Here is a 288,358-nt window from a genome sequence, read left to right on the forward strand (position 1 = left end):
GAGAAAAGCGGCATTGAATCCTTCGGTTCAGAACTGGAGTCAATTGGTGGCACGGCAGCGTATGGCTCAGACCAGGTTGGTTCCTGGTTGTGCCATTCAACGAGTCAGTTGTCGTTCTAGTAGCCAGCAGGCAGCGGCCATTTCATGTGCGCGAGTGCCATGCACCGCGCACTTCAACTGAATTACTTCGGCGGGCAGACGCGTTTCCAAGTGCGCATCTGTGTCACCGCTATTCCTTAAGATTTAAACTTCGAAAATTAGTCCTTGAGGCATATATTCAGCAGCCTCATTTTGTACATGAAATATCTCGGCAGCCTGTTTACGTTATTGTCGAGTTCAGCACCTGTCACCCTGAGTCAGTCATGTTTTCCTGAATGACGTCCTGCGCAGAAAGTCACCGGCTGGTGCTCCTGTTCCTCTACAGCGACTTTCAAGTAGGATTGTACCAACTTCTTTTCTGAAGTTTCTGTGATAATATTTTGAAACGTTATTCTCATTGAAAAAACTCTTCTTCGAAACTTTAGTAATTAGAAAAGACTCAGAGAATGTATAATAGTTAAATTCTGAAGCCCTATCTCATCAGTAATCTGGTTTTTGATAAGATGCTTGAAAGACAATATTGCAAAGACTTTTGTTGGGCTTTCTTCGAGCAACAATCCCCTATGCCTATTCCTGGTGTTGTTCCATGCAAGCAGTTGGTATTTACAAGGAGTGACGCAACTTCTGAAATTAGCAGTATTCACAACGCAGAGCTTCAACTAGCACCATAATCGTCTTCAGTAGCAAATAGTAGATGGGGGTATTTGATTGTATGCATATAATTAATACAACTGTTTACCAACAATCATCTAAAGGTTTCTGGAGCAACTTCTTTGGTGCATAGAACTAATCTGCGAATACACTTGAATACTTACTTTGGAGAGAAGCAAATTCCACACTAATAAAAGGTATAACAATTGTCAGGGGAAAAGGCAATAAGAGAAGTCAGGAATTCTGGGGGGAACTGTATTAATCTTGTTCTTAATGTTTTAGGTGCAATTCCTGAACCGAAGATTCAGAAGACACCTGTGTGGCAGTCTCTCTTGTCTTCCACTTCCCCTTTCCCTTTCTCTCCTGTCCTTAGAGAGATCTGGGTCCAGGGGAGTGGGGGAATTTGGAAATTATCCACGAGGGCCTTCCTTCAAGTCGTCAGCTTCTACGGAAACACTGGAAATTCAGGTACACTTCTGACAATAATTTTTTTATGTTTTTTCTGTTTCTTCTTTTTTTTTTGCTAGCTTTCCTTTTTTCTCCCTTTTACAAAAATACTTTTTTCCTTCTCTTTTTACCTTTTAATTTTATACTAATCTTGCCTGTCCTGAAGGGGGGGAGGCAAAATGCATGTTTGTTGTAAAAACCAAATAAAGATATTAAAAAAAATATATAAAATTAAAAGGTTGGAGTCTCCTGACACCGAGGGAGCCAGTCTCTTCACCCCTTCACTAGCAAGGCTGTATCCATCAAATGTGTAGGCTATAGTTACACAATAACTGCTGAAAAATAAGCTTTTAAGTATCACTGAGCTATGTTCCCTGGGATTTAAAGCTGTTAGCTGTTATCCTTCAGTAGATGTTTTCAATTTAGAATATTGAGTAGGGAATAGCGTTCTACCAATAGTGTAGCCAACGTGTAGAAAACAAAAATATTGAATAGTTATTGAATATAAGGAAGTATAGATTTCCTATTCTTAACTCCACATCTATATATCTTAAAGATATACATATATATACACCGCCATGGTGCATATATGTGAAGTTGGGTATAGAAAATCTATATATGCTGAGTCTAGTGGCTCAGTGGACTAATGCGCCCACTGTAAGTGCCTGTGTTCAACCTGATGGTCACAGGTTCAAATCCTGGTGGGTCAACCCATCCTTTCATCCATCTGAGGTCGATAAAATGAGTTCTGTTGAGTTGGGTAACAATAAACATTTGTTATCCAGCGCCAAGATACCTACAGGTGAAGGTGTGCTTTACATATACACGTTATGTTACATACTTACCTGTTAATATTATTTTGCCCTCAATATTAATGTTATGATATTAAGGTATAACAATATTCCCTACTTGATATTCACGACCTACACTTAAGTAGGCCTGTCAACTACATGTACTGTTTTATTAGGATGGGAATATGGTTCCAACCGTTTACTTGTAATTCATCACAATAGATTGATTATTAAGCTGAACCATGCTGCCTGGGCTGAGAGTTTAACATGAGAAATGTAGGTATGGCCACTGGAATTATGAGATTCTAAGGCTGCTCTGATTCCAGATGATTACAAATTTGCTTTACTTGCCTCAGATTCCAACGTCTGCTTCAGAGTTTGCTGATTTCAATGGCAAATGCTGATTCAATCTCATATGAGTCAAAAGGTACTATTGTGGTACAGTGTGGGATTGGCACTAATGAGTTGAAATTTTGGCCCAGACCCTATTAATGTTTGCTAAAATAATGTAATTCCAGTATCCATGTGCATAGGTGCACGACAAATGCTTACAATTTAGAATTTAGGACCATATAAATGTTCAGCCATGCAGCACATTATCTTGGGTGCTACAGCTGGTGAACAGCCACAAACACCCAAGGATGGGCTTCCGTGCTATTTAATGAAAATATGATAATGTCTCTTCAAAATTCAAAAAGTGTGTTTCTTTAACAAAGAAGTCATGACACTAATAAGCACATTATAGCACTGCATTGAGAAGTACTTATTGAAAGTTTTTTTTCTACGACTGGTAGTCTGAACTTATATATCTGGAAGTGCTTTTACACACAAATATGAGGGAAAAATAATTTTAGTGAACTAAGATATACCCGAGGCATGTTAAACCATGACATAATACCCAAAACCCTAAATAATTAAAAACTAAACAATCACATTGATTAAGCTCTTAAAAATAATTAACAAATAAAAACGCCTCAAAAACCTATTAAAAATGCACAAAATGGAGAAATACTGTTGATACTGTATTTTAAACCGTAGAGTTAATTTGAAAATGTGCACAAGCAAATTAGGAGTGGTTCCTTTCTCTACAAAACAAAAACTGCTGAAAAACTCGAGAGGAGCTGTTCCAGGTTGCTTCTACACATTGTTTACCACCACCTCATTGGCTGCTTGTTGATTCACACAGAGCAGGCTTCCCTAACAAGTTGAATGTATGTTCACACATTGTAAACCATTACACCGCATGCTTTAACCACGCGGTCATTACATCGCGTGTTCCACAAGATCGCGTACCTTAACACCGTACGATGTTGCAACGCCAATGCGTTGATTTCTATGCGCATGTAGTTTACTTCGCACACCACTAAATCGCACGTTTTTACAACGCCATTTGTGGTGTCCTCCCTCAGTTTTTACATTTTTAGGGCTCGGCCTCCGCCCACGAAGGGGGTGGAGCTTCGAGCTCCTAATGCTAAAGAAGAAAGAAAGGATCTCTAGGGGTCTGAACAGACACATTCCTTAGTGTATTTTGTCATCTGCCTAGTGATTCGTCTTCGCTGTGCTGTGTATGTAGTAGCGTTGCCGTGATAGGATGTAAGTAATTTACGCGTGCCCGATGTGGCATATTGTGTGCGAGAACGAGCACGGCAGAGTGATTAATCTTAATTACGAGCTGTCAGAGTGCCCGTGTAATGCAATCCAGATGGTGCGAGCGCGTACACCATTGCATGCAACAGAACAGTGACACGGTAATCTTGCCCTTTATCTTTGGGCCCCCCCCCACTTCCTCCTTTTCAAATTCCTTTCGAGCTGAGCGGAGCCTGCGACTACGGACTGCGAGCCTGAGCTGCTCCTCCCGGCCCCAGCCCCTCCTCTCCTGTGAACTCTGCAGTCTGCAGATTGCACCGGCGGCCGTCCCCAGCAACTTTAAAGGTGAGTGTTGTGTCCTCATGTAACGTAACTGGTGCTCTGTAAAGCGCTCTGATACCCGATTCGGGTCAAGTTTGCGCTATATAAAACTCGGCAAAAAAAAACGGACCTCAGTGATTTCTTGTTTATATTGAAATACACAGTGTTCAGCGCTGGGTTTTCTCAGATGCACTGGGATCCTTTCTAGCCGTTTGCTCTTCATTTCTCGGGCCTCCTCCCGCCTCACACATCGGTCCTTTGTGACCTCTGACCAGAGCCTGATTTACCTCTGCTGCTAATTAACTGTAGAGCAATGGCCCTCAGCCATCCATTGAGAGATAAGCTTTGGCCGGTGAAAGGGATAATCTTGCACGTGCTCTTATTAAAGACTGCCCAGCTTATGTCCGATTTATTACGCACAAAATACCTTCCAGCACCGGGAGGTAGGCACTGCGCAGGCCACCGAGGCCACGGTGAGAGGCATAACCCGCCCCCTATTTCGACTGACAGTTGTGATGGCAAGTTCAGGTCTCTCAATTGCACCCTGAAGAGTAGGCCCTCCAGCTGGACACCACGAGGACCAGGAGGCACCGATCCTGTAGGGCTGCCCTGCCTATCATTCGTCTAAGGTCGATAACATGACGCTCGTTGAGATGGGTAACAAGAAACTCCATTGCACAGCGCCAAGATAAATAATGTAATACTTGGGGCAGCCTCCGACATGGCCGGAAGGCGGAAGGGTTGCTAGCGGCCTCCGTAGTAAAAAAGCACAAGACAAATTCAAGACTAGGCAGCCTTGGTGTTGGGCTTGCGGATATTTAAATGCAACAGCCCCTAGTTTCTCAGTAGCGCTTTGGGTACTCTCTTGCAAATGAAACTCTCGGTGGAGTTAAACAAGAGGGAGACATGCTACTGTTGAAAGAATAATAAGCTTTTCAGTTCAAGAACTTACATTAAAGGATACGAAGTTCCCTTTCTTTGAGAACGGGATAAAGCATAGGGCCCGCGATTGAATTTAGACCTAAAAAATGGAGGGCATTCAATTAACTGTGGCCTTGTTTATCTAAGTGGCGCTTTATACCGATAGCCGGGTTTGAAGCACTTTATAAGGGAGTAATCCTTTCTCTCGTTACTCAGCCCCGGTGCTAATTACGGAGAGGCTTGTGACGGTGCCACACATTTCCGATTACACGGGATACGGAGGCGGAGAGTAGGCCGCACAAATGGGTTTTGAAAACCACAAGATGCTCCCCGCATGCCGCTTTTATAGCGGAGAGGAGGTGGCCTAACGGCTAGGGCGCTCGACCTCGGACCGAGAGGACCCGGGTTCGAGTCTCGGTCACACGACCCTAAGCAGAAATTGAGGGAAACGACAGAAATCGGGGGAAACGATCCAATTTTGCGTTCTTTCGCGTTCCACTTTCTTCGTATTGCGCACATGCTTACTGTCTCACGGGCTGCCTGATAAGATAATTGTTTTGCACAGGGGAACGACTTTGCTTTTAGGAGGCCTCTGCGATTCTGTATCTCAGCAAAAGAGTAACCCTTACCTCACACCATGTACAAAAAGTGCCACTGGTGATTCTGAAGAGGCAGAAATACTTGGCTGGTACCTCAGAAGTGGCTTAAAACCCTTGTGGAATGTTCGACTTCTCATAGTATTGTATGCAAGTGTAGTGCTGGTTATCTATACCCGTGACCGTGTAAGTGGAGCATCATTTACACATATGCTGGACAGTACGAATGTCCATACATTAAGGCTGAATCTTCGCAATGGTGCAGAGTAGTGAGTGCAGAGTAGTGAGTGCAGAGTGGTGAGTGCAGAGTGCAGAGTGCAGAGTAGTGAGTGCAGAGTGCAGAGTAGTGAGTGCAGAGTGCAGAGTAGTGAGTGCAGAGTGCAGAGTAGTGAGTGCAGAGTGCAGAGTAGTGAGTGCAGAGTGCAGAGTGCAGAGTAGTGAGTGCAGAGTGCAGAGTAGTGAGTGCAGAGTGCAGAGTAGTGAGTGCAGAGTGCAGAGTGCAGAGTAGTGAGTGCAGAGTGCAGAGTAGTGAGTGCAGAGTAGTGAGTGCAGAGTGCAGAGTGCAGAGTAGTGAGTGCAGAGTAGTGAGTGCAGAGTGCAGAGTGCAGAGTAGTGAGTGCAGAGTGCAGAGTAGTGAGTGCAGAGTGCAGAGTAGTGAGTGCAGAGTGCAGAGTGCAGAGTAGTGAGTGCAGAGTGCAGAGTAGTGAGTGCAGAGTGCAGAGTAGTGAGTGCAGAGTGCAGAGTAGTGAGTGCAGAGTGCAGAGTGCAGAGTAGTGAGTGCAGAGTGCAGAGTAGTGAGTGCAGAGTAGTGAGTGCAGAGTGCAGAGTGCAGAGTGCAGAGTAGTGAGTGCAGAGTGCAGAGTAGTGAGTGCAGAGTGCAGAGTAGTGAGTGCAGAGTGCAGAGTAGTGAGTGCAGAGTGCAGAGTAGTGAGTGCAGAGTGCAGAGTGCAGAGTAGTGAGTGCAGAGTGCAGAGTAGTGAGTGCAGAGTAGTGAGTGCAGAGTGCAGAGTAGTGAGTGCAGAGTAGTGAGTGCAGAGTAGTGAGTGCTGAGTGCAGAGTAGTGAGTGCAGAGTGCAGAGTAGTGAGTGCAGAGTGCAGAGTGCAGAGTAGTGAGTGCAGAGTAGTGAGTGCAGAGTGCAGAGTAGTGAGTGCAGAGTGCAGAGTAGTGAGTGCAGAGTGCAGAGTGCAGAGTAGTGAGTGCAGAGTGCAGAGTAGTGAGTGCAGAGTAGTGAGTGCAGAGTGCAGAGTGCAGAGTAGTGAGTGCAGAGTGCAGAGTAGTGAGTGCAGAGTGCAGAGTAGTGAGTGCAGAGTGCAGACTGCAGAGTAGTGAGTGCAGAGTGCAGAGTAGTGAGTGCAGAGTGCAGAGTGCAGAGTAGTGAGTGCAGAGTGCAGAGTAGTGAGTGCAGAGTGCAGAGTAGTGAGTGCAGAGTGCAGAGTGCAGAGTAGTGAGTGCAGAGTGCAGAGTGCAGAGTAGTGAGTGCAGAGTGCAGAGTAGTGAGTGCAGAGTAGTGAGTGCAGAGTGCAGAGTAGTGAGTGCAGAGTGCAGAGTAGTGAGTGCAGAGTGCAGAGTAGTGAGTGCAGAGTAGTGAGTGCAGAGTGCAGAGTGCAGAGTAGTGAGTGCAGAGTGCAGAGTAGTGAGTGCAGAGTGCAGAGTAGTGAGTGCAGAGTGCAGAGTAGTGAGTGCAGAGTGCAGAGTGCAGAGTAGTGAGTGCAGAGTGCAGAGTAGTGAGTGCAGAGTGCAGAGTAGTGAGTGCAGAGTGCAGAGTAGTGAGTGCAGAGTAGTGAGTGCAGAGTGCAGAGTAGTGAGTGCAGAGTAGTGAGTGCAGAGTGCAGAGTGCAGAGTAGTGAGTGCAGAGTGCAGAGTAGTGAGTGCAGAGTAGTGAGTGCAGAGTAGTGAGTGCAGAGTGCAGAGTGCAGAGTAGTGAGTGCAGAGTGCAGAGTAGTGAGTGCAGAGTAGTGAGTGCAGAGTAGTGAGTGCAGAGTGCAGAGTGCAGAGTAGTGAGTGCAGAGTGCAGAGTAGTGAGTGCAGAGTGCAGAGTAGTGAGTGCAGAGTGCAGAGTAGTGAGTGCGCAGAGCAGTGAGTGCGCAGAGCAGTGAGTGCGCAGAGCAGTGAGTGCTGTTATTTATGATTTAAGGAAAAAAAAAAGAAATGTCATGAGCAATGCCAATAGCTCTACTTTTAATGATGCCGAGACCATTGCATTGTAAATGCTTGTTTTTTAATGCCTCAACCCGCCTCTAACCCCTGCCTGGCCCCCACTGCCCCCCAACCCCAGGCGACTCCACGACGATCAATCTTCCCTTTTTATTCTCCGTTTTTGTTGTTGTTGTAAATTAACATTTTGGCAACACATTTATAACCGTTGATCAAGGGAAGAGAGTACAACACATTGTGTGTATCTTTGTCAAAGTAGACATGACAAGGTCGTAAACAGATTTTTCCGCTGGCTTTCAAAGAAATCAGGAAAGGTCCAGGCACAGTTGACTGATTGAATGCACTCGTTTTAAAGACCAATATTTCACCAACATGTTGTTAAGTAGAACTGCTGCTCTGAAGCACGGGCCACACAAAGAACGTGGGCTAACACAAACACACAGCTGTTCTTTTTGCAAACTCCTAATGCGAAAAGGCACGTTTTATAAGAGTACACTGGAAAACAAACAAAAAAACATGCTAGTGAGGAAAATGTAATTTACTTGCCACCTGTTGAATCAGTAAGTATCACCTTCCACATCTGTTCTCTTCCCACATGTTTGGTTTGTCCTTTTTTGGTCTGCACTTCACAATGCATTGAGGCATATATATTATTAAATGACTCCACTGCTACCTACTCAACACATGCTTCCCATCACTCTATAGCAGTTAACAAGTTAAACAGCTCGGTAAAACCATCATGTGCCATCGCAACATTTAATGTACACGTCAGAAAGTATCAACAACAGATGCAAATGTGTTTTATGGAAGGAGACTTTGTGAAGCTACTGGGTAGGTATGCTGGGTTTAATAGAAGTTACAGCAAACACTGTGTATTTTATTTGTGTTGTCTATTATTGTTCGTAAAGAGGCCTGACAAAGAAGATACACAGATTCGTGGGCTAGATTGGGGACTTGTCAAATAGTTCACGTATATTGCTTTAAAACAGCAAATAGAAATTATTTAAAACCTATCGTACGTCCCTTTTCAACTCAGCAGGATAGAGCTCTAGCATTGTATCCACTCTGGCAATATCACATAAATTGTGCAGGAGCTCCCTGCACAAGGCTCACTCTATCTGCAGTTGTAGCGGACTGACACCGCTGCCCTAACACTGTGCCCTGGGATCCGCCCAAGACCTTTTGTTTTCTAGCGGCCACATGGACCTAATAGTGGATGGGGCAGGCGTAAAGGTCTGTACACATCCATCATGCATCCATCCATCCATCCACCCACCCATCATGCATCCATCCACCCATCATGCATCCATCCACCCATCATGCACCCACCCATCCATCATGCATCCATCCATCTCCATCCATCCACCCACCCATCCATCATGCATCCATCCATCCACCCCCCCACCCATCCATCACGCATCCATCCATCCACCTACCCATCATGCATCCATCCATCAGGCATCCATCCATCCATCACGCATCCATCCATCCACTCACCCACCCATGAAGCATCCATCCGTCCACCCCCCCCACCCATCCATCACGCATCCATTCATCCACCCACCCATCATGCATCCATCCACCCATCCATCCATCATCCACCCAGCAACCATCCACCCATCATCCATCCACCCATCCATCATCCACCCATCCATCCACCCTCATGCATCCATCCACCCACCCATCATGCATCCATCCACCCATCCATCATGCATCCATCCACCCATCCATCATCCACCCAGCATCCATCCATCATCCATACACCCATCCATCATCCACCCATCCATCCACCCTCATGCATCCATCCACCCACCCATCATGTATCCATCCACCCATCCATCATGCATCCATCCACCCATCCATCCATCATCCACCCTGCATCAATCCACCCATCATCCATCCACCCATCCATCATCCACCCATCCAACCACCCTCATGCATCCATCCACCCACCCATCATGCATCCACCCATCCATCCATCACCCATCCATGCACCCATCCATCACCCATCCACCCATCCATGTACCCTCATGCATCCATCCACCCATCCATCACCCATCCACCCATCCATGTACCCTCATGCATCCATCCACCCATCCATCATGCATCCATCCACCCATCCATCATGCATCCATCCACCCATCCATCATGCATCCACCCATCCATCCATCACCCATCCATCCACCCATCCACCCATCCATGCACCCATACATCCACCACCCACACACCACCAGCCACGCACCCCTCACCAGCCTGCATTTTTTGAAAGCAGAATTCAACATCTTGGCGCAGACAAAGCAGGCTTAAGCGTCCAGAACGCACAATTAGTTAAATCAGAAATCCACCTCTTGTCATGCATAATTAGTTTACATTTCATGTCAAGCATAATTAGTTTACATGTCATCGTCCATAGCATATTTCATTTTGAAATCAGAATTCCACCTTGCGTATTTCATCGTCCGTAAATTCAACCTCTTGGCATATTTAAATTTGAAATCATTCCACCTTGCGTATTTTATCGTCCGTAAATTCAACTCCTTGGCATATTTAATTATTAAATCAGAAATCCACCTCTTGTTGCATTTTGTTTACCTTTCATGTGGTATTTCATTTTGTTTACATTTCATGTCATGCATAATTCATTTCGAAATCAGATTTCCTTCATCGTCCGTAGCTTGTCATGCATAATTAGTTTACAGCGTATTTCATTTTGTTTACATTTCAGGTGGTATTTTATTTTGTTTACATTTCATGTCATGCATAATTCATTTAGAACTCAGAATTCCACCTAGCGTATTTCATCGTCCGTAGCGTTGTAATCGCACGCAATGTTAATGGCATCGCGCCGTTGTCGCATGCGTAGTGAATGCATGCGATGCCATCGTTCCTGCGATGTAAAAGTCGCGGTGCGATGGCACCACGATGTGACATCGATGTCATGGGTGTTTCCCAACAAGTTACTTGTGAACTACTGGTAGCTCTCCAACTACTTATGAGTAGCTCTCCTACCCAGTCAACTACATTAAAAACATTTGTTTGGTTAATTTAATATATGTATACCAAAATTGAAAAGCGTGTATCAGAGATAAATAATGCACCATTGAGAGACTTGCTACTAATTTTGCTGCTGTGGTATTATTAACTTGGTGCTATGGGCATTTCAACTGAGGCTGTTTAGTATTGCCCTTGTAAAGACATTCCATATTCACAAAGCTTTTTAGTCTCCGCCTGTGACAGCTCATGCACTTACATTACATTTTTGTGGTTTACACATTATTTTGATCATTTACAAAAACGGATGGAGTGAATTTAGGTTCGCATGTGTTTTAGATATTTGGTATTCTCTAAGGCGAGTATCAGTGCAAAGGTGTTGTGGCTTGTGACCAGGCTGGCATCCTTGGTTACCAACACGTTATTTGTTTTGCGAATCTGTGTCATTAATGATGGATTCTGAACATGTTTTACTCCACCAAACTGTTGAAGTAGGCACAGGGAAAATCCAACTATGAATGCATTTACAATGACGTGTATATACATGGGCAGGAACACACAAGTGCTGCTCTAGCACTAAGTCTATCTGAGAAGTGCTTGCACCATCCATGTATAGTGTCGCAACCCGGCTGAGAAGAGCTGCCCCGGTTCATTGCTAGTATGGCAGGTGCTTCAAAGATCCACAGGTAATGTTCCATTGACAATACACCAATCCTGAGCATGTTTGTGCTGTTGTATTGCTGTAGTGTCTTCTCCTGCAGGCATGCAGATACAATCTTTTGGTTGCTGGAACTCAGGCAATATCAAAGATGGCTTTTTAAGGACATTGTCACCTGTTTGAAGAAAGTAAAAATGTGAGCAAATCAGCGCACAGCATCACTTGCATGACTTAATGCAACAATCAACATTGGTCCCTTTAAGCTTGTCCCCATGTTACAGGCTCCGAGTCAGATCTGTGCAGTTTAACTAAGGTTCTGTCCCCATGTTGCAGACGCTCTCCTTCAATGCTGCGATCTATGCTCCACATGGATACTGTTCTTCAGCCAATGTGGTGCTGCAACTGTATTGCATCAGAGGCTCGCCAGCCTACCGTGTGAGCAGGTATCCAGACTGCCACTCCCCTGGTGGAGGCTCACCGCCTGCCTGGCAGGGGTCTCTGTGCCCACAGCGCATCTGCCAGGGAGTCGGATGAAGTGATGCAAAGCTGAATGCTGAGCAGACATCGAGTGTTGCTTTGCCTGCTCGGCATTTATTTTTGTTTTTCAGAAACTCCCCCAAAAATATGAAGGGCTATGATGCGCACAGATTTTTTTTCCTGTGTGTGGGGCTTTTGTTTCTTTTCCTGCCTGGGACATAGGTGCTTTGCTTGGCGGCACTAGCCATGGAAAGTGAGTAACAGTCACCCTGCATTCAACAAGGTGGGCTGTCTGCACCGCTAGCTGAAGGTCCCTTGGTGTCTAGGACATTCGGCCAAGGGTTTCAGACAGCAGTGCCGACTGAGGCTCTGATGTCAGAAGCCTGGCATCTCTTCCTTCAACTGCGGTGGGAGAACCACAAGTTCCAGGGCAGGAGTTCTGCCAATTTATCTCAGAGCACCCACTATACTGACCTCTATATGACTGTATTTCCTATAAATTGCGATCTTGATGTCGCAGGGTCTTGGTGAGAATAATAATCACTTTTTTAATTCTCCTTTTATGGCTGTGGTGTTCCTATGGGTGTGTAAACCAACACTGGGGTGTACTGTCGGCTCTGTTCTCCACCTTTTACTCTATCCTACAGCATTCTTTAAGTCACCCTATCTTTTCTATTCACTTTAACAGGTACGCATTGGGATGCCTCTATTAGTTCAGTGCTGTGTATTACTGAGGATCACAGTTGTTCACCCGAAGCATTAGTTATTTAATGCTCTTTTCTCAACCACAGATGTAATACATAAGGCAGGGAGATTGGTTCACTGAAACACACTTGGAGTTTCAGTAACCTGGAGTATCTCTCAGGATAGCTCAAGAGAGGACAAAATAACTCTCAAAATGATGAAATTACCTCAGGATCTGTCTGTACAAAGATTTCTGTCCAGTGGCTCCTGACTTTGCTCTTTCCGCTATCCACCTGAAGTCCTCTCTCGTCATCATCACCATTGACTTCGGCCTCCCACAAATAACTACTCTTCACCTCAGCATCAATATTCTGTTGATCACATCAGAAGAGTCAGAGGAGTGTTGCACTGATTGACTCCTGAATCTTCTGCACAGCAGCATCAGAGGTTTCTCTCATACTGATAATCATACAGAATAAATGTAGGAGCATCCTGAGGTACGGAATTCCGGTATGGCAAACTATCCACGACTACATAAAGGCTATACAGACTGCACAACTCTGTGAACCAGCATTACCTCTGTGCAGGTTACTCACCAAAGAGGACCAGGCACTCATTGAATGATTTGTCACATAAAACTCCCCTCCCTCCCAAGCAAGTTCCCAGGCTGGCTGCACCACCAGGTGACAAAGGACATATCAGAATAAATTCATGACAATGCAGATCACCAAGATAAACAAATAATATGATAAAATAAGGCAAACATAGAAGCATTGTACATTTTTAATAACCACATTTACAGTGCATTATTGAACACAACATTTAACAATGAAGTATAATAATTTTGTCAACTTCTTTTTTTAGCCTGGAGCTCTAGGCTGGGGAAGCTGATGAACACATATGGAGATACAGCATTAAGAGCTATCGAAACAGTGGCTAATTGATTTTACCAAAACGTCAAGACTTAGAGGGCAGACATTTTTCCTAGGTCAACTTTATAAGGACCACGCTTTAGGGCACAGATTCAACACAACAGATTCAATACAGTACAGATGACATGGACGTTTAGAATGAAAATATTGTTTGTCCCTCCAGCATTCTTAGTAAATGCAAGGCAAATCAGTTTAAACCCTAGTGGATTGATCAAAACCTTCTACATGATAAGAGACATTGCGGGTTTGCTAAGATGCAAAGGAGGACAAGGCTTTAAGAGTACAATTCTCAGACATGATCTTCTTAGTTAAAAAACAGACATTCGTAAACATCTTTTGACGCATCAAGAAAGAGCTGTGCCACGTACAGATAATCCATAGTCAGAGGCCCTTTAATATCTTTTGGCAGCATACAGGTGGAATTCTGCTACCCACAGACATGCTTTAATTACAACAAGAATGCACCCTACTGTAAATTTGATCTTATATATTTTAGTGTTTTGATGTAATCCTTCCTAAACCTCATGGTCACCTCGAACCCTTTTGAGGAAGACTTTCTGATGTTGTCAAAGAACAAGGTGAAACTGGTGGGTTTTATAAACTGCTGGAAGATGTTCCATGACTTTCAATCTAGCACATGAAGGATCTTTCACCAATAAGTTTATAATACAAACGTATATAGCATTGTGAAGAGCATTTTTTCCAACACCTTTTAGAAATTGATCATAAAAGTCTATCAAGAGTCAAGGGGTATTAGACATCTCTGAGCACCGTTTCATTGCCAGACTCCTGCCGGACAGCTAACGATTGGGAGTTTATGTGGCTTGTTTGGCGTGAATGAGCACACGGTTAGCCTTGAGAGCTTATGTGAGCAGAGCCCAGACTTTCAGGTTTGCTCCTCTTCCTCAACCTTCAGATTCTCAGCAAAGGAGAGTAGGAGGTGGGGTGTTGGAGGAAGATCACAAAGTACCCATCACTGCCTGTTTGCATACTTCCCCTTATCAATGCCTTCTTTTGTGCAGTCCACAGTCCCCTCAATGTGGTGCTCGCCCTCCTCAAGGCTCAGGAGGCAGGCAGCTATGTCTCCTGCATGCTGTTGAGGCCTTGCACAATGTGCCTTCTCTCTCCAAGCCACACTGGCTCATCCTTACACAACCTGCTGCCAGGACAAAATTAGGTGGGAGGAAGATCTCGGAGCCACCAGCAAGGAGGTAAATATTATGAAAGAAAAGAAGATGAAGCATCATAATTGTGTATGGCTGTGTTAATGAGTCTGTGAATGTTGGCGAGAATGGGGTTCAGTGCAGTTTTGTGAATGTTTGGTAGTGCTAGTTTGGGAGAGAGCAATTGGCTTTTGCACAGTCATCCCTTTAATGACCTCCTCCCAGTTTGGAGATGCTGCCCAACTAGTAATTTCTTGGTACCACTGGTAAATGGCCTGTCCGAAACATGTGCAGGGCTGTCACAAAGGATGGATAGGGGGTGCATTTTTTCTCACTTTCCTTAACTTTTCAGGAGTATGAAAAGGGAATTGGTCTGCAGGGTAAAGCTCTGACTTGCATACTGAAATATGAAGCTGCTGTCAACACAACACAATGCTGTCTTTGTCGTCTATGTAGCCGTCTTCTGATAAATGCATAGATTCATTACACTGAAAGTAAATCACTGTAACTCAAATGGGTCCTTATGCCTCACTTTTTTCAAACCAGTGCCTTTAAGTTGGGCAGTAGTTGCATCTGTTAGTGATGGCATACAGAAACAGTAGAAGTGTGATATGAAGACCAACAGAAAAAGTCATTATGTGAACCAAAGGTGGATGGGGCTCTCCCAAAGGAGCATCTTAGAGACTTTCATTCCATCTGAGTCCAACACCTGGATGAGCACTATTTGTTGAATGGTCCCTTAATATGAAAACATCCTAGATACTTCCTTTCCACCATAGTTGCCTTCTTTACAGAGTGCTGCCTGTAAGAACAGCATCTAGCACTTTTCACTCCACCGACTCCTTCATTTGGAGCAGTATTTGGTGTTTAGAACAGCACTATAGCAGCTTCCTCTCGACATGGGTCCTGCAATTGGAATAGAATTGGTTGGGCCTTTAATGCAACTTTCTCCTGCTAGGTACTCACTTAGATCAGTACTTGGTGGAGGCACAGTTGACATTTTGGTAGAGGAAGTCATAACATCTCAGGGATTAAAGCTTGAATACTATTCCTCTTTCGGAAGTCTAAATACTTCCATGTCTCACATTTTAGAAACCACTAGTAAGAAGAGGTGTCAGCTGAACATTCCTGGTGTTACTTTATTTAGGTCTTTATTGTCTTGCCAGCACAACCGCTGACACAGCAGTGAACAGGAGTTGTAGGGTTCTCAATCTAAGCAGAGGAAGTGGAAGTGATGGCCCAAGAAGACAATGAGGGGAACAAGCTTAACAGTAGCCAGTTTAAAATAATTTCAAGAGTTTACAGCAGGACTTTATATCTTTAGCGTAATGCTATCTGTGGAAATTAAGAAACCTTTGCAGTGGACTAAAACACAACATTTAAAATCTGGGCACACAGAGAAGGAAAGTGCCCGAAAGGCAAACCAAAAACTGACTTAAAGGAATGATTGGTTAAAAAGCCAGGTTCTCAGATGCCTTTTAAAGTCTCTGAGGTCAGACTTGGATCTCAAAGGCAGGGACATAGAGTTCCTGAATTCAGATTTGTCAACAGAGAGAGCTCTGTTACTGAAGGTCACTCACTTGACCCCCTAGGAATCAACCCGAGACATTGGATTAAATACCTAAGAGCACGGTAGAGGTGTATCGCTCAAATCTATGTGCCATAAAGCTAGAGGCATTGTGTTTTTTGACTTCCTACCTTAATCTTTGAGGATGAGGTGTTCTGGCTTCTGGACTTGAAAACACTAAAAAAGACTTATCTGAATCTTCAAATTGAACCATTTCTTCAAATCAGTAACACACTTATTGCTGCACATCACCGTAGTAACTTCAAAGTGGTAGAAGAATAAATATTACAGACTAATGAAGCCCATAGGTTGAAGTTCAGATGGTTGTTGAATCTGGTCTTGAAACTGGCATGGTTGATAACTTCTTTGATGGGGTTGAGATCTAGCGGAATGTTCTGCTGAACAACTCAGCTTTCTGATAATATTAAACTGTGGAAAACTGTGGACTGATTGAGTTCTAGAGTTTTCAGTTTTGTGCACCAGGATTATGTTTCCATGTTTTAGTCTTTTGGAGGAACCTGGTTTGGTCAGATGGATAGATGCAATCTTAATATCCTTGAAGGGATGTAAAGCAGACTTTTGGAGGTATCTTGGACCTCTACCCTGTAAGCTTTATGCATAATGCAGCTTTTCAGATTCCATCCTGTATTTCACTAGAAGCCAATGAAAAACATTCAATGCTGGTTTGCTGTGATCCTGTATGAATAGGTTAATCTCCATTTAGACTACCTGTATCGGTAATCGTTATAGCCCACCGAATAATTTCTTTGGAAGGCCACTGTATATCACAGTAGTTCAGGATCGTCTTCATCAGAGCTTACCTCGGCTTTAATCAATGATCAGTCTGGAGGAGTAAGAAGTTTTCTTCAAGAATAAAATGTTGTTGCCCATAACTATTTTACTATTTAAAAATGAGCTAGTTGTTAGGACAGAATCATGGTGCCTATGACTCCTGTCAGCCACAATTTCAGTGGTGTTTGGGATAAGATAGTATTACTGAACAATTACCTCCTCCTGAATCCTCACTTGTTATAAAGCTGTGCCATAGCACTATACCCTTTCCCCAATGTCCTACTCAGAGACTGTTGAAATATAATACCTCACCACCATACCCTCCACCCATGCTCCTGCACTTACAAAAACATTGTGTTATAATATAGCATGATAGCACCAATTCTCCCGCTGAGTACCCCACTGAGAAAAAATGGTTACTTACCAGTAGGAGTAGTTTTGCAGCTTGAAGAGTTTTCTGGATCCACATGCTGTGCATTATTCTGCCATTAAGTGGTTGGGTCCCGAATTGTCTCTGTTTCTCTTTTTGTTTTCATGAGCATCATCGAACACCATCTAGTGCTAGGTCCATGTCTTGTGTGACGTCAGATGTCGCTCCAGAAGTTTCTGTGCGTTGTAGCCATCTTCGGATTCTTTTTTTCTCCTTCCTTTTGTTAATAAGGGTATGTCTTTACTTTTCCTGTTTTAAGTTCCTTCTCTTCCTTTTAAATTCTTTTTCTCCCACCGGTTTGCTTTCCTCATCTCTGGGGAGGCAGTTGCGTCTCATGTGAATCCAGAAAACTCTTCAAGCTGCAAATATACTCCTCCTGTAAGTAAACATTTTGTTGTGCAGCATGAATTCTTTTCAGGATTCACATGCTATGCATTAGATTATGTAGTGATTCCCCTTTCCTGGAATGGTTGGGGTGAGATGTGGAAGAATTTGAGAACAGGTGTTTGAGTACCTTTTGTCCCACTTGAGCTTCCTTTGCCATTTGTATATCCACACAATAATGCTTGGGAAAGGTGTGTGTAGATGCCCATGTGGCGGCTACACATATATTGTCAATTGGCACACTGGCCATAAGGGCTAGGGTTGCTCCCTTTTTGGGTTTCGCCTGCCGAAAGGCTGCGCTCTGCGCAGCCTTTCAGCGCAGGTGAAATCCTATGTCGACACTAAGCACTTCGGGAACGTCCCCCGGCTCTCATTGGCTAGCTCCATAAATGGAGGCTAGCCATTGGGTGCCGGATCTGTCCGTCAAGGCCGGACCAGATTCGGGGGCGTTCCCGAGATTTTTTCCCAGGGCGGAGTTACGTTTTTTCCCGTTCCCTCCCCTTTCACTGAAAGTGAATTCAGATGCGCTGTCCATTCCCGCCCCCTCCGTGTGCCTTTCCGCCCCCCTCGCTGTCCTGTGCACGTTTCCCGCCGTCCGTGTCCTCTCCCGCCCCCTCCCGCCGTCCGTGTCCTCTCCCGCCCCCCTCCCGCCGTTCGTGTCCTCTCCCGCCCCTCCCACCCTCCTCCCGCCGTTCGTGTCCTATCCCGCCCCCCTGCCTCCTGCCGCTGCTGCTCCTCTTGGTGCCGGGGCTCTCCCTGCCCGACACACCGGCTAACTGCAGCTTCCAGGACCTCCAGGGCTCCTGGCTCTTCAGCGTGTATAAGGGGGCGGGGGAGACCCCGGACCGAGGCATCGACTGCTCCAGTCTAGGTGAGTGAGTAGGGGCAGGGGCCATCATTGACTGCGCATGGGGAAGGGCGGGGGCAGCGGGCCGCGGCGCGGTTTCACCGTGCGAGCGTGTCACACAGCAGAAATCCGGCGAAACAAAGACTGAGTCGCCCGACTAGCACCGAGCCTGCATGATCCGCATGGCGGGACTTTGATTCCCAGCTGGAAGTAGTGCCCGTTCCTACCGCTAACCTCCCCTCTGACTCCCTTGTTATTTTATTCTTACGGGATTTTTCAGTCTTTAGTCCTCTTCTCAATCTACTTTTACACACCATGTTTACCAGGCTAATTTAAGTTTTTCCAATCTCCTTTATTCGTTTTTAGCGCTGCTCATATTTTTTTATCAATTTCCTCTTACTGCATTTCTTTACACATTAATTTTCCTTTCTTTATTCTCTTCCCCATTTTTCATTCTCTACTCCGTCTTTCCTCCACATACTAATCACCGCCTTCCTCTCGTTTGCTTCGTCCTGGGATCCTTCTGTCCTCATACTTACCTTTTTTGTCGTCTCCTGACCTTTCTGCTATCATTTCACATCCTCTTCTCTCCCGGACGACTTCTTTGTATTTCCTCTCATTTCTACTCTGCTTCTCTCCCCATTCTGTCTTCTCAAACGCCCCATCTATCTCACGGACCACTTCTTTTTCCCCATGTTGTAGTTTGCTTGTGTACAAAGTGTATCGGGTGGGGGGGGGGTGTTCGTGAGGGACAGGAAATGTGTATAAAGAGGCGTTTTGTGGTTCTTGTGACTGTTATGCACAGAGGCAAGTGACTTATGTGTATGGCCTGTTGCTAACAAATTATTTGCACCCTGCTTGTTGGACAACCTCACCTCTTATGCCTCCCTAACTTTACTCTTTTATAGAGGTTGATGAGATGACCAAGGAACTGGAAGAGTTTGAGTTGAAAAAAGCTGCGGCTCGAGCGGTGACTGGTGTGCTGTCCTCTCACCCAAACAGCACTGATGTCCACATCATTAACCTGTCACTGACTTTCCATGGACAGGAGCTCCTCACAGACACAAGACTAGAACTAAACTCTGGCCGACGCTATGGACTTATTGGGCTTAATGGAGTAGGTAAGCGAGGAGTCTGTTTAAATGAGGATGGGACCTTTAATGGCAGTTGCGTTTTTGAGGGGAATTTGGAAAACAAAGTGGGATCGATGGCCTTTGACATAAAGAGGCTGACGTATAGGGAAAGAGAAATGTGAAAAAGGCTGAAGCTGCATGCACCATGGTAAATGGAATGTAGTTTAGAGCGTAATGCGAAGCCAGGAGAGGCCATTTGAAGATGAAGTAGGTGATGTACTTTGGCAGGTGGAGTAGTCTTTTTGGACAAGTGGGAGACGGGCTGGGGTTTGAGGACAAAGAATGGAAGGTGATATCTTGACTCAAGCGAGGCCACCATTTATTGATTGATAGAGCTTATAATTCTTGCAACTTTATCTCCCGGTCTCATTTTCCATTTTGCTAACAAGATGTGTGATGATTGATCCTGAACCAAACTCCGCATTAAGAATTGGTATGGGGATGGATATTGTGCAGTTTAACTGTTGTGTAATACCAATTATACATGAGCTTGATGTTCATTACCCTGTTGTGTATGTTCCCAATACTCCCAGTGATAACCTCCAATTAATGCAAATGAATAACCTCCGTATATCATGTAGGCCAAAACATTGCTAGTAATTGTATGTTTAAAAAGTCGGACTGTAACACAAATTAGGATATTTCCTTTGGGGAGGCAGTGTTCAGTCTCACAATCTAGTTGCTGAAATGTGCAATACTAAGAAAGTTGCAGTATTTGGAGCAATCATTACTGCCTGCAATCTTCGTTCTCCTACTTTGAGCTAATCATACTTTTACTGTTCCCCTGTCACCTTATCTGCCAATTTTTTAAAGCTTCAACTCTTCCTCAATAAAAGAAATGCGCATCAAAGGCGTACTGAAAGAACTGGCCCAAGACAGAATTTCTTTCACCTATCATTCTACTGTTATCACATTTAAATAGCCAAGTATCTGTAGTTGACAAACAATGCCCACGTGAACTCCCCCAACCCTAAGCTGATTGGTGAAGCAGCATATAGTAAACACAAGGACAATTTTGACATTTTTACACTTGTTTTATTGCACCTCATTAGTACTGGTCTAACACTCAAATATAGCAATAGCAACAGCACTGGGACCAGCCAGCCTTAGCAATGGGTCTTCCGCTGCGCAGTAACACGTTGCTGTGTATTTAGTAACTTTTGAACCGTTGGAGCTAGAAACAATCTTTTTTGTTAAGAAATACAGATTATGTGGCAAATGTGGCTTGCAAAATCATTCCAGTGGCCTCCGTACGCTATGAAGCGCTATGCTCTGACAGTCTCTAAAGGGCCTATGCTGCAGTGTGTTATGCTTTGACAGTCTCTGAAGGGCCTATGCTGCAGTGAGTTATGCTTTGACAGTCTCTAAAGGGCATATGCTGCAGTGTGTTATGCTTTGACAGTCTCTAAAGGGCATATGCCGCAGTGTGTTATGCTTTGACAGACTCTAAAGGGCCTATGCTGTAGTGTGTTATGCTTTGACAGTCTCTAAAGGGCCTATGCTGCAGTGTGTTATGCTTTGACAGTCTCTAAAGGGCATATGCTGCAGTGTGTTATGCTTTGACAGACTCTAAAGGGCCTATGCTGTAGTGTGTTATGCTTTGAGAGTCTCTAAAGGCCCTATGCTGCCGTGTGTTATGCTTTGACAGTCTCTGAAGGACCTACGCTGCAGTGTGTTATGCTTTGACAGTCTCTGAAGGGCCTATGCTGCAGTGTGTTATGCTTTGACATTCTCTGAATTTGCGAAAGATTAAGCTATTGACATTGTAAATGACAATGCCATTTATTTATCTGTTTTCAAAACCAACACATAAATAAACAATTTGTCATTTGCAATGCCAATAGCTCTAACTTTGTCAAAGGCGAAACCGTTGCATTGTAAATGCTTGTTCCTTGTTGAATGCGCTCTTTGCCGGGAATTTAATGTATTCCCCGCTGAGGAAAGGCATACCTGAATTGCTTCTACACTCCAGCGTGCAATTGTCCCCTTTGTAACAAGTGCGCACTTGTTGGACTTAAAGTAAGACACAAACAATTAATTCCCCTTACGGAATTGTTTTGTCTCCTGTAGATAGTATAATAAGGCTCTTCTTACATCCAGGGTATAAAGGCTTCTTTCTAGTTGTGTTTGAGTGTTTTTAAATAAAACTGCTAACTGAATGCTTTGATTCATGTGGAATATTGTCCTTGTGGATTTGCATGTATGGTTCCTCATTGATAATGCTTGTAGTTCACTTACTCTCCGTAGTGATAATATTGCAATTAAGAATGCAGTCTTTATTGTGATAGCCCAGAGTTCTGCTTTGTGTATGAGTTTGAACGTTTCTGTAATAAACTGTGCCCGAACTGTGTTCAAGCTCCACATAGGGACTGGAGCCTACCTTGGGGAGTGCAATTCTTTTGGAACCTTCTAGAAACCTTTTGACGGCTGGTGATGTGAAACAGCATTTACATGAAGCTCCCCTGGTGTGAGCTACAATTGTTGGCAAATGTACCTTGAGGCTTGAATAGTTGATTTTACAGTCCAGCAAGTGGGTAAGATATATTAACGCGGTTTCTGTGTACATATTGAACTTAGGGTATTGTTATCCGTACACCAAATGAGTTACCTTTTCCACTTTGCTTCATAGCATTGTCTTGTGGTTGGACTTTTTGTCTTTTAGTACCTCCATTGATCTTTGTGGTAAGTTCCAGTGAAATTCTTGACTCCATTGCATTGTGAGAAGGTCATTTTTTGCCTCAAATATGATCACCTGTCCCTTGGACAGTTCAAGTAGGCTTGAGTGCCAGGTTTATCTTGCCCACTGAGGGGCTATGAGAATTAGGTTTATTTCTGGTTGTATGGCCTTCTTCAGTACCCCTTGTAGTAAAGGGATCAGAGGAAAAGCGTAGGCAAATGTCCCTGACCTGTTTAGTGACAGGGCATTCCCATGTGGTAGGTGGTGTTGAAATCCTGGAGGTGAAGAATTGCCATTTCTTGTTCTCTGCTGTTGCAAATACGTCTAACATTGGTGTCCCCCAGAGTCTGAATACCCTTGCAGACTCCTTTGCTTGTTTTTCCATTTGTGTGAGGTGCTATTCTGCCTTCTGAGCTTATCTGCTTCTGTGTTGTTCTTTCCACGCAGGGACATTGTCTGCAAGCTGATTCTCTTTGGTATAGCCCATTGCCATATCTCCTGAGCTAGCTTGCTTAGGGTAAATGATGTTGTGCCTCACTGTTTGTTCAGGTAAAACATTGTTGTAGTATCGCCCAGTTCAATAAGGAAAATGCTACTTACCAGTATGCATCTGTTCTTGGCATGAAGAGCTGCAGAGTTACACACTATGCATAGACGGCCACCTAGTGTTGGGCCCGGATGTTTGCAGTTTGTTTTGTTGTAGAAAAGTCTTTGGAAGTCACGGGATAGGTGACTCCTCCTTTGGATGATACTACGCATGAGCATCGGCTCCATCCCCAGATTGTTTTTCGACATTAGGGAAGTGATGGAGCTGTACAAGAGGTAGTGATGTCCATGTGATTTGTATCTAATTAAGATAATACTGGAGCAGATAAAGGTAGCCGGGGAGGCGGATGGGCGTGTGTAACTCTGCAGCTCTACATGCCAAGAACAGATGCATACTGGTAAGTAGCATTTTCCGTTCGAGGCATATGAGCTGCAGATTACACACTATGCATAGATTGTATAGCAGTACCCACACCTAGCGGCGACCACCAGTATCTGTTGCAGTTGTTTGAAACAGTGTTTTTAGTACAGCCTGGCCCACAGTGGCTTGTTGTTTAGTTTGCACATCTACACAGTAATGCTTTGTGAATGTGTGCGGTGTAAGCCATGTAGCTGCTCTGCATATGTCATCTAGGGGAATGTTCCCCAAGAATGCCATTAAAGCCCTATCTTTCTTGTTGAGTGGGCTTTTGGAGGAATTGTTAACGTATGTTTTGCTTTTCGGTAACATATTTGTATGCATTTAACAATCCATCTGGCGATCCCTGATTTTGATATGGGGTTGCCTTTATGTGGCGGTGAAAAAGACACAAAAAGTAGTTTTGTTTTACGAAAAGTTTGTGTGCTTTCGATATATTACAGTAATGCTCTTTTGACATCTAAGGTGTGTAGAGCTCTTTCTGGGACTGTTTGAGGCTGTGAGAAAAATACGGGCAGCTCAACTGATTGATTTAGATGGAATGGTGAAATGACTTTAGGAAGGAATTTAGGATTAGTACGAAGAACTACTTTGTTATGATGCATTTGCAAAAAGGGTTCTTGAATGGTAAATGCTTGTAGTTCACTAACCCTTCTGAGAAAAGTAATTGCCACTAGGAAAGCTACTTTCCAGGTTAGGAATTGAAATTCACACTTTTGTAATGGTTCGAAGGGAGGACCCATTAATCTTCTAAGAACAATGTTCAAGTTCCACACTGATGCCGGTGGCTTTCTGGGAGGAATTATTCTTTTGAGTCCTTCCATGAAAGCTTTTGTAGCTGGTACTCTAAAAAGAGATATCTGTTGTCTATCTTGTAAGTATGCTGCAATGGCAGCAAGGTGTAGTCTGATAGATGTATAGGCTAAATTACACTTTTGATGGTGTAATAGATATCCTATGATGTGTTGAATAGACACGTCTAAGGGATTTAATAGGTTGTTTTGGCAGTACATGACAAAGCGTTTCCACTAAGCAGCATAACATGCTCTAGTATTGGGATGTCTAGCTTCTTTAATAATGTTCATGCATTCCGGAGGAAGGTTGAGGTAACCAAACTCTATGACCTCAGGACCCAGATCGCTAGGTTGAGCTGAGCTGGGTCCGGGTGTCTGATCTATCCATGGGTCTGTGTTAAAAGGTGTGGAGATAGGTTTATTTTTTGGTGTGGTACTACAGACATCTGCAACAGCGTGGTGTACCACGGTTGTCTGGCCCAAGTTGGAGCGACTAGAATGAGAGTCAGGGAATGTTGTTGTAGTTTGCGTACCACTAACGGAAGTAGTGGGAGAGGAGGAAAAGCGTACGCAAATATTTTTGACCAGTTCATCCATATCGCATTCCCTTAGGACAATTGGTTGGGGTATCTGGCGGCAAAGCTTGGGCATTTTGCGTTTTCGTGGGTGGCAAAGAGGTCTATCTGAGGTTGTCCCCACATTTGAAAGAACGGATGAAGAACTTGCGGATGAAGTTCCCACTTGTGGATCTGCTGTGTTTGTCACTTTAGCAGATCTGCCATAGTTTTTTGTACTCCTGAGACTTGTTGGGCTAAGAGGAAGATCTTTAGCGGTATAGCTCATCTCCATATCTGCTATGCTAACTGAGAAAGCTGCAGAGAGTGTGTTCCCCCTTGTTTGTTTATGTGGTACATCGCTGTCATATTATCTGTGCTGACTAAGACAGCTTTGCCTGACACTTGCATTTGAAATGCTTTTAGGGCTAGAAACACAGCTAGCAACTCCAAATGATTGATGTGGAGTAACTTCTGTTGCAGTGTCCACCTGCCTTGCATGGTGTGATGCAGTAGGTGGGCTCCCCAGCCGGAGAGCGATGCGTCCGCTGTCATGGCTATTTGAGGAACTGACTCTAGAAAAGGTCGCCCTTTGGAAAGGTTTTTGGTGTTCCACCATTGCAGAGAACGATGAGTCCGACCGTCTACCAACACTAGGTCTGTTAGTTGACCTTGAGCCTGGTTCCATTGGCGTGCAAGACATTCTTAAAGTGGACACATTTGCAGCCTTGCGTGAGGTACTACAAATATGCAAGATGCCATCATTCCTAGGAGCTGCATGAACACTCGAGCTGGTAGCGAGTGTTACGGTTTGAATTTTGTTAGGAGAGTTTGTACACTTGTTATCCTGGCCGGAGAGGGATAAGCTAGTGTTAGTTGGGGGTTTATTGTAGCGCCGAGATACTGTTGTATGTGCGAGGGTTGCAGATGCGATTTGGTGTGATTTACTGTGAATCCCAAGTCGTGAAGCAGTTGAATAGTAGCGGGAATATGTTGTACACACTGGCTGTATGAGCTGGCTTTTATAAGCCAGTCGTCTAGATATGGGAAGACATGAATATGTTGTCTTCTTAAGTGTGCTGCTACTACTGCTAGGCATTTGGTAAACACCCTTGGCGCTGTTGTGACTCTGAATGGGACAACTTTGAACTGGAAGTGCTGCCCGTCTAGCACAAATCTGAGATATTTTTTGTGCGCTGTGTGGATGGGAATATGGAAGTAGGCGTCCTTGAGATCTAGGGTGACCAGGAAGTCGTTTAGTACCAGAAGTGGAAGGACTTGTTGGAGTGTGACCATGTGAAAATGGTCCGACTGTATGTAAATGTTTAGAGGCCTGAGGTCTAGGATGGGTCTTAAAGAGCCGTCCTTCTTTGGTATTAGGAAATATAGTGAGTATACTCCTTTGTTTTTCTGATGCTCTGGAACTATTTCTATTGCATTTTTCTGAAGGAGGGATATTACCTGTCTGAGTAGTGTTAAATGTTCTTGTGACATTGGACATTGCTTGGGTGGTATGGTTGGGGGAGGAGTGGATGTTAATTCTAGACAGTAACCTGACTGAATTATTTGGAGCACCCACCTGTCTGATGTGATGTTTTCCCAAGCTGGCAGGTATTGATGAAGTCTTCCCCCGACAGGAGTGGAATGGGACGGGGGAAGGGGAAGGGAGTCATTGGGCACGGGTAGAGGCAGAGCGGGAGTTGTTATTTTTACCTCTGCCTTTGTTATTGTTACCCCTGTAACCACCCCTTTGGTAGCCCTTGCTGTAAGTGGACTGTGTAGGGGCTTTGTACGAGGTAGAAGATGTGTCCTAAGAGTATCCCCGATAGGATGAGCGACAAAATGAACGTCTGGGAGCCTGCGACTGCAGGGCTCCCATAGATTTGGCGGTATCTGTATCCTTTTTCATTTTTTCAAGTGATACATCTACGTTAGGTTTGAATAGGTGTTGCTCATCAAAGGGTGGATTAAGAATGGCACTTTGTACTTCAGGTTTGAACTCTGATATGCGTAGCCAGGCATGTCTACGTAATAGGACGCTGGTGTTAACTGCCCTAGAGGCAGTATCTGCTGCATCCAGTGCACACCGAATAGAGTTGTTTGTGATGTTTTTCCCCTATTGGATAAGTTAATTTGCCCTATCTTTGTACTGAGGGACATTTGGGACATCTGGGGTGTTATAATCATCCCACAGGTCAGGTGATCCTGTAGGGGTAGCTGGATCAGGCATGTTACCCCCCATGTCATCAGAGCTATCATCCCTGTTGTCATCGTCTGGTATGATAGAGGATGCTGGGGAATGTTGTGGTATGGGAGGATGTTGGGATGGTACAGGTGAAAGAGAAGGGGAAGGCAGTCTTAAGGGAGAGGTAGCTATGTCCTTCTTCTTTGAATGCGGAGCTGGAGCTTGTATGTCCAGTGGTCGCTTTTTAGAAGCCAAAATCAGCTGTCCAGTGTTTGGATCTTTAGCTAGAGTCTTTTGAGCAGGGTCTGGATAAGGTAAGTCCTCTGCAGTAGGCCGTGCTTTTGGTGCAGAGGAAGGTTTGTTTTGGCTTTTTGGTAATGTCTTTAATCGGAGAAGCAGGAGTCTTTTTCGGCTCTAAAACTTTTTTCGGTTCCAATGGTTTTTTCGGTTCCGGTATGTTTTTTGGATCCAATGGTTTTTCCGGTTCCGGTGCTTTTTTCGAATCCAAAGCGGGTTTGCTTGGTTCTGACCTGGGTTTCTGTGCCGAAGGAGTAGTGGTATGTTTCGGCGCCGATGGTTTGGATGTCGGCGTGGCCAGTGAAGTTGTCATTTTCGATGCCGGTAATTGTGCGCCGGCACCGTGCGAAGGCCGACTCGAGCCGGAGTCGCCTGAAGGCTTCATTAACTTCTTAGCCGGGCCCGAAGGTGGGGCAGTAGTAGCAGTGTGTCGGTGTGCACTCGAGGGCGAGGGTGTGACCGGGGCCTTTTTTGGATGTGTCGAGGGAGGGTCGGGTCGACGGTCTTACTTACGACCCGCTGTGCTGGAGTGATGTCCTCGACATCGGAGTCTTCTGCCTCGGAATTGATGTCGACGTCGTGTTGTTCTGGAACGTTGACACCTTCCTCGAAGATGTCGTCCGGGACGGAAGCTGAAGATCGAGCCATTGTTCGCCTCGCTCTTCGGTCCCGGATAGTCTTCTTGGTGCAGAAAGAGGCACAAGCGGAACAGTCTCTGGCCTCGTGCTCCGGGGAGAGCAAAGGTTACACACTTCATGAAGGTCGGTGTGGGGAAACTTCGACCCACATTGAGGACACTTTTTAAATGGCGTCCTTTCCATGAGCTGGAGTCGAGGCCTAGTTAGGCCCGTAGGCCGTCGACGACGACCGACATCGAAGTTTTCGGTGTTAAAGAGTAGCGTCGACTGGAAAAGCATTCGAAACTTAATTTCTGTAAGTTGGTGAGGATTGCGCGCCGAAGGAAATCGGTTCCAACACAGAGCGCTGGAAACACATCCGAGCCCGGTGGTTGAAAAAAACAATCTGGGGATGGAGCCGATGCCCATGCGCTGTATCATACAAAGGAGGAGTCACCTATCCCGTGACTTCCAAAGACTTTTCTACAACAAAACAAACTGCAAACATCCTGGCCCAACATTAGGTGGCCATCTATGCATAGTGTGTAATTTGCAGCTCATATGCCTTGAACATACTGTTTGCCCTACAAAATGTGCTTGGAATGCTTTTAATGCCAGAAACACAGCCTTCATCTCTAGGAAGGTGAAGTTTTTTATGAAGTTTGATTTGTTTAATTGAACCTGTATCTTTAGGTTTCCTAAATGTGCTCCCCAGTTCTTGTGAGACACATCTTTTGTGATGGTCACCGAGGGGGTTGATGATTTGAATGTTCTGCCTTAAATTTTGTTCTTGGATGCCCTCCACTGTATCTCCTTCTGTATCCTCTCTGTTACAACCACTACATCCTCCCAACTCCCTGTGGTTTGTGATGAATTGTTGCATAGCAATTCTTGTAGAGGGCGCATGTGTAGACGTGAATTGGTTATGAAGGTCCTCACTGTCAGAGGATGTACCTTCTGGTAGAGGAGAGTTTGCTCCTTACTTGCTTGTATCCTCCTTTGAGAGGGGTATGCCTGTGCCATCTGGTAGAGGCGAGTTTGCTCCTTGATTGACTGTATACTCCTTTGGGTTGGGTATGCCCATGCCATTTTGGGAGTTCAATCTTGCTCCTAGGAAGACCTTTTCCTGTTCTGGTTTTGGGGAGGATTTGCTCAATTCATGGGATGTGTAGATAAGTGTCTTTTAAGTCTATTGTTGCCATGAAGTCCCCTTTTTACAGCTGTGGGACTACCTTTTGTAGGGTTGTCATCTTGAAAAGCTGTGTGTGAATGAATTTGTTTATGAATCTGAGATCTAGGATTGCTCTTAATGTGAGATCTTTCTTTGGTAGCAAGAAATAAGGCGAGTAGTTTCCTTTCTGGTGCTCTGTGGTAAATAAATAAATTACCGGTACTATTTTTCTATGCATTTAAAGGAAAAGGATAGCTCAATAAATAAGAGGCATGGTCCGTGGTATCTGAGTCATACGGGCTTTAATTTAAGTGGCTCGAGCCAATGGATATCGGGTTCCATCACCTACTAAGGTTCAGGAAGGGACATTCTTAGGACAAAGAGGGGACAGCCTACTGTCATATTAACATCATACAGTATATATAGTAAAACAGTACAATTGCATTGAATACAGTAGGCGTAACAAGTGAAAAAGGAAGATAAGAGCATATGGGCGTGAAAGAAGGCGTGTACAGGGCGTGCACGGAGGTGTGTGATGTAGACGTCACAGAAGTGTCATGAGTGGGTGGACACATGAAGGGGGCTACATGGGCAGCTGGAACCTTTAACCTACTGGTGCGCTCAAAACGAGTCATGACGTGTAACTGGGGAGAGCTGGGGGCTGACTTCTAGCACTAGTAGAGGAGACTAAAGTCTAGGATGTCAGAACGACCTGTACCTATAGCATATCTGATATCTTGTGTTTAGAGTACATGTTGCTTGATTCTAAAAGTCATCAGAGCAAAGGCTACTTGTCACTAAAGCTAGTGTATGCATATATTTCTTCATGTATTGCGTGAACTATGAATCTTCTATGGATACTAATTCAGTAAATCACTTGCATGGAGACAGAAAGACTGGACTGTAGATGGATATGTTTATGCTGTTCGTTAGCTAGGAATGTGAAGCCGGGGAGCTGAACAGATAACTGTAGGCATAACATATTCTTGGCAGGCAGGCCAGGCCGAGCCGGGCACCGCGTTGCTTGGCAGGAAGTAAGGGAAGGGTCAGGGATGCGGGCGGGGCTGCATCTCTCGGAGTGATTCAGGAGGCTTGAGGCCTGGATCTCGTGTCCGGGCCCTGTGGAGCCCTAGAAACGGGTGCAACTCGAGGATTTAACGTGCACCATGTAAAGACATTGGCAACATAGGCCTAAAAGCCTAATTCACGTTGCTTTCAGGAGGACTGGATAACTGACATACTAACGTTGGACGCAACTGTAAATGCGTCTTTATATTCGGACATGAAGGGAAAATGCATATTACTCATGCACATATATTACATGCTGGGGAACACGTAGGGACACATAGCAGGGCAAAATTCAATTTTCCTCATTCCCTCCTTGTTCCCTACGTTCCCTTCAGGAAACATCAATCTTCATGAGATCATCTATCTGTTCATACAGCATCATTTGCTCGTCTTTTCTCATTTGGGCATGGGATTTTGGACGTGGAATACAATACGTAGCGCACAAGCCGCAAATCGCTGGGCCACATTGTAAACAGAGACAACAACTGAATATGATCATTACTACTACTCCCAGGAATGACAGTACTTTCCATCCCCATGCAGATATTACACTCCAGAGCCAGCCGGACCAAGTCCAGGTGCCTGGATTCTGGTGTAGCTGATGAGCTATTTTATGAAGTCTAGTTATTGCTGAGTATACAGACGGTGCGTTATTAGGAATGAAAACACAACAACTAGATCCGATGACTCTACAAGCTCCGCCCCTATCGGCCAGGATGACGTCAAGGACAAGGCGGTTCTGAAGAACAACGAATCTCATAGCAGACTGCTCTTCTGTTAAGTTACCTAGGGCGGAAGTAGTCTCATTCACTACTGCTTCAAGGGTTCTGGTTAACCTGCGTATTAATTTACTATTCTGGACAGGACCTATGAAGAAAAAGAAACCTTTATTGAAATCCGTATACTGTTCCAATGCAGTTTCAGTCTGATCGACAATTGGGGACTCAATCTCCCTTCTATGCCTGACGTGTACTAGATGTGTATTTCGATGATAATCGGATGGGGCTAGGAAAACTGGTGGCAGTAGGAATGCAATGTAACATGTTCCATCCCAGTCTAGAGGCAAACGTACATATGCGGTCTGACCACATATAAAGTAGGAATGACGTGAAGCCTTGAAAGTAGACTTCCCACTGTCACTATACTCGACCACAGTAGTACAATCACTGTGTCCTAGGTGTACTGAACCATTCTTTCTAACACATAACTCGCCTTTTACTGGTAGAACTGTTACAGAAGGCAAGTCTGGATTAGTCTCGGACTGAACATTCAGAACCATGAGGTTGGAGGAAAAATTACCTAGATCATATACTTCATTTTCTATATCCATCCCTGTCCTATGGGAAAGACCGTCCTTGTCTGGGAAACAGGTTCTATTCAGAAGGGACTTATCATCTAAAGATGACGTCAACGTAAACCATGCTCCACACGAACCATTGTGTGAAAACGGATAGGGAAAAAGTGGCAGAGCTCCCTTTACTGTCTGGAAAGGGGGGAGTCGACCACATACCCAGCAATTAGTGGCATTGCTGGTCTGATGCGAATAGTGTAACATACGAATAAAAGTATTGTTGCGCATTGCAAGTCGATAGGATAACTCGTGCGGGGGTAGTTCACTAAATGTGTGTTCTACTGTATCATTAGAGGAAAGGTGTACATGTGAACCAAGAGGAGGAAAAAATACGTGTAGCATATAACTTATACATGTGATCGTAAGACTCAGAAATAACAAACAATAACGTAACGATACATCTGCTTCGGAGACTCTTACAATATTTCATTTTCTTGGAGTTTCGTCTACCTCTCTCACTATGTGGGTCTATCTCATACATGTCAGGAACCTGTCTAACCGCTTCACCCGAGGGGGACTTAAACAATTAAACGCTGTCTGACTTACTAGACCTCAACTTCAGTTTATACTCCTGCTGGGGAGTTTTCTCTAACAGGGGAAGTTTAGAGTCAGTATCGGGGCAGTCCTTGAAAAAAGTCTTTGGACGCAGTCCATGGAAACGCTTGATGTGACTGGAGTGGAGCCAGCCTTTTCTTCCTTCCAGCTTTACGGCGGTCCTTGTGGTCATCAGAACGAGTTTTGGCTCCTTCCAGCGGGGCTCCAGGGGGCTTGAACGATCAAAATTTCTAACCAGAACGAGATCACCTGGAACGACCTCGTGCGGTTTCACCTGGGTGTTGTCTGGAAAGGCAGCCGCGACCTGTGAACGACAAGAGAGTAGTGCAGACATCAAGGAAGCTAGGTAATCTCTCAGCATGTTACTGTCAACATCGGTGATTTTACGAGGCATAGGGGTACCCCACATGTTCGGGGGACGACCGAAAATAACTTCATATGGTGACAAACCAGATCGGGAGTGAGCGACCATTCTCATATAGAAAAGGGCAACCGGCAGGGCTACCATCCAATCTACACCTTTTTCGGCACAGACCTTCGCTATTCGTATTTTCAGAGTTTGATTGTGTCTCTCGACGAGGCCAGCTGCCTCGGGATGTCGTACGCAATGGAATTTCCACTGGTACCCTAACAGAAGTGATACTTGTTTCATAAGTTCGGATGAGAATGGCTGTCCGTTGTCTGAATATACGACCCGGGGCAAACCATAGCGAGGGAAGAACTCACGAACCAACTGCTTGGCAGTGGTCGCGGCGGTGTAATCTGGGACTGGATATGCTTCTGTCCATCTGGACAAAGCGCATACAACTACGAGGACATACTTGAAACCTCGGCATCGATCCATCTGGATATAATCCATCTGGAGGACTTCAAAAGGGTGGTCAGGAGGATGGAATCCACCTTGTTCCACGGGAACACCTTTTCCTGGATTGAACTGACAACAGATCATGCAGGTACGCACTTTCTGCTTCGCTGCTGCTCGTAAATGCTTGTTAAACCAAAGGTTCTGGATGCTGTCTAACATGGCTTTTTCTCCTAAGTGTGCTGGACTATGTGCAGTATTAATAATGACTTGAACCATAGAGTCGGGGAGAAACCATGTGGCTCTTCCCTTCGTCAACCATCCCTGATCTGTCTGGACCCCTCCTTGTTCAGACCATTTCTTGATTTCGTCTGGAGTAGCATGTGTCTGTATGTCTAGTACATCTTGTGTAGGGTCCTTGACTGTCATACAAGTTGTCGGGACTGGAACGTCTGTCTTTGTCGTGTCAACTGAAATGTCTGGAGTCTGAGCTGTAAGCTTGGCTGTTCGATCTGCCAGGTCGTTACCCTGGGAAATGGTGTCAGTGACTCTCGTATGTGCCTTGCACTTCATGATGGCTATAGCTGTAGGTAAATGTATTGCTTCTAACAGAGCTTGAATGAGGGGGCCATGCTGAATCTTGGCTCCTTGAGAGGTCATAAAACCTCTTTCTTGCCAAAGGACTCCAAAATCGTGAACGACTCCAAATGCATAACGTGAATCTGTATATATGTTTACTTTCAGGTTCTTGGCTCGTATGCAGGCTTGGGTCAGAGCGATGAGCTCTGCTGCTTGAGCAGACAGGATATCAATACGATGTGTTTCTATAACTTCAGTTTCAGTAGTCACTGCATATGCTGCTACTAACTCTCCTGTACTTGTTCTCATACATGAACCATCCACATAAAGTATCAGGTCTGGATCAGGTAATGCAATGTCCGTCAAGTCTTGTCTTGGCTTTGTCATAGTGTTGATAACTTCCACACAGTCATGTGTTGCAGGATTTGAGGTAATCGAGGGTAACAGTGTAGCAGGATTTAATATGTTACAACGTCTGATCTCTATGTGTGGCTGAAACAGTGTCAATTCATATCCTGTCAATCGTGCAATTGTCAAGTGCTGAGTCTGTGTTCGGTTTAAAAGAACTTCCACGGAGTGTGGAACCTGTACTGTCAGGGAGTGTCCTAACACTATGGAATCACTTTGTCTGATAGCTAAAGCTGTGGCTGCAACTGATTTGAGGCACGCAGGCAGAGCCTGGGCTACTGGATCTAATGTGCTAGAAAAATAAGCACAAGGCTTGTGTTGTCCTGCTTGATCTTGTGTGAGAACAGATAATGCTGTACCATCGCGTTCAGTGACAAAAAGTGTAAAAGATTTGCTGTAGTTTGGTGTCGCTAAAACAGGTGCTTGACATAAAGCTTTCTTTAATTCATTGAAAACAAGTGTATGTTCCTGGGTCCAAGGGAGGACAGTCGATGTCGCTGCCTCCTGTGTTGTTAACTGTATCAGTGGCTTGGCTAGATATGCGTACTGAGGGATCCATTGTCTGCAGTAAGAAGTGAGGCCGATAAAAGCTCGTACCTCCTTCTGTGTCTTGGGCTGTGGAAGATGTGCAATTAACTGGATACGGTCTGGTGTCAACTGTCTACCCCTCTTGGACAGCAAGTGTCCAAGGTATACCACTTGCTGGACACAGAATTGTAGTTTCGAAGGGGACACCTTGTGCCCCATCTCTGCCAGAAAATACAAGACTGTCAGTGACGCACGTTCGCAGTCACGTTCTGTACGGGCTGTGATCAATAGATCATCGACATACTGGAGCAGAGCAGTGTCAGTTGGCATGTGAATACTGTCTAGTTGTCGTTTAAGTGCTTGACTATAAATACTAGGACTTTCTGTGAACCCTTGAGGTGCACGTGTAAATTTATAGCTTCTTCCATTTAAACAGAATCCGAAAAGGAACTGGCTGTCTGGATGGATGGGTACACTAAAGAAGGCGTTCTTGAGATCGATAACAGTAAAGAACGCTGCTTCGGAATCAATGGCAGTCAATAGGGAAGAGATATCTGGAACCACTGGGTACTGGGGTATAATACATTTATTAAGTTCTCGAAGGTCAATCACTAGTCGATAAACTGGAGGTGCATTTGGGTCAGTACGTTTAAGGATCGGAATGATCGGAGAATTACATACATTGGAGTCAGTTTCTACAACCACTCCTTGAGCAATGAGCTCGTTAATGATTTTCGATAAGGCTGCTACAGCCTCAGGTGGCAACTTGTATTGTCGGATTCGGGGTAGTACAACTCCTGGTTTCAGAGTGACACGATATGGTGTAATGTGCATACAACCTACATCAGTTGGACCTTGCGCCCATAAATGCTGTGGTACATTCAGTAATCTTGGATCAAAATCTCTCAACACATAATGTCCTTTAAAATCACGTAAAAACAATCTCACTCCTTCCGGAGAACAACAAATCACGGCACCTAGTTCTTTCAATGTTTTAATACCAAGTAAGTTTTCTGGACATGATTTCGTAAGTAACAAGTCTGTAGTTCGGGACAATGGACCAACTTCTAGGGAAACTGGTTTCGATATTTCGTTAACAATAGGCTTTCCTGAAAATCCCAGGGAAACATTTCTTGAGCCTGAGAGCGGAGCCCCTGGAACCTCGTCATGACTGATGGTAGTCCTACTTGCCCCTGTATCAATCAGAAATTTTCTGTCTTTCCCTAATACTTGACTGTGTACATAGGGACCCTCTTGATCTACAGGAACCTCGATGAGAGGCAAGCCAACCTCCCTCTCTAGGCTGTTTCATGAATACTGCTGATAGTCTGGGTAATCTGACTGTGCGTACTGGTACATCTGCTGTGTAACGTGTTGTGTGGCAGCTATAGGCTGCGGTACTGTTACTGTCTGTTGTGCATTCTGCGGTGGTTGCGTATTCTGCGGAACATGTTCCTGTCTAGGAGGACGCGGTCTCTCTTTCGTCTTACCAGTAGCTATGTTGTGTTTCAGAACGGCACATTCGTTTATACAGTGACCTGGCTGTTTACAATAATTGCATGTCCCTTTGACGGGAGCTGCAGAATGACTTGTCTGAGTCGTACCCCTCTTCTGACTATCTACTGGAACAGACTGTGCCACTAGTACTTTCATTTTCGTGTCTTTCATACGTCTCTTTTCGTGTTCTTGCTCTTCTCTGATTCGGTTTTGGTGGTACTGTAACATCTGTAACATTTGGGACGGGGTATTAGCTTGCCAGGTACTCTCGACTTTCAGTACTCGATTTTTAACTTGTGGTAAAGAATTCTCTACTAATTTGGTAACAAAAAGATGTGGATACGACTCACTACTTGTTTTCAAGCCGCTATTAATAATGAAACATTTTTCAAATCTGGAATAAAAATCACTAGTGTCCTCGTCTTGTTTCTGCTTACAGGCTGAGATGGCATCCCAGTCTTCCTTTTTCGTAGTTAGTAATCTTGGCAAGACTTGAATTAACAACTCGGGCAATGCTTTGGCTTTTTCCCCGAGACCAGTACCTGGAACTCGTGTGTTATCTTCGTTCTCTAATTCTGTCCAGTCAATCTTTTTCTCTCCCACCTCCCATTCTTTTTCTTTAAGATTTTCATATATGCCGGCAGGCAACAGGACTTTTAACATTTTAATGATATCGGGATACGTGTATTCTCCCATGCGGAGCATGTCTTTTAATTCACGGTGAAACCCTGCTGGATCTTTATCGTGACAGGGCACTAACTTTTTCATTTCCAGTAGTTCTATTTTCGTTAAAGGGGTGTAAACAAACACTCGTTCGAGCGTACCTCCCCCTGTCCGAACAGGATGGACTTCTCGCAAGGGATTCTGTCTGTCTATGTAAAATGTCTTCCTTACTGGGGGTGGAACAGGAACAAAATGCAGAGTCAGGAACGTTCTGTATTTATGGCGTTGTTCTAAAATGACATTAATCAAATCGGTACCTAGGCCTTTCCATCTGTTTAGGAGTAACTCGTCCAATACATTATATAGGGGACCTGGATCAGAATGCTGACTTTCGTACAGTGTAATGAGGAGCTGGATCATGTACATACCCACCAGTCGCTGTTCGTCTGGGGGAAGTTTCAGAAACATTTGGGCCACTACTTCGTCTTTAAATGTGCTAGAATTACTAGTCCATTGAACTGCTGATCGGGCTAGTTCCTGTTCATGCATGGTACTAAGCTCACTGTAACCTATTCGTTGTTTCAAAACTCTATCGGTAGCTTGGAATAAATGCTCAAGAGAACACTGTTCTGGTACGGGAGGAAGGAAAATTTTCTTACATTCTAGGCGTGTGGATCTGTCAAAAGGTCTCGTCCTACCTACGTACGCTATTCTGTCTGGGTTGTCTGTGTCTGTATCTTCGTCTGAAGTGTCATTCTCTTTCTCGGGTTCTCTCGTTGCTTTCTCCCTTTCGTGTATGCTTAGAATTTCTTTACAAATCTTTCTATACATGGTTTCTATACAACTTTGTTTACTGTGTTTTCCATCTGCTATGTTGTCACTCCATCTTGTCAGAATTTTCATCTCGTCTTTGTTTTTTACCAGGCTGGTCTTGTTCTCTTATTAAACAATTAATCAAAAACTGCAAGATCATATTTTGAGTCTCGACTTTTCTGTGTGCCATAGCCTCGTGGATACTTTCTGGTCCTTCTCCTGTTCTAATGAAATGATATATTCTGTCTAGATGTTCCCCCATTTCCGGTATGATAGTTAAATAGCTTGCAACTCGTCGTAGACGTACGGAATATAATATCATGTGATCTTCACCTGGTACTGGATCATATCTGCAATCAGTAAGGTATTGTTTGAGAGCTGCGTAAGTAGCCACTTTTGGCGTACGCTGTAATGCTATGTCTCTTAGCGTCATTCGTTTTACTTGAGGCGGGGTGATAGGGATACCTCCCCCTGCTCCTCCTGAACTAGAATCATCAACTAATACCGGATGTGTCGTTGCTGGTAATGTGACTGGTAAAGTAGGCATACGTAATGTGGGTTGGTCCTGGGTTACTGGCGGATTAAAAGGATTCCCGGGACCAGTGGCTGGAGGAACAGTAATGACGTTATTAACAGAGTCTTGAGGTTGAGCAGGCGGAGGAGGACGCGGATTGGTATATTCTGGTACAGTGTCATCTAAATAGGAAGAAAGGAAAATTTCAGCTGCGGTCGGTTTATGACGTAGCTTAGTCGGGACCAGTGGTGGCGGTAAATTACTGGGTGTTTCCGGGGTCGCCTCAGGCAGGCCCTCGGCGAGAAGGGGGTACATGCCTTTAATAAGGGCATTTCTTTGTCTGTCTAACTGTTCTGCTCTAACTCGTTCGCCTTCTTCTAGTAATTCCCTTTCTTGGGCTTTTTCTGATGATTCTCTACTTAGTTCTGCTTTTCTGATTTCTTTTTCTGTTCTTTTATGCGATTCTTTACGCCACAGTTCTATGGCATCTTTCTGGGATTGTCTGGCTTTCTTTTTCCATAATGCTTCCTCTACTCTCATGATGCACTCGGCATCCCAGGTTCCTGAAACAGGCCATCTATATTTCTCTTCCAGATTCTTGGTATAATCTACCCATAAGTCTAAGTATAGTATGGCATCTAAGCCATGTTTATGATACATGAAATGTCCGGGACTGTCCCTAGGTGGGACAGGAACTGATTCTTCGAGTATCCCTTTTCTGGTTCCTATCTGACGTAACTTTGAAAACAGAGGCATATTTGAACGTACTCGAACTTGAACACAATACACAATGAACACAGTAATGAATAGCAAAACAAATCATTCATACCACGACATCAAAACACATTTAAAAACAGTTCGAACAGATACTACCTAGTACATTGAAAACATAATACTGGAAATCTCGAGAGACAATACTAGAAAACAGAATTACTGGATGCACTGCTAAAACAGTACAGAACATACCGGTCTCATAAAGAGACACGTCATACCGTATCCACGTAGGTGAACACGTCGGACCGGATCTGTGTACCCAAACCCGTCTGGACCGGGCACAAATTAATGAACCCATCTAGATGCGTTCCCAGCAACGGTACTCACCGGGAAGCAAAACTGAAGGCCTCGGACTGGACTGGACTGGGCTGCTACGACGTCTCGTTACTGCTACGTACTGCGCATGCTCTTCGGGCTTCGGAAACAGGTGGGCCTCCGGATACCTCGGACCTTGCTCTCTCGGCTTGGGCTCTGGTCGGGACTCTCCGCCTTCCTCACCGCCTCGTCTGGATGCTGGACCGCAGTCTCCGTCTCCTCCGTAGGCCTGAGGGAGATTAAGCAGGAAAACCTGCAGGTGCACAGTAGGGTCCGTCACGGCTGTAGAAGGGGTCAGGGGGCCTGCGTTACATCGCCGGCGCGTGGGGAAGGGGCTCGTCCCTATTCGGGCGCCATTATGTGGTAAATAAATAAATTACCGGTACTATTTTTCTATGCATTTAAAGGAAAAGGATAGCTCAATAAATAAGAGGCATAGTCCGTGGTATCTGAGTCATACGGGCTTTAATTTAAGTGGCTCGAGCCAATGGATATCGGGTTCCATCCCTACTAAGGTTCAGGAAGGGACATTCTTAGGACAAAGAGGGGACAGCCTACTGTCATATTAACATCATACAGTATATATAGTAAAACAGTACAATTGCATTGAATACAGTAGGCGTAACAAGTGAAAAAGGAAGAGAAGAGCATATGGGCGCGAAAGAAGGCGTGTACAGGGCGTGCACGGAGGTGTGTGATGTAGACGTCACAGAAGTGTCATGAGTGGGTGGACACATGAAGGGGGCTACATGGGCAGCTGGAACCTTTAACCTACTGGTGCGCGCAAAACGAGTCATGACGTGTAACTGGAGAGAGCTGGGGGCTGACTTCTAGCACTAGTAGAGGAGACTAAAGTCTAGGATGTCAGAACGACCTGTACCTATAGCATATCTGATATCTTGTGTTTAGAGTACATGTTGCTTGATTCTAAAAGTCATCAGGGCAAAGGCTACTTGTCACTAAAGTTAGTGTATGCATATATTTCTTCATGTATTGCGTGAACTATGAATCTTCTATGGATACTAATTCAGTAAATCACTTGCATGGAGACAGAAAGACTGGACTGTAGATGGATATGTTTATGCTGTTTGTTAGCTAGGAATGTGAAGCCGGGGAGCTGAACAGATAACTGTAGGCATAACATATTCTTGGCAGGCAGGCCAGGCCGAGCCGGGCACCGCGTTGCTTGGCAGGAAGTAAGGGAAGGGTCAGGGATGCGGGCGGGGCTGCATCTCTCGGAGTGATTCAGGAGGCTTGAGGCCTGGATCTCGTGTCCGGGCCCTGTGGAGCCCTAGAAACGGGTGCAACTCGAGGATTTAACGTGCACCATGTAAAGACATTGGCAACATAGGCCTAAAAGCCTAATTCACGTTGCTTTCAGGAGGACTGGATAACTGACATACTAACGTTGGACGCAACTGTAAATGCGTCTTTATATTCGGACATGAAGGGAAAATGCATATTACTCATGCACATATATTACATGCTGGGGAACACATAGGGACACATAGCAGGGCAAAATTCAATTTTCCTCAGCTCCTTTGTTGGTACTTTCTCTTATGCCTGTTTTTGTAGAAATTCCTTTATTTCCTCCTTCAAATTTTAAGACATCTGTTCTTTGGAACTTTTTTTTCTTTGGTGGATTTGGTGGAGGTTTTCTTCTTAATTCTATACAATAGCTGTGGCGTACCATGTTTAAAATCCATTTGTCTGTGGTTATATGTTCCCATTGTTGTGGGTAATGCGCTATTCTGCCTCCCACTGGTGTTGTGTGGGGGTACTTTCTTGTGGGCAAGTTTCTTGGAGTCTGCTCCTTCCACTCTCGAGGGTTGTTCCTGGCTCTTTCTCTGCCACAAAAGGACTGCTTTGGTTGCCACTGCCAGGATTGGTATGCAGACTGTTGGCTAGACTGCTTGTCTGCTGCCTTGTGCCTGTTGTTGCTTGTGTGGTCCTGCTGAGAAGAACCCCCTTCCTGTGGGTCTTCTGAGGTTAAACCCTCTTCTTTTGAAGGTGCCCCTGTATTGCAATGCTCTCATTGCTTTTACCGTTTTATTGTCCTTCTTTAATTGCTGTAAGGACTAGTCTACCTAACGTCCAAACAAGGCATCTCCTGTGAAGGGCTAATTGACTATGGATGTTTGTACTTTCTGTTTGAAGCCTGAGATTCTGAGTCAGGCATGATTTCTTACAATTGTGCGTGTGCACATTTGTCTGCTGGCTGTATTGGCTGTATCCAGAGCAGACTTTAGGGAGGTGTTTGCTCTGTTTTTCCCATCCTGTATTATGGATTTTGGTCTTTTCTAATCCCATTGTTAATGACCATCCATATTAAGGAGGGCATTAGAATTAGCAATGCGCCATTGCGTTTCTGCCTTCCTTTCCATCTTCTTCCCCATCATGGCCATTTTCTTACTCTCCTTTTCTGGAGGTGGACCAGTGGAGGAATGAGTGCATGCTCCTCCTTCTTGCTGTGGCAACAATGATAATGTCAGTCACTGTGTTCCCTTAAATATATTTGGGGTCCTCCGTGGAGGATTTGTATTTATTTTCGAACCATGGTGTTACTCCCTTTGCTGAGGAAAGCTCCTTAAAAGTCTTGTTGCCCTGGTCAAGAATGATTGGGATCATTGGAAGGTATTGTGTCCCCTTAGTGGATCTCATCAATGTTTCTAGGAGGAAACAGGAATCTTGTTTCTCCTCCTCTAGGTGACCCCAAAAGTATCAGCTGCTCTTTTGACGAGACTGTTGTAAAAGACTATATCATCTGGTGGCAAAACCTTAAAGGGACAGCATAGACCTTTTTTTTCAGGGCTCTCTGCTTCAAGGATGTTCCACTCTTCCTCGAAAGTTCCTGTAGCTTCCTCCTCAACTGGAAGGTTGAGTTCTTCTTTGATGTCCTGTTCGTGAGGTTCATGGGTTTCCGGAGCTTCAAGAGTATTATTTTCTTCCTCTTCCTCAGAGGTATTGGAGGGTTTTGAAGAAATTAGGTATTCCTTTAGTGCCTCATCAAACTCCTTCTTTTGTTGTAGAAGTGCTGCCATTTCTTACTTTTGGTGTCTTCTCTTTTTCTCCACCTTGAGGGCCCTTTCAGCGTCAGAAGACTGGGAGATCCTCTTCTTTGGTGTCCTTGTTTCTGCCTTCGAAGGGATGGTCTTATACTTCGAGGCCTCTCGTCCAACACTAGTCTTTTTCGATTTCGCAATATTCTTCTCATCGGTATCCCTGACATTGGATCCAAGGGAGAACGTTCTGTAGGCCTCGATTGACCCTCGGTCATCTTTTTTGACGCCTGGGCTTTTTGCGCCTTCTTTTTGAGGTCCTTGGTTTCTGACGGGTGAGGGGCCTTAGTTACCTTCTCCACATCCTTGGGAATATTCTTTGTATTTCACCACTTCTCAGCATTCCCCTCGATGATCTCAATGTCCAATCCTCTGTGTGTTGATTCTGCGGCTGCCCCCTGTTCGTCTTCATCACTTGAAAGGCCTAAATTCTTCAGCGACACCTGCGGTTTCTGGCTGCCAAACATAGCCATGTGGTACTCCTCTCTCTACTTTCTCAGGGCTTTAAGAGTTTCAACACAAATATAGCGCAGGCCTTGCAGTCCTTATCCTTGAGATCTGAGGTTGCAGATGTCGTGTAGATCGCATTGTGCGAATCTGTGGTGACAATTAGGGCAAAACATTGAACGGGGTATTTTAGTATCTTCAGGTTATGTTTATAGTGTTCAACTTTACCTTGTAACTAGCTGCTCAGCAGTGTGAGTGTTCTGTGTGGAATGTTGGTGTGATTGACATGAGTGGAATGCTTGGGTGCCTGGTGTGAGTGTTGTCAATTGGAAGAAGGGCTGAGCAGCTAGCAGGCTGCTCCTGGTGGAGCTGTTACAATAGATGTTAAGAACTTAATAAATAACATGAAAGACACAATCTGTCTATGTCTGCAGTGTCACCTCTGCTCAAGGAACTTGCTTATTACAGGTATTTTCCATGGCCCCTTACTTGCCTCATTTCGGTCCATCTGTGTTGTTGCTGTTCCGATGCGGTCTTCAGATGGAAAAGGTGGTCAGAGGTCCCTCTACTTCTCCGGTGCCTTCTTGATCAATGTAGAATGATTATTTTCGCCTAAAATCTACATTCTGGGGAGAATTTGGCCCAAATAATCATAGGTTCTTCCCTTGCGTCCAGATCCAACAATGGTAAAAACAAATTTGAACATGGCTTCCAGGCCCAGGAACATACGGGGTGCCATCTGACGTCACACAAGGGATGGACCTAGCACCAAAGAGTGGTTGATGACGCCCATGAAAACAAAAAGAGACAATTCTGGACCCAACCACTAGATGGCGTAATAATGCACAGCATGTGAATCCAGAAAAGGGTTCATGCTGCAAAACTGTGTTTTTGGATCGCAGCATTTCTTGTGTGCATCCAACTCCAAATCTCCCCAGTCAGGGCAGCCTTGGGTTACAATATTTGGCAATAGCACAATTCCCCTTTCTCCTCAGAAAGCAGTGAACTGCCCGTTAGCATCATAGAAACCTCCCCTCTTCTAAACTCTTTCCCCATGGAAAATCTTTGGGGTACAAGACTGCGTCACGTACCATTTCCCCTTCACAACTTTCAAGCTCAAAACAGCTCAGTTACACATTGGCGTAAGAGTACAGTATTCTCTTCCTTTCCCACCTCAAGTCCAGGATGTAGTATTCTGGATCACTGGATGGTGCACCCGCTGCTCTCTTCCACAGCTTCGGGTCTTCGGGGATTTATCCGGATTAGTGTCTCTGGCAGTGTAGGCTACAAATGAGGAAATAACATAATATATGTCACTTAAGATCTAAACAAACTAAGAGGTGACAGGTACTCTTGGTGAATCTAATTTAAAAAACATGTTTTAGTTATTTCTGTTTAATAGAGCTTCAACATCAGGCGCCTTATCTTCAGAAAAGATGTCAGTACATTGAGTTACCAAATCAAAATCTCAGACATGAGTTTACTCTCTACTACATAGAGCACTAACATTTTGTGGGTACATTAAGTTGATGTCAACCATGTTATTATCTTAAACATCTTTCCAGTTACAAGTGAGGATATGTTCAACACGTCTCTCCAACCATCCCAATAAACACATCTCCAGCAATCACCATCAGCAATTTTCCCCAGCCTCCTGCATTACTCTGCAGCTATCCACATCAACACTTCTCACTAGCCATCAACTCTTTAACCCATACGTCGTTTATTTATATATACCCATCAATACTTCTCTGCAGTCAACATTTTTCTGTCCATCCCTATCACCACTTCTTGTCAGCCATCAACCATTCTCTCTAGCTGTTAACCTATCTCTCTAGCCATTGATGGAGCAGGGAAGAGACAAAAAAAATTGTGTACCCCCTGTGAAATTATTTCGTATAACAATAACTGAATTAATGGTGTGATGCATGAAAATGAATCAACAAAATGCACTTAGACATTTTACACGTGGTAAACTAATTGCTATTTGCAGGTCAGTGGCAGTAAAAAACTGTTGGGAAAAGCAGGCGGGAGTGGGCTGCCCAAAGATTTAAAAGACTTAAAAGACCCAGCATCTGCACAGCCTCCCCTAGCGAAAATGTTTATGGGAGCTAGAGCCCAACCCTCAGGCACTAATTCCAAGACTCTTGTGCCCGCTCTTCCCCCCGGAGAATCCCCCGCGGCCCCATCTACCAGGCTGACCATGCCAGCACCTACACCTGGCTCACAGCAAGAGGTCGGCTCAATGTTTAATCAAGAGACTGTCCTAGAGACTGACCTGGTGGAAGTTGGACCCGGGGGAGGGCCACTCGTCAACACTAACACCACAGATACCTCAGCCGGGCCACTGGACCCTGTCATGAACCCAGGTATCTCTTCCTGCATGCCTGCTAATAATCCTCTAAAAGGGGCTACCGACCATCAAATCTTCTCAACCCTGCCCTTTGTAACACAGAACTTGGGCAATGGCCCCGATATTGTCAATCTAGGCGCCTCTCTTACAGCGCCGGAGATGCAGATGACAGGTATAGCCAACGTCATCCAGAGTCTAGAAGCCCCCGCTGGTGCGCAAGCTCCTTGGACCCCAGAAGCAGGGCCTGAGCACTTCTACTCAGTCTCCGATGGTACACCAACCTCATTGGGCGAAGGGGGGTCAGACACAAGTGAGGGTGATAGTGAGGTCTCAAACAAAAACACTGGCACAGTCCAACGGTCAAAGAAGTCCAGAAGCAAGAGCAAGCGGCGCAGCCAATTGAAATGGGACTACTCTGACTCTTAAATGTCCTACCCTCTGGATGAGGATGATCCTAGCACAGCACAGTGGGGGAAAACAAAAAGCCTGCACGCAGACACTGCTGAGCCCTCCTTAGCCTCTATTCTAGCTTCCATCAAAGAATTTCAGGAGGAGGTTCGGGCAGACAATCGCCCAGCTAAAGGTGCTGCTAAGAAACTTCAGGGAGGCCTAAGGCGGCTAAATAAAACTTGCACCGTGTTTCTATGGTGGAAGCGCGAACCGAGCACCTGGAAACCGAATCCACGGCAGCTAAACAACACAGCGAGTCCAACACTGCCTGCCTGGTAGACGTAATGTCCAAGATGGAGGAGCAGGATAACCGCCAGCGCAGGAACAATTTCCGCCTGCTCGGTATTCCAGAGGGGAAGGAAGGGGATGACCCCAGACGTTTCATCGTAAAACTTTTGCAGGAATCCTTCCCTGACCAGCCAGGTTGGGACTGGGATCGCGAGGTGCAGAGGGCGTACAGCTTTCCCTTCAACCAGAGACGGCAGCGCGACAGCAGCAACGCCACTGGGGGACAGCCAAGGGTATTCCTGGTTTACTTTGGCAACTTTCTCCTTAGGCAGCTTATCTATGACCCGGCTCGCCCTAACTCCAAAAAAGGGGCTAATGACATAACATTCTTTGCAAAACCCGATTTTTGCCACCAGACAGTAGAGCTGAGATGGCGTCTGAGACAATTGATTTCCCCGTTTCAGCAGCTGGGGGCTGAAGTATATCTAATGAACCCCACCAGACTCAAAGTAATCTTCAACGGGGGGACCAAAGTCTTTTTGTCCGAAGTTAAAGCGGGCGAATACTTGAACGAGCAGAAATCCAAGAAGAGTCTTAGATGAAAAGCTCACCCTCTGGCTCTTGCTGTCTTCTTTTGGTCTCTACCTTTTGTTCTTACAGTCCTCTACAAATCTTCAAGTCTCCTAGGGCCGTGGCATTGGCCACATTAGGGCAGCTCTATGGGAATCTGATGATTGATTAACTGGGCAGTCCTCTGTTTCTCTTCTTCTTTTTCTCGCTCCAAAAAAAACCAAAAAAGGGTGTTACTAGCCGAATGAAAGTTTAATCTGTTTTTTTTTTCAGGCATGGTCGACAGTCGGGACCCATGACTGACTACCATCATTGGACGGGCACTGAAAATGACACAGAAGAACCAAGGGCCCTCTCTGGCACGTACACACTCACGCACTCACTTATCAAGATATTGGGCGAGGTTAAAAAAAAAAACCTCACCAAGGGAAGCACACGTTAAGGCTCAAGAAAGGCTTTTATAATGTTTCCTTACAACACTCAAATGGCCAAGATAGGCTCGCTTAGGTTTGTCTCCGCCAACATTTGCGGGCTAAATGACGCCTCAAAAAGGCAAAATGTAGCAGAAGGTCTACGCTCTCTAGGGGGAAACATCATCTGCCTCCAGGAGACCCATATAGAGGGCTCGCAGAATCATTTATTAGATACGTTGGGGATTAAAGTCGTGGGGGCTACTACACAGGGCGCCAAAATAAAAGGGGTAGGAATCATGGCATGGCATGACTTTCTCTTAAAAATCCCTGTGTTAAAACTGACTCACTGGGCAGATGGGTAATAACTGAGTGCCACCTTACTCCTAATCTTCCTTTTACCCTCTGCTCACTATACTGCAGCAATACAGATGATCCAGGGATCATTAAACTGGTCTCAGGGGAATTAGCCCACATGCCCACCCCAATTATCCTTTGTGGCGACCTTAATATACATCTGCCCAGTGACTGCAAAACAGATAGCAAATGGAGGTACAAAGGCAGAAAGCCCATAGTATTTCAAGCACTAGCTAACCCAGCTCAGATCCACGGGCTAAGCGACATTTGGGCTAGTGTAAACCCTACGCAACCTGGCTACACTTACTTTTCTGCCCCGCATTACACTCTTGTTAGATTAGATTATTTCTTTATTTCGTCTTCACTACTTAGTAACGAATAGTTTTCTTACCTGTCGGTATAGTTTTGCAGCTTGAAGATCTTTCTGGATTCACTATGCTGTGCATTATTCCGCGGTCTTGTGGTTGGGTCCGGAATCGTAGTCTTTTCTTTTTTTTTTTTTTTTTTCGTAGCCCAGGTGGGCGTCGGCGTCACCCCTCTGTGAGTGTATTTCCGGTGACGTCGGCATGCTTCCTGCGGAAGCTCCCACTCTTGGGCGCCATCTTCGGATTCTTTTTTCCGTGTTTGTTCTGTTTCCGAAGTTATGGCAATGTTCCATTAAGTCATTGTTACTTTTAACCTTTACGGTGTTTAGTTTTAGTATTTGTCTCTGTTTTTACCACCTTTTCTCTCTCCAGCCTCATCTTTCTGGCGGAGGTGGGTGGGTTCGCTAGTGAATCCAAAAAGATCTTCAAGCTGCAAAACTATACCGACAGGTAAGAAAACTATCCGTTTTGCAGCGTGAATCTTTCTGAATTCACTATGCTGTGTATAGATTTTGTAGCGGTTTCTCATTTCTGTGGCGGCTGGGTGGAAGATGAGCGTTGGTTATTGAATATGTGTTGAAGCACCTTTTGTCCGACTTGTGCTTCCCTGTTCATCTGTATATCCACGCAGTAGTGCTTCATGAACGTGTGCACCGAAGCCCATGTTGCCGCCAGGCATATGTCTTCTATGGGTGTGTTAGCCAGGAAGGCTATTGTAGCACCCTTTTTCCTAGTGGAGTGGGCATGTGTCCCCTCTGCTAGTTCTTGTCCTGCTCGCTTGTGGCAGAGCCTTATTGTTTGTGCGATCCATCGTGCAATGGTCTCTTTAGTTACTGCTTTTCCCATGAAACTGTTGGCGAATGACACAAAGAACTGTTTTGTTTTCCTGTGTCCCTTCGTTCTCTCAATGTAGTGCATGACTGCCCTTCTGGCGTCCAGGGTGTGCAGAGCTCGCTCTGCGCTAGTGGCTGGTTTTTGGAAAAAACTCGGTATCTGTATAGACTGGTTCATGTGGAACTTGGACACCACCTTTGGCATAAAGTGTGGGTCTGTTCTCATCACAACCCTATCATTGTGTATTTTTAATGTAGGGTTCTTGTAGCGTTAGTGCCTGAAGTTCGCTTACTCTGCATAAGGACGTTATTGCAACCAGGAAAGCTGTTCTCATTGTTAGCATCTCTAGGGTGGCTTTGTGAAGTGGTTCAAAAGGCTCTTTCATGAGTTCCGTTAGGACTATGTTCAAGTTCCATGCAGGTGGTGGCTCCCGTTTTGGTGGTGCGATCCTCTTCGCTCCTTCCAGGAATCTTTTCACCACTTGTGATGTGAAGAAACTCTTGCACGTTTCTCCTCTTGTGTAAGCGACTATCGCTGCCAAGTGAACTCTTAGCGAGGATTAACTAAGGTTCCTCTCCAGCAGGTGCGTGAGGTACCTTAGCACTGTGGAGTCCTTCTTCATTTTATTGTGAAGCTTTTCTATTCTGCACCACATTGTGAATCTTTTCCACTTCGCAACATAGCAATTCCGAGTGCTGGGTTTTCGTGCCTCCCGAAGAACCCTCAGGGTGCTTTCTGGTAGTTTTAAATGTGCAAACCCTATGTCCTCAGGAGCCATGCCACCAGGCTCAGGCTCTCTGGTTCTGAGTGCAGCACTTCTCCGTTCTGCATGGAGAGTAGGTCTTTTCTTTTGCCGAATCTGTGGGGTGCACACTGTGTCATCTCCATGATCTTCGAGTACCATGTCTGTCTGGCCCACTGCGGTGCGACCAGTATCAGGGTCATGTTGCTTGTTCTGCATTTGCTGAGCACTCTGTGCATCAGCGGTATCGGGGGAAAAGTGTAAGCAAATGTCCCGGACCAATCTATCCATAGGGCATTCCCCAGGGATCCCTCCTCGGGCTGTCTGGATGCAAAGTTTTGGCATTTTGCATTCTGGCGTGTGGCAAAAAGGTCCACTGATGGTGTGTCCCATCTGTTGAACAGCCACCTTGTCTCTTGTGCAGTGAGCTCCCACTCGTGGGATGCCGATGTCTGTCTGCTGAGCCAATCTGCTTGTACGTTGTCCTTCCCTGGTAGGTGTATGGCTAGAAGGTCTATCTTGAGTGGGATGGCCCATCTCCATATCTCCTATGCTAGCTTTGAAAGCATAGCTGACTGTGTCCCACCCTGCTTGTTGATGTACAACATTGCTGTGGTGTTGTCTGTTTGTATCAATACCTTGTGTTTGTACAGCCTCACTTGAAAAGCTTTCAATGCAAGGAAGATTGTCTTCAATTCCAGGTAATTGATGTGCTTGGTCGCATCTGCTGGCGTCCACAGTCCTCTCACTTTGAGTTCCTCCATGTGAGCGCCCCATCCCTTCAGGGATGCGTCTGTGGTGATGGTCACTGTTGGTGTTGGGGGCGTTAGAGGCTTTCCCCATGTTATGTTCTCCATGTTCCACCATGTCATTTCCTTCTGCACTGAGTGCGTTACAACCACTAGATCTTCCCAACGACCTGTAGCTTGTGACCATTGCTCCTGTAGCCATTCTTGAATGGGTCTCATGTGGAGCCGTACATTTGGTACTAGGTGGATGCATGATGCCATCATGCCCATGATCTTGCTCGCAGTCCTCACTGTCCGAGCTTGCCCCTTCTGGTAGAGCTGAGTTTCTTTCACTAGCGCTCTCGCCCTCTTCTCGCTGGGGACCACCTTGCCCTGTAAGGTGTTGATCTGTGCTCCCAGGAAAATCTTCACTTGTTCCGGTTCCATTGAGGATTTCTTCCAATGGATGGAGAACCCCAGGTTTATGAGCGTGGTCGTCACTGTTTGTGCGTGCCGCTTGCATTTCTGGTATGAGTTTGCTTTTACTAGCCAGTCGTCCAGGTAAGGATATACGTGTATTCCTTTCCTTCGTAGGTGTGCTGCGACCGCTGCGAGGCACTTTGTGAAGATCCTTGGTGCTGATTTTAGCCCGAAGGCTAGTGTTATGAACTGGTAGTGGTTTTCTCCGATGGTGAATCTGAGCATATGCTTGTGCTTTCTGTTCATTGGGATGTGTAGTTAGGCATCCTTGAGGTCTATTGTGACCATGAAGTCCCCGATTTGCAATTGCGGGAGCACCTCTTGCAGGGAGGTCATTTTGAACTTTTGCGTTCTTATGAATCTGTTCAGGAACCTTAGGTCCAGAATGGGTCTCATAGTTTCGTCTACTTTTGGTACCAGGAAGTACGTTGAGTATACACCTTTGTTCCTTTCCCTGAAGGGTACTGGCTATATAGCCTGCTTCTGCAGGAGCTCCTTTGCTTCTTCCTGAAGACGCTCTAGTTGTTTGTTTGCTAGTGGTCTTCTTTTTGGTTTTCTGCTTGTTGGCCTCCCCTCCAACTCTATGCAGTATCCGAATTGGATGATGTTGAGAATCCATTTGTCTGATGTGATTTCTCTCCATTGTTGGAGGTAAAATCTTAATCTTCCTCCCACTGGTGTTATGTGGTCGTAAGTGATTAGTTTGTGTAACGCTTGATCCCTCTGTACGTGCTGCACCCTGGGATCTTTTCAGTGGGTGGGCACACAGAGTTTTTTTAAGTCACTTAGAGGCGGGCTGCTGACCCCCTCTTTTATTCTGTCCACGTCCATTTCCTCTCCCTCTAAAGGACTGGCCTCTTGGCTGGTACTGCCAGGACTGCTTATGCTGACCATGCTGAACTTGTGTGTCTGCCTGGTGCATTTGTTGGAAAGCCTGGTGTTATGTACCTGGCTGGTTTCCACCTCTCCCGCCGGGTCTTCGTGACGGGGTGCCCCTTTTGCCACCTCTGAACTGCAATGCTCCCATGGACCTTGCCGTTTCGTTATCCTTTTTCAGTTGGCTGAGCTTCTCATCAACTGGTGCTCCAAACAAGGTTTCACCATTGAACGGTGTGTTCAGGATGCTGTGCTGCACCTCGGGCTTGAAACCTGAAATCCTGAGCCAGGCGTGTATCCTCTCAGTGATGCCCATCATCATGAGCCCGCTGGAGGTGTCTGCTCCATCCAGGGCAGTCTTGAGGCAAGAATTTGCCGCGTTCTTCCCTTCCTCCACCAATTTCTCTGCCTTTTGCCTGGAATCTTGGGGCAGGTCTTTCACCAACTGACCGAGCTCCTCCATGATCTGGTACATGTGCCTGTTGATCAGGGCGTTGAAATTCGCCATGCGCCAGTGGGTTGCGGCATTCCGTTCAATCCTTCTGCCCACCAGGTCCATCCTCTTGCTTTCCTTATCTGGAGGTGGCCCAGAAGTAGTGGGCACGTTTGCCCTCTTCCTTGCTGTGGCTGTGATGATGGAGTCTGCTGAGACCGTGCCCTGAATGTAGGGTGGGTCTTTTGACGAATGTTTGTATTTTTTCTCCGTCCTGGGGGTGACCGCCTTGCATGTTGCGGGCTACTTGAATGCTTCCCTTCCCTGAGCCAAGACGCTGTCGAGCATGGGGAGGTACTGGCTCCTCGTTCGGGTGGGGAGCAGTGTCTCTAGAAGGAAGTCTGCCTTCTGCTGCTCTTCGTCGAGCTTTAGCCTGAATGCCGCTGCGGCAGTCTTTATCACCGAGTTGTAGGCCCCGATGTCGCCCAGAGGCGAGGGCCTCGAGGGATATGTGTCGATGGCCTCCTCTGGGCTTAAAGTGTCGACATCCAGATAATCCACATCATGTGTTTCAGAGGGAGCAGACCCGGGGTCCGTCCTGCTGTCCTCCTCATAGTCGTAACTATAGTAGGGACTCTCTTCCTCTTCCTGGTTTATTTCCTCGACGTCAGCCGCCTGTTCCTCGGTGTCATAGTCTTCCTCCTTGACCACTTCTACAACCTGTGCCTTGGTTTTGTGGGGGATCGTGTAGACCTTCATCTTGGTGTCGAATTCCTTCTTCCGCTGCAAGATGCTTTCCAATTCGGCCTTGAGGCGCCTTTTCTTTTTCTCCATCTCGGCCGCGTGTTCCGCGTCGGATGGTTCGGCCGCTCTTTTCGGCGGTTGGCTCGGCGCCGAGCTGATCCTCGGTGTCAAAGGCTTCGTCGCCGAACTGGATTTCGTGTCTCTGGTCGGCGTCGACCTCGAAGGTGCTTTAGGGTCCTTCTCCCTCGACGTTGAACGATCCTTTTCGGGAACGTTTTTTGATGACTTTCGCTGTTCAACAGCCCTCGGCGCCGGGGACTCCTTCTCAGAGGATCCGCTGGGCCTTGATACAGCAGCGGGCGCCGAAGTTTTCGGCGCCGGCGCTTTCGAGGCCTTGCCCTCGTTCTTTCGTGACTCAGAGTCTCTCGGGTGTTTAGGGGCTGTAGAGTCTCCTACCTTATCAGAAGTCTTGGTACTATCGGTCTCTACGACCGTGTAGCCGTCGTCTTCGGCGGCGGCGTTGTCCTCTTCCTCGGAAGACATCCCCAGTTCGTGAAGGGATGGAGTCGGGGCTTTGCCCTGCAGGGTGGCGTGCGCTACCCTCTGCCTCGCTCTCACACGAAGGGTCTTCGGGGTGAAGACGGAGCAGACGTTGCAGTCCTCGCTCCCGTGGTCGACCGGTAGGCAAAGGTTGCAAACCGGGTGTTCGTCCTTCTGCGCGTACTTGTGGTGGCAGTTACGGCAGAACTTGAAGGGCGTGTTGTCTATCTTGAGCGCTCAGGGGGCCCCCTGGTCATGCGTTCGTCGACGGGCGTCGAAGTTCTCAAAGTTTTCTCCTTCTCCTTCGTCGGCCCTTGGTTGATGAAGTCTCTTGAAGTCTTCTGAGTTGTTTTCCGTCCAATTTCTGTATTCATCGTCTACTTTCCCCAAAAATGTCTGGAGCCCAAACGGGAACGATCCAGACCCTACCGCGGAAAAAAGAATCTGAAGATGGCGCCCAAGAGTGGGAGCTTCCGCACGAAGCATGCCGACGTCACCGGAAATACACCCACAGAGGGGTGACGCCGACGCCCACCTGGGCTACCAAAAAAAAAAAAAAAAAAAGACTACGATTCCGGACCCAACCACAAGACCGCGGAATAATGCACAGCATAGTGAATCCAGAAAGATTCACGCTGCAAAACTGCACTATTGACATTGCACCTCATTTTATGTCGGATCACAGTCCTCTTATATTAAACATCAAGGGATTAAGGAACTGGAATGAGGCACCAAGGTGGAGCTTTGAGAAAGCCCTCTTGCAAGACGCAGGCTACCGGGTGCACATGTAAGGCTGGATTCAGGAGTTACTGGACATAAACATCGGAACTGCTTCAATGATGATTGTCTGGGATACGCTAAAGGAAGGTGTTCGGGGCGAAACCTTGAGGTTTTCAGCAAGGAAGAATAGGAAGGAGAAGGCGCTAATTAGTGATCTTCAGGAGAAACTAAGGAGAGCAGAAACAAATCTGGTCCTAATGGTTAAGTCAGGACAGGATATTGAGAATGTCCAAAAAGATGTAATCTTTGCTAAAGCAGAAATAGGAGCAGTATTTGCGGAAAAAAACTGCAGCTAAATGGGCAACATTGCGGGAAAAGAACTACGAGTGCAGTGACTGCATTGGGCATCACCTTGCTGACAAGACCAGGCAACAGTCCACAAGCAGTGAAATACACTCAATCAAACTGATTACAGGGTTTGAGACAAACGACCCTATTTGCAATACAAAGGGGATTCCAAGACTTTTACACCGAGTTATACACGGAAGAGAACTGCAGGGCAGCCGGTTTAATCGAAAGTGAGATAGCTAGCCACTCAAGTGAGGTCGACCTTAGACAGCTTGCCTCTGACAATAGCGAACTGCTAGATCTCACCCAAACCTGGGACGAGATCAAGGACGCCCTATCTAGTTTACCAGATGGAAAAGCCGCAGGAATGGATGGCATTCCTGTGGAATTCTATAAAATCTTTCCTCCTCAAATCAAATCAATTTTTACCAACGTGGTAACTTTTATCTTTAATGGGGCTCCCCCTACTGCTTCCTGGTCTAATGCTAGAATATCTAAATTCACCGATAGAAATGGGCTCGTACAGACCCATCACACTCATCAACTGCGACTCCAAAGTCTTCTCTAAAATATTGGGAATGTATATGCTACTTACCAGTATGCATCTGTTCTTGGCATGTAGGGCTGCTAACATTCATATCTGATGCATAGATCGCCGCCTAGTGTTGGGTCCGGATGATTGCACATTGTTGTCCTGGAAGAGTCTTCGAAGTATCACGAGATAGGTGGCTCCTCCCCTGGACTACAGTGCGCATGGGCATCGACTCCATCCCCAGATTGTTTTTAGCCATTGTGGCAGAGATGGAGTGAAACAGTGTAAAGGATATCCATGCTAATGATGAATATAGAGAGAGTATCTGCAGCCGCTACGGGCACCGGGGAGGAGGGCGGGCGATATGAATGTTAGCAGCCCTACATGCCAAGAACAGATGCATACTGGTAAGTAGCATATTCAGTTCGAGGCATGTGGGCTGCTAAATTCATATCTGATGCATAGAATACATAGCAGTCCCTCCATTAACGGCGGTTGCCCGTGCCAGCTGCAGAAGCTTGAAAAAGTGTCTTGAGAACAGCCTGTCCTACAGCTGCTTGCTGTTTTGAATGCACATCCACACAGTAATGTTTGGTAAATGTGTGTGGTGTAGACCATGTGGCTGCTCTACAAATGTCCTCTAAGGGAATGTTCCCCAGGAAAGCCATGGAGGCCCCCAATTTGCGTGTGGAGTGCGCCCTTGGGGGTACTGTTAAAGTGCGTTTAGCCTTTTGATAACAGATTTGAATGCACTTAACAATCCATCTGGCTATTCCTGCTTTGGAAATGGGTTTGCCTTTGTGCTGTGCTGAGAAGGCAACAAAAAGTTGTTGTGTCTTTCTAAAGTGTTGTGTTCTGTCAATGTAGTACATTAGCGCCCTCCTAACGTCTAATGTATGAAGCATTCTTTCTGCTACTGTTTGTGGGTTTTGGAAGAATGCAGGCAGGTCAATAGTTTGGTTGAGATGAAACTGTGACACCACTTTAGGAAGGAATTTGGGGTTAGTGCGGAGCACCACCCTGTTGGAATGTATTTGTATGAAGGGCTCTTGGATTGTGAGCGCTTGCAGCTCACTAACACGTCTGAGCGAAGTAATAGCAATGAGCAAAGCCACCTTCTATGTGAGAAACTGAATCTCGCAGGAGTGCAGCGGCTCAAAAGGTGGGCCCATCAGCCTAGTGAGGACCACATTGAGGTTCCACACTGGAGCTGGCGGTGTTCTTGGAGGAATGACCCGCTTCAGTCCTTCTAGGAAGGCTTTAATGGCAGGCACTCTGAAAACAGAGAGGTGTTGCCTATTCTGGAGATAAGCCGCTATGGCGGATAAATGTATCCGAATGGAAGCGTACGCTAGATTGCATTTGTAAAGATGTAACAAATAGCAGATGATGTTAGGAATGGATGCATCTAGCGGGTTGATCTTGTTGTCTGCACAGTACATGACAAACCGCTTCCATTTAGCTGCATAGCAAGCTCGGGTAGTGGGCTTACGTGCCTCCCGGATGATGTCCATGCATTCCGGAGGCAGGTTGAGGTAGCCAAATTCTAAGACTTCAGGAGCCAGATCGCCAGATTGAGCTGTTGCGGATCTGGGTGCTGAATGTCGCCATGGTTCTGCGTCAAGAGCCGGGATGTGAGATGCAGCCTTTGATGCGGTACCACGGAAAGTTCTAGAAACGTGGTGTACCATGGTTGGCGTGCCCATGTTGGAGCAACCAGGATGAGAGTCATCGAGTGTTGCTTTAGCTTTCTTGCCACCAGCGGAATGAGAGGCGCTGGGGGAAAAGCGTACGCAAATTTGCCTGACCAGTTCATCCATATCGCATTCCCTTGCGATTCTGGGTGAGGGAACCTGGCGGCAAAGCTTTGGCATTTTGCGTTTTCCCTTGTGGCAAACAGGTCTATCTCTGGATGACCCCATTGCTGGAAGTACGGGTGGAGTACTGATGGATGTAACTCCCACTCGTGCATTTGATGGCTGTACCTGCTGAGCAGATCCGCCATCTGATTGTCCTTGCCCGGGAGGTGTTCTGCCATGAGGAAGATGTTCCTCTGAATGGCCCACTTCCACATGCTCTGAGCCAGATGAGACAGCTGTGGAGAGTGAGTACCTCCCTGCTTCTGGATGTAGTACATGGCTGTCATGTTGTCCGTCCGGACAACACGACTTTGTTGCACAGATGTACTTTGAAGGACTTGAGCGCCATGAAGATTGCCATCAATTCTAGGTAGTTGATGTGCAACTTCTGCTGCTGGGTGGACCACAGTCCCTGCACAGTGTAGTGGAGCACATGGGCTCCCCACCCTTGGAGAGATGCGTCCGTTGTTAGGATTATCTGTGGCACTGGCTCTTGGAACGGTCGGCCCTTGCAAAGGTTGTGTGGATTCCACCAATGCAGAGAGTTGTATGCCCGACCGGTCACCAACACTAGGTCTGTTAGCTGTCCCTGAGCCTGTGTCCACTGATTTGCCAAGCATTCTTGGAGCGGGCGCATGTGCAGCCTCGCGTGCGGGACTATGAAGACGCAGGAGGCCATCATGCCTATCAACTGCATGAACACTCTCGCTGGGAGGGAGTGTTGTGGTCTGAATTTTTGGCACAGCGACTGAATGCTGTCGATTCTGACTGGGTTTGGCTGAGCCATAGCAGTCAGGGTGTTTATTGTCGCGCCCAGATACTGCCGCACATGGGCTGGTTGAAGGTGCGACTTCGGGTAGTTTAGCGAGAACCCCAGGCTGTGAAGGAGCTGAATAGTGTGGGACATGTCCGCGGCGCACTGTTGTTCCGACTTTGCTTGAACAAGCCAGTCGTCTAGGTACGGGTAGACATGTATGTTCTGTCTCCTGAGGTGCGCCGCCACTGTCGCCAGACACTTTGTAAACACTCTGGGGGCAGTAGTGACCCCCAAGGGCAGGACTTTGAACTGATAGTGCCTGTTTAGAATGGTAAACCTGAGGTATTTTCTGTGGGATGGGTGGAGTGGTATGTGGAAATAAGCATCCTTGAGGTCCAAGGTTGCTAGGAAGTCCCCTTGATTGAGCAGGGGAAGGATTTGTTGCAGTGTCAGCATGTGGAAGTGTTCTGACAGTATGTACATGTTGAGGGGGCGTAGATCCAGAATAGGTCTGAGTGATCCGTCCTTCTTTGGGATGAGGAAGTACAGGGAATAGACTCCTGTTCCTTCCTCCTCCACCGGTACGAGCTCGATTGCGCCTTTTTGCAGCATCACCAGTACTTCCTGCTGCAATAAGTGCAAGTGCTCTGCCGACATAGGACGGTGTCTTGGGGGAATGTTGGGGGGAGTGGATATCAACTCCAAACAGTAACCGTACTGGATAAGTTTTCTCACCCACCTGTCCGTGGTGATGGACGTCCAGACTGGCAGGAACTGCTGGAGTCTCCCCCCGACCGGAGTGGTATGGTCGGGGGGCAGTGACAGAGAGTCACTGTTTGTTGGCGGCAGAGGAGCGGGAGTTGTTGTTTCCTCTGCCTCTGCCCTTGGCACTGTTGCCTCTGTAACCCCCTCTACCCTGCTTGGGGTACGAGGATTGCGCACCACCCCTCGCATATTGTGTTTGTTGGCCCAATTGTCCTCTGGTAACACCACGTGCTCCTGAGCGACGAAAGGTGTTTCCCCTGAATTGTTGAGACTGAAGCGCCCCCATGGACTTAGCAGTCTCGTTGTCCTTTTTAATCTTTTCAAGGGTGGTGTCTACATCTGGACCAAACAGGGTGTCAGGATTGACGGGCTGGTTGAGGATTGCAGTTTGGATGTCAGGCTTAAACCCAGATATACGAAGCCAAGCTTGTCGCCTCAACATGACGCTAGTGTTAATCCCCCTAGCCGCTGTATCTGCCACATCAAGTGCACACTTTATTGCAGCGTTGGAGATAAGCTTTCCCTCTTGTATGAGTGTTTCGGCTGCTTCTTTAAACTCATCAGGTAGGTGTTGAAGGAGCTGTTCTAGGGTGTCGTAATGCGCCCTATCGTATCGTGCCAACAGTGCCTGCGTGTTTGCGATACGCCATACATTGGCAGCCTGCGCTGCCACCCTCTTGCCCGATGCCTCAAGCACTTTCGACTCCTTGTCTGGGGGAGGAGCTTCACCCGTTGTTTGGGAGTTTGCCCTCTTGCGGGCATTTGCGACCACCAACGAGTCCAGGGGCAACTGTCCTCGAATATATGCAGGATCTCCAGGTGCTGGCCTGTATTTTTTCTCGATACGTGGGTTCACCACCCTTGCCCTGGTAGGTTCCTTAAAGATCTCTGGGGCATGTTTAAGGACACCTTTAAGCATAGGAAGTATTTTAACTGTTCTCTCCGAGACGGAGAAAGTGTCAAATAAAAAGTCTTCTTCTACCGGGTCAGCACGCATGTCCACATTATGATTTGCTGCTGCCCGTTCGAGTAAAGCATTAAATGCAGCAGAATCCTCTGTTGGAGATGTACGTGCCCCAAAACCTTGTGGATCATGTACCACCTGATGCCCACTTTGGTCCCCAGCGTCGCCATATGAGTCCTGCTGAACATCAGGGTCATTGTCCACTGGGAAATTGTATTGGTCCTGCTGTTCATCATCATCCCCTCCTGATTGGTTGGGGGAAGGCGATGGACTCCTTCTCGGTGGAGGCAGAATAGGCTCTACAAGTAAAGGAACGTCTTGTGCCGGCCTCTTCTTCTTTAGTGGAATAACATACGATTCCAGTGGCTGGGAAGTGATTTTCCTTTTATAAAGGGTCAATTTTCCTGTGTGGGCATCGATACAATGCGCAGATTGCTCCTCAGAGGCAAGATATGGATCCGAGAGGCCTTTTGGTGTTGATGGATCCGACGGTTTTGGCACCAACGTGGTTGCGAAGGCCTTTGGGGCCACTTTTGGTGGCAGAGTGTAAAGAAGCTTGCTTGAGGACTTCTGAGGTGTGTCCACCGATTTCGGAGCCGATGGCGTGGAAGCCGTGGACGATAATGCCTTTTCCTTTATACGTTTAAGGGAGTCAGTAACCTGCTTCGTAAAGGAGGCAGAGGGTTTCGGAACCGACGGCCGATCTTCGGAGTCGTCGGTGTTGTGTGGTGTCGACGGTATTGGCGTCGACGAATCTTCGGCCGCAATGCTTCGGGGCTCTGTTGAAGGCTTTGGCGCCGATGCTGCAGATCCCGCATCCTTGTGCCGATGCGTTGAGCTAGCGGCCTTTGGTTCGTGGCTTTTAGTCGACTTTGGGTCGGCCGTGCGTTTACCGGACGGCGCCGTAGCAGCGCCCGAAGGCGTCTCAAGAGGTTTAGGTGTCCGCGCCAGAGCAACCGAGGTGGACGGCCTTCTTGGAGGAGGGTTCTTTGTGTACCTTCTGCGGCGCTGACGACTCAACAGCGTTCTTCGACTTTTGTGTGCCGGAGGCCGACGGAGTCGATGAAGGAGCAGGCTTTGTTATTTTTTGTAGGACGTCGGCCATCTTAGGTTTTGTCGAGTCCGTAGGTTTCGTTTTCGTTTTCGACTGAACGTCGGCCATCTTGTGTCCCGTAGGATCCGAAGGTTTCGGTTTCGAAACGGGCAATTGCGGCTCCGCTTGAGTGTCCGTGGCCGGGCCAGAAGGCGGGGCCGGGGAGAGCGGTGCATGGTCGTGGGTAAGGCCGAGTGGCGATCCCGTGACCTGAGCCTCAACAACGTAGACCTCGGGGCATAGCTCCTCCTCTGAGCTATCTTCCACGGCCCCATAAACTTCTTCGTCGTCCCCTACCTCCTCGAAGTATTCAAGGTCTGGGGCCTGTCCTCCGATGTATTCCTCTGGATCGGCCAGGACCTCCGCCGACGGTGGCGAAATCTGGAGATGATGGCTATCGCCTTCCTCGTCGGGGTCGCCGAAGATGTTGTCGGGTGCCGGGGTCGCTCGCTGGGCCTCAAGGCGCACCGCGCGCCGAAGCTTGAGCGTCTTCTTGGACCTGAACTTGGAGCAGGCCATGCAGTTTCCTTCGTTGTGGTCCGGCGAAAGGCACTTATTACAGACCGGATGCACATCGATGTGTGGATATTTGGATCCACAGACGGGGCAGAACTTGAACGGGCTCCGCTCCATGTTAAGTTCGTCGGGTCTTGCTGCGACGAGAAGGCCTCGATGTCCGAGGAGTTAGTCGACTCCGGAGATATCCGGCTTAGAGAGCCGGGCGACGCTCGAGACCGTACGCAAACAATACCGACGCAGGTAACGAAGGCCTTTTGGCCTTAAGATGAAAGTTTATCAGTTCCGACACGGAGACGTCGAAACCACATCCGAACCCAATGGCGGAAAAAAACAATCTGGGGATGGAGTCGATGCCCTTGCGCACTGTAGTCCAGGGGAGGAGCCACCTATCTCGTGATACTTCGAAGACTCTTCCAGGACAACAATGTGCAATCATCCGGACCCAACACTAGGCGGCGATCTATGCATCAGATATGAATTTAGCAGCCCACATGCCTCGAACCTAGAATATCCTTTGTGGCCGAATCTCTAGTCTCAGAATGGCAGCACAGCTTCATTCCAAAAAAAGGCACTACGGAACATGTCAGGCAGACTATTACCCTGTTTGATGCAGCGCAGGTAGCAGGAGACCCGATGTCATTAACACTTCTAGATGCTGAAAAAGCATTTGGCTGGGTCTCCTGGAGGTTCTTGTGGGCTGTCATGGGCAGGATGGGTTTTGGGCCAAGACTCACACAGGCAGTACGGGCTCAATACCTAAAACCGACGGCCTGTGTCTCCATCAATGGGCGACTTACTGACCAATTTAACATCTCCCGGGGCACTAGGCAGGGCTGTCCCTGCTCCTCCCTGTTATTTGCCCTCTACATAGACCCATTCAAAGGCCCATAAGCAAATTGAAAGGAACTCCACCATTTCAGCAACTAGCATCCAGGGCAACAACACTAAAATGATGGCTTATGCGGACGACCTGGCCATAACTTCCCCTGATCCCGAGAATGCTATATTTTATTTCATTTTATTTTATTTTGAAGCTTATAAAACGCACGGCTACCCCTGATGGGGGTGTCCCGGCGCTGCAGACAGCCGATAACCAGAGAGATTCAGTGGGAGCTAGTATTTGGAAAAGAGCCAGGTTTTGAGTTTCCTCCGAAACAAAGATTCGGTAGGGAGAGATCTGAGCTCCAGCGGAAGGCCATTCCACACTTTGGACGTGGCCACCGCAAAGAGAGGCACAGAAATTCGGGAACATTTCGGGTTATGCTTTGAACAACAAGAAAACCCAAATAAATGTAAACAGGGAAATTACCTAGACCGGCGCCCTGGTAGTGCCAAAAGCTAAATACCAGGGGGTTGTCATTTCTGCTAACATCGATGAAATAGTAACAGAGAACTTAGCCCCTCTCGCGGCAGATACCAATAAGGCCCTTAAGCAAATCGATAACCTTCATCTGACCCTTGTTGGTAGATGTAACATAATCAAAATGACATACTTTCCTAAACTCCTTTACTTCTTTCGTACCATTCCCCTGGAATTCAGCAAAACCAATCTGCATAAATTCCAGCAAATATATAGGCGGTTTATCTGGGCCTACTCATAACCAAGGCTGGCGTTAAGGCAACTGTCTCTCCCCAGGAAACGAGGGGGGTGGGGCTTCCCCAACATTATGCTAAACTACTGGGCCTCAGTTATGCAAAACAGCACTGAACTGGTGAGGGAACTCCCCCTCTCATCTTCATCTGGGCACGCCTCGCCTTTTCAGCTCCTACTGGGTGAAGAGCATCAGGGCTGTCTCTTCCGACAAACCTCATTCGGATATAACAAACGTGTGAGATTCAAGACCTTAATGAACGCCTACAAGGTCTTCCGTAATATCCGCAGAATATTTGGGCTGGGAAGATTCAACTATTACTCACCTATCACGACAAATTGCAATCTTCCCGCTATCTTCGGTAGGTCCTACTTCTCAGATTGGCACAAGGCAGGCATCACAAAACTGGGGGATCTCATCACCAGTGAAGGTGTCAAATCATTCACAGATCTGCAATCTTAATATGGTTTGAAAAGCCAAGATGCCTTCAAGTATCTCTCCATACAGGATTTTCTTTCCAGATAGGTTGGGGGTACCGTAGGGTTTGCGGAAGTGGAACTTGTCAACACACTGCGACTCCGAGGAGTAAATTAAATTGCTCCTGGGTAGAGTGTAATGAGTATTGAGGGTTGTTGATTAGCCGCGCTGGATCACCATCAACAGCTCAGTCTAGTAATCATACTTGCTTTCATCCGTCAATACTCATTAAATTATCCTCATTAACACTTGCCTACAGTCACCCAAACCTTTTTTCCAGCCATAGCCATAGGCATTTAAGCCATTAACAAACCTCTAGCCTGTCAAAAACACTTCGCTCCACTTTCAATCCATCCATATCAATGCTTATTTCCTGGCACTAACACTACTCTCTATGCAATGTTATGAGCACCTCTTTCCAGCCATCAGCACGTCTCTCCAGTCAACAACACGTTCCTATATTCATCAGTACTTCTATTCAGGCATAAGCATTTCTCTAGCCATTTTCACTTCTCTTGGCACATCAACCTTTCATGAGCCATCTCAATATACTGGTCTCCTTTCTCCATACAGCCACAATCCTCTATAGCCAGCCACATTACCATGTCTCCCATGCACATCTTTGTTTGTCCTTTGAGGTCCTGTTTATGACCGCCTGATGACTTGTCTTTTTAGCGATCCTTTTTAATACTGTGATCACTTGTTCTTCCATATTTCTGCTCCAGCGCCCAATCTCCTGTCATATCCATTATTGCATTAAAAGGTCTTTGTTTTAGTCTTTCTGGTTCTCCTTTCCATTGTATTCCTTCTCATGGAGATGTGGAATTCCTATTACCCTGGTGCAAAGCAGGTGAGTGTGCCTATCCCTTCGTATGGTAGATTGGTTAACTGAAAAGTTGGGTCTTTGGCTTCTTGTGGAATTCAAGAAGAGAGAAGCAGGCTTTGATGTGGAGAGGGAGGCTGTTACACGCTTTCGGAGTGATGTAAAAGAACGCCCATCCTCTTGATCTGGTTCTGTGATTATGTGGGATGAATGCAAGTAGGAGTGCAGCGAAGCGGAGGTGTTTGGGTGGTTGGTGGAAGGAGATGCAACTGTCCTGATGGCCTTTACAGACTGACAAGACTAAATGCTTGTGAGGCCTACTCATGAGTCTAAGGTTGCATATATATTCAAGAAGCAGGATTGGAGTCAGATTTTTAACAGCAAGGCTCTGGTACTATAAATGGCCGCCAATCAGCATCAAGGCTAATGCTAAGCTACCTAAATTCATCAGAATGTGAGAGTATCAGACTTACAATGTCGATATCCAAAAACACCTAGCGGCCATGCACTAATGAATTAATATATCTACGTTCTCTTAGGAGGGGGGTAGTAACTGAGCATTCAAATCCTGCCTGTATCCTGTACATCCTCTGTGGAGCAATCATACATGCTTGGGCATTGATTTATGTCTTCTTTAGGGATGGATCTGGACCAATGCGGTCCAAACTCCTAGTACCACTCACCGCGAGATCCCAGAGCAGAGTTTGACCAGCGCAGGTTTTGTACTTCATTTGGCACAAGCACTTTTCAGCCTCCCTGGCGACTGCCTCCCAGTTGTATCCTTCTCCAAAATTCCCTGTTGGATCTGCTGGATCCAGTATAACAGGCCTGAAATGTAGAAAGAGGAGGGTAAGAATAAGCTTCCAGATAATAAGAACATACTTCACTGCACTCACAGAGTTTCTAGGGTGGAATCACTCCAAATAAATATTATATTAATTATATTATATTATAGATCCAGGGAGGCAATGACAAAAGGATGAGGTAACCTCAAGGAGGGATATAAGAAATAAAATTACCGAAAACTGGCGCAGCATAAACAGAGAAAAGGAGGGTAAGGCCATAAACAACGAACCACCGCAAAAAAAGTTGAAAATCTAAAATTGGCTCAGACTCCGGCAACAATGCAAGCAGGTATCTTCTTTCGCCTACATTTGTATCACAAATCTATTTCACTGAAATATTTTGACAGCTTAATAATTATTTCAAAAGTGTTTCAAACAATAAAACACCAATTGAAAATATAAACATTCAGGGGCTGTTGTTCAGTGCACAGTTGGTTATTTAGAAGATTGCAAATCATTTAAATATTATATCTATAAGACACATCTATTCAGGTTAGGTGGAGCTAACAGATAGCAGAAGGAAGCATAGTGAACTGAGGATTGTCATTTGTATTGAAAAGAAAAAGAGAAATTGGCAGTTTGAGGGGTTTTTCTCCAACATATTAAACTTCAATGAAAACAACATTTCAGAGCAAGACACTGGAGTTACTTATTTTACTTTTAATCAAGAGAGGGAGGGAGAAGCTGAGATTCATTTGAGTTCCGTCAGGTATACTTAATATCAAAGGAGAATGAATCACATGTCCTGTGTATTTCCAGGGTCTTGGGTTCTCATTGTTTAAAAACCCTCATTCACAATAAAACCTGCGGTGCGGTATATCTTGGTTCTTCGCCTATTAGTTACGTGAAAAGCATAATTAATGGGTCTTTTAAGTGTTCGGTTCTCAAAGTGAAATGCTTTCCTCCACTTGGAGGGAGACCAACTGGTTTTATTACAACAGTTGTGATCAGAAAATGTAAGGATGTGATTGAAGTGTGAATAAGATTACTTCCATCTCTCAATGTGGTTTTTAATTTCTTGAGGATGGGATACGATTAAAAAAAGTAGGTGGTGCTGGGTAGAAGAGTTGCTATTCCATAGCACCTAGTGAAGGTTGGGACTGGTCGACATGTTTCTGCCCTTTGGTAACCCTACTGATCTAAGGGCCTTCTTCAGGACCATGTAGTGTCACACTTCCTCATGGTAGCGAGTTAAGAGTAAGTAGTGAGCTTACCCTTCTTCAGAGATAAGCCCACTCGCTCATCTTCTTACTTCAGTTAGAGATGCATCTTTTGTATCTGTTGTTGTTCTGTCTACACTGTCTTTTTCTTTCCAAGTTATAGGCAAAAAAGTTGGTCTCCCTCCACGTGGAGGAAAGCATTTCACTTTGAGAACCGAACACTAAAGTGAATAAAAAAGACCCAATGATGATGCTTTTCACGTAACCCAGAAGGCAGAGAACCAAGATATACCGCACTGCAGGTTTATTGTGAATGAGGGTTTTTAAACAATAAGAACCCAAGACCCTGGAAATACACAGGAGATGTGATTCATTCTCCTTTACTATTACGTTATTTAGTTTTCAGCAAATTTATTTAAGGGTCTATGAAATACATTCTCTGAAACCCTGTAGATCGACTTGAGCTCGCTACAAGTCATTGTTGATTTCTAAAAGTGGGAGACTTGCAAGTTGCACTTTGATGCCCTTTGAGCTACAGATCATGGTGGTACCTAAAATATAGTTTTAAAAATGGAGTTCAGTAAAAATGCAGTCTGGCACACTGCTTTGGTTTCTTTAACTTTCTCTTGGATAGATTTGGAAAGTACCGACCTGGGTTTGGCCAGCTGACCTCTGATGAACTTTGCCAACTCTCTGTTGTCCTCCAAGTTATAGTTCTCTGTCCAGTAGACACAGAGGTTTTTATAGTTGCAGATCAGCTCCAAAACGTTCCGGAAGGTTTGGGCCATATTAAATCGTTGTTGCCTATCAGACCCTTCCTGCCAGGCATAAATGCTCAGAAGTTCTAGAGCATATTTTGGTGGAAGTTTCTTTCCCGTCAGCTTCTGTAAAATAAAAGAATGATGGTAAACTGGAGTGAGTGTGAAGAGTTTAGAAGAGACAATACTGTAGCATCCTGTTAGTACTGCTGAATGAAATAGAAGTTTCCTCTTAGTTGTTCAGGACCGTAGCAGCAGGAGGTTCCTCTTCCATCAGTGCAAAAGGACATCAGCAAGTTTAGCTTGCTCCCCACCTGTGCTTCATCAGTGCTACTGAACTCCAGCAGAGTGGACTTTTTCCAGATAGATTCTGTCTGTGCTCTAGGACAGTAGTTCTTACTCTGTGGTCTGCGAACCCTTTAAGAGGCATAAGCCTACTCCAGGAGCAACTATTTAGAAAATTAAATGTAGTTAGCAGAATATTATACACATGTAAATGTGCAAAACTGAAAATTGAAAATGTTAAAACGCTCTGTAAATGTGAAGGAATTTGAAATTGGAGGCGTACAATTAGGTTTCTATCCTTAGCTTGAATTGTGGGAGCAACGGAAGTACAGCAAGCGGAATCTAATATGGATGGTTGGTGGCGTCAGTTGAAACACTAGTATCAGCAACAAAACAGGGAGGATGGATTAGGAGCACAAAAGAAATGTCATAAGTTTAGTAATAAAGGATTTAGATTGTGCATTAAAATAAACTTTAATGGCCTCCTCCACTGTCTGAACATTAGACTCTCAGAAAGGTTCCTGTAAATATTTGTTTTGTAATTCTAATAATTTTGGACTCAGGTAGATTATGTGACCAATGGATTTATTCTCATAGCCAAACAGCGTGCATTCAGTGTTGCCTGTACAATGGGTATTCCATGTTTCTTGGAACTGGAAAACGGGTATATACAACTGTCTGAATTTCATTTTTAAGGCGCCTTCCAAATAGGAGTCTAAAACCAGGACTATGTGTTTGTATGTCAAAAATAACAGTTGGTCTTCACAATTATTTTACAAGAGAATTTTCTGACTCTCAGTAGTAGCTCAGGTCGAGCTGTTAGGGGGGGTATAGGCATGGGGGGATGAACACAGGCTCACAACTCAAAATACATGCAGCAGCAATAAATGATTGTCCAGTCAAGTACTTCTTTTTATGAAATAACAAGTATTTATATGCCAACACAAAGTAAAATATACCATTCACAAACAATAAACAGTCCCCTGAGGTCAAGGCTCTAGTGTTTTAGCAGGCGGGATCCTGAGTCCCACGCCCCTCTCACTAGTGGTTATTCCCCATTCACAATAGGAGCCATTCACGTTAAGCCACACTAGTAGTACGAGTCTCGGGAGTTCCACTCAGACTCTTATTCAATCATTTATTGAGCGCAGAAAATCACCCGTGAGGGTCTTGAGGAGATGGAGCTGTATGCTGCTGCGTGGAGGTCTGATCAGTCAAACATTATTAAGTCACAAGTATTCCGGTGCTAAATACTGAATGGCAGACATGTTCCTGGCTCTCTGACCCATAAATCAGTCTTACCCATAGCAGCTGGACCTGCATAACTGGAGTCTCCAAGCGTGCCCCCTTCACAGGCGATGAAGTGTCAGTAGCTTTCTCAGATGAATTCTTCATAGGTGGCCATGCAGGGGCAGCAGTCAGGTGTCTGAAAGTTTTCCCATGCAGTCCTGCAGAGGCAGCAGCGGGGGAGGTGGGATCCTCGACACTCTTCTCATGCTGATAAATTTCCTTGGATCCTCATCACAGGTATGGGGGGTGAATTAAACTCTCCTGGTGATGGTCCTAAGTCGGGGCATGGACCCGTTCGGGTCTCCATGGCATCCTCTTCCTCTCAATGGCTGTCTTGGCCAGACTACACTCCTTGCCCTTTCCAGGTGTCCCCACCTGGCATACAGGGTCACGGTCCCCACTCTGCACATTGGCTACAATCCGATTAGCACAGTATCAATCTTCCCGGTGCCCCCTCCTGGCATACAGGGTTGCAGACTTAAACCTGGCCATGATCCAATCTGTGCAGCAGCAATCTCCTACCACCTCACTACATGGATGCAATTGCCAGGATCCCCTGGTGGACATCACTCTCTCCTCTTCTTCGCAGGGCACACCGGTCTTGGCAAGCCAGTAGGCCAGGGGCAGATGATCTTGGATTCCCTGGGTAATGTTCCGACGGCCGGACTGGGAACCGAAACTGACCCTGGCAAACAGTTCAGCTGGCCACAGGGATGTGGGGGTTGCTAGTTGGAAGCTCCACTCCAAAACCGGCTCCCACGTTGGTGGCCCACCAGGGAAACGCCTGGTGCCCGCTACGGCCAGTGTGGCCCAGGATGTTCCCTCACCCAGCTGGAGACTAGCAGGTCTAGCCCCTAGTCCTGGTTACAGGAAGAAGTCTTGTAGAGTTTCTCCTCTTCACACAGCCCGACTAGCTGCTTGACATTTCACAATTTTGAGGGCATTCAGCTCCCCTTCTTATACTACAAATGTGATTTAGTGTTTTAGTCTTTACATTTTATGTTGGGGTCTGCTTACTTTTGAAGTGTCTTCTTCTCTGCCCTGCTCTTCCTCCAGAAAACAGTCTGTCATAGCAAGGGTGACTCAAAATCAGATAGCCCTACAACACAGGCCTTGGGAGTGAGCAGAGTTTCACACTTGGATATCAGCCACAGTGATATGTGCATGGAACATGTACCCCGGGACCTCAGCCCTACACTGTATGAATCAAAGAGCACCATTTGAAGTACACTGGATGGCCTGGCTCTCCCTTCCTCCAGCATGTCACACCCAGTTTAAAGGAGTGCAGCAATCCATAAGTCTGTCTTGAGGGATTCCTCTACCACCTCATGCTCCTCCAGTTAGCCCTGGGTCTCCCAAAATTGAACCCAGAATCTTCCATGTATAGTACTATTCACAGGCACACATACACACAGCACATGCATATAACATACACACACTGTATAGCGCTACATCTTCCATGCATTGTACCATTCACAGGCATATATGCATCCAGCACATGCATATGGCATACACTGTCCAGCACCGCATCATCCCTGTATCGTACCATTCACAGGTACACATACACTCAGCACATGTATATAACACACATGCCCTGTGCAACACTGCATACCACTCCGTTGTAGGCCAAGGGTGAGTTAAGCACACAGCAGCAGAACTTTAAATTAGTGAGCCTGTTCGCCTCACTCCAGTGACACAGGTAAAAAAAAAAAGCCTGTTCACCAGCCAATGTCAGAGCTCACATGCATGGTCCATGTTCACCCATGACAATAAAATCAGCATCAGAGATCCAGACATCATTACAGTTGGGGCACTCAGGGCAGGGATACACGTCCATAGCAGTTGGAGTCGATTTTGTTCTTCTATATTTCTATAAGTAGTGGAAGACCCATTTTCCCTTTTCAATGGTTCTCTCTTTTTAAGTCTTCCAGGTTTAGGCACTTTAGAGTGTCGAAGTTTTCTCTACTGCATTTGCAAATATAATTTAGTTTGACTGAAGTGTGATACACCCACTGTGATTACAGGCCTAATTCCAAGTGTAGTTTACTTTGAGGAGTGAGAAGTGGAGGTTAAGCAGGCATCTGATGGCTTTTATATAGAGTGCATTCATATCAGTTAATATTCAACACATTTATTTAATTTCTTTACTCCTATTAACATCTTTCTGTCCGCACTGAAAGGCCCATAAACCATCCTAAGGGATGATTCAAAATGTACGTGACTCTCTAAGAATGCAAGGGCAATAGCAGGCTGATCCAAACTTTCCCAAACCAAAGTCTGCCCTTTCCTACCCACAATGTTGTGTAACTAGTCACCAATGGAGAGGTGCCCTCCAAAGCGGAAGTGGACTGTCCCATAGCGCATCTCTATGCGGTTTTTTCTTGAACTCTTGAGCTCTGTTTAACATTTACATCTGTCACTGGTCAGACCTAAAAATTACTGGACATGTTTATTGCAGCGTGAATTTCCTAGGCATGGGGAGAATCCCACTTGTTCTGCCTATTTTGAAATATACAGGATATGACAATAGAAATCCAGTCTTACAAAAAGAATGAAGTAGCAGCACCAAAATCATCTTCCAACCTGATGAAAACTCAAATTTGTTAAAACTGTGCAAGAAGAATTTAACAACTGCTAGACGTTGATGAGATGGCGACATCAATTTGGGAGATTAAACATAAGAACGTTTCAAAAGAGCAGTACTCAATCTACATAAATTACAAGATTAAATTAAATAAATGGAATTTCAAATAGATTATGAATTTAGTCGTGTATACTTTTGTCAAAGAAATATAAAACATTTTTTTTTAGAAAATCTAATCATTTCCATTTGATGTCATTCTGTGTAAAGGGGCAAAACACTGTGGTCCAGTTTCAAAACGACACCAATAAATCCCTGAGGATGAATTTTCTGTTTGAAATGTGACATTTTTGGATAGTGCTTTGTTTCTGCTGCTGCAAATCATTTGGAAAACAAACACATGGCCTGAATGTCTGTGAAGACATCTTGCAGTGTGGCCACATTTTGAAGTTCAAATGGATCTCTGTTGCATTTGTGAGATTGGTACCCATGTCCAAACTGGACAATTTACCGCTTGTGGTGAGGCGCCATACTAATGTATACATAAAGTGATGGCTGGAGTGCTTGAATTAATCTCAGCCACTGGTAATTACTCAGGCTGCATCCCAGTCCATCATTATTTCGCCCACCATGCCACCTCAGATTGGACCCAGCTATATGCAAATCAGTCTTAGCCCTGCTGCTGCGGAAGAAGTCCTGCCCGGACTGCCAGGCCAGGTCCTCCCGGAACCAGAACACAATCAGGAGGCGCAGCACACGGGCTCAAGAAGAAGGACTCCAGCAATCTGGGGTTCCACATCATTTAAGTGTCCCATCAGAATTATAACACTACACCTGCAAAAAAGTAATCGCAGCAGTAAGAACGTTCTCCCATGACCTGTCCTCATTACCGGGCTTGCAAGTGTGACCTTTCTCCCAGCAGTCACTTATCAGTGCTACAGGATGCATGCAATGTGGTTTCTCCAGCAATGCCCTTTCAGTGTCCAAGAACCCATGTGTGAGCTTCCTCAACTAGTGCCCTCTCAGTGGTTCAGGAAATCCCTGAACTTACAACACACTTTTTACCACAAATCCTGCACCCAGTTACACAGTGTCGTACATACGTACCGTCTTGTACCAGTGCTTCATCAGTCGGATCAGACACTTGACTTTAGTGGGGCGGGAGACGATGAAATCCCTCTGGAGCTCCGTGAAACTCGTGGAGAAGTTCTGACTTGGCGACCAGTTCCGTATGAGTTCCACATAAATCTCAGCGTCCACTCTCCTCCTGCCTTTTTGAAGCTGACCTATCGGAGAATAAAAGGAAAGAAGTTAACAACTCACTGCCTGCTCTTCTCCATGTGCTCTAAATCCCTGGGGAACTAAGCAACCTCAACCATCCACTTACTATTGTAAACAATTTACACGAAAGTGACCAATGAACATTCATTGTCCAGCTGGAAAAGTCATCAAAGCCAAAACCATACAACTAGACTCCTATACGGTTAGAAAGGGACACGTCAAAAAACCCTATATCGAACATGTACATGTTCTTATGTTGAAATTATAAAGTTTGGCTCTCATCATACCGTCCCTGGCACCGAGGACAGTGCTTCTGTGATGTTTGCCTATACAGCGTCAAGTTCAATGGTTCAGGACAGGTGGACAAAAACACACAAACACCTTTTCTCAAATAAGAGAATCGGGGCTCTTCGTGTTTAGCAAAGCTTAGGGCTGTCTATTATAACTTATCCCAACCACCATCTAGCGGTGAGCCGAAAGCTTGTGTTAGGCAATAAGTCTACAAAACAGCAACATTGACTGATAAGAATGTCACAAAATGCCCAATTCACATATGTATGTTTTCTAAGTCGTAACAGGTAACAGCCACCTTCAATGGCATTTTGATTACAGCTCAGTTCCAAGCGGTAGCAATGCCTGTAGCCTTCGCTTTAAAAAAAAAATGTATTAAACAGTTTTGAATTTTTTTGTTTTTTGATTTAACGAACAACCAAAACATCAGCAGGTACATCTCGTGCATGACAGTTTCAACATCATAGTCATTAATTGTCACCACCAATACAGCCAAAAATGCATTATTATAATATCTCTTCCCACATCCCTTCCTCCCACCCCTATATAGCACCAAAAGTGGCCCCATCACCTTATGCATACTTGCCCAGCTATTTTAGGTCTTGCAGATTAGCTTGTGATGTATTTGTCTCAGCCCCTATAATTTCCAAGCCGTTTCCCAAACTTCTTGGGACATCCTCTGGCTGCATATGTTGTTTTCTCAGCCAACATGAACAGGTCCATACTGGCGCGCCATTCTGCCAGGGTGGGTAGGTCCGCTCTGCCCCAGTACTTAGCGATGTCTCTTTTTGCGACCATAATACCTAAATTACTCAATAGGAGTTTATATCTCCGAATGTCAATGTCAGTGGGGATGCCCAAAATGATATATTTAGGATCCACTGGGATCTGTGTTTCTAGTATGTTATTTAATTCCTGTGCTATTGTGCCCAATATCCATTTATTAGTGGCCATCCCCACAGGGTATGCACGTAGGAGTCATGGTCTGTTTTGCAACATAAATAATCAGGTGTTTCTGCCCTGTTCATTGTGTGGAATAGCACTCTGTCATAGTAGACCCTGGGTAGGACTTTGAGCTGCATTAGTCGCAGCCTGAGCTTAATCGCCACCTCTCTAGGGTGCATCAGTGCAGCTTCCCGATCTATATCCTCTAGGGGAGCTGAGGTTTCCTCCCACTTCCTTCTGAGGGCTAGAAGCCTATTGGGAAAATTATTTATTAATGTTTTGTTTGTCCAGGAGACCGCCTTCGAAGGGATCCCTCCTGCAGTAGTCGCCGTTCCAGTGGTGCATAGGGATGTCTGCAATTTCAGGTTTTTGCATTCTCCAAGCATGTTGGAGCTGTATGTATTTGTACCTTTGTTTGCTGGACAGACTGTATTCTGTTTGGAAGTATGCAAAGGTAATTAAGTCCCCTTTCCTTAATATGTTGCCTAGCGTCGTAATCCCGACAGTGTCCCAACCCCTGAAGCATCGCAGTTTCGCCAGCTGTGATAGGCATTTACCTTCCCATAATGAGGTGGATCTAGTTAATTTTTTCTCCCAGTTCATTTGTCTTTCTGCCCCTTTCCAGACTTCAATCATCCTCTGTGTTGCTGGTAGCAGACCTCGCATCCCATATTCCCCGTATTTGTAATGTAGATAGGAGTATTTCTGGAATTGGAGCCTCTCCCAGGCATATGTTGGATGGTCTCCCAGAGCATGACCTCATTCATTAATTACAATTAGATGTGTCGCCCGGTAGTAAGCTTGAATATCCTGTAGAGCTATGCCTCCATTGCTGCGCTGTAGCGTTTGTAGTTCCACCCTAGGGTGTCCCTCATCCAAAAAGGATGTGCGTAGCTCGTCATTTATTGCCTTAAAGAAAGTTTCTGGTATTTTACAATATGTGTTCTGGAGTATGTACAATCATTTGGGGAGTGTTATCATTTTGTACAGTAGCATCAGGGGGAGGTGTCGCCATCTGACCACATCCTCTGAAATTCCGCCAAGACACGTTTGATGTTGTGGGTGAGGCAGTCTGCTACATTTGTAGAGATATGCAGACCCAAATACTTAAAACCCTCTTCGGTGACATGTAGGCGCTATGGTATTAAACTTGTGTCTATGGGTCCTCCTACCGGGTAGAGACTGGATTCCCCCAACTGATATTATATCCTGCGTGCTTACCATAGTACCTTATTAAATGGCATATCAATGGAAGTGTTGTGTCTAGACTGGTGACGTAGAGTAGGATATCGCCTGCAAATGGGGATATCCGTTCATCTCTCAGCTGGCGCCATCGTCTTGGAAATCCCTTAGGTTTGGGTGGGATCTAATCTGGCATGCCAGTGGTTCCAGGACCAGCGCAAAGAACAAAGGAGACAAGGATGAGCCTTGTCTGGTTCCTCATTGGATTGGGAAGTCTGCTGATTTAATCCCAGTGACTTGGACTTCTGCTCTGTGGTTTGTGTATAAGAGCTCCACCCATGCCCTAAACTCTCGTCCAAATCCTAGCTTCACCAGGACTTGCTTTATTAACGGCCAATGAACCCTGTCAAAGGCCTTTTGTGCATCCAGGGATAGGAGCATCTGCGAGGTGGGCCTATCTTTCATGGTGTCTGGCCAATTAGCGAGTCTAGATGGACCAGTGATGTAATTACTGTTAGGAGTCATGTCACTACACTAGGATAGAGGCTAAAGTCTTAGTTTTGGTAAATGGGGCGATAGGATCCACATTGTTCAGGGGGTTTACCTGGTTTTGGTATAACTACCACTGTGGCTTGGCAGAGACCTAGCGGCAGCGTCCCCTCTTCCAGAGCCGCCAAGAACATATTTATTAGGCAGGGGCTAGTACGCACATGTTTTGCTTAACAAATTCGGCTGGTAGTCCGTTTGGTCCCAGGGTTTTCCCTGATTTTTGTCTAGCTATAGCGTCTTGCACCTCAGTTAGGGTGAGTTCCACCTCCAGAGCATCTCTGTCTTCTTGCCGCAGGGTGGGTATATCTATGTCATTAAGATCGTCTGTTATCTGTGTCTCATCTACTAGTGGTCTAGCCCCATATAGGGCCGCATAGAAGCGCATAAAGGCACCTCCTATAGTATGTGCGGTTCTGCACTGTGTGTCTTCTTCTTGTATCTGATTCACCCAACCGGCCTCTCTTTCCTTCCGGCGCAGCCAAGCCAAGAGCCATTCCGCCCTATCTCCTACCTCATAGAGCCTATGGTGTGTGGCCTGAATCAGAGTCTGCACCTCTCATTCTGCCAGAGCACGAAATTCCCCATGTGTGACTACTGACTGTCTTAGTAGGACTGTTTCGGCATCTGGGGCGATGTTCCTCTCTAGCTCCAAAAATTTATTTTCTATAATTTCTATCTGGTGCATTTCCTCCCTGCGTTTACATGCAATTACGTCTTGTATCCTGCCTCTAAGTACTGTCTTTTAAGCCTTCCAGAGGGTGGCCGCCGAAGATACGGAGCCCTCGTTCTCATGAAAGAACAGATCAGTCTCTGGTCTTATTGCCCAGTAACAGCTTTGTTTTGAGTTGCCTGCGTGTCCCTCCCCCCACTGTTAGCCACAGCGGTGAATGGTCTGAAATGTCCCTTGCTATGTATTCTACCTTCTACAGTAGAGGATGGTCCCAGTGAAAAATACTTTAACAAGAGGGTATAATACAAATATTTACAATACGTAAAGAAATATATATATAATGTAAACAATCAAAGACTGGCTAGTGTTATTTAATCACACTGTCACAATTATCAATGTATGCATAACACATCTAGAGTATATAAACATTGTGCCCAGAAGAAAGGAAGGGGGGTATTGGAAAAAGATAGGTGATTGTTGTGAGGGTAAGGTGTCATGGACAGGCAAGAAAATTGGTGAAATAAACTTGTTCGCATTAAACGACAGAATTGGGCATATAATTTCGCCCCTGTTACATATAAATGAGCGCAATTGAAAATAGCCAAGCTGCACATTAAGACACAGTCAAAATTCAACAGACAGGGACTGATACAAGGCTCCAGTGCCTGTTGATGATTTTCTTAATGGCGTTGCTCTGGGTAGAATACGTGGTCACACAGATCATCCTCTGTAAACTGGTTTCACATGGGGTGTTAAGCGATTTCCAATTTGGGTTCCAAAAGGGTTTAGGGACCATAGAGCAAGGTTTGAACCTTTTCACCTTGCAACAGAAGTATATAAAGGTTAAAAAACAACGTCTATACCTCACTTTTGTTGATTTAACATCAGCTTTTGACTGTGTGTCACACACTAAATTATGGTCAATTATGGCCGAATTGGGGGTAGACAACGCCATTATATGCTTCCTGAGAGAGCTTTGTTCTGGGGCCACTGCTAGTGTCAGATATGGGAATAATGGCGAATGCAGCAGACAATTTGGGATTGGTCGGGGTGTGCGCCAAGGGTGCGTTTTAGCCCCCTTTCTATTTTTGTTATATATAAATGGAATGGAGAAGCACCTTGTACAGGAGGGCAGAGACATGCCTATGGTGAGAGGTAGGCCTGTCCCTGCACTGATGTACGCTGATGATGCTGTTTTGATGGCACGCACACCAATGGCTTTACAAACTTTGGTTACAGCCTTTAACACTTTTATGCTTGGTTTAGATTTGAAAATCAATTGTTCTAAAACCTTATCAATGTATTGTGGGTCCAGAACAAGCAAGCACGTGAAGCCAATCTTTATAAACTCCAATCCCCTAGAAAGGACCCCTACCTTCCCATATCTGGGGATATTGTTCCATGAAAGTGGCTCATGGACTACAGCAATTCATGCTAGATCTTTGTTATTTTCTAAGACTATTATGGCCCTAAAATGCTTTATGAAAAAATTAGGTAAAAAACCCATAAAGGAGATTTTAACTGTTTATAATGCAACCTGTATATCTGTAGCTACCTATGGTGCAGGATTATGGGGGTATTCAAACATCAGTGCGATTCAGATCTTGGAAAACAAGTTTCTATGCCACATTCTGTCCGTACCCTAAAGTACTGCAACGATGATATGCCATGCTGAATTGGGAACACCTTATGTTACCGATACCATTAAAATTCAGCCAGTCCTCCTTTGGCATAGGGTTTGGACAAATGAGGAATGTGTTGTCAATCGGGCTATTTTAGAGGATATTATGGCATTGGACAATATCAGCGATTTTAAATGGATAGGCTACGTTAGAAACTTTCTTGAAAAAATAAGTTGCCTCCAATACTTTGAGGACCCACAATCAATGGAATATATACCTAGAAGAGATTTTAAAAATCTGTGTATGGCGTACCTCAAGGAAAAGAGACACATAGAAGAGGCGAGAAAAAAGACTGTTTCCATCCACCAGGACATTCTATGTGGAGAAAAATTGCAGCCATATCTTTCATTGTACATGTCCAATCATGAACGTTATCTTTTGACCCGTTTTAGACTGAATATTGTCTTTAGGACATTATCGTTCCCCGTGATGAATTGTTGGTCGAAGGATTTATGTCTTTGTCCATGTGATGATGTATCCCAACAATCCGATATACATATATTATTCTTTTGTAAATTTTATACTCTTCCTCGAAAGAAACTTATCATCCCTATCCTCAAGGATTTAAAAGTATATAGATGCCGCCTAGCATTCACAGAGTGCCAGAAAATGGAAACTGTTTTTATGGTTGCCTCAATTGCAGAATTTTTAAAATTAGTTTTTAAGTGCCGTAAATCAATTCAAATAGATTGATCGTTTTTATTGTATATATGAATTCAATTCTGTTGCTTTTCTTTTCTTTTTCGTGATTTTTAAAAAGTTCATTCTACCTCTTGTAAATTGTACCTTTCATGCTACTTTCATGGTTACCTTGTTTTTTAACCGAATAAAGTATTTTTGAATCTTGAATCTTGAACTGGTTTCACTCTTGTCCTTCACAGTGAGTAAAACTTCTTGAGGACTATGCCAGGCCCTCTTTCGTGCTTTCTTTATCAATCTTTTGCGGTACCCTCTCTCAAGTAACCGTTTACTCAAGTCATCGGACTCCAGCATGTAGTCTTCTTTCCTGGAGCAATTCCTGCAGATTCACAAGAATTGTCCCACAGGTAGGTTATCTCGTAAACCGTGGGGGTGATGGCTATTATATCTTAGGAGTGAGTTGCGCTCCGTTGGTTTACGGTACAGAGTTGTATGTAGTCTATTTTCTTCATTAAAAATTGTGATATCCAGGAAATCGATTCGATTTGGATCTGATTGCATAGTGAATTGAATGTCCCGGTTTTGTTGGTTGAGCCAGCCGTGGAACGAGCCCAACTCACCACAGGTACCCGACCACAGCATCAACACATCGTCGATGTATCTTCTCCACAGGGTGACCTTGTTGCGATATGGGTTAGAACTATTGAGAACAAATGTTTGTTCAAAAACATCCATGAAAATGATGGCCAGGTCTGGTGCGAATGCTGCCCCCATCGCCACTCCCTTAGTCTGTAGGTAGAAGTTCCCTTGAAAGAAGAAGAAAATCTTCATCATGGGGATGGAGAGTAAGGCAATTATGAAATCAGTTGGTACAGCCATCGGCGCTGGATGGTGGTCCATTTTTAAATGTAATAAGAGTATGGATGCTGCAAGGTCCTTTCCCTAATGTTTGGTTGTCACATATAATTCTGTTTAGATTTGTACTCCTTGGTCCAAGCTGATGAACTTGGCTGGCCTAACTTTAATTAGACTAGATGGGACACGCCGAATGTAATCCGATAAGCGTGAGTGTTTAACTTTTGTAGGCACTCCTTGTTCTTTCATGAAACCCCTGCCCCTATGCTATTAATTGGACGGGCATACATGTAAACTACACCTTAATCTTGCAGGTGCAGTTTCCCCGCTCTTTTCAATTTGGAGCCCATGCGCCCGATCTTCTTTTAATCAGGCCCCATGTGTAGGGCTTTGTCACGGTAAATCTTGAGGATCTCTGGCCTCGACATTATGCTTCATGGTCTCCTTTGAGACACCTTTCTTTGATATTATTTCACTTGAATCCTAGGTGCCCTCCCCCTTCACAGTCCTGAGGAAGACCCCCTATGTAAGGTGGCCAATTACCTACAAGCCTCTGGGGTCGAAACGTCGACATTTCTTTTCAAACCAGCTCACAAACAACGGAGATTTTTGACTGGGTCTTAATGTGTAGCTTGGCTATTTTCAGTTGCGCTAATTTATAAGTAACAGGGGCGAAATTATATGCCCATTTCTGTCATTTAATGCGAACAAGTTTATTTCACCAATTTTCTTGCTTGTCCATGACACCTTACCCTCACAACAATCACCTATCTTTTGCAATACCCCCTTCCTTTCTTCTGGGCACAATGTTTATATACTCAAGATGTGTTATGCATACATTGATAATTGTGACAGTGTGATTAAATAACACTGGCCAGTCTTTGATTGTTTACATTATTTTTGTACGTATTGCGAATATTTTATTATACCCTCTTGCTAAATTATTGTTCACTGGGACCATCCTCTACTGTACTGCATACTACCCAGGTCCCAGTACCATTGGGTCTACCCTCTCTGTACATGTATTCTACCTTGTGAATGATCTGAATTTCACCCGCCGGGTCCAAGAAATAGTACAACCTAGAGAAGACTCTGTGTGCTCCTGAGAAATAAGAGCTAGCGCGATGTAGTGGATGGTGTTGTCGCCAAACGTCGATCAGCCCCAGCGACCTCACAAAGTCTGCTAAGGGGGTAGGAACTCGAGTTCCTGTAGCAACCTGTGTGCGATCTAGACTTGGATCAACAACATCATTGAAGTCGCCTCCAAGGATATCTGTAGAGGGGCCTGAGATTAGCAGTACTTAGCAAGTGCTTCCAGAGTGCGGGACTGCAGTCGTGGTGGGGCGTAGGCATTGACTAATGTAAATTCTCGCCGTCTCCATGTCCCCATAACAGAGACTTGGGTCCCGTTGGGATCAGTCTAGACTTTTGTTGTGCGGAAGTTTTTTTTTTCTTAATTAATGTGGCAATTCCTCGCACCCCTGGGGAAAATCCTGCATGCACCAGGGTAGTGTAGAGTCCCCTTCCAATAAAGGCACAGTGTGTACCACGCAGGTGGGTTTCCTGCTGAAACACAATATCGGGTTTAAGTCTCCTAATATACCTATTGACTAATCCCTTTTAATTTTGCTACCTAGCCCATTGGCATTCCACGTCAGAGCTGTGTATGTTTCATAGTTTATAATGTGTGTTTCTCGTAAGTAGCCTAGCGGGTATTGGCGGGTTCATCTACTGAGTTGTTATTTTTGGTCCCTGTCTGTTGATTCTAAGATGCCTGCTGCCAGTTGTATCAACATTATGTTGAACATTTAAACTGTAACATTCCCTACCTCCAACATTCTTCCCCGCCCCACTTTCTCCCACTCCCTTCGCCTAGTACCAGACCAGTCCACATGACAATTTGGCGTAAGTACAGTTTGAGAATCTGTAACCCCACCCCACCCTACTAATTCCTAAGTTTGAAAACCAACATGGTAAAGGATATGATTTTGCTAAAGAATGTTCCGCTCAGGCAACCCTGAGTATGATGAAGTCCGGGGGAGGGCTTTTGTGGCCATTTCGTAGAGCGTCAGTGGGTGATCGCAGTCTGTATCCACTATAGATTCTTTGTCCGATTGGTCCGTGTGGGTACTGTCTCCCTGGATGGAGAATCTATTTCTGGCCTGTGCTTGCGCCGAGTCTCCATCGGAGATCTCCTACCTCCGCCCATATGGAGTACCAGTCTCCAGAGTCCACGTCTGTTTTTGGCGTCCTTGTTTAAATATCCTCATCTTTTTTATTCTCTGCGGTCTGGGCTCCCATCTTGGTATCTTTAGGTTGTGACTCACTAGGTCTCGCTGCCCGTTGTAGACTAGGGCGCTCTTCTATCCAGGCCCATGCTTCTTGTGGGGTTTGGAAAAACTGTGTTGTGCCTTGGAAGATAGCCTTGAGCTTAGCCGGAAAAAGGAGCATATATTACACCTGCATGGCCCTCAGCTTGATCTTCACTGAGCCGAATGTTCATCTCATCTTCTGCACCTCTCTCGAATAATCGGGGAATATCATGATTTTTGCATTGGTCAAGCGGAGTTCCCCAACGCATTTAGACTCTTTGAGTATAGCATCTCTGTCCTGATAGTTTAGGAACTTTGCTATTAGTGGCCTCTGGAGGACTCCAGGGGGCGGCCTTGCGCTCTGCATTCTGTGGGCACGTTTGATGATAAAACAGGATGAAAATGTTACTGTAGGGAGGGAGTCTCGAAGCCACGTCAACAGAAATGTTACTGCGTCAGAGCCTTCCTGTTGCTCCGGCACCCCAATGAAGTGTAGGTTGTTTCTCCGGGCTCTGTTTTCCACATTGTCTGCCCTCCGTGCAATCGCTGTCATGCTTGCCTTCAGTTCTTTAAAGTCAAAGTCTAGTTTGTTTGTTACATCTTCCACCTCGGAGATGCGAGTTTCTGTTTGCGTCACCCTTTCCACTATGACTGCGCATGTCTTGGCGCAGAAGGGTGACCTCCGACCATATTTCTGCCCTTTTACCTTCTATGGCGCCTCTGGAGGCATGAATTGCTTGGAGGATGGCTGGGTTATCTGGGGGCTCCGAGGGCCCCCTTCCATGTCGGCCGGTGGTGGGAGCACTTTTGTATATTTATCCATCTTTCCTTGCTTCTGAGTTTTGGGGTCCTTGTCCTTCACCACCGTTATATTGAATGGGGGTGGGTCTCTTCTGGGTTTTTTTCAGCTCTGCGAATGTACCAGGGAGTTAGAGGGGTGGCACTGTGTGGTCTTCGTTTGGCGGTATTGAGAGGCACTAAATTTGCCCGTTGTTTTCCTATGCCGCCTTTATTGCTCCTCCCGGCGGATCCGGCCCGAGTGGGGGTTCCACAGGCCGCCTCAGGCTCCCCCGGTGCCTCACAGCTATAGAATGCTAAATGGGGGAGGGGGTCTCACTCAGCGCTAGCCTAGATGTGCTCTCCCACACCCGTGTTTGAACCAAAGACAGGAGGTATCTGTATTACAGGAGGCTAGAGGCCGTCTCTCTGCACAGGTCAGAGCATGGGATAGTCTGTCTCTTCCCCTGTCTGCGTCTGGGCAGAGTTCCCAGTGAGGCCTCAATTTAGAGTGCTTTTTCGCGTGGTCAGACTGGAGTCCCACACTTTTGTCTCCAACTGTCGGTCACATCTTGCCCCCAGATTATTGTTGGTTTGCGGAGGGGAGGACCCAGTAATTCTATCCCGCCTTGTCCACCCTTTATCGTGTGTGCGTTGCTTTCCACACAGAGGGCCTCCTGGAGGTTCATCCACAAAGAGGATGATTCTGCTCACTTTTCGCCCACTGGCATATGTCTTGCCTTCACTTGTGCCCCATCCAGGCCCAGCGGGCCTTGACTTCCCAGACTAGGGTCAAATCCTGGATTTTCACATCTCCGGGACCGCCACTCAGGCCTCGGCTCGACTTCTAGTGGTGTCCGTCAACTGGGTTCAGGTTGCCTCGTTCTCGCTTGCCCGCACGCAGCCCCTCTGACCTGCGCGCAGGCTGATGCTGGTTCCTCCACGTCCACTGGGATCCTCCTGATTGAGTCTGTTATTTTCCTCTTGTTCTCCTATTCTGGCCTAGACTTCGGCATGTTTGGTTTCCCCCTTACTTGGTTGGCTCATGCGTGTCCTCTGGGGTTGTGGGAGAGCAGTCCAGTCCGGGCCCTCATCAATTGCCCAGCCATTGGGTTCAATCAGGTCTGCTTCTGCTTGCCTGCGCATGGGCTAGGCGGAAGCCCCAGTGGCCTCCACGTCAAGAGGGGGAGGGTCGGCCTCCGAGTGCTTGTCACCGCTGCTGCTTTATTCCCTAAGGACATCCATTGTGTCCCTCGGGAAAGCTCAGTGGGGAGGATCTACACCTGGTATCGGCGTTCAGCGCAGCCGTGTAGTTCTCGGCTACCGTGCCCGCTCCGCCATCTTGGGTGATCGCAGCTCTCCTCCACTCAAGCTCTGCTTTCTCTCTGTTCCGTCACACACCTGACCTCTACAGTCGTTCTGGGCTGGTTTCTGTGCTGCCACGGACAGATGGCATTGCAGGCTGGTGATATTCGGTGGCTGGAGAGGCAGGATTTTACCCAGGATTTACATCAAGCTGCTGGAGCTCCGGCAATTACGACTAGCTGGTCATGGTGCTGGCCACGCCCCTGTAACTTTCACTTTTGAACAAGTGACTATTGGTAGCATACTCTATTTTTACAGTATCCTCAAAGCTTATAAGGTTCGCATTGCAACCCTTTCATTTTCTTTAACTACCAGGCACAGACTGTATTACCTGCACTGGATGTTCCTATTTTTACTCCCTAGTCTTCAGTATATATACCATAGGTATTTATATATAGTAAATGTTTTTTGTTTTAGGCTAACATTGCTGTACTTCTTTTTAGTCTCTTAGAGGTCTATAGTTCTGCCTTTATTCTTTTTGAGTCCCAGAGTTGCAGCTCTGGTCATGATTCGATTTTCTGTTCATACGAGTCCGAGATAAGAGCGCGTGGATTTACTCATTCTACTTCCCTGTTATATAAATATTTTCTGTCAAGGATCAATCCATTTAATGTCTAAAAGTATGCATGCTGATGTGTTTACCCTAATTGATGTTGACCTTCATTGGAATCCCTACTGCATAGAATGAAAAGAGTATGCAATGCTCTGAAAATGAAAAAGAACTGCGATTGTAGGATTCCTCAGGTTGGAGCCTCAGAACACATGTATGAAAGAGACAGAATCAGCAAATTATGCGCAAAGGTAAACTATACATTTGCAAAGAGGAAATTCATTCAAAGGCGGTAGCAAAAACAGATGAACAGAAATGCTAGAATCATACTTATTCAAGGGTAATTGGTCTGAGTATCATGTCTATTCTAAAGTGCACTAACAATCTAAGTAAGGTGGCAACTAAGTCCTTATTTGAAGAGGAAAGTGCAATATTTTAAGTTTCTGAGGAAAGCAAAAGTGATCTTCAGTGAGCCCAAGCTCGAGGAAAAGAGCAGAGGGCCAACAATACCTGGTGGGGCAATGAGACTTGAAATGTTAATGTATGAAGGCAAAGGCTTTACATTAACAAGATCAAATTCCCATTGATACTCCCTTGTGATTTCTGACCGAGCATTAGGACATCCCTTCTACAGAGGGAAAGAGCAAGTCTGGCATCTTAAGCTTTGCATGATCTCTAGTCTCTAAGTCAGATAATGTACCATCACTAAAAGCAATAAATAATAGCCCAGTCTCAACATGATAATATCTTAAAGAAAGGAGGGGCAATTAGTAGATGTCTATTCAATACTTTAAGTAAGGGTAAGCACAAAGAGGTAAACCTATTTAAATGTTGCTGAAATTACGAATGACTCTCTGGTCATAGAGCCAAGATCAGAAGGCCAGTAGGTATTTGACTAAGCAGCCACTGTATTAGCAATAACTTTTACAAATTTGTTGGGAAAAAAAGAAATGGTTTTTAGCCAGACTGCTTTGGATCTAAGCTATTCTTTGATTCAAAGTTGATGATCTCTATCCCTTCTCAACTGCCCAAGTAACTGGGTGTCAAGCATGCAATGTTGGTCCAGACGACCAAATCAGTTGTGCTACTAGAGCCACTTAAACATTAAATAGGATCTGCATCACTGCTGACAGCTGTGGTACCGGACAAGTAAGAGAATGGAGTATTAGCAAGTAAAAAGAAAAACAGCCTATTTGTGACTTCTCAGAAAAAAAGAGCCAATCAATGTTCAAGGCACAGTCACTCGTGTCTTCCACTGAAAGATGCCTCCGGAGGGTGTCTGAAGCATCTTATTTGTCTAGAAGGACTTAGGAGGAAGAGCCACTCTCATTAATGATACGTCTAAAGTTGTTAATGAAAGAGACAAGCAAAGACTGTTCTGAGTGCAGAAGATAAGCCACCTGGGCCGGATCAAGAAGCTCATGCTCTATAATGAGACGTAAGATTTGAGAATCTGTAACTCTTACTGTCAGTTTAGATAAGGAGGGAAGTAATGCTATGAGCCAAAGATGGCCTTTAACCCTGAGTCACAGTGGAGCTGTGCTCATGACGAGCTGAGCTCGTCAAAACGGCCGGGGCCCGCCCACGCGCAGCTAATTCCCCACCTGTGCGGGAGAATTCATCAGTGTGTGACGAGCTCAGCTTGTCATGAGCACAGCTCCACTGTGAGTAATGACGAGCTGAGCTCGTCATGAGCACAGCTGGGCCCCGGACCCCCCCCCTCGTACCGTGGGGAATTACCCCCGCGGCCAAGGGGTTAAAGAGGGATCTGCCTTAGGCTTTTTTTAGCAGTGTAATTCCCACTGCCTACTTCCAAGAGGAATTGACAAGAATGTCGCTAGTGAAAACTGCGGAACTGATTAAAATGAGGGGCCAAGATCTGGCCCACGGGTTAAACAATTTGTAAGGGTAGTCTGATGAAGGGCTAGGTGAGTCATGCACATTAGACTCTGCAGTTGACAATTAAATGACTCAAAAGTGCTCAAGGTGCCGATTATATTATTTTGAAAATGAGTGGAGAGGCTGAAGCAAACTCAGTGGAGGCTACAATATATTTTGAGTGAGTATGAGGGAAGGAATTTCTGATTCAAAAGGCCTAGTTTTGTTAAGAGTAGATGAAATCTGTATTTGATAATAATAAGCTTCAGCTGTTGCAGTACTGACCAGAGTCTTGTAGATTTCAAAGAGAAGTATATAAGCTTTTGAGAGTAGTTGGAAAATAAAGCCCAGCCATAAGGCATTCAAGACTTTTCATGTCTTCCTTAACATTACTCGGCCTTTGAGAGATCATGGGCGTAAAATCCGTTCCGCTCGCGGATTTTTCGGATTTTCGACAAATTCGCAATCCGCGAACGCTCGCGAATTTGTCGAAAATCCGTGAATTCGCTCGCGGCGGATTTTTTGCTTGGTGATACAATATTGCGGCGCGCGGCGTGGTGCACGCGTTCACTTTCCGTCATTTAGCGTTTGCCGAGTTGTTTTTCTCGATCATATTTAGCGAGTGCTGCGCCATTTTGGATCTTGCTGCGGGATCCCGCGGGAGTTTGGCGCCCGCGAATACGTAATCGCGGCTTGCCACCTTGCACAGCACGCCTCGCGAGAGTTCGCAATTGTGAACACGTAGTTGCGGCGGACAGGAACAATCTCGCACTCGCGAAATAGAGATTTTGCAATTCTGCACAAGAAATTCACCAGCAAACAGGATAAACCTTCAGAAAATGATGATTTTTATCAGAATCACTCCTCAGGTTGACATTTGCATGGCCTTTTTTTTTGCAAGGAGTCCATTTTTTGGGGGGGAGGAAGGAAGTGCCCCACAGTCTCCAACTTCCTGTTCCTGTCCAGCAGGCTCCTCCCAGTGCTTTCTTCATGTGCTGGTCACTTTCATTTGGACCTTGACCTTTCTGTGGGGTGTCTTCTTGAATTTAAACACCATTGAGGCCATGGATGGGCTGGGATTGTGCTGAATTTTGTGGTTTTTGTCGTTTTTTGGGGCTGCTGGTGGGGTTCTTTGCCCAGGGGTGGTGAGTGTTGCATGGGCCTAGTCTTTCTGTGGGGTGTCTTCTTGAATTTAAACATCATTGAGGCCATGGATGGGCTGGGATTGTGCTGATTTTTGTGTTTTTTTTTTTTTTTATTGGGGCTGCTGGTGTGGCCTTTTGCCCAGGGGTAGTGGTGCATGGACTGAGTGTGCCTGTGGTGTGGTCTCACTCTCTTTAATGTAAACATCCTGGATGGCATTGGATTGTGGTGATTTTTGGGTGTTTTTCTGTTTTTTTGGGGTGTACTGTTGATGTGGACTGGCCATGTGGGTGGTGGTGGTGGCCATCTTGAGTGCTGGCTGGTACAGGCAACATGTGCTTGGGGTGCAAGGGGCCATTTTGAAGAGAGGCAGTGTCTGAGGCCTGCACTTATTTTGCCTACTTTTCATCCATTATGCCCAGGGGTAGTGAGTGTTGCATGGGCCTAGTCTTTCTGTGGGGTGTCCTCTTGAATTTAAACACCATTGGGGCCATGGATGGGCTGGGATTGTGCTGAATTTTGTGGTTTTTGTCGTTTTTTGGGGCTGCTGGTGGGGTTCTTTGCCCAGGGGTGGGGAGTGTTGCATGGGCCTAGTCTTTCTGTGGGGTGTCTTCTTGAATTTAAACATCATTGAGGCCATGGATGGGCTGGGATTGTGCTGATGTTTGTGTTTTTTGTTGTTTTTTGGGGCTGCTGGTGTGGCCTTTTGCCCAGGGGTAGTGGTGCATGGACTGAGTGTGCCTGTGGTGTGGTCTCACTCTCTTTAATGTAAACATCCTGGATGGCATTGGATTGTGGTGATTTTTGGGTGTTTTTCTGTTTTTGGGGTGTACTGTTGATGTGGACTGGCCATGTGGGTGGTGGTGGTGGCCATCTTGAGTGCTGGCTGGTACAGGCAACATGTGCTTGGGGTGCAAGGGGCCATTTTGAAGAGAGGCCGTGTCTGAGGCCTGCACTTATTTTGCCTAATTTTCATCCATTATGCCCAGGGGTAGTGAGTGTTGCATGGGCCTAGTCTTTCTGTGGGGTGTCTTCTTGAATTTAAACACCATTGAGTCCATGGATGGGCTGGGATTGTGCTGAATTTTGTGGTTTTTGTCGTTTTTTGGGGCTGCTGGTGGGGCCCTTTGCCCAGGGGTGGTGAGTGTTGCATGGGCCTAGTCTTTCTGTGGGGTGTCCTCTTGAATTTAAACACCATTGAGGCCATGGATGGGCTGGGATTGTGCTGTTTTTGTGTTTTTTGTCGTTTTTTGGGGCTGCTGGTGTGGCCTTTTGCCCAGGGGTAGTGGTGCATGGACTGAGTGTGCCTGTGGGGTCTCACTCTCTTTAATGTAAACATCCTGGATGGCATTGGATTGTGGTGATTTTTGGGTGTTTTTCTGTTTTTTTGGGGTGTACTGTTGATGTGGACTGGCCATGTGGGTGGTGGTGGTGGCCATCTTGAGTGCTGGCTGGTACAGGCAACATGTGCTTGGGGTGCAAGGGGCCATTTTGAAGAGAGGCAGTGTCTGAGGCCTGCACTTATTTTGCCTACTTTTCATCCATTATGCCCAGGGGTAGTGAGTGTTGCATGGGCCTAGTCTTTCTTTGGGGTGTCTTCTTGAATTTAAACACCATTGAGGCTTTGGATGGGCTGGGATTGTGCTGAATTTTGTGGTTTTTGTCGTTTTTTGGGGCTGCTGGTGGGGCCCTTTGCCCAGGGGTGGTGAGTGTTGCATGGGCCTAGTCTTTCTGCGGGGTGTCTTCTTGAATTTAAACATCATTGAGGCCATGGATGGGCTGGGATTGTGCTGATTTTTGTGTTTTTTTTGTTTTTTGGGGCTGCTGGTGTGGCCTTTTGCCCAGGGGTAGTGGTGCATGGACTGAGTGTGCCTGTGGTGTGGTCTCACTCTCTTTAATGTAAACATCCTGGATGGCATTGGATTGTGGTGATTTTTGGGTGTTTTTCTGTTTTTTTGGGGTGTACTGTTGATGTGGACTGGCCATGTGGGTGGTGGTGGTGGCCATCTTGAGTGCTGGCTGGTACAGGCAACATGTACTTGGGGTGCAAGGTGCCATTTTGAAGAGAGGCATTGTCTGAGGCCTGCACTTATTTTGCCTACTTTTCATCCATTATGCCCAGGGGTAGTGAGTGTTGCATGGGCCTAGTCTTTCTGTGTGGTGTGGTGTCTTGAATGTAAACATCATGGATGGCATTGGATTGTGCTGATTTTTCTGTGTTTTTCCATTTTTTGGGGTGTATAACTGAACTGATGTTCCTCTGTCTTCCATTGCTTTTAGGTGCACAAGACTCAAGAGAACCACCAGTGCCAGGAAGAAGTCCTGCAGCGGTGTGTGTGTGCAGCATAACGGCACGCGACGTCACGTCTGGACACAGACAACTCTGCAACTCGTGCAACTGCTGCCTGCTGTTCTGACCTGCTCTGAAGAAGATGGCCCCAAAAAAAGTTCCCCGTAGCTCCTCTAGCAAGAAAGTTGCCAGTAAGGAGCAGAAGAAGCAAGTTACCAAGGAGACTGGTGTGCCGGCCGCCCCTTTTTTTGGGAGGAAAAAAAAAAGTACGCCTGCAGCAGCAGCGGGATCTGCTGGGGACCAAGCTGGGAGGAGCACCCCCGCTACATTGGGCTCAGTGCCACCACCACCACCACGCCAACTTAAGTCCAAGCCCTTGACTGCTGCAGAGGCAGTTAGTCTAGTTGTTCAATCACCATCGACCAGTGATGTTAGCTCATCGCAAGAAAGTAGCAGCAATGTCCCTCAATCAACACAGGTTGTTGTAACTCATCTGACGAGTGTTGAACAACCACGGCCGCAACAAAAACCACATGTGCAAGTACAAGCCCAAGTACATGTGGAAGGAGAGGCAGCGCAAGGAGATGCGCAAGCAGAGGTGCATGGAGGGTCACAAGTGCCCACAATAGTTGTTCCTCCCGAAGTAGGGGCACATCAGGAAATCGACAATCAAGGCGAGGTATCATTTGAGGAAGACACTCCTCCTGATGATCATTGATTGTCTTCCACACCCCTAGCAAGGAAGAGATCAAGGGTGGTGTCTACATCTTCTTCAAGCACACCTCCTTCTGATGATACGGATCAAAATTGGGAACCAGCACCACTGCCGTCTGAGAGTGAGGCACACCATGATCTGACAAAGGTAGTTAAGCGTAAAAGGAAGCTCGTCCAAAGTCTCAGAGTTATGGAGTGTGATGATGAGGCTCAACAAGAAGTGGCGGATACTGCTGCTGATGAACACTCTGACAACGACGACCCAGTCATCATAAAGGTCACTGCATCCCCAGCGGGCATGCAGCAAACAGACATTTTGACCCTAGCCCGAAAAGCTGCTGAGCGTGATGATGATGTTGTCGACGAGGAGGCAGTGGAAAAACCACAATCATTGGAGTTAAGTAGTATACCAACTCGTACCGCTTCCATATTTCTTTCTCACAAGAAGGGACCTCCATCCACCTCGACCTTAATTAGTGGCGGTGAAAGTGCACAACGTACAAAAGTTGGGCAATCCAGATCCTCCACTTCATCTGGCATTAGCAGCATGACCACCACCACCAGTATCGCCGCCTCCTCCAGGCCCCACAGACACTTCAAGTCCCCAGTTTGGGACTTCTTTACTGTTTGCCCAAAAAGGGAAAAGTTCGCCATTTGTACCCTTTGTAAGGTTGGAGTTAGTCGTGGTAAGTTAGGTACCAACTATGGTACCGGAGGCCAGAGAGGTCATCTTGAGAGACAGCACGCTGTCCTATGGTTTGCGCACCTAAAGGCGATCAAGGAAGCCTGAATTGGAAGTCAAGAAAACGTTGATGTTTCATCTGATGATGACGAGGAGGAAGAAGACGTGTCAAACACTTCACTTACACCCAGTACCCCTGTCAGCAGCACACCCCATGTGAGGCACACTAAGAGTGTTGGAGCGAGTGAGACACCAACGCGAAAAAGTTCACCAGCGAGCATAATTGGGTCAACGAAGTCATTATCATCCCGTAAATGCTTGGTCCAGGGCAACATTAGAACCATGTTTTGTTCAGACGCGCCATATGAACGCAACCACCCACTGACGCGTCTGTATAACACTAAGCTGGCTAAAAAGCTAGCTGTGGACCTTCTCCCTTTTTCTTTTGTAGAAGCGGTAGGTTTTCTAGAATTAGTGGCAGCGCTCTGCCCTAAATGGAAGGTTCCTAGCCGGTTCTATTTTGCCAGAGTTGCGGTTCCAGCACTACATGAAGATGTGCTGGAGGTGATTGGGGCAGCTTTGCAGAAGAGTGCTGTTCACACTATACATCTGACAACAGACATGTGGACCAGTGGCGCAGGCGCTGATTACATGTGCATCACTGCACACTGGGTCTCTTTTTCAGGGGTTAAAGCAAAGCTAAACGCAGGTGTTGACCCGGACCAAGTTTTTAAAGCTGCTCGGAAACATGCAACACTAGCCATGTTTGGCTTGGAGAAAAGTCACACAGCACGAAACATTTTGGACGAGTTTAACAAAAAGGTCTTTCACTGGCTGTCCCCAAAAAAACGCAAGATTGGTTATGTTTCCACAGATAATGGCGCCAATGTAGTTAAGGCCATGTCGCTGGGTGACTATTTCAGAGTGCCGTGTTTGGCGCACTGTATCAACCTGGTAGTTCAAAAATTCTTGAGTGATAAAGACAGTCCAGCGTGAGAGGTAAAGGCCACCTGCCGAAAAATGTGCAACCATTTCAGCCATTCTTTTAAGGCCCGGAAGCATCTGAGGAGCCTGCTACATGAACGTCGAATGCCAGTGAAAGCACTCATCCAGGAGGTGGCAACACGTTGGAACTCAACCTTCTACATGCTTGAGCGTCTGTATGAGCAGTATACGGTACTCGATCACTATTTCTTAAAACAGGGTACAGCTCAGAAGGACCTGAGGGCGGGTGCGGCGCAATGGGACATAGTTAAAAGCCTGACAGACATGCTTCGTCCTTTTGAGGTCTTCACGCGTGCAGTCAGCAAGGAGGACTGTAATTTGGGAAAAGCTATCCCATTGTTGTGCATGCTGGAGCACCAACTGAAGGCGGTGTCTTCTGAGTTAGAAAAAGATGAAAAAAACAAAGACCCTTTTGTTTTGTCGGAGAAATTATTAGAGCGCCTACGTGGTGATGAACGTCTTAAAATGATCGACTCAGAACAGCATTACATTTGTGCTACTATTCTGGATCCACGCTACAAAAAGGCGCTGGCAGGCCAAGCATTCTTTCCTTTTGCTGATGAAGATGTTAAAAAGTACAAACGTTGGCTAGCCTGGTCAGCCAAGAGGTTTGAAAAAGAACGGCAGGATATTGAAGGAGAAGGCAGTACATCAGCATCAGCATCAGCAGGCCATCCCCAGTCAAAAGAATCCACTTCTGCACCTGTGGCTCTGGCACAAGTGACCTCTCAGCCGTTAAAGACACCGGCAACCGGATCATCTGCACCACTCACAAGAGTAACATTGGCTGCTGAAGAGGATTGGCTAACTTGGCTTGGGTATGGTTCTCGAAAACATGTCACAAGCACAGCAAAAAGTAACCAAAGTGGAGGAACCGTTGAGGACCTTGAGTCGATGGTGCAGGACTATCTGAATGACTCAACAGAGGTCTTTCTTAATGATGAGCCATTGCAGTATTGGCATGGGAAAAAACAATTGTGGCCACAGCTCTCCAACCTGGCTATAAACTACTTGTCTTGCCCACTCGCAAGTGTGTCTTCTGAACGTGTTTTCAGTGCTGCTGGTGGCATTGTAACTCCCAAACGGAGCCGCCTCTCGCCCAAAAATGTGGAGAGGCTAACAATGATCAAGATGAATCAGCACCTCATACCACCAGATTACAAAGTACGAGAAAGCACGCAGCATGAAGACGAGGAGGACAGCAACGTAGATGAGGGAATTTGTTCTCTGTTCGGTGACGCTGACCTCATCCTGCCTGAATTCGCAGAGTATGATGACGAACTCTTATTCTTATTCCCTGACACCGAGCCCTGAAAATGAGACAATGAATCAATAGCTTTCTTTTTCGTCCTTATTCACTTTTATTCCTGTGTGTCTGTCTTTCTTTGTTTTGCACAGTTAATTTAATTCAAACTTTAATCACCTAATCACAAAAACAAGCCCATAAGCAGAACTGTCTTCACTTGTTTGCTTATTGATTTGAAGGTGCCGCAGTCTACATTCCACAGGTTCACAAGTTCAGAAGAACGTGCTCCTCTATCCTCCTCCTCCAGACTCCTATTTCCCTCAAAGCAGAGGGCTGGATTACGCCCAATGAAGAAAGACTCAGCACTTGTGGAGGTGTTCTACTTCTTTGCGGGTGAGTTGACGGCTCTGGGCCCATTGCTGTGAAGCTCTAATAACGGATAAAAGTGTTTTGGACCAAATATGAGGCGGAAATTTCTTGCCGTTTTTGCTGACTTGCTTGCCTTTGAGGTGCTCTTTGGCGGGGTTCCGGGTGTTTGTGGGTGAGTTTTGGGGTCTGGGAGCACTGCTGCGACAGTCTAATCTTGATTGCATTTGCTTTTCAGGAAATCCGTGGTGGAAAACAGGAGTTATGATGATGACCTAGCTGCACAGCGCGTTTGGACCGAAGGCCGAGAGGTATTGTAAGTATGAGATTTTGCTTTTTGGCTGTTTGGGGGTGTTGTCGCGTGCTTTTTTGCGGGTGGGTTGGCGGGTCTCCTGGGGCATTCCTGTGAAGGTCTAATACCGGATAGAAGTGGTTTGGACAAACTCCATGCAGAATTTTTTTTTGCTATTTCTTCTGACATCTTGCTCAATGTAGCGTTTTCGGGGGCCTGTTTGGGGGGCTTCCTGGTGTTTGTGGGTGGGTTTTGGTGTCTCTGTCGGAGCACTGCTGCGACAGTCTAATCTTGATTGCATTTGCTTTTCAGGAAATCCGTGGTGGAAAACAGGAGTTATGATGATGACCTAGCTGCACAGCGCGTTTGGACCGAAGGCCGAGAGATATTGTAAGTATGAGATTTTGCTTTTTGGCTGTTTGGGGGTGTTGTCGCATGCTTTTTTGCGGGTGGGTTGGCGGGTCTCTTGGGGCATTCCTGTGAAGGTCTAATACCGGATAGAAGTGGTTTGGACATAATCCATGCAGAATTTTTTTTTTCATTTTCTTCTGACATCTTGCTCAATGTAGCGTTTTCGGGGGCCTATTTGGGGGGCTTCCTGGTTTTTGTGGGTGGGTTTTGGTGTCTCTGTCGGAGCACTGCTGCGACAGTCTAATCTTGATTGCATTTGCTTTTCAGGAAATCTGTGGTGGAAAACAGGAGTTATGATGATGATGATGACCTAGCTGCACAGCGCGTTTGGACCGAAGGCCGAGAGATATTGTAAGTATGAGATTTTGTTTTTTGGCTGTTTGGGGGTGTTGTCGCGTGCTTTTTTGCGGGTGGGTTGGCGGGTCTCTTGGGGCATTCCAGTGAAGGTCTAATACCGGATAGAAGTGGTTTGGACAAAATCCATGCAGAATTTTTTTTTGCTATTTCTTCTGACATCTTGCTCAATGTAGCGTTTTCGGGGGCCTGTTTGGGGGGCTTCCTGGTGTTTGTGGGTGGGTTTTGGTGTCTCTGTCGGAGCACTGCTGCGACAGTCTAATCTTGATTGCATTTGCTTTTCAGGAAATCCGTGGTGGGAAACAGGAGTTATGATGATGATGACCTAGCTGCACAGCGCGTTTGGACCGAAGGCCGAGAGATATTGTAAGTATGAGATTTTGCTTTTTGGCTGTTTGGGGGTGTTGTCGCGTGCTTTTTTGCGGGTGGGTTGGCGGGTCTCTTGGGGCATTCCTGTGAAGGTCTAATACCGGATAGAAGTGGTTTGGACAAAATCCATAAGGAAAAGCCTTTTGGCACTTTTTGTAACTTAGGGTTCGTTAGGGTTAGCCCTAGCAGCAGGATTGCATGTGTTTCGGGGTGTTCTAGATTTTTGCAACTGAGTTCTGGGGTCTTAGAGCACTCTTGGAGTGATGCTGGCTATGGATACTTTTGCTTGCTTGCAAGTGGTTTGAATACAATCCACGGTGGGTAAGGGGGTATTTGGGCCTACTTTTACTTTCAAAGTCCGTTTTGTCACCATTTTTCTGCTAGGCCTCGTTTTTTGAGATCTGATTGGGGGTCTTCTACATTTTTGCGACTGGCTTCAGTAAGGGTCTGGGTGGGAGCACTGCTGGGAAGGTCTAATTTTGTTCTAAAACACAGTTCACAGTACACCGAGCTTGAGGGGAAAGATCCGCTAAATTAATTTGGCCATACTTATTTATCCTTCAAAAGGTGACTCAGACAGAGTACGCAATTTCAAAAATATTGTACTGTCTATTAGGAAAATCAAAGTGTGACTTTTTGCACCACACAGCGTACATACCTTATATTTGTTTATCAGTGGTATTGTAATAGCACTTCCTGTTTTCCGTTCAATAATTACAGGCCGGGTTTCAGTCTGTGCAGTGGGGAAAAAAGATGGAGTCAGGCTTCACATTAACGAGCCGCAATTCAACATCCGCCAGGCAGGCAGTGGACAGGGTGTCTTCTGTCAGTGGTCACCAACATTGATGGACGAAGCGTCAGCTGGAATGGAGGAGTGCCGCTAATAAGAGGAATTGTTTGCGGCATGCAACTTACTTACCAAATTCAACAGGACAACTCCAACAACATACAGATACAGTATCCATTGTTTTCTTCTATGAGTGTGACTGCATTTCTTGGATCTCTCTCTGCTTCTAAATTGATCCCAGATTTCTTTATCTTCAATTATTGTTTGACCATGCTGTGCTTTTTTTTTCTTCTCTCAACAAAACCTACCCAAAAAGAAACCCCCATTCCCATCCATTTTCCAAACCCTAACCCTCTTCCCCCGGGCTGTGTGGTTTTGCTTGATGTGTGACTAAATGACATCAATAATTCCACACACTTGCTGGGGAGGATAAGGTCATAGCAACAGGCTGGTGAAGGAATCCGAGGATATATTCTAGACTTACTCAGCTTCAGTACTATTTCTTGTAGTAGTAGGAGCCAATGTCAAATAAATTCAACGCAAGTACTAGTTATACTTGCAATACTTTACCATTTGTTAGGCTACATTGTGGCACTGTTCTAGTGTACTGTCACCTGCTATATTCTCTATCGTACCGTAACCGTTGTAATGCTAGAGTAAGGACAAACCAGGTTTCGTTTTCTTTTTTTCCATAGGCATGCAACTGCCACTGTGTCACACCACTAGTACCACCGCAATGAGGACATTTCATCCGCCCAGGATTGCCAACCTTAATCCCCATTTCCCGTGGAGCCAGCCCAGGGCCTAGCCCTACTTTCAAACACAAATTACAGGCAAGATAAGCGTTTGGTGGGAGGTAGTATAATGGACTATTAGGACTAGACGAGAGATTGACGGTAGTACTACTAAAGTCCTAGGACTCTTCAGGAAAACAAACTTACTGTTAAACCCCCACCCACCAGACTCAAAAGCAGTAAAAAACAGGTATGGTCAGATAAAGTTTAAAAAATTATATTTATGTAGCCCTAACAAAATAATCTCCCTCAAGACCCTCCCTAACCCCAACGATTGTCTTTCAAAAGTCCCAAAAAGAACCCAACTCCCAAATCCCACCCCCCCAAAGTCTCTAAAAAAAGGGCAAGGGACACTACACTACTGGAGGGTGCTGTTGAATTTTGCGGCCAGGGCATCATACTCCTTGTGGAGGGTGGTATGGTCGAAGCGGAGGCCCTCCACCAAGTTCTTGTAGCTAAGGACCTCCTGCTCCAGGTAGGACATTCGTAGGGATAAGCGGCGCTGGCGTGCCTTCCAACTCCTGTGGGGGGCAGCTGATGTCTTTGCTGCTTGGCGGTGGCGGTTGACTTTGGTAGCCCGGCTCCATACCGCTGGAGCACTGCGCTGTCTGGCAGCCCGTGGGGTCACGGAGGAGGATGCAGCTGTCCCAGTGGAGGATGTTGTGGTTCCACCGGTTGACTGCGTGTCCTCCTCCTCCAGGGCCACCAGCCGCCGATATTTGGCGACAGTGGCATCCAGCCTCCGTTGCCGGGCCATTCGAGCCTGCTCCCTCCGTGATGTCGATTTGGAAGGAGCAACTATATGAAGAAAGAAAGACATAGTCTGTAACCAATGCTCCTTAACATTAATAACACAAAGTGATTGAGCCGAAAGCTGTGTCACAGTACAAGTAGCAAATTGAAAGCACAGTACATAACTATTGAGGACAGTATCTATCTAACCTCCCACTTCTGCATCCTTGCTCTATCATTAGTGGGAGTTTAATGAACAAATTCTACGACCACTATGGACTTCCATTACAGTCGACTATGACAGTACACCAGTCTTATTCTTCCTCTTCTCTCTTGTTTAGGAAAATTGGTACGTTATCTTATGCAAGCCGGCAGAATGCCAGCGCAGTGAACTTGCACCCGAGAAAAACAGACGCACACCATGATGAGTGAGACAGACTTGCGTTACTGTACCGGTCCAGTACATTCAGGTGGTGAAGCTATTACTTTTCTATTACGGGTGGCACTGAGAATACTCTGTTACAAGGGCTACTGCTTAATTAATTTACCTTTCACCCTACATTGCAAATAAGTACTAGTAAAGGAAAATGAAGAAGCTAAATAATTTGATTATCTATCACTTCAAATGGGATGTATTTGATGACATATGGGATGACTTTAGGTGCTTTGCTTATTATTGAGTGAACAGTGATACACCCACACATGAATGACGTACTACTACTAAACTAAAGTTATTAAGAGAGGTACGGAGTGTCCACCGTAATAACCGGATATATGCTGTGCTTGCAGTTGCAATACAAACTACTGCTACTATTCATGGTAGTATTGGGCAAATTTACAACTTCTTTTCCTTGCCTTCCCTACACTAGAACGGACGTGCGGGTGCGGTGTTACATGCTCTTCAAGGTAAAACTTAGTTCATCCAGTGACCATCTACTCTCTCTAGATACACATATGCTATCTAAGAGTCAGATAATACCATGCTCCAGGCATCCATCCATTCAAAGTATATGCACACATACAGTTTCTGTTTCACCCACCCAGGCTGTTCTCCTTCCACCCATCCTTGCTTCATCATTGACCCAGCCATGCACCATACCATATTCTTTCCTTCCCAGCCACCTCGGGGACCAAGCAAACACATATCATTCTTCATTGCCAGCCATCATAAAATTTCTCGTCCTTCCACACTTACTTACACCCTTCTTTCGCTTTTCGATCATCCCATCCATCAAGTTCATCTAAGATCTTATTGGGATTCTTCTCACCAAAAACTTCACAGCTAAGTCGAAGTACATTTAGAGGAGGATACTACCTGGTTGATTTATAATACACCCGTGCAGAAAGCACACTATGCAGTCTTCAATCTCAATAAGTAAGGAATATATAGCTTACCTCTTCCCGCCACCACCGTGTGAACCCTCACAGGAACGTCCGGCACTTGCACCGCATCCTCCCCAGAGTCCTCGTCCAACACCACCACCTCTGCGCTGGCCCCGCCACCAGATGTTACACCTACAAAGTACATTTAAGAATGTTAGAAATACACCACTCACTACTATATAATATTTGGTCTAGGAGGAATAAAGCAATGTTAAAAAAACGAAATACAATGTAATAATTTGTAACTGTATACTCTAAAGTAAAAATGTCCCTTTTTCCAGGGAAGGCTGTTGTCTTGCAGCACTTTTTGGCACAACTGATGAATGCTTGCTTTTTATTTTTAACACGCACCACTTTTTCTCCTAACAGACAGAAGCTTGACTTCTAAGAACACGAGCAGGATCAAGTTCAAACCAGGTGAGAGCTCGGCTCGACCACAAGAAATGTGTCCAATTAATCGTCAGCACTAAGCACTTTTCCATTTTCAGTTAAACGTTTAGTTTTATGACAAAGTTGATTTTAATAAATGTGTTTACTTTTAATAAAGCTTTTAAACTTAAATAGACTCTGTGGTTTTTGGTCCTTCAGACTAGAGTGGATGAGCTAAAGGTTTTGGAATTTTTGCAAGCATGAGTCCGTGCCTCTGACACTTCTTGACTCTGTTTCCGTACTCTTGTCCTGCGTTGGATAATCTAATCATCATTGGGGATCAATCATCGGTGACTTTGGGAGCTAAATGACTCTGCCACACTATCTAGTCAGTAAGGAGATTGGGGGTTCAACTACAAAGTCTGTTATCACTGAGGTATGTGGAAAGTCTAACAGCACCTATTATAATTGATAAGCTAAGCAATGCATTATTTAGTGTCCATAGTTCTGTTTGTGCAGATTTGTCCCTGCAACAGTAGTAGAATGGATTGTCCTACTATCCAAACCAAAAGTAAAGTAGTATCTTATTCTTTCTTGGTGGTCATTCACCTTTTTATTGTTGGCAATTGTCAAAGCATAAACATTTAGAAGACTTGAAAAGACATTATGGACAATACCAGAGGACTGCACTCAGTGCATAGAGCTATTGCTGACTAGAATGGGAGTCCAATGGAATTGCCAAATGTGCAATCTTAGTTAGCTACACAGACAGACTAATAAGAATAATCTAGTAATACCACAGGGAGTCATAGTCAAGGCAGGATAAGAATTTAGATCCAGTCTACAAGAAGATCAAAGACGATTTAGAAAAAATCGAATGAGGAACGCTAGGAAAAAATAGGTACTCTATATTAAAATTAAAACGTACTGGGGCCAGCAAAGGAGCCCTCGCCTGCCCGATCCTGGCCTGCATCCTCCTGAACAGCACCCTCCTCCTCCTCCTGTGTCCTCTTGCCCTTGGGGGGAGCTGATGTACAACATGAAAGAAAGAAAGACCAGAAAACATGGATGAGATTTGTCAACCAAATCTAACATTTTAAAAGATCATTAACACAATATTTTGGAGAAATAGCAAATAGATAGACAACTATTCCACGGGATATATTGACCAATCTCATGTGGTATACTACGTTTTTCGTATTGCCTGATTTGCGGACCGTTGACTTTGAAAGTTCCTATGTAACTCGCTAAACAGACTACTAAAAAGGTTTGCCTAGGCCTGGCAGGCAGCAGTCCGCAGCACGCGAAGTGACAGACAAAGTCCATCGTGCTTGCAGATCAGTGAATACTCAAACTATCAATCCACCGACCACCACCACTATTTCTTCTTATAGCCATGTGTCTAAAAGGAAGTACTGGACTTCAGTCTGTTGGGGCTGATTTAGAAGTCCCTTGCGGCTCACATTCCTCCATTCCTCCGGCGCAAGGGAGGGCGTTCCTGCGCAGGAACGAATCCTAAAAGTGGCTGAGGGAAATCTACAAGATGTTAATCAGTCACTTTTAGGACAATGATGCGTGATTGAAACCCTGCGCCTGCTTGAAGCCGACGTACGGCTTGATGCAGCATTGGGGAGATAGGGCACCCCAGAGCATTGCTGGAGCTGCGCCATCGTTGGCACGCAACTCCAGCAATGCGCCGCCTTTACGGCACAGATGCGTAAGGCTTCTGTGACGTTTTGGGCCCATGGGTGGTGGTGGTGGCATGGCGCGCAATTACTGCCGCATCCCTGCTACTTTGCAGGGATGCGCCGGTAATTGAAAATATGACCCATAGTGTCTAGCATTACGCAGTTCTTTACACTACACTCATACATAATTTCTCAGGCAAATGAAATGAACACAAAATACAAAACAAATAAGCATAGTAGCAAGCAAGGCTACTGAGAAGGAGAGCAGTGCACCTGAAATGCATAGAAGATTTTGAAATATAATTTACCTACAATGTAATCAGCAGCATTATTGCTCTTGGTAAAGAACAAAGATTTGCAAATAACAGAGCCGGATAAAACAGAGTAGTGATGAAATAGCTAGAAATAGCTACTACTACTCACCAAGCCCGGGGACCTCTACGCCGAGCGCGTCCAGCAAGTCCCGTTCTCGGTCCATGACATCCGTCCAGCGGTGGGTGGCCTGGTTATAGGTGCGCCGGACCCCAGAGAGCTTAAACATGGCCCGGCACACCTTCTCCCACCGCTTCCGGCGCTCCCGGATGCCATAGCCGGTTGCGATCTTGCCGCCTCCCAGGATGGTCTTGGGGAGGCGGCGCTGGACGTGGAATATTAGTGCGGCCACCTCCTCCGCACTAAAAATCTCCCGGGCTGTCACTGTCTCCCCCCTCAAACGCCCGCACGGGAGCCGGGCACAGGGTGCGGGACCCTTCCCCTTCTCAGGGTGCTTCCCGGCTCCCTTTACCATGGTCTGGGCAGAAATGAAGTTAAATAATAAAGAAGAAATAGAATAGGGAAGAAGAAAAGAAAAGAGTTTAAAAAAGTAGTTTAAAAATAACAAAAAGTAGCAGAAAACACAAAAATATAGAGCTAGAAAAATAGAGGGATAGATAATAAGTAAAATAGATCAAATAAACTTCAAACAAGCAAAGGATGGCAGAGATTCAGAGAGGATACAGAAAGCATGCCCAGAACCATAGCAATGAATGAGAAACAAGATGGCCGCGCCCATTCACGACCGCGTGGGTAAGTTCGCGCGAGATTTTCCTCGCGATCACGCGCGAAATTGTACTAGCGAGCAGCACACTTTGCGAGATTACACATATTGGCCGGAAACGGAATTACGTCACGCAAACAAGATGGCCGCGCCCGTGTACGACCGCGTGGGTAAGTTCGCAAACGTATCACTACAAGCGCCTTGCGAACACGCAAAAAATCACGCGAACATACACGCCGCAAAAAAATAAATAGTGTATTTGCACGCATTCGCGGCTTCCGAAATCGATCTCGCACGGATTCGCGCCCCGCAAATCGCGCGAAATTGCAGAAAAACGATTTTTGCTAAACTGAAAGCAATCACCAGGTGCAAAAGTTCAAACTTAACATTAGTAACCATTCACTCTAGTGCTTCCTGAGGGGTCCCTCCAGAGTTCAGTTGCCTATTTGCAACTATTCTATGACCCTGCTATGACCCAAACAGCAGGCTCATAGAATAGCTACAAGTAGACCATAAAGGTCCTGTGAAAAAAAATTGCACTGCAACAGAAAGAAAATTACAGATAAGGAAGGAAGCAGGTGCCAGCCAGACTGGAAGTTTCAAAATTACTGACACATTAATCACCCCCAAATTAATTCATGGCAGTTGAAGAAGGGCAGGTGTGCTTGCTTTCACTGCAACAGAAAGCAAATTACAGATAAGGAAGGAAGCAGGTGCCAGCCAGACTGGAAGTTTCTAAATCACTGACACATTAATCAACCCCAAATTAATTCATGGCAGTTGAAGCAGGGCAGGTGTGCTTGCTTTTTTTCACCCCCATAATCTACAGTGATAAACAAACCTAATGGGTGGCAGTGAGGATGTACCAGAGGGTGGCATGGGTGTACCAGATGGTGGCAGTGGTGAAACAGAGGGTGCTGTGAACCTGTGATGATAAACCAGACGTAGAAACAACATAGTCGCGGCCGTTGCGAGCCGAAAAGTAAGTTCGCAATTGCGAAATGGTCCACAAATCCTCGCGAACGCTCGCCAACACAAAAACCGTAAAAATCCGCAAATCCGCGAGAGTTCGCGTATTTTTGCGGATTGCGAATCCGTAAATTCCCAAATTTGCGTACGCGAGATCCGCTAGATCCGCCCATGCTTAGTAGTTAGCGAAGGGTTTGCATCTGTGAGGCTGCAGTTGTTTAATACAAGCTACATAGATGAAAGTATCAGCTTCCTAGGTGGTCAGCAATATCAGGGCCAGACATTGCAGAAGGGCTAGATAAGTTCAGTAGCTTGCTGAATCTTCTTCTCGACTCTGGGACTGTACACAAATAGGCTGGCACCGGCAGTCATTTAGTCAAGCAAGGAAAAATACAGATAGAAAGGCAATGGCAAATTGGTCTGATGAAGGAACTGGCCCTATGCTGGCAATGTAAAACAATTATTAGAACTGCTAAGGCCTAGCCAATGGGTAGGACCTACCCACCATCTGGGAAAAATCAAGAGGAGTGCAAGTGTCTATGAATTGGAAAGCCGCAATAATATAAGTATCTTCTACTCAATTTTAGAGGTCATTCAAGAGTCAGACAGTTTGGAAACTGGAGGCAAAAGGCTGGAGAAATGTCAGCAAGGCCACCTGTAAAAAATCCTAAAGATCCAGGAAGAAGGAGGTGGTAAATTAGCAGACACTTCACTGATAAGAAAGGTGAGAAGGATATATTTAATTAAAATGATCCAAAGCTATCAAGTGGTGGAGTCACAATAGTAGCCACACCACCTCCTAGTTTACCTTTACAAATTAAGTGAAAGATCTTACAGATGGTTTTGACAGGCATTCAAATGTCAGAGCAGATGACCCCTTTAACCAGGTTTCATCTATAAATAGTACATCTACATTCGATCAAAGGCCTTCACAGGTTTAGCTAAATGAATGTGAGTGAGAACCAGAAGCAAATGTCACCTGCTATACTGGATGTACTTTTCAATGATATAGTCCACTCATAGATATCATTAACTAGACAGGATTGATTTCATTCCAAAGAATTATTTGATGTTTGTCTGTATTAATTAGTGCACGTGTTGAGATGGCAGTGTCTCCTGTGTGGTACGTAGGTGTGTTCCCGGTCCTGAGTCCTCAACTGAATGTATATCTACTTTTATTTAGGTTTCAGAGGCTCACTGATCTAGTGTTTGTGTGGAGAACTTGGGCTGTACCTTACTATGGGCCTGAATTAGAGCTTGCCTGATAGGCTGCTCCATCATCAATGTGAAAGACCATCATATTAGAAATGCATTATAGCTTAGAGCACTTTAGTGACAGAGTAACCCAACCATCTAGCTCTAATTCAGGCTTTATGTGAGGTCCAGGACTAGGCCTGTTCATGGTATAGCACAGGTGGCAGAATTCTGTGTTTTTATAGGAGAGCAGTAGTGTGATCTGACGTTTTTAAGGTCAATCCTACCAGACAGCCCAAGTGTCTGGTTGACAAAGCCCTATTGTGGGCTTACCAAGAACTTACAGGAGCTTCCAGCCCGCCCATTTATCACCATTGGTTGGCTCTATCGTCAATCTCATTTGCTTGTTTCTTATTCAATGCAATTTACTGTCTTTGCTTGTAATCTGGTGTTTGGGCCTTCCCTGGAGCATAGCCCATTTTACATCTCTCCGTTAGGCTGGCTTCTATCCACCCACTGCTCAATTTGAGGAGCTACTGCTTTCTTTTTGCTTAATAATCACTCCATCAGAGTACAAGGGTCTTCCATCCCTCTCCCTCATGTGCCCCCTCCCTTCTGCCAAATACTCACCCAGAGCTTCATGCAGCTGTCTCCCTCATGTTCCAAGCTCACTCTCTCATTTGTTTCTCCCCGCCAAACTCGCTTATTACCCCGCACAGTGTTACTTTCTTGCTCATGTGCTACTAAGCCTGCCCTCCTCATTTTTTTCTCACTCGTGGGCAGCTTAACCCCCCCCCCCCACTCCCCTTGCTCTCCCCACCCACTCCTACTTAGCCCCAATTCTAAAAAAAACTTTTTTTATTATTTACTTTTTGGAGGGCTGCTACCTTTAAAAAAAAAATCCATCTTATATCGGTAGTTTTGTTAAATATATAGCATTCACATGAGAGAGAGGGAGAAGGTGTGAGAGAGAGGGGGAGGGAGTGAAAGATGGAGCGAGAGATGAAGCGAGAGAGAGAGAGACGGAGCGAGAGAGAGAGAAAGAGAGACTGTCTTCCCAATGGCAATGGAAGGCCATTGGGTTCAATTTTGGATGCTGTGGCCTGGCATAGCACAAAATGGAGAAGGAGAACTAGGCTGAAAGTTTAAGGCCTGCATTCCTGTAGTTGGAGAGTGAAGAGTCAGAGATTGAGTTGAGGATAATGGGGAGAGGGCTGCCTTTGGAAATTTAATGTGACCTGGTTAGCAAGGGGCTGCTTCATAGTTCTTTCTGGTCACTGCCATCTGGTAGATGGTAGGGGTGAAGAGTGGGACTGCATTTCTGTTGCTTAGGAGGAGTACGTTTCTAGGTCTGATCCTTTTGTCTGTCCCCATTACTCCTTCTGTTGGGCTGATGAAAGCCAGGTGCAGAAACCTCACACTTCTTCGTGCCTTCTTATTCTCTGTATAAGAAGAAACTGCTCAAAGATTGAGGATTACAAACATGAAGCTGTCATACTTAACAATAATCTTTTAGATAGGCACTATCCGGAACATTTAATTCAAAGAGCAAATAAAAGGGAGTAGAATAATCACAGAGAATCACTCCTAATGGATCAAAATAAAGTAGACCGGAAAGAACTTATTTGCGCAACCACGCATACCAATGTGTTGAACTAGGTTAATAAAATAATTTCAAGAAACTGGCGTATTCTTTTCATGCAACAAACTCAGGGGCTGATTTCTTATTTGACCGTAACAAACAAAGTCAATTCGCTTAAATAATCTGGCAAATAGGGCAAGAGTATAGATCTCTGAGTCCACGAAAAGCACATTATCCAGGGACCCATTGACTCTCTCAACTAGCATGTGTTTAAATTGTATGAAATTCTTATTTTAAGTTTCTTTTTTTTTTAAATGATTTTACTCATATTTACGAATTTTGTAGTGCTTTTATTGCAATGGTTTTAATTAACTATGCTAATAAACTAAACTTGAACGTGAACTTATTTGACCGTCATACTGACACCCGTGGCGTCGGTCGGGAGAACGCTGTCCAGACAACGGCATCCAGACTGCCTCATTATGACATTCCCGTGGGGCTGGTGGTGTGTTGGTGGCGCAGTCCTAGAGGTGGCATACAGCGGCTCTAGGAAAGAGCTTATTGCTATATTTGGGTGTGATTCTGGTACTAATGAGGTGTAACCTATCCTCAGGCAGTGTTAACAAGTGCAAAAATTAGAAAATGATGAAGTATTAATATCACAAAATGGACCGCATTAAGCTGCATAATTTGTCTTTCCTTTCTGCATAATTTAGCCAACCCTGCTGCAAAATGTGCCCCTCTCCTGCCACACAATTCCAGTGGCCCTGATCATATCTCAGTTGCAAGGGTGAATAGAAATTCTGAATTTTGCTTTCTGGAGCAAGATATACTTTACTTACCAAGAGCATCATAGGCTGGGAGGACATCGAAGTCAATAAATTCTGGCACTTTCTTTGATCGCAGCCGGAAGCTGAGGACGCGGGGGTTATCCCACTTGGTACGCTCAAAGATGACTTCAAACCTTTTCTGCCTCTGACATTCTTCCAGCTTCTTTTGAATTTCTTGAATTATCTCCTTCCGTTTGCTCTCCTGATGAGAGTAGCTTTGAATGGAAGTTGGGAAGATGACCAGATCGGCGTCTGAGCCTTCTCGCAGTGCAGTGCCTTTTGCGGACGAGCCACCCTAAAGAAGGAGGATATGAAGTAACAGAAAAGTATTTCAAGTCATTTGAAGAGTGAACAAAATGTATTTGATGTCAGACTCAATTACAAATAACACTTTGTCTGTTCTAGTCAAGATACAAGGATATGGAATGGAAAACATACACTCTGGGCATTTTCTCAGATGTCAAAATAGGCTTTGATCCCCACTGTCCTTTCAGCAAAACTCATCAATGAGCCCGGCATTTGCTTTTAACATCCTCACATTGACAATTTAAAAGCAAAGAGGAGAAATGATAACATCTGGAATGCAAGAGTTTGGCTCACTTCTGTAAGAAGTATTTTTATCTGTTGTTCTAGTTCAACAGTTCCATTTTTACTTCTGTCAGATTTAAGTGTCTTGCAGGCTTCCAAATCTTCATCATAAACATACATACTTATATACGTACATACAAGGGCCACAACACCAAGCATGAGGCAATGGGTCAGTAAACGTCATCCATTGGCTGTCTTGAACTGTGATTGACAGCATTTTGCCTGACAACATGTGCGGAGACACCTGAACTGAAGTGTACTTGATTGCCAGGACTGCCATGCGTGGGCTGCTGAGCCACTCCTTTATTTTATATGTATTTTCTATTTCGATGACTTTATTGAGTGTTTTAATAAGGAGACAGTGTAATGAATGGAAATAGTAACAACGTTGAGAACATGCACAGGAGAGATGAATTTACGTTTCAGACGAAGAGGATATTACATAAAAAGGACAAATGAGCATTCCGTGGACATACAGTAAATATGTAAATCTTAATTCTAGATGATGAGATCAGAAGATAGTCTCCACTTATTAAATGTTCGAGAGCCACGAGGGAACTGTCAGCATCTTTCAGTATCACACTTTACCCCACAGAACAGAGATAGAAAAAGGTAAAAAGTGGAGAAATGGAAAAACTAAGAGAGTAAGGCAGGGAAGAAATAAAAAAGAAATGGGCGAAAGAGGAAAGTAAATGAATGAAGTATGGGGAGGAGGTCCACAAATTGTGTTATAATTCAGGAGACTAGCATCCAAGGGAAGCAATATAATCTTGGCGGAGGCTAGGATGAAGCTTACAGATGTTGAATGAGTCAAAGTCCCTGGCCAGAGAGTACAAAAGAGGGCTCGTATTCCTTTCTTTGTAAACCACATTGTAGTGAGTGGGATGGGTACCACGAATATAGGTGACCCTGGCCCACCGAGACTTCGTAGGGCTGATTTTCAGCCAGCCATGTTTTTTTCCAGTGATTGTCAGCAATAGGTCCAACAATGTGCAGTTAGCCTTGTTCAGGGAAAGGACACTAGCAGATGCTAATGAGCCTATAATAACTGCCTGGACGTCAAGAGTGAGTAATGTTGTAAAGCTATTAATGAGGTACAAATTGACCTTTTTTCCAAAAAGTTTAAGCCGCTTGCAGCTGAACAAAATATATGTTTAGAGCCACCTACCCTTTCCTGACAGTTACAATGGAGAAGACAGGCAGCATTAGATTAGGGATGAGATCACCTTATCATTAGTACTATTGTCACAATTGTTTGACTAAGTTGTTCTAGCAAGTTTTACTTTACGGAGTTTTGTAAATATTTTTCCTCACCTATCTAGAGTAGGGATAGCGTTTTGATACACTGGATGTAAATAAACTTATAGGTTCCTAGGTTTCTGGAGTTTTTGCAGAAGAAGCAGAAGGTCAGGCTCTTCAAGCTTAAATACCATTTGAGATCTTGGCTTTGATATTTAAAAAAATATCTAAAACTCTATATTTGGGAGTGAGTGCATGTATTAAAAACAAGTCTAAAACTATGTTTGGGAGTGAGTCGATGTTTGCAATTTTTTTTATAAAATGTATATGGATTTGATATTAAAAAAATATCTAAAACTCTATATTTGAGTGAGTGCATATATTAAAAAAATGTATAAAACTCAATGTTTGGGAGTGAGCTGATGGACTAGAGTTCCTCAAATGTAAGCGGCCTGGAGATCTTTCATCAGGGAGATGCCTTTGGTGCACCATATGGGCCCATAATAAGGCTGAAGGTAATTTCTGATCTTTTGCTCATAATTGCAAAAAGACATACGATTAAAATTACCCAGATGGTTAGTCTTTTGTCAGACACAACAATGCCTCTGAGGTGTCTAGGATGAACAATTTAGAGTGCTGAGTGAAGATGGCCATATGTGAAAGCATATGAAATGGAAGAGCCAGATCATGCTCGATTGAACACCAGCTTGGAGTTCTGTTGCATGAATCCATGAACTATTGCATTACCTGTCATGCAGTAAATCCAAATGTGGATTATTATTGTCAAGCGGGAAGGCAAAGTGGGCTCAGTGGAATGAACCTCTCTTTATGCATATTCAGGGTGCTGTCATATATGAAACATCATTTATTATTTTTAAGAGGGATGGGATTGAATTTCCAGCATATTTGTGAAAACCAGAAGGTTGCCAAAGTAATCTGCAGTTTTCATGATTCCCGGTTGGAGGGTATGCTGCATACGTTCAGGCTTTCATTGGTTATTTTAAGGAATGGGTCAACACTAAAAGGAAAAGCAATTGGGATAGAGGGCAACACTGACTAGTGCCATGTTCCAAAGTAAATGGGTCATAGATTGTACCATTGTCTCTGATTTTTTCTTCAGGCAGGAGTACAGGTATATAACCTTTTTAACAAATGGCTCCTCTAAATTAAATTGGACAAAACCTGGCAACAGATAAGCTACAACCCTCTATCAAAGGACTTCTCGGTGTCAAAACCAACAGGGCACCAGTGGAGTTCATTAAATGGGTGTTCTCTATAATGTGATAGAATAGCTGGGTTTGGTCACTTCACAATTTTTGGGGTTACCAGATTGCGAGAGGTAAATTAATTTATGAATGACCTCAAGTCTTGTTGCTTTTTTTTGAATTTATATTTTAGTCTTACAATTTATTAATAAGATCAGCCTATATCTCTTAGCTAGTAGCAAGTTTTTCCTTTTTTTTTTGAATGACCACTGTTGCCTCTGGTGCCATTTCTGTTACTTCTCCTCTCGACACAAAATGTTTTTGTGTGGCCTCAAGCAGGTCTGCTAATGTTTTGAAAAAGTTTAATAGATTGAGATTGTGTCGTTTCTGGTCCTGGGGCCTCGGTAGTTTCTGGTTCTGGTGCCTTACCTCTAGGCCTTCCTGAAATCGTATTTTTGAACAGTGATTTAGGGCTTTGGTGTGGTGATGTTCCTCTTTCAGGAATTTAATTTTTTTGATACGTAGTCTTATTTAATATTTATCTCTTGGTGTTTTTGCCATCGTACTTCTTATTAATACTCTTATGTAACACTTTAAGACAACCCAAAAGACAAAAGAGGAGGTACAAGTTCTCATTTTCTCAAATAAATAGCTGTATACCTATTAATATCTTGCTGATGTCCTCTGTGCATTCTTCGACTTCATGCACCAAGTATTGCTTCTTTGAAATGAGGGCCGAATTGCAGCATCTTGGTGATGCATTTGAGGTCAGAAATAAGGATTAATTTTATTGAGGAAGCTGAGGGTAGAAGGCAGAAGTGGCCACTGCCTCCAAGCTCTCTGGCAAACCAAAACTCCTGAGGTAGCTCCTGCTTTAATCTTCTAGATCTGTTATTTCACGCTACAGTTTAGCCATTTTTCTGTCAGCCTTCTCGCTTTGTTTTCATTGATTTTATCTTCTGCACAGCTAATCCTTGGCACAGCATTAGAGATTCAAGTCCTTTAGATTATTCCTTATCAATCTTGCCGTCTCCACTCTTAGCAGGCCTGTTTTTGTGCTCTAATCTAGGTCATGCACCCCATTGATTTTTTTCAATGGAGTGCATCATTTCAGGTTTTTTTTTGACAGGTGACTCCATGTATGGGTGGGTTCTGATTTTGTGCGCGTTTGTTGCTTTGGTGACCTTATCTTTATTTTGTTTTAGTTCAGACATCTTGTGTGCTTTCCCTGCAGGTGCACTTGAGAAATAGTGGAGATGAGTGCAGGACTTGCTCACAGGCTTGGTCGAGAGCGTAGTAAGGACTATATGGTTGAATTGTATGATGAATGTACTAGTTTATTGTTAGCACGACTGCTCGGAGAGGCACTGTGAGGCAGCAGCAACCAATACTTAGACCAAAATGGAGAAAACTCTGATAAGACAGGGTCTGTTACTAGACAGACAGGGCAGACTGTAGGATTTCTCAGATATCATGCCTCACATGCATGCAGAAGGAAATCAAAAGATCAAAATGAAGATTACAGAGGGCATAAACCCCTGCCAGGTTTGACCAAATGTTAGTGTCATGAAAGACTGGTTGTGTTGGGGAGAGTCACTGTTGTCGCACACATCCAGTTGCCAAGGGTGTGGTGGAAAAGAGTGTCTGTTTCTTTTTTATTTGTTTCTGCAATACCCTCTAGTATCGCCTCATCTAGACTGTAGCTCGGGGAGCAAACACATTCGGGTCAATTCTGTGCCAGGTGAGCAGCTGCAGTGCTCTCCGACAGATGTCTACCCCTTGTTGTGCTGAGGCAGTTTTAAAGCCTTACAGGTAACTGGCCTGATGGTGTCTGGAGGTTGTAGAGACCCCTGGGACGATGAGGCCTACTGCAACACTAATAGGTTGGTGGCGAGTGTGGACAAGGGTGTAATGACTAGGCCACCCTTAATGGATTTTGGTACTGGACTCACCTGTCAAGTTCCAGCGCCTGCCACTAGCAAGTAAGTACATTTTATTTGCATAGTTAATTAAAACCGTTGCAATACAGAAAAATATATATATTCATTAAAAGATCTGTCATGTACATGCATAAAACTTGTTCCTTCATAATGCTTATACCTTTAAAACCATGCTAATAAAGCTTGCTCACTTTGAACAACTATAGCAGCATGATACCTTATCAGTTTTTGTCTCCTGATTTATAGGTTATTAATGTCTTCAAAGCTGCCTTGCACATTAGCTTATGCTTTTATTGTCTGGGTTCTTGATGTTTCCATTTCTGGCATTTTAATTCCGCACAGTGTCAGGAACTTTACTGCTCTGCAGTTCCATTGTGGATCGCCAGGTACGAAGCATGCCAACAGGGCTTGCCTCCTTGTTCGAATCCTTCATTGGTTAAACAATTGTTTCAACAGTTTCTTTCGTTCTTTGAGGAGTTTTTTACAGGAGCATAGTAATGCAGCAGATCTTCCTGAGCTGTTCCACATATCGGCACACAGAGCCTGCTTCATTCTGTTGCCAAGGTGGAAGATGCTGGGTGCAGGGGAGCAGACCAAATCTATATTTCATGAATGCAATTGTTATATTTTTGTCATATCCAGATTAAAATAAGCTTGAGCACCCAGCTTCGTGTAGGTATTCAAAGTCATCCATCCATGGGCTCTCTGTGAAAGTGCGGCCTTATCCTCCAGCCATGACAGTAGTTTCTCCGTCTTCCACACTATTTTTTTAAAGATTAGGGTGGTTGTCGATGTTTCCCAAAGTTGATTTAGCCCCAATTTGTCTAAGCTGCTGTAAAAATATTACGCAGCTGGCAGTGCAGTGTATGTTTGTAGCTCTTTCCACAGCTGTTCGTTTACCGTTCCCCAAGGAGTTTTTCGCACTTTATCCCATGCAGCGATGAAGGCCCCTTGTCCGGCAATTGTTTGTTTCAAGACGCTAAACTCGAGTCTGATTTGTGCAGGTGAAGTATATTTCGGCAGCCCAAAAATGACCCTGTATGCAGTTGTAAAAGTGGCGTTGAGTATTTCCGCGTCCTTGCCTTTCTGTACCTCGCTACCATAGGTGATTGTTGGTAGGAGTTTTGCACAAACCACCTCTGCGAGTGGCAGGATAGATGGGCCAGATAATTTAGAATTTAAGATTTATAGGGAAGTTGCTATTATTAAACCTTTTTGCCTTATGCTGTTCTTCTGCGCCAAGAAATGACCGCCGGAATCCAGTTTCACGTCGAGGTATTGGTATTCTGTTGTACCTTCTAATCTGGTCTCTCCCCAAAACCAGGCTGCAGTTTGTCGCCTTTTGTTCCCGATTACCATTGTTCTTGTTTTGTCTGGGTTGAGCGTTAGATCATTTGCTTGTGAGTAGTCCCACGTTGTATTTAGGAGATGTTGTAACCCTACTTTTGTTTTGCTGATCAGGACTATGTCATCTGCATAGAGAAGACAGGGAAGTGCTGTGTCTCCTAATTTTGGGGCATGTGAGTTACAGCCGATTAGCAGCGGAACAAAATCGGCTGCATACACATTAAAGAGAGTGGGTGCCAAAACACCGCCTTGTTTCAGGCCTTTATCCGTGGGAATGCGTTTTGATAGGAAGGTTCAATTACCCAGCTTCACCTGTATGCAAGTTAATGATCAGGTTGAGTAGGGGCTGAGGGAGTCCCCAGTGATGTAGTTTGGACCAAAGTATGGTGCGGTTAACATGATCAAAAGCGGCCTTGTAATCGATAAAGCATAGGTATAGTGAGGAACGTGTAGCTGCTGCCTTGTCCATAAGCATTGCCATGCTTAATATGTTGGTTGTTGTCCCCAATGATTTTGTGTAGCCAATCTGTTGGAGATGAATTGCGGATTTTTTTTCACCCAAGCCTGAAGGTCCTCCAATAACAAGCCTGCAAATAATTTTGCTTTGTTGTCTAGTAGCGCTACTAAACGATAGTTGAGGTTCCAGCTTGTCACCAGATTTATGGATTAGGGAAATGATTGGTCCTCTCCATGAGCTGGGCAAGATGTTCGACGATCTGATTTCTCTGAAAAGTGGGTCCAGTGCTTCTGCCCAGAAGGTTGCCTCCTGTTTTTAAAGTACTGGTGGAATTCCATTTGGGTCAGGAGCACCTTCGCTTCTCCCCTTCCCTATCTGCCTTTTGATGGCATCAATTTGAATCGGTTGATGGCCATTATTTGGTGGGTCTGGCCCTGATTTCCCAGAGTCGACGTGATTGATTTTGACCCAGGCCTTGAGTGTCGTTTGAAAGTCGGGTTCAATTTGACAGGCTTCGTGCTTCTCGCTACGTTCAGTGCCTTGTTGAAAGTGAGACCCAAGATATTTTACCCAGGCTTCTTCTGTAATGTTTGTGGAGACGCCGTCATGATTATGGTAAATGAACTGGTTTAAGGTACCCCAGAATCTGGTGCTATTGTTATGTTTGACATCGTCATGCAGTTTAGCCCATAAATCCTCCTCCACAGCTCTATTCGCATCCCTTTTTAGTTTTTTGAGGACTGCCCTTTGTTTCCGTAATTCTTGTACGTGTGGTTCATCGCTGGGCTTGTGTCGAAGGTGTCTCAATAACTGTTGAATCCTTTTTTTTGCAAGCTTAATTTCTTGCTTAGCGCTATAAGATATTGGTTTAGTCCTGCTGAATCTTTGGAGGTTTGGTGGTTTGATCTTAGTCGCATGTGCCTCCATTGCTAATAGGAAGTTTCTCCATTTCTCCATTTCACCCTCTCCGACCCTCGCAGCATAGTGTTGTTTTGCAATTACAAGCATCTCACTTCCTGCGGCTATCTTGAATTTAATTCTTCTTAAGTTGATGGTAGCGATTGATCCTTGGGGCTCCCGGCAGAGTTTGAATGTTGGAGTGACTGTTCTCAGTTTTATTTCTTGGGGCCGATAATCACTGTCTCCTTTGTTACCCAGCTGGATCGATGCAATTTGTTGGAAGAGACCAAGGGAGACGAAAGTATAGTCCAGAATCGAGCTTATTTTTGCAGAGGTGTATGTCGTCACGGGGAGTGGGGGGTTGTCTTTCGGTGATCTACCGTTTAAGGCCCTTATATTAAGATGTTCCAAACCTCCACGGCCGTTTGTCCTATTTTGGTTTGTTTGCATGCGTGAGGTTTTCCTTGCTGTGGGATGTTCCAGATTGCGTTTTGCAGAAGCACTTCATCGTCCATGGAGGATCCCATTAAATTATGGTATATGTCCCCAATTAAGACACGGTCAGTTGTGGGTCCCTCACTTATACATGTTTCCACAAAGTTGCACATTTCCTTGACTAATTTGATTTTTTTTGGTTGGATGTACATATTTAGCAGCATGATTTTAGAATCCCTTGTATTTGATGATGGTGATGAGAAGGAAATAGTGGCTGCTAGAGTTAACTGTATTATGGAGCCGAAGATGCGAGCAGAATAGGCGACTGTATTGGCGACATATGTGACCAAGCCTCCTTCTAGATGGCCATATTTTGCTCCCTGATGGCATTTACAAAGAAGTGCAGAAAGCCTTGAAGGTGAGGCGGGTCTGTCACCCACGTTTCTTGTAGTGCAACTATATCGAAGACCCTGACATAGGTGACAAAATCCAAGTCCGCTAGTTTCTTGGCAAGCCCGTTTACATTCCAGGAGCAGAAGCGTGCTGTCCCTAATGTGTTTGCTGTGTTTAGTGGGCGAGCGTCTTGTCAGTCTCTTGTGGTATTTATGGTTCTCGTGAACCATCTTGTGTCTTCTTCCCGAGCTTGCGGTGTGAAGAGGTCATTGCGGCTTCTTAATTCCTCAGGTTGGTGCCTCTTGAAGCCATTGCAGTGCCCTAGATCCTGTGGCTAACCCCGTGAGGCTCGATGTTGAGGGCTACTGTTAGCCACAGGAGTTAAGATTTAACACCCCAGAGTGCATCTCTGGGTACAAGTGTTCCTATGGCTGGCTGTACACTGATTTTGGTTCCATTTTCCCTGAGGCAGATTGTGTTGAAGTTCACTGCGAACCTCTAAGATCGACCCCAAGATCAAGTAAATCCAGCAAGAAAGGTTTCCTGCTAGGCTACTATGTTAAGATCTGCCCAGCATAGAGATGAAATCTGCCAGGGACACCACAACATTAATTGCTAAAAAGCAGTCTTGTGCTTCTGTAGAACTAGGCTAAAATAGAGGTGCCTATAGCACCTGTAATGATTTTGTAATCACAACCCGAAATGTTTTTGACATATACCTTTTTTAACACAAAGAGGGTGAGGTTAATCTAAAAATGTGTGTGCTCTGCCCTGGGTAATGCTCGCTCTGTTGTAGTGCAAAGGCGGGAAAATGCTTAGTTTATTTTGTACACAATAAATCGAATAGTTTATTTTTACGTACACTTGCTTTTATGTTGACTATAGAACTCTCTGTTTTTAATGGCTTAGTGCAATGCAGCTTCCCATTGGGTTTACTAATCAAATAAATATTACAGGTTGGAGAAGAGCAGTGACAAGCTACCTATTACATTTAAGTACACAAAATCATTTTCCAGTTATTTATACTATAAAAGAGATTGATATAAAGGGTAACTTACAGCCTGATCTCACTATAAAAATATAAGTAGCTATTGCTCATCATTCTAAAAACTGATTTCTTCCAAAACACTATGATCATTTTATACATACTTATGGGCGTTCTTAGAGGAAAGAACTTTGTTTGAGGTATTTTAACATTTATATGCTGTCCTACGACTATCTTGCCACAGTCATTTTGAAGGTGTTAGGCTCGTTTGCTTTCACATATTAGCTTGACTTTAAGCCATTTCCTGCATTTCATTCGAAAAAGGGCTCCCAGAGGGAGCGAAGTAGACTGTCTTTTCAAGACAATGCTGAACAATTAATATTGTTTTTTTAGGGGGGGGGGATTTTGCTCTAGTAGGAGAATTATCTATTCTTCTGGTAAAATAAAGACCTTTTGCAAATTTTATTTGCTCCTTTTAAGATTTTAACTTTGAAGTGAAAGTTGCTTTTGCCTCCCTGTAATAAGATTGAATCTCTTGTAGTTCAGCTCTTCGCACCGTTAATTTAAGGCATAATCAATTGTATTGTATTGTATTGTATTTGCATTTGTATAGCGCTTACTATTTTAAGTGGTGGATAGGTTAGTCAGTTATTTGGATTAGGAAGGATAGCAGAATGATAGAAGAGGAAAAAAGGTTTGTTTTTAAATAGCGCTTGTTAACCCTGATAGGGTGTTGAAGCACGCTACTCCCAGGGAGATCTTAAGGATTTTGAGGGCCCGGGGCCAAGTGTATTAAGGGGGCCCCCTGTTCATACAACTTTGAATTTATGATCCAGTTTCAGCTCTTCCATGCCCTCTTTGGCCAAGTCACCACCAGTGCACAGGCACACTGGTCCATATTGTACATTTGTTTACATGTACTATTCAGGGATAGTGATGTATGTTTTCAATATTGTAACACAGCAGCACCTCACTAATTTTGCATATAATCTAGATGACACCCTCCCTTTTCTCATATGTGAGGTCTTGTTTTGATCTAAAATAACCTTTCTATGGATGTTGGTAGAAACAGCATTTCTCTGCAAATTGTCTATAATAGACTGACACATCATCCACATTAAAAACAAATTAAAGGAAAAGGGCATTTAAAACAATCTTTTTAAGAATTACTCATGGTCATCAGGGCAATACTCTCTGCAGAACAAAGCTGACTATCAGGGGGCACCCTGAAAGGCTGGGGCCCTGGGCCAGAGCCCATTTTGCCCATGCCTCAAAACGTCTCTGGCTACTCCGGAACCCATAAGGATTAGTGGTGAATTAGTATGGTGAAATATGAAAGTAATTTGAGTGGTGGATATTGGCCAGTTATTTGGAGTGAGAAGGATAGCGGAGGGATAGAAGGGGAAGAAAGGTTTGCATTCATATAGCACTTGTTACCCCCGTTTGTGGTGAGTCAGAGTTGCTGGTCCCGATTCTGTGCCTAGTTCGCTTTCCGCACTGGTTGCAGTTGCCAAGGCTTGTTGGAACTCCCGACGGACACCGACCCCATAATTCTCGACATCCAACGTGGAACAGCTCGCAAACGGCTCCTGGTCTTCTTCAGCATCACCTGGTTAGCATAGCTGCAGCTCCAAGGTCACTGTCGGCTCTCCTGCAAGACCAGACATCGGTGGGCATTCGTCTTCTGTGCCTCCTTATCACTCCTGAGTGGCATAAACTCTGTCCTCTCTGCTTGCAGGTGCTTCTTTGCTTGAATCCACCTTTGGGTTCTACCAGACACTTTCACCTTCTCCTACAGTGGCATCTTCCTGAAGTCCTCCCTAGAGTTCGACTGCGGTTTCAGAAGCCACTTCACACCTATGCACCTGGCTTCCCTTGTGTAGGTAACCTGGTTCCTAGGGTTTCCATGGGTGGGGTGGCTCTGCAAACTTCTGTCTTCCATGGGGTTTCTTTCGGGTCCGCTGAGAAGGGCCCTTCTTTAAAATTACAACCACGACTTACTCATTGACTTGAATTGAGCATGCGTCGTATTTCCACTCTGGGCACGGCCTCCGTGGGGTTCCTGGGTACTTACCTCCAGTGGTTCATTGGGTCCCCACGACTTCCACATCTTCTGGGTACAATCTTCACTTGAATCGTGGTTTGCATACCACTATTTTAGTATACGTTTGGTCTCCCCCTGGCGACCACTGTGTATTCGTTCTATTTACCTGTTTTCTATGCAAAGTATTATTTTTTTAAACAGATTTTATTAAGCATTTCTTCCACATCTCTTTACATTTCAGATTATACAATGGAGTCCTTCTAATCTATGCAAAGTATTATGTGTGTTGTGTATTTCTCCGGGTAGGAGATATTTGTATGTGTTAGTGAGTTTCTTATAATAAATACATATTTTTAAGAATAAACTATGTGGTTCTTTTTCACTTAATCTATACCAATAACATTACGCTCTGGTAAAACATGCTGCTTTACACTCCTTTTGGACTAAGCCTCAAGGCTGCTCTCCCCAGCTACCACTTAGAGTGCTTTCTAAGGTTGTCTAAGATCACTAAAATCACGATCAGGGTTGTCTGGATAAGTGCAGGGAGCCCACTTATGTAAGTGTGCACCATATACTAAGTCAGCTTCTCACACACTTCCTGTGAAGGCACCAACAGTGCTGTCTGTAGAGGATGGGAGGGCTCATACCCTGGCCTCTTGCCCAGTGTAGATTCTGTAACATTAGACACCACAGGTGTAAGCAGTGACATAAGCCTCGACACTTCCTTATTTGTTGTCCAGGAGCATATTTCCCATAATGCAAAGCAAAAACAGTATTATGTGAATGTATGCTCACAAATGATATGGAGGAAAGGAGACCTCTGTCACAAGTTAACCAGAGACCTTATATTTGTAAGTTCACGGCAAAGTACTTGACCCGTTCTGTTGCTTTCCTTCTGCATTCTGTGGCTTATAGTTCTGGCACTGGAAAAAATCCAAGCGAGGGAATGCGCAAAAGAAAAGAAAGGAATGGACAAGCACCTCCCACCTGCATAATACATTGAGTTCTCGGTGGCATGTTTAGGACACATAAAAGTGTCCGCTTCAAAGCTCTACTGTCTGAACTTTGGCCCTTGGTCACATGCTGGGCAGGCGAGACCCTCTAAAGGCAGTTACTGTCCTCCCTCTGCACAGGCTACCAGGCTTGTTTGGGGCAGTTATTTGCTCATTTTATACAGATCTCATCCTCTGTTTTCCCTGTCTGAATCTTGGCCCAATTTGTCCTTTGGAAGATTAGAAATGTGAGGTCCGGTGCAGAAAATGGCACTTCTGAGGCGCAGACACATTCCCGGGCTCCTAAAATTGGAAACTGACAACATAAACTGTACTATCAGGGTGATTTATGGTTCCCTAATCTGAGGGCACAGGTCTCCTTTATAAATTTCACTTTGAAAGGGAAGCAATATGCCAATATAATTAGTGCATTTAAAGCAGGAATATCCTTTGAAGTGCACATCCTGGCTGAGTGACCAGGCAAAAACCGGTCTGTTTTTGAGATCAAAAGATGACTTTAAAGGCAGCTTTTTGGGTGCTTCGCTTTTTGTTATGTTGTTAGGTTAAGCCAAGGCAGCGTGCATGCGCTGCCTGCAAGACCTTTAGTAAACAGTGTACGGAGTGTAATCCCACCTGCCACTTGGCTTTGGTTCACTCCGGTGTTGCTCTACTTTCTTGGCTCATTATTGGCTGCCTCTTCAATGTGTCACTTCCGTTTTGTAAGAAGCAGCACCGACCAACTACAGTTTAGCTACGCTGTAGTTCTGTATGTCTTTTGTTTCGGGACTACTTCATTTATTTGAATCGCTATGGTGCACTCTTCACAGTTTGCCACGCGCATAAATTTAATATGCAGAGGCGCCATGTGGCCGCTTTCATTATTATTACTATGTCTGACGCTTCAGGGGTCGCCATGCGTCTAATGTATATGAGCACGGGGGTCTTGCTTTCTTTCACTTTGAGCCCTTCTCCTTCTTTGCGTCAGGTAGGAGGCTGCCATTTACTGTTGCTGTGGTTGTTGAGTGTTGTTGACTGGTGACAGGAACCTTGGTGGTGGAGGTTTGTACGTTTCTCTACATGTACATCTTTCAGGAATTATTTCTGCAGCGCCGAGGGAGGTATTTGCTGCCTCCTGTGTCCGCAGGAAGGGGTTATTAACATTGGATTGGTCTTGTGTGTCACGTGGCCACTTTTCTAAAAACGAGAATGTGTGCAGAGTCTGCTGCGGTCTCATGGCATCAATTGCAGCTTCACCTGAGGGAATTAGTACTTCCCGAAGCTACCAGAATCGTGCAGCTGTATTTAGGGGTTTGCGGTGGCGTATGTTGCTCGATGCTGCCATGCATGTCCCAGCCCTCTGGTCACTTTGTACTCTCACTTCCTGCTAGAGATAGATTTTGCAGCCATTCCCTTTGCCTCAAGTGGCTTTCACTCTCACACGCCCATGAATGTTGGTGTTTTATTGCTTGGCTTTGGTTGCCTTGAAAATGACCCCTGGGTATTTTCAGCTTTCCCGCTGGGCTTTGGGTGTTTTGTAGTGTCGCCTGTTACCATGTGTTCTGCAGCGTTGTGTATGGCCTCCTTCTCTGTCACAAGCTCCTGTATATTATATACACTTTTCTCCAGGTTGCGCGGTTTATGCGGTCATGCAAAGCGCTTCACTGCCTTGCCAGGGCTAGTAAGAGCTATATAAATGAAATTATAATTGCTGGCAGAAGCCACTGTAAGGCTTGGTCTTTGTTTCCAGCTTTCAGTGGCTCCAGCACCTCTACTTCATAAGCTGCACCGGATGTGGCACACTTAAAAGAATTCTTGTAAACTGGCAACTATGACAGCGCACAGTTGCAGCAGCGATAAAGTGCCTGGTTTACAGAGTAGCTGTAATAGGTGATAGCTCACGATGTCCCACATTGATAGCTGCGTCTAATGTTTCTCAGTCGGCGCCACTTGTTAGGACCTGTGCCCTGAATCTGAATCTCCCTATGACGAAAAAACACGAGTCCTTGTGTAATGTAACTGGTGCTTATCTAAAGCATATATATATGAACAAATCCTCGCCACATGCCACAAGCGCTACCAACTTGCTGCTGGTTGAAATGACGATGAGCTGAAACCCAATCTGGTGCCAAGCAAAGGTGCTTTATTCGTGCATCTTAACGCCCAGCATGTCCGCCATGACACGTTTTGCCTGTCTCCACAGGCTTGATCACATGATGAGGGTACTTATAGTAAACATAGAAGGCGGGATAATTAAACCACCATTCTTGCACTGAAACAATGGACACTGAAAAAATACTCTTGGTGGATTTAAACATTCTGACAATAAAAGACAAAAATGCATTAAAATCGTATCCAACCAATAGACAATTTACAATATTTACAATGATAAATATGTGCAAATTACGCAATATAGATGAAATAATACATAATAGTATACTCATAAAAACATCTATATACATACTGATTTCCATTCCATTTTCAAAGTGCTGATACAACCCAAGTGGGTTTTGTAAAGTGCATATCGAATTCAATCAATTTGCTGTAAACTAATAGTACCCCAGAGGGGGCGCTAGAGGGCGCGCAAACAGAATGGCCGCCTAACGGTGAGGCTCATGTACCTTGGAGCATTTATCCTGGCAAAATCCTTACCAACTGGAAGGCAATCGATACCAAAAGTTGTGGTCGGGGTAGCTTACATGCCCACGCAGACTCGGACCGATTCTGGAGCAGCTACAACCCTCAGAGCCTGAGATATCGGCTTGGAAAGATTTCCCGGGATTGGCGCTGGAGCTGCGGCTCTGAGTGAGTGCGGCTACGGGCGCCCGGGGATCGCCATGAGGAGGTAGGCCCAACATCGCAGGCTTGACTCGCTGACTCCGAGGCGCCCGTTATTGCGGGCCGGCGGCGATCGGCACACCCCGCTCCGCTGCCGCGGAGCACGGCGTATTGCAATCCGGTTTGCGGAAGAGAGGTGACGATTGGAGCGGATACCTTACTTACCGGCCCTGGATTGGCTGGACGGTGCCTCATCTCCCCATTATCATCGGAGGCTGCGGAGGCCTTGGAGGAACTGGCGAACCCGATAGGGAGGTGAGCGCTCCTCAGCACCATCTGCGAAGCACCGGAGGGCCTGGGCACGCGGAGTTTCATCTGGCACTGTGTCGTGGGTGTACAGGCCCGATAGCCCACGGTGCGCAGGGACAACACAAGAGGGGCAGATACGCCCCCGCACTTGCAGCGCGAGGTCGGGATAAGCCCGGTGACATACCGGTGATACCGCGAGGGGCTTCTGGGCATGGCGGCTGTTCTCTAACCCGTTGCCCGCACTGATCTGCCTCCTGCGGCGGCCTTACGGTGGTTGGAAGATAGAGGACATTACGGCACCAGTCGCTAAACGCAGAGGGACAGGCCTGCACGGCTGAGGAGCTATACATTGATTTGGTATATACTGCAATCCTAGCTTGCCTGGGGCACAATCGTGAGACAGGACAGCCGCCAGCCTAGCCTTACCTTCGACGCTGCTAAAAAAGGGTCGAAGACGCCGATGGCGGACTCGGCTGCGACCGGGGCAAGTGCGGCGAACAGCGAATTGCCCCCTGCGGGATCGGACATTCAACAGATCCTACAAGAGATGCGACAAGGGTTTGCCACAGTGGTGGACAAAGTTGACAGGATGACCTCGAGGATGGATGCCCTGGTACATAAGGTAGACCAGCATGAAGAGCGGATAACAGCGGCTGAACAACGCATATCAGACGTGGATGACACGACCGCCTCCCACAAGACTCAATTGGCCCGTATGGACAATCTGCTGCGGGTCATTGCGGCAAAGAACGAGGATTTGGAGGCCCGCACCCGACGCAATAACATCCTCATCACGGCGTTCTGGAGTCCACGGACACAGGCAGAATGAAGCTTTATGTGGAAAAACTACTTCAGGCATCCGTCGGAGAGGACGCATTCTCGGCGCAGTTCATTGTAGAACGGGTGCACAGAACACTTGGACCCGTGACCAAACCGGGCACTCCGCCACGGCCCATAATAGCGCGGCTATTAAATTATCGTGATCGTGATGCAGCCTTGAAAACAGCCCGCACCAAGCAACAATTGACGTACAATGGCATAAGTTTTTCAATATATCCAGACTTCACACCGCTTGTGCAGCAGGAGAGGCGCAAGTTTCTTGACGTTAAAAAGAAAGACTATGCATTGCTGTATCCAGCGAGGTTGCATGTGACACACTAGGGGAAGCAGCACTTCTTTACGAGGACTTTCTAAAATCTGTCAAAAAAACTCAGAGACGAGGTCAAAGTCGCGACGCTGCGAACAGAGATGATCTGTCGGATACTGAAGAGGTTGCTTAACCAGACATATGGCTGTCATGCTTTGCGCACTGTTGAAACATGGTGTTACTGAACTTCTAGTGAGACTGATAACTGCGGACATGATGCAATACCTGAGCTGGAAATAGCGGGCTTGGTCCAGTGGTAACGTATTCCAGGGGCCACTATCTCTCCCCAGCCGGACTCGAGGGTGGTACAGATGCCAAGGCTGGGGGAGTGAGAAGTGGTTGTGCGCTCTTTAGGTGTTTACCCACACGGGTGTACCCCCTACATGGACCTTGTTCTACGGGGACTGTTTGGCCTGACTTGAGGGGAGGTGGGTGGGGGGTGGGTACTCTCTTCTGTCAAGTTGGGGATGCTTCAGTGGGTGGGGGCGGGAATGAAGGTGGGAAGTTTGCATGGTTTAAATGAGTCACAGATGCTTAGTTTGTGCGGTTGGGGTAGGTGGGGGGTTTGACTGACAAGGTTGGGGTTAGTCAGCTAGAGGGTGCGAGGGGGGGTAGGGGTAGATACTGTAGGGAACAAGGCGAGACACAGGGCCAGATTTATAGGCAGGCACGGGATCATACAAATGTGCAACATGGTGAATCCTTAGCTGATATGCATATCGAAGTACCGATCAGTAATGGCTGCAGATGATGGTGTATCTCACCTGACCGTAATATCTTGGAACATCCACGGTCTTAATGATGCTAGAAAAGGCAGGAATGTATTGGCTTATTTAGAACGTCAGCAGGCGCACATAGCACTATTGCAAGAGACTCACCTTGCACCCCGTCTGACGCACTCCTTTGCTAGCAGATGGGGGGCAGTTAGGATGTTTTCCTCCTACTCGTCCTATTCCAGGGGAACTGCTATCTTGATCAAGAAATCTCTCCATTTTACGAAGTTTGGGGATAGAGGCGATGCAGAAGGGAGATATGTTATAATATAGGGCAGGCTAGGCACTGATACGATTACTATTGTCAACTGCTATGCACCAAAATGTTGATACACCAGAGTTTTTTACAATACTGTGGGGAAAAGTTGTCAATATTGGATCCATGCATGTACTTTGGGGCGGGGATTTCAATGTGGAATTGGCACCTGCATTAGACAGAGCGGATGGATGTGCGCAGTATAATAAGAAATCCAGGGATGCCGTGTGTGGTATTATTGAGGAGGGAGGCTTAATTGATAGCTGGCTTTTTCTACACCCTGGGAGGAGGGAGGGAACGCACTTTACATCCTACACCAACACTTGGGCCCGACTAGATTATTGTCTCCTCTCCAAAGGTCTGAGCACAGATATGGGCAAGGTTCTTCACCTAGCAAGGACCTACTCTGATCATTGCCCTGTACTGGTGCAGCTGCGGCTTCCAGGTCATGATGGCGCCAGGCCCCCGTGGAGATTGCAGCCCACGGCCCTACTGGATGACGTCTTCAGAACAGAGTTGGGTGAGGAAATCACTGCTTTTTTCCCTCGTAATCGGGGATCAGTGGAAAGTGTGGAAATGATATGGGAGGCGTTTAAAGTCACTGTGAGGGGCTTTTGCAACTCCAAGAGCTTTGGGGTTCTGAGAGACATTAGGGGTTCCATATACAAATTGGAGAGAGAGTTGAAATCACTGGAAGCGCAGATCACAACAAAGGATGGTGAGCATTGCCAGGACATGGATGGGATTCTCCGTGCATTTCAGACACATTACAAAACATTACACAAGACACAGGGGCAAGTAGCTGAGGGTACAAATGCGTTTTTGGATGACATAGCACTAGGCTGGTTAAGCGATGTGCACAGGAAGTTTCTTGCGCCCCCCCTGGAGCTGGATGAGATTAGGGAGGCAATTATGTCATTGAAGAATGGCAAGGAGTCTGGCAGTGGCGGGCTTCCTGCTGAATTTTACAAGCAGTATATCGATATAATGACCCCAGTACTCAAGGAAGTCTATGAAGAATCCTTAGAGATTGGTATATTGCCCTGCTCGATGCGTGACATGGTTATCACTTCCCTCTTAAAACCGTGGAAAGATCCCACAGACTGCAACTCTTATCGCCCATTATCCCTCATCAACTGTGACGCCAAAATATTGGCCAAAGTACTGGCCACACGTCTCTCCCTTCTTATGACCAAGATAATACTCCCGGACCAGGCGGGGTTCGTTCCGGGAAGGTCCACAAGTCACAATCTGCGCACCCTGTTTTCATTGATTCAAACTATAGCACCAGACTTTCCGGTGGCCGCTGTGTTTTTTTTTTTTTTTTTTAAAGATGTTTATTAAAGTTTCAGAAATACACAGCGTCTTGCACACAACCCGGAGGCTGGCCGCTATTTATCATACGTAAAGTATCTAAACATCAATGCAATGGTAACGGCCATCCTTGCCAAGTTGTAAATCGTGTAAATAACATCTGAATACCTTCGGATAATAATGTTCACAGACCTAGTCCGTCTCATTTTATAATAAACAACCGTAACTTGTCTCTATGAGAATCAGGATTGCACCAATCATTATCAACATCCTACAGGGTTACATTATCCAAGCATTTTCAATCGGATCCTAAGCACATCATCATATTATGGAGACAGTCCCCTTCACAAGCCACATCACTAGCCTCGCCTGGCACTCCCTGCGCCTCCCCCCGCCTAGCACGGCACATCTCGTAATTGCAACCATGACCCCCCTCCAGATGCACTCCAAGTTACACAGTATATATATCGCAGCGACTTAGATCGTTCCTCATCACACTTTTTCCAAAGACATCCCCGCCATGCCCCCAAAACACACAGAAGGCTATCATATAGCAAGGACACTGTAGCACTCCCTCTATGGGTCATCATCAGGATCTAGCAGTTCCTCCGGGGGCTCACATAGGTTCCCTCGATATTCATTCCAATTAGTCCATATTCTCGACCATTTCTTAGGGCACCCTCTATGCACATATACTGCCCTTTCCGCTACCATTGCTGAGTCCATATCATTACACCATCGAGTACATGAGGGTTTCACACCAGATCCCCATCTCCTAGCAATGTTACGCTTTGCAATGGCCATACCCAGTGCCGCCCAGAGTTGCAATCCCTTGTTCATATCAGTAGGAGACCAAATGTTTAGTATACAACACTTAGGGTCATTCTGCAGCACAACTCCCGTTGCCTCCGATATCTCAAACAACACTTCCTCCCAATAAGATTGTATTTTGGGGCAATCCCATAAAATATGATAAAAAGTCCCTGGGGATCCACAACCTCTGAGGCAGGTAGGTTCCGGGGTACGCCCCAGTTTATGTAGTAGAGTACGGGAATAATACACCCTATGTAGTATTTTTTATTGTACCAGTTTCAGTCGTGAAGGTATGGTGGTCTCCCTGGGCGAGGCCAGTGCATGTAACCAGTCCTCATCAGCTATGTCTCCCAGATCCACCTCCCATCTGCTACGGAGGACTACCGTGGGGTCAGGGAGATTATTGACGAGCTTCCGATATGTAAGGGAGATCGCCTTCTTATCTAAGTGGTCAGTGAGGAGTCTATCCTCCAGGGGGGAGGATGCGGCAAGGGTTGAGTCAGATGGGATGGCTCCCTGCAAGGCGTGTTTGATTTGTGCATATCTATAGTGTTCATTTGCCCCCATTCCATACTTCTCTCGCAGGGCTGGGAATGAAATAACCCCCCCCTTATCCATAGGTCTCCGATTGTCGATATGCCAATTAGATCCCATTGCCTGAAACCTTTCGAGTTCGACAGTGTGCCAAGTTTGGGGGTATCCCAGAGCGGTGTGGCCAGCGTAAGGACTCCCTCCCATCCTAGAGCTCTCTGTGCAGTATGCCAAATCTTGATTGTGTGTGCCGTAGGGCCCGTGAGTGTGTGCCGGCGTTTGACTGAGTATAGTGCCTTCATAAGTTTGTCTGGGGGGAGAACGGTCCTGTCAAGGGCGTAGGCCGGATCCCGTTGCGGGGCATGCAGCCATTGGTTCACTACCATAAGTTGAGCTGCCCAGTAGTATAGCTTGACGTTCGGCAAGGCAATGCCCCCGTCATACCAACTACGCGACAATTTAGCCTGCGCTATACGGGCCGGTTTACCGTCCCATAAGAGTGCGGCGATCTCAGCATCGATCGACTTCAAATATGTGAGAGGGACCGGGAATGGGGTGTTTTGTAATGCATAGAGGAGTCTTGGGACTGAGAGCATTTTAAAGAGGGCCGCCCTGCCCAGTAGAGTCAGAGGAAGGGAACGCCAGTGCTTCACATCCGACTTTAGCCTCTGTAGGGGTTTCAGTAGGTTTTCTTCCATAAAGATTGTCTCCTCTGGGGTGATGTATATCCCGAGATATTTAAACCCTCTGGATACCGTTTGCAAGGTGCAGCCATGTGGCAGCATGGGCGTCGAACTGCGTAATACATACAGGAGCGACTTGGCCCAGTTAATGGTATACCCCGAGACGTCGCCATAGGTCTTAAGTATGGCCATTAGCGTCGCTAGGGACGGGGTTGGAGACGTCAAATATAGCAGTACGTCATCCGCATAGAGGGAGATGCGGTCTTCCCAGCCCTCTCCCCACGAGATGCCTCGGATCTGTGGATCCATACGGATTTTCACCGCTAGCGGCTCAAGTATGAGGGCGAATAATAGTGGGGACAGGGGGCAGCCCTGGCGGGTGCCACGACCCAATGTGATCACGCGTGACGTGTGCCCATTCGCAATGATCTGTGCCAGGGGTGCTGTATAAAGGAGTCTAACCCAGCCACAGAAGTTAGGGCCAAAGCCCATCTTCTTGAGTACCGCAAAAAGGAATGGCCACTCCACAAGATCGAACGCCATGGTAGCGTATAATGAGAGAATTGCGGCATCTTCCCGGAGTAAGGGAATGCGGTGAAGTATTCCGTGTAGTCTCCGCAAATTAAGGGAGGTATTACGCCCAGGCATAAAGCCTGATTGGTCTGGGTGTACCAGAGTTGTGAGGTGAGGTTGTAGACGTAGGGCCAGGAGTTTCGCTAGCACTTTTGCATCTGCGTTCATCAGTGAGATCGGCCGGTATGAGGAAGTCAGGTCAGGTGGCTTACCAGGCTTGTGTATAGTGACAATAGTGGCCAACCTCTGATCCGGCGAGAGGGAGCCCCGTTCCAAGCAGTCAGTGTACATGGGAAGCATATGTTGGGTAAGGGTCGATGACAGTGTCTTATAGAGTTCGATCGGTAGACCGTTGGGTCCCATCGCCTTTCCAGTGTTTAGGGCTGCTAGGGCCGCCCCCAACTCCTCCCCCGTCAGACCATCCTCTAGGGATTGCGCATCTTCCTGTGAGAGTGTGGAGAGAGGAATGTCATGTAGGAATTGCGTGCAGTCGTCTTCTGACACTTCCGCACGTGCTGTATACACTGATTCATAGTAGGAAGCTAGTTCCTCCACTATGTCAGGGGGAGAGGTCGTGCAAGTACCGTCTCAGAGTGTCAATGCGGCTATCCACCTACTCGCCCTTTCCTTTCTTTCAATCCATGCGAGCATTTTCCCAGTCTTATCTCCTAATTCATAGACCCTGTGTAACGTGTCAGTTAACCTTGTCTTTGTCATGTCTTCTGCGTACGATCTGAATTCCTGGGAAGCTAACGTCAGCGTGTGTGCTGTGTCCTCCGTGGGGTCAGAGGCGTGTGCCAACTCCGCGGTCTGGACCGCTGTCTCGAGCGATTCTATGGTTGCCTTCTGTGCCCTTTTATGCCTAGTGATAGTGGAGATGGCTTGCCCCCGGACCACCGTTTTGTATGCCTCCCATAGTACCGACGGTGATTCGACCGAGCCCACATTGTCCTTGAAGTAATTCGTGGTAGCTGTTTTGAGTGCTTTAGCAATGGTAGTATTTTTAAGATACCCAGGATAGATCGGATAAATTTGTTGTCGTCTGGTGGGGTGCACTGTGTAGGTGAGTAGCACTGGGGAATGGTCAGAGATCCCCCGCGGTAGATGTTCTATGGATGCAATCTTTTCTGGGGGAACGGCTAGTGTCAGTAAGTAGTCCAGCCGGGAAAGACTACCATGTACCCCCGAAATAAATGTGTAATGTCGATCCCGGGGATGTTTGAGTCTCCATACATCCACCAGTCCCAAGGCATCTAAGAATTCCCGGAACAGGTGGTCTGCTCTGGTAGCCTCACGAGGAGGCTGTCGGTCCACAGCAGCGTCCGGCACCGCATTGAAGTCGCCACCAATAATTAGTTCCCCCTCCGGGAGTCCAAGCAGTAAATTACCCAGGTCTTGGAAGGCACCTTGATGTAACGCAGGGGGGATGTACACTGTCAGTATATTATATGGCCGTCCCTCCCATTGGCAACTGATCGCTGCAAAGCGTCCCTGGTCGTCAGCCCACGTGTGCTTGATAAGTAGGGGTGCATTTTTGGAAACCAGGATACCAACCCCACGTGAACCCGAGGAGAATTCTGCGTGTGTGACCATTTTAAATCCCCAGCGGTTAAGGGCCTGACAGGTTGTTCCCACCAGATGTGTCTCCTGGAGCAATACTATTGTCGGGGCCTTTCTCTTAAGGAATTGGAGGACCAAGCCCCGTTTAATTTTGTGGCCCAGCCCATTGACATTCCAAGAGATGATAGTAAGCGGGGCAGTTACCAGTGGTTGTAAGTGTGGGCGAGGCGTTAAAAGGTCTTGGTTAGCCATGACCGCAGGTGCTCTTGTGTGTCAGGAACTTTGGATATAGCATTCGGACCGGGGGCCAGCAACATTGAGTATGGGAAGCCTTGACTGCAGTGATGCAGAGTGCCTGGCCCTGTGTAGAAACAATACAGAGAGTGTCCTGCGCCAGTGTGCAGAGTCAGCCCATACAGGAATCTGCGACTATTGAGACTTCGGGACCTAACTAACGAACATACACTGTTTACTAAGTGCCGGGGCGGCAGTGTCCCTGAATAAGAAACTCGGTCAGGGGTCCAATACCAGCTATCGTACCGAGTAGTGCTAAGAGCGGCTACAAAACCCTCTCCCTGTCGAGCTAGGTGGCCTATAGAGAACACCAGGCGTACTAGGTAGACCCGCCCATGCTGGCGTGGAGGACCCAGCAGTGTGCACTGGTTCCAGAGTAAGTGTCTTGTGGTCGTGTGTACATATAACCCTAGGAAAAACATGAGACTTATAAGAGAACAATAAAACTTGGCAAAAAACCCCCCCCGCCCATCCCCCCTCCCTGCCTCCCTGCTATACGGACATAAAACCGCCCGCTCCCCCAACTTAGCAGAGTGCCTGCTCCCATTTCCCCCCAATGTACTTGCTTGCGGGGTAAGTGTTCCGTGGTACTAGTGACCCCATCAGTCACATTCTGCTCTTCTTGTTCATAGTGCAACGGCAGCCTTTTCACCTCACGTGGTCACCTGTGGAGAAGACTGTGCTAATAAGGAACTTATATATCAGGACATAGTTCGTCGGCTTCCGGTCCCTCCTCCAGCTCCTTGTCATGATTTTCTCCGGCCGTCGCTGGTGGAGTTCCTGCACTCTCGAGGCGTTGATTACGCTGGCCTCTGCCCGTGCGTCCATTCCCCTCCACTCGACACCAACCATCCAGCCAGTCCCACGCCGCCTCCGGGGTATCAAAAAACCAAGCTTTATGATTATCCACGACCCTAAGTTTCGCCGGGAACAGCATCGAGTAGGGCAATTCCTTTGCTCGTAAGGCCTTTTTTACCTCAATGAAGGTTTTGCGGCGCCGGGCCACCTCGGCCGTATAGTCAGGAAAGAAGGCCAACGTAGAGTTTTGTATTTTGATGGGCGGGGCATTTCGGGCCGCTTGGAGTATGACATCCCTGCCCCGAAAATTAAACAGCCTGGCCAAGACAGGTCTTGGTGCTGCTCCCGGTTTCGGTGTTCCACCTGGGACCCTGTGCGCTCTCTCCACTGAAAAGAAGTTCGACAGACCTTTTGGTCTCAGTTCCGTCTTGATAAGGTCTTCTATGTAAAGGTCCATCGCCCGTTTGCCTTCCGATTCCGGTAGTCCAAGGATTCGGACATTGTTACGCCTAGCCCGCCCCTCCTGATCGTCCAGCTTGTCCTGCAGTTTCTTAGTGACCGCCTCCATCCGTTCCATAGCCAGCTGTAGTTCGGAGGTGTCCTCAACCAGGGATTTCGTGACCACTTCAACCTGTGCCACCCTCTCGGTCATCTTGTGTAGGTCCGCCCTCAGTAAGCCGACGTCCGAGGAGATGGCCCCCACTGTAGTCTGGACATTAGTGAGCGTCCTCATTAAGTCTTCGAGTGTCACCTTTTTCCCTCCGTCACCTTCGGGGCTCTTGCCTGTGGACGAGCGTCCTTCCGGGTGTTGCGAGGGGGTCTTCTCGAACGCGAATTTGTCCAGTCTCGACTGAGCCGCGTTGTGTCGCGTTCCTTTTTCCCGCCATTCCAGCGGCCTCACGGGGGCCGTCAGGCGTGTCAGCCCCGGCTAGTGTCCTGATAGAGATTTGGCCCTCTGAGGGTCGGCGTGCAAGTAGGACGGTCCGCTGACGAGGGTTAGGCTCTGGCTCAGTGGGTGGGATCCCCTTATTCCAAGGTCGGCCGATGTAGTGAACGGCGACAAAACAGGGCGTGACGAGGTTCGGACAGATGGGAACCCCAATGCAGAGCGCCTCGTGACGTGCAGGCCTCTACGCCACAGCGTTCTCACCGACACCACTGGCAATCAAAGTCTCTGGGGGATGAGGGTGCACACAATGGTAAGTCCCCGCTCTGCATGCAGTGGGATATCCTCTCGGGTTCAATGCACTCCCTCAGAGCTGCGTCAGGAGCGTAGAACGGGTTGGTGCCCTTGTTACAGAGCCTGCACGTCGGTGGCCCCAGGCACGAATCCGGCTGGTCGCCAGCTCACCAGCGCGTCCGTTCACTTCCGGCTGGATAGGGCTTTCAGGACAGGCCGGTGCAGCCACGATGCAAGCAGGCCGCAGGCAGGCACTTCACCGCGGGGCAGATGCCGGTGTCGGATTAACACCGGGGTTTCGGCGGGGGACGCCGCTTGGAGTCCCTTCGTGAAAGCAATCGCCTGAGCAGCAAAGGCCACGGATTAATGGAAGGATATTGAGATGGGGTCTCGTCTACCACGGAGCTCCTCTGCTAGGCAGCCATTCCCGTCGGCTGCTAGCCACGCCCCCCGGCCGCTGTGTTTTTAGATGCCACGAAGGCATTCGATTCGGTCGAATGGCAATATTTGTTCACATTACTCCATAGAATGGGATTCCCCAGATTGTTTGTCTCTTGGATCCAACTACTGTACACACAACCTACCGCTAGAGTCCTGATCAATGGCCGACTATCCGCACTACTACAGATCACAAGGGGTACGCGGCAGGGGTGTCCCCTTTCCCCCCTATTGTTTGCCATGGTGATAGAGCCATTGGCTTGTCGGATACGACAATTGAATAAGGCGAGCGCTTTCAAATGCTTTCAGCGGAAAATAGGGGTATCATTGTACGCAGATGACTCAACGTTATATGTTACTGATCCTCAAAAGAATCTTAACCCATTGCTGAGAGAATTTGTGGTATTTGGAGGGATGTCAGGCATACAGATAAATTGGGGCAAGTCACAATTTTTTCCCCTCACTGTTGCTGTGAAGGAGTTTCAGCTGGATTACCCACTTGAATGGTGTAGCTCGGACCTCCGATACAGGTTTCTACAGATAGGGACGAGACGTTAAGACTAAATTATGGTACGACGATTACCAAATTGACGGATAATGTAACGCGCTGGATATCCTTGCCTCTATCCTTGGTGGGTAGAGCATCGCTCATTAAGATGGTCATATTACCACGCTTCCTTTATTTATTCCTTAATATACCCTATTATCCGGGCGCATTCTTCTTCACAACGCTGCGGTCGGAGTTACTGCGGCTGTTTTGGGGTGGTAAGCGACCACGACCTAAATGGTCTACTGTGACACTGCCGTATGATAAGGGTGGATTTGATGTGCCTGATTTTGAGGTGTACTATATGAGTGCGCAGGCGCATTACGCTTATCACTGGATGGTGCCCACACCATACATGCCGCAACTAGCAGCAGAGGACTGGGTGGCACATCCACTCCCACTGACCGGCCTCATAAACGGTCCTGTCGCTGCTCTAGATACCAGACCTACCACGGTGTCGTGCACGATAGATGCCTGGCGACTGATAGCACGTAAATTGCAGTTACAGCTCTTATACTCCCCTCAGATGCCACTTGCATATCACCCTAAGATGCCTCTACTACTGGAATCAGGATTTCAAGCTATGTGCAGACGACTCGGGATTGCTAGATGGGGGGATTTATTCCAGGGCGGGCGACTCCGTAATAAGGAGCAACTGTTTCAGGAGCTCCAGCCCACCCCCCTCGAGGTATTCTAATATATTCGCTTATCCCAAGGGTTGAAAGGAGTACTGCCAGATTACCCAATGGAGCCGGACGTTGCCGTCGCACTACGCGGGATGTTGAACTCTGATACTGGAGGACACTTGGTATCAAACATATATATGAGCGTAAGAGCACACAGCCAGGTGGCTGAAAGCCCGGCTCGCACGCGATGGGGTGCGGATATAGGAAGCGAAATTACAGACACACAGTGGAACTATTGTTGCGCTATAACTGCTCACATATTGGCGAGTTGCCGGCTTAAGGTAATACACTACAAGTTCCTACAACTGCTTTATTACACGCCGGTGCTGAAACTCCGGTGTCGTTTGTCAGAGGATGATAGATGCCTGAGATGTAAGGCGGAAGGAGCAGGGTTTATGCACTTAGCATGGGAATGCCCTGGAGTGTGGGAATACTGGGCGGAAGTCCCTGCGGCCCTCCAGGCTATAACGGGGCACACCTTTGATAGAGACCCACTAATCATGCTTCTGGGGTATACCATGCTGATACCCAAACAACATCGGAAACTGTTCGACATTGCACTGTTGCTTGCTAAACGTAGAGTGGCATGTCGTTGGGGGCGAGGCAGAGCACCGAAATTCAAGGACTGGCTAGCAGATCTCACACATTGCCAAGAACAAAATGCAATATATGCGGAAACACTGCCACTGAAGTGTCGCCCTAGGGATATCTGGGGCCCACTCCAAGTATACTTTTTGAGCACCACGGATGTAGCGAGTGACGCTGAAATGGCTGAGTGCGAGGAGCATGCATCCCCTATGACAGAGCCTGTACCTTAATGTCACGATTGATCATGGATGCTGGGAGCGTGGAAGATATGTGATATACCAAACTCCTGCAGGAGGGAATTGCGGGGTTGTTATGAGACTGCACCCACTTCGCTGATTATAGTAGCAGTGCCATTCTCCATTGCTTGGCCGCCGCGGAGTGGTGGGACTGTGTTGCAATGTGATTCTCGGCTGTGCTAGGCAAATATCTTTTTATGTCTCTTTTTTCCAAGATGTGTGTTGCCTGCTCAAAGACTCGTGCCTTTCCGATATAGATATTTGACGATTATTCTACTGTCTAATGCCGATGATGTACTGATGCTATAGTGATTCACTGATAACATAAGCCTCCTTTTTCTGCCTGTGGAAATGCCTTACTGTACTGTATTACTGGAAAAACGTATAAATAAAGTTTTGAAAACTAATAGTACCCCCTCTCAGTGAGGAACCAATGTGCAAGAATGATTTTGGGTAAAGAGGAACTGCCTATATTCATTCCTGCACTAATTGATGTTAATAACTGCTATGGCGTTTCATTGGACTGACTACATATCAAAATGTTCTATGCTGAGATGGAAATTGCAACTTGGATAACATAGATACATACCACTCAAGACTACTTAGACCCCGTAAAATCTATATGCAAGTGTACAAATCTTCACTCCCATTCAGACCCCCCGGAGTCTTGCTGTCGAGTTCTATTATGTATCTAGTTTCCAGTAGTCGTAGTAACGCCTCCCTATTACCACCCCGTTTCAATGGCATCACACAATCTATAACATAGTATTGCAGATGCTTAGGGTCACTTTCATGAGTACTTTCGAAATGACGGGCCACCGGATACGCTTGATCTTTTCCAACGATGGCCCTGATGTGTTGCAGAACCCGTTTGTGTGCAGGCAGTCGGGTACTCCCTACATACCGTAACTCACAAGGGCACTGCAACACATAAACTGCATATTCTGTCTTGCAGGTTAGTCGTTTCTTTATGGGTACTGGTGCCTCTTTGAATGGAACCTGATAATGGGTCTTGTTGCAGCCATATCGACAGGCTTTGCAAACAAAACACTTTTTGAATCCTCCACTCAGTGCCATCCAAGTCCCTAGAACAGGTGCCTCCAAATGGTTGTTGGCTAATTTATCTGACATAGACATAGATTTTCTAAAGGTTAGCTCTGGTTTTTTCGCAACCAACCCACCGATAACAGGATCCCCTGTCACTAAATTCCAATTTCTATAGAAAATCTTTCTGATTTCACTGTGTTGTCTGTTCAATGTAACAATTGCCCTAGGTTGACTAGATGAAGTGTCTTCAATCAACCCCTCTGTAGATTCTCTAGGTGTTAGAGCCTGAGTTTTTGTGATAGCTCTGGAACGGCCCATCGCCCTATTGAGGACCTCCTCCGAGTACCCTCTGGCTAGGAACCGCTTCTTACTGTCTTCTTGGGCCCTAAAGCACTCCTGATCTGTACTACAGATCCTCCTGATACGCAACATTTCCCCGAAAGGAATGCTGCGTATCAGGTGGTGGGGATGTTGGCTTGCCGCATGCAAGACAGTATTGCCTGCTGTCGGCTTTCTATGCAATCTAGTAGCCAGTCCTCCATCAGCTGTATACACCTCTATATCCAGAAAGCAGACAGATGTATTGTCTATTGCAGAGGTTAATTGTAAATTCAAATCATTGTTGTTTAACTGCTCTACAAATAGTTGTGCCTCTTCCCTGGTGCCCTGCCAGATCAAAAATAGATCATCAATGTATCTAAGATAGAAGGGAACATGGTTTTGCATGGTGACTAGATGTTGTCCCATGAGGACCTGCTCCTCCCACCATCCCATATGCAAGCATGCTAGGCTGGGGGAAAAGCAGGCCCCCATAGTCACTACCCTAAGCGCTGCAATTATAGGCGAGACCTAAAAAAAACTAGTCTAGACCACACCACTTAGTTTAATTATAGACCGATATCCCATGTGTCTACCATGTCTAAAGCCCTGAAAAAGCACATGAACAAGCAACTCACGATTTATACAGAACAGAATGGCCTACTATAAGGACACTCTCCCGGTTCTTCTCTCTCCCTGCTTTAAAACTGATCCTTATGGCAATGGTCCTATCTCGGCTGGACTACGGGAACATAGTGTATAACGGCGCCCCCGCATATGCCCTTCGTCGCCTTCAGCTAGTCCAAAATCAGGCTGCCCGCCTGATTTATGGGCTGCCCAGATTCCATCACACCACTCCCTTACTTAAATCATTACACTGGCTGCCAATTAAAGAACGGGCCCTCTTCAAGTTGTGCTGTACTACCTTCCAGGCCATTGCGGGGACTGCTCCCGCGTTCATCTCATCCGCAATCAAGGTTTACCGTCCCAACAGAGAACTCCGCTCCTCCGCTAAGTTCTTTCTTTCTGTACCCCGATTTAAGAAATGCAGATCAGGGGGTCTGAAATTTGCTGTTCTAGCCCCGACCTTTTGGAACTCTCTCCCCCTGCATATTAGATCGGTCCCTTCCTACCTGGAATTCCGCAGGGCCCTTAAGACTTTTCTTTTTTCGCAAGCCTTTCCACCTCAGTAATTTTCTTTTCCAAGCCTCTGGGCTAAGCATCCTTTAGCGCCATGAAACCGCTGGGAATACGTGCGCTCTATAAATTCCTTTAAATTCAAATTCAACCCTTCACAATGGGCTTTAGAGCTGGCCATGGTACAGAGTCTGCGCTAGTAGTAATTGAATATCTAAGGCAACAACTAGACAATGGTGGCACCGATTTTGCACTGATTTTGTTGGATCAATGCAGCGTTTGACGAGGTGAACCACAACATTCTACTCTGTATGTTAGAGGCCATAGGGGTGCAGGACATGGCTCTATCCTGGCTGAGCTCCTTCCTCTGGGATTGTATTTTCCAAGTCCACACCTATCAGCATTGTTCTAAACTGCACCCTCTACCTTCTGGGGTCCCCCAGGGCACCACTCTTAGCCCAACTCTCTTTAACCTATATGTAAGGCCACTTGCGGACATAGTAGAAAAGTGCAGTCTCACTTTAGGCTCGAACGCAGACAATACTCAGATCGTTGTCTCCTTGTCATCTCAGGAGACCAACAGTACTGAACTGCTTCATATAAGTCTGTTCCTGCATGAACACTAACTCCTTGAGGTTAAATGGAGGAAAGACAGAGGTCGTATTGTGGGGCAGCCTTCCTCGCTTGTGGGTCCCACATCTGTGGCCTGAAGTGATGGATACTTTACCAACACCTGTGACAGTGGTCACGAATTTAAGAGTCTCTGTGAACGAAAATCTGTCCATGAGTCACCAAACCACAAAATTGGCTGCCACCTGCTTCAGGATTTTGAGATGGCTCCAAAATGTATTGGTTGTCTTCCATCCTTAGCCCAGCAAACAATCATCCAGGCCTTGGTCATCTCGAGGCTTGACCATGGGAACATCCTCTATCTAGGGGTCACGAAGAACCTTCTCAAGCAGCTCTAGGTCATGCAGAATGCAGCAGCAAGACTTATTCTGCATCCCTCCAAGTTCCATCCTACTGTCAGCCTGATCCACAAACTACACTGGCTCCCGGTCGAACGTTGCATTAAAGGATCATACCTCAATTGTAAAATCGATAACTCCAAAAGCACTTACCTGATTTCAGAAGAGCCTGGTGTCTAAATAAAAATAAAAATCTGTATTATTTGTGTAAATTGGCCTTGGATTTCTTCATGAGTGGGTGCCTCATTTATTGACTCTGTGTGTACAACAAATGCTTAACATTCTTCAATGATAAGCCTAAACTGCTCGACCACACGATCACAAATAGAGAACTTGGGATTATTACTACCCTACAATCTCATGTCAAAAAGAACCTATGGCCGATTCCCCAAAATAGTCATGAGTACGTTTTCTTACAAGCTTTTATGAACCAGCACTGAAACACCCAACTCCATATTATTTAAACTATAGAGGGCACAGTATTTTCTATTTGTATATACATATTCCCTGATCATGTACATATAAACACAATTACTCAAATTAACTTATTACAAGGCGAGTATGGTAATTTCTCTGGTCCTGATACTATTTGTCTCTCTATTATTATTGTAAAAGTTGGGGGGTATGCGGTTTTTCTGCCCTTGGTGTCTTTTCCTCTCTCCAAGTCTACCCACCCGACACCTCCAGTGACTCAGCCCCAGCCCTTGCAGACACCTACCTTCACTATCTTCAGCACCTTGGTCTTGGAGGGGTGGCCTCGGTAAACGTTTTCTTTCAGGAACTCACAGATTGTGTCCACGGCTGCTTTCACCTGTGTCAGGAAGGCCTCATTGGGTTGAAGGTGGTCGTAGATGTACTTGTCCAGGTCATTGGCGAGGCACTGGTAGAGGTCCGGAATGGCGGCCATGTTCTTTCAACAGGATTGGTAGGAGAAAGAGAACAGAGGAACGTGGGGAGAGGTTCACTGAAAATTCCACAGCAAGGGCAGACAGAGACTGACAGGGGGAGTCGTAGATAGAGAGACACCCAGTGAAATAAGGAAATGGTGACAGTGAGAGAATACATGGAAACATGGACAGTGAATTCAATGTTTTCTAAAGACAGTGGTCCCTAGACAGTTCCAAATATTTTCAGAGAATAAATATAGACTAGATAGTTGCTATACTCCTTGTCTAGCCGGACAGTATTTAATATAGAATAACAAAATATAACAGTAATTGTTATGCAAATTCAAGTGGGACACCGCTGGTGTCCTACTACCACACTTAAGACAAATCAGACATAAGGGGAGGGGTTTGAGGCAAGGGAAAGACGGTCTGCGGAGCATGTGAATTAACAGACAGAAATGCAAGGAGTAAACGATTGCTTCAATTTATACCTTGTAATTCTGGGCATATAGTGTATTATGGTCGATGACGTTTCGATCCCTAAGTGAGAATACAGGGATCATCTTCAGGACATTGAATTCACGCCTTTAAGTATTGCAATTAAGTGACATAAACCACAGCTGGGTGGAAATGCCAGAAAGCTCCTTAAAGATGAAGAGCGCATGACCACATGGTCGTACGATGGAAGCGAAATCCTCAAAATATCGAAGGATTCGGGATGGACTCAGGGATAAAAAGGAATATGGGTCATCGCGGAAATAATAGTCGGTGGGTTTCGTCCAGAGTGGATACAATGGTGGGGGCCGGAATGGGGTCCTCTCACGCGATTGAGTGGATGCTCGTGGTGGATCAAATGGTGGCAAACAGAGTTATACAGAGACAGTCACTAAACACGGTGACAGATACTGTTAACACACGATTAGAGAGACACAGAGACAGTAAATAAAACAGAGGCAGAGCGAGAAAAACAGAAATAAACAGAGCGGAGGGTAAGTCGTAAAGGGTTGCACAAACAAGGTCACCCAGATGAAGGGAAACGATAGTGATTGATGTGGAAATGCAGAACTAGAGGTGGGCGAGACTCTGAAAGCTCAAGCCTGGCTCTGGCTTAGCTTCAGGTCCTCTTGGAACCTCGAGCCCAAGCCGAGTCTTCTGCCTGCAACCCACGGTCTAGCGTCAAGCGCCAAGAATGAAAGATAAAGCATTAATATTTGAGCTAAATAGGCGACCAATAAATACCATTTAGTGGCTGAATTACACAAAGTAAAACCAGAAAAAGTTTCCTCAAGTCACAATTCCTGGCTACCCTGCTTAATCAAGTTGTGTGACCCTGGGCAGATATTTAATATCACTCAGCCTCCTTTTTCTTCATTATCACATACGAGAGCACCTTCAAAAATGGATTTCTGGAAGTGCTAAGTGCCAAATCCTTTTTTTTGTATTAAGACTACAATGTTGCTGCACCTGTAATAATAATCTAGCCCACATAAGGATGCACGTGAAACCAGACCAATCCCTTAGTTCACTAACGGCGTTGTTTTTCATGTGAGGGGGCGGTGCAGGAGTGTTTCAAAATACGTCATTTTAAATAAGTACATCTCAATACATTTATACAATCTGATGTACTAAGGTAAAACACTCCTGCATGTTCAGGAAAGAGTTTTTCCCTTTTGAAGACACTTGAAGAATTGTGCATGGATTTGCGTAGACCCTGGCTCGGTTCGTTGGTTCGTTCACCTCTACTGCCGAGAAACTACCTAGGGTGACCAACCGTCCGTAAATTTCACGGACTGCCCATTATTAGGGCCCCTTGTCCGTTGTCCGTGAACATTTCTTTCACGGACGCCATTTGTCCGTAATTTTGGGGATGGCAGCCAGTTGTGCAGGCCCCCGGGACAATCAGAGCCAGCTCGCACTTCTCAGAGGCTGCAGCAGCCCCTCCCCGACCCTGCTCAGTCTAAGTACGGGTCCATTGTCATTCTGATGTGGATGATTCTCACCTAAAGAATGACAATGGGCCAAAGGTGTGGAGAAGTGTGTGTGGTGGTTGGGGGGGGGGGTCAGAGGGTGCTGAAGTAGCCAAAAGCAGCGACAGAAAGAAAAATAATGATAACATGTGGTATCTGGTTCTTGGTAAATCAAAAAGAAGCACAAGGCAAATGGAGTGAGAAAGCGGAGGAAGAATAGAAAGCAAATAATGAAAGAAAGCTGGAAAGATAGAGAAAGATTTAGATTTAACAATGGAAGGAAGGACAAGAGGATGGTCAAATGGAAAAAGGAACACACAATGAATGTTAATGTGGAATATGAAAATATGAAAAGAAAATGAAATAAACATTTAAAGAATAGAGAGAGTGAGACGAAATGAAAGGATGCACAGACAGAAAGATGGAAAGAAAAATAAATGGAGGATGTAAAGATGAAAGTAGAGAACAAAGGTGGATAGAAAGGACATAAGGAAAGAAAGAAAATGAAAAGACGGAAAGAATAATAGACAAACATCAATATAGGTAAATGCAGTTTTTGGCCAAGTTTCTTTCCTGCTGTAAAAAGCATACTTTTGCATTATTTTTGCAAATTTTCCTCAGGGGAACAATTTTCACAGACTTCAAAAGGAGCGACCTGGATAGCTCACTTTGCTCCTTTATTTAGTGCCATATAAAGCGGGGGTATTTTAGTTTTGTGGCCTCTCCCTTCCAATGGGCCCTTGTGTAGTTACAGCGTGTGGTGTGCCATCCTCTGCATAGTTCTAGGGCACAGCATGCTGCTTTTGTGGAGGAGCCGTCCTGGAGGACCTAGGTACATATAAATGAGGGGTCAGTGTTCATTTCTTTCAAGTACAATTAATGTCCACGATATATGTGTCACAAATATTGGTCAGTCCAATGTTCAAAGGCACATTTTATTTAGCACAGAAATAAGTAAACGGAGGCTTAGCATCAATCAATAAGCCCCATAAATTTTTAAACAAGGTCATGCATAACTTTAATCAATCAAAGTTACGAAATAGTATCTACATATATATCGACGCACTCTCAGTGAAGAAAAAGAAAGGTAGTTGAGTGGGATAGGTGTGATGGGATAAGTGTGGGGACTGGGTAAAGGTGCTGTGACCATAACACAATCACAATTAAAACTCAATACGCCCTTTACAGTCTGAATTAGATCCACAGTTCCATGTTTCTCTTATCACATAGGATGAGGTTTACTCCATCTGATTTACTCCTATGTTTAGAGAGGTAGTATACAGCAGTTTACGTTTCGACCCCGCATTCTGTAAGGGTTAGTTGAAACCTCATTCTGGGGTCCTCATCAGGACATTCGCAAAACGAGAGCGCCTATAAATAATAAAATTAAAATTGAATGCATCGATGCCTAATAATAAATCAATAGTATCAAAGGACTACCAAATAACTGAATACATACTTTACATTTGGTCATTCCGTGACCATATTAGTTGGACCTCCTTGGGTTCCTATTATGAGTGATTCATCCTGAAATTAATTGAATGGACGGCAATTACGAAAAGGTACATAGAAGGGATGTCCTTGTCTGGGAATGATTAAATAAGGGGGACACTTACTAGGGTGAGACAATCATCCAATTCAAAATATTGTCCCCGTAGCTACATAGGTGTACAGATCATCACAGCTGCCTGGTAGTTCTGTGAAGATGGAAATTAATACTTGTGGGTGATCTGTATCAACAACCTAGTTAGGACTCAATCCCTGACTATACCCCGCGTGGCCCGCTGCATTGCAAATTGCACACTAAGAATCGGTAAAGCATGAAAAATCATATCAGTAACTACCTGATGGTATCAATTATGGGAAACAGCATTGCATCCGGTCTAAAAAGTAACCCATATCAATGTGATGTTGAATATTATCGTTTAGACTATGAAGGGGCCCCTCGTGAACAATGATTGCTTCAGCACGGGAACCCAATCTTGAGGCATGACAGTAATGTTAACTGTAAAACAATTGAATCGTATACGGCCGTGTGCCATATACATACTAGCACACTTAGTGTAACGGCCCTAGTGCTCTGAACTGGTAGCATCTTACCTATTCATATTCTTTATCTATCTGCACTACGCCGTGTGCGTGCCGGTCGGGTTCTGGTCTCCGTATGAGTCTCCTCGAGGTGCAGCCGCTCTATGCTGCCCGGGGGCTCGACTGCGCTCAACCAATGGGAAAGCCCGCCGTAGATCGGGTTTAAGGGACCGGGGAAATATGTCGGAAAATGGCTAACAGCTTAGGGGTAGATGTTAGGTTCTGGTCCCCTGAATCATGGTTCTAAAGGAGGAGAAATGCTTTGCCCTTGGCACTATCTTAGGGCTGATTAAAAATAAATGTAAAGATAAAAATAACACTGTTCATAACGCGTATCAAACTCCTTGTTAGTCTATAAGCACCGTGGGAGCTCTCCCTCTGCAGGTACCGGTTAAGAAATTAAATTTAAGAGAGACATTCTGATGGTTTATGAAAGAGCTTGGGGCTTACACGCTTGTTATCACAATATCAACCAACTATCATAAGACATGAGTATATTATTGGGTAAATAACAGTGGAAGACATTTAACATACATTCAACAGGATCGTCTATTACAAGTGGTATGTTACAACAGTCTGCAGATCAAAGTAGAGACCGGAGTCTCCGGAATTAGACATGAATGCTCGATATTTTGCATATACGTATTTGCTTGTGCATACTAGCTTGACTCAACAGGGAAAGGTTTGACCTTATATATTCTGCTAAGTGTGCAATCTCTAGTGTAGCGGCAGCCTTTATAGAAAACCAAACAAGTTTATTCAGGGTCAATGGAGGCCATTTGGGCAAATGTGGTATCAAGTTCATTCAGTCCATGTTGAACTGAGTCAAAGGACTGCATCCACTTACATTCCCTGATATTCATGATAGAGTTCATGTCACACCCACGTGGGCCCAAGGTGATTTTCTCAATGACTACCCATTTAAGAGATTCAGGTGAATGATTGCTGGCCAGAAAATGTTCAACCAGGGGTGCCCCTGCCGTCTGGCACCTAATCCTACTGCAATGTTGCAGAATGCGATTCTTAATTTTTTGCTTGGTTTGTCCAATGTAAATTAATCCACAAAGGCAGAAGATGGCATAGATAACCCCATTGCTGTTGCAGTTTGTGAATGACTTTAGGGTAATAGTTAGATTGTTGTGGGTTACTGTTTTAGTTTCTAAACACAGTGTGCAAGCCTTGCAATTGCTGCATTTGTAGTGTCCTAGTGTCGCAGGTAAGTTCCACATGGTTTGGATCGTGGGGGCAGGAGGGCTCTCCACGATCCAAACAATGTGGAACTTACCTGCAAACAATGTGGAACTTACCTGCGACACTAGGACACTACAAATGCAGCAATTGCAAGGCTTGCACACTGTGTTTAGAAACTAAAACAGTAACCCACAACAATCTAACTATTACCCTAAAGTCATTCACAAACTGCAACAGCAGTGGGGTTATCTATGCCATCTTCTGCCTTTGTGGATTAATTTACATTGGACAAACCAAGCAAAGAATTAAGAATCACATTCTGCAACATTGCAGTAGGATTAGGTGCCAGACGGCAGGGGCACCCCTGGTTGAACATTTTCTGGCCAACAATCATTCACCTGAATCTCTTAAATGGGTAGTCATTGAGAAAATCACCTTGGGCCCACGTGGGTGTGACATGAACTCTATCATGAATATCAGGGAATGTAAGTGGATGCAGTCCTTTGACTCAGTTTAACATAGACTGAATGAACTTGATACCACATTTGCCCAAATGGCCTCCATTGACCCTGAATAAACTTGTTTGGTTTTCTATAAAGGCTGCCGCTACACTAGAGATTGCACACTTAGCAGAATATATAAGGTCAAACCTTTCCCTGTTGAGTCAAGCTAGTATGCACAAGCAAATACGTATATGCAAAATATCGAGCATTCATGTCTAATTCCGGAGACTCCGGTCTCTACTTTGATCTGCAGACTGTTGTAACATACCACTTGTAATAGACAATCCTGTTGAATGTATGTTAAATGTCTTCCACTGTTATTTACCCAATAATATACTCATGTCTTATGATAGTTGGTTGATATTGTGATAACAAGCGTGTAACCCCCAAGCTCTTTCATAAACCATCAGAACGTCTCTCTTAAATGTATTTTCTGAACCGGTACCTGCAGAGGGAGAGCTCCCACGGTGCTTATAAACTAACAAGGAGTTTGATAAGCGTTATGAACAGTGTTATTTTTATCTTTACATTTATTTTTAATCAGCACTAAGATAGTGCCAGGGGCAAAGCGTTTCTCCTCCTTTAGAACCATGACTCAGGGGACCAGAACCTAACATCTACCCCTAAGCTGTTAGCGATTTTCCGACATATTTCCCCGGACCCTTGAACCGGATCTACGGCAGGCTTTCCCATTGGTTGAGCGCAGTCGAGCCCCCGGGCAGCATAGAGCGGCTGCACCTCGAGGAGACTCATACGGAGACCTGAACCCGACCGGCACGCACACGGCGGAGTGCAGATAGATAAAGAATATGAATAGGTAAGATGCTACCAGTTCAGAGCACTAGGGCCGTTATACTAAGTGTGCTAGTATGTATATGGCACACGGCCGTATGCGATTCAATTGTTTTACAGTTAACATTACTGTCATGCCTCAAGATTGGGTTCCCGTGCTGAAGCAATCATTGTTCACGAGGGGCCCCTTCATAGTCTTAACGATAATATTCAACATCACATTGATATGGGTTACTTTTTAGACCGGATGCAATGCTGTTTCCCATAATTGATACCATCGGGTAGTTACTGATATGATTTTTCATGCTTTACCGATTCTTAGTGTGCGATTTGCAATGCAGCAGGCCACGTGGGGTATAGTCAGGGATTGAGTCCTAACTAGGTTGTTGATACAGATCACCCACAAGTATTAATTTCCATCCTCACAGAACTACCAGGCAGCTGTGATGATCTGCACACCTATGTAGCTACGGACCGGACAATATTTTGAATTGGATGATTGTCTCACCCTAGTAAGTGTCCCCCTTATTTAATCATTACCATACAAGGACATTCCTTCTATGTACCTTTTCGTAATTGCCGTCCATTCAATTAATTTCAGGATGAATCACTCATAATAGGAACCCAAGGAGGTCCAAGTAATATGGTCACGGAATGACCAAATGTAAAGTATGTATTCAGTTATTTGGTAGCCCTTTGATATTATTGATTTATTATTAGGCATCGATACATTCAATTTTAATTTTATTATTTATAGGCGCTCTCGTTTTGCGAATGTCCTGATGAGGACCCCAGAATGAGGTTTCAACTAACCCTTACAGAATGCGGGGTCGAAACGTAGACTGCTGTATACTACCTCTCTAAACATAGGAGTAAATCAGATGGAGTAAACCTCATCCTATGTGATAAGAGAAACATGGAACTGTGGATCTAATTCAGACTGTAAAGGGCGTATTGAGTTTTAATTGTGATTGTGTTATGGTCACAACACCTTTACCCAGTCCCCACACTTATCCCATCACATCTATCCCACTCAACTACCTTTCTTTTTGTTCACTGAGAGTGCGTCGATATATATGTAGATACTATTTCGTAACTTTGATTGATAAAAGTTATGCATGACCTTGTTTAAAAATTATGGGGCTTATTGATTGAGTCTCCGTTTACTTATTTCTGTGCTAAATAAAATGTGCCTTTGAACATTGAACTGACCAATATTTGTGACACATATATCGTGGACATTAATTGTACTTGAAAGAAATGAACACTGACCCCTCATTTATATGTACCTAATCATTGGCCCAGGTCAGGTAGTTTTAGGGTATACCCCGTTAAAACTTAACACGTCCTGGAGGACCTAGCTACATTTTGAAATATCTGTCAGGATGAAAGGCAAAGCCTTCTGTGTGCTTTGCGCATCTGCAATTTTTGGGCCTTAACAAAAATGTCTATTTAACTCTGGTGATTAATGTATCCCTTGGAGAGATCTGAGGTTTCACTAATCCCGGTTTTGACACATCATAAAAAAGCATAGAGGCATAGAGGCATAGAGGCATAATCCGCCTCTTGTAAAGCACAAAGTGTAACATACAGAGCAGAGTATTTATTTGTATAATAATTGTAAAGACAACTCCAACCACTATGTTATGTGTTACACCCACAGTTTGTATTTCGGGGTCACTGGAATTATGTGATTGTGCGGCTTCAACAGTTTCCACATGATTATGGATTTGCCACATGTGCCACATAATCCATCAGCTGAATATAGCTGAAGATTCTAATTTAAAAAGTTTCTTCCTCAAATGGTTAAAAAATAACAAAAGGCAGTGATGTGTTGCAAAGGCCCTATGTAAAGGTTGACCTTCCTTTGCATATTACTATATTTGGGTGTTATATGGGTACTAATGAGGTGCAACCTATGACCAGAAAGTTTTAAAATGTGCAAAAATGAGAAAATAATATGGTAATACTATGACAAAATGTGAAGCATTATAATTTAGTCAACCCTGCAGCATAATTTGGCCCTCCCTCCCGCATAATTCCAGTGGCACAGCATATAGTACCTACCAGTATGGATGCCATGTGGCTCATACAACTTGTAGCCCTCCTTGTCTTAAGCAGCATTTCCTATGCATTGATTTACATACTCATGAGTTATTGTCTCTGAACAATAAGTGTGTGAGCTAAAGCGCTCAACGCCCTACATTGGGCTGAGCAGCACTGTAAAATAAATGACACATACATGAGCGAGGGTCTATATAGAGATGAGGGGCACCATGGGACATAGTTAGTGACGTCCATCATCTTGTGTGTTTTGCTGTTCACCCTATGTGGGAAGGGTATGCCTAGACGTGGGTCCTGTGCTCACTACGCCACTGGAGTCAATCTATCCTGGCTGAAGACGGCTGATAGCCAGAAACCTGTCCTAGGATGCTTGATTCCGGTCCAGGGAAGACATGGCTTGGCAGTTCGGTCTGGACTGTTCCCATTAGGCACAAGGTCAAGACTGATTTGCATATGGCCATGTCTGAACTGGGGTGACTTGGTGAGCAAAATAACGATGGATTAAACCCTGATCTGTGACTGGGGGTGAATGTTTTGCCATTGTGCAACATTCCGTCCATCATTTTGTGTGTTTTGCATAATTTGGCCCTCACTGCCGCATAATTCCAGTGGCCCTGCATATAGTACCTACCATTATGGATGCCATGTGGCTCATACACCTTGTAGCTCTCCTTGTCTTAAGCAGCATTTCCTATACATTGATTTACATACATGAGTTTTTGTCTCTGAACAATAAGTGTGTGAGCTAAAGCGCTCAACACCCTACATTGGGCTGAGCAGCACTGTAAAATAAATGACACATACATGAGCGAGGGTCTATATAGAGATGAGGGGCACCATGGGACATAGTTAGTGACGGAATCTGTGCAGAAGGAGGTCTTTGTTGAAGGGGTGTAATGAAGGCCACTGCATCCCCTGCAGTGCGGGTGGGACAACACTTAAAAGGAACCCCAAACTGTAAACAAAATATCATATGAAATACCACAAAAAGACCTGCACAGTTGCTCAAAGCTGTTCACATACCAAAACGGTGAGGTGCAAGATTGTCTCAACTTAATATAAACTTAATTTGACGTACTTATGTTGGTTGTCTATTTACTTACTTTTACACTATTTTATGACCTCCTCTAAAGTGTCTGAAAACATACTTTTTGTCTGAAATTTCTGTCCTGAATTTTGACCTTCTGTCCTGAATTTTGTCCTGAATTTTGACCCTTTGTCCTGAATTTTTAAACTCACTGTCCTGAATTTGCAACTATGCCATTTGGTCACCCTAAAACTACCACGGAATGTAAAAATGTCACCACGAAAAAATAAGCAAACACAGCCGAGCTTAGCCGGTCAGGTTAATGCTGGAATTCGGCTTCTCTATCAATTTAAAGAGATTTGTGTTAAAAATCAGGTTTCTCTTCCTCTGAATAGGTGTTGTTCCAGCCTAGAGTCCTCCTTCCCGACACTACGTCACACGCACTTAGATTACGGCCCAATGATCGCCCTTCCTACACTTTACACAGCAGCAAGGGAGGAATGTTAAAGTAGGTCGTTCCTCGCCTCCTCAGGTCCGCCTCCTCCTCAATACACTCCCCTGGGCCATCTCTCGGTTTCGTTTCCTCGGAAGCAGGGTGTTTCTGCCCGAGAGTTTACCCTTCTGCGTCACAAGGCCAGGCCTACTTGTAAATTTCGATTCCTCACGGCACTTGCTGCACTTCGAGGCAGACTGACAAAGCGCACCGAAGCAGCTGTTTAGACAGCAGCAACCAAAGTGACCCAAATCCTGTTCATAGGTACCAACCACTGTACGGCTGTGGGTCTTGAGCCCCCATGATGTTTTAGCTGAGGGAATCGCCGACCTCCAGACTCAACGCCCCCCCCCCCCCTTCATTGCAGCAGCAGTGTGTCAGCTGAAGTGCAGAGAGGGCAGTGTGCAAAATGAGCCGAGTGACCAAATGGCTGCATGCATGTCACCAAGATACAAGATTTTCAGTTCTGGGTTTTGATTTAACTTTTCAGTGCATTATGGGAGTTGTAGTCCTGGCTCATTTTGAAGGCGTCAAATGGGCCAACACACCTAATAACAATAATAGGTAAAAGTTAATTACAGTAATGGAAAAGTGGTCTCCCTGTGACATGGAACGATTTTGTCACCCAACAAATGAGGCATGTAGGGGAGTGTGGAAGAAGAAGAGATACTGCACAGTAGGGGCAGAAGCAGAGAGGGCAGTGTGCGAGCAAAAGGGGCAGGAACACAGAGAGCAGTGTGGGTAGAAAATACCTGGTGCAAAAAGAACAGTGTGAAGAGTGCGACAGTCCAAGGTCGAAGCTATCAGGGCTTAGCTGGGGCTTGTGTAACAGAATGCAAAGTCACCCTGCATCAGCTGCAGGTACTGGTGGGCCAATGTATTCTCCCTTAAAGAGGTTTTTCTCAAGAAACATTGTGAGAGCGATTACAGATTTACAGGTGAAACAGCATCAACATCACAAAATCTAGCGACGTGAAAGGACCTATGAATTCTAGCTCAATTTTCTAGATGAAATCAATGGCACTGTCTGTCATCTGGCAGCGCAAAAGTGGGAGAGGTGCCCTATTTTGGGGAAAAGGACAGGGTCACAGAAATAAAAGATAACAAATGTATCCTTTCCTCAAATCTCTTTTTGATCACTCTTATCATTCATACAAATTATTCACAAAGAATCCTTCTTAACAGTTGGCTCGTGGATAACTCACTATAAAAACAGTGATCCATGTGTTATGCAAAAGTGTCAAATGTATTACACAATATTTAATCTTTCAAATTTTAGCATCTACTATGTAAAAAGTCTTCTCAGTTAAAAGAAAATCTTTAATTCTTCTCACATATTAAACCAAACGCCTAGTAGATCATTAGTTGTCAAAAGATTGTTTTTCCATATCGATCATTTTAGCAAAACACAACTTTATGACAATCAACTTATACCACTAATAAAAACACAGATAAAATCACAAAACCTTCATTGGCCCCTAGAACCATGTCTGCAAATGAGGAAGCTTGGTGGGCTGCCAAAATGTTTGATGCAAGCAACAGGGGGACTTGATGTAAGATAGTGGGGGATCCCAGATTTCCTGTCAAATCAGAAAGAGCAGGAAAATCAGTGGGTTAAGTTAGGAGCCAATTGTCTGGTATTGCTTTTTTTTTGCCACTCCCAGAGAAGTTGGGAACCCCACAAAGAACGTGGGGTCAAAAAGGCCATGACGGGGTAGGAGTGTGTGTTTCCTTCCAAGCTGGATACATGGAGGCCCATAGACATGGGCAGATTAACTGAGGCACTGAAGATTCTTACAGCCGTATCTTTTACCTTTCTGAGTCATTGCATTTCTGTCTGGATTATTGGATGGCATTTTTGGGCCTTACGGTATCCCAGTTTTTCACCTCAGAGGGGCGTCCAGATCTCCTGTTACATCAGAATGACACACACCTCAGGCAGTTTAACTTATACGGCTGTGTAAAATATTCTAGTTTAGATAGGGTTCGACCAAGTGGGGATCCCGTCCCACTCCTTTAGAACTGGGGCAGCCATGGCTTCTCTGGTGACTTGTATGCCTCCAGTAGTGATCAGAAGGCTAGGGCGGTGGACGTCCAATTTTCGACATTATATGAGACTCCATCTTCTTTAGCCACTACTGCAACGTCCCCTTGTGTTTCTGATCGCTTTTGCGGAAGACCTGGATGGTCGCTGGCAGTATCGTTCGTTTGGGTGACCTGGTAGCTGCTGTCCCGCTGTCCCACTGTGCCGCTGTGTTCCCGCCGCCCGCCGCTGCACCGCTAAGACCCTTGGTGTGGCCGCCGTGAGGCGTGCGGGCCCTGTGGGACTACAATCCCCACAATTCCTGGAGGCCTGAAGCCGCGCACGCCCAGAACGCGCAAGGAGGCGCATAAATTCAGCCACATCCCCTGGCAAGTGGGGAGCTTTTGCAGAAGACCTGGATGATCGCTGGCAGTATCGTTCGTTTGGGTGACCTGGTAGCTGCTGTCCCGCTGTGTTCCCGCCGCCCGCCGCTGCACCGCTAAGACCCTTGGTGTGGCCGCCGTGAGGCGTGCGGGCCCTGTGGGACTACAATCCCCACAATTCCTGGTGGCCTGAAGCCGCGCACGCCCAGAACGCGCTAGGAGGCGCATAAATTAAGTCACATCCCCTGGCGATTGGGGAGCTTTTGCGGAAGACCTGGATGATCGCTGGCAGTATCGTTCATTTGGGTGACCTGGTAGCTGCTGTCCCGCTGTCCCGCTGTGTTCCCGCCGCTGCACCGCTAAGACCCTTGGTGTGGCCGCCGTGAGGCGTGCGGGCCCTGTGGGACTACAATCCCCACAATTCCTGGCGGCCTGAAGCCGCTCACGCCCAGAACGCGCTAGGAGGCGCATAAATTCAGCCACATCCCCGCCTCGCGGGACGCCGGGCGAAGTCCGGGCAAAGGGCGGGCCCTCTTAGGCCCTCAGAGGACATCAGTGGTCGGGCGGGCCACCCCCTAAGACTTGCTGTAAGAGGTGAGCCTGGGAAAAGTTGCTATGGGGAAACATAACATCAGTCCTACCACGCTTGCTCCTGTAGACCCCCCTGCCTTGCCCCCTTTCTTTGAATGCTTACTGGAGAACGCCCTTAATATGGTCACAAACGAAATTGCTAACACTGAAAGGAGGATGTCATTGGGCTGTACCACCAGTCACTTGCAGTCTTCACAAGTAAGCCCTATTAATATTTTACCGCTTTCACCAGGGATCACTGTTTTGAAGCCTACTGTCCAGGCTACTCCGTTGGAAGCGTTGCCTGGGGACAGTATCCCAGTTATTTTTATGGACTCCCAGCCTGACCCCGTTGCACAAACTGTTATTGCTTCTCCGTCCCCAAGCAACAAGACTGTCGACGGAAAAAGGAAAAGGGGCTCCTCGAAACCTACAGTAAATAAGAGGAAGCAACCTTCCCGTAATAAGAACCACCCAACCCCCCAGAGTATGTGGACCAGAGGGAAGCATCAACAATCTGGGGGTGATACCGTCAATACGGAAAACGTGCAACTTGTAGAGGTGGCCGCTCCCCCAACCCCCTCCACAGAAGACCATAATTCAGTATGCACACAGACTGAGTTTTTAACTGAAAGTATCATTCAATCTAAGCCTAACGGGAACCTGATTGATACAATTGTTGATACTATTTTTAGGCAACTGGAAAGTCAATTGATCAAACAATTTAATACTGTTTTTAAAAAACTTGATAAATTAGAAAATCTTGTGAAAAAGGAAGATGTAAAAAGGAAAGGGGTGATTAGTCTTGATCAAATGAGGGGTGATCGCCTTTTGAAAGACCTAGAGTCTGTTAGTAAGGCTATCATGTGTGGTGGGCCTAATATCAGCAGCAGCTGAACATCCAAAGGTGGGCCTAAAACTATCAGCAGCACACCAACATCTAACATTACACCCAGATGCAGCACCGTAGAGCAAATTCAACCTGCCACAAAAGCAAACGCCCAGTCCTTCCGTAGCAGCTGGCCCTTCTCACACTACTACTATAGTTAGTAATACACAGAAGGATGGCCCTACTATAACTACTGTGAAACCTGCGGCCCCTAGTAGCAGCAACGGTGGTAAGGGACAATCGGTTGTTAGCAGACCCATAAAACATCAGGAACCTGCCCTTCATTTACCCCCTGACGCCTTCCCTTACGTTCTAGTATTGGCAGGCGCTCCACCGCTTAGGGATGTACAAGGTGAGTCCTGGGTTCAGCTGAACAACAAGTGCATTGACTGGCTGACCAAACATAAAGGGGTAGGTCATGACATCTCAAATGAAATTTTGTCTGCCCGTCGGGTGAGCTGGGTTGGCCCCTTATGCAAAAATTTTAACGGGGACTGTATTGTTATCAATTTTAGGCACCCTGGCACTGCTAAATTTATACTCAATAACAACAATATTTATCTGGGTCCATCTACTGTTGTTACTCCATTGCCTCTGAGTTACTTCTATAGGCCCCCACAAAGTCCATTTCGCCTAGCCCCATCGCCTTTTCCACTTTACAATAGATATACCGCATTAGCTGAAATGGGCAGTCTGGACGGACCATCAGCTATTTTATCTGACACTGCAGTCAGTGATTTCACTAACACGCATGATTCTGTAGGAAATCTGTCAATCTGTCCTATTGCAATATTGCCCAATTCACCCATAAGGCCCCGGGCATCATTTGATTCCACAACAGATGTCTGAAGAGCTAATTACATCTCCCCCATATCATCCGATGATCTGTCTATCTTGAGCTGGAACATTGCAGGTCTCAACGCGAAATTGAAAATTAAGGCCTGGACTGACTTGATAACCAATATCGATGTCCTAATGTTACAGGAAACTTGGTGCACGAGTTCTCTACTTCATGAAGGATACAGTTGCCATAACTTGATTGTACCGTCCCCGCCTATGGGTCGTCCAAGCGGGGGTTTATCTATTTGGGTTAAAATCACTGCTGCAGCTAAAATCGAACCATTGCAGACAAACAACAAAAGCTTTATGGCGTTGACATATACCGGCAGGATAAAGTTATGTCTCATTAACTTTTATAACAACGATTTCACGACTCATCTCAACACCAATTTCTTAAGATTGTTTAATTTTATCGATGAAGTTGTGGATGGACAGAAATATGGTAGGTTTGATGGCATTTGCATAGGAGGTGATTTCAATGCACATATCCACCCCAGAACTCCACCCTGCAAAAGAGGAGACAAATTACTCGATCTGCTAGCCACACGCGATCTAGCCGATGTAATGGAGAATATAGTTACTGGCGTGGATAATGCACCTGTTCCTACCTATATTGGACGTGGGAGCTCAACCACTATAGATTATATATTCATTTCTTCTCTTCTCTGGGATCTTTTATTAAAATCAGAGGTTGTTAGAACTATATATAGCGACCACTACCCAATCCTAATTTGTCTCAAATCAATTAAAAAACATGGGAAGACAGGAGAAATCGGGGCAAAAAACCTAATGGCATTGACAGACAGGCTAAGGGTGGTCTGGAAGGGGATAGACAACCAGGGCGTTTTAACTCGAGTCATTAAAAAACACCCCACATTAGCCCTGGTTTGCCTATCAACTGACAGCCCTGGGCTTGATATTGTTAATTCATTTTGTGAATTATGTAACGCTATAAAAGAGGAAATTTCCAAACCTGCCCTAGCTCACAACAACAGTAATCCAAGGTGGTTTGATACCTCATGCTCCAAAGCCAATCGGGAACTTAGGGCCGCTCTTACAGCTGAACCGCGCAATTTGTCCCTGGTAAGGACTCTGAGATCTAGATACAAATACACCTTAAGAATCAGATCTGAAGAGCTAATAAAAGATCACTGGGACTCTCTTGTTCACACAGCAGCTTTAAAAGATGTAGCCGGTTTTTGGAGGGTGGTTAAAAACATAAGTTCATTGGGCTCTAATATCACCCCTATAAATTGTAACATAACAGGGGATGTGTGGGTTGACCATTTTTCTAAGATCTATGCTGCTTCCGGCAACCCCACAGAAACCATTTTTCCAGGCCCTTCATTATTACGTTGTTGGAGGTGGAGGATGCCATTACAGAAAGCGCTGGGAACAAAGCACCTGGACCCGATGGCTTATCCATCGACCAAATCACATCTGAACCTGACTTTTGGGCACCCTTGCTATGCAATGTTTTTAATAATTTATCTTATATCTCTGTCCCAGTAACAGGGTGTAGTAGTACCATTGTGCCAATTTTCAAAAAAGGGGACAGACTTGACCCTGGCTGCTACCGCCCCATATCTTTAATCGATAATACGCTAAAGGTTCTAGGCAGGGTCCTTTTTAACAGAATCAGAACCTGGGCGGAAGAAAATACCATTTTACACCCGTGCCAGCTAGGTTTCAGAAGTAAAGTGGGTACGGTGGAACAATGCCTAAATTTAAACCTGCTTATGGCCAAATACACAATTGCTAAAAAATCCCTTTTATATTTTGGGTTTATGGATTTAAGTTCTGCTTTTGATTTTGTAAATCGCTCCCGTTTATGGTCAGTCCTTTTGAATTATGGTTTAGATGAATCTTTAGTTTATTTTTTGGGCCATCTTCATAGCAATTTGAAAGCCCGTGTTCGTATTAACAATGATGGCGAAGTTTCTAACGATATTTTAATCGGCAGGGGGGTCAGACAGGGTTGTGTCTTGGCCCCCCTGCTTTTTATCTTGTACATAAATGAATTAAGTAATTCTTTGAGCAATTTAACTAACGATGTTCCGCAAGTAAATGGTAAACCCGTCCCCGCACTTCTTTATGCGGACGATGCGGTCCTTATGGGCCGCACTCCCAATGCCTTGCGTATTCTAATTTCTGGCTTTGTCACATATATGGCAGATTTGGGCCTATGTACTAACTTCAAGAAATCATTTATAATGACATGTGGCCCAAAAAGTTATAAAATAACCCAGATTCTGTCAGGGGATAACATTCTAAAAAGCACTTGCACTTTTCCCTACCTCGGCTTGTTGTTCTCCAACACTGGTTCCTGGTAGCCTCATGTTGCTCAGGGAAGAAATAAATTGGGTAAAGCCATAAACTCTATAATCTCCCTCCGCCAACCCATCCAGGCAGATGTGATTACATCATTGTTACAAATTTACAGAACACAACGTTTACCCATAGGAACCTATGGTGCTGAGGTGTGGGGCTATTCGAATTGTACTCAACTGCAGACCGGAGAAAATAGATTTTGTCGGAGGTTTGGGGGGGGTCATTTCAGCCCCAACTTATGTGTGTCACAGGGAATTAAACCTCCATTATATAGAGGATGTTATAAGATCCAGACCCGCCCTTTTTTGGATAAAAATTTGGAGGAACTCTGCTGCCTCTTTGTCCCGTGATATCATCTCAGATTGTTTAAAATGTGAGAGGGCCAATCTTATACCATGGTTTAAGGCTGTGGAACAAAGCTTATTAAGCGTGGGGCAGGAGCATCTTTTTACCTCCCCCCAATTGATTGATTGCACGCATAAGAATTTAATAAAAATGGCTTTGTATGATTTTTATCGTAAGGAGAGGGATAAGTGTGATTTTGCAAAATCATCCACAATAAGGTATATTTCCCCTATGGAGCCAAGTGACAAGCCTCATGCTATGCCCAAGGGTTATCTCCGCAAAAAGTTAGGCAGGTGGAACAGGAGCCTGTTATTTCGGTTCAGGGACGGAAGCATTATAAATCTACTTTGCTTTCCACTAGGCTTCAATAAACATGTGGAAAATCTAAGCTGTCCCTGTAACCTTGGTGGTAAACAAAGTCTGCTCCACTTTACCTTCTTTTGTGGTTTTTATAGAAAGCACACTAAGCACTATTTAATACCGTACTGTAGAAAAAATGCTCTGATGGATTTTAAATTAGCTCTTAAAGACTTATTGATGTTAAAGACGGATGAAGCAACTTTTAGAGTGAGCTGCTTCCTCAAAGCATTTGTCCGGTCCCGCGCTTCTTTGCTCGTTGATTGAGAAATTTGCACTATGCATTTTTTGCACATTGTACATTTTGCACTAGCCGTTGCTTCTTTGCACATGTTAAAGCCATCCATTCCTATGAATTTGTACCGTTGTAGGTTGCTATTTTATATTTTATCTTTTATGATTGTGTTATTACTTTTGCTGTGTTTGACATGTACTTTTATGGATGTTTTTATAATCCGAATAAAGATCTTTTGACTTGACTTGATCGCTTGCATATTTGCAATGTAAGCCAGGATGGGGACTTTTTCTCTTGCATTTTTGACTCTTTCAGAGTTCTCTACCAAAATGAGTCAATATCCATCAGTTTGGCCATACATTCATTTACAGAGTATGCAAAAGTTTCCAGGGTTCTAGTATGGAGGCAAAGCAGTTACACGTAGTCTTAGGTGCCATTTGTTTGGTGTTGGTGGACTCAAACTACAGCTTTTATTTGTTTTCCTTGGAGGTTGGGATGATCCCATTCCATAATATCTCAATAATACACACTTTTAACAATGACGTCTCTCTCTTTTGGAGACAGGAACTCTGATTTTTTTTTTTTAGATCAAAGCTATCTAGATTGAAGTAGCAACTCTCAGAAGTCTCAATCTTCTTACCACAAATTATACCAAGGCAACATGGCTGAATGGACCTTGCCCCAGAACAATGAAGAAATTCTTGAAAAAATTTAATAATTTAGTTCAGAAGTTGTTTGCAGGTTCCTCGTTGAGGAATGGACGCTAATGTCAGGAGGGCCCCGTTTTTGGTAGAGGAGGGCAAATTCACCAGTAACCTCCTGGTCCTGTGGCTGATAAACATCACAAAAAGCTACAACGGGCAATTCTGGACATCTTACTTCTCTTGTTGTCATACTCAAGAGGGGATATGATTCAAGGGCTATGGGGCTAATTGGAGAGGGACTCGCCTGCTGTTGGTCCTGAAATCTCGACTTTTCACCCATGGAATGCTTGTAGAGTAATTTATATGGGGCAGTGGAGGGCTAAGATAGATCCCCAATAGGGGGGGGTAGGACAATATGCCATTCCTTGATATTTTACTCTGTGTTTGTGACTTTGCATTTTTAAACATTGTGTGCAATTACGTGAGCGCACCTGATTCACGAGCGTGCTGCTCAGACTGAGACTTCCTAGCGCTGCTAAGCGCTTCGCCTGCTCCCTTCTCCTTACCAGGGATTTCAGACCGCCCTCGGCCGAGTATTGACGCCGAGGGCTGGGATCTGTTTGGGGCCGCCATCTTGGGGGTAGGACTCTCCGCCCTCGCGCTCTAGTAGCGCTACATAAAGCTCCTCTTTCCCTCCGCGCAGCGGACGCGTACTGCGGACGCGCCTGATCTGCGCCTGAGTCGCGCCAGAGTCCTGCCCGTCTGCGCCCGTCAGCGTCCCGGAGGCGTGAGGCGTGGCAGGACCCCTTGGTTTATCTCCTTTCTTCTCCCAGCATTATTATGTTGTCGTATACATCCAAGGAGCTCCACTCTTTGCGCTCTGTGGAAGCCTCTTGCTTCTCAGTCTTCCCGGGGCGCTACAGGGGTAAATATAAATGTCCAGGCTGTAAGTGGCATCCTACTAGGGTTCTCCCTACTACCCCCCTCACGAAGGATTGTAGCATTATTCACCCTTGCTTACTCCTTAATACCAGGTCGCTGCCCAGACATACTCAGGAGATTTATGATGTCCTCTCAACTAACAACCCTACCTGCCTTATGCTCACTGAGACTTGGTTATATGAATCATCGCAACCGGATATTGCGGCTGCTATTCCACCTGAATACATCATATATCGACAAGATAGAGCTAAGGGAAGAGGGGGAGGCGTTGCCCTTGTTGTAAAGAAATCCTCTACGTGTGCTGTTGTGCCCACGCAGATTATCACGGGTTCCGAATCTCTCGCTTTTACCCTCTCCCTATCACCTCCGCAAGCTGTGAAGGGCCTTCTAGTATATCGGCCTCCGGGCCCTGTGGGGTCCTTTTTTGAGGACCTCCAGCAGGTCCTAGCCACACTTGTTCTTAGATCAGAACATTGTCTCTTGGCGGGAGATTTTAACTTCCATATGGAAGATCGGCAGGCTAAGGATGTTGTGAAGCTATTAGATATCACATCTGCCCTGGGGCTGCTCCCCTATCTTTCCGGCCCGACCCATGACAAAGGCCACACATTAGACCAGGTCTTTTCTACCTCACCAATTACGGTCACTGCACTCGTGCCTGTATTGTGGTCTGATCATCATCTCGCTCATTTCCAAATATCTGGCACTGAGAAACCATCTATCAGAGCCCCCAGGCAACTGGGAAGGAACTACAGGGCGTATCATCAGGTCTCCCCTGACATGTTATCTCAGGCCCTGGTGAATCGTCCTTTCTCCGTCACGGGGGATCTGGAGCTCGATCTAGAGACCCTGCAGTCCTGGCTCTTAGCTAGAGTGAATGAACTAGCGCCTGCACAGCCCCCTAGATCAGACACCAAACGATCTTCGGCCCCGTGGTTCACGGCAGAGGTCGCTCAATCCCGCAGACAGTGTAAAGCCGCTGAACGTGCATGGAGGGCCTTTTATGACGGGGAGGCTAAAGAGACCTATAAGGCCATGATGAAATCATATCATGCTTTAATCTTACAGGCTAAGAAGTGTTACTTTGCTAGGAAAATTGAGGAAGCAGCCAACTCCTGCAAGGAAATCTTTCAGATCGTACGCAAATTCACTACTTCCCGCTCGATCTCGGACCAGGAGGCTCCAGATGAGAGCTGGGCGAATACCATTGCTAATTTTTTTACAACTAAAATTAGACAGATTCAGGAGTCCTTCTCTCCGAGACTGGCAGGGGAACATTTGACTCTGTCTAATGAGATAGCACACCAGCCTATCTCTGGCCCGGCCCTTCTGGACTTTCCGCCCCTCACAATGGCTTCATCTCTAGCTCTGATGAGGAACCTGAAATCTGGCTCACCTTGTGATCCTTGCCCGGCAAAATTTTTAGCCAGAATGGCTGATGTTGTTAATCCATTAGCCAATCCTATTCTGAATCTTTCTTTGAGTCAGGGATTTCTGCCACCTTCCTGGAAACAGGCTATGGTGATTCCCCTTCTTAAAAAGCCCAATCTTGCCCCAGAGGTTCCATCCAACTATCGGCCTATTTCGCTCCTTCCAGCACTGACTAAAATCCTGGAGAAGCACGTTCATAGCGTGCTTTCCAACTTCCTGGAATCTTATGAGCTTCTTCATGCGTCTCAATCGGGCTTTCGATCCAACCTAAGCACTGAGACGGCGCTTCTGGAAGTGTCAGAGATTATAAAGGAGGTGCTGGATGACGGAGGCAGGGTGATGTTAGTCATTTTAGACTTGTCGGCGGCTTTCGACACCGTCCCCCATGAGGATCTCCTCATAAGACTTCATGACATCGGTCTTGGGGGGACGGTGCTGAACTGGTTTTGTTCCTTCTTAGCCAACCGCCGGCAAACGGTCTGGGTCCCTCCTGGATCTGCCGAAATGCCGCCATTGGGAGTCGGAGTTCCCCAGGGCTCAGTGCTGAGCCCAACTCTATTTAACATCCTCATGACCCCTCTGGCGACTTTGGTGGAGTCCTTCGGGGCCCAGATCGTCTCATATGCTGACGACACCCAGCTTCTTTTCACCTGCCGTAAGAGCGAAGAATTCGATGGGGAAAGTATCCGTGAGTGCCTTGGGGCTGTTTTTAACTGGTTCCATCTGAACAGCCTCAAGTGTAACTCGGATAAATCTGAGATACTTTTCTTTGGATGTCCTCTGGAACCGAACTGGCATGATTGGTGGCCTGTTGACATGTTCCCTCCGGCTCAGGCGTCCATCTGGGCTAAGAACCTGGGAATTAAAATTGATAATGGGCTAACGCTTAATTCCCAGGTGGCTACCCTTACTGGAACCTGTTTCGGCATCCTTCGGATGCTTCGAAAGTTTTTTCCTCTTTTGTCCCAGGAACACCGGAGAATAATTGTACAGGCCCTCATCGGATCCAGATTGGATTACGCCAACATTCTGTACTTGGGCCTCCCAGAATACCTTTTACAGCGCCCGCAGGTGACCCAGAACGCGGCAGCACGAGCAATTTTTGGATTGCATCGTCGCGCCAGTGCCTCAAACCTGCTGCAATCCCTCCATTGGCTTCCCATACGGAAGAGGATAAAGTTTAAGGCTCTGACATTAGCTCACAAGGCACTGCATGCCACGGGTGCTAAATACCTACAGAAAAGGTTGGCTTTTTACCGGCCGACGCGATCTTTAAGATCGGAGTCTTTGGCCCTGGCCGCGATCCCGCGTATAAAGAGGGCACGCCTGGGAGGGCGATCTTTTAGATACCTGGCCCCTCAGTTGTGGAACTCCCTTCCCTTGTCGTTGCGGTCCACGTCCAATCTGTTGGCCTTTAGAAAGGATCTTAAGACCTGGTTATTCTCGAACTAGATTTCTTCTGTCTCCTTCCTCTGTGCTTCCTGTCTGTTGTTATGTTTTTTAGCTTCCTTTTCTGGGTCAGGAGCATAAAAGCGCCGGGACACTCCTTTGGAGTAGCCGTTGCGCTATACAAGACCCATATATAACATATATAACATAACATTAGACTGTAGTTTTAGGCTGCTTTTTAGATTTGTGTTATGTATCATGCAAAAAATATAAAGTGCCTTCATACTTGATGTGTATGTTTGTTGGCGTGATGCGCCTTGCCTGTTTGAAGGGACGTCAATTGTTGGTGGTATGCTTCAACCCCTCAAGAGGATGCATGTAGAACATTTGAAATTGATGGATAATGTGATCATCACTAGGGGTTATGATCGCAATATACGTGTACTATACCTCGCTCTATCTATGATGTTGCCCATACAGCAATATTCAAAAAGTTTACCTATTTTATTGTGTCAATGGTTATAACAATGATGTTTTAATTAATCTGTGCCAAGTCTGTAAACCACAATCCTGAGGCCTCAGTCTTAGAGTACCTTCAATTAGGAGGGTTTTAAATGATTGAGGGGTAATAGGACTGGCCTCTGTGCAGAGGTGAGGCCACATTATAGTAAGTACCCACCCACACCACTATATAGCTGGCGAAATGTCCAGGGGCAGGTCCTCCGTTAAGGTGGAGGAGCATTGCCCCACTGAAAAATTGCCCCCAGAGAGAGAAAAATAAACTGCTAATAAAGTTAATTTATTACCATTATATTTTTCAAAACCCCGTCCCGAGCCGAACTTATGGACGGGGGCGGGGCCAGTGATTTCTGCTGCTGCCAGTCAGGCAGCAGCAGAAAGAAGTGATGGGAATGGCCAGGCACGTAACACAGGCCCCCACATCCCCCGTGGTGCGTGGAGCCCCTAGCATCAGGGGGCCCCCTCTGCACAGTACTCAGCTCTCAGCGTTCCAGGTAAAATCCAGAGCGGGGGCCCCTCCGTGTACATTGCAGGGGGGCCCCTTAAAACTTTCGTCACACCACTGGGCAAGGCACTTGAAGTTTAAAGTGCACATGTCTTTTTGGCCGGCTATCTTGCAATGGCCAGCCAGACATGCACATTTTAAACCTCTCTAACACAGCTGTCTTAAACAGCATAGGGCTTCAGTGTCCTAGGGAGCGGTGAGTGAGCATGAGAGCAGCACCAGGATTGGTTACTGCAGTTTTTACTGATGCCGGCCTGCCTGGAGAAGTCCTGAGCGAGGAGGAGGAAGTCGCGCCAGGAAGGTAAGTGTTTTTTGTTTCTTTACTTATTTTTTCACTTTTATTTTTGCCTCCACCCCACCGCCCTCCTTATATGCGAGCTGCCACTGAAAATGTGACAAAAAGCTACAAGGGATAAAGTGGACTTCTATTCTTGTCATCCTCTAGATGGGAATATGATTTGCCAGACACGGGGTGGGGGCAGCTGGCACATCGCTCCAGCTAATCTGGCAGCGGTTAGCACACCGGACACGGCTCCCGATCCTCATTGAGGTACCGCGACTCAGAGGTCCTTCTGCCTTCGTTCCTTGAGTATTCCCTTACCCGGGATTCTCCCCACTATGACTAAGAATTGACTATTGACGCTTTTTTCGCTAAAAGACAGAAGACCACGTCGTCTATGTGTATGCTTTCTGCCCCGAAGAAACTCTCTGTTTGGGCGAAACGCATTGGCTGGTTTTCTTCGGGTGCATACTTCGAATACATGTTAATAAAAGAAAGATTTCAACAAAAGAAGAAAATTGTGAATTTGAATATGTACATATGATATGTTCATTTTATGTTGCCTCTCATCCATATATTGCTGCAATTATTTTTATGATCTACTGGTAGCAGATCATTTGAGGTGGGTAATATAGACCAATAAGAGTGTGACTCAGTCTGGTAGTGCTGTCATCTAGAACCCAGCTACCCCTCCTATACTAATATGGTCCTGGATCTTCTAGCTCTCCACCGGGGTTGCCTATAGTATAATGTATATGGGGCAGTGGCTGGCTAGTTACAGTCTCAGTTGCAAATTAAAATTTAAAAAAATGAGCAGGAACTCTAGAGATCTCATTACCCTTCATTAGTTAAGGGGAGTGCGTGTGACATTTCTTTTTTGTTATTTTATTTCAAAGTGCTTGTTAGAGGCGACGGAGTGGGGATTGTACTCTAAGTTGTCCATACTGCATTATTGAAAATGCTTACCTGTTTTTATTGTGTTTTCATCGTGCTTTGGTTAAATTATGCTACGTCTGATGACCACAGTCCCGGATGCCCGATTGTCATTTTTGTCAGTCTCCATAGTTGACAGTTTTCCAAAGTCCAAAAAGCACTACTCCGGTCCAATTTTTTTCCCTTAGACTTCTGGGGCTTGTAGTTCCGTTTTATAATGGCATAAAAAAGACTACAACTCACAGAATTCAAAGAAAAAAAAACTGGACTGGAGCAGCACCTCACGCATGGACCTGGAAATCTTGGATTCTCCTGCGTGCTTTCTACCACCGTGGGAGGGGAGGGGTTAATTCTATGGACCCGGGTTCAATTGCAGTGAGTTTGCAGGGCAGGTGATGACAGAGAACAGATGCACACGGGAAGAGTCCCACTGAAACTTCCACAGCAGAGAAATGCAGAGAGACAGAGACTGACAGAGGCAGGTCGTCGATAGGGCGGCGCCCAGTGTGATAGGAAGGAGTGGCAGTGAATTCAACGGAGGGAAACAGACAGAGGAGAAACACGAAGTCCGACAATTAACACGGTGACAGATACTGATAACGTAGAGATAGAAAGACACAGAGACAGTAAATAAACCAGGGGTAGAGAGGGAGAGAAAGTCAGGAATCATCAGAAAATACCAGGGAATGCAGAACGTGACAAACAAGAAGAGATCACACAATTACCGAAGCGGACGGCTGGCTGCCGGAGTCAGATGTTGCGCTTCAGTTTGTGAAGAGCAGAGATTTGTCTTAAAAGGAGATTCCGCTGTCTTGTTCGAGCCGCGGCTTCCCCCGCTCCGATACTACGTCGCTCGCACCTTTACGACCACTTTATCGCCTTCCTTGTGACCGAAGCAGATACGCAGACTGACGCTGCACTTTAGCCAGGAGAGAGTGTAAGTAAAAACAGCTCCTTAGGTCCGCCTCCTCCTCGAAGCAGCCCACATACATTACTCACACACGCATAGACCTCCTCTGCCCTTGGTTTCGTTTCCTCGACAGCGCGTCATCTATGCCTATCCCTCGACACTCCTGCCCAAAGCTTGTTTGCAGTTGCGATTCCTGTCGAGTTAGCCGTTGTGCATAGCGCCCAAAGCAAAGGTGTAAACAGCAGGGCTCCAAGCGCACCAACCCCTTTCTTAAGCGCTAGTTTTTCGACTGCACCAGCCGGGGCTCAGGTCCCAGCAGTGTTTCAAGTGAGGGGGCTCTACTTTTGCAGCTAAGGTTGGCTCCTTTCCATACATGCCAATATTTCAGAAGAGCAAAGTGGGAGATTTTTTTTTAAAAAATCGGGAAAATCGGGCTTTGAATCGGGTTACTGTCATGTATGGGCTTTGGAAGTGTGCTGCTGCAGGATCGGACATTTGAAACGCAAATCCTCCTTTTTGGGTTTCGCCTGCCGAAGGCTGCTCTCTGCGCAGCTTTTCGGCGCAGGTGAAATCCTATGTTGACCATAAGGACTTCGGGAACGTCCCCCGGCTCTCATTGGCTAGCTCCATAAATGGAGGCTAGCCATTGGGTGCCGGATCTGTCCGTCAAGGCCGGACCAGATTCGGGGGCGTTCCCGAGATTTTTTCCCTGGGCGGAGTTACGTTTTTTCCCGTTCCCTCCCCTTTCCCGCCGTCCGTGTCCTCTCCCGCCCCCCTCCCGCCGTCCGTGTTCTCTCCCGCACCCCTCCCGCCGTCCGTGTTCTCTCCCGCCCCCCTCCCGCCGTCCGTGTTCTCTCCCGCCCCCCTCCCGCCGTCCGTGTTCTCTCCCGCACCCCTCCCGCCGTCCGTGTTCTCTCCCGCCCCCCTCCCGTCGTCCGTGTTCTCTCCCGCCCCCCTCCCGTCGTCCGTGTTCTCTCCCGCACCCCTCCCGCCGACCGTGTTCTCTCCCGCCCCCGAATCTGGTCCGGCATTGAGCCGTCACCCGCAGCCAAGTTCCCATACTTTTTTTAATGCACTACATAAATCTCTTATTTGCCATTATTGTAGGCTTATCTGAAAACATTGTTTTCGTACTGTTTACTTTTGAACATTTAGTAACACTACACTTGTCAAATAAAATGGAGTCTATAGTATTTATTTTACGTCTACTGCCGTCCAATCTGTTTTCTTACTGAAAATATGACGCATACGAACAATTTAGAAGGACATAACTGAGACCTTAATTTGGCAATATGTTCTTAATAGACCTAACTCACCACTTAAAAATGGCTGCAGACTTTGGCCGAAGAGCTATACGTCCAAGCACTGACATAAAATGATTCACATGAAAGTAATCTTAACCCAGGCACAGGGATTTTTTTCTCAATACAATGAGAAAATATACAGTATCCAGATCAGGGATAACCGTTTTGTAGAGTAGTTTAACCGTAGTTATATATGTTCTTGATTACAAACAAATAATAGTAATGCTTTAAAAAGCATTGCGAACGACGCTTGTGTTTTGTACAGCTACAGTGTTTTACTTCTAACATGAAACCCAAGCGCAGGCAGTATAGTCCTTCTTTTATGTCTCCAGCTTCAGATTCCTGAGGGTTCATTGTTTGTCGTATCTGTAGCCACGCCCAGGGGTCCCCTTCCGGTCTGCCCTGGGATGTGGCAGTACTGACGTCATTTGAGTCGCGTTGGAAGTGGTGGTGTTGCAGCAACGGACAGGCAGACCGTGACGTGGCAGAGGTAGTGCTTGAAGAGCAGCTAACGGAAGCCCACACAGACCAGTCAGTGGCAGAGGGAGCAGCGAGGAGTGTCGGAAGTACTCGGACAGCGCAGCCATGGGCCTCACAATCTCCTCCATCTTCTCCCGGCTCTTCGGCAAGCGACAGATGCGGATTCTCATGGGTGAGCTGTCACTAGACTACCCCTAACCTCCTGTGCTCGCCTTGTAGATGGGGCATGCCCGGGGGCTGGGTTCCTGACTACTTGCTGTTCTCTAAGTGGGGGGAGGTTCACTGTCATACGGCGAGTATCTACTCGGTGGTGCAGGGCTGTGTTCTGCCGGCATCCCCTCCATCTTCAGATGAACTAGTGCTAACTGTGTGGGTTGTTCGAAGCCTCACGAACCAGTCCGTTGATTATACATGTACTGCTAGTTGAATCGGACATCTTTTTTTTTTTTCTCTGTGATCTGGCTTCATACAAACTACCCCCGACCCTAACCCATCTGTAGCTCAATAATTCAAAGTAGTTCCTTTGCCTATCGGCTAATAGCTTTCGCTTGCCCACTAGGCACCACTCGCGTCGTGACTGACTCTACCCCGCACGCCGTTTTCCCTGGCTGAACCTGCTGTCATCTTTCCTTACTTTATACGGCTCTGGCTGCCCAACTTTCTTTGGATTTGATTTAACTCATCGGCTGGGATATGCCTCTGCCCTTCTCTCCCTCTAGGTCAAACATCCATTTATTTGTCACTCGTCTTCTAACTTTCTTGGACTAGTCGTAGACGTATACATCGACTCTTCTTTGGTCAGTGGCACAGATCATGAAACATTTGCGGCTGTTGCCCTGGTAGTTGCTTTGGGAAGATATTTTTAGGAGTTTCGTAACAAATGCCCTAGTTAATCTCTTTCGGTGGCGTTTAATTTCAGTATAACCTAACCTCAAAATGACTAATTTGCTACATTTCATACTATTTAAAGTATTTCTCGACGTTTTGAGCTGCCATAATATTCTTAATTGAATAATTCCATAATTTCTCCGAACTCCCCTTTCCTAATCCTACTGTTTAGCTTGAACCATAGAAAACTGTCAGTCCTACTTTATTTGTCACCGGAATTCTAGAAAATATATATTGCTGGTGTATTAACGTTCCTAAACAATGAAACTGCTTCTAAAATTCTTGATGGATTTTTTCGCCTCCTCGCCAAAAAAGGTAGCTGAAGCTCAAGCTGTGCCTGAACTGCTTGGACGCTGGTGCGTGTCCCTAGTCCCTCAGTGTATCCTTCTGTGCAGGGCGCAGGCTCCCTTAGTGTCTGTACCTAAACTGGTTTGGTAGTGCCACAAGTCTTGACTCTCATCATTTGCCTCCTCATTGGGCAAGAAACGCAGGACTGGCATAGCACACTACTGTCCTAGCCCCTGCTGCATTTTGTAACTCCTTAGTGGTTCTTCAGGCCCCTGCTCCATAGGGGGTCTTTCATACCATGGCACAGTTTGAGGTGTTTGTTCATACTGTGCAGGTTTCATTCAGTAGCTGTGCAGTGCCCGGCCACATTTTCGTATGATTTTGTACTCTTAAGACTTGCTTCAGAGAGTTTGGTAGTTGTGCCGATTTTTTCTATTCCACAGCAAATTAAAACAGTGTTAAAGTGAATATAGGAGCTGCTTACTCTCCACAAAAGTATAGCAGTTCCCTCTATCCACTCTTCGCCTTGAATTGAACAAAACCTTTCTCTACACACAGGTAAATTTATTCTGATGAGCTAGATTAAAATCTTTACTGGTCTCACAGCACCGTTGCCATTTTCAAAGAGAGAGGGGCCAAGACTTAGAACCTAGTCACTAGCTTATTAGTCATATGTTGGTCATTGTAGGCATCAGTCATGATTCTTAGTGATTTGTCGTGCCACCATTTTGGGGTGAAATGTATCAGTTTAAGGTTGCAGTCCTGGCCGGGAGTGGAGATTTGGGCACCCGGTGGAGACAGCTGGGGACAGCTAAGAGGCACAGTTGAGGTAACAAGCGGTGGATCTTTGGGGAAGCGCAGCTGAGAGACAGAACCGCTTGTGCCAGTGGGGCACAGGGGGGTAGCCTGCAGAGACGGCTCGGTTCTGACCGGGTGCGGTTTGCGATGAGCCCCCGGTGAGCCTCTAAATTTTACTTTTAATTGCAATTAGATTGGCCTGACATCCTGACATATGGTATCCTTTCCTCGCACCCATTAGCTCACTGACCCCATTAGTCCTGCCTCCCACTCCTGCATAGATTCTGGACTTCCGTAAAAGGACTTTGTACCCGAACCTTGCTCAGTGAGACGGACAGGAGAGAGAAGACTCAAGCAAGCGAGAGTGGAAAGGTGTATATGTAACTCTAGGTGTGTGTGTGTGTGTGTGACTCTGGGTATGTATGTGTAGCTCTGTATGTGTGTGTGCATCTGGGTGTGTGTATGGCTCGGTGTGTGTTTGTAATCAGTGTGTATGTGTGTGGCTCTGGATATATGTGTGTAGCTCTAGGTGTGTATGTGTGTGTGGCTCTGGGGGGTGTGTGTGTGTGGCTCTGGGGGGTGTGTGTGGCTCTGGAGGGGGGGGGTGTCTCTAAGTGTGTATGAGTGACTAGAGAGTGCAGAGTGACTAGAGAGTGCAGAGTGACTAGGGAGTGCAGAGTGACTAGGGAGTGCAGAGTGACTAGGGAGTGCAGAGTGACTAGGGAGTGCAGAGTGACTAGGGAGTGCAGAGTGACTGACTAGGGAGTGCAGAGTGACTGACTAGGGAGTGCAGAGGGAGTGACTAGGGAGTGCAGAGGGAGTGACTAGGGAGTGCAGAGGGAGTGACTAGGGAGTGACTAGGGAGTGCAGAGTGCTAAGAGGTGCGGAGTTACTAGGGAAGCTAGGGAGTGCTAGGAAGTGCACAGTGCTAAGAGGGGCGGAGTTACTAGGGAAGCTAGGGAGTGCTAGGAAGTGCACAGTGCTAGGGAGTGTAGAGTAACTAGGGAGTGCTATGGAGTTCTAGAGACTGCAGAGATTAAGCTAATAACAATGCAAGTGACAATGCCATTTATTTATCTGTTTTCTAAACCAACACATAAATAAAAAATTTGTCATTAACAATGCCAATAGCTCAAACTTTTCCAAAGGCGAAACCATTGCATTGAAAATGCTTGTTTTCTTACCTTTCACTTCAGAAGCATGGAGCGCAATGTTAGGCAGAGAGAGGGTGATGCAAGTGTTATGCACTGGCCTGACAGGTTGCTGGCAGTGCATACACCCCCCCACCCCCACACTTCCCTGTGTGGCAGCCCGAGCTGAAACAGCTTCCCGAGCACACACACAGCCCCAAAGTACTTCACAGGTCTTTAAAAGACCATTCGTGTGTTAATGAGACTTTGTTGTTTTTTCACCCAGTCAAGTCAAGTCAAAAGAAGTCTTTATTCGATTATTCATCTTAAAAGACATGCTACACATCCAACATTATATCTTCATTTCTAAAGTGCACAGCAATTTGTTTAATAAAATAACTTAATGTGAAGTTAAAAACATGAACTAAGACAGAATTAAATCATTTATACACAACTTCATTTGCAGAATTAAAAATTAAACATGATAGAAAAAAAGACAGTTAATACAAAATGACGCAGTCTAGTTGGGACCTTATTGCTTAATTAACTGGGAACTTAGTGCGAGTTAATCAACCTCAAGTGTAGAGTCCAAGCCCAACCTAGGAATTTTGCAACCCCTATTACTATCAAGGGCGATAGATCAGATTTTAGGATTTTTTCACCCCTTCAAGAGCCCCAGCATCGGCACTTTGACTATTGCTGGAAGAATTAGCACATTACACAATACCAAGCCCTGTCAGCTGAAACCCCCAAGGAATCGGGTTTTTGCTTGCAGGAATCGGGAGGCGGGAGACTAGCCTTGAAATCGGTAGTCTCCTGCCTGAATCGGGAGGGTTGGCATGTCTGCCTTTCCCACAGACAAATACCGGCCCTTTGTTCACGTTTTAAGATTGTGAAATGGCGGCTCGGGCATGAAACACAAATAGGCTCGGGCATGAAACACAAATAGAACTTTTTGTACAATCGCCTGTTTTAATTTGTATTGGGGGGGGCAGATTTGTATAGCGCAAACTTGACCCAAAGGTATAGGAGCGCCTTACATGAGCACCAGTTACGTTACACAACATGGCCTGTCTATTTTTGTTTACTTACATTATGAGTCACAGATCATTAGGCCAGCTCTAGATAACATTTACATTGCTTTCTTCCTGTATTTAGAATTTGATGTATGTTCCTCATTTTTGTATTGGCCAGGACCTTACAATGCTGGTCATGCCAGTTTAAAACCGGCCAGGTGGAAGTCTATTTGCAGCAGTGAGTGAGCTATGACAGAGAAGAATGGTCAACATTTCATTATCAATTTCAGAAGACTTTGCACGTGACATATAAAGAAATTTGCTAAAAAACTGTGAAGTGACTATGAGTAATGTGCTGCATTTTTGGGGGTTTGTTTTAAACCTCCCTCCTGTAAATCAGGCCATCTTAACTGATATAATTCAGCCAAGATTGAGTTTATTGAATGAGATTACTATTCATACTCTATTTGAGTTCTAATCCATTTGCCACCTCCTGCAGTACGCATTGACTGACCTCCTGCGGAAGCCTTGATTGACTTCCTGCAGTAAGCATGGACTGACCTCCTGTGGTATGCTTTGACTGACCTCCTGCAGTATGCCTTGACTGATCTCCTGCGATATGCCATGATTGACCTCCTGCAGTATGCTTTGACTGACCTCCTGCAGTATGTCTTGACTGACCTCCTGCAGTATGCCTTGACTGACCTCCTGCAGTAAGCATGGACTGACCTCCTGCAGTAAGCATGGACTGACCTCCTGCAGTATGCCTTAACTGACCTCCTGCAGTAAGCATGGACTGACCTCCTGCAGTAAGCATGGACTGACCTCCTGCAGTAAGCATGGACTGACCTCCTGCAGTAAGCATGGACTGACCTCCTGCAGTATGCCTTGACTGACCTCCTGCAGTAAGCATGGACTGACCTCCTGCAGTAAGCATGGACTGACCTCCTGCAGTAAGCATGGACTGACCTCCTGCGATATGCCATGATTGACCTCCTGCAGTATGCTTTGACTGACCTCCTGCAGTATGTCTTGACTGACCTCCTGCAGTATGCCTTGACTGACCTCCTGCAGTAAGCATGGACTGACCTCCTGCAGTAAGCATGGACTGACCTCCTGCAGTATGCCTTAACTGACCTCCTGCAGTAAGCATGGACTGACCTCCTGCAGTAAGCATGGACTGACCTCCTGCAGTATGCCTTGACTGATCTCCTGCAGTAAGCATGGACTGACCTCCTGCAGTATGCCTTGACTGACCTCCTGCAGTATGCCTTGACTGACCTCCTGCAGTATGCCTTGACTGACCTCCTGCAGTATGCCTTGACTGACCTCCTGCAGTATGCATGGACTGACCTCCTGCAGTAAGCATGGACTGACCTCCTGCAGTATGCCTTGACTGACCTCCTGCAGTATGCCTTGACTGACCTCCTGCAGTATGCCTTGACTGACCTCCTGCAGTATGCCTAGAATAACCTACTGCAGTATGCCTTGACTGACCTCCTGCAGTAAGCATGGACTGACCTCCTGCGGTATGCTTTGACTGACCTCCTGCAGTATGCCTTGACTGACTTCCTTCAGTATGCCTTGACTGCGCGCTATTGCAACTTTTGAGAGAGAAGTTAAGAAAATGATCAATGCTGGTATACACAATAGAATGAAGTCGTTTTAAGCTTTGAAACACCAGTGGTAAATATCTGTGTCTGCAATGCCTACCGCCCAGTAACCACTCACTTCCATCATACCTGGTCCAGTGGGTATGCTTTAGCTACGGATCCAGGATACTTGACATCTAATTTCAAATTAATCACTTCACATAAATATGCTAGAAATGAACACTATATCCTTAATTTGGGGAGGGGAAGGGCAGCCCCTTGGACTTGCCATCAGAATCACTGCCATCCCAGTTGTGACCGAGTGCACCAGTCAGAAATGTAGAACTAGGAATACAGTTTTCAATCACCGCCTCCCAATTGGATAAATTGCGTGCTCTTGGGTAATCTCTTTTTCAATATATTCCTCTGCTGCCTTTTGGTCAGAATTGGGAGTTTGTAGACTCAATGTAAAACCTGCTAGTAAGTGTGTAAGTATAGATAGTACCTGCGGGAGGGGAGAAGTGCCCACCCTCATGGTATATTCACCAAAATAAAATATGGTGGTAAATGTCTAGCCTTTGCAGCAAGTGGCAGTGTGCCACAGCCGTGTGTCTACTTATTCAACGAAGTGTTTGATCCTGGGCAAATCAGTAGTGTTACATTAGCCCCCACATCCCCTACGGTGTAGGGGGGCCTCCTCTGGCACTGTGTATGGGTGGCGAAGCACTGGAATTAGTGCTCCTGACAGGGGGGGGCCTTCATGTACTTTGCAGTGGAGGGGGGGGGGGCTCAAGTTTTGGTACGCCACTGGGGCTCTCCCTTTGCTTCTGACCACTGATCTGATAATATATCAGCATTGCGAAACAGGCTTAATGGAAGAAATAAACACCAAATCCATTCTCCCAGGGCAGGTACAGGAATTTATATAGCGCAAATCACCAAGCGGTTTCTAAGCGCTTGCTTAGGGAACCCGTCCTGGTATTCCCCTGTGAGATAACCCTGGCAGGGTATCTGCAAGGTGAAAGCCAGGCATCCCGCCGCGAGGGGCCGTTGTGGAGATTAAGCAAGCTATTGCCCAGAGTCGCAGAGTGTGAACCCCTGAATCGAGTAGGCACCGGAGCGAGAATTGTCGAGTCCATGGACATTTTAGGACTCAAGACCCCGCCGAGCAGGGAATTGAACCCTGGTCCCGGGCTGACGTCTGCTTCCAGGTCTGCCTCCTCTAACCAGTGAGCCACACTTCTCCACTCCAGGTCCCTTGCAGACTAGCCATTGAGACATTCAGGGCAGTTTATGGTCAAGAGGGTGGGGGGGAATTGCAGAGTCTCCTAGGCAGTTCAGAAGGAGAATAGTAATATTACTAAAAATAAGGGAGTCAGTCTCTTTTCTGACTTTGTATTCACACAACACTTAAATGCAACTAAAGTTCCCACAATCCTGCTCACCAAGGCAGGGAGTGTAAACACAAAACAAATGCTGCATCACACTATAAATAGGCAGGGGCGGCTCCTCTACTAAGGCAGAGGAGTGATGCCCCACTGCTGCTGTGCAGCAGTAAAAGAAAGGAAAAATAAAATGATAATAACGCAATGTTATTATCATTCTATTCTTCCCTGCTGCGGCAGCATGAGGGAGGGGCTGCTCTGTTGACAGAGCAGGGGAGGAGTGGTGGGGACACTAAAGTGCACATGAAGCTTTGACGGACCCTCTTGGGCCGGCCAAACAGTCATGCGCACTTAAGCATGTTCTCCATGCAGGCTGCATTACATGCACAGGCCCCTAGTCCCCATCCGAGCACCGAACCTTGGGGCTCAGACTAATCACAGCGTTGCATTGCAGCGTTGTGATTGCCTGAATGGAGCCAGGCTGCTTCCTGTTTGGCGGAGGAGAGACGGTATGGGACAGAGCGGCAAGGAGGTAAGTGAGTTTTTTCTTTTTTTGCGATCATACCTCCTTACCACCTCCCCCCTCCCCCTCCCCCGCCCTAGATTCATGCTGGCCGCACTGTAAATAGAACAGTCCCACAAGTCACTTCCAATTTTCTTGATGCAGAGATAAGGTTTTTCTGAGTGGATTGCTGTTATATATGTGTTAAATCTTGGTGTTTGAAGAAAGTGTTTTTGGGGAGTACTACTTTGTAGTGGTTTGTCAGTTGCTAGTTGTAGACTGTTGAGTTTTGCTTGTGATCTGAGAGCAGACTTGGTTTACTATTGCTGTTTATTGCAGCTTCCAGGCCATCAGCTTCAATTTGACTAGGAGTAGTGTTACTTTGTATCGCCCTGAAGTGCTTCAAGAGCATTGTTAGTTTCAGTCTGACTTGGGAGAGTGTTACTATGTATTGGCAGGAGATCTGCTTCTAATGCTTTTCCAGTGAGACTTGAGAGGCGATCTCTCCTCTTTCATATCAGTTACACATATTTCTGTTGCATTTTTTTCATCTTCTTTGCTCAAGCTAATTTCAAAACAAAGTGTTTGGTCTAGGGGTGAGGTTCTGGGTTGGCAGTAGTGGTGGGTTTATAAATTCTGCCCCGCTGGTGGAGTTTTGGCCATGCGTATCGTGGAGTTCCGACCAAATTCTACCAACCGCTGCGTGGTGGAATTTTTTTCATGTGCACGGTGCGCCAACGGTAAGTTTGCGAGCGAGAATTAGCATCCCCAAGCGCGATTTGTAGGCATTAGGAGGGCACCCAATGAGATTTTCCCAACACCGGGGGCCGCAACCATTTGCTGTGAGAAAGCTGCTGCTCAAGTATAAAATCTACTTGAGCAGCAGTGAAACCAACTTGAGAATCAGCATCCGCAGACACCTGGCTTGGTGTCGTTTGCGCATATTTTTCAGAGCAAAACAAGCTCCTGGAGGTAAAAATCAGCACGAGCAGCTTGACATTGATTGATTTTTAGCCCGTTTAAAAAATATTTTATGCCTGCACTTTAATTGAACCTCTAATACCTACTTTTCATTCTGTTGGTCCGGGGGGCTTCCTCACTTCCTGTTTTCCGGCAAGCCAGTGTAAGATGCCATTTTTGTTTTGATTGGGCGCTCTCTAGTTGCTCTGGCTACCGGATCTATAAAAATGCACGCTGCGCGTTCGCAGGTGCTTGAGGGGTTGATGTAACTTTGCTTTTTGCACGTTCTATTCCATTCTGCTGTTAAAATTGTGCTGCTATACTGACTGTGTTCATTGATTGATTTTTAGCCCGTTTTAAAAATATTTTATGCCTGCACTATAATTGAACCTCTAATACCTATTTTTTCATTCCGTTGGCCCGGGGGGCTTCCTCACTTCCTGTTTTCCAGCAAGCTAGTGAGAGACGCCATTTTTGTTTTGATTGGGCGCTCTCTAGTTGTTCTGGCTACCGGATCTATAAAAATGCACGCTGCGCGTTCGCACCGCTGGCGCGCCTAAGGCAAGCCCGTCTGCGCCTGTCAGCGTCCTGGTAGCGGCCAGGCCAGCGATGCTGCCTGTCGGCCTATCGCCACTTCGGACCGTCAGTGTTTCACCAGTGAGTCTTTAAAGCTTTTAAGGTCAGCAATTTGTAGTCACCATGTTTTATCCTGATCTATCTTTGAAAAAGGATTTTTTCTGTGCTGCATGTGGGTTTAGACTTTGTTTGGATCCTGCCTCCATCAGCAGGTCCACTGGGGCGCCTACCATCTCGGCAGCACTGATAAATGCTCACTCATTGAAAAAACACTACCTGGATGTGTTTGAGTTGCTGTCCGACAATTCTTTGGATCTTTTGTTTATTACGGAAACCTGGTTGAACAGTTCCTCTGATCCTATTATTTCATTGGCCATTCCCGGTTGTTATAAGATTTGTAGATTGGACCGCACTGAGGGAAGGGGGGGGGGGGGGTGGTGGCTATTATGTTTAAAGAAAAGTGGGATCTTCTTAATTGTGATTTTAGCGCCTGGGGGAGTGTGAAGCTCTTGACTTTAGCATTCGCTTTTCGGCCCTTTTCACACTGGGGGGTTCTCTGATTTATCGACCCCCAGGCCCTACGAAGGTCTTTCTTCAATCTTGGGGCCAGGCAGTGACCGCATGGGCTCTGCGCTTTTCCCACTGCACGATATTGGGCGATCTTAACATACATCTCGATCAGATAGACTCTACGGATTCATCAGAGTTCTTTGATACTCTTCTTCTCACACATTTTTCTCAATGGGTCACTCGGCCGACCCATCAAGGGGGCCATATTCTTGACCCTATGTGCTCTAATTTTTCCATCACAGCTGATGACCCCCTTCCAGTTTCCTGGTCTGATCATCATCTGACCTTTTTTTCCTGGGAGGTGGCCTCAGCTAGTCTGCCTATCCCTGCCTCCCGCAAATCAGCATTTAAAAGAATTGAGCCCTCCAAATTTGCAATGGCTTTGACCATTTGTAGGCCGGCACTTCCACAGGATTTGGAAGGGAGCCTCTTGGCTTTTACCAACTGGGTTTGGTCTACTATGTCTTCCATTGCTATTCCTACTTTAGCGAGGCACACCAGGGAGACTCCTTCTAAACCGTGGTATACAGCTGAGCTGACTCTATTGAAACAAGACTGTAAAAAACTGGAACGCTCTTGGCGTCTCAGCGAGTATTGTCCGGTGGCAAAGGGTATGCTTCAACAGAGACAGAAAATGTATTATGCTGCTATCTCTCAAGCTAAAAGGGACTATTATGCTGTCCGTATTGATCAAGTTCAAAACAATTCAAAGGAAATCTTTGCAATTGCACAGAGCTTTATGTCACCCATAGCACAATCAAGCCCTCAGCCAGCCACAGATGCCTGGTGTGACACGCTGTCTAATTTTTTTATGGACAAAATTTGAGTGATTCAAGCAAACTTTATACCGTGTCCACCTAATTCTTTGTCATCTTCCTCTGCTCCTACCTCTCCTAGGCACTCTCTGGGTAATTTTTCCCTGGTTGATTTGCCTAGTACTTTGAAATTTTTGAAGGGACTAAAATCTGGCTCACCTGCTGACCCCTGTCCCGCCATATTAATTGCGGCAGCAGCCGAGGCTGTTAATCCTGAGGTTAACAGCATTATAAACTATTCTCTGCAATAAACCAGAGTCCCGGATGATTGGAAGCAGGCTAAAATTCTTTCTTTATTTCATTTTTCATTTAAAAAAACTTTATTTCGATTTCATATAGAAACCATAAAAGTGTACATAAACAATTTTAAAAAAGACAGTCAAATTAATCAATCACAATACATGTTTACATAGTTTTTCTTAAAACCAGATACCATCAGTATCTATTTCTAATCACCAGAGCTGATCTAATAAAATTTAAAACGGCATTACAAATACGTGCGGTTGACAGGGATAACAAACAATCATTCGCTTCTTTATAATAACGCGTTTCAAATGATTCCAATAATGGTTTAAGAAAAGTGTTTCTTGGTACTTTATACAAAGTGCAAAAAAGCAGAAGGTGGAGAGTATTTTGTGAAACCCTATTGTTACAGGGGCAGTGGGGTAACTTTTCCCACCAACCCCCCTGCTTTGGAAAAGCAAACAAAAAGTGTAGGGTGCCAAGGCGAAATCTTGTAAGATAAAAACGCCATTGCGTGTTCACAATATATGACAAATAAAACTGGCGAGCTGGTTTTCCCCGTACACTTAATGCATGGTCATTTGTCTTAAAAGAACCCAAACTAGTATTGAAAGCATTTTTAATAATCTCCTTGGCATCCCTACCAAGCAATTCGGGATTTGTAAACATTTTACCTAAACCTATATTATAAAAAGTCTCTCTAACATATCGTAGCCACGGGATTTGGGTGTAATAATCAAGCTTAAGACAATCTTGAATAATATCTTTTGTTAATTTCAGATCTTCGGATTGCCAAACCTTAGCCCATAGTATTAAAGGGGCAACGTGAATAATATCACTTATAAACTCGATACCAACTTCTCCATGGCAAAATATATTAGATGTGCCCATTGGGACAGATAATAAACGTTTAACAAACTTGTTTTCCACAATTTGTATTTTTTCACATTTATGCGAACCCCAGACCCCTGCACCATAGGTCAAGACAGAAACACACTTGGCTTTATATAATGATGTAATTTCTGCTACACGTCACTGGCCTAATTTACTAGCAAAGCGGAAAAGAGCTTCAGTTAACTGTGCAACCTTCTGAACCCGTGCTATCAGCAAAGGTTCCCAGCTCAATTTTTTGTTAAAGAGATTACCCAGATAACAGAAGTTATCCACTTTCTCAATAGTAGCGTTCTTTACCACATATTTCCGTGTTTTAACATTTTTTTGACCACAGGTCATGGCAAAAGATTTAGTAAAATTAACACCTAATTCTAAATGGCCCATAAAAGTGTCAAAAGCATTCAGAGAAATCTGCATGCTATTGGGGGTAAGTGCCATTAAAACAGTGTCATCTGCATAAGACAACATTGGGATTCTTTTTCCATTTATCTTTGGAAAATCAGCAGATGTTTCTAACAAGAAACCCTCTAAGCCATTTGTGTAGACCAGAAATAAAAAGGGTGCTAAAATACATCCTTGTCGGACACCTTCAGTGGATAAAATAGGTTCTGATTTCTCTCCACCACGGCCATATCTAACCCTAACCGTTGTGGGAGTATGTAACCTGCGGAGCAGGGTGACCAGTGGTTCTTCAAAACCCATAGAGTCCATCATACGCCATAATTTTTCCCTACATACTGTATCAAAGGCGCTGGACAAGTCCATGAATGCCAAGTGTATAGAACCATTCTTGGCACCCATGTACTTGCCCATAATCAAAGCAAGGTTCAGACACTGCTCGTTGGTTCCTTTCCCTTTCCTAAAACCATATTGCGATTCTACCATTACCCCTGATGACTCAGCCCATGTTTCCAGACGTGCCAATATCACCCTACCCATCAACTTACATGTTGAGTCTATTAGTGATATTGGCCTGTAACATCTTGGATCATACTTGTCACCCTTTTTAAAAATTGGAACCAAAACGGCCTCTTTCCATGAGGTCGGAATAGGGCCAAGTATTAGTGCCTTAAAAACATTCATGAGTAGAGGAGACCAAAACTCTCGATTACATTTAAAAAGATCTAAAGGTACTGAATCAGGGCCTGGGGCCTTTGAGGATGCCCCCATAGTCAGAGCTAGCTCTACTTCTGCAAGCATTATTGATTCGCTAAACTTCTTAGCTGAGTCCATATTAACATAACAGGAATCATCCTCCTCCGAGGTAGCAGTATATAATATCTCTTTGGGATTAAAAATTTTGTTGTAATGAGTTACCCAGGTTTCCTCTGGTAAGTGAACTCAAATAGTATTTTCGTCCCCTGATTTTAAAAAGGGCCTATTTATTACTTCCCAGAAGAGTCTATTATCCCTTAAATCAGCTGCCTTATCTAAATCTTCCCATGCTTTAGACTTCAGTTCATTTTTCCTTTTTTTAATTGCCTTCCTATATTGTTTCCTAGCTAGTATGACCATATTTCTATCTCTAGGATTTTGACGCAAAGCTTTAGTTAAGATAGTTTGGGCTGCAGAACATTCTGCGTTAAACCATTTGGGCCCCTGATCTTGATACCTTTACTAGTAAATGTGTAGCTACATTTTCCATTAGCTTCTCGAAGCTCGTGATTATATGGACTGGGTCGGGATTGGATGATAGGCAGATATCTATCTGAGCCACATTTTCCTTAAAAATATCCATCTCCAGTTCCCTCATGGCTACTTTATTCCATTTCACTGTAATACCCTGATTCTTATTATATACTACTGGTTGTTCCTGATACGATTTTGGGTCAGAAGCAATGGTAAAACTCAGGGTTTCTTTATTAAAAAAGCCTGCCCTCAATCCCTTGATTCCTGGGAATTCTAGGCCCATTTCTCTTCTACCCAGTCTCGCCAAGGTCTGTGAGAAGGTAGTGAATAGACAGCTGACTGAGTTTGTGGAGAGAGCGGACATCTTGCACCCAGCTCAGTCGGGCTTTTGGTCCTCTTACAGTACCGAATTGGCGTTGGTGGAAGTGTCTGAGGCTATTCGAGAGTGCCTTGATGCCGGTGGGAGAGCAGCCATAGTGCTGCTCGACCTGTCGGCTGCATTTGATACGGTTCCTCATTCTTCGTTGCTTGACCGACTCGCGGAGATTGGTGTTTCAGGGTCGGCCTGGGGCTGGATTAAGTCCTTTTTGGAGGACCAGGTACAACAAGTCTGGCTACCACCGGCAGCGTCTGCATCTCTTCCAGTTACTACTGGGGTCCCACAAGGGTCGTCCCTTAGCCCCCTCTTGTTTAACATCTATCTCACTCCTCTAGTCATATTGGCTGAGGATCTGGGGGCTAAGGTGATCGCCTATGCTGACGATACCCAGTTACTTTTTACCTGGAAAAAGGATGAGGAATCCATGGCGTCCATTCAATTCTGCCTGTCTTCGGTATTTAAGTGGCTTGCGGGAGCCCAATTAAAATGCAATGAAGACAAGTTGGAGATACTCTTGTATGGTAACTTTCCCCTGGTTTTGGAGATCTGATCTGGCCGTCTGAGTTTCTGCCACCATCTTCTAGCAGTAGTACTGCTAAAAACTTGGGAGTTTGGTTTGAGGATAATTTATCTTTTGCCACCCAAGTAAAGAGACTCTCGGGGTGCTCCTTTGGCCTCCTCAAAACCTTGGGAAGATTTCTCCCACTTCTCCCAAAGGCGGCGAAAGAGACAGTAGTCCGCACCCTCATTCTCTCCCGCCTTGATTACGCTAATGCGCTTTATGTGGGCGCTTTAAGTGGGGATTCTGGCATACTCCCTTAACAAACTTCAAGTGGTGCAAAATGCGGCGGCGCAGCTTTTGGGAGAGATTTCCTTAAGAAGTAGCATGCAAGGTTATCTTCGCTCCCTTCATTGGCTTCCTATGGCGGCCCGGGTGAAATTTAAATCTATTACCATTGCCCATCGTGCCCTGCATGACCTTGGGCCAACCTACTTGCAGAAACGGTTTTCTTTTTATGTTCCAGGGAGACTGCTACGCTCCTCTGTTCTTCACTTGGCAAAGTTTCCCCGCTCTCATCGGCACTGGCCAGATGGCTGTTTCCTCGCCGTTTTGGCAGCCCAGGCCTGGAACGCTTTGCCGCTTGGGCTTCGCAATATTGAAGATCCTAGGCTTTTATAAAATTGCTAAAAACTCATCTCTTTGTTTAGTGTGGACATGCTCTCCTTGGAATAGCTGCGCATGTTAGAAAACTAATTAACATAACAAACTAATTAACATGACATGCCGATTTCTGCCCATTTGCGGAACTCCGCAGAATCTCCCAGTTTTCATGTAACTCCGTGGAGTGAAACCGTTTGAACAACCCCCAAGGTATTGCAACCACTGTGACTCAGCAGCCTGCAAGGGCAGGGAGAGGCTGTTCATGTGCCCGCATCAATTTCACTACTTGTAGAATGAAGTAGAAACTCTACTCAGGAAATAAACACACCAATATGCAAGTTCGTGTAATATTTTACATTTTTTATCTTCAAACACACCGGATTTGACAGAGTACAATAATTCATAGAAATTAGCAGATAAATCCCTTCCCTCTTGTCCTTAATTCCAGGAGAGCAGTGCATAAACAGAGAATCATAAATATATATATATTCATAAGCTAACGACTGTGAATTGTCAAAGAAAGCTCAGCAAAAAGGTATCTAAACGGCTGTATTCAATTTAATGTGTATGTAGAAGTTTTTGCAGCGCGTTGCTTTTCACACTATATTCTGGCAGCAGGATTTCTGAAGTCACACCAGGAAAAGGAAGTCACCTTTGAGCAAGTGTCTCCCTACAGTATCCGCTCAAGGTCCCACCTCTTTCCACCATCTCATCCCTAGTTACAATGACGTCACTTGTTCCATAAAGAATCAACAGTTGTTCTTTTTCTTCTCTTTCTTGTTTCCCTCCCATTTTCGTTTTATTTCCTCATTATTGGCTAAGATTTATTTAATCATATTCTTTAAAGATTTTTAGATTTATTACAGAAAGACCAAATTCAGGCATAATGCGCACAAGAACAAAAAAACTTGTACTTTATTGTAATACATATTTCTAGTAGTGAATTTAATACCGTATCACAGATGGATAGTGTCGTCAAACCTACGATGTAATACGGGAATTTGATGCATACTTTTATAGAGACTGGCATAGAGCTATTTGTCACAGGCTGGCTCTCTTTTCTAGTTTTATTTATAATCTGAAGGTCATCCCGCCTCTCTGCTGTCAGACCATATCACATTTGCCCCCCCTGAGTCTCAGTAACAGGAAGATGGTAGATTCGTTCTTGATATTGTAGTAGTTCAAGGAGTTTTGATCCTCCAGCTCACGTTCACTGTACGTCAAGCGCTGCTGGGGTGCTGGGACCTTAAGTCGCTCCTCAATTTTCTTCTTCAGATGGCCAACGGTAATATTTGTCTGAATGTGGAAAGTGTAGGTTCTGCCATCTGTGTTTCTCACAAAGAGGTTTATCTCTGGCGTGGTCAGGAGTGATCCAAACTCTATTGGTGTTTCAGGCTGCAAGATTAAGGAGAGACACAAAAGTGGCATTTAGCAACAGAAAGTCATTGAAATAAAAAAATATTGTAGTTCACCATGGAAGAATGTGCATTCAAAAAAGTTTTCTAAATTAACATAACCTTGAAAAGAGTTCATCGCAACCAGAATTTATAATATGCATAATCCATAAAAGAATATTAAATGGAAGCGCATTCGAGATCCCTACATGAAAAGTCAAAGTGTGTGCCTCGTTAAGTAATGTTCTGTGAAGAGCTATTGAGAATCCATCATTAGAGAGTCCTCTATGAAAACAATGTGTGTATTTGATTTGGAAGCCATGCATTGAAAGGGCTGATATATGGACTGATGGATAATCCTTCATAGATCTTCTTGGGGTGTTCCTCATAACATCATCAGACCTAATCATTAAATAATTTATCATCAAAAATCTTGTGGTGCCCCTAATTTGCAAGGCATCCTAGTGCAAGTGATGTACAAGACATACTAACACAGTCTTACATGCAAGAAGTTAGTTGCAGCAGAGTTATTACACGTAGACAAGATGTAGAGGCATGATTGTGATTGGTGCCAATGTAGGCCTTGTAAAGAGCATGGGGGGCTTCAGGTCTGCCGTTCCTGGACTGAGCGATCTACCTGCCATACGGAAACGTCATCTCTGGGTGAGTGGAGAATTTTGACTGAAAGTACTTTCTCCCTCAAGGTCACTTTTCGGACTGGCCAGCATTGGGTTTGATTTTGAGATATTTAAACCATGTCCCACATGCTCTCGGAGTTTCTCCCATCGCCTGGGGGTACTGCACATTTCTTCCTTACTGCCATTCATGGAGATCCTGGGCATTAAAAAACACACCTCGAAGCATGAATGGTCTCAACTCAGGCGGCATTAAACAAGCAAAATACAAGCTGTAAGTGGTTGGTTCACAGCACCTGCACTCCAAATTAAAAGCTTCAAACAAGCAAATGTTGGTTGGTGATGCTGGTATTATTTTGGCCCACAAAGCCAAGACTCTCTATATCTTGTTTGACTCATCTTACTAGATGAGCAAACAAGTCAATGGACAAAAATGCAGTTTCTATTTACAAATTCCTGGTAGGTTGCGGCATTTTTGCATAGATTATCGCAGCTCACTCTTTTTGGGAGACTCCAAAATCATTATAGCACGATTGCGAGGCTGCAGACCTAAGCGACTAGAATGGTGGTGGGTGCTCCTCGTTAAGCTCACTCAACTCCTGTTCCAAAGATCTGCATTGGTTATGTTGCTGCCTCATGAGTATAAGGGAGCTCAGATGGAGGCACTCAAAGATCTGGGTGATCGTAAGATTTAGCAGGAGCACAAAGTTTGACCGGCACCTGCGGATGCGAGGAGCTCATCTATGGCACTAGCTGCCTAATGATGCTATGGACTCATAAAACCTACCCATTTTGCTGCCGCTCGGGAAGCAGCCCTCTTATCACGCCTGTGGCGCTTTGGGACCACTCGTGTTAGAAAATCTTGCCGGAAGCCCTTCTAGCGACTGGAAATGCGGCAAGGGTACTACAAATCTTGCTCGTGCTCACCAACTCAACAAGCAGAATTACATTTTCCCTTGGGACAAATGATGGCCTCTTTTTGTAGAAAACAAGGCCTTTTGGTAACTGTATGTATTTTATATATTATGGTTAAATAATCCTGACTGGGCTGAACGACTTTCTTTGTATCCCTGGATCCCATTGATTCCCACAGCAAAGATCAACAAAATACAAAGAAGTGATCTTTAAAAATGCTCTTGGTCAGCCCTAAAAATATCTGAGAGGCTTCAAAAATGGGTGCTAAAAATCATAATTGAAATTCATTTGATGGTACTCTCAGTATAATTGCAAGGGGTCATTGTTTACTTATCTCATTTAAATATTGCTGCCTGTAATAATAATATAATAATAATAATAATAATAATAATAATAATCCACATTTGTAAAGCGCACAATCACCCGTAAGGGTCTCTAGGCGCTGGGGGCCGTCGGGAAGATTAAGCGAGCTATTGCCCAGAGTCACATGGTGCTGGGCTAACCTGCCGCCGGAGCCGGGGATCGAACCCTGATCCCCAGATTCCAGCGTCAGTCGCCCTGGCCGCGGCGCCACACCTCTCCCTCGCCTGGCATTGTTTGGAGTTATTACATGGCCTTAGAACCCTGCCCATTGTCCTATGTTATATGTTAGAGCTTCAAGTAGGTCTAGCTTTTTATCTAACATAAATTTGACCCATTCTTGGACTTGTCATTTTTTTTTCCATTACACGCATGCATTTAAAAATCACAACCAGGAAAGTTCCAATGGACAGAAAGCCACGACTGGCTGAAGTTATCTCACTTGAAGCCATATGGTACCACAAGCTACACATGCACACCAAGACTTACACCGTTGCCCATGATACATGTGTTTTGTGAGATAGGCTTGCAAAGCTGTAGCTCATGCTGTACCCATTTCAAAAGCAAAAAGAACAATTGATGGACTGAATGTCGGACAATGTCAAACATTCACCCCAGTCCAGAGATCTGGGCCAAATCCATTGTTTCTTTGCTCCCCATGCCATTCCAGTTTCAACCCAGCCATAGGCAAATCAGTCATGACCCGGTTCCCCATGCAAACAGTCCAGCCCGAACTGCCAGACCAGGTCCTTCGTGGACTGGACAAGCATCCTGGCACTGATTTCGGGTTTTCACCCCTCATCAGGCAGGTTAGCTTGACTTTTGTGGTATGGAGAGCATGGGACCCAAGTCTGGGCATACCTGCCCACTTGGGGCGACAAATGCAGAAAAAACAATTGATGTACAGAATGTTGAAGAATGTCAAACATTCACCTTTTATGCTCCCCATGCCATCCCAGTTTGAAACCAGCCACATGCAAATCAGTCTTGACCCTGTTCCCCATGGGAATAGACCTCCCCGAACTGCCAGGTCAGGTCCTCCCTGGGCTAGAAACAAGCATACTGGGACTGGTTTCGGTGTTTCACCCCTCATCTGCCAGGCTAGCTTGAGTCCGGTGGCATAGAATCAAGCCAACACTGATTTGCATATGGCTTGGGTCAAACTGGGGTGGTGTGGTGAGCAAAAGAACAAAGGATTAAACCCGGATCTTTGTGACTGGGGTGAATGTTTGCATTGTTTAGCATTCTGTCCATCATTTGTTCCTTTTGCTTTTGTCGCCCTAAGTGTGAAGGGTATGCCCAGATGTGGGTCCCGTGCTCACTGCGCCACTGGATTCAAGCGAGGCTGGCTGATGAGGGGTGTTACCCTGAAACCGGTCCCAGGATGCTTGTTTCTGGTCCAGGAAGTACCAGGCTGAGGAAAGAGGTCAAACGAGAGTGACAGTGGTTTTTGCAACATTCATGTTCTAAAAAGGTCCAGAACGGTTAGTGTGCACCTTGAGGGGGATATGGCATCTGCAGGGCTATATTTAATAAACATAAAGACAGGTGCGCAGCATAAATACGAGAGTTTGCAGAGGCAGTGCTGCTGCTGACAGTTCCTACCAGTCTCCCTTGATCTTTGCACCCTGATCAACTCATTTCAGTCAGTGGTTTGTAGGAATGTAATCTAAAAGCTGGTATAAATGGAGCAGGATGGCTAAGGTGACTGAAGTGCACCAAAGCTGTCAGCAGCAGGAACTATCCAGTGGCGTAGCAAAGTCAGGTGGTACCCGGTGCAGAAAATTTCTTGTCACCCCCCCTAGCCCCCCACATTGAAATTATTAAAAGAAGCAAAAATAAGATACTTACAGTTGCAATTGATATTTTTGCCATTTTGTAACACCCCTCAATGATGACACCCAGGGTGGCCCGCACCCACCGCACCCCCATTCCTACGTCGCTGGAACTATCTCTGTGTAGTTGCATCTGGCCATGTAACGATTCTTACTGGGACTTTTAAAATGAAGTAGTCAGGCAATGTTTTGTATAAAGCCAAGGAATTCCTTAAATTCAAGGTCTATTTTTGGTAATGCAAGCTTCTCTGAATCAGTGTGAGCAGATATGGTATAGACAACAACAGTGCCAATGTTCCTTACACTTAGACTTACACTTAGATCAGGTACATGCCTTGCAACAGATTTCGGGTAGGAGTGGCCCACTACACCCTAAGCGCGTATTTGTCAACACTACCCAAGAGAAGCCCTTTTTCCTATTTTAAACCATGTTTTCAAGATAATATCGGGGAGAAAACCTGAATCCCTCTTGAGGAAAGTGAGCTCACTTTCGATCCCTGATTTGAGGGGGTTTAGTGGTGCAAGTAGGCAGCACAGGTAGGTATCACTGCTAAAAGTAGGCTGCAACATCTTTCGAAAACATTTTGGCACCTGCACTTATGTTTTTTTAATTTTTACAAATTAAGGACTGGCAGGTAGAATGAAAGGTGGGGGATGGGGTATATGTTGATATCTGTCAGATGCCTTGTTGATTCGCGGCTCTAAATGAATCCCTTAGACCAGAGAGTATAAAATGCTGTAGTATATTTGCACATAGTACGCATTCACATAAGCCTGCCGATGCACAGATGTGTTTATGTAGGAAGAGTGTTCTTTGGGTATTTGTGGGCATCAGTGGAAGGCTCATATAAGACTCAAAAGGACATTCCACAGAGGGGACTGAACAATTTAAAGGAAAATCTGAAAGATGAACAGCATAGAGTCTGTGCTATCGAGGTTTTTCGTTTGCAGTACTTTGTGTATGTGTTTAAGCACTACGTGTGTTCGTCTGGGAGAGGATAGTATGCAATTTTCCATGATTAGTTTTAAATACTACTGTAATGTCTGTATTGGGCTCTGAGTTTAGCGGAAAGTATCATGTTTGGTAAAAAAAGAGTGAGATAGGAAAGTGTCTCTGGAGACTGAACAGTGTTCCTGGTGTAAACGTTTAAAGTTATGACTGGTGGAGGAGGAAGAATTATGCAGGAGACCCACAACTAACCGGCTATGCTAGTCCAGTTTGCTCATCAAGCGTGTGTCAATATTTTGGCAGTTTGCAAGGAAAGTTGAGGACAGACCTTTCTAATTTCAAGTAATTGGATCCATGGGCTGTCCAGCCAGCTAGGTTATGGACAACACCAGGGAGTAGGGGCAGGGTTAGAGGCTGGACGTAGTGTACAATGGTTTGGGCTCGGCCACTCTTGCCCCAATCATCTCCTCTCTCCCGTCAGGGGTGGCTCTCACTAGCATCACCAGTGCTAGATTCCCTGCTGGCATGGCCCAGCTCTCAAGCTATTGTAAGCGGACTGCCGGCAGCCAGCAGCCGCAGAGACTGGCTGTGTCTGCTGCACATGCGCAGAGGCTGCCTTACTCTGCTGCTAGTGGCTGCCTAATGACAGTGAGTGCTGGAGTCTGGAGCCGGTGACCACAAAGTTCAGTCTCTCTCTCTCTCTCTCTCTCTCTCTCTCTCTCTCTCTCTCTCTCACTCTCTCTCTCACTCACTCACTCACTCACTCACTCACTCACTCACTCACTCACTCACTCACTCACTCACTCACTCACTCACTCACTCACTCACTCACTCACTCACTCACTCACTCACTCACACACACACACACATATATATATGCCTTGAAGGTTTGAGATCACTGTGATCATAATAATGGGGAATACAGTTTGTGGTTATATACAGGCCATGTTATTAATGTGCAAGGCAAGGAGAAAGGTTTGGGTCCTTTATCTGAACTGGCTTGGACCACTCGATTATGCTAAAAAAACGAAGTAGCTAGACAGATTAATTTTTAGATTTTTGATCCCAAACCAGCAAATCAATTCTGGAGGGTCATCTATTTTATTTTAGTATTTTTATATATTTTAGAAAAACATTAAACCATTTGAATTATGTATGTCATCAAACAGACAGTCAACGAACAGTGAAAAAATATATATACATACAGACAAGTAAATTGTGCATAAATATACAAGTGCTATACAAGTGCTCAAAGTCTATCAGTTTATAAAGGCAACACCAAAAACAATCAATCAAATACTTGACAGTAAATTCACATTAGGAACCAGTCCTTTGTATACAGTACAAAAAGACAAGCGGACAAACAGTTCAAAAAGCACTGCCTGCCTGTCTTACTAAACCAGGGATAGGGAAATGAATTATAGGGTTACAAAACTGGGGATGACACTGTATAGATTTAAACGGCCCTAGTTGCACCCTTCTTCTTTTTCCCGGTTTAGAGTCAACGCGTTTCGAACCGCAATATTATTGTGGGTTCTCCTCAGGACACGGACTGGATGGAGCCGAAACTGGGCGTGACAGATTAATGTCACTCATGTAATGCTGCGATGTGATGGATGGCCTCACGCGTACCGGGGTTCTTTTTCTCAAGGTGCGTCATTCATGCAAAAGATTGGGAACATATCCATGAATCCATAGGTTTTTTGACGGATTCCAGAATGGGCCTGCTTTGTTTAGGACGGCCGACGCCTAGGCTCGGGAATCTCTCAAACACTGGAAAGTGCTTCTTTGTTCGTCGACAATATTCAGCACAAACTTTCTATTTAGTGTAGGCAACCAGCTCTCTGTGCTCGCGGACGGCGTTTGGCAGTAGCACGCCGCGAGCTACTGCCAAACGCCGTCCGCGAGCAGAGAGAGCTGGTCTCTCAGTTCGGGATGGGTCGGTTGCTGCATAATAAAATGGTAATAAATAAACTTTATGACCATTTAACCATTTTATTTTTTAGCTCTGGCCTGAGGCTTTTCTTTGTGGTGTGACGCTCCACCAATCAAACGGAAGAGCTGCCCTTGACTCCTTGTAGGTTGGAATATAATGCATCATATTAAAGCTTTTTTAAATAACTGGCTGTACATTAGCAAAATGTTCGTATATGTTTTGATAGTGCTCTAGAATGTGATTGCAGCACCCATTCATAAAATGACTTCAGATCTGTTGGTAGTGGCTTTTCTGGAAAAGTAGGTTTGATTGGCAGTTAGCTGCCACAGGAAGAGTGGAAGGCACTATAAAGCCTATTTAGAGACTGGTGGGCAGCGCCTGCCAGGTCAGAGGAAAGATGACCTTTGCTCCCTGGACACAAGATCGCCTGCCCTAGTTAGTGATCCCCACCTACCTAGAAAGGATCTTTGTGCCTTTAGCAAAACCACAACGACTCTGATGAAGCTTTGCCAAGTGGGGGCAACGTTGAATATGCCCGCTTGGCAAAGTATTTTGTTTTTCAAAAATAAACTCCCAAAGTTGGAATTTGCTATTTCTTCTATTGTGTCTCAAATGCGTCCCTTTCCCCGGCTTGTCTGTCGTTGCGTGTATCATAATTTCTCTTTCTGTTCCACCCTGCTTTCTTCCCCATATTCTTCTGCTAGTCCCTCGTAGCCTTCCTACCTTCATAGTTCTTGGTTCTGCCTTTCTTTCTCTACTTCTTTCCTTCCTCTTTTTCTTTCTTTCCCTTTACTTAGCCCTTTAATTTTCTTTCACTCTTGTTTTTACTTTCTCAGATTTAACATTTTTGCTACCCTTTTTGTTGGCTCTTTATGTCTCTTTTATTTTTTTTCCATCTCCATGTATTTCCTTCTCTTCCCATTCCTCTTGTGGTTCTGAAAATTCTGGATCCGACCATGGTGTGGTACCGAAGCTCTACCCTCGTGCAGAAAATGTCATCATACCATGACGATTTTGGTATTGGCAGACCGGTAATAATTAGGACATTATTACTGTGCATTTGCGTCACGATTGAGTGACGCAAACACCCCTAAATCGTGCTTCCTGTCTTGAAGCCTTGGGTTCCATGTTGTGAGCGGCATCCATCTTGTGATTGCCCTTACATAGTCGATTGACCAAGGCTGAATTCGAGCTGAAAGGACACGTACACCTTTCCTGACCCCTCTGTGACCTGGCCAAGCTGACTCCACTGCCTCGAGCCAAACCTGTTCAGGCAGTTCCCATCCCAGTGGCCGAATGAGATTACATCCAGGTGCACATACCATAAGCCTTTCATCGCACACAAACCATGTCTAATCTTACACACACCTGTCTCTGCCTCTTTCTTTATGATCTGCTTTACGATGGGGAGGTGCCCGTTTTTATTAGGGGTCCGTCGATATCTGATGGAAACACTGGACCTTGCCGGATAGTTAATTATAAACTGGACATACGAAAATGTGGGCTGTCATCATAACTCTGCTTTTACTTTGTGTTGGAAATATGTGAATTATTTACTGTAAAACAAAGAATGTTTGCCTAGGGCATAATATTCTGTATAAAAGGTCTGTGCGAAGGCCATGCAGGCAGACTACCTCATTCAGTTGCATTTAGGTGACTGGGCGACGTAGCCTCACAATTAATAAAGATGTCTTCTCATATTTCAGATTCTCTGTTGATTCCTTTGCTGCTTATGAATGAAGTACTTATTGGTAAGACCCCTGAGAAGAAGTATGATGGTTTTCAGTATGATGGTTTTTAAGGTACTTCAGTTGTCGCCCAACGAGGGGGCCTCATCAAGAAGTGACAGTCTGGAGGAGTAATCTTCAGAGGACAGAAGTCTACTGGGGAAGGCAAGACAGAAATCTACTAAAAGAGGTACTCTGTGCACGGAGGTTCTGGGGGATTCTCTGTCTTTGCGGCCTAGTATATTTTTGATTTTTCTGACTTAAATCTCTCCAAAAGATGTCACTCCTGACTGAGGAACCCACTTTTTGGCGTAAGTGTTTTTTAACAAAAAAGTCTGTTAGTGCAGTTAGAACTTGGCAGTTAGAATTTGAACAACTATTTGTTTGGTATAGCTTTGATAAGTTTGTATAGGTTTGTATATGCGAATTGCAATTTGTGTAGGTGTATATGCGAATTGCAATTTGTGTAGGCAGGTAATGCCATTTGTTTTACTTGAAGTATAAGTGGGTCGCTCCCAGTCCTTTGTTTTTGCTTAGTTTGTATTTGAGGATTGCAATTTTCAATAACCGAGGGTCTTGTAAATTTACGAGTGTATCGATAGAGATAGCGCCCTTGAAGTTTGAAGCTAGATTAGTGAGCTATAAGATGCCTGATCTTAGCAAATTTGAAGATTTGTGTTGGCCAACTTTGTATACGTTTGGATTAGCCGGTTTAATAGGTTAGGTTTACAAACATATTTCTTCCTTGGTGATTTTGTATCCCCAGGGAATTAAAATATGACAAAAAAGGATCCTGTGCACTTTTATGAATGGATATGCAGAACGATTGTTGGTGTTCTGCCAGCTACAGCTAGTGAATTGAGTGTATTTTCGTTTTTCCTGCACATACAGCTAGTGCTGTTGGGCTGTTTCTGTGTGTCTTTTGGATGTGTTTCTTGTAAATATGACTTACAGCTACGTACAGTCTGGACTGTCCTGTTTTCGTCCTGAGTGTTGAATTGTGGGTTTAAATATGTGTTTAAATGTGTGTTTAAATGTCTATTTTGTTTGTGGGTTTTGTTGTAAATTGCGACAACGCTATTTACAAGAAATGGTTAGAGCGCGCTGTATTGTGTGTCCTAAATGTTTTCAACACTTTCTGTTTATGTCTGAAATGAGCCCAATGTGTGTGGGTCACATTTAATGGATATAAATAAGGCCTCAGACAAAAACGAAATTACATGTTTTTGCAAAAATAAATAAATTTACAGCATTTTCCCTTAAATGCACTGTGTTAGATGTTCACAGGCAAACATTTTCAGCTGCAGTATATTTAATAAGAAGGTTCATTCAGCCAGCACCTCTCTAGTTAAACACGGGTGGAATTTTGCATGACAGCCCTTTTTCATAAAAGTGGCGCGAAATGTGACGCAGGTTTTGTGACGCGTTTTAGGTTAGGCATATGCGCTCAGGTTTGTGAGTTAATGCATCTAAATGATAGACAAGGGATGCAGCGGGCTCTTATATGTAGAACAATCACAAAAAAGGAATAATTGGTTTTATTAGAAAAAAATAATTATTAATTATCAGAAAATAATTATTAAAACTAAAGTGCTACAAAAATCGTTTTTTAATGTTTATAAAGCTTAACACTCATACTAAGACCTCCTAGCATTAAAATTTGATTTAAGTTATGTTGCATCACTAAAATGACAAGTATTCATGTGTATAATTTGCCCTTGACATAGGCGCAAACAAGCTCATTTTTATAAAGTATAAATTATTATTTTCAAATACCTGATTGAATACTTCAATAATAGACATTCTAGTAATGCATATTATGCAAGAAAATTGTAGGATATTCATTTTTTAATGCCCAAAATGTGAAAGTCGATTTTGAGTAAAATAAATGTTTAAACAGCATTTTGCTTTCATTCAGAGTACTTTTTAAAGTGTCTCAGCCTTAAGCAGATGCATGCATTTAGGTTTTGATATAAGGTTGTGCCTTCTTATGATTCAGTGGGTTAATGTGCCAGTAAAAAGGCTCATTTTAATATCAGGGTTGAAGGTTCTAGCTTTAGCTAGGCCTATGGAAAGTTTGTTCATTTAAGAACTACTGAAGTGTATATCATAGGATTGCAACAAGCATTTACTCTGAAAAAAGTGGTCTGTGTGTCTTTACTTTTGAGACACATTGACAGTAAATGTAGTTTAATGATCTGGGAATAGGGATAATTTTAGCGCCTAAAAAGAGAAATTATTTTTCAAAATAGAGTGAATTATTGCAGATTATAAGCCTTCTGCTTTGACGGGTTCAGTGTAGCAGCAGTTGGGGGCTGGGAGGATGGCTGACTTGGCCGCGCTCCTGAGATGTTATCTTTTAGTGTTCACTGTAAATAATGGAGAAGGCCATCATGTTGACATTTGCGATCTCTTAATTAGGACTTTTCCTACGAGGAATGCAGAATGACCTCTCTGCACGGGCTGCTAAAGGTGGAGTTTCTGGTTTCTCTGTGTGAACATCAATAAAATGAACGAACTTAATTTAAAGGGGAAAATGCATAGGGGTTTCTCTGAAGGTCCCACACATGTGCTAAATATATGCAAAACTGATACATTTTGTGTTTCCACACTAAGGAAAATAATGTTTGAAAGCTGCGTTTATTTGACAAGAAAATGAAGTGTTGCATTGAGTCTTAGATAAAAATAACATACAGCCTTTTCTCACAAGTTTGAAGGCTACAGGCCTAGTAAAAAAAAAACAAAGGGGGATTTGCTCATTAGGCAGTATTTTTCAGTGCACATTATAGGTGCCACATTCATATGGGGGTATTAGTGTAACCAATTCTTTTTGGAACGGTAAAAATGAAATGGCTTGATATTGCGAGGTAAACTGACAAGATGGTAACAGTTAAGTAATGGGAACTTATTTTTGGGTTTCCCTAACTGTGTATCATGTTTTGTCTTCTGATTAAAAGTTATAATTAATATTCGTTTATTAGCAAAAATGTCTTTCTTGTGTGTTGTGTATTTTTCTTGTTGCTTTTGCCAACAGATTATTCATGGATTATTCTAAGGCAGACAAGACACGTGAGTTTGGTTAATTGAAAGGAGATGTGTTTTTGCGTAATTTCTTTGAAAGAAAAAATGTTCATGTTTTGGTTTGGGTATTTGGCGCTGTCATGATATTTTAATTTAAGTGGAGAGGTGTGGCTCACTGGTTAGAGGCGGCAGACCCGAGAGCAGAGAACGGGCTGGGACCAGGGTTCGATTCCCGTCGTGGCAGGGTCTCGGACCTAAATGATCAGCGGACTCGATAATTCTCGCCTTGGTGCCTACTCAATCCAGGGACCACACTCGGTAACTCTGGGCATTAAGCTTGCCTCATCTCCACAACGGCCCCCCACAAACGCCAGGGATGCCTGGTTTCACCTTGGAGACTCCCAGGAGGAACTATCTCACAGGGAAAGCCAGGACGGGTTCCCCAGCGGTCTATAGCGCTACGAGGCCTGCGGTGCGGGTAGCAGTGCGCTTTACAAGACACACTTTCATTTCATTTCATTTCATAATTGGACATGTATGTGAGAAGAAAGACAGTAAAGTTATGTTTGACAATAGAACTACAACTGTGTTGTGTTCACTGTCAAAAGGGGGGTATAGAGTTTGTATGGAGTTTAGACCTGACAAAATTTAGACAGGCCCAAATATTGCATTTTGGGCTGCAGGTTTACAGTGCATAAAGTATACAGCGAATATATCTGATGGCTTGACATGTGCATTGTGCATCTTTATTTTATGTTGTTACTATTACAAGTTCTCCTCCAGTGTTGTGAAGGGATCCGTGTGACGACACGTATTGTTACACAATAATTGGATGAATTTGGTATAATGATAAATTTCACAGATATGGTTTACATACTGTGAGGAAGACAGGCAGCATTTTTACCAGTGCATGCCTAAATCTGGCTATAATGATATTAAAGAGAACTCAAAAGATATACAGGTTCAAAAGTGTATCACCTGATGTTAGTCACCTACTGCACATCCCCTTAAAGGAATAGGCAGCCCTAAATTGTTATGTATCCTTGATTGGACCTAAGGATAGAATTATAGATCTGTGACTCAAGGTGTCCTAATTTTTATATTGCATTACGTAATCATATTTTGTTTCCCAAATAGCATATGGCTTTGTCCCTTGAAAGGAAACTAGGTTTCATTTCTCTCTCCCTGAAGAAGGAACTGGAACATTAGCTAAGATTACTGTATATGGTGGAATTAGAATGTGTGTACCTTTGGTGTTGTGTGTATCCCCCGTATTCTTGGTGCTGTGTCACATGCCTGAGGCACCCAAGCAAACTCTTGTTCTTCCTATTTCTATTGTTGCCCCCCCCTGACCAATGTCGCATTATGCTTAGTTACTAGGGGTTTTAATTGTGTCCTACTTCCATTTCACCTTCCCATGTTCCTTTCACCAGTCAGCCCATTTATTATGGGTGTATTGTTTATGTGCACACTTCTAGACTATAGTGAGGTATCAGGGACCCCCATGTTAGGTAAAATGTTTTTCCAGACTGACCATCAGAGTAGTGATAGGCTGGTTAATTGACCCAATATTACAGTGAGACCAGTTTTCCATCTCAATAGGAGATGTCTTAAGGTTACCCTTTTTAACATGACGAATTTTCAGATGTGTTCTAATCATGCAAATACCAGGACTTTCTAGTGCTGGTCCTTTGTCTGCATATTTGATCATTAGCCTTTGTATTGCATAGTGCACCTGATGCACATTTTTAAAGGGACTTTTCTCCATGTCCTTGATAAATCTGAAACATGTTATTCCTCTATTTGAGATGTTCTACATAAGGGATTTAGGAACATCTAGGCTTAGTCATTGAGGGAACACATGTATTTGCCCCATTAGACAATGCCACTGTGTAAGGAAATCCATTCGGATAGGTGACAGAGAATAATGAAAAGAACATCTTGATTTGGAGAAAACTAACAATTGTGTTACATTTCCTACATCACTAGGTCCTGCTAGATCTTCCAGAGTCAAAGGAAGAGTGATTCCCTGCAGACCTGTGATCAACACTAAGCCCACTCCCCATCAGTGACCGCTACAGAATTCTTGGCTCTACAAATCCTGCAAGCGAAGCTGGACAGCGATCATCAGCGCGACATCAGTGGTACCTCCAAAAGCAAGGCATCTGCTTAAAAGGCGTTGCAGAAAAAAGGAGGAGCCGGTTCCTTGTTTTCCACAGAATGAGAGTTCATTCGCTTGGGCTCTGTACCTGTTATGTGCTGGAAACCTCTGTCAGTGTACATTCCCTTGAGCCCTTGGCCCAAGCTTTGGCCTCACCCACACCTCTTTTGCTCTGCACCAGCGGAACGGCAGTGCACCCAAGGATCCACATTTGGAAAAAGGCACTACATTCTGGTGCCCATGAGAGAGCAGCTTGAGCATCCTCTGACACTAAATGATGAGTGTTGGAGTCTGAAAGTGCTGCTGATCTTGCTGGGTTGTTTCTCAGTAGTGCTTGGATCTGCACAAGATGCTTTGTGCCCTTGATTAATGAAGAGCGCATCATTTGTAGTGTCTGCCACAAAGAAGAGACACTGGTGCATTGTTTTGAGACATTGAGACTTTCGAGTGAGCGGTGAGTGTTTTGCTCGGAGGGCACTCCAACTAAACAGTATTGTTTTCTCATGAAAAAGCCTGAATTGAAGAGGCCCAACGCGAAGAAGACACTGAAAGCGGACTTGATGGACATTAGTAGCCTGCCAGGAGAGGCTTTGGCGGACTCTGGGTATTTTCTGTGAGCTTGTATAGAATTGGAGTTTGGAAACTAATTTTTGCTGCTTTGCTGGCATTTGTTTTAAAGTACTATTCTGTTCAAGTAAGAGCAGAATAAAGTCTCTCTGTGGAAGAGTATCCTTTTTCATCTGAGAGCATTGATCAGGGACGCTACCGTTTCACTTGAACATATAATAAATTACTGAAATGCATAGGAAGCTATATAAAATGTTATTAGATAATTCTAGGATTTGCCTTCTGCTTAGGATTGTGGAAAATTATGATTTCATTCGTAATAGTGGTCACTACTTCCTCCCGTGGTCTATATGTTCTCAACAACGTGTTTTCTAGTGTTACTCTAAAATGACATTGTCTTTTATGGGTGGGATTGTTTTGTTGCTACCCAATTGACATCTGTACCCACCTCCCAACCTATGTCTCTTCCTACTATTACCTCTTTGCATTTGACTTTTGTTTCTCCTTTTTCTCTTGCTTTTTCTGAAATTGTATTATGGTTTTTTGTTAAATTTTTGATTGGTTACCATTTACCAGTTGCAGGGTCACGTAGGAGTACCAACGGTTCAGTTTGTGACCTGAGTAGTGGCAGTAGGTCTGCAGGACTTGCAGTGTCCCTATGACCTGCTAATAACCACAGCTGAGGTACTCTATCAAGATTGCGTGAGCGACATTAGAAAATGGAGATTGTATTGAGGAATGACGATAAAAAGCAAGAGATGAAAAACCGATATTATAGAATGTTGTTCTCTAAATGTGGTATAGCTTTATCTATTTTAATACTTTTATGTATTATATTAGCAACTATATTCTGGTTTGTTTCTCCTACACAATTGACCTCTGCACCAACTTCTCAACCTACTCTTTCTTTTCCTACTGTTTCTCCACACTCCTTTTTCACCCTCTACCTGAACACGAGTCTGCCAGAAGGTTAGAATTTGTAAATAACTCATTCGTTCAACTCCTACGCCAGCACCAGTCTGTAATGAACACAACGAATTGTTGGGTATGTGAACGTATGCCACACACGACAGATAAGGGTAAACAGTATTTTGTCCTGCCATTTAGCTACAATGGCTCTTTTCGGGCGTTTCAGAATATGTTTATATTCGCCATCGAACCGTATTCCCCACATTCCATGAAGAGTAACTAAAGCAACAAAGCATTGGTAGTAGGAATTGCCAATCTGAGCAGAACATATCTGAACAATCTGAACATAACAGAATATGGAGTTGCTTTGAGTGAGAACCAGCGCATAAAAAGCCAATCAAGTTGCTGCATTTTTTTCATCCCAGACAACGCTCCGACAGTATACCAGGCCATCCCCAAAACTGCATAAAATCTCTGAATCCATTCATGTGGATGAAGGAGACTGGTCCTTGATGGGGTGGTTCTGGGAACTGGTCTCTGCCTAGGGATGGAGGATTCTGATAGTCATTGGGATTATCTTCGCCATTCTTTTCCTGTTCTGTCTGTGTGTACAGTGTGCTCCTGCAATATGTGGCCTCTGGGCTACATCATGTGTAAGGAAGCCTGTATCAAGAGATGAACTAAGTAATAGGATGATGCTACAGCAACATCTCAATGACTTTATGAATATAGACCTGGACTCAGATTAGCATGAGTATAGGTTATTGCCTATATAAGGGCAAAAGGAGCGTCTGTGGTTCTGAAAATTCTGGATCCGACCATGGTGTGGTACCGAAGCTCTACCCTCGTGCAGAAAATGTCATCATACCATGACGATTTTGGTATTGGCAGACCGGTAATAATTAGGACATTATTACTGTGCATTTGCGTCACGATTGAGTGACGCAAACACCCCTAAATCGTGCTTCCTGTCTTGAAGCCTTGGGTTCCATGTTGTGAGCGGCATCCATCTTGTGATTGCCCTTACATAGTCAATTGACCAAGGCTGAATTCGAGCTGAAAGGACACGTACACCTTTCCTGACCCCTCTGTGACCTGGCCAAGCTGACTCCACTGCCTCGAGCCAAACCTGTTCAGGCAGTTCCCATCCCAGTGGCCGAATGAGATTACATCCAGGTGCACATACCATAAGCCTTTCATCGCACACAAACCATGTCTAATCTTACACACACCTGTCTCTGCCTCTTTCTTTATGATCTGCTTTACGATGGGGAGGTGCCCGTTTTTATTAGGGGTCCGTCGATATCTGATGGAAACACTGGACCTTGCCGGATAGTTAATTATAAACTGGACATACGAAAATGTGGGCTGTCATCATAACTCTGCTTTTACTTTGTGTTGGAAATATGTGAATTATTTACTGTAAAACAAAGAATGTTTGCCTAGGGCATAATATTCTGTATAAAAGGTCTGTGCGAAGGCCATGCAGGCAGACTACCTCATTCAGTTGCATTTAGGTGACTGGGCGACGTAGCCTCACAATTAATAAAGATGTCTTCTCATATTTCAGATTCTCTGTTGATTCCTTTGCTGCTTATGAATGAAGTACTTATTGGTAAGACCCCTGAGAAGAAGTATGATGGTTTTCAGTATGATGGTTTTTAAGGTACTTCACTCTAACTCTTTTCTGACCCTTTTCCTGTTTTTTTTCCAGTCTACCTTTTTCTAACATCCTGTCACACTCTAGTGTTTTATATATTTTGTTCCCTTTTCATATCATTACTTCCTTTCTTTCCATTACTTGCTTGTATTTCGTTTTTTTCTCTTTCTTTTTTGAACAATTTTTATTCCTTCTATTCTTTGTCTTCTGCCCTTTCTTTCTTTTCTCACCCCTTTTATTCTTCACTCCATGTTGCCCACTTTGCATCTTCTCTGATTTCTCTATTCACCTTTTCTTTTTCTCCCTTTTCTCTCACTTTCTTCTCTATTTTCTCTTTGTGCTTGGATTTTTCTCCCTGTTCCCTTTCTGTCATCTCCTTTTTTCTCCTTCTATTACTCTTTCATTCTCCCATTTCTCCTTCAGAAAAAAGGTTCATTATTTTTCCCCTTTCAACCCTTTCTTTCTCCACATTTATCATTCTCTCTACACCTTTCTCTTTCTTCTGCTTTGTTTCTGTTTTCCTTTATTTCTTGTTTTCCTCTTTTCTTTCTCCCTTTCTTCCTTCATTCACTTAACTTTCTTCCCCTTTCCCTGTAACTTTCTCCTTTTTCTTTCTTTGTTTCTTTCTTTGTTTCTCTCTTTCTTTCTTTCTTTCTCACTTTCATCCTTCCTTCCATTCTTTATTTTGTTCCTTCTTTCTCTGTTCCTATCGTTTTCCCCTCTTTCTCTTTGTTTGTTTCCCTTTCTCTATTCATACTTTTCTTGTTCATTCCCTTTCTCCTCACCATTATTTCTTTCTTTCTTTTGCTGTACTTTTTTATTCATTCTTCCACGTGTACTTTCTCTGTACATTTCTTTTTTTCTTGTGTCACTAAGGCCCACATGCATCAAAGGAAAAAAACGGTTGCAACGGGCAGATTCTCAGAATCTGCCCCTTTGAGACCGGTATTTTTGCATTTGGGATGCATCATCCCAAATGCAAAAATTTAAATTTAAGTAATCGCAAAATTACAATTACTTTAATTGCGATTGCATTTAAGGAATCGCAATTTGCGATTCCTTAAATGCAATGCAATAAAGTAAAAAGAATTGCGATTTCGCAATTAAGAATCGCATTTGCCGTCAAATGAAAGGTAATGGTAAATTGTGATTTCTTTGTAAAAAGCATCGAAGCACATCTTTCAAAGTCAGTTGTTACACATACACATGCCCTTGCACATCACAATTTCAGGGGTGCAAAAGAGTTTCCTTTTGACACCCTTGCACCCTTGAAATTGCATGCATCATTTGCGAGTACCTATTGGGTACTCGCAAATTGCGCATGCAATTTCCCATTGAATGAATGGGAAGCCATTCCTTAACTGCGACCCGTAATTTGCGAGTCGCAAATAAGGAATGTTTAGGAATCACTATTTTTTTTTAGTGATTCCTACATGCATAGGCTTTTGCGATTCCTTAATAATGGCAATTAAGGAATCGCAAAAGCCAACCTTGATGCATGTGCCAGTAAATCTTAATTTTTTTCCCCACCATATTTACTTTGTTTCACCACCTTGCCTTTTCTTCTATTCCATTCTCTCTCCGTATTTTTTAGTTTGAGCCTCTCTTTCTATTGACCAGATTAATCGCTGCTTTTTCTCTGTCTCTATACTGCTTTGGCAGCCCTCAGCACTCATACCTCAGTGCTGTCATGCTATTTTATAATAGCATGCACATATTAGCGGGTCAGAAAAAAAGGTTTTATTGTGAGCCAGCTTGTAAGCTCTGTGGCAGCCACACTAGCTGTGGAGGTGACTGGTAGTTGTGGCCGGCATTAATCGCGGGTTGGGGGGAAGGGGTCGCATGGTGAGGATGGGGGATTCATTTATTAATAAATAAAAAACATACTTGTCCGACGGCTGGGTCGCGCGTTTTCTCAACACCTGCTCCTGCTCTCCTGCCTCTGGCAGGAACAGGAAGCAGGCAGCCTCCCTCCCCTCCCCTGAGCCAATCACAATGCTGCAATGACAGCATTGTGATTGGCAGGACGCCGCCCAGCCAGAAACTTACGGGGAGGACATTTTCTCCATGGGGCAGAGTGCGTATGACAGGGCTGGGCGGACACACAGGGTTGACCAAACAGTCATTGCGCTCTCAGGAGTGGGCACACAACTAAACATAAAATGGTAATAACGGGAAGTTATTACCATTTTATGTTTCTGTTTTTTGGTCTGCGAGAAAGCAGTTGGGCGACGCTCCTCCGCCCTAGTGGAGGAGCCGCCCCTGGGTAATCGCAATGCAATACCTTGACCTCATCAAAATGTCTTGGTCCTCTGTGAATGCGGGGGCAAGTTGCCCCCTTAAGTACCCTCAAGCTGCACCACTGACAGTAATCTAGTTGTGACCTCACCAGAGCTCTGGTGAGCTCCACTCGATGGGAGGGTACAAGCAGAAGCACCTTCTTGAGCATATTTTTTATGTATGTTCCCTCCTTTGACATAGGCCTTCGCTTGTGAGTCGAACAAGAGTTCCCAGTTGAACATACCATAATTTCATGTTGTTATTGCCATTGCCTGGGTGAATTAAGAATAGCACATTCTGGCAAGCCCCACCTCCCACCAGCATCTCAGCGTGTATAACCTAAAATGTTTAATTCACCCAGTTGTAAATGCGGTTCAGGCAGCCTGCCATTCAGTTGTCCTAGATCATTCATAGTCCCTCTGGTCCAAGTGGCTCTGCAGGTCATCTCTGAACATTCGCAAGATTATGCAGTGCATAGGGACCACCCACATCAAACTGTGATTGCGGTAGGAAATCAGCTGTGGTAAAGCACAACTGCAGACCAAGATCTACAATGCCCCTGTAGGCAAAGTAGTTGGCACACACTGCACTGTGCTGTACAAATACCCAGTACCAACATAGTGTAGGCAGCACAAACACAAGACGAGCCTGCTGTTAGCAGCCTCTATCTGTAGAGCACCATGGCAGCCTGCTTTGAGCACTGAAATAGTGTAGCCGCATGCCCTGTCAGAGGCCAGGATACCTCAGGTAGGGGCTAATAAGAGAAACAAGCATTGGCATAGCCAACAGGTCTCGCCTTTGGGACCTTATAAGTGCTTAGCCATGCAACACTTGATGTTGTTGCACCAAGGATATTGTGCTGGATAACTAAACACTTATAAGGTCCCAAGGGCGAGACCTATTGGCTATGCCTTCTTTTTTTTTTTTTGTAAATCTTTTTATTAAACAGACTCGACATAAGGCACAAAATCACAGAATCAGTTATGGGTTACAGTGGAATCAAGTTACATACAATACAGTTGCATATTCATTGAAGTCTACGGGGATGGGAGATCATCATCATTAGCTTCATGGGGGGGCACAAATGTCACCCCGGTATGCATTCCAGGGTGCCCAAACCTTGGACCATTTGCGGGGGCAACCCCTGGCCACATATACTGTTTTCTCTCTTAGCATACACCAGTCCAGATCTCGCTTCCAAGCTAGGACCGTGGGCGGGTGTGGGTCTTCCCAAAGGTGTGCAATATTTCTCTTGGCAATCATGCAGCCAAGCGTGACCCACTTCGTAGCATAACTGTCAAGATCAGATGGTTCCCAGATGTTGAAGAGGCACCTGGGCGCCTCCGGTCTAAATTCCACCCCCAACTGGATGTTGTGCCAATATTCCTGAATTTGTTCACAGTGCCATAGGATGTGTATGAACATGCCCAATTGTGTGCATCCCCTCCTACAAGAACCGTCCGTCAGTCTACCCATGTGCACTAGTTGAGGACCAGTTATATATATTCTATGGAGAACAGTGTAAGTCGTGCTAGAATAGCGACTGTCTTAGGAGAGGAGACCGCTTCCTGCCAAGTTTCGTCATCTAATTTTATTCCGTCCTCCGTCCATTTGTCTCGCAGTTTCAATAGGGGGTTGTTGATATTGTTAATGAGTTTCGGCTATGCCTTCTTTTATCCTTTCCTTCACTGACTGGAATGGTGACCAGTGCACTTGCTGATAGTTCACCTCTACCTTTTACAAGCATGGGGCCTGGCTTGCTTGCTTTCGATCCCCCCTCTTTAATAATGTCTCATTGTGAAAGTGTATTGGTGTTATAACAAGGACAATACATGTTTGCTTTATTTTTAATCAAATTATTTTAACAAAGCACAGCATGCTATATTAATTACGTTAATGGATTTTGATGGGCAAGATATGTAACTGTACAATATTGAGGACTGTGAAGTCAAGATTTTCAGAAGAGAAGACGCAAAATATCTCAGTGAGATCAAGCGCATGCTGCAGATGTGCATAACTAGTGCTTGTACTTGACACACAGAGTGTGTGTCAATCCCTTAGCCTCTTGGTGCTTTTGAGGATGCTGTCCCCTTTTGTAGGAAAGAATAGCATCAGCAAGGAAACTCGCCTAGAAAAAGCAACAGGGCACGGACATTACAAGCTGGAAGGAAACCATACATTGTGCTCAGCAATCGAAAGGTATTCTCAACCATAGACCTCACCATAGACTAACCTGTGACCAATTATTTGTCAATAACCTAATTAACCCTTGAAAAATAGAAGTTTGAAAAGCCCAGCTGAAAATCAAAGCTGTAACATGGATTAATATAGGCGGGGGCCCAGCCCCCAGGCTGAGCATAGTATTTACATTATCAGAGCATGGAAGTGGACAGAGTTTGATCGATTCAGAAAGCGACATGTTTGGCAGTGGTTAACACATGCGCAAACATGAAAAAAGTGATCAAAGAGGTGACAATAATCTTTTATGAGCTATGCCGGCTCACCTAATGTGACCCCACCGCACTGGTGAAGTTACTTCAAAGTTCCTTTAGGGCACCGAAATGATGTGGGATGTAACGAACACAGACCTGCACCCCCTCATGTGACGCTGGTTAACAAGGAAGCCTATCAGCACCAAACACATACACAGACAGCAGACAGCCTTGCCTGGGCACGTCTCTGTATACATATGCCTGTTCAACAGCACATCTACCCTGATGCTGTTCTATAGTTTTCAAATGCACATTACCAGTGCAGAAAAAGATGCAATTTACGTACAACGTTTGATTTCCGCTGCCTTTGCTTTGTTTTGTTTTAGTTTCCTTTTTATACATTATTCATCTTCATTGCTTTAATGCTAACTTTATTATCAAAAAGACAACAAACTTTGCAGACTAAAACAAGCAGATGCTGCATGAGGTGAAGCAAGGAGTGGAAGAGAGGACGTTGGAGGAGGAGGGAGATGAGGGAGAGAAAGAGAAAATCAATCGACCCACAAGACCGCGGTAAAGCAAGGTCTGACGTCAGCGGTGGATACATTACACAATCACACTCTGTGGGACTGAAATGCCCCTGAGGGGGACAAATACAATAATATGTAGGAAAGCCATGGAACTGGGTCAGGCAGGTCATGAAACAGGGTCAGTGAGATGAGATAGATAATACATCTATACAAACATTACCAAGGGGTGATCCAAAGGCACTCCAAGTACATGTAATATTAGAACAAGCATTGGTCGCGCGGCCGTGAAAGTGACGCGGCCGTGAATGTGAATGTGATCGCGATCACGCACTGTAAGGGTGCCAGCGAGCGATGCGCTTAATGAGCCATGATGAGAGAGGAAAGCCAGATGGCGCCTGTGTGCGTAACCGCAAGCTTTAGTCCACAAGCAAAAGTGTGTGGTGAGCTTTTTGAAACCCCCTTACTAAAATTTTCGCCAGAGCAGCGCATGCGTTGGCTCAGGCGAGACCTAACAATTCCTCAGCTATATCCCTGTTATAGGCATGCTCCTTTCCACAGGAGATGCAAAGGCTTGTGAAGCCCATCTGCCACAGGGGAGAAAGGGCCTGCAGGAGCACACTATAGAGGAAATCTTTTAAATACAATGCTGGGGTACCAGGCTATCATAGTGAGAATATCATTTGACATAAATATTGCATCCTGAATATTACTTACCAAAATATTACTACATTCAAGTTAATAATAGAAAACATAACATCAAATAAAGTGTGTTTGAGAGAGAGAGAGTAGGTGAGAGAGAGACAAACATGTGAAACATCATTGTGTTTCTAAGTATTCATCCTGAACTGTAATGAGCATGTTTACTTTTTTGTGACACTGTATTCTGCTTGCTTTTTATGGGCTATATTTCGTCCTGCACCATTGATATTCTAAAGCGCTCCAACACATGGTGCCATTCAGTCTTAAGACAACATAATGAGAATAAATAACAAAATATGAAGGTACACCTGTGTTGCCTTATAATAGATCATTTAGGAGTACGAGCTTTGAAGACTAGTTAGGGACCACTCACTATAGAGGGCAGCGTCTTCAAGTAACACCTTTGGGGGGTTGAATAGAAGAATCAGCTGTTCAATACTGTGCAGTCATAAAATGTCTTATCAATTCCCTTCTTGAAGGACACTGGTTTTCCACCCAATGTGAGACACGAGGAAAAAGGTTTGGAGGAGACTTACTGGCACATTCCAAGGCTGGATTGGTCCTAGTCCGTTCTTACAACACGCTGACCGCAGACACTCTGCAGCCTCCGCAGCCACCAGATCCCAGCGGGTCCCTTGCCCCACGATGAAGGTTGGGTCTGCCGGGTCCAGGATCACAGGTCTAACAAAGGCAAAAACACATAATTTCTGTGTAAGCAACTAGAATATCTCTTTTGCTGCCAATAATAAACTCATTCATCCCATAGTGAGATTGAGACAGATTAAAACAGGTTCAGTGTTAAATACAGATAAAAGTAAAATTAGAGACAATGACCGGTAAACAAGAGAGTGATTAAGGCAGATTATGGTGTTTATCAGAGCTTGGCGGTTGCGGGAGAGCTGCAAAGAAAGGCAGATGCCACATCATCTCTACTTATTTAGGCTGTATACTTGGCTAAACACTCTTAAACAGGGCAGTTAGAACATCCACTATTGCTTGGTAGATGTACTTCATCCGCGAAAGACACAGAGCTCAAGACATGCAGTGATAGAAGTTTATACCAAGACTGATATACAGTACAAAAACAGAGACAGAGACTCATACAGAAACAGATAGAAGATAGAGTGTTAAACAAATCACAGACATGGAACTAGAGGAAGAGTATGAATTTTGTGATTTCTAAAGAAATATATACTGGGATACTGATGGCATCGCAACACTGTACAAAGATAAAGGTAAACATCTGGAGCAAAATATTCTTATGCAAGTGTTATTAACAAGAGCCACTGGGGAAGTAACATGAAGGTAGTCTTTGATGGACTGTTCTCTGGGTCTTATGACCGTGAGAAGTTACTGGGCAGTATCCATGTTGAGTACTATCGTTTACCACTGATATTTCGGGCCTCAGGTACTATTGAACTTCAGTCAGTTAGAAAGTACAGGTACTCCTGTTTAGGCACTTGACTGCCTCAGGTAGTAAGGCTTACTCTATGAAATGTTGGAGCATATGGAACTAAACAACTTTATGAAATAATTAATTAGACTAATTAAAATCAATGTCCAGTCAGAACTACATCTTTAAAAATTGAGAGTGTTTGTTTATAGGGAATGGGAATATGAGATGGTTTTGTTTGTTTATTTATAGGAAAAAGGTAGGGGAATGGGAATGTGAGATGGTTTTGTTCACATGTGCAAACTTTGTCAGCTCTTTGTTTACAACAATGGTTGCTTACTCCATAAGTCAGTGGGGCAGAGGTGCCTGATGGGATGTAGCAGTGTGTCAACTTTGCTGTTATAACATTTTCCTGCAGCCACAATTTCTAGTTGCCTGTGTGGATACGTCTGAGGAACTTAATATGTTTGAGCACACATGGTTTACTTTCCAGCAAACTAGCACCCAAATCTGCAAACCCAAAAACCAACTACCCTGATTAGAATAGGGTCACACCCAAGTTAGAAAGGTTTAGTTAGGGTTGCCAGCAATGTTTCACACCATGGCTCTGTGCCAAATTAACCGAAATGCAAGCAATCTGGTAGATGGGGGTTCAGTTGAATGGGTACACTTCAGAACTGAGACTAGTTGAGGAGTTAACCGGTAGGGTTGGGCCAGTGTTTATCCATCTGTTGAGCCAAATTGAAAGTGAGCTGGCATCATAATGTTTTATATATTGAAAGTGAGCTGGCATCATAATTATTTTTATGTATCAGCTGTAATGATTGATTCCTGGCAAGCTCAGTAATGGCCATCAGGTCACTAGCTAATAATAGGAACAGAACATAAAGTGTGATGGGAGTTGAGGTACTGTGGCATACAGAAACTGTGCTGATAAGAAGCCAGTAAATGTTTCCCACCCCACAGACACCTTTGGTGTAGCAGGCGGAAACCTCAGAATTATGGACATGCTGTTTGTCACATCCACAGGATGATGATGGTCACCTAGAGAACTTCTGTTTTGTGAAGACACTCCTGGTGACCTCTATAGATTTTATGCAGTGTGAAGCATGCGATGGTGGTCCCGTTGATTAAAAAAGGCCAATGCTGACCCAAATAATCCATCTAATTTCCGGCCCATCTCTCTGCTTTCATGCTTTTCCAAAATTTTGGAAAAGCACGTTAACTGTCTTCTGACTTCCTACGTTGAATCTTCACACTTTCTTCACCCTTCACAATCCGGGTTCAGGGCTGGCTCCTCCACTGAGACCACTCTTCTTGGAGTATCAGAGACCATCAGACGACAGGTGGACAATGGGGAGACAGTGGCACTCATTCTGTTAGATTTGAGTGCCACATTTGACACTGTCTCCCATACCATCCTTTTGTCCACCCTGAAATCTATTGGCATTGATGGCCTTGCCCTGGCCTGGATTGCTAGCTTTCTTTCTGACCGCACTTTTCAAGTTTTCTCCTCCACTTCTGTCTCCTCAACTCATGTTTCTTCTCACGGTGTTCCCCAGGGTTCTATCCTTAGTCCCCTCTTTTTTAATCTTTATGTGAGACCTCTAGCTTTCCTAGCTGAGCAAGCTGGTCTCACTATTTATTCTTATGCCGACGATACTCAAATCGTCTACTCGCTTTCAACTAATAAGCATTTTCCCACGTCTTCCCTCCGGTCTGGTCTGGAACAAATTTCTAGCTGGATGCACAGACATAAATTAAAACTTAATGGAGATAAAACGGAGCTGCTTCTGTTTGGCCCGAATCCATCGCTCTGGGGCCCACAACATTGGCCTCAGCAGATGGGCCCTATTCCCACCCCTTCAGTAACAGCTCGTAACCTGGGGGTCCTCTTTGACAACCAGTTGTCAATGAAGCAACATGTGGTAAAAGTCTCAGCCACCTGTATTACCATCATCAGGTGGCTGAGAAAGATCACGTGGATGCTTCCAGCAGACACCCAGAGGACTGTAGTCCAGGCCCTTGTGACATCACGGATGGACTATGGGAACATCCTTCTTCTGGGTGCCTGCAAGGAGGTCACCAAGAAATTACAGGTGGTTCAGAATATGGCAGTTTGCCTCATCTGTAATCTGCCCGCCAGGTCCTCGGTCTCAATCCATCTACGCAATTTGCACTGGCTGCGTATTGAGAGCCGAGTGAAATTTAAAGTTCTCTGTTTAATGCACCATATTAAAACTGGCAAAGCCCCGAAATATTTGTCTTCTTTGGCTCAGCATTATGTCCCCTCCCGTACATTGAGATCCTCTACGCAAAATAAGTTTCAGATCCCCCGCTTTAATAAAGTCAAAATGGGCGGTCGCTCGTTTGCGTTCCTGGCACCTTCTCTATGGAACTCTATGCCTCAACCCCTGCGATCCGAAATCTGCTACCTTAAATTTCGGAGGGGAATCAAGACCTGGCTTTTTAATGTCTAAATCTATTGCTTAGTCCTTTTTAGCTTATTTTACCTTCTGTTTGTTCACTAGCGCCGGGAAACCTCCGGGTAGCTGCGCGCTCAATAAATGTAATAATAATAATAATAATAACATTGGCTTCTGGTCTCACACCCACAACTCTTCATAGATTGCACAAGAGAAAAGTCTTTCCTCCAAGCTTGAAGATAAAAAAAGACTAGCCACTTGGACTAGAATTCAGCGGCCACCAACAGTCAATAATCTAAAGCTTGTTATGTCAGACGCCACTCTTGATTATGGATGAGGTAAAAGTTGGGTGCAGATCCTAGCCAGCAGAGTCTAGGTTCAGCTTTCAATCCTCATTACAAAATTATGGTGTGTGTTAATGAGAAGGCAGAAGATAATTAGATTGTGACTTTATTCAGTAAGTGCTTCTCTCATAGTGCCATTGACGATCCCTCACCACCCACCATGCCATCAACACTCAAAACACATCGTGCAACGTTCGCCACGTGCACACACACAAAAGGTGGGAAGGGGAGCGGGGGAAGAGGCGGGAGGATGGGACAGGGCACAATATAACGATATATTAACAGAACACTACATCGTTTACCTTTTTTTCACACAAAAGCGAAATCATTACATAGTCTTTAAATCTGACAGGTGGAACAATAATTATTTTGCTCTGAACAGTACCACGGGGATTGGTTGCAGTCCTGGGAGAAGACACACTGTGAGGAATTTTCACTAGAAGTACATGCGGTGCTAGTTCCACACTGTTCACTGTTATTGGCATTTCCAGCTGATGCTAATTTATCATTCTGAACAGTATCATGCCTGCACACTGGTTCTTGGGCCCTACTGCTAACAACATTTGATCCAGTCCTCCATTGACCCTTGGTCTTGACCACACGCCTTGGCTCACTGTATCTGCTCATGTTTGCTCTTTTCCTCAGATACTTCACTCTTACAAAGTCATCTGCTCTCACAGACATCGTCACCACATTCCTAGCATCATAACTGCTGCACATGCGCTTCTGGTGTTTGTCCACCAGACTTCTCATCTTGATCTCTTTATCCCTTCTGTTCTCATCTTCCCATTTCTTCCAAGTCAAAGACCAGCATAGCTGCATTTGTATGACAGCCACGCTACCCCATATCAGCTCAAATGGGTTACACCTGTGGTGTTGTGTGGAGAAGCACGATATGACCACAATCTAGTCCTAAGAGCTGCCTCAACAGGAATGTGAGACCTTAAATCCATTTGGATGGTTTCCTTAATTAGGCATTTGGCTCATTCAACCTTGCCATTGCCTTGTGGATGGTATATGGGAGACCATATATGTTCTTTACCATTCTTTCCCATGAAGGTAACCGGTTCCGTGGACACAAACTGCACTCCATTATCAGTGACTAACTGATGGGGAAACCCTCTCTGCAAAATAATTCCTTCAAGAAGCTCACAAATTCATACATGGTAGGTTGTGCTACAAATTTGACTTCTCCCCACTTGCTGTAATAATCATAGCATGACACATCTCTAGGGTAAAGTATTCATTGGTCCATTGAAGTTGCTGCTGACTTTTATCCAAGGACCTTCATGCAGTTTCACAGATGTCATGGGACATCGTTGTGTGGTTATAGTTTTGTCTGCTTTAGTACAGACTGAACCACGACTGACATATACATCAACAACATGATGCACAAAGGGCCACCAGTATCTCTCCCTTAACCTTCATTCAGTACCCGTCATCCCCACATGGCCTTCGAGGGCTAAGGTTATTAACCCTCCCCCAAGGATGTCGGTACCATCAAGGTTTCACCACAGAGAATGACATCTTCGATAACACTGATGTTGTCTTTTATTTTCCAATTGTGTCTCAATGCCTTGTCTAACACTCTTTCACGAGGCCACCCTTTGACACAGATATCAAAGATGGTTTTGGTTGAACTCCATTTCCATTAATGAGATGGCCTTAATACTCAACAGCCCCATTGAAAAATTTGCATTTGTCATTTTGCAATGTAAGCTCACTGTCCTTAATCCTTTGTAGGACCTTCCTCTGCCCGGCTGTGTGTTCTTCCTTCGACTTGCTAAAATCAGTACATCATCTTGGAATGACTTCACATCTTCCATGCCACAGAGCAGTTGATTTATTATTCGCTAGAGTACAGCAGATGCAGAACACATCCTGAAAGTCAACCTGCAAAACTGATATGCTCCTTCAGGTGTGATGAATGCTGTATACTTTTTTTACCCCTCAGCCAGTTGTATTTGATGGTATGCTGCACTGAAATCTAGTGTTGTAAAGATTTTTGGCCACTACAATGTCATCACCATCTCATTTAGTAGGGGTAGGGGCTGACCATCCGCTACCACATGAATGGTTAAGTTTGCAAAGGTAGATGTATAGGGGGATCGTTTCATTCTGCTTCTTTGTAATGACCACGGGTGAAAGCCATTGAGACGTATTGATTGATTGGATTATTCCACTGCTACACCAACTCTTCAGAATAGCTTTAACCTCCGCACAAGTTCACAGGGGTATGTTTCCGATGCAATGTTTGACAGGGCATGTGTTGGTTTTCAAAATGATCTCATGTTTGAAATTCTTTAAGCATCCCAGTTGCTCATTGAACACTCCCTTGCATTATTTGAGGATTGTTTTCAAGCCATTCTCAGCTTCTGTTGATCTAACCAGCCAAGGATGTTGACATTGTAGTCCACCACGAAAATTCTTGTAAGGTGTTTTTCTCATTGGATGCCAAATCTGTGCTGAATACTCCTTCTAATTTTATCTTGTGACCACAGTAGGCACCTGGAATGATTCTGCTGGCTTCTAGCGGAATCTTGCACTTTAAATTATTGTAAGTGTCTTTTGACAAGATTGTGATTCTGGATCCAGTGTCCACCAACATCTCCACATTTTCTCTATTCACACAGACATTGCACCTGGGCTGGTTTTGTAAATCTTCCTTATTGATGATCAAGGCGGGCCTTAGGGCGGTGCAACTGGTGCGGCTGCACCGGGCTCCTAGCATGGAGGGTGCTGTTTGCGCTGTGACCAAAACAAGCACCATTGTCTATCTTTCATTTCCACGACATCATGGAAATAAAAGACGGACATAGGTGCTCACATGGTTGCAGATGTAGAGGTTTGACATACCGAGTGCAGCGTGTGTAAATCCCCAAAGACGGTTCCTCTGATTTAGGAGATGTTGGATCGCCTATGCCAGAGCAGATTACAAATATAGGAGAGACAGCACTGGCCTTTACTTGAACGTCCATCAAAGAAAACAGAGGAACAGCACCGTGATGGAAAACAGTGCTTCCATCTCTCGTATGTGCAAGCTTTCCAAGTCACTCTGCAATAGTTTCCTCTTGTGAACAACCCTCTCATGCGTGTATGTTTAAATGTGCGCAGTCTGCATGGCTCTCTTTTCAATGTACAGCTTTCCCCTTTTTGACTGCTGTCTTATCTATTGTGTCTTACTTTACACTGGTGCCCTGAAGTGCACAGCCTGCTCGTGTCTCTTTACAGTGATCTCTTGCTGTCAGTAGTGTAAATCAGTAAGTCATAGGCTCTAATCCAAGGAAGGAAATGGACCTCCTGATCACTGTTTAAACTGTAAGCTATAACATACATGCCAGAAGACCTGATTTTTCTCCTGAGACTATAGATTTTTTAAGCCCAAAATTACCTAATTTTAGCAGTCTCCTGCCTAAAATTATCTGTGCTTCAATGTACTTTAATGGAGAAAATAAAATCCCCCAATTTATTTGTCAAAATTCCCCCTTTGTAGTGTCGAAATTGCCATGTATGCTATAATCAGGTTCACTCGGCCCCACAGTTCTTTGGAAACTGGTGCCAATGCACCTGCTACACCAATCAAAGCTATACCCCTGCCTGCTGTGTTCAGTCTGCCCTTGTCTGTACACTGTTGACCAGATCCGTACAGTATGCCCCTGTCTCTCTTTGTACTCCTCTCCTGGTGTACAGACTGCTTTTGTGTCTTTACACTGCTATCCGATATATATGCAGTGTGCTTTTTGACCCTTTTTTTACTTTGCTGTGCTGGAATGTGGAGTCAACTTTTCTCTCTGTAGATGGCTGCTTTCGTATGTAGAGTCTGATCCTGAACAGCTTTATGCTGCTGCCCTGGTGTGTACAGTCTGTTCTGGCATTTTTTACACAGTTGTCGATACACGTACAGTCTTGCCATCTTACAAATCAGAGTAGCCAGCATAGAAGATGTGGCTGAATGGCTAGAGCTGCCAACGTTAGAACTGTGCAACCAAGTTGGAGTCACTAGCTCATTCTTGTTCTCTTCTGAACTCACGTCTCTCTATGCTCCTTCTTGTATTTGGGCACATTTCTTTGTAAAGGACTGATACATAAGGGCTTAGGCGTCTAACACTAACTCTTTGGATCTTCTATGCTCCAAATGTAAATTTTTTGTATTTTGTTTTCAAAGCCTCACTGTTTCAAGCGGTGTGCACTTGGCTGTGCTTAACACAGCATTGCACCTGTCACTGTGTGCACCACACAATGCCTTGCAGAAGAGTGCGCTTATTGATTCCGCTACTCTATGTGCTTCTAACTCAATGTGCACCTCACCTCTTTCCTTCCTGTATTGTGTGCCTCAAGATGAAGTCTTTCATATGTTTTGAGGAATACAGTAAATACTACATTTAACAGTTATGCGCCCAGAACAGCGTACATCTGAGCCCACGAATAGGCATGACATCAGCAGTTTTACTGCATAAGTTTAGGGTACAACAAAAAGGTTGTGTGGAGGGGGCACCAACAAAGATTGCGTCACTGGGCACTACCTTTGAAGAAATGTCCAGTTTTCCCTTGCAGACTTTGCCTAATGCGGGACATCCCTTGTTAGATGGCAAGAGAGTACTGAATCCACACGAAAAGCATGTAATTTTGCCACTGTGTACAGTGCGGGCGTTTTTTTAACTAATCTTTCCGAACGGCTTCATTGCTGACTCTTCTTTGTTAACCCCGATTGATGTTCACTTGGTGGTAGTCTGGTTTGTGCAGCAACTTCATTGCTTTAGCTGACTTTTCCATGCTCTTATGGTTGATACCGCGTTTTCTAGGCTGGGCTCCCTATGACATAATTTTTCCTGTGTCTTCAGGCAAGTGGTGCGTATTAACACCTGATCGCGGATTATTGCATCCATGTCCCTAAATGCGTACTTTTGCCAACATTCTTAGGGTCGCAACATAAAAAGCAATTGCCTCACCAGGGGCCTGGTATCTGTACTAGAAATTGCATCTATCCATTATAACGCTCATAGTGGTATCAAACTAATTCTTCATTCTGGTTTTGGCTTCAATGAACACATCCCACTCTTTTTGTTTTTGTTTAGAAAGCTTTATTAAAACAGATAAAGAGAACATGGTACAAAGTTATAATAAAGAGCATGAAAAACTGATCCTAAGGGTAACAAAGATTATAAATGGAAAACAAATGCTGAAAAACCTGATAGAACATACATTGTTAGAATTAAAAACTAATGTTAAGAGTGAAAGAAAATCAAATAGTACCATATTAAATTTAGCATTTTTACTTTTGAATTTTAAAGATTAGAGAAGATTTTAAGGGAAAGAAAGGAGGAAAGAAAGGGGGAAAGAAAAGAAAAAGAAAAGAAAATGAAAGGAGATAAAAGATATGAGATATCAGCAATCCAATCATATAATCTAGTAAAACATTTTCAATAACAAATAGAACAAAATCGCAAATAGTAATATACAATCTATAGAATCTGAACATTTAAAAAAAGAAATAAGTGCAGCACTCACGGTGGCTGAAAAACAAAGTTACTGTCCTTAGCATGCAATGCAGAGGAGGAAATACAATTAGTGAGCGGAGACCAGAAGGCCTCCTTACGAATAAGCTGCTGTGAAGAGGTAACATAAGCTCTGTCGAGCCTGTAATGGTGACATAAAAGATTCCACCAAGCAGAAAAGGAGACTTTAGAAGCATCCTTCCAATCAGAAGTTATAACCTGTAAAGCAATAGCAATGGACAAATCTACAAACGAGCCAAGTTTACGAGCACCCAACCAACAAATGGAATTACTACCCAAAAATATGGAGTGAATATCAAAAGGATATGCATTGATGGCTATGTAAAACTCCTCAGTGCCACTTTTGAGTATTTGGCTTCCTCTAGCGTCCACTTGCAGTATAACATGTCAACATTAAATAATGTAGTGAGCTGGTTCACTCTCCCTTCCCAGGGGCTAATTTGTGGCAGGAAAGAGGCAGAAGAATTTGAGGGCCGGCATAGGCGTACAGCATGAGGTAGCGAAATGCACACATAAGTATGGTGTTCAGGCGCACAACTCCCATAGGGCTAAAAGGGCTTCTGCATCCCCCCCTCCTAACCATCTCCTCCCATGTCCAGGGGCGGTGAGTGACATTTGAAAGTGGTAGGGCGCAAAGTGATTAGCATACTGCACCGTAGCGAGCGAGCGCAGTGAGCGAGCCCGAACCCCAAAAGGAGGGTTTGGGGGGATAACCCCCTCCAAGAAAATTTTGAAAAAAAAGAAGAAAAATCGTGCATTTCCAAGCAACTTTGAGAAAGCAGGAAGGTTTATAAAGCAATTGTGAAAGTGCAGTTATTACATTAATAGATGGCATAACATAGGTAGCTGCTTATTCAGTATAACCACAGAGCTTCATACATTCCGTCCTATTATGCTCTGGTGCTGAATTCAGCATCCCACACACAACTGACTGAACAGTAGACAATTGCTCAACCTCAGTGAATGACATAAATGTAAAAGTTCTATAGCTCACTCACACCCTCAACCACCCAAAATATAAACTGCAAAGAGTCGGTGGAAGCAACTGCAATACTGTAATGGTCCTTTAACCCAACAGGTACAGTCACTAAGGACAACACAGAACAAATCTATAGGTCCATTGACCCATCAAAAAACAACTGATTACTGTGGCTTTTGTCTGTGGAAAGCCCAAACTGTGAAGAAAGCCAAGCATGCACTACTGAAACATCTGTGAGGCAGAAATGGCCAATACTAATGCTGATAACATAACACTTATTTACAACCCTGCTGTTTTACTATGTAACCTTTTTCGATATAGATATTACAAACTGCATATTTTCAAAATGTACATGAACACTAACTTTGGAATTAATATTTTCTGAGTGGTAAAGACGGTCTTATAATCAGAGTATAGGGCCCAATCCAAAAATGTTTTTTCCTTGATTAGATATGTCATCCCCATAGAAAAGCAGGAATAATGCAGGAATAGGACAAGGGGGAAAAAATGGCAAATCAAGCCAATAAGAAACGAGAAGAAAGGTAGAAAACTAAGACATCGCCTGTATTTCCACAAAATCAAAAGTGCTTTTCTTGTCTTCTCTATTGTAACTAAAGTGTGTGATCTTTCAGAATCCATTTATGCGTCTGTGTCCAAGCTCCGGTGGTTTTTCAAAGTTGGCAGCATTTAGAAACAGGCTAAATTAGATTTAAGCAGTGCTTATAAAATAGTTGTGCATTTACATTAACATAAGAAAGGAGGCCAGGCACAATCATTTGGGTTTCCATTTGTGCCATACTCTGAAACTATTTCTTGTCAGTCTTAGAGGGTTCCAGTGTGTTTGCTTTTGAGTTTGCTTCCTTATAGTAAATCAATGTAATTTCTCTTCATCAATATGCAAAGGCAGTCTGCTTACAGTCGAAAGACATAGTCCCTGCAAAGAACTATGACTGACAAAATACACAAGCCTTGGAAAATCCAATAGGTCTTGCCATTGCGAACTCCTGGCATTGCCAATGCTTTTTGGCAATGCTGTACAGCATTGGTAAAAAGCACACTGCATGCTACACCTACTGAATAATACAGGCACAGTTTTTTAAAAACATTTTTTGATCCAATATGGTGGACGCTACATGCTAGGGTAAATGGAAAAAAAAAATTCATTTGCGCTAAAGTGCATTTCTGCCAGTAGTGCAGCACAGGAGCCAAAGGGGGCTATCAAACCCTCCAAAATATCTAGATATTTTTAAAAACAAATATTAAAATGAATGTAAGGGGTGGTGAAGCAATGGAGGAGTGGGTAGGGGAAGCAAACATAGAAATAAATAGGAGTGATGGGAGAATTGATAAAGAAGGAGGGGAAACGCAGCATAGAAGGGAGAGTCAACACAGAACATACAGGGGATATGGCAACACAGAGCACAGGGATGGGTATTTGGCAGGGGGCAAACACACAAAAGAGAGAGCTGGAAAACATGTGCACTCCCATGGAGTGCGTAGCGAAAAAGAAAAGTAAGTGAGCAGTGGAAGAATACTGGTCAGCCAGTCAATAGCATGGTAAATAGGCTATGTTCCAGGGAAGGGCCACACTTAAGAGGAAGAGGAGGAGGTAAAACCATCGAATGAGAAACAAGGAAGTAAGGCTGCCAATAAAAGCAAACAACTGAGGCAATGGGCGATCACTGAACCGACTAAGTTTTTGGGATATTCCAAACGAGCTAGTTAAAGCTGTATAATAGGTCAGACCTAAAAAGTATAATAAAATTGCACTTGAAGGAGGAATAGATTTAAAAAACAAAGTTTCCGTGAAGAATGTAAGTCCGAATATGTATGCATCAGCATTTATGGAAATTGCACTCATTTAACACAAAATTGAAATCAGGATATTTGTGGTGACAGGTACATGCTGTACCGACAATTTCCAGGAAAAGGGAACTTAACATGCGGCCTTCAAGTACATGCTCTACCGACCATTTCCATGAAAAGGGAACTTAATGACATGCGGCCTTTAAACGTCTAACGGTTTTTACAACGCTCCGAATAAGTTAGCAATGGGAGCATTTTCTTGAGAGAAATTGATACACAAAAGACTTTTGAAATGACCTGGACTTGTGCTGACATCAAAAACCTATTAATCAGTTGAATACCCAGAGGACGTTAACCTAATATATTGGACCAGGTGGTTGTCCAAACTTGTGATTGAGCCTTACAGATTCGGATTGCCGCTTAACAGTCATTGATCTAGAGATAGTTTGCCTGCATCCAGGAATGGATGGCTGGCAGGGAACTTTACTGGGGCAGGGGACTGTCAAACCACCCCATCAATACGAAAGAAAATCTGGGTGTCAACCACAGATATAATGAAGCAGAGACAAAAGTGATTTATCAGTTAATAGTAAATCAGGAAAAACAGCTGACACTAGCATTGAATATAGCAGTGCTTAAGGAGGCGATCTGAGGACCTCAGAAAGAAAAGGTAAATTGAGTGTGAAAAGAAAGGGAGAAGCACTACCTCATTGCGTAATTAGTCAAAAAACAACTAAACCAATTGAAAAATGTTCTCCCTACCACCAAAGTTGCCAAAAAGTTGACCAAGACGGCATGTTCAATTTTGTCCAATGCTGCCAAGAGATCCAATGACGTGAGAACACTGACACTACTGCCATCAAAACACTGATATAACTCATCCACGAGAGCAAGGAAAATCCACTTGATAGATTGAGTATCAAAGAATGAATGACAGTAGAAGAAAGAAATAAAGGGAACAGGGTAGGCATGGTGAAACATTATAGGCGGCCATGTCAGACTGCTCACCACAAATATGTGAATCGCCTGTACACTCTACAACTTTTTCCCGTTTGCCTCCAATATTTACAGAATGTAATTCCTTCCAGGTAAGAGGTGCTAGGTCACTCAGCAAGTCTTAAATAACTGTTCCAGCCACCTAAGGAGACGAGGGGCAGATGCACTGAACACAGCTTGCACCATTGTTGGTAAAGACAGTTTACCCCTATTTTAGGATTGTATTTCCATCCCACATTCTCATACCTGCCAACCGGTTCAATGCCATCTAGTGCACACCGAACATAACTTTGTATTCTGCTAATTGCAGGTATTATTTCTCCAGACATTAATGTCCTAGCAGAGCAATTGTATTGACCCCAAAAAATCAAAAGTGACTAAAAATGTTGTGTGTGACTTTGGACCACTTTCCAGCTATGACTAAACTCAGCAAGGAGGCATGCCTTAGTCACATCCAAATACCAGCCCCTAATCTGATGCTGCCCCTTTCCTTTTCCTTCCACCCAAATGTAACAGCTGGGGCGGAAATTCCCTTTCCAGCTAAATGCACATCTTTAAAAATGATATCCAAGGTTTTATGGAACTAGTGAGTCATTAGAAGCCAATGAAAGCCCACAGCCACCAGCAACTCCCCAGAGAGCTGGCCATGAAGAGAATAAACTCTTCTCGTTGAAAGCAGAATCTTTTCTGAATACTCTGGAAAATTAAAATTAAAAAAGATAACATTCACTTCTCAGGGATACTAGTTTCGCCCTAGAACATGCTAGAAAACGACATTATATTTTGCCTCTGTTCATCTTTCATCTGCATTTGATCAGGCGTTCTTCGGATTGAAGTGAACCCCAGTTCTGTTTACTTATTCCACATGTGCACTGATTTTTCAGCACTTTTCATTCGGCAGGACGTCCAGAAAACTGTTGGATTGATTAGGGTGAAAATTCCACATACAGTAAGTTTCAATGTATGTCTCCAGGGCTTTAAGTGGGCCGGGTTCCTGCCAGGGCTCTCCATTTTTCGGGCTCTCCATGTTTCCCCTCACCCCCAGGGTGAAGAAAATCTTAACTCTGCAGCAGTGCCACCCTTCAGTGCCTTTGAGGTAACTTCAAAGAGACCCATTATAGTTATTTTACAGTCTCATCATTTCAGAACTGAAACATTTTCAATATTACATACAACAAAGCTATATGTATGGCTTATTTATTTTATGCAACTAACAACCCAAAGCGAATAGTCCTGGCCTGTTGTAGGTATGATGCTACTTGTTGCATTATGTATCTGGATACAGTGACAGAAACAGTAAAATACCAGTCGGGCGGCACCCTACGCTAAGCACAGATTTTTGGCTTTCCTTTTCTTTTTAAATCCACGCCCTTAATTACATCGGCCTCCAGTTTTTCATTCCACTTAAACCCTGTATGTCTCTACCCTGGACCCTACTTGATAAAAACACCTTGCTTAAACCTTTCTTGTATTCCCTTCTAAAAGAACACACTTCTGTCCCTATTGCAAATATATGTCTTTTTCAAATAACAAATATACATTTAGATCTTCTGACAGGTGTACCTGTACTTTAAATGTTGCCTGTTGGAAGTCTTGCGCCTCATTGGCACAGCAGAAAGATTAACGCCCTCCTTAAACAAGCATTGACAAAGCCACCAGGTTTGGCTTTTGTATATTTTAAGGTTTACTGTTTGAGAACGCCTCTCATTTAGAGGGCAGCAGAAAAGGAATGCAGAGGTAAAAATATGTGGTAATCGGGTTACCGCACATCTATACCGTTACCTCAGATTATTGACAGCGCATTAACACGGTGCTTCTTGGTGAATCCCTCAGTATTACCACTAGCATGAGGTTGGAGTGAAAAGTAGCAGAAACAAGTAGCACCGCAGAGACAGCCTATATTTTCAGGAACTTCTTGCTGTCACATTTTGACTGAATGCATGCTGAAGTAGTGCCAATCCATGTCACACTCAGAATAAGGCACTACTTCCCACACCACGGGCCTCATTTAAAGGCCCTTTCGAGATGTTTGCACTTCTCTCGCATCAGCACATCATCGGTGGTAACGGAGTGCAAAAATCCGAGTCCGTGATCTATTTGCTTTCAATTTACAATGACCGCAAATTACATAAAGGAGTTTGCATCTCAACTACAGTTACTGGATGAGACAATGTTTATAAAGAGTTAGTGCTTAGGTTCTGAGTTTCTCTTTTTTGGCACTTCCATATAGCGGTGACGTCGAGACTGGAACCCAGTTCCAAAATCGGCAGCTCCGGTTGTTACGCCACGTCCTCGTCCATTCGTAATTAAGTGCATTCTGGTAATTGTAGTCCTGGTTCGCTTCAGTGTGCCCAATTGAGGTAACACATCTGAAGAACTGTTCCTCCTCTCTTTAAAATATAATTGGTTGGCAGTGATGAATGTACTGAGACCCTCAGGGGTCCTGTGGGGTGCAGTGGTCCCGAGCGGGGAGTGGGAGGAGGGTGCACTGATGCCTTCACGCTCATTGGAGCGAATCAAAGGCTTTTGGGAATGCGGCCCCGTGATAATCAAACAGATTAGGGAGGCTCGCGCTCCTTCCCAGGCAGCAGTTGTGTGGGTCTTCGAGGAGCTGAAGGTAAATATGCGTGAGCGGGCCGTTATTATTAGCCGTAACTTCTTTATTCTTTTATTCTAACTCCATTTGCTACTCGGTGGTTCACAGTTCTTTCCGCACGAACCAATGTTTTTCTTTGTGAGTTGTTTACCTAAAATGCCACAGTCGTTTTCCAATGTGCCACAGTGCCAAATGTGGGCCTCACTTAAGGGGTAGTTGGCCACGAATTGGGATTCTTGTATTTTTCCCATTTAAGTCTTACGGAAGCTGAGCAGGTTTTAAAGGGGGAATAAAATGGTTATTTTCACGGTCTTAAGTGGGATGAGAAAACGGCGGAATGGGGGGGGGGTCTCAAAGTTGAGTGGCTAATGTAATTAAGGGCGTGGCTGAAATACACATAAGCTAAAAATCTGTGCTTAGCAGTGTGTGCCGCCCGACTTGTATTTTTCTGTTTCTGTCATTACATACAGATAGGATACAAGTACAATTATTAATTCTCTTGTTTTCTTTACCCTCTCCGGTGCCCGATGGGTGTTTCCCTGGGTCTCTCCCTCCCCAAGCTCTGTTATACACCCCATGGTTTTCCTCGGCCAGTCCCAATTCCTTCAGCCAGGAATACTCGCATTCTTAGGCTAGCTCTCGTATGCACAATGGCGAGTAGAGACTAGAGAGGTCAGCCGCGCACCGCAAAATGGCCAATTACTGCATGACTACATGAAGTCACACACAGTGATTGGCCATTATGCAGTGTGTGTGCACCACCCACGAGCGGCATCCAATAATGGATTGCCCTGCGGTGACCGGCCAATCCTGGCGCTGCAAGCAGCGCCAGGATTGGCTAGGGGGGCTCATGAATGCTCGCCCTGTGTCGCCTTTGCAAAGCCGGGGGCTGCGGCCAGCTTAAACAAGCACCCCCCTATGGGGGAACACTGATGCGCATGCGTGGGCAAGTTTCTGCCCCACGCATCACTTGCGCGCCAGATACCTTGGCTGCCTGTCTGCTACTGCAGCTGAGTGCGTCACGTGGAGGAGGACTGTCACTCAAGCTGCGCAGCAGACCAGACCAGCCCCCCTGCACTCCCCGCTCCTGGAGAACTCGGGTGCTTCCCGGATTCCCGGCGGCGCTCGCTCGAACATTTTAAACACCAGTCACCAGTTTGTTTTATTGCAGCCTGCAGCAGTGCGTCCATGGGGCTTGTGGGGCTACGCCCCTACGCCCCAATGGACGCACCGCGGCTGCCCTTGTCATGTGTCTCAGCCCCAGCTGCTGCAGCTCGAGCTGCTGTGGGCTCGGCTGGGCAGTGTCAGGAGTCTTAACTCCGGCACGCCCGAGTTTTTCACAGGTCTTTCTCCGGCACGCCCGAGTTTTTCACAGGTCTTTACGCGAGTTGGGCCGCAACGACTACTAAATAAATTATATAGCTACACCGCCATGAACAACCTGGAGGTAAACTTAAAGAAAACACAAGTGGTCATATTTGGCAAGAAGCATCACGGAGGTGGTGGTTGGTCATATAATAACTCTGAACACTTGGTAGGAAAATCATATAAATACTTGGGGATCAACATCGACTCTAGGGGTACGTTTGTCAAACATCGCAGCGACATCGCTATGAAAGCCATGGCCCTTCAAGTTAACCTTTGAAAACTTTCAAAAAAATTGACAGGACCGAGCCTAGCCCCAATGTTGGAAGTCATGAGAGCTAAAATAGGCCCCACATTGTTGCATGGCTTTGAAATCTCCCTAGGTAAACCCAGTATTACACTACACCAACATGTGACCAATATTTATAAAAAAGTCCTTCAGCTGCCAAAATCTGCATCTGCTGCACAGATTTGATTAGAACTAGGACTCCTAAACTATGAAATGTTAGGCGCAGGTGCTTATTTAAAAATGTGTCACAAGCTAAGGCAGGCTGGAGCTGGTTCCCTCGAGTCATTGTTATGGTCAGATATCAGCTCTAACAATCTTGGTGGGTCACACAGTCGATTTTTTCACTAATGTGTACAACAATTATCAGCAAGTGACCTCTGGAACCTCAACTCAAGCAACACAGCTTTTAAAACAAGCATCAAGAAGCGTATCTGAATGTGTTCCTATTCTTCTGACAAAGTGACCCTTGCCAAACGCAATGGGCAGTAATCAACTCCTATCATTTGGCCTCTCTTCTATCAGAGATGAAGTACATTGTTGGTGAGTGGTAGTCAGGGAAGTCATGGAGGAGGAGGAAATGGGGGAGGTGGCACCAAAAAATACTGTTGCACCGTGTCAAACCGTGCAAGGACCAGCCCTGGCTGGGAGTGTTAACCCCCCCTGAAGTTTGGGTCTAGTTGCGCCCCTAATGGTGTTCGTTGTAAATATAAGTACAATAATGATATATGTGCCAGTGTAAAAAAAGTATTCCACCTAGAAACTGGCGTGATAATGCCACCGTCGTCGTGATACTTTTGTTGTAAAAGCTGTCAGTAATTAGGCTTTCGCTGTTCCGTCACATAATCTCGCCAACCATGTGCACCAAAGACCCAGACTTTGGGTGTCAGTTTACTCTTAGGAGAGGAGACAACTGAGTTTTGACTTGTACTATGCGTGGGCCTCTTGTAATCAAATCAAATCTAGATGCTTGTTTTCCTAACCTGTGTACTCTAGGAACAGATAATACACATGTACAGCTTAGTATGTTACTGTGTTGCATGTTTTTAGTACAAAAGCGCACAGTATGAGGGCCATGTTGTGGCTTCCCCGCAAGCAGATACCAGTAAGTCCCAGAGACAGCCATCCCCATTCATGCTCAGGATCTCTACGCACTCAGGTTAAACACACTAACTTATTACGTATGTGCATCAGGATGGGGAACCTAGTGAAAACTCCTCAGAAAGCTCTTTAACACCAATCTCCTTCAGCGGAACTTGCGTCAGCTAACACCAACCTGGTCTCTCACTCTTAAAGAGGATGATGAGTAGAAAACTCCTGTTTATGCTCAAACTCTTTGTGGGGACACCAAACTCCAGCTAGAAACCAATAATCAACTGGCAACTTGAACTTCCTTTAAGACTTAAAAACTCTAGTCAAACAATCAGGAACTGGTAACATCAAAATAAATATTATTTCAGGGCTGTGTAGGGTGCTAAATATTGGCTACAATACAGTTAGATAGAAACTAACAAATGTGCAGAAACACCAACCAGAACATGGATAACTACAGACATAATTATAAATCAATGTGGAAAGGATCACTGGTCCTGCATAACCAAGGTCTGCAGGTGGATCGGTAGGTGTCTCCCAAATAAAAGACCCTCAAACACGTGTTTTTTCAGAGTCGTGTAGCGGTATATGATGTGTCCCCGCTTCTAGTAACACGTGTCCGTGCGTAATCCTTGGGTCAGTTTTTGTTTGCACCCTCCGCCAGGAGGTTGTACCATTGGTTAAAACAGTAGTGATGGTGAATAAGTGAAATAGTGCTATAAAGGTGTTCTAAAATACCCGGACAGCCAGAGGTTCAACTTTAATATTTCTGGATTCGGGTAGAAGGTTAAGGCGTGTCGCTATGGAATTATTTAGGAATTCTAGCGCACTAATCTTGTGAGGTTAAAAGTGGTCGACAAAAAGGGATAACCTGGTCCGACCAAACAAGACAAGTCGAAACCAGGAGTGTAACGAAGGCCAAGACGGGATCGGACGCAACAACCTCGTCATCAACTTGACTGACAGAATCCTAACTAAGGATCAACTCAGCGTCCTGAATAAAGGACTTGGGTATGTCCCCACTCCAAGAACTGACATCTTCAAAACAAAATGCGAGCTCGCAGCCTTTTGCCGTACCCTGAAACTGAAAGCCTTTTTTAAAGACAACCAACAATTGACACAAGAAGGAGATACAACACTGAGGAATAAATCGACATTCTGCCCCCTCAACTCACAAGTCCCAATTGAAATATGCACCTTTGAACAGGCAATTATGAAGGAAGTTGACCTATTGCATAATCAACCACATAAACCTTTTCAAAATATCACCAAGGCGGAACAACTGGCTCTCACTGAACTCAAGAACGATAGAGAAATCATAATCAAACCGGCGGACAAAGGGGGAAGAGTAGTCTTATTAACAACAGCTGGATATGAAAAACAGTGTATGGACCTCCTTGCAGATACAAAATTTTATGAGGTTCTAACAAGAGACCCAACTGCCCGTCTACAAAGAACAATATCCATGATGGTGGAAGAAGCGGAAGCCAACAATTGGGTGTTCAAAAAGGAGGCAGAATATCTGGAAGTAAAAACACCAGTAACACCATACTTCTACTCCTTACCAAAAACGCATAAAGGCAAAATGCCACCACCAGGGAGACCAATTGTGTCCGGAATCAATTCGATTTTGGAACCACTGTCAGAATTTGCAGACCAATATTTAAGACCACTGGTCCAAAAGACACCCACCTATCTGAAGGACACAAGAGACCTCCTAAACATGTTACAAAACTTTGAGTACTCGGAAGGAACAATGCTCTTAGTAGGCTTAGATGTAGAGAGTCTCTACACTAGTTTGCTACAACAAAAAACACTAGACACTCTTGAAACAATCCTCTTTAACATTGACTGGCCAAACAAAACCCCCAGACATTTTGTTTTGGAGTGCTGTAGATTAGCTCTAATGGAAAATTTCTTCCAGTACAAAGATACCCTCTTCCTTCAACGCCATGGAGTATCTATGGGCAGTACATTTGCCCCAAGTGTGGCGGGGTTGTACGTTAGCACCTTTGAACGCACCTTCGTTCAGAATGAGAACAACCCCTTTCTTCATCATATTCTCTTTTGGAAGAGATATATAGATGATATCTTTTTAATTTGGAAGGGTGATAAGGAAACCTTGACGGACTTTCATCGCTGGCTTAATACCCAAGATGAATGCTTGAAATTTACATACACTGCCAATGAAAGTACTTTAGATTTTTTAGACATTACCATCTTTTCTAAAGACAATACTTTGCACACCCGTACTTACTTTAAACCGACGGCCAAGAATAGCCTGCTATCTTTTCAAAGCTTTCATCCAAGACCCTTACGGGAAAATCTCCCGTACAGCCAATTCCTTCGCTTGAGGAGAAATTGCAGCTCAATTACTGACTACAAAAGTCAAGCGAATGACCTATGTGACAAACTACTGGTTCGTCAATATCCAAAGAAGGTGATCAACACATGCAAGAAACGTGCCCGCAACCAACCAAGAGAAGCACTCCTAGAGACGTGTCCTAAATTGAAGGAAGATAGGATCACATGCGTAACTACTTATAGCCCAGTCACCAACCAAGTGAAGAAAATAATCAACAGAAACTGGAGAATAGTAACATCTCACAATCTGAATTGGCCTAAACCGATGTTTGCCAACAAGAGAAGCCGCAACCTCAAGGACTTGCTGGTGCACACGAGACCCCCACCTAAGAAAAAGAAAGACACACCTGGACTGTGGAATAACAGTCCAGTAACAGGCCATTACCCATGTGGAAACTGCACAGTCTGTGACACTACAAAACCCACAAAGGAATTACAGCTGCTTCCCAACTTCAATTGGAAATTAAAAAGACATACGAACTGCAACACAAGCCATGTCATTTACATGATAACTTGCCCGTGTCAAATGAGATATATTGGCATGACCTGTCGTAAAGCAAAACAAAGACTTTGCGAACACCGCAGCAATGTGAACTGTAAAAAAACAACCACAAAAATGTCAACTCACTACAAAGAATCTGGGCACTCTGTGAATGACCTACAGTGGGTCATCCTGGAAACCCTTGAAACTGTGGACAGGAATGCAGCAAAAATATTATTTGAAAAAGAGCAACGTTGGGTGCACAGACTTAAGACAGACAGTGAGGGCCTGAATGATGCCGTTCCGTGGTTATGTCTTAACAAATAATTGATATTTTACCTGAATTACGAATTTTCTAACGTTCTTTGATTATGAGAAAATTCCGAATGAGCGCCTAAAAAGTACATTCTCATAAACTCCATTTGTCATCTATTTCCAAGCTAGAAATGATTACAATTCTCATCTGAAAATTAGGTATAACAATTTAGTACAACTAATAAGTATAAACACTCGAGTAACTCTTCAGTTTCCATTACTATGCAATAAAAGAAGACAAGTTACACACTGGCGATTGATTCCGGGTCACCAAGGGCAGAAACAGCACAAGCTGCTAGACGGGTGTTTGAAGGCTAGAGGTATCGAGGAGCATTGTCCTTTTCGTTATGGAGTAAACTGCAAGTATTAAAACCCCTTTACTAAACTCCTTTTTTCCTCACTCCAAAACAGTGAAGCCTCCCCCTAACTGCTGTGGTTTCCGAGGAGACAAGTCTTACATAATGTAGAGGTACATTCCATAAAGTTTAGTTACGCATAAGCGCATGTGAAGACCCTGCTCTGTATTGAGTTTTGCTTAGTTTTAGACTCTTGTTAGAAGTGCCTACTTTTCGAATAGAATCTCTTTCTGAATAGGCTTTCCAGAGTGCGCATTTAAAGATACTATAGCGGCAGTATGCACATGTTCGATTTTCAGAATACATGTAGAACGAGTGCTTGGTACCGCCTAATAACGAGTGCATGTACTTTTAAATAATTGTAAGAGTCTATACTCGAACAGGTATTACATCGTTATACCAATGTCTAAGATAATCGTGATGACACAGTAAAATTGATTAGCGCCTTTGACGTCATGGTAATGTAACAATGGAATTGCGCCTTAAATTAAATAGCGCTTTTAATATCAGGGCACTGTAAAGAAATGATCTCATGACGCCTAAATACGATTTTGGGATTTATACATCACAATATTCCGCATAGAATTTTGAGAATGAGTAAGTTGACGATTAATATGAATGTGACTCTGAGTTTAGTATTGCACAACTCGCTTTTAATTATATGTTTTTTAATAATATGCTTCATAATTCTCAACTGTGTCTCTATGTCATTGTACATTGCTGAAGTGTCTTTTCCCACTTATTCGCTACAAATGTGGTTGCACTATCTCCCTTTTCTTTTATTACAGGTACAATGTGACCTACTACCACAAAACGAATCAGGTTACAAATTTACCTTTTCCTTTTTTTCACTTAATCACTTTATGGTCCTGAGGAAAGCCGACTGACCAACAGGCAGATAAGGCTGAAACATGTCGACCACTTTTAACCTCACAAGATTAGTGCGCTAGAATTCCTAAATAATTCCATAGCGACACGCCTTAACCTTCTACCCGAATCCAGAAATATTAAAGTTGAACCTCTGGCTGTCCGGGTATTTTAGAACACCTTTATAGCACTATTTCACTTATTCACCATCACTACTGTTTTAACCAATGGTACAACCTTTGGTACTTACCTTCTATTGTAGGTAGTCCAGACGAGATGGAGGAATCTATTTTCCATTGGATTGGAGGTGCTGCAGATCTGCACGCCCCATGGACTTTCCCTCCCCGCTCCCGCCCCAATAACACACACAGATGGTTTACCCCACAATTGCGGGCGGAAAAACTTGCAGTCCGTAAAAAAGAACGGATCTGGAGATCTAACTATTCTAAGCAGGATAGGGAGAACTACCGCGCTGCTCGCAAAGAGTATCAAAAATCCATCTCGTCACAGAAAACCACTTATTTCTCTGAGCTTATTGCAAATTCGCAAAACAAAAGCAAAGATATCTTTAAGATGGTGACTGAGTTGTGTGACAGCGATAGAACTGTTCCTCCTGTTGTCCCCACTCAAGATATGTGCGATTCTTTAAACACATTCTTTATCAATAAAATTCTGGATATAAAACAAGGCATTACCAACTCCCCGGTCCCTCCTTCATTGGAGGACGCTTTTTTCAATCCTCACACACTTGAAGTTTTTCCATCAATTGACAACAAATTGCTGTCCCAACTGCTTACCCGAGTTAAATCAGGCTCCCCTGAGGATGTTTGTCCTCCACATATATATAGAGAAATAGGACAAACCTTGCCTCAAACTATTCTATCTGTACTGAATTTCTCACTGGTGAGTGGCATGGTCCCCCCCCCGATTCAAACAGGCCCTCCTTATTCCTCTATTAAAAAAACCTGGGGCCGATCCTCAAGCCTTGGTCAATTATAGACCAATCTCTCTACTTCCATATTTGTCGAAGATATTGGAAGCGCACATCTCCACATCTTTTTCCAAATTTATAGAGGATAGTGACTATCTTGAAACTAACCAAGCAGGTTTCCGTCCCTGTCACTCGACGGAATCTGTCATTTTGGCCGTTGAAAACACATTAAGATCAAATGCGGATAAAGGCATCCACCAGGCACTGGTTCCCCTTGATTTGTCGGCCGCGTTCGACACGGTTGATTTTTCTATTCTAATTAGCCGTGTCGAGCAGGCCGGCCTCAGGGGCGCTGCCCTTGAGTGGATCACTTCCTTTATCTCGAACCGCACTCAAGCGGTTCGCTTAGGGCCTTTCACTGCTTCAAGAACCACCTCCACTTGTGGGGTCCCACAGGGATCCTCACTTTCCCCTTTGCTTTTCAATTTGTATCTGCGTCCCCTCCTTCACCTTCTAAAACAATTCAATGTCACAATCTTTAATTATGCTGACGATTTACAGCTAATTTTCCCTCTGAATACTCCTGATTCAGTCGTCCACTTTCATCAAACTATGCTTATGATACAACGCTGGATGAGCTTAAACCACCTCAAGCTCAACCCGGGTAAAACCGAGTTAATTCTTCCCGGGGACAGCAGTATCAGCTGGGGCCCTCATTATTGGCCTTTGAGCCTTGGTCCTGCCCCAGTCCCTGCTTCCTCAGTGAAGAGCTTGGGTGTTACACTTGCATCGGATCTTTCATTAAAAGCTCAAGTCGGGGCAGTTGTTTCTGCTAGTTTTTACCAGATTAGGAAAATAAAAAAGATTGCACAATTTCTGACATACTCAGCCCTTATCCAGGTCACCATCGCACTGGTACTCTCCAGGCTGGACTTTTCTAATAGTCTGTACCTGGGCCTTCCATCTGGCCTTTTAAAAAGACCCAACTAGTGCAGAACCAGGCAGCCAGACTTGTTCTTAAACAACCTAGGCGGTGCTCTATCAGGCCTGGCCTAGAACAATTACACTGGCTGCCTGTATCTCAAAGAATCATGTTTAAGTCCGGCTGTATCATATACAAGAGTCTACAAAACATAGGGCCTCAGTTCATCAATCAGTTGGTCTCCAAATACAAGCCCACTCGCAATCTTAGATCCATCAATAAAGACTTGCTGGTTGTTCCCTCTTACAGGAGAAGGCGTCAAGGCGGCAGCTGTTTCCATTACTTAGCTGCTGTCCTATGGAACTCCCTACCACTCTCCCTTAGGCTCAGCCCAGACTTTCTAACTTTTAGACGTTCTTATAAAACTTGGCTGTTCAGACAGGCTTATTTTCAGTAAGTTGTTGTGTTAGGTTCCTACTTCAACAGCGCCATGAAGCCCACGGGCGTACGTGCGCTTTACAAAAAAACCCTAACATAACATAACAACCTCCTGGCGGAGGGTGCAAACAAAAACTGACCCAAGGATTACGCACGTACACGTGTTACAAGAAGCGGGGACACATCATATACCGCTACACGACTCTGAAAAAACACGTGTATGAGGGTCTTTTATTTGGGAGACACCTACCGATCCACCTGCAGACCTTGGTTATGCAGGACCAGTGATCCTTTCCACATTGATTTATAATTATTGAAAGGAGATTGAAAGGATCTCTACTCTCTTTCCCTCCACCAATTGATGATACATAACTACAGACATAGACAGGGTCAAGGGAAATACCAACACAAAGGGAGACTGGTATAGAAATGAGGCACAGAGACAGTAAACAAAGAGCGAGAGAGAGGTTGGCTGTCATGACAGATGTGAGAAACAGAGAATGCTGTGAACATAGTAAACTGTATACAGAGAGGAAGGTGAAAGGTAGACACAATTACAGAAACAACCACATATGTAGAAAGAGGGAAATAGAGACTTGTCTCTAATGAGATAAACAAAGAAAGCACAAGGGACAAAGAGTGAAGGTAGAAAAGAGAGACGCTAAAAAATGGAGACAAAATAGATACACATACAGGTAGAAAGGCACAGATCTATATAGGGGACAGGGCAGCTCGAGAAACACATGAGGTTGGAAACCTATTTAGAGGAATATGAGTTGCTAAAAGTGGAAAAAGGGAGATAAATGCAGGGAGAAGTAAGGAGATTGAAGTAATAGGGAAGACAAGGAATGAAACAGACAGATGAAGAGTGACACATTACCCAGAGAGGCAGAGAAAGACGGGAGAAAGAGAATGTACAGATTGAGAGTGAAAACTGTGGGTGTGAGGGTCTGACCTGGGCTTCCTCAGTTGCTTCCTGACATAGTCCCCTACGACCGGGTTCTCAAAGTCGTAGTACGTCATCCAATGTACGCAGAGCTTCTGATACTGACAGAGCAGTTTCATGAGGGTGCAAAATCCCTGTTCCGTGCGGAAGTCCACAGCCCCGCTGCCCTGCTCCCAGGCGTAGATAGTTAACAGCTCCAGGGCATACTTGTGTGGCAGGGAATAGTCCTGGTATCTGCTTTTAACATACTGATAGAAGGAAAAATAAGAATCAGTACAGAGGTTCATCTGGTGTCCACAATACCCAAGGAGCTTCCCTAGAACAAGTGTGCACAAAACAGCCAAATACTTACCTCTAAGCTTCATTACTCCAGTATCCCTTAATTGACACAGTGCCTACTGCGCAGCCACAACCCTCAGATACTTGCACAACATTCAGAGCTTTTCTCTACTGCTCCACTTTAGGCCCTTCTAATTACTTTGGATGTTGCCATAAGAGGTCCAGCTCCACAACCACTTGAGTATATTTGGAATCAGAGTAATCCTGAGAGACAGAGGGAGGATTGCCAGTACTTGGACAAGGAAGGGTTATCAGAGTAACATAAATTACCGGCAACTAGTATCTCCATTAACTCCTCATAACCTTATGCATCCTAGTCTTTTTATTGTGGCTATACCATGGTGGCATGCCTTCTCTCTAAATCCTGAAAGAAAAGAACAACCACTTCAGATTAAATGCCCCAAAAGTCTATGAAACTCTTCTTCTCACTTCCAACCAGTATTAAGCAGCAATGTTGCAGAGTAGTCCAAAACGGGTGTCCCACTACCTTCCACCCGGGATGTACACATTCACAAGTAGATCTGCCAGGCATCAACCCTAGTAAAGAAGGGCCAGTTGATTCATGCAAGGCACATGGTTGACTTAATCCAACAAATAAGTGTCAAAGTATACGCCATATTGCCCTGATGACGCAGGCCACGCATGTCATGTGGAATAGGCTGTAGCCCTGGAAATATAGGCATGTACCTCAGTGATACCAATCTTTCTCATCTTCCTCCTCTCAACAGGAGGAGTCTAAAAAGAGGGAAGAAGGATCATCTGCTCCTGAAGAAAGAATGAGAGTGCCTGGGCATAAAGCATGAGTCCATCCTCACCATCAGCAGGTCAAAAAAGGCAGGTAAGTGGACCTGACCAATAATGATCCAGGGGGGAGAGTGAGGAACTTCTCTTCTGAAGATGACAGGGAGAGGTCCTTACTGACCCCCGTCCAAGATAAATTTCCGCACTTACACCTAGGCCTGAAAATTGTGGTTCAACAAATGCAATGTTGCAAAAGATGTCGGGTCAGTGGATTTAGGTGCTTGGGCCCTCAAGGCATCAGAAACTTGCATGAGGTCCGACACAATAAACAAAAAGTCAGTGTTTGATATGACAGGCAAGAAGAGAATGAGTGCAAGTGACCTAACTGTTTTTCTCTCCTATGCCTGGAATCAATGCCTTTCTAAAGCCATATCCTTCTGAAAAAGACACAACCGCTAAATCCATAGGTCTATACACTCTTGCTTCAGTTAAGTTCTGAAACTGACCATAATAGACTGCAAGTCCTAAGAGTGTGTTCTGTGTGAGCTTGGATAGTTGATCAAAAAATGCATTTGTCCAGAGTCCGACAAACTGTTTCTGTGTCTTTCACAGCCATCGGTACTGACAGAGTATGGAAGAGAGAATCGCCCAGGTGCCAGCGAATAAGAATTCCTTAGCTGCAAAGGAAAGCTAAAACTGGCAACAACACCTTGGTCAACATGCTTAAAGATGACATGAGGCCAAAGGAGAACACTGGAAATGCCAATGCAACCCCAGCCCACAGAACTTCAGAAACCTCTGATGGGACGGATTGACGTGACTGCACAGATATGCATCCCCAGGGTCTATGGCCATCAAAAACTTCCCTGGCAAGGCTAATACTTTGTAGAGTATCCATCTTGAAATTAACTGTTTTGAAGGCCAGGTGGAGAGCCTTTGAGCCACAATGGGTCAGCCCAAATCATTCTTGATCGGAGCAAAATAGAAGCTCACAAAAAAACTGGTTCTGTGGTCTGTGCTCTTTATTATGATTCTGTCCCTTTAGGACAGGAGCCTGAGGAGAGGTTGTAAAGAAGAGCAGGGAAGAGTTCGGAATGTTTTGCTGGGATGACATGGTGCTTTGACAAGGTGGCCTCATCTCAATATATAGTGGCTACAATGAGGAGTGATTTGAGGAGGTACTGTCTGTTGTGTGGTCCAAATTTGAGGCATATCTAATCTTGCCCAAAGAGGTATTTTGAGTTATGAATTTATTTTAAACAGTGCTTTTGCCAAATAACGTGATACTTTTGTTCACCATAAATGATTACAGATACTAATGACATAGTATGCTTCTCATGCCGCACACACTCACAATGAGTTGGCTCACCTTTGGATGAAGTGATAGATTATTGGGAGAGTAAAGTTCTAGATGGCAGTGGAACCTCTTCATAACTTCTGTTCAGGGGCCTACAGCCAGCTCAATCATGTGAAAGGTCCTCTGTGATGACTCTGGGATAGGCCAGTCTCTCTAAGTGACATCTCAAGCCTTTCTCTGGGCACAGTTTATTTTGTGTCACACCCAAAATATTTCTGTGTAAGAGATGCCAACCTGTGACTGCTCACAGAATCCAACTACAATCGCTCCAGACCGATCTCAGTTTCGCTCAATCTATCTACTTGTTCCTCCGCACTTCCCGCAAGAGCTCACTCGCCAACAAGACTTAAAAAAGAACACTTTTTGAACTAAGCACCTCATCCAGTAAGGCCCAAAGTACACATCTTCCTCACCCCTCTGCCAACAAGTGGCTATGTTAATTGCAGCTGTGTGGTGTGTATTAACCACCACAACTGATTTTGTCTCATGTACCAGAATTTGTAAGTATTTGTATTCTAAATGACAATAACGCAAAATAAATGTGTCAGCAAACACCCACAATGTTAGTGGGAGCTATTACAGTGAAATGTCCCCACTGTCCTGTCACAAAAATCTCAATGTGGTAAGCAGGTTGGCACCAAGCTCTGAAACTGTGGCTTCGCTGGCTAGACGGTTTGGTTGCCCATCATCCCCAAACTGAAAATAACTGCCCACCCCAACTGTTGAGTTAGTCTCTGTGCCTATGCTTGAAGGCCATACATTTCCTTTGCGATATGGTACATTCTAGTCAAGAATTAAAATTGTCAGGCAACGATGGAAGGTTACGTGGCTGTGAGGTCCCGCTAGGATTCAAACCTGATCATTTTGTTAATTCTTGGACACTGGATTTTTGAACTGTTGAAAAGAGAACCTATAGTTTTGCTCTGAGCTAGGGATGAGCTTTCACAAACTCAAAACAATCTAATTCCTAATAGGTAACCAGGTGTTCCTGAGGAGTCCCTATCTTACCCTGGGTAGCTTGCCACAGGCAGCAACATCTTCCTCAGAGAAAATTGCAAATGGTACAAGAGCAGCAACGTGAAAACAACATTACAGTTAGGAATAAAGCAAATTCTAATTCCAGCTTGAATTGAACAAAATGCAGTGATTACGGCAACACAGAAACAAATCTGATGTAGTAGTCAGGAGTTAATAAAACATGAAATGGGACAATTTGAAATACTTTGTTACTCAGAGCAACCTTCCAGTTTCGCGGATTCAGCGCAAGAGAGGAGGCACCCCATCCCCAGTGTATCTCCGGGTAGGGGGGAATTATTCCAGCACACAGCAAGTATTCTTCTGTCCCTTCTGTCTTCTCATATCCGAGTGAGATATCTGTCATGAGAGCACAGTCGCATGGTTCTTGCGGCTGAGAAAGGAGACGTTCCATACGAAAACCTAGACTCTTTGTTTCTTTTAGAGCCTTATAACTCAGCTCCTTTCCCCCCTAGGCACTTAACTTCAAAACAATATTCCAGAGTTCTGTGTGCTACAATAATCCAGAATGGTAGACCTAAGCCTTGCTGAGCTTCCTCTGGCTCTCTGTCTGAACTCCTCCTAAGCCAGCTGACTTCAACTACTAGAGGATAAAATAAAACTGCACCCCACTTGACCACATCCAATCCCACCCATGTAGGGAGTGGCTTCTCTGTCAGTACGACCCCCCCATCATTCAATGCAGGCAAGTATCATAAGACCACAATAACAGGTAGCCGTTATTGGAAATATTTTGGTCAGCGAAGCCTTCTCCCCTTCCAAGAGGGTGTCAATGGTACTGATTTCTGGCATTTTAAAAGTTGATGTGAATTTGTCTTTACGTCTGACATCCAACGCAAGGATGGAGTGCTACACAGCTTTTCTTGAACTCATGTTGCTGAGTTTGCACCAGATGTGAGTGAAAAAAAACTTTTTTTGTTTCCCACCTTTAGACTGTGTCATTTGGTTCCGCTTTTAAGGGGAGGCACAGACTACTTACGGCCTGATTTGCAGGAGAAAAACTGCCCTGAGGTCTAAATTGCCAGTTGTACAGAGTTCAAAATGCACATACTTTTAGGGGAAACACAGCTGACAGAGATATTTCCTAAAATTACATATGCATCTCTGCAGTAGATGCATTTCTTGATTTGTAGAAAACAAGCCTCAGCGTCTCCGCCACCAGTGGAGATGATACCAGTATTAACACACTGCTGGTGCCGCCCATGCTAACACTTTCTTTAGCAGTTAAAGAATCCTCAACATAGTTGCTTATATTATTTTTTGCCTCACTTACAGTATTAACATATTGACATTGGTGGAGAAGTGATTGCTTGTTGCCAAGAAAAAATGTACAACACTAATGTGCATTCGTGATGTTACAGCCAATGAACATGTTACATAAGAAACCATTCAGAGCCCATTCTCAAATCATGAATCACAGAAAGGAGTGTTTTAGTTCGGATATTTCCTTGTATCTCATGTTGAGGTTTCATTTGTATTTTAGCTCTAGAATTCGGAGTTTCAAACATCTCATGAGAGTTGGAAATGCATAGATTGTAACGCGTTTTATCATATGTCATATTAGTAATAATGACTTTGAATTTGAACAATGATAACTAAATAAATTAGCTCTTGTTTTAGACATTGGTGCATCTGCAGAGCAGGATGAGCCCAGTAGTAAGAACAGGCAGAGTGAAGCTATCCAGTGCATCTGTTTCTCACTTCTGTCCCTTTCTCCTTTCCCATGGTCTACTGTTGACCTGTTTAGTTTTTTTTGCATGGTTTCCGGGAATTCAGGGAGCAAGCTTTCGACAGCGTGCCCCGTGAACGTCTTTGGGAAAAACTGGCCAGCTGGGGCATCCCCACAAATCTGTTAAAGACCATCAGAGAAATATATTAGCGTACATGGAGCCGGGTAAAGGTAGGAGATGGCCGGTGGGTGACAAAGAAAATAAACACCCAAAATGGTCTGAAACAGGGGTGCGTGCTAGCTCCTACTCTTTTTAACCTGTATATATCTGATCTTGAAGATGCCCTTGTGGAAATCAATAGTCATCCACCATCGATAGTTAATGAGGAAATTAGGTGCCTTCAGTACGCCGATGATTTAGTACTCCTAAGTCAAACGCAAATCGGATTACAAAGAGTAATGAATGCCGTAGCCAAATATTTAACAGCACAAGGGCTAGAACTTAATTTATCAAAAACAGAGGTCGTACGGCTAGTAGATGCCAAAAACAAAAACAAGAAATATATATGGCATATAGAGGGAAAGAAAGTCGAAATAGTTGCTTCCTACAAATATCTGGGATTTATGGTAGAACGAAAATTAACCCACAAATCACAACTCATTTCAATGAAGTCAAAATCTGATACATGGCTTCAATGTATTAAAAAGAAAAATTAAGCTGTCCATCATATGGCAACTTACTAACAGTTATGCAGGCACAGTTAATGCCAACAATAACCTATGGCACCGACATAATGAAAGGATGTGAAATCACGGCCTTGAACAAAATACAAACAAAAGTATATAAAAAAGTCTTCCATATCCACAAAGCGCATCACCTGCACAGGTACGGCTAGAGTTTGGCTTATTGAACCAGGAATTTCGCAGCAAAGGAGCTTTCATAAAACTGTGCTGGAGGTTGCGTGCTTCCGCAAGCGGAACCATAGATCACCTATGCTGGAAAGAAATAGAAAGACAAAAAGGAAAGAAAACGCAAGGATCCTGGGGTAGTTACTTAAACCAGGTGATAAAGGACCTCTCTGCCCTAGATATTTGGAATCTTAGCTTAGGAAAAAAGGCATTCAACAAACTAATTACCATCACAATAAAATGTTTGTCTCACTCAAAGGATGAGAACACCCTACTGCAAAGACGGCATGCCTGGACGGTTATTAATTCATATGGGAAAAGGAAGCCTCAGGAATATTTATCAGCCTATTTCTCACTTACTCTAAAACATCAATTTATGAGGTTGCGTCTGGGCATGTGGGAAACAAAAGACTTAATCCCAGCATGGAAGGATAAAAGGGAAAATCGAGACTGCAGGCTATACGGATATAAAGACAAATCTATTCAACACATTTTTTGTGTATGCCCTATGTTACTAAATGAACGGAAGGTACTTTTAAAATCAGTACTGAATAGTTTGAATATACGCTCATGTAGAGAAGCTGTAACCACCTGGCTCGGTGGGACCTCTATCCCATTAGTGTGTAGAGGGGTGAAACTTTTAAATGTGTATTTAAAGGAAATCGGTTGAAAATATATAGAGAGCGAAAAAGATTCTCTATAAAAAACTAACGGCCAACCAGAAAATTAAGACGAGTCAAAGTGCTATTTTTTATATAATGATGTTAGAAAGACATGATTTTTCTTTTTAAACTTTTGTTTAAAGAAATGAAATTTTAAATATTGGACGCATAAATGTAATTTATAGATTATTTTTGTAAGAATCAGCAAACGATTCTATGTGTTTATATGTAGTAGTATTATTTAAAAACTGTTATTTGGTGTAATGGTTTTTGTTTTTTAAAGACCGATCACACAAAATTAAAATCTTTGAAATCTTTGCAATTCAGGGAGTTGAGGAGATTAACATTGCTTCAGTTGGATCTGGATTGCCAGGTAAGTACAAACTAGACAACCAGAGACCCCACTGCCCATGTTGGTGTCTGCTGCTCTTCCATGTCAAACAGGAGAAGAACAGAGGAAGAGTGACTTAGGAAAAAGGAACATGGAGGGAGCAGGGGAGTCAAACAGCAAGGTTAAACATGGTGTACAGGTCACCAGTGTAGTGTGTGTAGCAGTAACTTTGCCACTGTGTATTTTCCTAGAAGCATATTTTCCAGAGAGCTCCCTCAACAACCTGATTATACACATCACCGTTCCTATAGTTCCCATTTTGTATAGATTCATTAGCTTACCATCTTGTACCAGTGCTTCACCAGGCGAATCAGGCTCTTGAGCTTTGCTGGGCGAAATTTCACAAAGTCTCTTTGCAGTTCTGTGAAGCAAGGAGTGAAGTCGCCAGGGCCACCACAAGCCTCAATTAAGGAGATGTAGATCATCGGGTCTGGTTTTACACCAGCAGTAACTTGGTCTGAACACAGGATGGAAATGAGCCGTTATTCATCAATATTTTTTTTAAGATGTAAATGGGCGAGACATTTGGCCATTGTAAACCTAGGGAATCTTTGCCTGCCTCATTTTACTACATGCAGAGACAAAATTGGTTAGTACTAAATAACAAAGTACACATGATCAAAAATCGGTTATTTACCATACCACCAACTCTGACTTGATTACAATTACTTATAGTGGGAGAAGGGCTTCTCTCTCCTTCCGTTTGGGGTAGACTTGCACAGCAAGCTGTTTACCGAATAGACTATATACAATTGTCAGATATAGGAGTTGATGTAACATTGTGATCCATCAATATGAGGAAAGGTTGTGTTGTCCTCCTCAAACCCCCTCTCATAAGTTCCAAAATGGTGTGCAGACTCTCCTACCTCCCCTGTGTCTCCTGGATCTTTAGCTAATATGCCCAAGGGAACTATTAGGGCATCCTCCAGTTGGCTAACAGTAGACCACATCTCCATCAAATAGTCAATAACTTTAGGGCAGGTCGATAGAATATGCATCATATCGAACCCCCTATCCAACACCTCCAACAGTTGGGGTGCAGTAAGAGACCAGCTCTGTGTAGTTTGGCCAGTCAGTACCAGTTATGCAACAATTTAAAATATGCACATTTCAGTCGAGCCTCCCACAGAAGTGAGTTGTGAGAGTCAAGCAATGAGGTTCAGTTTTCAGGGGAAAAGGTGTGCCCTATATTCTACTGCCAGTAAAGGCGGGATGATTCCAAAGTGGCCTGGAAGAAGGTGAGATATAGCAACAGACTATTACTATGTTCAATATTATTGGGTTGGCCAGTACTCGTGCCTCGGGTTTTGCTGCACAGAGGGCATAGATGGATACCCCCCAGTGTGTTGTAGCACTCTCAATCTGATGGCTGTTCATGGTATCTTGCATTGCCTCCACCCAGTTTGTTAGATGTCATTAGCAGTTTGCTAGGTAATAGGTGCCCATGTGTGGCTGATGGAGATCCCACACCCATGTGTGCATATCTAGGGGCCGATTAGGATCGCGGTGAATCCGCATCCTCCGGGCCGGCGGAAGCCACCGCCGGCCCGGAGGATGCGATTTCACCGCTGCGGAGGCTCCAAAGACCCACCGCCAGATTAGGATGGCTGGTGAGTCAGGAAGACCGTCTGCCGCTTTTCCGCCGCCGTCGCATTCCGACAGCAGCGGAAAAGCTCTGATATGGTGGCGGTGTCTATCAGACACCACCAGCCATATTAGGATGGGGCAGAAGACATGCTTTTCCGCGGCGGCTTTTACGCTGTGGAAAAGCATGTAGTCTTTCGTTTTTGGGGGCTCGTTGCGAGCCCCCAGGGTGTTGGGGGTGGGGGGTGCACATGGGGGGTACCTATGGTACCCCCCTGCATATGCATGCAGAAAGCGGCAGGCACCGCGCAGTGCCTGCCGCTTTGTGCATGCATATGCAAAGCATGCACTTTTAACCTTGCGCGGGTGCTGCTTCAAGCAGCAACTGCCGCAATGTTAAATATAGGGTATGTGACCGCCAAGGTGGCGGTCACATCCTAATCTGCATGGAGGGAACGCCGCAGCCCCTGCGGACGTTCCCTCCACCTCGGGGGTGGCGGACGTACGCAGGTCCGTCCGCCATCCTAATAGGCCCCATAGTTTGGGCATGCGGGGCAAGGGTTTGCTTTTGCCCCACGTAAAGCCCTTGATTTCTAGATTAATAGTGCACAGTAGTGAGTGTGGAATAAAGCTCAGTAACATTCCCAATATGTAGTGAAGCTGTATCATTCCTGGCACAACTGGCGTGGTAGCTCTTAGAGCAGATGCATTCACTGGCATGCAAGCTTTGTAACTGCATGGCCACTGACTTAAATACTGATTTGTCCATTAAACCCTCAGTCTTTTCATTTTACTGAGGTCCATAATGAGAGTACCATTGAGTTGAGTAATACTCTTCTGTTATCTGCAGCACCAAGTGAACAAGTGCCTTACACAATAGATAATCATGTTATTACTTTACCTAAAATGTCAAAAGCAGGAAGTACATCCACATCGATTGCCTCATTCCCCTTCTGGGAACGTATGCGGAAGGACAGGGAGCGTGGCTGGCGCAGTTTTCCTTTAGGATCCAGATTGACTCTTGGTTCATCAATGTCAAGCTCGTAGGCGATGCTCTTCCGGCATTTGTTTAACATCTCACGGATTTCCTCAATGACATGGCCTCGCTCCTTATTCTGGTCCTGTAAAGACTGGAAGCAGCTGAGGAAGACCACCAAGTCTGCATCAGAACCATTCTTCAATGTTGTGCCTTTACCAGAGGATCCACCCTACAAATCCAGAAGGAACAGGGTTGTTATTGTAGGTGCACCGTGCCCTGGACCCTAGTTGCGGCCAGCACAGATCAGGTGTGGCGAGATGGGGTGGGGGGAGAGGGGGAAGTAAGGGGATTATAAATGAAAGAAACAAAACTTACCTTACCATCACGTCTCTCCATCATCTATCATCTGGAATGGAACAGGAAGCAGGCAGCCAGGCTCCCTTGACCAATCACAAAGCTGCAATGCAGCATTGTGATTGGTTAGCACCCAGGCTCGCCTGGTCAATCACAACACTGCAGTGCAGTGGTGTGATTAGTCTGAGCGCCGTGGTTCATCGCTCAGCCAGGGACTGTGGGCCTGGACATGTTCTCCACGCTGGCTTATTGCAGCCTCCATTGAAAACATGTGAAGTGCGCATGACTGTTTCTTAGGCCGGACAAAAAGTCAATACGCACTTAGGAGGGTGCTACCACTCCTTCCTTGCCCTGCTCTGTGATCAGAGCAGCCCCACCCAGTCCCATCATGCAAAGCTGCTGCAGCAGGACAAAATAAAATTATTATAACATTATGTTATTATCATTTTATTTTTCCTTTCTTTCACTGCTTCAAAGAAGTGGGGCGATGCTCCTCCACCTTAGCGGAGCAGCCGCTACTTCTGGTCTTGCCAGCTAAGAATAGGACAACATATATCTGCGCAGGAAAGTAACAAAGGTAGATGCATTGAGACCCACTTTACTACACCACCTTCCCGGAGCAGTTGGTAAGGTCTGTGGCCCCAATTCACAAAGACTGGTGTATGCTTTAGTGTGACTTACCCTTGTAGTACCACTGGATTACTCATTAATTTCAGGTGTAACTAGGAGTACGCCTGGCTTTCTCCTGGCTTACTTCTAGAATTCAAGAGTACTACAAAAGTAAATTGCAGCCCATCAGGCACATTATTTTCGCAACATTGTGACCGCTTAATAAGAAGGCAGCTAAAAGATTTTGTTTGATATTTTAATTAAAAAATGTAACCATACTTTAACCGTGATAGTTGGCCTTCACGCATATTTAGTTTCTAGACCACATTGGCGGCTCGACCACACAGAACCTCAACCTAGGCAGCACATTTCCGTCAATCACCAATATGGGGAATGCAGAAACGTTACTGGGATAGTGCATTCCACTCAGTTATAGATCACTTTCTGGGTTGGGTCTGGTGGCTCAGTGGACCAATGCATCTACTGCAGGGGCCTGTGTTCGACCTCATGGTCACAGGTTCAAATCCCGGCGGGTCCACTCAGCCTTACATCCATCTAAGGTCGATAAAATGAGAACCATTGAGTTGGGTAACAACAACCATCTATTATTCAGCACCAAGATACCTGTAGTGGTGAACGTGTGCTTTCCAAATACACATGTTATGTGTTACTTTCTGGCACCACGCCGAGACCAAATTATGGCTGTGCAGATACTTTATTTCATTTTTTTAAATTGTATTGGGGGTATTTACATAGAACAAGGCATGCGTTCCAATGTGTGTGGGTTTCAGAAGCAAGGGTGGTTATTTTAATAAGCTCTTGGATCAAAACATGGGTTAAGATGAACCCAATAACAAGCATTGGCCCAGCCAGGTCGGATCAAGGTGGGGTCTAATGCCTTATTGTATGTGGAGTGAGATTGTATGTGTTGGTGTCTTTACGCCTAGTATGGGGAGTGTGGATTTACTCTGACAACTGTCGACCGGGGGGAGGAGTTCATATTGTTTGTTTCATAGATATAAAACTAATTAAAAGATTCTAAACAAAAAGGCATTGGCGCAGCCAGTAAGTAGGTATGGTATTGACTGAAAGCCTTTTGGGTTTGTCATGATTGTATGATTGTCTTGTTTTGCTCTGTTTTTTTGCAAAACGTTATTTTTTTTTAAAATGGCTTTAAACAAACATATTTCTTTGGTTTCAAAAAGCACACACTGCCTTTGCAGTCCCTTGCACTGAAGGAACTACTTTGTATGCTTATGTGTTTCTTGTGAAAGAGAGGAAAGCCTTTGCTCACAGTGAAGTTAGACAAAAGCTGGAGTGAGTTCACCCATTCCTCCATGCTGTATTCTGCAGTGGGCAGAAGAAAAAGGTGAATTACACAACACAAGCCTAGTGGATGAAAAAGTCTGGCTGAAAGCCCCTTTAAGTATGTACATGATACACATATATAATTTTAGTAAAATCATATGGTCTTGACTGATGCCATACCTAAACAAGCATTAGCATAGCCAATAGGTTTTGTCTTTGGTGGGACCTTATGTATTTAACCGGAACTTTTGGCTATTTTGTAGAGCATTGCGGCTGTTATGTATTATGATTAGATTGCTAACAGGGTTTCCTAACAGGTTAGTGGATTATTGGGCAAGCTCCTACTTTTTTTTTGGAACCCTGCATTCCATACTAATACTTACATAACTGTGCCCTTATAATGCCCTCGGATTTCCGTACAGACTAAGGTCTTCCAAAATGCTGCTGTTTGTAGTAGTTTTCTTACTGAAAAGACACATGACTTTGCACTCTAGTGATGAGCCTCCTGGGGCAGAACATTTGCCTTTTCCTATGAAACGTGCTCATGGTGTACACCTACGACATGTGTCATATTATGTAACATGCATCTGAGGCACATATCGCGTCATCAATGCTCAAAAACATGACGTTAATTTCTGCATTTTAGGTCAGCCTCTTTCTCTTCATCTTCGTTGTTTTTTTTTGATGGCATGGTTACACAACGTCGGAGCGAAATGTTATGTATACAGAGCAATGCAGTATCCGTGTTTTCTCTGCCATCCCACTATTGTTGTTCAGGCAACATAACCTTACTTTCCAGAGACCTAAGACGCATACTGTGTTGTTTTGTGTCTTAATTTGTGTACCTTCAGAATTTGACATGGTTAATATAATGTGAGAAATTTGTACTGGCAATGACGGACCAGCGATGTTTATATGAAGGGTTTGCAACATATTCGTACATTTTTAAATGTAATTTTATGTGCTACTGCCACATTTGACATTTTTCTAATTTTCAGTACTTTTCATATATGTTCTCTGCCCTAAATCAACACACACTTTCCTTAACAAGCAGCACAGTGTGTTTTTTTATATCTGCTTTACCGAGAAAGCACGTGTCCTGACGGCTCGTGAAACAGCACCATAAACAATAGCTCGCGCGGTAGCAGGGGGGAGGGTTTCACTCACGGGAGCGATAATTGCGCCCAGATGGGCCGCGTGCTCCCGCGAGTGAATATCCTGACGTGCACGCGTTGCCATTGAAGGCAATGGAAACGCGTGCACGTGCTAGGCTGAAAAGCCTAAGCGTTCGGAAAAGGTATTTTTCCTTTGCAGCGCATGTGCGCTGCGAAGGCAAGACCTAAAAAATCAGTTATCCACTTAGCCTAGTGCACCAGACAATGCCCAAAAGTTGAAACCATTTACACTTGAGTCTATTGTATGTACACAATGCAAAGAGCTTTGAGTTCTGTGCAAACCTCTGCAATTTGTATTAGTTAGAGTCAACATTGGTGGCTGGCGGAGGCGGGCCAGGGTCCGTCTCCGATGATGAAGGCAAAGATCTAGGCTTTATATTTGACGGAGAATTAAAGCTTGGAAAGCAAATTAACCAAGTAACCTCTGCTTGTTTATTCACCCTGAAAGTTCTATGCAAAATCTGGCCGTTTATCCCTTTCACGTTAAGGAAAACGGTAATTGGAACCTTGGTACTCTCTCGTATTGACTACGGGAATGCATTATACTTAGGTATAGACAAATGTCAAATTGCAAAATTACAAACTATACAGAATGCAGCGGCCTATGTGTTGCTCACTCTTCCTAAATACCATCCCACGTCTGCCAGCATCAGGCTGCTCCATTGGCTTACCATCCCTGAAAGAGTAAAATTCAAAGCTCTCTGCCTAGTGCACAAGGCGTTATACGGAGGTGGTGCTATTGACATCCAAAAACTATTCTCCTGGTACAATCCTCTGCGTAGCTTGAGATCCGCCAATACAGGGTGGGTACACGTGCCTAGAATAAACTAGATGGGGGGGTAAGAGCTTCTCTCATCTAGCTGCAAAGGTGTGGAATGCCCTCCCCACACAGATGAGACTGCAAGCCAACAGGAACATCTTTAAAAACAGGATAAGACCTGGCTCTTTCCTAAACGCTCTTGGATAATAAAACAGCTGGAGTAGTATGATGCTATCTTAGCACCAAGATGCCTTGGCAATCGAGTGCTTTACAAATACATCAGTCAGTCAGTTACGCCCTCTAAGTAAACATTTAAGTAATATTTTGCACAATTCTCAAAAATAATGTAAAGCAATCTGGAGGGGCAAATACTCCCATAATCAGGTCTTGCAATTTACTAAGGCCCTGATTATGAAGTGAACCTGAGTTTTCTGATCGCTGGGCAAATTCGTGTTTGCACAAGGATCAACACTTCGAGGTGTGCTGGTTTACTGCATCCAGTAATTACTGGGTGTGCTAAAGTGTCATCTTCTGTTAAGTTTCAAAGCTGCCGAAATGTAACTATAGAAAAAGATGGTATATGTAATGGTGTGTAAATTCTGGTGCCTTAAACACCAAAAATTCATGATAATACCCCAACACACACAATAGGTGCAGTGCATTGCAACCAATGACTTTAAATCCCTAGAGAGCTGTATTTCATCAGGTCTTATAAATAGCACCGTCCCTCCAAGGCACCCGTAATGATGGCCTAGTTCTGCAAGTTTGTCTTGCAAACAAAGTTTGAACATGCCTCACTATGTAGACATATGTATGTTGTATTTGTGTAATGTGAACCTGGTCAAAAGGCAGCAGAGTGTTGTAAAGGGTCAAAGGCAAGCATACAGTCAAAAAGTGATAGGAAAGGTAGTTTGGTTCTAGGAGCAAAAGTGAATAGATACATCTTTTTGATGTAGTCTTCTTTAAAGAGCTGTGTGTTCAACTTTTTCCTAAATTGTTAGCAGCATTGGAGGCAAGATCTTGATGGATACAAGGATGCTGTTCCAGGTCCTGGGTGCATAACTGGAAAGGCCACTTCTTAGCCTCCAATCGGATAGAATCCTAGCTGCAAGTGTGTTGTGAGCCACCAGAGATGGTGAGCTTGTCTGCAAGATAACCAGTGGTACTGGTTGTTATAGGTTTGTAAATGATGCATCAGATTTTGAGGATGTTGCCGGTTGCCAAGTGGAATTAATGGAGTTTCGTTAGGATTGGAGTTATGAGATCATATTTCTTCAGTCCCAGGATGAGATGTGCTGAGATGTGTAGGATGCCTGTATGGTGGGCCAATGTGGAGTATGGTAGACCATATAGCTGGGCATTACCACCATCGAGATAGCAGAGTACAAGGGCTTGAACAGTGGGGGCGCTAGAGAGCCGGCCTGCAAGATGGCCACAGTATGTGAGGATCCTGCAGTTTGGGGCCTTCATCCACCAATATCCTGCCCCAGATGCCCACATCGAGCTACTAAATAGAAAATAGTATAGTCTGATCAGCAAAAGCTAGACAGGTGCATTTCCCTGCTTTTTGGGAGAAAGGGTGAGGTGAATCCCGCCTCACTACAACTGCAGCGGCATGAGACCCTCAAGGGTGAGTTACCATGCTATACAAACTCCAGATTGATTGATTGAGCCCTGTTGGCCTTCTATGAACCTGTGTACCTGAATTGGCAGCTAAAACTGCATATATTCCTGAATGCTGACATGTGTGAGAAGCCCAGCGGATGATCCTGACATTGCACTGGAGAGACTGAGGAAAATTGCTTGCATATGTTTCGTCCTGTGATGGGGCTGCGGCTGTTGACGGCATGCAGGGGAGTCAAGGCGGCTTGCCTTCAATTGAGCCCGAGCCCTGTGAACTCCTGTGAACTGGACCTCCCGTGCCTCGGTGTGACGGGTGCCGGGGCCAGCTCTGCCTGACAGAGTGCCGCTGGCGCCACGACACGAAGGGGAGCATGGGGGGACAGCGCCCTAGTCCCACACGTCGGGCGAGCGTAGCCTGCAGCGCGCCCTCCTGAGCCGCCCCCCCGGCCATCAGCCAATGGGGAGGGCTCTCCAGTGGACGGTGGGGGGCGGGTCGAAGGGCATATGACCTGGCCAGCACCTAGGCTCGGCCTTTCTCTCCCGCGAATTATATGGCTGGGTTTCCCGGGAATGAGATGGAGCCACGGAGGTAATATGGTCTGAGATTGTACCTCGCAAGGCTTGGAGGGGAGCACGGTCGGTAGTTGCAATAGAGCAAGGCCGGAAGAGGGTCAACAGGTCCATGCAGAAATTCATGGAAAGGAGGGGCCTGGGGTTCATTAGGCATGCGCTGATACAGGAAAGGACTGAAGCATATTATGAAAGCGACGGAGTACATTTGTCTGGGCTGGGAATGGATGTCTTTCTCCTAGACTTACATGAAGCCCTGTCGGCGGCAGGGTGCCGGTAACTGGTAGGTGGGGGGGCTCTGTCATCGACCGGGCCTCCTCCAGAGCTGTGGCGGAGTACAGGGCGATCTGGAAGCAGATGGACAGTAGGGGTACCTCTGTGGCAGAAGGATACAGTCTAAATACCTCTGCCTGGCACAGTAGGGTGCCCGAGCCAAGAACCTGGAGCCGAGGGGGTTCCAGGAAAGCGTTGGCGCCCCGTTAGTCCTTCGGGCGGTCGGGGGGGCCTGAACCGACCGGGGGTGTGCCTCATCTCCCCGCCCTGACAGGGGGGGCGGGAGCCTAACAAAATAAAGTGATAATGTACTGCACCGTCTGAGCATCGCCTCGCCGTGCAAGATGGCTCCTTGGGCATGCGGGTCAGCGAGAGGCTGCCGCATTGGATCGCCTGTAAGATGACCCACCTACCAGTACCTGTGTTGTGCGAAATAAACCTGCATCACTGATTCCCACAAATATGTCTCATGGTTTCCTTGGAATGAAGTGTGTGTGCGCAGGGCGGAGCAAGCACTGATGGTGTGGGCACTATGCCGCTGGCGCCACGACACGAAGGGGAGCATGGGGGGACAGCGCCCTAGTCCCACATGTCGGGCGAGCGTAGCCTGCAGCGCGCCCTCCTGAGCCGCCCCCCCCCGGCCATCAGCCAATGGGGAGGGCTCTCCAGTGGACGGTGGGGGGCGGGTCGAAGGGCATATGACCTGGCCAGCACCTAGGCTCGGCCTTTCTCTCCCGCGCTGAGTCCGAGGCTGCTCTGCGCTGTAACCCACCCTGGACCCTGTCCCAGCTGCAGAGCGACTGGCACAGTTTTGAATACCTTAACGATCATGTTTTATGTTGCAGGCGGAGTCACAGGGCGATCTGGAAGCAGATGGACAGTAGGGGTACCTCTGCGGCAGAAGGATACAGTCTAAATACCTCTGCCTGGCACAGGAGGGTGCCCGAGCCAAGAACCTGGAGCCGAGGGGGTTCCAGGAAACAGCGTCGGCGCCCCGTTAGTCCTTCGGGCGGTCGGGGGGCCTGAACCGACCGGGGGTGTGCCTCATCTCCCCGCCCTGACAGGGGGGGCGGGAGCCTAACAAAATAAAGTGATAATGTACTGCACCGTCTGAGCATCGCCTCGCCGTGCAAGATGGCTCCTTGGGCATGCGGGTCAGCGAGAGGCTGCTGCATTGGATCGCCTGTAAGATGACCCACCTACCAGTACCTGTGTTGTGCGAAATAAACCTGCATCACTGTTTCCCACAAATATGTCTCATGGTTTCCTTGGTATGAAGTGTGTGTGCGCAGGGCGGAGCAAGCACTGATGGTGTGGGCACTATGAGACGCTATTGATGGGTGGGGGTGTTAACCCACTCCCCACTCCCTCCTGGAGATGTCTCCAGGAAGGATACAGCGTGGCGGGCCCCCCAGGTAGGAATCATAGTGTCCATATATCCTGATTTTACGATTGCAGTTCAAGAGGCCCATCACAAATGTATTCCCACTAAACAAGAAATGCGGCAAGCCAACATACCATATGCAATGCTCTATCCGGCACAACTCCGTATCTCACATATAGGTAAAGATCGCATCTTCATCACCCTGCAGCAGACAGGAAACTTCATGAGACGTCATGGAGTATGATACTCCCTGCAGGGTCACGTGACACCCGGGTCCAGACCCTCTTCCCCACTATCGGAGCAGGACTAAAACGCTGTTCATTGGTGTGATGAAACACTCTTGAGGGAATCATCGCCTGCAATGCCCACCTTCATGGATCTGAACTGCGGAAGGTCTAAAAATTGAAAACTAAGTGCCAAACTGTCTTTATATACCGTTGGCATTAGTATCTTGAACAATCTTGAAATGTCCAATCACGTACAGTGTTATTGATGTTATTACATTACTGGTTATCTCTGCATCTGGACCATGTGATGGCGTACCCTGGACACCCTCGTCCTGGTGAGGGAGTTCCACATGGCTCTCTTGTTGATCCCTCTGCAGGATACCCCTGATTTTGACTTTTGGTGACATATTTCTTAACCTCTACCTATCAGTCTTTTGCCTTCCTGGGACAACTCTCCTCTGTCCCAGCTGGATACACTACTCGTCTTTCAGTACCCGCTCATACCCAACTTTCTTTCTCATCTCATTATTACCTATTGCTCTATCCCCCTCTTTCACTTTTTTATTCTTCTTACTTTATTCTATAGAACGCCAGTGATTGTATATCATCATGAATGGTGGTCTTATACCACAATTTGCCAGGAATAATCCCTTTTTTGGAGATGGCAGACATCAAACTTAGGCCAGATGGCAACACCCGTCCCAGCATCAACTGCATCACATGGAACGTTGGAGGACTGGAGGATCCGCGCAAATGTAGACACATAATAGCATATCTAGAGAGGCGCAACATACACATCGCATTCTTACAAGAGACTCATTTCGCTGATACCACACACACCACATTTGCCACGTGTTGGGCATCGTCTGGCAATTTCCTACATATTCCTCATACTCACGGGATACAGCGATGCTAGTGCCCAAACACACCCCATATGTCACATAGGGCTCCAGTAACGACCCCCCCTCCCACCAAGGATGCTATACATTGATATGGGGCAGACTGGCATCTTTCTCACTCACTATCATTAACTGTTATGGCCCGAATACTGATGACTCCTCATTCTTTGATAGATTATGGGGCCAGATAGCAGATATTGGCTCCATATGCATTCTATGGGGAGGGGATTTCAATTTAGCAATCAATGCTGAAATGGAAAGAATGCATAGCTCCTCTACATCACATGGTGTGGCCACCCAACATGTCCGGGACGTTATGACGGAGGGTGAGCTGCTGGATGCTTGGTGCATGCTGGACCCACAGCTAAAAGAAGGGACTTACTATTCAGGAGTGCACACAAACTGGTCCAGATTGGATTATTGGCTTTTAACACGAGGGATGGGATCATGGATTCATAGAATTACGCATTTAGCACGCACTTACTCAGACCACTCCCCTGTTCTATTAGAGCTCAGCCCCATGTGGAATAGTCCGCCATTAGTAAAATGGCACCTCTGCCCAATGCTATTACTGGATGGTTCCTTTAAAGAGGTGCTAGGACAAGAAATTTGAGATTTTTATACTAGAAACAGAGATACAGTTCCCAAACTGAGTATTGTCTGGGAAGCCTTTAAAGCTACAACATGAGGGATATGCATGTCTAAAAGTGGTGGCATAATACGGGCCCTTAGAACTATGCTACAAAACTTAGAGGGAGACATTAAAAGTTTAGAGACACAGTTGGGCGTACCCAGAGACCCAAAAGTGACCAGAAAGATTAGAACAGCCCAATCTGAATTTCAAGAAACTGCTGAATATGAATGTTTGAACCTAGGAAAATATGATCGGGTGAGGACATATGGAGAGGGAGAGCGACTAGGATGTGCACTAGCATCCATGGTGCATAAACCCTGGTTTACTAACACTGTTCTTGAGATGAGGGATGGCTATGGCACCTTAGTACGAGACACTCCAGATATATTGAGAGTTTTTCCTCACTTTATTGGGCGCTATACAAGTCATCACGAATGCAGGGCGCGAATGTGGACACATATCTGGAGGATGTTACGTTTGAATGGTTGGGTGACACACAAAGGGAATTCCTAGCAGCAGATGTAGAAGTGGATGAGATCAGGGAAGTTATAATGCACTTATAATCGGGAAAAGCCCCTGCCTGAACCAGACAGCCTGCTCGCAGAGTTTTCTAAAACCTACATCGGCATCCTCACTCCGTTATTGAAGGTGATTTATTATGAAGCTAAACAAGATGGCGAGCTTCCACCATCTATGAGAGAAGCCATGATGATCAACTTACTTAAGCCTTACAAAATTGCTGATATCTACGACTCCTACCAGCCCCTGTCACTCATTAATTTCGACGCCAAAATACTAGTTAAGGTACTCGCGACCCACCTTAGCCTTCTAATGACATCTCTGGTCCGGCCAGACCAGTTGGGAATTCATACCTGGGTGGTCCATTTCACACAACTCGTGCACCCTTTTAACACTGCTGCAAGATATTGACCCAAATGTATCCGCTGTCTCAGTTTTCCTTGATGCCATTAAGACTTTTGGTTGACTTGAGTGGGATTATCTAATGGCAGTGCTTAGGCATATGGGATTCCCTCTAGCGCTTCTGATGTGGATTGCCCCCTTGTACTCTCGGCCATCAGCCAAGGTCCATATACATGGATCATGCTCAACACTGTTTCTTAACACTAGGGGCGCACTGTCGCCTTTGCTGTTTGCGCTGATGGCGGAACCGCTGGCTGCTAAGCTTCAACACCACCACCACCAATATGCACTCAGATATCCCACTAGTCATCTGTCATGATCACTCTATGCTGATGACATCATCCTATACCTCCATGATCCACGGGATAGTCGGAACCCTATGCTCCATGAATTTGTTCACTTTGGGGGTCTATCGGCAATCCAAATAAACTGGGCAAAGTCCAATATTTTTCCTTTAACTGACTCCACCCAGACGTTTCAGCCAGATTTCCGACTAAAGTGGTGTGACTCAACTTTTAGATATCTGGGCATAGAGGAGTCTTGAGATAAAGACGAGCATATGCATATGAATTATGGCAAGGTCCTGACCCGTGTAATGGACAGTATTACCAGCTGGCTCTCATTACACTTGTCCCTTGCGGGACGAGTTTCCCTAATGAAAATGGTCAGTTGGGTCGAAGTTTTTATACCTGTTTCTTAATATTCCCTATTCCCCAGGGTGACACTTCTTTATAATGCTTAGAACACAGCTGATATGACTGGCCTGGGCGGGGAAACACCCCCAAATAAAATGGGAGATCTTTACTCTACCCTTCAAGAGGGGAGGCTTTGAAGACGAGGATATGGAGCTTTACTTTTTATGTGCACAAGCTCATTATGCAATGTATTGGTAAAAACCTGCCCCTTACATGCTGCACTTGGTCATTGAACAGGGTTACATGGCCCGATCCCTTCGATCTCTTATTTGGGTCCCCGAGCATGCACAGATGCCCCCGCTGATTCTACTGTCGCATGCACCAATGCAGCATTGGAAAAACTCACAAAAAAAGCAAATAAACCTCTATTATACTCACCCTCCCATTACTCTATCAGACATTAACTCCAGTCACTCAGGAACTTGCTTGCCGAAGCATGCTGCATTGGGATGGCACCAGTACCTGGGGAGACCTGTATAAAGACGCTCTATTCATCAATCGTGATATCTTGTTTACTGACAGACAGCCATCACCTTTAGATGTATTTTTATAGCTCAGACTGCGACACGAAGTAAAAGTTGCGAGCCTGATTTTCCTCAGGAACCCCACTATCCTTAACACGTTGCACATGCTACTAAACTGCTAAGGGCCGAGACACTTTGTGTCCTTCCTACATCACACGACACAGACGGAGATACCTGGTGTAGGAGGAGGAGAATGGAAAAACTGGGTTCTGGACCCGGGAACCCCCCTCACTGATGTGCAGTTGCTCTATTGCTGCCAACAGACTGGACAAATAGCATCAAGCAGTAGGCCAAGTACTAGCCACTATAAATTCCTGCACAGACTTTACTATACTCCTGCAAAACTATACCAATATAATCTCCGCCCAGACAACAGATGCACAAGGTGTGGTATGGAGGGTGAAGACTTTCTAAATCTGGCATGGCCATGCCCCAGATTCAGACTTACTGGAGGGAGATCAAGGAGGCGTTAACACTTATGACTGGTCAAACACTCATCCTCACGCCACTGGTGGCAGTGTTGGGACATACAGGAGATGTAAAGGTGGTATATTGGAAATATGCATCACTTTGTCTCCTTTTAGCTAAAAGGGGGGGTTGAATGTAGGTGGGGAAGGGCTGAGCACCAACATTCAAAGATTGGTTGCAAGACTTAATATACTGTATTGATCAGCTAAACACATATGCCGAAGTATTGCCTCCCTAGCCCCAGACCCAGACATATATGGGGGCAATTGGAGTCTTTCCTTCTAACCTAGGAGTCAGACACTAATGATTACATCACCCCGACTCAGTAGATCAGAGACCCCGGCTCTCACCTTCATACCTGATGGCCTATTCACTCTGAAAACCATTGGAATGGCCCCTTCCTTATCGTAATTCTCCTTACATTTGCAAAGGGAGACTGCAGGTATTATAGCTGAATAACTGTTGTGAATTAAATGTATCACACATTTGTATTTGCTGTTTGTTACTTTGCCTATGAATGCTCTATTGTTCCTTGACGGGTCCATTGTGGGTAAATGAGACTTTAACTAATATAAGATGGTATGATGTTGCACAAGACCAGTTGACTGTTATTCCTGGTTTATCTCTCTTTGTACACTTTCAGGATAATTGTATCCTATGTATCCTATGTGATCTAAATATAAACAACCAATAAATATATATATTCGTGGGAGGAGAAAGCTGGTACCAGGCCTTTTTTGTTTATTTGGCAATGCTTTCCTTAATTGTGAGGTTGGTGTCTAAGGGGATTCCAATAGGCATGTCATTCGATGAAAGTTGGAATACCAAGTCATCAAGGTTCATTCACATCAGTGAGTCAGGTTTGCACCGTTTCTTGCTTATTATGCTTGTCAGACAAAAGGAATTCTGTTTGGTAGGTTTGGGCTTCAGGTAACCACTGGACTTCCAGATCTGGATGAGGTGAAGGCAGTGTCTGAGGCTTTAGCAGTCTGGAGCAGGGGAGACTTTCAAGTAGAGTTGTGTATCATCAGCATATTGGTGAATTGTGATGCTATCTGTTGAGCAGAGCTCCACTGAGCTTTATTTGGAGGGTGAAGATGACAGAATGCAGTATAGAATCCTGGGGGACTCTGGGGGTTATCGTGATCTTTTGGGACTGGAGGGGCCAATGTTGCTTAGAAAGGTAAAAGGAGAACCAGTGAAAAACACTGCTGGTAAATCCCATTCAAGATTTCTGGGTGTGGGCGACAGTAGGATGGTCGACTGTGTCAAAGGCAGTTGAGAGATCCAGCAGTATCAGGAGCCAGAGTTCATCTTCATCTGTGGTCAGTTGGGCATTGTTTACGATATCCAGGGTAGCAGTCCCTGTGCTACAGCATGATCTGGAGGCAGGTTGATAATCATGCAAGAGATGGTTAGCAATGCTTAGTGGAGGAAATACTTTGCAAACAGAGTTTAGGTTTTCATTTATTTGCAAAAGGCAACTGCAACTATTATTCTACAAAAAATACAAAAAGTAGGTAGGCTTAGTTTTGGTACTGCATCAATTGACAAAGGCTTCCAGGTTAAGAGTAATGTCTGAGGGAGCTGCGGCCCTTGCAGGTAAGAGTGGAGGGCCAGCTGGGGCGGGGGTATTTGATGGACAATGATGAGGGAAAATTTAATAATTAATTAATTTTCCTCATCATCGTCTGTCGAAATCCCCCCCACCCGGCCCCACCGCTCTTACCTGCACAGGCCTCGGCTGGTCTGAGGCATTGGGCAGGAAGGCACTGTATAAATCTATACAGTTTCAAAACGTTGCAAGTGAATTTTGCTAATTACTTTTGTAAAGGAAAGGGAAAGGCTGTGCTGTGTCGGGTGTTCTGCTACACCACCTAAAACTGACAAAGAGCACTATTTTGCTAATTCTATATGAGCAGTATATGTTTCCCACAATTGTGTGAAAAACATATTTTGCAAAAGCGGAATTTAAAAAGTAAAATCTTGATAAAGTAACTTGTTCATGTTTTCAAGGTGGTGCTTTTCCAATCAAAGGCTAATGGGAGTGAGCAGAGCAGTGCATATAGAGCAGGATATCTGCTGTTGCGGCCTTTTCTGAGGAAGAGAGTCATACAAGGAAGCTATTATTGTTCTTTTTCAGCCAGGGGCTTAACAAAGGCCTCTGCTGCCCCTGCAGAGCAGGGTGGGCATAGGGCAAGCCTCCTGGGGGCCAGCAACCCTCCAATGAGGCCTCCTATGTAAAGTCATGGGCTCTGGGCCACCATCTACAGTAATGAACGACACAGGCACATTGTTCTGGTGGGTGCAACAGACCCAGGGCACCTGCGCCCGACCTCATTTATTAGCAGGGTCACCTGACTGGTGAAGCCTGTGTTGGATGAGTGTAGGGTGTGTGTTAGGCCTGCCCCTAAGGAGGGGATTTATCATTACATGTACAGCAAGACACTACACCATAATGCCAAATAATATTTCTAAAATGAAAGAGACTCGGGCCCTCATCAAATTGTATGGGGGTGGGGGCATCATTGTGTGTTACCCACTGGTTTCAGCCTCCTGTGTTTCAGTAAAAAGGTGCAAATTAAACTTTTTTTTACAGTTCTTTTGGGGGATGTTGGTGGCCGAAGCTACATCAGATATTTCTTTATTTTAGGGAGGTATTATGTGAGAGATGTGGCATTGGTAAGCCTTTCTAATAATGAGCTTTGGTGACCATGTTCCTTAAAATGGCTGATTAGGCTGCACAATGGTTGTGTTCTTAGTCAATGTCTTTTATTTAGCTTAACTGGACAACCCCACAGGCCCTTCACTGCGTGGGTGGGGGGGCACAACTCATAAGCTTTGATGCGGTCCCTTAGCCATGGCTTGTGTTTGCTTTACTGTCCTACACTATCTTTCTAGGTCGAGCCTAGGAAGCGCCTGCGCCGTCTCTTCGAGACATGTTGTGTATACTTTGTGGGCTCAAAGCCCCCCCCCCACATTACTTTTCCTTGATCCTTTTAGTGTCCTTCTAAAATCTTTGCTTTCATGTGGTTAACCTTTCCTATTTGACCCTCCTTGTCATTTGTTATTCACTTCCACAGAGCAGTGCCGCAGTACTTGTAGCCTTCCACTTGTCCCATTGTAGCATCTGTTTAGAGACTTCTTTTCCCTTTGGCAAAGAGCATTTGACCCAAGTGCTTGATGTTTTCAGTTGCTCTGAGCTCCAACTTCTGTTTATGTAAACAGGGCTGCAATTCTTGTCATCTCTTCACATCTGCTGCACCGCCCGAGGGTGCCTGCAGAGGTACTTATTTTTAATTATATTCCGTAAATCACTTAATTTCCCTGTACCGATCCTCTCCTACCCCTGACCCTGCTTTTCCCACTCGTGTTTCTGACCGTCACTGTGATAAGCACTCCTCCGTCCAAAAGATTTGCAGAATGATTACAAACTAATGCCCTCTTAACTTTAGTGCTGCTTCTCCCCACTGTGCACCAGGTCTGGTGTCCTCCAGCCTGCCCCTCTGATTGGCCAATGCCTGCGCCTTTAAATCCTGGCTTCAGCGCTCCACTCGTTTCCCACTCAGGCCCTTTCATTTACAGCCAAGTAATCTGACTGGAGGTAAGCTGAGCGGGATGATTCTTAAGTGAGTGCCGGAGTGTTTGCTCACTGCTCCTGCTCACCACCTTGGTCGCGAGCAGTGGTTTTGGCACCTACGCGCAACTGAGCTCCTCCCCACGCTCTGGGCAAGTCTCAATGCTGCTGCTGCCTCTGCTGGCTCTGTCAACTTGTGAAGAACAGGTTTATGGCTGAGCTTCTTTCTCTTCATTATCGTACATATCTCACTACACTAAGGGAAATACATTCTAAATTTAAGCAGCAAGTACAATGCTTGGATTAAGGCAAGTTACCTAGCACACAGGGATACTCGAGGTAACAAAGACCGTCTTATGTCAACCAAAAAAACATAAGGCCACAAATCCCAGAGGGGCATCCAAGACACCAACTAACATGGACTGTTCCCATGAGGCACAGGGTCAGACTGATTTGCATATGGCCATGTCTGAACTGGGTGGTGGAGTGAGCTAAAGAATTATGCTGGATTAAACCCAGATCAGTTGACTGGGGGTGAGGGTTTGATTTGCTCAAACGCTCTGTCCATCATCCCCTTTGGTATAGCTTTGTTCGCCCTAAGTTGGCAGGGTATGCCCAGATGTGGGTCCCTTGCTCACTTTGCCACTGGATTCAAGCTAGCCTGGCTGATGACCGCTGAATAGCCAGAAATCAGTCCCAGGATGCTTGTTTCCGGTCCAGGGAAGACATGGCTTGGCAGTTCGGGCCGCACTGTTCCCATGAGGCACAGGGTCAGACTGATTTGCATATGGCCATGTCTGAACTGGGGTGGTGGAGTGAGCTAAAAATGATGATGGATTAAACCCAGATCAGTTGACTGGGGATGAGTGTTTGGGCAAATCAATCATCCCCTTTGGTATCGCAACAGTAGAGACCAGCACTGAACACCAACACGTACTTGCAGTCAGCCAAAGTGCAACAGCACATTTCACAAGTCAGCCGCAGTACGGACCACCTCTCCCATCCTACAAAAGATGGCACTGCTCTGACATGTCTCTCAGTACACCAGATACCTGCACTGCCTCTCCATGTTTGCCAACAAACTAGATAGCAGCACTGTCTCAGCATATCTCCCAGTGCATTACACTGCAGCACTGCTCCTCCCCATGTTACCAAGTACCCTAGACACAGCACATGGCTCACAAAGCAACATATGTTAGAAACGAGTAGTGCCTTTTTCATGTCAGCTAACTCACCAGACAGCAGGACAGCCTTGCTGTTTCTCCCAAAGCATCAGGCTGCAGCATTGCCTCACCATATCACCCAGTGCACAAGACAGCAGCATTGCCTCACCATGTTTCCTAGTGCAGTGCACCAGACAGCAGCACTGTCTCACCATGTATCTCAGAACACCTGGCAGCAGCTCGGTCTCATCATGTGTCCCAGACCACCAGACAGCAACACTGTCTCACCTTGTCTCCTTTAGGTTGCAGACTTGCCCTATCTGGGCATGAATTACATTTCCAGTGTTCATTAAATAGCACAAAAGCCTGACCGTGGGTGTGTTTAGCTGTTCACCAGTGGCGCATGAAGTAACAGTAGATGTTGCAACCTCCACAATATCGTGTAGCATGACTAAACACTTACTCACTTCATAGCTGTCAAGGTTTCAAATTGCTGTGTGTGACATTTTCATAATTTCAGTGTAATTATGAGTGACATTTCAATGATTATGAGTGACACTTTCTCGAGAGCAAAGTCACCCAATGAAAACAAGGGAAACATAAAATGACATCCATTTGAGCAACTAGAAACTCTACGAAGTCACTGACCTAAAGTACGCTAACGGTAGGCAGCAGAAAACTGAGAGGAAGGGAGTCAGACAGCGTGACTGCACAGTTCTCAGACACAGTACGCTAAAGGCAAAGGGCAAAGGCAGCTCAGAATGATTGAAGCATTAATTGTATTAATTAATAGCAGCCCCAGCAATTCAGCTGAACTACTATATACCGACGCCACGGGTTCGGGCAGGTACACTTGGTTAGGACAGCTATATAAATATAATACTATACTGCTGACTTTCAAAGGGTCTCCTTCCATTAGGACTTGAGTATTAAGTGTTCAACTAGTGGAAATGGAATAATTATATAGCTTCCAAGTTTTCAGATTGCTGATGTGCAACATTTCTATGGTCTCTGTGTACTTATGAGTGATGCTCAATGGGCGACACTTTTTCACTAGTAAAAGCAAGCAGTGAAGTCAATGGAAAGCGAAACATATCAGAAATTACACAATTTTGAGCAATGAGAAGCTATAAAAGGATCTTGAAACTGCTTCAAATCACTTGAAAAGGAAGGTCACATGTGCCCAGGAGCTCCTCAAACTCTAGTAGCTCAGTGAAGAAGTAACCCAGGTCCACAAAGTCCATTTTATTTAAGCCAGGTGTACTTTGCATGCTGGGATTTGTATGAAGCCCGTTCTGTGGGATAGGAAAAAGAGAAAACTACAAGTCCCAGCTGGCAAAGTGTTTCGGGATAAAAAGTTAACCACAGAAAGAATTACAAGGCAGTGTCTATTCACTTATGGGCTGGACTGGCGATTTTTGATAATTGCTTAAACTGCGGTAGATCACAGGTCCTGGCCCCAGCACTTGCGGGTTCACCTACCACTCAGAAAACGTGTGGAGCTGCCTCTGGTCTCTGCAAGGCCTGCTGTGCTATGGAGTGCCGTCTGGTTTTGCACTGTAAGCAGGGGCTGAGGCTCTCTCTCAGAGGCTCAGGGCTGCTGCAAGTGTTGCGCTGTGTCAGTGAACTCTCTGTGCAGTGCTTTGAGCTCCCTTTTTAGGGCCTCGATCAATGGGGATCTGCTGGTGTCACATGTTGTGCAAGTCATGCTCGCCCACTGTACTAAGCGTGCTAACACTGTACTTCCAATTAGGCTAGGGTCGTGCCCCTTTGGCCAGAGGGCACCACCCCGCTACCTGCCTGCAGCAGGTGCTGCAGCAAAGAAAAAAACATTCTGTTGAATATAACTTTCATCACAAAGGCATACATGAATATATATTTAGAACCCCCTATGACCTGTGTAGTTTCAAATATGTCCACCAATTTAAGAGTGCCTTTACAGTAGGGATGCTGGCAGGTTGGCTTATACAGCTGCATGGGGCTTGAAATTTGCAGACATCATACATCACGCTAACAACATTAGTATAATTCATCTTTTGTGTGAGCCAAGTAAACTCCTGGGCGCAGTCTGGACTATATTTTGAAGAAACATTACTATGCAGGTGTAAACTAACTGGCATTGCGGCCTAGTATTGTTAAACAAATGCTACACAGCGCCTGTTGGCTGAGAATGTGTGAATGACTTGCCTGACTGTTGCCAATAAAGTGCTTGGGGAGTGTATCTACTAGGCTGGGCGCTTCACTGCTTAGTTCCTTTTGAGGTGTGTCTTGGGGCTGAAACTCTGTGGTTGGCTTGCACGGGAACTGAGGGGGCACGAGCTGCAATATCAGGCCACAGTTAAAATATGTGCCTGGGCAGATGTCAGCGATCCCTAAACAGGATCTGTTTTCGCTCAGAAGTGTTTTTTTCATGCTGCCTTGCCTTAGCAATGTCAAAAACATAGGGGGGAGGTAGAGCCAATCGCTGGATTCGTGCTCCAAAGGTACATGAATAAACAAAAGAAATCCAACTAAGGTTGTGGAGGTTGAGTGTTCACAAGGATAACGAAACACTCATTGTTTGTAAAAATACCCCTCACACACCAACAGGCCCCTTGGTGTCATGCTTCATCATCGGGGTCTTCGCACCCCTCTATCGGGATGCGGCGTGCTGCGACCTACGGCTACGCGGGAGCACTACAGGTGTTGGCTATGTGTGGTGTCCAGTGTATGGGATATGTTTATAAGTGAGTAGGGTGTGCAGTGAAAGTTAAAAAGTACCTGGCGCTAGAGTGAAAAGAAAAATTTTATTCTGTGCTCTGGCTGGTACTGTTAAAAGAAAGTGCAGGGTGAGGTCTGACCTGTTATGTTGATGAACAGGACCTCTAGTGTGCTAATTGTGTCGACATGTTTCGGAGACAAGCTCCTTCTTCAGGACAGGGGCACAAACTCCCTTCCCTACTCACGTCTGTTTTACATAAAAAGTGTATTTACATAAAAAGTGAAAAGTTTTAAATTGGCTAAGTGTGCCTACAGCGGTCTGCTAGAGGCACAATGACCTGTAGAAAGACAAAAAGGACAAAAGATGTGTCACCTAATGGTTACCCATGTAGCGGGTAGTTCAAGCAGGGGCAATCACCTGGAACCTAACCATTTTGCTTATATTAAGCTTTGAAAATAAAATAAACGACTCACAACACAAACAACATAAAACACATAGGATACTAGGTTTTTACTGTGAGTTCTTGCATACTTCTGAAGCTTAATTTGCTGGTTTCATGAGCAAGTAGGACGTCGGGGTGTGGCATCAATGGCTTTCTGTAGTGAAGAATGAGGCATTCATAATTCATTCTTATAGCACTTACTTATTCAGATGGTTCTCGTGGTCTACAGCTGTTTTTTCTGCCAATGATACTCACAGACTCAGGACGCTCTGGTCACCGTCTTACCCCGCACGCTGCTCCGCTGATGTGGAGGCAGGTAGCGGTGATCGTGTATTTATAGCCCAATGCGTTCCTCCAATAACGCCTCTCTGTTATTGTTTTTCGCCCTTTTGAACGCTTTGTTGATAATCCTGTTCGGGTATTCACGTGATTTGAGTTTCTTTTCACTCTAGCGCCAGGTACTTTTTAACTTTCACTGCACACCCTACTCACTTATAAACATATCCCATACACTGGACACCACACATAGCCAACACCTGTAGTGCTCCCGCGTAGCCGTAGGTCGCAGCACGCCGCATCCCGATAGAGGGGTGCGAAGACCCCGATGATGAAGCATGACACCAAGGGGCCTGTTGGTGTGTGAGGGGTATTTTTACAAACAATGAGTGTTTCGTTATCCTTGTGAACACTCAACCTCCACAACCTTAGTTGGATTTCTTTTGCCTTAGCAATGGCCAGGGAAATCTTAAGGATTTTGGGGGCCCTGGGCCAAAAGTAGTTTGAGGCCCCTGAACGGAATAGCTTTGAATTTATGATGCAATTTCAGCTCTTTCATGCCCTCCTCGGCCAGGTCACAGACAGTGAACAGGTACACTGGTCCAAATTCTAAATATGCTTATATCTAATATTTAAAGATAGTGAGAGGTGCTTTCAATATTATTATACAACAACCGCTCACTAATATTATTACAGCTGATCTTTGTGACCCCCCCCCACCCCCACCCCCATTTTTCATATGTGAGATCCTGTTTTGATCTAAAAGAAACTTTGGTGATTCCCTTTCTGGCGGCAGTAATCACAGTGCTCTCTCTGGCGCTGTTAAACACCCTGTGTCGTCCTGCAGTGCAGTAACTGCTGTGGTGAAAGGGACACACTCAGTGTGAACTAGTCCCGATCATCTATGCAAATGCGGGCCCCAGGGGAAGTAAGGTCGCAGACCAGTCTTCCCCTGGGGATTTCGCGCAGACCAGAAGGACAAGGTGTGGGGGTGGGATTAGAAGGGCAAGGGGTGGGGATTTGGGAGGGCTTAAAAGGTGTTGGGAGAGGAGGTTCAGCCTCTTCAGAACAACAAGCACCACCGGGGGGACTTCAGAAGATTTTGTGGTCGGTAGGCGGGGTGGTGGGGGCAGGGGCCGATTTGTCGATTGGCGGGGAGAGGTTTTGGTTTTGGCTGCTTGTTTCTGATGGTAGCGCAGGAACGTGTATGGGCGTTATGGTCTATGGTCCCCCTGCGAGGGTCAGCTGTCTGCGGTGCCGATCGGGAGGCTGGAGAGGCTGTGGGTGGCGTGCTGACCGGGCGGGTGAAGGGCCGGCCGGCAGGCAGGTGCGGGGGCCGGTGTAGGGCTGCCGGGGCCCGGCGCACTCTGTATGTGGCTGTGGCAAGTTGGGGTGGGCTAAGAAACAACAACTGTATTTTGAGGGTCAAGGAGATAATATTTATCGACCTCTCTAGTCAAAACCCCACTCAGAACGTGAATAACCAGAAAAAGACTAGGAGGTCTTTAGAATGAAGGAAAGAGACCACAATCCGTTGACCAAAACTCCTATCACAACTAACGGTGAGGGTCCATCAGTAATGAAAGAGTCCTATCAGCCCACCCATTTGGCGGAACCTCGTCATCTAGGACCTTATCAGCAGGTGTTCATATGGCCAAGCTCAGTTGTATTTGCTCGGTGCCAACAGTTCCCATGCTGAAAGAAGATGAGTCCTCACTGCGAGTGGTACTGATAGGGTGCAGTGCTCAAGAGAAAAGTGCATAATTAAAATGGCGGTCAAGGTAGAAAAAATTATTTATTAGTGTCTCCCTGGACGCCAGATTAAAAAGATGTAGCAACAGTGTGACAATATCACTGTCAAAGAAGCATCTAGAGATAGGCCAACATGTTTCTGCCGTTCATGTAACGTTTTACAGGCATTCGTCAGGGCCAAGCTGTACAAATAGGCTACTGCAACATCTAATAAATTCTCAAGGTGAAAAATTTTTTTAGACAACAAAACAAACTGTTAAGCATGGTTGGGATGGTAAGTTTAGTCGTGTGGCTAAGTCAGCCACCCTACCGTCTCAGGTTAAGCAACCATGTGGGGTACCATCCTTTCCTGAAATAATAAAGAAAGAAGAAACATACTGATATCGCATCCATTATACAATTGTGAATATCAACATGTGGTGAAGGTCAAAATTCTAGTGGTCTCCAAACACTTCTAGTAACTGCTCTTACGAGAGCCAGATAACTCATGACTATAGGAGAGTCAAAAGCCAGATAATCTGACGAATCATATGATAAGAAAAGGAATAACAACTCACCCAACACTTTGTGGGAGTTAAGCCTCACCTTACCCGGCAACGGCTCGGATAGAGAGGCCCCGCTCTAGGAAACATACAGAGAAACACAATTTTGGCAATGATAAATGTCGTGCTCAATGTATTTATTGTGGTGTAAAGACACACATAAAGAACTTGGTTTTAGATCTTACTGGTTTAGAGCCCCAACTGGCCAATGGCACGAAAAAGGCAAGGAAGTCTTTTGACTTGGGCATCGGATATAACGTGCCTCAAATCTATGATTATGCTAATACAAAGCTATTTGTGAATGTAATTTAATAGCTGCGAATTAATCAAGCAGATAAAACTAGCTTGGTTGTTAATCTGACTTGGTTGTTAATTAAGCTGAGGGGAGAAGGGAGGGACAAACTATCTTCTACCACCTCCGCTTTGTTACAAAAAGTAAAACAGTAGTTGTAAGAAGCAGGGAAACTTCATTCTAGTGCTCTCTTGAGCGAATAGTATAGTCATAAGGAAGTAAATAACCCTGCCTGCCTGATAGTAGCACAAGGAATGAGACCAGAGCTGTCAACAGGGATTCCCTTACCTGTCCGTCGGTGCCTCGGTTTGGGTCCAGAACCGAAGGGGAGGCGCCGATGGACAGGAGGCCGGAAGTTTATATACCCACGTGAATTGGGTAATTGATTTTTAATAGTCTACACCTGCCAGATGGCAGATGCGTTTAATACGCGCATCTGCGCCTGCTCGCTCGGCATGAAAGCAGTGTTACCGCATTGCGCATGCGCGTGGATCCAAAATACGGAACCAACGCAGCTAGGCGCATGCGGTGGTGTGTAGAGAGCAGAGCGTACTCGTGCGCATGCGCGATAGGCTTCTTGATGCCTCTCTCTGTGTCTGTGTTGTAGGGAGATGGAGTGCGCCTGTGCGCACATGAAACGCTGATGCCGATAGGCGCTAACGAGCTGTAGGCATTTATTTACATCATTCCGTGATCAATTTCACTGCAAAGCAAAAACCCATGCAAAGGTGGAGATAATTAAAGGGCCGTTTCCAAAGAGCTGGTACTCCCGACAATTGTGGGATGCTTATGTAGAGATCTGCAAATACTATGGCCAAACTACATCAGTGGCTGATGTTAAAGGACAAATTGCTAATTGATCCAGTATATCCCTCATACAGCACCAGTGATTCAAGTAGATGCAAACAACAAGACTAATGTTAACAATGGTTGGTGTGGGTTCTCTAATCCAGTATGTAGCCATTTAAGGTGTGTATATATTATTACTCTGAGAGTTAGGAAATGATGCAGATGGTAATCATTTTTACAGAAAGTACAGAGTGTACCTTTCTAGAGAAACCCAACAGAGTTGACAAGTTGTCAGAGCATAATTAGATGTTGTATGCCTCTTATGTATTGAACCAAATGGAGGTGTAGAAAGGGTGTTGTATGAGCTCAAACCCTATGTCAAAAGGGCTTAAAATCTTAGTCTAAAGATATCATACATGTACAAGAACGGTGATCATATGCAGAACCTGGAAAACCTCTGTGGTTCCTATGTCAATGGACAAGTGCAGTATAGAAAACAGTGCATAAATATGCACAAATTAGAAAAGATGAGAGTCATAAAGAGATCCAAGGTATGTTATCATTCAAACCCAAGACGTCCGTCTTGAGCTTGTGTATCCAATGTTGCTCTCTGAAAAATAGAAAGTGTGATACATTGGTCACATGAGGTGGAATGAATGGTCGCTCTAAAACAACCCATTTCATTTCATCTGCCTTGTGTTTTTGAGTCAAAAAGTGGTTCGTAAGGCGAGTAGATTGCTTATTGCACCGGATGGTGCTCTTATGCTCGCTTATACAAAGCTTAATCTTCCTGGTAGTGTGACCTATATAGATGAGATTGCAGGGACATGTTATCATGTAAATCAGTTTGTCTGAGTTACAATTAGTGTGGGAGTTTAAACGCCACGGTCTAGCTGTCCCTATATCTATTGTCACAGTTTTGGAAGTTTGGGGACAGGCTGCACAACCTCCGCATGGATAGTGTCCTCGTACAGGTTCGGTATTCCAGAGAGTATTTGTATCTGGCTTCGGGTGGTATCTTGGCCTCGTGTGTACGAGTTGATCTCGTATACTGGAACCACGTTTAAAGGCAAAGAGGGGACGCGGGATATTCCCCATAGCTGTGTTCAATATCTTCCAATGTTTAAGGATGATTTTTTTCACTTCATTGGAACGGGTATTGAACGTATGTACCATAGTGATACGATCAGTAGATGTTTGTTTGTTCTTGGGCTCTAAAAGAGCCTCTCGATTATTGTTAGCTGCTCTTTTGCATGCACGCCGAACGAGGTGGTTCGGGTAGTGTCTTTCACTGAGCTGGGCTGTCAAGTCTCGGGCATGCTGTTCATACAAGGACTTCGAGGAACAATTCCTCCTTACTCTTAAGAACTGTCCTACTGGCAGGTTGTCTCGAAGTGCCTGAGGATGGGAACTCCGATAAGACAACAAAGAATTGCGCGCCATAGGCTTGCGGTAAAGTTCGCTATGTAAGCCACCTGTTCCTGCATGGATCAAGATGTCCAAGAATGGTAATTGGGCATTACTTACATCCATCGTGAAGTTGAGAAATTGATTACGTGAGTTCAGCCAGATGTGAAAAAGTTCTAATTCCTCTCTTGAGCCTCTCCATATGACTAGAACGTCATCAATGTACCTTTTCCAATGTAGTACATGATGACGAAAAGGATTGTCCTGGTGGAGAACGTTATCTTGCTCGAACTGGTGCATATAGAGGTTGGCCAAACTAGGGGCAAAAACACTCCCCATCGAGGTCCCAGAGACCTGTAGGAAGAGTTCATTCTCGTATTGGAAAAAGTTTTCCGTCATTGCCAACCTGGCACATTCCATAATGAAACCAACCGGCGTGATGGTGTTGAGTTCTCTTGATTCAAGAAGTGCTCTTACGCAGTCTAATGTCTCCTGCTGCGGGATGCATGTGTATAGAGACTCGACATCAAAACTGACTAGGAGGTCAGTCTCAATGTCGTATTCAATTTCTGATAATAATCTGAGAACGTCACTGGTGTCTTTCAGATAGGTGGGAGTCTCTGCGACGATCGGCTTCAGGAAAAAATCCACAAAGGTGGATAACGGCTCTAAAAGGGAGCCGATTCCTGATATGATCGGTCGTCCTGGAGGTGGCCTCTTTTCCTTGTGTATTTTAGGCAGGCAATAGAAATAAGGTGTTACCGGATACGAGGTGGTCAAAAATGTAGCCTCCAAAGGTGTAACCCAGCCTTCACTCAAAGCTTCTTCAATTAGACATTTGACCTCATTAGATAATCTGGTTGTTGGGTCCTCTGTAAGTCGGCGGTAAGCTCTGGTGTCGTTGAGCTGTCTGCGACACTCAGTACGATATACCTCCGTGTCCAACAACACAATGGCCCCGCCCTGTTGTGGCGTCCGGCGGGATTTGGGGGGGCTCTGTGTACTTGTGCCGCTTGCGCGTGGTGGCTTCCTGGCTGTGGGCGGTGTTACTCGCGTGGTCTGCGCTGGGCAGGAGGCCCCCCCCCTTCCTTGTCTGGTGGGGCTCGCATTGTGTCGCGGGGATCGGAATGGCCGCGTGGGGAAAGGGGAGGGGCGGAGCGGGCGGGTGGAGGCATATGCTGCGGGACCTGACACCTCCGCCCGGCATGCATTTTAGTTAGTTGTTGTTCGATTCTATATATCGCGGACTCTACCCGACGGCTCGGAGCGCTTCGCACTAGGAACAGTAACGACGCAGGAGGGTAAAGTCAAGTGAACAGGGTACAAAGCACACGTTAAGTAACGTGAATCAAAGGTGACAGGAGTGGGGGACCGTGGAGCAGGGTCCAGCCATATCGTAATGTTGGCAATGACATGAGGCTGCTGGCCCCCGGGGGGCCCGGCGGAGGTCGGGGCGTGCTGCTGCTGCGCATGTTTAATGTAGATGGGCATCCTATCGCGGGCCTGCTCCCCCTTTGGGGGGAGGGGCGGAGTAGCACGTGTCGGGAGTCGGTGCTGGGGAGGGCCTAGGGGGCTTAGAGGCAGGCTCTTCTCCTGCATGCAGTGGCCTCCTGGATGTAGGGGTTGAGTCATTGCCAGTCAGGGTGCAGGACACCCCTGGGTTGTGTTTTGGGGGTGCTGCGTGGGAGGCGGTCAGGGACAAAGAGGATGTTTGGGGCACGGATTAGTGTGAGGGACCGCAATGCACGGCGCGAGGCCCGGAGTTGCTGGGCCTCACCTGGTTGGAGCGACCTGGTGGGGGGGACCAGGACCGGTGTTGTTCCGGCAGACGGGGATGCCAGTGGGGCGCACAACGGCCTCCAGACGCTGGCCAGAAGCAGTAGGGGGGTCCGCGGTGGCCTGCCCTCCATCGTGGGATCGCGCAGCTCGAGCATTGCAGCCTTTATGGAATTTTTTAATGTTATGATTGCAGCCTTTATGGAATTTTTTCAATGTTATGATCCCAGTGTGTGACAGTTGACATGCGGCATGAAAGTCTGCTGATGAGTGAGGGTTTGCGGACATGGATGTGGGGGTATGCCGTGAGAATGGTGAGTGGGTTGGTGGAGTGTAACATGCGCTGCATACGAGGTGGTTGAGTGGGGTTGCTCGGGGGGGGGGGTTCCAGTAATGAGTTTATTTTGTGTTGCTCCAGGAGACAGATACGGTTACAGGCGAGTACGGGGGACGACGATGGCGGGAACATCAGCGACTGAACAGGAACAGGAGGTCTTGGTTGGACTCTCAGGTACGGGTCTATGGTTGAGGGCAAAGGGAGAGCTGCGGGGGTCTTTGGCTGGTTGGCTGGGGGGCATCGGAAGGGGTGGATGCAAGGGGATGCAGGTGCTGCTACGGCATGCGGCTGGGGTACTGTTTGGGGCAAGTGACAGGTGGACTTGGGACCGGACTAGGGACTGACGGAGCACACAGGTTGCTGGATTGGAACGTGGGGTGACGGTGTTGAGCGTGGTTGACATTCTCTGCCAGGAGTGCGTGGCATTCTCAGACTGAGAGGAGTGCTTGGGGGCCTGAAGGGCCGACTGCCCCACAAACATTAATGGGTGGTATAAGTGGTATCTGTTCTCGGTTTTCTGATTGGGTGCCATCAGGCTGGGGTTGACTTGCACAGGAGGAATTTGGACAATCCATTTGACAGGCAGGGGATCGAAGGGGCTGGGAAGCCCATCTCTGTAGTTCGAGGCTATGGGTCCATGGCCCTCAGTGTCGTAGGGAGATGAGCCGGGAGTCCGGCGCAGATACAGGTTTCTTCTGGAAAAGGTTTTTTTTGCATGAGTCCAGGGACGCTGGAGCGAGAGTCTGGGGCTGCAATGGGGGGACATGGACATGGATGGCTGACGCAAATGCTGCAGCTACGGAAGACTGGCATATGAGTGGTAGGGCTTGAGGTTTGCGCTATTGGTGAGGCAGGTTTTGATGGATATACTGTTCCCATTTATTTAAGTACAGCTTTATATAGCGGTGGCTGAACTAGTGGGTGTCAGGGCGCTCTGCACACAGGCTGTGACAAACTGGTGTGGCTGGGGGTGTGCAGCGAGTGGGGTTTTTGGGGGGCCTGGGGTGCTCATGGCTTTATAGCATGTCCGGTTTGGTAGCGGTACACACAGGAGGACGGGGGGGGGGTTGTAGGCTGGGTGTCTGGCCGGGGAATCTTTCCATGGGCGCACAGAGTGCGAGACCGAATGGTGCTTCGGGTGTGTACGCGACAGGGTAGGTAGGGATGGTTTTTGGGATGTGTGGTGCGGGGAACCTGCACGCAGGGCAGTGGCGGAAAGACTCTGGCACTGTGCTATTCTCATGAGTTACAGGGGTCCTGGAAGTGCATTAGTTTTCCCCTCGATGCGGGTTTACAGTGGTCAATATTGAGCAGCAGATGAATGGGTGACCGGCATTGTTGGCATGCCCTGGGGGTACATAATGGGGGCACCTGATTCTAAAGCAGGGCGACTATGGTGCCTTGAGGCGCTTTGTGAGGTTGGTTTGTCTGGGTGTCTGGATTGGGGGTGGGTTTGGTGGTTACGGTTGGAGGGCAGTTTTCACGGGCAACGAGATTGTGGTTTTAAGGTTGAAGGCATGGGACTGGGGGGGTTGTTTTCCATAGGAGGAAGGGGGGTTTTCAGATCTGCAGGTCGTTATGGGCTTTCACACGCAGGGCTGCATACAGTGGCGCATGGTTTGGGTGTTATGGGACTGTTGCAGCATTGACAGATGGAGGGCCTGGGGGGATGGAGGGGGAGCGGCTGCAGCAGTCGGGGGCTGCGGGTGTCTGTCAAGGTGTTTCTGTGATGACGGGGTGACTGGACACTTGTCGACCGGGGCAGAGGGATAAGGATACCCTTCATGCAGGACTAATTATTCTTTTCTACTACAGGAGTTGGGAGTGGAGCTTGACCCCAGGCGGTCGCCTGGCGGGAGTGGCCCCCTTGCTACTGGGGCATGGTCTGTCGGAAGAGGCGAACTAGCCAGTTGCACAAGGGCTGAAACATGATGAATAACTCTGGGGGATGTATGGGGGTTTTTCTTTGGCCTGGATGTGTGACGTTGTGTTATGTGGTAAGGAGTTGCCCCAATCCAAGGTTTCAGGTGGGAGTCAGACGTATGCTGGGATTAGTGAGGTATGGTTTACACGATGATACATGGAAGGGGACATGGTGCAAGGAAGCAGGTACTGGAGGCAATGGGGTCGCTGTGATGAATTGGGGGCCTCGCAGCAGAATGAGTCGAAGGGGGGGAGCTATTGACTGACAAGGGTACAAGTGGGGGGAGTGGGGATTGCGCTGGGAGGGAGGCCACCGGCATGGACCAGGTCGGCACCTTCCATGACAGTTAGTGGTGCTTTTGGGGCAGGCCCTGGTGGTGGATGGTCGTTCACCGTGGGGGGGGGCTCTTGTCATGAGCAAAGTTTTGGCCTAAGTCTTGCTGAGCGGTTTACGTGGGAGGAAGGCAGAAGGGTGGTCTGGTTGTGCAAAGAGAGGGGGGCAAGTGCCACAAAAAAAAATTAGGTCCCATCGAATCTTATCTGTATACAATGGTGGCAAGCAAGAGGGTGGATGGTCGTCCATCGTGAAGGGGACATTTGGCACTAATAAGGTTTGGGCCCCAGCATCCTATCTATCTACATTGAAGGCAAGCAAAAGGGTGTGTGGTCATTCCCCAATGAAGGGGCCCTCATCAAAAAGCAAAGTTTGGGCCCTGAACCTACTGTTACATTGGTTGCATGCAAAAGGTGGATGGTCGTTCACCGCGAAGGGGGCACTTGGCACTGGATTGATTTTGGCCCAGGAATCCTGTCTGTCTACACAGGATGCAACCAAGAGGGTGGATGGTCGTTCACCAAGGAGGGGGTGCTTGTCGCAAGCAGAATTGGTCCCGAAATAATCTTCTATTACGCTGAATACAAGCAAAGGGTGGATGGTCGTTCACCGCGAGGGGGGCACTTGTAACAAACAAAGTTGCGGTCACATTGAATTCGCTATGTTCACAGTGGAGGCGGGCAAAAAGGTGGATGGTCGATCACCGCGAAGGGGGTACTTGGCACTAACAAGGTTTTGGCCCGGGAACCCTTTGTCTATGCTGGACGCCAGTAAAGGGTGGATGGTCGTTCACCAGCCAAGGAGGCACTTGTTGCGAGCAAAGTTGGCCCAATAATGGCTCTTATCAGTGTGCTTGGGATGCAGGCAGAGGTGGTGGATTGGTCGTTCACCACGGGGGGGCACCTTTCGCAGACGAGGGGTGGTTTGCAATATGTGATGTGGTCACGCGGTGGCGGGTCGTTCAACGCATTGGGGGGCACTGTCCCGGCCATGGTTGGCACGATGCAATGTGCCCGGTAAATGGGAGTACAGACACAGGTGGTGGATGGTTGTTCACCAGACGGGGGGGACCTGCTGTCACTGACATGGTTTGGCCCGGCAAAGGTTTGGTTACACAGGGTACATGCAAAGTGGCGTGGTCTTTCTTGGAGAAGGGGGCACTCCAGACATGGGATTGCCTTGGATACGTTATTTGTTTGCGCAAGACGCATGGGGAAGTGGTGGCTGGTCGGCCACGGGACGCCACGCGGTTTGCGGACGCATTCGCTGCACAGGAATTTGTGGTTCAAGTGATGCTGGGAACGTTGGCACCTTTCGTGACGGATGGTTGTCCCATCAACAGTGAAGTATATAGTACGTACATTTGGGTGGTGGATTGGTCGTCCACCGGGTGGCACGGGGTTGGCGCACAGGAGGCGAAAGGTGCCTGGGGGTGGGGCAGTGAACCGCCCTACTGGTGTTCCCTGGTTGGCGGTACTTTGGAGGGGTGGTGATTCACATACGGGCGATCCACCCCTCGAGGGGGAGAAAGGTACACCGGTGACTGATAGCGGGGCGCGGGAGGCAATGAAGGAAATTCAACAGAGGATGCTCGGAGGGCAAGTGAAGGTGAGAATGGGGAGAGGAAGGAGGTCACCGAGTGAATGGGGAAGAGTCAAACAGGTGAGATGGTTTTGAGAAGGAGGAATGGAGAATGAGTCGGCATGGGGTGGGGAAAGTAAATTTATTGCATTTATGTACTATGTAATAAAGTCTAAAGGAGTGTAACCGTGTCCTAATAAAATGGCCTTTTACGCTTCAAGTAACAGCGTGGAGTGTGGTTCTTGCGCGATGCGGGCCCCAGGGGAAGTAAGGTCGCAGACCAGTCTTCCCCTGGGGATTTCGCGCAATCCGGAAGGACAAGGTGTGGAGGTGGGATTAGAAGGGCAAGGGGTGGGGATTTGGGAGGGTTTAAAAGGTGTTGGGAGAGGAGGTTCAGCCTCTTCCGAACACCAAGCACCACCGGGGGGACTTCAGAAGATTTTGTCCACCCACCCACCCTACAGGTCTTAAGTGATGGGCTTGGGGGTGGTTTTTTGGGCCTGGGTGTGCCAGTTTAGGGCAGGTTGCAGGGCAGAGGCGTGGTGGTACTTTGAAGGGGTGATGAGTCACATACGGGCGATCCACCCCTCGAGGGGGAGAACGGTACACGGGTGACTGATAGCGGGGAGCGGGAGGCAATGAAGGAAATTCAACAGAGGATGCTCGGAGGGCAAGTGAAGGTGAGAATGGCGAGAGGAAGGAGGTCACCAAGTGAATGGGGAAGAGTCAAACAGGTGAGATGGTTTTGAGAAGGAGGAATGGAGAATGAGTCGGCATGGGGTGGGGAAAGTAAATTTATTGCATTTATGTACTATGTAATAACGTCTAAAGGAGTGCAACCTTGTTCTAATAAAATGGCCTTTTACGCTTCAAGTAACAGCGTGGAGTGTGGTTCTTGCGCGATTAGATCGGCGGTAATTTAAGAGCATGTACCCGGCAAGTTTGGGCAGGACAGCTTGACAAGCAGCTGAGTTACACACTTGAAAGTCACAGCTGCCCGCCAACACTAGCATCAGTGACAAAACTACAATAACCAACAGGCAGCTGATCGCGCACGAGAGGCACTTAAAAGCAAATTTGATTAACAATACAATGCTGAGTCTTGCACTGTCGACTCATTGATACTTGCGAACGTGGGACAGCCGCCTGGCCAAGACTCACTTACTTAGGAACAGCAGCAGGAACATTAAACAGCTCAGCTGCACAGTGCTGTTCTTCAGCGGCCGCCGGGTCCGTGGTTTGAATCGCGGGGTCATTTATTTCAATTTACCGCCGAGCAGCGGCAGCGCTGGCAACATTTGCCAGCCTGCCACAAGTTTAACTGCAGCCAGCAGAAGCAGGACATGACGTCCTGCGGCATGCAGCGCACCTATTGGGCACAGCACTGCCTCGTGATCTCAGTCACGGTGTGATGTATTCCTATAGGTTCTGTATCGATCCCCCTATTCCTGACCCTATTCTGGTTAACAAGTTAACTAGCAGCCAGCCCATGATGCAGAAAACCCCCATGATGCAGGAACCGTTATCTGATTAAGCCACACTACGGCACAGGAACGTGTTATCTGATTAGGTCATAACGTTTGCCATCTAATTAGACAAGCGATATTCCTCCAGCCCCTTATAAGGCATACGGAGTTCTCAAAACAAATCAAACCTATGACAGACCTGGGAAAAACCCTGCGGCCATTGTTTTGATTTCATCGAGAACTTCAGCAAAAGAATGCGCTAACGACCAAGTCGTATGACATCCTTATTGATGTATCTATGTCCATCCTTACGTCAATCTCGGCACCTTAAAGGTATAAATATTACCGATATTGCCCTATGCAAACACACGCGGTGGTGACGAGATCGGAGCAGCCAGACTTGCCGAAGCCCAGAGCAGAGCAGACCCCGCTGGCGCAGCCCCGCCTTCCTGACGCGCTGAGAACGAGAAGCTGCCTTTTCTCCTGCCGAGAAATCCAGCTCCGGCGCTTCCGGGTAGCCCTCGCAGGCAGCCTGGAATATCGAGACGAGAGATACCATCCCTCATTCATCCTAGATTCCAGGTACAGAACTGAATAACCCCTCGCAGAGAATTCTTTAGTCAGTCACTTGGCAAAACAAACTTAACTTAAACTGTAACTTTCTATCCCCGCCCATGTATTAGGCTTAGGTCAGGTACACGGGGTAGGCGTAGCTAGAAACACCAGTTGAGTACGATTAGTCAAATGTAAATGTGTATGTATCTATTTTATTCATTTTAAACCTTCATATGGCTTAGAAACCATATAAATGTTTTTACAGTATTATTTTATACTTCTGCTTTTAATGTATGCACTTTACTTAACCATAAGTATTGCAATAATATCGATCCATTTCTCTTGTATGAGAAAAGAGACTGATCAATAAACAACATCTTTTATTGAACACGCCCGTCTCTTCCTTTTCTCTACAATCTGGTGAGACTAAGAATGCACGTACTGACTGAGTAAAATAAGTCGTCTTTTGTTTTCACACGACTCTAGAGATACACTCTTGATTAGGGGAGAGCAAAGTTGTCATGTTCTATGGTTGTCAGAAACTAAATCCCTTCTTGTCTATCCAGGGAGGTTCAACTCCTCCTTGCCTATTCGAGAAAGTTTCTAGTGAACTCTGAGCTAGCTGGCAAACCCAAAACTTTAAGTCTAATATCGACAGTAGTAGACCTAGTTAACGTCTGGTCTAGGCCTATACTATTGAAGGTATTATTCCAATGCGCAGAGCCTATTGGGATAATAGGAACTACACTACATGGCGCCCAACTCGTTTGGAAGGGCGATAAAACTAACGTAAGACATTTAGAGTAACTCAGTCGTGCTTTTTCACTCAGACCCCTTTTTTCCCATAATACTCCAAAGACGTCTGGAGTGGGTGAAAGGTAATATCCGCCAGACCTCGCAGGAGGGAACTCCTATGTATGGTTCTTGGTTTAGTCAACGTTGAAGGATACACTGTTCCAAAATATTGTGCATCTAATCTTTGTTTCCATAAGAAACCTGATCTGCAAACAAAAGTAATAACCTTCCTGTCGGTAAAATGGTAGACAGTGATGATGAAAGAGAGACAGTTAGATTAGCAGCTGAAATAGTAGCAGCTGATAATACTATGCAAGAAGCAGACCCGGATATAATACTCATCCCGGTCATCAAAAGGAAATCTATAACCTTAAAACTTATAGAAAATGGACTGACACCTAGAGGTGGCACAGTCATATTCGTAATTGAGGCACACGAATATCGGCAGACAGAGGTATACTATTCATGGATATATTTTCCAGCAGCAAATGCTGTAACAAAGTACTTCCACTATTACAAAATAGAGGAACCTCCTGATACGTACACTCCTTTCGAGGAGGTGGAAGTACCACTTAAATTTCAAGAGCACCTGCTCTTATTTAATGGCGCCCTAAAACATAATTTATTTATTTATTTATTTATTTTGAAAGTTTTATATAGCGCGAACAAGATCTTTGCAGATATCAGAGCGCTTTACAAAGACAGGGGGTAAGAACAGGAGAGTGCATAACAGGCATTTGGGCATAGCGTAATTGTAGGTAAAAAGTGAGGTAGGGTAGGTACATGAGGGAGCATAGTCAAACAGGTAAGTCAATAATATAAATAGTACAAATAAGAGGGAGCATAGACAATCAGGTAAGTCGATAATACAAGTAAAACAAATAAGCAAAGGGATCAAACAAGTAGTACAGATCGGTGCAGGGCCAAAAAAAAAAAACAATAGTAGTTCAAGTGTATTTAGCCATGAGGATAACTTTTACTTCCTTCTTAAAAAGTGTAGTGGAGGAGATGAGCCTGATTTCAGGAGGGAGTGAGTTCCAGATCCTGGGTGCCATTCCTGAGAAGGAGCGTTTATACGTTTTTTCCTTCCGGAATCTTCGAGGCTTCAGCAGAAGATTGTTTGTGCTTCTAGTGGTTCTAGAGCCGCCAGAAATTGTCAGTAATCAAACTTTTTTACTCCCAGGGAGCAGAAATCCAGATTGGCCCAAATGTATGTTATTGTGTAAGTTCAAAACATTGTAACATCCAATCACATAGCCACAAAGTGTGTTGGCAATGAAACAATAAGTGCATACATCACATGAGCTAATTAGTTCCTTAAAAATGAATGTGGAGAAACATTCATCAAGGCCTTCACAATGGACTTGCTTTAGCACCTTGGCTGATAAATAACAGGGTGAAAGTAGCAATGTACTTTCCATCAGTAGTTTGATTAGTCAGCTCCTCACAGAACACAGTGGATGGATTCAGAACATACCACAGGGAGCCGGATTTAAACAACTTTGCGCTTTTTCTTGGTCACATCCTTGAATCTGTCAAATCTCTGAGCAAAGCTTCTCTTTTCAGAATCGTTCATTCTCTGTCGCACATCATCCAAATTACACTCTTTTTGTGATTGTGGCTAGCAGCTGTCTTTGGTTTCCTTAGCCATCAAATATTGAAAAGACATTGTTGGGACATATTTATTACTGTAGTTCATTATGATGATTTAGTTTGTTGTACCTGGAACAAATGGTCTTAGCTAGAGAGATATTTAACTGTTTCACTCGCCTCAAGTCATGGAAAAAGACATAAATAAAGAATACATGCAAATATAAAGTGGCTCTGGATCAGCCCTCTTGATCTGTCATTCCATTTTGCTTCCATCTACTGCCGCACACAGTATGAGGCAATGTGTAAACCATTGGCACGCTTGCACTATGAGTGATTGTATTTTGCTTGATCAACTGTGCACATCCCATAAAAAGTGGACTTCATTGTTAGAAGTCATGTTTCAGTACTTTACATAGTTTGTGTTTGTTTCTTTTCATTCAAGACTTCTTTTGAATTTTTTGTTCATCTATATATTTAATATTACTATTTCTTCACATTACAAATATTAAATGGCAGTAGTACCTTTTTGTAGTAGTAATACATATATTACCTACTGGCAGTCGCCAGTAGGTATTTATAGTTAGGACCTGGTTTCCACAGGAAGATCGTTTTTTCATTTGCCAATAACATTGCCATTGTTTTACAAATCCTTGTGGATTTTTAAGAACTAATACCCCAGTCACTTCAGCTCCTGCCTTAAAACGTTTGGGGTGATCCGTCAGGCAAGGACCAGGAAAAGGGGAGGTCCCAAAATGCTTTTACTCCATGTTAATTTCTATAGGAAAATTGTGACACGGATACAGCTTGAATTGCTGAACGGAATTACACCAAATTTGGCAAAAAGGTGGCTATTGGTCAAAAAGCACTCTTTTTGTAACATGGTGTAAATCTGTTCAGTAGTTCCTGAGAAATTTAAAGATTTCTCAGATATATAACTGTGGCAGTGGTCGATCTGGGAGCCCTCCCGATCTTGTGCCTGAGATCTGATTTGCTGCCAATACTTCAAAGCAGGAAGTGTTGACAGCCATTTGTGACTCGGTTGAACCAAGTCACAAGAAAAAACATTAAAACAAGGTAAGGGGGCAGGGTAGAAACACCCTGACATCCTGGATCTCTTGGGGGATCCCACAGGGAACTCCCACGGCCAACAAAGTATTTTTTTATTTTAAGAATTTGGTTGGAGTCATGGTGGATCCACAAATCCCACCAAAATGTTTTAAAAAACAAAGCACAGGTTGCCGCCCTTTATTTAATTAGGCCCCCGATGGAGCAGGTCACTGGGACAATTAGAAATAAAGCAGCCCCTGAGACAGCTACCTCCCTGGGGATAATTGATTGAAATGCGTGGGAACCTCGTGGCCCTGCTGCCCAGGGGACCGCCACCTCCACGGGGCTATATCAAAGTATAATGCATGGGGGGCTGGCCCCGGACACTGCCACTTGCTTGGGGCTCCGCAGAAGATAGGAGGGGGCACTTGCCCCCCTTCCAGTCTTCCAGGAGCCCTGCAAGGCCCTGGGAACCACCACCCCTAGGGACAGCTCCAGTAATGTCCCAGGATGCCTATCCCGAGGACATTTAGTTTGCCATGCGATGGTGGGAGCACTGCTCCTGCCACCCCATAGCAAACAGTGTGCTCTGTTTGGAACATGTGAGAGCACTATGCTCTATCTTGTTGAAATCAGACCACACCTTGCTTTTTACACCCAGGGAGCAGCATGTCACATCACCAGGCTCGGTCCCTTAGGTAGACCAGGAGCAACGTGGCCGGTCCTAGCCGGATACACACCACATCCAGACATCGAAAGAATGCCTGCACCAGAGCTTTTAACACAGCTAAAACAATTAATAAAAATACATAGACAATTAGTCCAATATGTGATGCGGACTTCAACAATTCAACCAGCAATTAAAATTCCACAGCTGACCCCTCACCAGGGGAACACAAATAAAATTACACCACAGAACATACAGTCCTGCCTAGGTAAAGTACTGGCTAAACGGGAACAAATACCATTCTGGCTAGCACAGAAAATCACCCAAATAGAGGCGGTGTTTCCAGACACCACCCCGTTAGAAAAACACAGGATTCTGACTATCTGTCTTCCAATGGGAATCGCACCACACGTGGAGGACTGTGACACTTGGGGTACAGTCTTTGCTTCCATCTACACAAAAACGCACGGTGTTCCATCCATTTCGGTAATACCAGATGTGCTAAAACAAATTCAAGACGAATATGGTCCAGAACCCGCTTTAACTCTTGGTATGAAATTACTGAAAGACTTCAAGCAGGTCTCGGCTATATTATTAGCCAACATAAAGGGAGAAGCAGCAAACGTGGCGATCCGCCAGAGGTTAAAAGAGACAGATATAGCAGACCAACCAGCTGAAATTGCCAGAATCATAGAAAAATCCTATGAAGAACTAGGTAGAGATAGTTTAGGTGGAATACCAGTAAAACCACAACTGATTGAAAGTCCTGAAAAAATATTTTTTAATAATAATTCAACATCACAAAAAAAGAGCTGGGATGGAAACAAACAATCCAATCCTAAAGGAAAGAAATTCCAGTCCAGAGGAAGGTCTCCTCGGCGGAGAGAAAAATCTCCGAACCAAAGACACAGGTCACCCCAAAGTGACCCCTCTGAGAAAAGATATAACCTTAGAAATAGGGATAATATAAAGAAGCCTGATAGATATCAAGACATTGATACACGTCCCTCTCAATCTTTTCAGACTTCCTCGCAGAAATCGGAAAGAAGAGGACGATCAGAACAAAGAGAAGAGCACACCAAGTCCAAAGACAAGGAACCTGCTCATCTAAAAAAGAAATTACAATTTCCAAAAAAGAAGGTAGCCAGCATTAAAATAGTTAACAATGCCGAGAATTCTGAGGACACAACTGAAAAACGGAGAATGGGCTCAGACAATGCTAGACAGCGCAGCAGAAGTGAGCATAGCTCGCAAAGTCCTTATGAATCATCTGGAGACAGTGGACACGAATGAATATCTTCAAGTGGAAACTGCAGACACCAGAGTTAGCAAACCTCACAAAATATATGAAATAACATTACGTATAGAAGGGGATAAGACTAGAAAAATAAGGGGACTATTTTGGGATAATCTCTCCAAGGGCTATGACATCCTTCTAGCTGAAAAAGACTGGCCACCAGAGTTTGTCAGGGATTGCCCTCATGGCGAAGAAATAATTATGCCTGCCTTCTCAAATCATATCCAAATTCATAAAAAATACACACTTGCTAGAAAGTGGGCAGTGGTTCAAGCTCCTGCTTTATATAAAAATCACGTAGGATGGGATGAGGACTCTCCTCCTCACAAAATCCAGTTAAAATCACAACCTACTGCACAAAGGCAGTACCCAATTAAGCAAGAAGCTAAAAAACAGGTAAAAGAAATCCTAGATCAATTAGAATACCAGGGGGTGATTGAAACTTGCACCTCACAAATGAACAACCCTTTGTTTCCGGTCTCCAAACCAGACAATTCATATCGTCTAGTTTTGGATTACCGACACCTTAACTCATGTTGCAAAACTTTTGCAGTGCAAAACTCGCATAGTGCTGCACTAATGAATAACATAGTGCGCAAAAAATACAAAACAACATTAGACATCTCTAATGGATTCTTTTGTCAAAACATAGCACCAGAGAGCAGATATTTGTCTGCGTTCTCAATAAATGGCACTCAAAAACAATTCTGTCGGTTAGCCCAGGGGTACAAGAACAGCCCGGGAGTATTCTCAGCGAGAGTAACAGAATTATTACAAACATATGATGACGAAGCATTATCTTATGTCGACGACATATACTTAACAGATGATGACTTGGATACTCACTTGAAGAGAGTGAACACCATAATACTTGGGTTCGCAGCAGAGGGTTACAAATTCAACTTTAAAAAATCCAGAATTGCCCATCTGACAGTCCTGTTCTTAGGATATGAATTATCAAGTGAAGGCAAAAGCCTGGCTGACAATTTCCTAGAGAAATGTGCCGTACTCCAAGCACCTAAAACACTAAAAAACCTACAGTCAATTCTAGGCTTCCTAAATTTCGGAAGAACATACATTGCAAATTACGCAGAAAGGGTCAAACCCCTTTATGATCTAATAAAACCAGATTTTAAAAGAACCAATTGGACTCAAATACACACAGAAATTCTGAGATCCTTACAAACAGACATGTTAATTAAAACAAAATTAGAAACACGTGATAACACACGCAATCTTGTGATTCGAGTCATCCCAGGAAGATGCGGATTCACATACCTGACCTCTAATGAGGGAGAAAAGGTACCAATTGCATTCAAATCACACTTGTACACAGAAGCTGAAAAGAAATTCAGCATTAAAGAAAACATTGTTCATGCAGTTCAAACCGCAATAGCTAGAGAAAAAGATAAAGCTGACGGTAGACATATCAAGGTCAGAACAGCAGAATCAGCCTTTGAGGCATTAACAACACCGTGTAATTTACCAACAACAACATTGAATCCGGAATGGATACAATGGGTGAATTCAATTACAACAGACAAAGTATACTACTATTTTGATCCAGAATTAAAAGAATTAAAAAATCTAGAATATGAAAAAACATTCCCTCTGCCAATCGACATTCTGCCCTTACGACAATACGCTTGTGTAATCTATACAGACGGACATGCTCAACCCTCCGTTTGGGGAGAACAAGCATACAACCCCACATGTGAGATTACAAAAGAAGTGTGGCGCGGAGGTAAACTAAGACCTCTATTAACAAAAACACACTCAGTAGAAACGAATTCCGAACAACAGACTGAAATATTAGCATTGAAAATGGCGCTAGATAATGCGGATCGCGAATTCCCGACACTTATAGTGTCCGATTCATATTACTGCGTCAAATCATATAACAAGGATTTGCAGACATGGATTCAAAACGGTTACAAAGATGACACAGGTGCAACAATAAAGCAAAAACTGCTTTGGGAACAAATAGTTCTGTTACAAAAAGAACTACCAAAGACTCACGTGATACACTCACTGAGTCATCAGCGTGATGGCGTTCACGTTGCAGGGAATTCATTGGCTGAGACAGCCACAGCGGAAGCAACTAAATCGGCTTCCGTAGCTCGAAAAAAGCGTACAGTGAAGTATATTGACGGTGAAACAGTGCTGGCGGTGAAAACGTCATCAAAAGGCGACTGCTCAGCGCTACCGATCAACTATCCACTTAATTATACATACATAATCGATGCAAACTCCGTCCCTTTTGCTCGAATCCCTGGAGTGGGGGATAGAGTGATTCCAAACATGGACAGGAGAAACTTGTTAATTGCAGACGCACATATGGGCGAGGGTCTTAAACACCTCAAACTAAAAGATTCTCTGGAAGAATTACAATCAAGGTACTGGTGGCCAGGCATGAGCCTGCATCATACCATGTTTGTAAAGAACTGCCCAAACTGTAACAGAAATCGCAGTGGTGAGAGAAACGGTGTAATACCGTGTCGTTTCACTCCAGAAAAGATCAACAGTAAAAAGCAAAGCGTCCGATTGACATATACAGGCTAGTTTCCACTTATAATGTAGATCACCAGCACTCGGCTGACGTCTGGACTGTTATACAAAGATTTGCGAGTCTAAATGGCATATACGCTAAGAGCATGCTACGTTTGACCATTGTTTTCACTCTAGCTCCCCAGCCTGAGGGGAAACATGGCCAAATGAGCATAGCACAGCGGGAATCTTCTCACTTCCTTCCTGAGGGATACGGGATGGTGTAAAGAAAAAACCAAGGCATAAAGCTGTCTATAACAGAAAGGATATTAGGTTCGGGAGCTGGGTGGGTCAAACATCTAATAAGTGTCCAACGTAGTCTAAATAACCTGCCAAGAAATTCTCTGAAGGGATTCAGTCCGTACGAATTATTGTTTGGAACTAGGATGTTAGTCTTCGACCTCGACAGTCAGACTTCAGTGGTGAAGGAAAAAAGCTTTGATATCAAAGATCGTTTGGCTATTTTGCAGGACTTAAACGAAACAAGAAAAGACCTGAGCAACATAAAGTTGAAACAACAGCCAACAACCACTGAAGAACCACCACCTGTCCCAGCAAGACCTGTCTGGATTCCAAAAGTCGGGGGTCTAGTCAGAGAAAAGATCGCGGTAAAGAAGGAATTTGGGCCTTCTTACAGAAAGGCAGTTCCTGTCTTGTCTGTCAACGGGACAAGATCAGTTGTACTACCGCCGCTTGCTGGTAAAAAGGAGAACCGAGTTGTATCAATCGACCTGGTAAAACCACAATCATGTGGCCGATAACAAACAGTAGGCCAAGTGGACTCCCAATAAGTAGTAGAACACCAAGATTTGCTACAAACACAGAGGTTCAATCTAAGAGGCTAATCACATTCGAAACGCCTACAGAACTACAACAAGGACTATGCAACAATGCAATGGAACTTAGACCTCTGAAAACCCAAATAAAAACATTTAGCAGAGACACACCAATCTACAATGAAGTACCAAATGAATATGCAAGAAACAGTAATCGTGAAGCAATTGGAACAATTGACAGAACTGCATCCGGCTACTTCATAAACTTCGATGATTCCTCTGAAGGCTTCACTGAATCAAAAACACAGCCATCAACAAAAACCTTTAAAGATAAAGTTAAAGTACTTTTGAAACAACTGAAAGAAACATATCTGATTTCTCCATGGATTGAATTTTGGGTGGGTTTTGGTGCATTTATCCTCATACTTTGGCTCATCATGCTACTAACTTTGGGACACTTCATTGAGGGAAAATATGCTAAAATGGACACAGCAAGTCAGAAAATCAACTTGATCCTCAAACCACACACATCTTCACACGTCGAGAAAAGAGAACTTTCTTCAGTCAACTTCACAGCCAATCCTATACCGGGTGGGGTAGCATGGGACAACACTGACTACGAAATCTATGGTCTGGTTGAAATCCTGAAATATCCACACCAAATCAAGATCTCATTGAGTGACTTTGTAAAACCAAGCTCATTTGCCGATGATTGGGACTTTGAAAGTATAAATAATATGATGTCTGACTTAGTGATGTCTGCTAAATTTACCAAACATGATTATTTGCAGGGTTCAACAAATTATGATAGTATGTACTGTTATAACCACTATGGTAACCATTTTCTACATAGATCTGCACAACCTAGAAATGTTTTAAATTATAATCAATGGGAACATTGTGCAACCCCTCCAAAAGGAAGCTCAAGAACCGTTTATGACAAATATTCATACTTTTCAGGTTTTAACACAAGTAATGCTGAAACATTTTATTTCAAATTGTCAAATAAGACAGGGACAAAGACCATGATAACAAACACGAAATTGATATATTCAGACTCATTCTTTGAACAAATGAATACTTTTGGTTTTGATTATTGGGACAAAAATGTTGAAGTAAAGAGTGTTTGGGGTACAAAAGAATGGCAAGTACAGGGAATAGAATCTTTGTTTAGAGCCTGCATGATCCCAGAACAAATTATATTTTTAAATGACACTGTTCAACAAACCACCTGTCTTGGCCTAGCCAAAATCAAAGACTTAAATAAACCGTCTATTCCAAAACCAACAATATACAGCAATAACTCTACAGATGAAGAGATAGACGTAAACTATGTATTAAACCAAAACAGAACACATCCTGATTGGAAAAAGTGGTTGATCTGGCCCACAGATACTAATAACTGTCAAGATAGATTCCTGAACAAAACACAGGGGTTCAAAATGACCAGGCCAGACCCTAGATATTCCCAAAGACAACACCCAGGAATAATAACCACCTACAGTGTGGGCAAATTATGCCTTCAGTGGCTACAAACTTCCACACTGGCAGAAATTAAGCAACACCTAACTTTACTTACTGATGGTGCTGACTTGCGTGATTTCATTATGGGACCACGCAAACAGCGTCAAAAACGTTTCATAGCAGCCTCTGTATATGCAGCATACAACGAGGCCTGGAAGGTGACTCAAATTGAAACAGCAGAAAGAATACGGGAAATTGACCGTATTAATTGGGAAAAATCACTTTCTGTAGTGGACAATGGGTTAATGACTCTGTCCTCCAGAATTTTTTCTCTGGACAGCATTGTGTCTTCAGCAATCGACATATTATCGCAAGACTTACTGTTGTTACAACACGGTCAGTCTCAATTGCGTTCTATTGTACAGCTTGGCTGGACGTTACAAAATCTGCGTTCAGGCTATGTGCCTTGGCGTTTAATCAACACAACGTCACTATTCAATATCTTTAACCTTACTGATAAACAAATCAGTATGGCACAAAAGGGTGCTGATTATACAATCCTGAGCATTGAGAAACTCGAGAGATTACCAGTGACAATGTCAGATTGACCTGTCAGTGAATGGATAATACATGGGATAATTAATATTCCAATATCTACCTTCAGGTTTCAATACTGCCAAAAATATATACAGGCTGGCATGTACGAAAAATTAGGAAAAGGGTACATTAAAACAACATGGAACTTGCCCTATTCACATGCATGTGTCAGTAATAAAGGACAGAAAGTGTTTCTTAGTGGCAATAATTGTGCAATGTCACTAAGCGGTACACTACTGTGTAATGGAATTAGTTTGCATGGAGCCTGTGAAGGGAACTCAAATAACCTTTCATGTCACCAGCTAGGCGCACCTGCAACAGAGATAGAACCATTCTTTCAAAGACTCTACAGTGGGAGTTACATTCTAATTGTAGATCGCAGATGTTGAAGTCTTATACCCGGGACTCCTTATCTCGTAACTACGACTGCGAAGGTCAAGTGCTGTGGACACTCATTGTTCCCCAGCTCATTTCCAGACAGGGAGGCAAGGGCATGGCCCAACTTGAAAATTACTTCGATTCGAATAGATACTTTAAGCAGAATGAAAACAGTGCTTCTTCAGACGCCGACCAGGCTCACGTCATCAAAAGAAACGTATGATCTCCTAGTCGCAAGGACGACTGCAGAGATTCACTCTTTGTTATCAACTAATTCCCCCATACATTTCGCAGAAATCCTGAATGAAATCTTAAATATTTCTGATACCAGTGGAGTCTCAAAAGTATTTAAGACAGTATTTTCGATGGCATTAACACCATTCAAAGCCATACTGCGTATTTTTCCAGATTTCGTCCATTCGATTTTTGGCGGACTTCCCCTCATTTTGGGACTAATTGCAGGAATCCTATTCTTGGTCCTAATATTTCCTTATGGCAAACCGTGTCACAGACAAAACACCTGCGACAAGGGAAGAAACAATCTGTGCCATTGGATACCGGGACCGGATATCAAAAATCCTGGGACTATCCCGGCTTAGAGACCTGAACATGACTTGGTTTCTTTCATTTCGACCAATGTGGCATCGATGTGTTTTACCTGTATTAAGGTGCCTGCTATGCGGAGAAGAATGCGTGTTAGACACCTGTCTGACGCTACAATCGGATGCGCCAATGGATGCAGAAACATTGTTGAGTCCAATAAAGGCTCATGCTTTGTGCTGCCCTCAACGGCTACCAATCCTGATGACGGCATTCGTGGAAGCTTCACCACTACGATTAAGGGGTAGTGAAGTTCAAGATTAAAGCAGCATCGATCAGGTACGACCTTCTGTCAGCAATCCAATTCAGAACGTCAATGGAGATAATCATGCGCACGAATGCATGGTTACACCTTTTTCCGAGTTAGTGGAACTCTCCCAGGAAGCTGTTGACAGCTTTTTCGACAGTCTAAATGATATGATGTTCTCACCAGAGCAGAAATAGAGACTTTTGAGCAAGCTAGCACACGGCGTTCCCAACACCCTGAATTTGGCCTTCAACTTTAATAATAAAGTCACATGAACAATTTTCCCTCCAGTTCACGGACAGCAATTTTTTCAGCAGCCCCAAAATATTTTTGCATATTTTGCGGGACACTTATCTTCTGCTTAAAGTAAGAACTATTCTTAGAGAACTAAAATTTCTAATTTTAGATAGTTTATAGACATTAGCTGCCCGCTGGTATGTTCATAATTATTCTTATTCTGTGATGAAATGGTCTCGAACCTTTTTTCTGTATTAAGAGCCATTTCATGTGTAAATTCTCATATACAAATTAGTAATAATGTATAGATATGCGTGATTACTTTAGCATTATTCTACAGCTTGAGTGCATATATTACTTATGACTGCATTTTTTTCGTATATTTGATAATTTCAAAATGCATTTATGTATTTTGGGGTGGTAAGGTATACACTATACTCTACAGTATGTTTTACTATGCCTAGATTAGTAAATATGTCCACAGTTAGCGTGGAGTGGGTGTGATGTATTCCTATAGGTTCTGTATCGATCCCCCTATTCCTGACCCTATTCTGGTTAACAAGTTAATTAGCAGCCAGCCCATGATGCAGAAAACCCCCATGATGCAGGAACCGTTATCTGATTAAGCCACACTACGGCACAGGAACGTGTTATCTGATTAGGTCATAACGCTTGCCATCTAATTAGACAAGCGATATTCCTCCAGCCCCTGATAAGGCATACGGAGTTCTCAAAACAAATCAAACCTATGACAGACCTGGGAAAAACCCTGCGGCCATTGTTTTGATTTCATCGAGAACTTCAGCAAAAGAATGCGCTAACGACCAAGTCGTATGACATCCTTATTGACGTATCTATGTCCATCCTTACGTCAATCTCGGCACCTTAAAGGTATAAATATTACCGATATTGCCCTATGCAAACACACGCGGTGGTGACGAGATCGGAGCAGCCAGACTTGCCGAAGCCCAGAGCAGAGCAGACCCCGCTGGCGCAGCCCCGCCTTCCTGACGCGCTGAGAACGAGAAGCTGCCTTTTCTCCTGCCGAGAAATCCAGCTCCGGCGCTTCCGGGTAGCCCTCGCAGGCAGCCTGGAATATCGAGACCAGAGACGAGAGATACCATCCCTCATTCATCCTAGATTCCAGGTACAGAACTGAATAACCCCTCGCAGAGAATTCTTTAGTCAGTCACTTGGCAAAACAAACTTAACTTAAACTGTAACTTTCTATCCCCGCCCACGTATTAGGCTTAGGTCAGGTACACGGGGTAGGCGTAGCTAGAAACACCAGTTGAGTACGATTAGTCAAATGTAAATGTGTATGTATCTATTTTATTCATTTTAAACCTTCATATGGCTTAGAAACCATATAAATGTTTTTACAGTATTATTTTATACTTCTGCTTTTAATGTATGCACTTTACTTAACCATAAGTATTGCAATAATATCGATCCATTTCTCTTGTATGAGAAAAGAGACTGATCAATAAACAACATCTTTTATTGAACACGCCCGTCTCTTCCTTTTCTCTACAATCTGGTGAGACTAAGAATGCACGTACTGACTGAGTAAAATAAGTCGTCTTTTGTTTTCACACGACTCTAGAGATACACTCTTGATTAGGGGAGAGCAAAGTTGTCATGTTCTATGGTTGTCAGAAACTAAGGGCCAGATGTAGGTAAATTTCATTTTACCACCTCTTAAATACCGCATCATACCGACTCGGTATTTAAGAAGTGGTAAAATAAAAGTACCGAGATGTAGGTAAATACAGATGTGCATTTACCGATTCGGAAACAATCGGTATTTACCGATGCGGTAAATACCGACCGGTAAATGCCCATTCATTCCTATGGGCTTTGAAGCCCATAGGAATGATTGGGCATTTACCGGTCGGTATTTACCGCATCGGTAAATACCGATTGACACAAGGGTGCAGGGGGTGTCACTTTGACACCCTCTGGCACCCCCAAAAGAGGCTCGGGTGCCATGTGGCAGGCATACCTGCCCTAAGGGCAGGTCTGCCTGTCATATGGCATAGGTGTGCATGCACACATGTGCAAGCACACCAGAATCGGTATTTTACCATCAAATAGTTTTTGATGGTAAAATACCGATTTTTTTATGCTTGTGGGACTCAGAAGAGTCCCACCTACATATCAATTTTCCCGATTCCGTAAAAATACCAACTCGGTATTTTACATAATCGGTCTGTAAAATACAGGGCCCTACATCTCAAATTGCATTTACCGGTCGGTAACGGCCGAATTCGGCCGTTACCGACCGGTAAATGCCTACCTACATCTGGCCCTAAATCCCTTCTTGTCTATCCAGGGAGGTTCAACTCCTCCTTGCCTATTCGAGAAAGTTTCTAGTGAACTCTGAGCTAGCTGGCAAACCCAAAACTTTAAGTCTAATATCGACAGTAGTAGACCTAGTTAACGTCTGGTCTAGGCCTATACTATTGAAGGTATTATTCCAATGCGCAGAGCCTATTGGGATAATAGGAACTACACTACAACGGCAATGAATACAGCACCGGCAAAACATCTTCTATTAATAAATTGTAGCAGCCAAGTGAGTTAGCAGTAGCTATTTACCTCAGCCACTGTCAGCCCCCAAGCCCAGGACCAGCATGCATGACACAGCGCGCTGCAACTATTTTTGTTTAATCAGCATAATTATCCGTGAGGAGCTCTCAGCTGCTGTCCCATTTATGCGTGACTTTGCATTTTTGCTGTCCCATTTATGCGTGACTTTGCATTTCAGTGCGGTGATGCGGACCACCGCACCGAAATGAGTTAGTCACGGCTGATGTGTGATACTTGGTAGGGCTGTCACTTAAGAATATATAGGATAGTACTATTATAATATACAGAACTGGTCCTATATATTCTTTAGGGAGAAGGTCTTCTGTTTCAGAGGATCGTGCCACGTCTGCGGTTTACGCTGCCCAGGAGATCAATGCTTATCATGGTTTGACCCTGTCCTTCTAATGTTTGTCACAATGTAAGACTTATATGACACATTTGAGTAGAAATACAGGCTGTTCCTATGTACTATTGGTAATTTCGCCGATTTGAAGTT

At 45.1% G+C, this 288,358-nt stretch overlaps 2 protein-coding genes across 2 annotated transcripts in view; both read right to left on the bottom strand.

The window, feature by feature from the left end:
* Positions 1-10,684: 10,684 nt before the first annotated feature.
* LOC144792309 (2'-5'-oligoadenylate synthase 3-like) lies at positions 10,685-163,049 on the bottom strand. Its single transcript, XM_078667258.1, has 8 exons — positions 162,798-163,049; positions 137,163-137,354; positions 104,961-105,243; positions 70,844-71,022; positions 65,474-65,706; positions 63,501-63,645; positions 43,432-43,542; positions 10,685-11,392 (listed from the first exon to the last, which is right to left on the bottom strand). Exons 2-7 carry the CDS (start codon positions 137,349-137,351, stop codon positions 43,459-43,461), a joined length of 1,113 nt encoding a protein of 370 aa, XP_078523384.1. The 5' UTR covers positions 137,352-137,354; positions 162,798-163,049; the 3' UTR covers positions 10,685-11,392; positions 43,432-43,458.
* A 16,889-nt stretch (positions 163,050-179,938) lies between these two features.
* LOC144792308 (2'-5'-oligoadenylate synthase 1-like) overlaps positions 179,939-288,358 on the bottom strand; it is a 127,832-nt gene continuing 19,412 nt past the window's right edge. Inside the window, exons 2-6 of the mRNA XM_078667257.1 lie at positions 239,611-239,917; positions 237,407-237,582; positions 230,032-230,270; positions 204,140-204,284; positions 179,939-180,988 (exon numbers count right to left, since the gene is read on the bottom strand). Coding sequence (XP_078523383.1) covers positions 180,698-180,988; positions 204,140-204,284; positions 230,032-230,270; positions 237,407-237,582; positions 239,611-239,917 — 1,158 coding nt within the window. The 3' untranslated portion in view covers positions 179,939-180,697. The remainder of the gene's footprint in view (positions 180,989-204,139; positions 204,285-230,031; positions 230,271-237,406; positions 237,583-239,610; positions 239,918-288,358) is intronic.

This window comes from Lissotriton helveticus, chromosome 11 (assembly GCF_964261635.1).
Source record: "Lissotriton helveticus chromosome 11, aLisHel1.1, whole genome shotgun sequence".
Classification (NCBI taxonomy): Eukaryota; Metazoa; Chordata; class Amphibia; order Caudata; family Salamandridae; genus Lissotriton; species Lissotriton helveticus.

Coding starts and splice junctions, on each gene's coding strand:
- LOC144792309 (XM_078667258.1), bottom strand. CDS start 137,351: ATGGCCGCCATTCCGGACCTCTACCAGTGCCTCGCCAATGACCTGGAC. Junction 105,244..137,162: donor AGGTGCTGAAGATAGTGAAG/GTAGGTGTCTGC, acceptor CTCCTTCTTTAG/GGTGGCTCGTCCGCAAAAGG. Junction 71,023..104,960: donor CCCAGCCTATGATGCTCTTG/GTAAGTAAAGTA, acceptor ATTCTCCGATAG/GTCAGCTTCAAAAAGGCAGG.